General features: G+C 45.3%; 8 protein-coding genes, 1 long non-coding RNA gene and 1 pseudogene across 32 annotated transcripts; 5 read left to right on the top strand and 5 right to left on the bottom strand.

Moving 5' to 3' along the window:
• Positions 1-5,655: 5,655 nt before the first annotated feature.
• On the bottom strand, positions 5,656-88,347 carry GASK1A (golgi associated kinase 1A). Of its 4 annotated transcripts, XM_038570605.1 has the most exons (6): positions 85,631-88,347; positions 84,558-84,670; positions 25,360-26,655; positions 9,321-9,443; positions 7,446-7,549; positions 5,656-6,856 (listed from the first exon to the last, which is right to left on the bottom strand). In XM_038570605.1, exons 3-6 carry the CDS (start codon positions 26,590-26,592, stop codon positions 6,646-6,648), a joined length of 1,671 nt encoding a protein of 556 aa, XP_038426533.1. In that variant the 5' UTR covers positions 26,593-26,655; positions 84,558-84,670; positions 85,631-88,347; the 3' UTR covers positions 5,656-6,645. The 4 variants fall into 4 exon arrangements, 3 of the variants coding, with proteins under 3 accessions (XP_038426533.1, XP_038426532.1, XP_038426531.1); XM_038570604.1 differs by lacking the exons at positions 84,558-84,670; positions 85,631-88,347 and adding an exon at positions 73,710-74,023; XM_038570603.1 differs by lacking the exons at positions 84,558-84,670; positions 85,631-88,347 and adding an exon at positions 59,199-59,561.
• An 18,398-nt stretch (positions 88,348-106,745) lies between these two features.
• ZNF662 (zinc finger protein 662) lies at positions 106,746-113,826 on the bottom strand. Its single transcript, XM_038570606.1, is given in 6 exon segments — positions 106,746-107,977; positions 107,980-108,492; positions 109,502-109,603; positions 111,590-111,706; positions 112,357-112,483; positions 113,720-113,826. Coding segments are annotated over 5 exon segments (1,281 nt in total). The 5' UTR covers positions 112,391-112,483; positions 113,720-113,826; the 3' UTR covers positions 106,746-107,462.
• Positions 113,827-124,901: 11,075 nt separating this feature from the next.
• On the top strand, positions 124,902-128,185 carry CYP8B1 (cytochrome P450 family 8 subfamily B member 1). Its single transcript, XM_038570587.1, is given in 2 exon segments — positions 124,902-126,384; positions 126,386-128,185. Coding segments are annotated over 2 exon segments (1,506 nt in total). The 5' UTR covers positions 124,902-125,022; the 3' UTR covers positions 126,530-128,185.
• Positions 126,975-189,376, bottom strand: ACKR2 (atypical chemokine receptor 2). 10 transcript variants are annotated; one of them, XM_038570592.1, is made up of 8 exons: positions 189,252-189,374; positions 172,583-172,656; positions 167,656-167,848; positions 146,782-146,839; positions 142,443-142,585; positions 139,289-139,336; positions 137,123-137,206; positions 126,975-132,920 (listed from the first exon to the last, which is right to left on the bottom strand). In XM_038570592.1, exon 8 carries the CDS (start codon positions 132,889-132,891, stop codon positions 131,737-131,739), a length of 1,155 nt encoding a protein of 384 aa, XP_038426520.1. In that variant the 5' UTR covers positions 132,892-132,920; positions 137,123-137,206; positions 139,289-139,336; positions 142,443-142,585; positions 146,782-146,839; positions 167,656-167,848; positions 172,583-172,656; positions 189,252-189,374; the 3' UTR covers positions 126,975-131,736. The 10 variants fall into 10 exon arrangements, with proteins under 10 accessions (XP_038426520.1, XP_038426519.1, XP_038426516.1 ...); XM_038570591.1 differs by lacking the exon at positions 137,123-137,206; XM_038570588.1 differs by lacking the exon at positions 137,123-137,206 and having other exon boundaries at positions 142,462-142,585.
• Positions 172,151-172,635, top strand: LOC100688571 (annotated as a pseudogene).
• Positions 189,377-189,435: 59 nt separating the features above from the next.
• Positions 189,436-198,428, top strand: HIGD1A (HIG1 hypoxia inducible domain family member 1A). 6 transcript variants are annotated; one of them, XR_005376894.1, is made up of 5 exons: positions 189,483-189,635; positions 195,848-195,962; positions 196,575-196,709; positions 197,605-197,704; positions 197,802-198,428. XR_005376894.1 is itself a non-coding variant. In XM_038570601.1 (5 exons), exons 3-5 carry the CDS (start codon positions 195,866-195,868, stop codon positions 197,652-197,654), a joined length of 282 nt encoding a protein of 93 aa, XP_038426529.1. In that variant the 5' UTR covers positions 189,503-189,635; positions 192,563-192,653; positions 195,848-195,865; the 3' UTR covers positions 197,655-198,428. The 6 variants fall into 6 exon arrangements, 5 of the variants coding, with proteins under 5 accessions (XP_038426527.1, XP_038426526.1, XP_038426529.1 ...); XM_038570601.1 differs by adding an exon at positions 192,563-192,653 and having other exon boundaries at positions 189,503-189,635; positions 197,605-198,428; XM_038570600.1 differs by adding an exon at positions 192,563-192,653 and having other exon boundaries at positions 189,529-189,590; positions 197,605-198,428.
• Positions 198,429-206,349: 7,921 nt separating this feature from the next.
• Positions 206,350-258,524, top strand: CCDC13 (coiled-coil domain containing 13). 2 transcript variants are annotated; one of them, XM_038570578.1, is made up of 16 exons: positions 206,350-206,470; positions 219,722-219,973; positions 221,987-222,135; positions 225,625-225,767; positions 227,339-227,428; positions 231,190-231,306; positions 232,519-232,623; positions 234,753-234,914; positions 237,737-237,913; positions 239,582-239,788; positions 241,968-242,107; positions 242,614-242,697; positions 244,871-244,993; positions 254,037-254,191; positions 256,797-256,911; positions 257,476-258,523. In XM_038570578.1, the coding sequence occupies exons 2-16, from the start codon at positions 219,750-219,752 to the stop codon at positions 257,633-257,635; spliced, it is 2,151 nt and encodes a 716-aa protein (XP_038426506.1). In that variant the 5' UTR covers positions 206,350-206,470; positions 219,722-219,749; the 3' UTR covers positions 257,636-258,523. The 2 variants fall into 2 exon arrangements, with proteins under 2 accessions (XP_038426506.1, XP_038426507.1); XM_038570579.1 differs by having other exon boundaries at positions 206,406-206,470; positions 219,727-219,973; positions 257,476-258,524.
• Positions 254,173-272,660, top strand: HHATL (hedgehog acyltransferase like). 6 transcript variants are annotated; one of them, XM_038570584.1, is made up of 12 exons: positions 254,173-254,191; positions 265,600-265,718; positions 266,088-266,155; positions 266,707-266,820; positions 266,936-267,130; positions 267,467-267,676; positions 268,021-268,192; positions 268,668-268,812; positions 268,935-268,970; positions 271,492-271,693; positions 272,077-272,218; positions 272,419-272,660. In XM_038570584.1, the coding sequence occupies exons 2-12, from the start codon at positions 265,613-265,615 to the stop codon at positions 272,541-272,543; spliced, it is 1,515 nt and encodes a 504-aa protein (XP_038426512.1). In that variant the 5' UTR covers positions 254,173-254,191; positions 265,600-265,612; the 3' UTR covers positions 272,544-272,660. The 6 variants fall into 6 exon arrangements, with proteins under 6 accessions (XP_038426512.1, XP_038426510.1, XP_038426513.1 ...); XM_038570582.1 differs by lacking the exon at positions 254,173-254,191 and adding an exon at positions 263,669-263,865; XM_038570583.1 differs by lacking the exon at positions 254,173-254,191 and adding an exon at positions 263,696-263,827.
• LOC106557617 lies at positions 256,034-264,745 on the bottom strand. Its single transcript, XR_005376893.1, has 3 exons — positions 263,979-264,745; positions 261,951-262,139; positions 256,034-256,559 (listed from the first exon to the last, which is right to left on the bottom strand). It is a non-coding gene; the product is annotated as an uncharacterized LOC106557617 (long non-coding RNA).
• Positions 272,661-272,878: 218 nt separating the features above from the next.
• On the bottom strand, positions 272,879-279,784 carry KLHL40 (kelch like family member 40). Its single transcript, XM_038570580.1, has 6 exons — positions 278,377-279,784; positions 277,099-277,259; positions 276,528-276,635; positions 276,183-276,368; positions 274,278-274,424; positions 272,879-273,435 (listed from the first exon to the last, which is right to left on the bottom strand). Exons 1-6 carry the CDS (start codon positions 279,547-279,549, stop codon positions 273,324-273,326), a joined length of 1,887 nt encoding a protein of 628 aa, XP_038426508.1. The 5' UTR covers positions 279,550-279,784; the 3' UTR covers positions 272,879-273,323.
• Positions 279,785-287,028: the final 7,244 nt, after the last annotated feature.

The following is a 287,028-nucleotide window of genomic DNA, read 5'->3' as shown; positions in this document are numbered from 1 at the left end:
ATCGCCTTTTACAAATTTATAATCTTGTGAAACTAGTCTGGGTTGGTTGGTTGGTTTTTTCCTCTTAACAGTGTAACATGAACACTTTACCACGCCATTGAAGGTTACTCTTTGAAAACAAGATTCTTGTTGGCTGTAGAACATTCCACTGTCTGAACTCACAAACTGATACTCTGTCCTCGGGCCACACACAGCATTTGCTAAGTGGCAGGAGCCTGGATCCATGCCCGGCAGCCCAGCCCTGAGGGAGCTCTGACAGCGCGAGTAGTTCTTCTCTTGCTGCTGCTTTTTGTTGCTATCATGTTTCTTTTATTGATGTTTAGTTAATTTATGGTGAAGCGCATAGGTCTTCAGTGTAGAGTTCCTTGAGTGTCACTCATACCTACTTCTTTGTACCCCACACCCTTGCAAGATGTAGATTATTTCCATCGCCCCCGTATTTGCAGTTTTTTAAACTTTGGAAATTTAGCAGGCAGGAATTGTTTCTTTGTTATTATGTAGGAGTTCTAAGAGCTCATTTAACATTAAGAGTGTTAACATTTTGTTGATACTGTTTGTTTTCAATCTGTGTCCTAACACAGCCCACCGAAGAATCAGGGGGAAGATAAGGGCAGGGGAGCCTGGGAACTGGGAGCTGGGGTACCCAGGCAGCTCCTCCGACAGAAGCCCATCACAGTAACCAGTGGCTCCCTCTGCACCCCATGAGTCAGCTCTGAGGGCACCTCACTGGCCGGAGGAGGGTGGCAGCAGGCTGGTGTGCGGCCTGGAAATGGACCACATGTGGACACCCCAGCCCAAAGCAAACACCTCAGAGGTGATCCTCAGCCATCCCTGTGTGGTCAGCCTTTTTCTAGGGTCTGCTAAAGTCTAGCAAACAAAATACAAAACACTCAATCTTGAATTTGATATAACAAATATTTGGCAATACCATGGAATATTTGGCAACACCACCTTTTTTTTCCCAACTAATAGAAAATGTGAGGTGAGGAAGATTTGTTGTATAACCACGAGGTTAATAATCCCCCCTCCCCCCATTATCCCATTTTCCAAGTGGCAATGCAGAGGCCCAGTTGGAGGAATGCCTCACGCGGGCCTCAGCTACAATAAGAAGTAGGAACGATACCAAATGCCTGAAAAGATGCAGGGAAACTGGATCTGTCATATGCATTGCTGGTAAGAATGTAAGATGGTAGCCTGGGAACAGTTTGGCAAGTTTCTTAAGAAATTAAACATATTACCATGAAATTGTCTTTTCACACAAAAATGTACATGAACGTTCAGAGCAGCTTTCATCGTATTAGTCAAAAACTGGAAATGACCCAGATGTCCTTCAGGGGGTAACTTGTAAACAAACTGTGGTCCCTGTGTACCATGCGATACTAAAGAATAAAAAGGGATAGTAATCAAAAAGGCACAGACTGTTGATTAAAGCAACACTTTGGCTGGATCTCAGGGGTGTTGCGATGAGTGAAGAAAGCCAATCTCAAAAGTTTACATGCTGTGTGATTCCCTTTAGATACCGTTCTCCAAATGACAAAAATTATAGAGGGAGACCAGATATGTGGCTGCCAGGGATGAGGGTGGGAGCGAGGGAAGGGGTGGGCGTGGCTGCATAGGGGTAGCAGAGGGAGGTCTTCGAGGCGCTGGGACAGTTCTGTATCTTGGTCATCGTGGTGGTTATTGAATCTACGTGTGCTAAAATGATGCAGAACCACACATGCACAGTACACCGAGGTCAAGGTCATGGTTTTGGTACTATAATCACGGGTGATGTCACCACTGGGGGAAACTGGATGAAGGCTACACAGGACCTCCCAGTACTGTCTTTGCAGCTACTGTGAATTCATAATTATGCCAAAACGGAAAGGCAAAAAAACCCTTGGGAGAATGAGAGGTGTGGGCTCCGGGCTGGGCCTTGAGGAGCAGTTCTGAGAACTGCCCAGCCTTGGAGGCTTCAGGAGCCAGAAGCTGAGCTGGCGTCCAAGGCTCAGAATGCCACCGTCTCTGACACGGCTGCTGCCACCATCACAGCCATCTCAGCCATCCCAGAGCTGGTGCAAGAAGACGTCCTCCGCCTCACCCCTTCCAGCCGTCCCACGAGTGTCCCCTGGTGGTGGGATCTCCCCGGGGGGCTGTATAAGGGCATTTGAGGCTTGCCGCCTGGGCAGTGCAAGGGAGCCTCCCTAGGGAGGGTGGGCAGAGGTGGGAAGATCCCGTCCCCATCCCACATCCGTCGTGTCACCCACCAGGACTAGATGTGACTTCGTGTGGCGACAGAGCTGCCAAGGGTGCAGGGCAGAGAAGCAATGCATCCAGTCCTTCCGGGCAGGGAAGTTATCAGGGTGCCTGGGGGTCCTCCCACCCCGTGTGTGAGTGCGTGTGTTTTAAATGAAGGCTGCAGTCACTAGAACAAGGCACAAGGCACTCAGATGTGCAAGGAGCAGTTGCCGCTGGACCTGCCTTCATGCAGTAGCCTCCCCGGTCATGCTCAGTGTCCCTCACCCGGACACATGGAGGGACGGCCCTTCATTCCTTGATGTTTTGCGGGGTCTGGGTGCAAATGATCCTCTGGTAAATGATGCTGGGGAGACACACACACAAGAAACTTAATAAAAATTCATATTCTCAGGGCTCCTGGGTGGCTTAGTGGTTGAGTGTCTGCCTTTGGCTTAGGTCGTGATCCCTGGATCCTGGGATCGAGTCTCATAGGGAGCCTGCTTCTCCCTCTGCCTATGTCTCTGCCTCTCTCTGTCTCTCATCAATTAAAAAAGAAAAAATCCACATTCTCACCCCCATCAGCTTTAAGTGACTTACTTCACTTATCTTGTCTCCTGTGGCTCTACTGTGCGTGAGGTGCCTTGGACCTGTACTTCCCTCCACCACCTGCACTAAGAGCCCTCCAGAAGGCACCCTGCCTCTGCTGCCCTCCAGGGTAGGGTGGACGCTCCCCAGAAATCACGTATGAGCTAAGTCCTGCAGTGGAGCTGTAGACACCAATGAAGGGAGCGTTCCTCAGGGCGCCCCTCTCATGTGCCGCCTTCCCCACTGGTTCATCTTGGAGGCTGCCCCCTCCCCCCGCACCCCTGCAATCAAAGCCCTGCACCTCCGTGTGTGTCTCTTTGCTGGGTGCTGCCTCCGCCCCCCTGAGGTGGACCTGCCGTCCAGCATGCCCCAGCCCACTGCCAGCACCGACTTGCGACCCCCCCTTCGCCCCCCACCCCATGCTATTTTCCTGCAGAACGTGAGCTCAGCCCTGCTGTTGGGTGAGCTGTGTGGAACCCGGCCTTCTACTTAGAGATGCCTCCCGCTCTGGTCCACTTCCTTGGAGGCTTAGTGACTCTTCTCTCTTCGGTTGGACAACACCAGGGGTTGAGGAGGTCATCCCACCTCTTGAGCCAAAGGCCCCTATACCCAAATGCCCTTCCAGACCCAACTCCCCAAATAGGCATCCCCTAAGCAGTGCTAAGCAGAACCCGAGGGAACCAGGAGGCCCGGGGAGGCAGGGAGGGCCAGGGAAGCCAAGAGGAGGGCATGAGGGGTGGGAGAGGAAGACACCCTTGGAGCCATGTAAGAAACCTGTCCTCCTCCTGCCCCCTGAGCCTCCTCCCCACTGCAGGGGCCTGGGGCAGTGGAGGGGCAGGTGTGAAGGGAAGAAAGGCCAGTGTCCATGGAGAGGCAGCTCTTGACTTCAGGGGGCCACGAATGGGGAGTGCAGGGTGCGTCTCAGGGGTTCACTTATCTGAAGGCCCTGGCCAAGGGGAAACCGTCTCTCAGTGTCTGCAGAGGTTCTGCCTCCCACATCTTGTGCCGACCCCCACACACTGAGGTAGAGTTCTCTGACTCCCTCCTGCCCCCGTGCTGCCCTCTCATTTCCCATATCCCTGGTTACAGGGACCTTGCTCACCAACAGGATGCCCGGACACACGCTCTGGTGGCCAGACGGTATAGGTAAAACGACCTATCTCCAAATGCCTGATACATGTGGCCACACAGTGCGCCACACACACTGATTCCTTCCAGATTCTCTATTCTGTGTGGAAAATCTGCTCAGTAAAATTTACCGAACGAGTGAATGAATGAAGGGAAGAAAGGAAGGATGTTACAGTGGTGGGGGCAGGGGCTCTGGAATTAAATGGGCCTGGGTTCAAATCCCAGCCTCATCGGTTGTGACCAGTGACCTTGGGTCAACCTCCCTGAGCCTCAGTTTCCTGTTTTGTCAAATGGGAGCAGTAATGCCACCTCCTGGAGTTATTTCGAAGGTCTGCAATGAGGAACACAGTAAAGCTCTTGGCACAGTTTGGGCCTTTGTCTGTATTCACTTCATGCCAGGTGGTGCTCCCCAGGTTCAGGGGCAGACTCTGGCGCCTCCACCTGTGTGGGCTCGGGCAACACACCCCTTCACCAGCTGAGCTGCTTTATCTGCAGAGGATCACGTAGCTGGGACTGTCTTAAGGCATTCATGAAATCACTTGTATAAAGCCCTTAGCACCATGCCTGGTTTGTAATAAATTAGTTCTCACAGGCCTAGACTCCCATAACCAAACCCTGGAGGCCAGAGGTCATTCTGAATTCTGAATTTTTCAGATATAGAAATGTAATATGGTAGTTATACCATGAATTGTGCAACACTCTCAGCAGGATCTGAGGTTACACCCAATAACTGAACACACTGATATTCAGTACCAAAACCCATGTCCCACTCAGTGTGAATATTCATACATCTCACTGCAGGAATATCAGTGTGTTCAGTTATTGGGTGTAACCTCAGATCCTGCTGAGGCTTTTGATTTTCAGAGCTTGGAGCTTGCTGGGATTGCATCTAGAGAGCTGTGAACCTCCGTTCCTAACATTAGCCGCTCCCCTTTGGAAACACCATCATTTTCCTTGGAACAGCTCTTTTGGGATGAAGTACAAAGAAACAGGGTCGGGCCTGGGGTGAGGTCAGTCAGGCAGCATGGTGGCTGGTGATTTTGATGGCCTTACCAGACCCTGTGGCACGCAGGTGAGCAGACCCCTGCACTGCAGACCCCTCATGGCTCTTGCCTTCGAAGCTTCTTAAGGTTGATGGGAGGGTCCTAATCCATCTCCCCCAGCTGTCAGCTTCACTCGGCACATCCTTCTCATTCCAGGGGCAATGGCTGGGGGAGGAGAGGGCAAGCAGGACAGAATGTGGCTGAGGGTGTTCTTTGAAAAGGATAGAAAGTGGAGAAAGTTTCGAGTTCACAGGAAAGACACAGTTGAGAGACTGAGCAGACTTAACAGGCCAAGAGCAATGGGCAGAGAGCCAGGTGCCTGTGACTGCTTGCCAGGGCCCAAGTGTGCTGCTCTGTTCCAGGGAATCGGCCCTGCCTGGTCATCAGCTCTGAATCCATAGGGTCTAGGGGAGGAAAAGCTATTGGAGTGATGACTGGGGAGGGCAGTGGGTGCACCTTTTCGTCATGGGCCTGGGCTCAAAACATGCTAGCACAACTGTTGCCTGGGTTTGAATTTGGGCCCTTCCACCTACGAGCTGGGTACCTTTGAACAACTTAACCCCTCTGTGCCTCATCTCTACAGTGGAGATGCTAACAATCCCACCTACCCATCAGGTTGTGGTGAGGGGAAATGCTGTGATCCATGTAAACCACTGTCACAGTGCCTGGCACACAGTCGTCACTCAGTAAATGTTACTTGTTATTATGGTGGGTGCTCAATAAACATTTGTCATTTGCTAACCATAAAGTGGCCAAGGCCAGATCTGAACCCAGAGTTCCTTCGTTCAAGTCCAGTCCTCTGAAAATCAAAGAGAAAAAAATCTTCAGGGTACATATATTTAGAAAGACCTTCTGAGGCAGAAGGTAGGGAGCGCAGGGATACCTGCTGAGGAGTAGTGCAGTGAGAGGCCTGTGCCCCCGAGCCGGAGCCGCTCTGGGCTGAGAGGCAGCCCAGGAGAGTGGGCTCAATCCTGGAGTCCTGAGGACTTGGGAAGAGCTGGGTTTGAGCCTCCCTCCACCCCCTACAGCCCCAGAGGGAGGAAGAGGCCAGTGCCGAGGGCAGCGCTGGAGACGGTGCTGAGTGGGCTGAGCAGAGTGCATGGCCTGTCCTCCTGTGCCATGGCTGGTTGACACGCACTGGACAGGCTGGGCGGGGCCACACACTGTTTATGCATCCACCGTTCTGTGCGGAGCAGACCTGTTCACATCAAGACACAGAAGTGCTTGCTGGAAACTTGGGGCCTTGCCTCCTGACAAGATTCTGGCTTGGTATCTTCAGAGGGAAACTTCACACATATACTCTACATATGCACACACAACACATCTACTCTACATATGCATGTGGGATGCACAAGTTCACAGTATCTGGAGCAGTTCATAGAACATCCTTGAATATATTTATTGGTGCAAGGGAATGAATAGCCAGAGCTGAAAAGGCAGAAAAGATGGTGGTAAGGTTGAAAACCCAATACCCACAACCACCTTCGCCATCCCATGCAGGTGGGACACCTGGGACATCCATGGTATCCTCTGGTTTCTTCTGGATTTCCCCGCTTGTCTTCAGGTTGGAGGAACCCAGAGAATGTGGCCACCAGGATGAATGCTCATCCAGTCAGGTTGTGTTGGGAGGCACCCCGCCAGCAGGGCGAGAGCCTTGCCTGGGCAGTGGAGTTCACGAGGCCTCATCCTTGAACAGTGTCAGGTTGTGCTTCCGAATGTGCTCCAGCAGCACCTGTCCTCGCCGCTCCAGAGTCTGCAGAGCCTGCTTCAGTCCCTGCCTCCCGCCTTGACTTTCCCAGAATACGGGGTCCATCCGCAGGGACTTGAGCAGCATGTTGTGTAGACACCCTGATGCAAGAACCTGCACGACAGACTCAGGAAACCTGGAGGAAGGGCCCCCGAGCCCCATAACAGAAAGGAAAAGCAAAAGTGATCTCAGAAAATTTCCAGGACAGGTGAAGCCAGATGGCCAGAAATTGCACAGCTGGCAAACCCTGGCAAAGTCGTCCTGCAGAGTGCTCGGGGCGCGCCCTTCCACCTACTCTGCTGGGAAAGCAGGCAGGGACTAGAGCTTTTGGCTGGGTCCCGGCCCACAGAGAAGCTGGAGGACTCAACTCTGCTTAGGAGGAGCCCTAAGAAGGCTGAGCTGCCTGCCATGAGTGAGCAGGGAAGGTAGGCTCCCCAGGCCGGCTCCTCCTCAGGGCCAGGGGAAGGGCTAGCTTTCCCAGACCCCAGCCGGCTGCCTGCGCTCTGCAGTGCCAGGAGGCCCTCTGGATACTGCGGGCGCCTGCTGGCTGTGTCCCCTCAGCGAAATTTCCCAGGGCTCCCCACCCCCTTCTGAGGCTCAGATCCAGCAGCTTTTGTCTAAGAGACTGTGGACTGCTCAGAAGCCATGATTAAAGGCTCCATGGTCTATGGCAGAGCCATCAGGCCTCAGTCTCCGAACCCTCATCCAACCCCACTGACCCTCACCCATTGAGGCCCTCCAGCAGCCGGAAGTTCAGCTTGTCCTCAGGATGCTGAAGGTTGCCGGCATTATCGATGTAGACCAGGTGGGATGGATCACTGCTCCGGACCTCAGGGAAGAAGATGGACAGGGACAGAGGTGGGTTAGTGGCTTGGGAGGCCCAGAGCTGACAGTCCCACAATCCACCCCGCTACCTGCCCAGATGTTCCCCATGTGAGCTGTAATCTTTATGGCAGTGCTGTGCTCAGTGCTTCCAGGCACCATCTCAGTGAATCCTTCCAGCAACCTCGGAAGGGAGCCATTAGGATCAGCTTCCTTTTACAGAATCAGGGGCATAAAGAACTCAAGTAATTTGCACACAGTCACACAGCTATTAAGTAGCTGGTTGGTTCCGACCTGGACCAGTACTGCCAAGCCATGTCCTATGAAACCGCAGAGCAGAGGGCTCATTCCTGTTCTGGGGGCTGACGGGGTGATGAGCACAGGGGAGAACCGGCAGGCGCAGAGGGAACCTACCCAGCCGGTCATGGCCTCAGGACGTACCGCAGGCACGCACGCTCACATTGCACGCTCACTGTTCTGTGCCGCTGGCGCCTGTGCGCCCACACATTGCCCAGTGTCACCAAGAATGCACGATGCCTTCAAGCCTCAGGCACACTCTATCCCCACGGGAGAGTTTTGTGACTCCTAAACCCTTTGAACACTAGAACCAGCAAAAGAGAATACCTTAGCCTTTCTAAAAATACGGTGTGGCTGGGAATGAGAGGCCATGTCTTCTGCTCCCTACGCCCACCCCGTGCACCCCATTCCTGTACATGATTCCATGACATCTTCCCATAAGTCTCTCCATCACTTGGGAGGCTTAACCTGGGAACTTCTGCCTCCAGGACCCTAGCTTTCCCTCTCTCTGTCTCTTCGCCCCCTCGCCCCTTGCCCCTCTGTACACTTCGGGGATCATCTATCTCTTGAAGCCCAATGACTCCTTCCTCAGAGAACTGCTGTCCCAAGGGGTCTGTGACGTGGCTGCCCCCGGGGTAGATGATAGCCGTAAGTGCATCCTCTCCCCGCAGGGGAACTGCCTTTACCAGGGAAGAGGAGAGCGGGCTCTGAGGACAGGAGCCGCTTCACGAGGCAGCCCAGGCCTCTGGGCTGGTGTCGCCTGCCTGAAGCTCAGCCCGGGGCACCATGATGACAGCTACCTGCTCCACAAGCGATGGGCCAGGGCAAGGCATCGGGGACACTGGACTCACCAGGAGGAGAGGACAGAGTAGCCCTCCTTGGGCAGGAGACACAGCTACTCTGCCTGCCAGTCCCTGTCTCTGATGGCCTCGGCACATCGCTTCCCACCCCGCTTGTCTTCACGTTGTGGGATGCACAAGTCTACAGTACCTGCAGCAGTTCATAGAACATTCCTGAATATATTTATTCAGAGCCCACTCGGGCTATTCTTTTAACGGGAGGCAGCAGAGCGTTCCTCAGATCTGCACCAGCCTGTAAGCCATCAGGTCCCAGGATAGGGCCCTGTCACTGCCACTGACCAGCCCTGGGGCCTTGGAAACTCCCTTCCCCGTCCCAGGCCCCAGTTCCCACACCTGCTGGCAGGGTGGGGGCTGATGTCAAGACCCACAGCTCACACACCTGCTTCCAGGAGCCCTAGGGGTTCCCTGTAGTCTCTCAAGGGGACAGTGGAGTTGTCCCGCCTCAATCACATTTGCAAAGCCCCACTTGGGGCTTCCTAGAAACATTATTCAGACAGAGGCTCCCACTGCTAATAAGAACAGAGTTGGGAACCCCCAGTGTCATGTGATCTCTGCCACCCAGAAGCAGCATCTTCCAAAGGAGACAGGAAGACCCGAGTCTGGGTGACAGGGGGAACCTACCAGGATGTGGACCAGCCGCAGCTCACCCGGGTTCCGGCATTTCTCTCGGAGCCTCTCTTCCACGCAGGGGTCTGATGGCTCAGGCTCGAAACCACAGCAGTAGCGATCTAGGCGGTCGTGCACCTAGGAGGACACCCAGCCTGTGACGGGTGCGGCACGGGGCCTGCCTCCCCCAGGCCCAGCTCTAGGCGGCCTGGCCCCTGGGGCCCCACACTGGGGGCAATCCTCAGTGGCTGTGCGTGCTGGTTGGCCGGCTGCTGGCGTCTGGCCAGTGACGGAGCTTCTGCCCTGCTCCCCAGCCAGCTTGCTCTGCACCCCAGAGCTGTTGGCTCACATGCCTCAGGCCAGCATGGATTTCCACCAGTACCCACTACTTCCTCTATGGAGCTGCCCCAAACTCTGGCCTGAGGCCACTGGGCCTCCCCGTGCTGACCATCTGTCAACCGGGGGAAATCCACATAGGACTCCACTTTTTCTTTAAGCAGCAAATGCTACAGCAGAGACTCCTCCCTTCTTTGGAAGTAAAAATGCTTTAATGACCGTCTAGACAGCTCCTGAGTGGACAGCTCTTCCGCCCTGCAGCTCAGCCTGAATCAAAGTCAGAGAGGGAGGAGGGCCTTCCCCCTACAGGCTCATTTTACACTGGATGCCTCAAGTGAGAATTCTCAAGCATGATGTGGGGTCAATTCTGAGGAGCTCTGCCTCCCACCCCCTACAAACACACATATGGATGACATACGTGACATACTAGAGTGTCACAGAATCATCATAATATATCCCACTCACCTGCTTCCAGGAGCTTTCTTCAGAAGGAAGGAGTTGTAGCCTGCAAGTCAGGAATTAAGATAGAAACACGGACCCACCCCAGGCCTGACCTACACGAGGAGGTCATCTGCCATGTGCATCAAAAGCAAAGACGTCCAGCACGGAGAGGCCTACAAACAGAAGTGGGAGAGTCCTCTTGGGGAGAGGGAGGGTCTTGCTGTAGGGAAAAGACAGAAAGGGATAGGTCCAAGGGGGATGTGGGGGGGAAAGGTTGGGATGTGCTAGGAGGTGGATGAGAGAGGGGGTGAGGTTGGGGGCAGCTGGGAGTGCCCATCACTTATAGGGTGGGTGCACTTACAGGGAGGAGGTGTGCCCTTCTCACAGGAAGGAAATTTGGTTTGATACAGTACCTTGATGAGTGCTAATGACAGAAGCTGAGATCTCCAGAGGTCTGGGTGTGGGAGGACTCGCTTTGCTTGGGACAAGAGGAAAAATCCATTTGTTGCTGTGGGAGGGGGAGGAGAGAGGGGAGAGGAGGAGAGAGTGAAGCAGGGAGCAGTAGGAGGCCTGAGGGTGTGGGTGTGGCCTCCATGACCCCCTCTATGCTCCAGTGAAGTTGCCACCCTTGTGAAATACTTACTGGCTTCGGGGGAATAGGCTGAGCTTTGAGTTCAGGTTTGGTGAGGGAAAAATCAAGGCATGTGAAATAGGAGTCTGCTGCCTGGGATTTGCCCAAATCCTAGGAAGGTTTCCAGATCCACCTGGGTGGTGGGGCCCAGGGTTTGAGTCATCTTAAATCCCCAGGTGGTGTCAGGGTCACAGGGGAGGGAGGGCTCAGGGACCCCTGCACTCTACCAGTGGGGATGATGAGTCACACAGGTGCTAACTCTCAGTGCAAAGGTCAGTGTCTGAAAGAGCCTTGTGTGTGGAAGACCCAGAATGGAGACCCAGGTCCCACCTTTGCAGAATGGCCTGCAAATAGTTTGATGTAGGAAGCCTGGGAACACCACTGGAGAGGTAGGTGCCAGCCTGTGAATCTAGGAATCAGCTCCAGGTAACATACTCTGGTTGGGCCAACTGTCCAGACCATGGGGACAGAGTGGATACAGGCAGGGTGGAGGAGAGTGAGAGTCAGGGAGGGCGAAGCAGGAAGCCAAATGGCACCAAGCTGGTGATGAACCCCACAGAAAGAAAAGGTCTGTTTCCTAAGTCCTCAGGAACCTTCTGTGATTCTGCTCCAGCACACAGTTTAGCTCTGGCCGGAGCTGGGGCACTTCCCTCCCCCACGGTGGTGATGATGCAGAGCAGCCACAGGCTTGCGGCAAATGCAGCGGTCTTATTAATCTGATAAAGCAATGACAGTGTCTCTCCCTCAGAGATGATGATGATGTGGTATAATCAGAGATATATTTGGTCTCTGTCCCCGATCTTGGTGCAGAGCTCCTAAAACCTTTGCATTTTCCAGTGATTCATAATGAGCCTCTTTGACCACATCTGTGTTTATGCTGATGAGATGACTCAGGGGAGCCCCAGATAACTTCAGAATGGGGGCTGGTCACCAGAAAGGGAAGTGGAGAGAGGATAGGAACTTCCCTCCAGGAAGGGTAGGAGAGCTGGAGATTGGATTATAAAAACAAGAACAATGAGATTTGGAGCACTTCTGGGCTGGTCAACACATCCATGTGTCAGGAGGGTGGTGCATCCCAGCTCCAGAGGCAGATAACCTTCTGTGCTTGGGACCCTTCTGGACCTTACCTGATATACCTGTTCACCAGGACGTTCCTTTGTATCCTTCATAACAAACCTATGCATGCAACTATTTTCCTAAGCTCTGTCAGCTGTTCTAGCAAATGATCCAACCTGAGGAGAACTCATGAGAACCTTTCACTTATAGCCAGTTGGTCAGAAGTGTAAGTAGCACAGGACTTTTGACTGGTACCTGGAGTAGGACAGTCTTGTAGGACTGAGCCCCTTAACTGTGGGATCTGACACTGACTCCAGGTAGACAGTGTCAGAATTAAATTGAATTGTGGGACACTCAGTTGGTGGTGGAGAATTGGTGTCAAAACCAAACATCACTCACATGACCACCATCATGATCACTGCTGTCCGCCTCTAGCTCATTCACTCCTCACTGAACCTTTGCAAGGGAGACGCTATTATCACATTTTACGCATGGGGACACTGGCCCCAGACATACCTAATGTCATAAATGCAAAATTAATATAGCTGGGATTTGAACCAATGCCTGCCTGGCTTGAGGCCCAGCTCTCTGTGTTATCTTGCTGTGCCTCCCTGAAGATCAGGAAGGGTGAGCTAGTTACAGAAGTCAAATGAGGTCTCCATCATTACTCTTCTTGAGCTTAATTACTTTGGTCTCACTCTTGCTAATTAAGGCTAGAGAATCGCTTTCAAAATTATGGAGGAGGAAGGGGAAGAACAAGAAGACGACCTTACGTGGCCTCAACAGAGTTGGGCTCTGTCATCCTCCATGACATCTGAGGCAGCAACAGGCATGGTGGTGTTTGGATGGTCCATGTCTCTCTTCTGTGGTCACTGCTCAGCCAACCAGAGCCAACACCACCATCCTGCCTCCCTCTGCCCACTGGCAGCCACCCCTCTCTACAAATGGGGGTGTGGGGGAAAATCTGTCACCTCCAGGATATAGCACTCATCAAAGCCACCCCCAGTCTACTCAGCCCAGCTCAGTGCTGACCAGTAAGAGGTCAAGCTCCATTTCCATATTCCTTTGTAGGAAAATTCACATATGTTCTGAAGAAATACAAAACTGATCTCCTCCAACACAAACAAGAAAATAACTATGGTTCAGTCAACCTCACAAAACTAGACATCCAGGAATGGGAGTGTTCAACAGTCCCAACTGCTGTCTCAAAACGTGTTCTGTTCTGCAACATTTCAACACAGAGAAGTCGCATGTCGGGCCTAGACCACCACCCCAAACAGGCTGAGGGCAACTCTGTTGAGGCCACGTAAGGTCGTATTTCCAGGGATGGTGGCCCAGACACCCACAGGTACTACTAAAAAAGGGCAGGTTTAGCCCAGAGACAATGCACTGGCCCAGCTTGGCCAGGGTGGCAAACAGCTACCTCCCTGTTCATGAAGTAAGTCCATGAACAAGACCCTGGACATGGACCATCACTGCTTAGGCTGCTTAGGCTTTGGGTAACAACAGCCACAAGTAACAGAAAAACCTGATTCAAAGTGGCTTCAACCATAAGGAAAATCAAAATCATTTGTGGCAGCAAGTCCCAAGATGGGGCAGGCTGGAGATTTAGCAGCTCCTTGTCATGGTAAGGACTCCATGTTAACATCCCAGTCTTACTTCTGGAAGCCTGCAGGTGGCAACTGTGGGTACCTGTTTCCCTTGTTCATGGCAGGGGGCTGGGGGAGGGAGAGGACACGGAGGAGAGAAACAGAGACAGAGACAGAAGGGAAAGGAACCTCTCCTCCAACAACCTTCCCTTTCACCTGACTCAACCAAATCAGGTCACAGGCTTATCCCTGGACCAGGAGTGACCAGTGGAAGATGGCAATGCACTGATCCCTGAACTCAGGAATGGTAGAAGGTGAATCACATCAGGACTCTGTGTGAGAGTCTACTTTGGCTGCAAGGTTCTCACTCAGGCTATTAATACAAGTGTTGACCAGGGCAGGGCTGAGGATAGAGACCTGCAGCTTGCCACCAGACACCTCCCAGTCTTCCAACTGGTTTCAAACCCACTTGAAGCCTGTATCATGTGCCCCCCTCCACTATGTCCTAGCTATATGACCTGAGGAAGTTATTTAACCTCAACACCCCTCAGTTTTCACATCAACAAAATGGAACAGTGGTACTCCTATGGGCTTGCCCTGAGGCCTGCATAGGGTAATAATGACACATGTAACACAGGGGGTGGTTGTGTCGGAAGAGCCTTCTGTTGTGCCTGCCCTGGGAGCGACAGGCCCAAAGACCTCCAGGAATCTTGGAGGTTCCCTCACCCACACACACACACCAGGAAGCCCCAGCCTCACCCAGTGCTACAGGCCAGAGAAGCAGAGTCTGAAATAAAGTCTTACAACACAGTCACCTCTCTCTCTCTCTCTCTCTTTTATTTTTTTTTTTTCCACTCTCTTCTTGTGGGTATGCCTAGTTTCTGGAGTTCGGACATCTCTGTGTGACAGGCACCCACCTGCTGGGTTCTCCTTGGCCGGGTAAATGCCAGGGCAGTTCTGGCAAGCAGAAACATGGTAACTGCTCTGGATTTCACATTATGCCTCACACACAGCCAGCTAAGCCCTCCTTCTTCCTGCCAAACTCTTCCCGACCCCAACTCTGGGCCATTCTGCACAGATTTCAATTTGCAGCAGCCTCCTTATTTCCAGAGAAAGCCACAAGGAATATTGGCCCATACAATATTCCTGGCTTCTCAAACTCTATACCCATTTGAATGTTTAACAGGAAGGGTCTGGCCAGGCCCAGTTGCCAGTTTGATTATTTTGCCACTCATACCGTCTGGTTATTTTTTTTTCCACTAAAGAGAAATTCAGTTTCAACAGCAGCAGGCGAGCAGCCAAACAAGACCAAGATTAGGTTTCATTCCCAGATGCCTTCAGGATTTGATTCTTTTTCCCCTTTTCGGAAAAATGAGGAGTTACCAAGAAAAAAAATGACAGACCTTTGCAGTTTTGGTTTTCTGACCAACCCAGCAATGTTGCACGATCCTTATGCAGATGGAGCTTTTTGCTCATATTTACTTAAGTGGTTGTAAAGCCCTTACTTTGTGCTGGGTGCCACTCAGTGCTTTCACATGACAATTCGTTTACTCCCTCCCAGGAGCCAAGATGTAAATACCATTACTACCACCCCCACTTCAAAGATGTGGAAACTGAGTCACAGAGGCTGGGGTAATGTGCCGAAGATCCCAGAGCAAGGAAGTAGTGCCTAGACTCAGAGCTGAGCAGTCTGGCTCTGACCAGTAAGTGGGGCTATGTGGCCAGCACATGTTTTGTGGCACCAGAGCTTCCACGTTCCTTGATGGCAAAGATGAAGCCATGGTTTAGTCTGATCCCCAGCACCCAGCACTTGTTTAGCACAACCAGAGACTTAGTTGAGGGTTTTGTTTTGTTTTGTTTTGTTTTGTGAGTGAACAAATTAGTGACTGCAGTGCGTGGCTGGCTGACCACACAGGGACTGTGATCACTTAACGCCTGCCCACCACACCCTATCTCCCTGCCCAAGATGCCAACCCCGGAAGTTTTCAGGGGGAGGCCTGGCTCTGTGGCCCCCCAAAGAGGACAGCTGGATGGGGCAAGACACAGTAGTCTGCCACGAAGGGACAGCAGGTCCAGCTGTGGGAGAGGGGAGGTGTGGGAGGAGCCAGCACAGGGCAGGACGGGTGGCCAGAGTCCTCTGACTGATCACATCAGGCCGCTGGGGCAAGACAGGTTCCACAGCCAGTGCCTTATCTGGGTCTGCTGGGTTCCAGAGGGCCACTTGCTTTCCCTGGTGGCCCATCCCGCCCATTCAGGGACCTTCCTTCTCCCAAGCTAGGAGCAGTCACAGACCTGGGTCCTTCTGGGTGGAAAGGATAGCTCTCACCTGGGCAGACTCGCTGCCTGGGGATCAGATTGCCACAGGGTGGCAGCATCTCCCTGCACAGAGGGCAATGTCTGGTCCCACCCTAACCAGCTAGTGATTAGAGAATTCTTGAGGCTTCTTTGGGGAGGTCAGAGTGGGAGAGGAGTGGGTTAAGAAAATGGGCACTGCTCCCACTTTCCTCTGAAGACTCATCTCGGAGTGCTCCCCATGTGTCCTGAAAAAGGGCAATCTTCCAGGAGGAACATCTGGATGCTGCATCTGCCCCAAGCCTGCAGCCAGAAGTTGTGACACCAGCTTAGGAAGTGAGAATAGAGTGGCTAACGGGCTTTAAGGAGATGCACTGAAAAGAACTAGATCTTATCTAAAAAGACAGTCCTAATTGTAACATTAACACAGAAACCACAGCTGTCAAAAGATAAATCCACCACAGCAGAAAAGTTTCCAACTGAGAAGGCTAGGGTGAGTCACCCTTAGAACACCTTCCACAAAAGTCCCCAACACAATACATTAGAGGGGAAATCCTGTGACCTCTTCCACAGATACTTGAAAGGCATTTGATAAAATTTTGCATCCATTCCTGACCAAAGAAATTCTTAATAAAGCAGGAATAATGAATAGTTCCTCAACAGATCTTCAATCAAAAACCAGTATGCTGTTTCATGGTGAAACAGCAGGAACTGTCCCAAATCTGGAGCAACAACTCATGTCCATCAGCCCATTAATATTTACCATTGCCTTGGAGCCGTCAGCAAATGTAATGAATGAATGAAGAGGCAATGAGAAGACCAAGGGCATTCATTACAGATGATACGCTGGTATACCTGGAAAACCCAGAGGATAAACTGAGCAAGTGTTAGAAGCAACGCAGAGTTAGTGTGTGGCCAGCAACCACATTAATACACAGAAATAATAGCCTCCACATAGACTGGGGGCAACAGGCCAGAACATATAATGGAAGAAAAGATCCCATTTTCAATGGCCACAGGAAGATGAACTGCCCAGGACTAACCCCACATGACAGTGAAGAAGACATCAAGATGTTTCTGAGAAGATGAATAAATGGAGAGACATATGTGCTGGGAAAGGTCATTGTAAGGACATGACTGCCTATTGACTTGAGAGCAGGACCCAGGACACTTGGGGTGGGGGTGGGGGCTCTCACCCTTGCCCCCGTCCTTGGAATATGGGTTTGGCTTGTCTTCCCTGCTCCCAGAGGCTGCTCCAGGGACATGGCTCTGAGATGGTGATGTGATGGGGAGAACACCTGCATGGTATACATGACTGAACCCAGTTAAGGCCACTTTATAAACTTCTAAGATTTGTTGGGTGGCTACCAAGATGTATTGTCTTGCTGCCACCCAAGGCAAGTCTTGAATGTAAGTTCTGTTTGTTTATTAAGCCTACCACCTACCACGCTGGAGTGACTGCTTCTTTCTTTGGTCTCTCACTGCCCTCTGCATAGAGCAGCCTGTGTCAGATTATACCTGGGAAGGTTCAGAGTGGGTGATGAACTGACAATATACAATTCTTGTCTAGAATGACTTTATATTTTAGGATGTAAATTTTCTCTATGGTCCGCACAAATTTAATTGGATCCCAATAAACCAAGAGGACTTGAGAAGTAGAAGTGACAAGCTGACTCTAAATTTCTTATGGGAATAGTATGCAAGAATATCAGGAAAATTCTAAGAGCAATGAGAAAGACCAAGCCCTACTGGTCATGAACATAAAATATAAAGCACAGCAATTAAAACTGTGATTCTGGCATATAAATAGACAGAACCTTTACTGGAAAAGAAAAGAGCCCAGGAATACACCTACATACATATGGAAATTGGCTATATGGTAAAGGCAACATTTCAGATGGAGGAAAAGGTTGATTATTCAACAAATGTGCTGAGACATTTTGGTTGCCATCTGAAAAAAAAAATCGTTGTTTTTTTGCATCTTATCCCTTACTCCAAAATAACTTCCAGATGGATCGAAGACAGATGAAAAAAAAAAAACAAAAAACAAAAAACAAAAAACAAAGACAGATGAAAACACATGGGAAACTTTCAAAAATAGTCCTAAAGTAAGGATGACCTTTTAAAATGTATACTAACCTAGAAATCATGAAAGAAAAGCTTGATAATTTTAACAACATAACATTTAAAAAATTTCTGCATAGCAAAAAGACCATAAACAAAGTTTAATGACAACTGAACCTGAAATACTATAATACAGTAAAACAAAAGACTAATTGCTGTCATCTATAAAAAGCTCTTAAGATCATTATGAAAAAGACCAACAATCAAGAAGGAAATGGGGCAAAGGCAATGAATAGACAATTTTAAAAAAAGTTAAAAATATCTGAACAGGGCTAGGGTGGGGCTGAAGAAACCAAGGGAGGCACTCACTGTCCAAGTCGTGTAGTACAAGGCAGTACACCTCCTTAAAATGTTTGCACATTGGGCTCATAAATTCATTTTCTATTGCAGCACTGCAAATGACCAGGGCTTTAGTGGCTGCAAAGAACCTATTTATTATGTCATAGTTTCTGTGGATCAGGAATCCATCACATTTTTGCTGGGTTCTCTGCTCAGGGTCTCACCAGGCTGAATTCCAGATTTTAGCCAGGGGCGGTGTCTCATTGTAGCTCAGGGTCATCCCCTAAGCTCCTTAAGGTTGTTGGCAGAAAGTATTCCTGTGGTTGTAGGACTAGATCCCAGGGATCTCAGAGTCTTCCTAGGAACCCCCCCCCCCCCCCCCCCCCCCCCCCGCTTTCATCAGGCAATTCAGACCATGGCTGTTTGCTTTCTGAAGCCAGCGGGAAATTCTTCAGATGCTTCCTCTCCTTTGAAAGACTTCCCTGATTAGGTCAGACCCGTCCAGGATAATCTTTCATTTGATCAACTCAAAGTTAAATGATTGGTAACTTAATTAATTACTGGAATGCTAGTCGATCATATTTGCAGGTCTCACCCATTCTCAAGAGCAGGGTTTGATGCCAGTGGGATGGGAACTGTGGGGGTCATCTTAGAATTCTGCCCCTCATACCTCACCCTGATGGAGGCCCTGCTTTTAAATATATGTAAAGGTACTCACTATCACCCTTTAAACACCCTTGCCCAGGCAGGTATTTCAGATCTCCAGAGTTGGCTGCACTATCTGTGAACTGGGGATGGGGGACATACAGCTCCCATCACTTGGGCCTGTCATAGGACTTACATGAGTCCATATGTGTGGTCTCAGCCAGACATTGCCAGATAGGTGTAGGCACTTCATAAATGGTGGCTATTATGACACGTCATGTCTGTAATAGGAAGCCTGAAAGGTCAGCATTGATGGCAGATCTGAGATCCTTTCTTTTTTTTTTTTTTAAGATTTATTTATTTATTCATGATAGACAGAGAGAGAGAGAGAGAGAGAGAGAGAGAGGCAGAGACACTGGAGGAGGGAGAAGCAGGCTCCATGCCGGGAGCCTGATGTGGGACTCGATCCCAGGACTCCAGGATTGCACCCTGGGCCAAAGGCAGGCGCCAAACCACTGAGCTACCCAAGGATCCCCTCTGAGATCCTTTCTAATTGATTGAACACCTGATATCCCAAAGAGGCTAAACTAGAGGCGATATACATGAATTGAAGCCATAGATTTGAACTCAAAATTAGGGATGCACACAGGATCACAAATAATTGAAAAATTTCCTTGGAAAGGAAATGGGTCAGTCCCACCCAGAAGAAACTTAATAAATATTTTTTTCTGGAGCCAGTTAGGTACAGCAAAGAGGGCAAGAGCATGCACTCTGTGGCCAGACTGCACTGGATGAAACAAGGCTGTGACTGTGGGCAAGTTCCTTAGCTCTTCTAAAACTCAGTTTTCCCATATGTAGAATGAAGCTAAGAATATGTTGAGGACATCAGGAAGCACTAGACCTTGTCATCTGTCCTGGAAGTTTAAGTTAATTAACAGCCAGAAGGCAAGAGCATACAAATGTTTCCTACCTCTATGATTTTCTTTAGGATTTTATTTATTTATTCATGAGACACACACACACACACACACACACACACACACACACACACAGAGAGAGAGAGAGAGAGAGAGAGAGAGAGAGAGAGAGGCAGAGACACAAGCAGGCTCCATGCAGGGAGCCTGATGTGGAACTCGATCCTGGGTCTCCAGGATCAGGCCCTGGGCTGAAGGTGGCGCTAAACAGCTGAGCCACCCGGGCTGCCCTACCTCTATGATTCTATTCTGGATCCTGTAAGAAATATAGAAGGCCTTGGGATTCTTTTCAGTCTAGAGGAAGAAGTGGTGTTTGAGGAAGCAAAACACAGCAACGCCTAGATAGGAAATCATACAGAGACACTGGAAGTTCATTCATCACTCATTCATTCATTCATTCATTCATTCAACAAGTACTTCTCTAGGATCAAACTAAGAGCTTGGCTCTGTCTAGGTGCTGAGGATGTGGTGATGAACAAGACCGAGGCATATGATAAATAAAATATTTATGTACTGTGCTGGGAATCAGGAAGGGACTGACAGGATGCCATGAAAGAGAAAGAGAAAAATAATGAGGGGTGGTCAGGAGGGCTGAAGCCTGGGGAGAAGGAGTCAGAAGTAAGTCCAAGCAAGAGACCCTGTACCAGAAGAAGCTGGGTGTGTTTAGAAACTGACCAAGGCCAGGTGCCAAGAGATGGAAATGGGAACAGATCCTTGAAGGTCCCTGAAGAACTTGATATTGAGGGCATTGAGAAGGCCTTATCTTATTTTACCTTATTTTAATGGGGGGAAGCGTGACATGATCTGATTCATGATAGTAGAAGTGTGCTATCTGTGTCTGAACAGTTCTGAACTTCATAGCTCACCTTCCAACTTCCAGCTGCTATATTGCTTTGTCTGGGGGCTTTCTCCAAATTCCAGGGAATCCATACCTCCAGCCCTCAACCAAAGATTGATGGGATATTTGGCTATAAATACCTTGAGTCCCTCACCTCTTGGTGCACTAAGAGCATGTATTTTATACTATTTCTCAGAAATTTTCTTGTGGAACTAAGCCCGAGTCACCTGCATGGTGACCTGCTTGATAGCATGCCCTTTACTGGCTGCCTGTCCTTCCATTTCAATTCCCATGTTCCTTCAGGTATTTCCTGAGATCGTCTCCCAGATAAAAGACCTCACCAGAATCCTGGACTGAGGGTCTGCCTGGGGGATGTCTTCTGTAAGGAGACTGGATTGGAGGGGACATAAGTGGAGGCAGGGAGACAAATCAAGGGGCTGTCGGGCTAGTCCAGGTAAGAAAAGATGATGACCTGGGCCAGGATGGTGGCAGGTAAAGCTTCCTGGATCTCAACTCTTGGGGATGTGAAGGCCCTTCATAAGCAGAAGTTACAGAAAGACTTTTATGAGCCAACATCACGAACTCCCAGTCTGTCTGAATTCTCCACATCTCACCCACCACATAGCCAATCACACGCCCTCTAAGAGGAAGCACCATGTGAAGAAAGAGGCCCCTTTAAAAGAGAAAAAACAGAAATGTGCCTAACCCCCCAGCACTTCCTGTTCTCACTCTGGCCTCTGGGTCAAAGACCCAACTCCTCTCAGGTTGGATTTGGCTTACAGTGAATGTGATGGTCATTAGTTCTTCTTGCCCATGCCTTGGCTGTGTCATCATCACTGTCAAGAGGAGAGGGACTTTCTACCTTTTACCAGAGTGAATGCAACCCTGGTTACAGGTGGCCTGTGATATTAAGCTGTTTCATGAGCCCTATCCAACAAACACACATACACACTCTCCCACCCATTTTGTCCCCCTGAGTAGAACCAGCTTCTCACTGATCTATCAAGAAGTAGTGGACTCTCTCTTGGTCCTACTTCTTCCTATGATACAGCCTGGATTGGGGGTGGGGTGGGGTGGAGATACCTACTCACAATTAGTAATTTATCTTTCGTAGAGAAACCAGTTTATTAACTGAGAGCACCATCTTGGTCATATTGGCCTGCCAAAAATTGTTCTTGACTTATTCATAATGAGTTGCAGATGCTGTTAGTACCCCACCCCTATTCCCCTGGCACTCACTGTTCCTGTACATACCAATGGCTTTCTACAAGTGCTGCAGCTCTCTGCCTTAGCCCCTTTCTGGCTGAAGGATCTGGTTTGGCTGGCAAGCACGTGGGCCAGGCTACCAGTGCCAGGAGGTCAACGCCCTCATGAGCAGTCTCAACCACTGACAGTTGGGAGCTAGTGGGTAAATAACCCAGCTTTGGCCCTCAGGTGAGACAACTCTGGTGTATGTCCTACACACTCCCTCAAAGGTCTCAGGAGGACTGAGCTCCCCTTGCCCACAACAGTGTTTGGGCATGATATGGAGTATATGTGGGTGTATGGTTCAGGTGAATGGTATGCATGTGTGGGTGGCTGTGACATACGTGGGCACATAGGGCTCATGTATAAGTGTGCAATGTGTGTGTTTGGGTGTATGTAACTGATTTCGTTATTGCCCCACAAATATTTGCTCCTCTCCCCCTTCCAATCTGAGCAAACTGTACTTCTCCTTCCTGGCACTGACTTGCTTTGGCCAATGAATACTAGCAGTGACATTGGTAGAGAGGCCTTAAATGTGCTTTAGCAGTTTGGTCGAGCTCTTGGGCTTCTTCCATTTCCTATGAGAAGAGTTTGTCCTGGATACTCCTGCCCCTTCACCCTGGGCTCCAGAATGAGAAACAAAAGGCAGACCTGAACCCAAATCACAGCGTGGAGCTAAGCTCAGTTGAGTCCCACTGATCCACAGACCCTGGAGCGAGAAATAACTGGTATTTTAAGCTACTGAGCTTCAGAGAGGTTTGTTAGCATTTCAGCTCACTAACTAGTACAAGGTATTAGATGGGATTTGCAAAGCATAGGATAAGATTTGCGGGGAGTACAAAGAATGTGTATGTGTGTAGTGCTTGTGTATTTTGTGTTGGGGAAATGGTATTTGTGATACACAAACACAATAGAGAAAAGGTTTATATTGGATAACACAAAGCAAATGAGCAAGCCTAGCACAGAGTGAGCTGTATACAAACTGAATTTGTACTCAGTTCCTAGTCAGAAGACACCTTGGGTTCCTGGCTGGGAAACCCACATCCTGAAACCTCGCCTCTCTGTGACTTACTAGTGGCTTCTAGGAAGGCAGCATCAGCCAGACAGGGGTGTTTGACTTCACTGGTGTTCAGCAAACAAGGAAGAGGTGGCACAAGGCCAGCCAAGTAGTGTCTGACCACACACCCAACCTGCGTGTGCCTTGGCTGCTGAGGCTTCTGTCCCCACAAGGGCTTGGTACCTGAGGAAGAGAAGAGTCCCACACAGCAACTCTGGGGGATGGACAGAGGGGCCCTGTGTGAAGCAGAAAACTGCGGTGTGCACATCAGCTAGACTGGGACTTTGCAAGGAAATGCATCCATTCTTAAGGCTTCAAGGCATCCCTACAAGAGTCCCCATTTCCTGACTCATTCATGACCAACTGAATAGTAACTCTGTGATTAAGAGGTGAGCTCTGAAGTCAGACCAAGGCTTTATCTCAGCTCCAGCAGCCATGACCTTGGGCAAGTAATTTAACCTCTCTTGACCTTAATTTCTCAACTTTAAAATGGGGATAAATACTGTATCTCACTTGTAAGGTTGCCATGAGGATTGGATGAGTTAATTCCTATAAAGTTTTGGGGACTGTGCCTGCATATTATTGTGCATGTGCTACCCTCCGAGTAATCAGGGCTCACTCTTAGTAAGGGACTCTGAAAGACACATACAACATGCACTAATCTAGCCAGAAACCAGGGCTTTTATATACTGGCTCCCATCAGTCACTGGAGGCTGCTCCTGCAAGGAGATAACCAGCCTTCTCTGTTTGCCCAGGGGTGTAAGTCTGAGAAACTTTTCCCCAAGCTGGGTGGTTGGTCACACTACCTGGAGAGCATTAGTTCCCCAGCACCCAGCCTGTCACAGGTCACTCAGAGCAAGCCCACAGATGCAGGCACTGGCCATTAGAAGCTACCACACATTATAATGGTCAGACCCAAGGGGGTGAGGGCAGGACATCCAGTCCCATTTTAGATGTAAGAAAAGTGAATCTCCAAGAGGCAAAGGAATCTTCTCAGAGTCATACAGCAGGAAGAGGTCTGGGAGATACCAAAGCCCATGCTGACCACTAGGCTCTACACTCCTCTTTCCACAAAACTGCCTTTGTGGACACAGACTGGAGGACCTCAGGGGACCGGCTAGCCCACTAACTGGAAACAAACATCCAGCTGCTGACAGGTAGCATTCATGGTTCTGGGGATAGGGCAGCAGGTGGATGTTAGAAAATAAGGAGATAGAGGATATGCCCCAAAAGAGAGCATGGCAGCCTCTGAATCAGACACGGCTACTCAGCCTAGGCTGATGACTGCCATATGGGAATGGATGCCTAATGTTATTCAACCATCCAATGTTTCAAAGGAAGCTAGATTTTTATGGGAAATATCCAAACTATTACATGTTGTCTAAGAATCTTCTAAAAACACATTGTGAACCAACCCTGTATGGACCGAATACAGTATATCAGCCTGTGGCTGCCTGAATCCTGTCTTGTGGCTCATCCACTCACCCTAGTTGGTGAATCTAAGGGCTCCTCTTGGTGTCTTTCTTCAATAAGCATCCCTACAGAAATGGGGGCTGGCTCAGTCTGCACTTAGTACACATACCCACCCATTTTGAGCTTGTTCTCCCCTTTTTTTGCCTTTATGCCTTTCTGGACATCTTTGCACACATGCCTCCATGGCTGACATCCAATGCACAGGTCCCAGAACAACCACACTGTTTAGTTAGTCAACAGCCAATGCTTGCAGCCCCCAGTTAACCCTGTGCCCTGCCTGCCCAGTCCTTTCCTGGGATCCTCAGAAACTTCAGGGTTAACTTCGTGCACAGCAGGGACCTCAGCTGGCTTTGTGGCTGAATTCTTTCTCATTTTCCAGTGTCCAAAAATCATCTCTTTATCTTCCTGAGTCTTTCCTTCTTACCACACTTGCTTTCTTTTTAAAATTAGGTACCCATCCTGAATCCTTGTTGATTCAAGGATAAAATGTTATCCACAGTGACGTGCTGATAAATGTTTAATAACTACCTCTTGGAAATAGTGGGGAGTCCTGATTTGCAGCATTTGCTGACTCCCATGGTGTAAATACTGCCACCTTGGGCCAATTTCAAGTTACCAATATGACTGAATATGGAGTTGACAGGAGATGTGCAATAGCTCATCATTATATAATATTTATTATGTAAATGCAAGTAACCTAAAAAGCACAGATAATAGTGAAATCATTAGGAATTAATGAATTCTGAGTATTTATTACTTTTTTCTAATATATTATATTATTAGCTGATTTTATTCCACTTTTAATAATACTTGTGTTTTTCAACTGGGTCACAATATTCCTGAAAATTTTGGCAATCAGCTCTTGTAAGCCCATCTGAGGTGGTTCTAGCCCACCACTGGATGGATAAACACGAGGCAGAAAAAATAACAAAAACAGGTATTTGGTGGTCAAAAGACAAGGATTGGAGGGGGAGTCACCAACCATCCTCAGGAGGGCAATTCCTCAGTCCCAGGTTCATCCCCAACCACATACTTCCACTGCTCTCCACCTTCCCCTTGTCCAGCTCCACCTACCTGCAGCAGGAAGTCGAAGAGTGCCAGGCGTGCCCACTCAGTGTAGTGGATGCCCAGGCAGGAGGCCTGGCTTGGCCAGCTGCAGCCACGTGCCAACAAGGCCTGGTACTGCAGCCAGCCCAAGGACAGAGAGTTCTGGTCCTCTTCTGGGTCCCCCAGGTGCTGCACATCAGGCGCCCACCAGATGACAGGCCTTGTGCTACCATCTGTGTAGCGGTAGGGCAGCAGGGAACTGTGGAACTTTCGGGCCACAGCAGGCAGGCTCCGGCGCAGCCCCAGCACTCGGTCCACATGGAAGGACAGGACCTCATGCAGGTCCCCAGGCCTCTTGATCAGGCCACAGAGCCCCTGGGAGCAGAGATGGCTGAGCCCAGAAGACATGTTCTGAAGAACACCCTCATTGGAGAAGGCAACCTGCAGCACCTGCCCATGGCCAGGAATCCTGGCTTTGCCCACCACCTCTCCCTTGGCCAACAGCTGGAACATTTGCACATCGTGCTCTGTGAACCATGGGGGAACCTGCCCACTGGTCCTCAAGCTGGTCAACATCCCAGGGCTCTCCGCATCACACCAGACAGATCCTTGCAGCTCCCCAACAGAGCCAGGCCACCGACGAGCCTCTGCAGTTGGGGTGGGATGCCCTGCTTGTGGCCTACCAGTCACAGCTCTGTTCCTAGCTCCTGGCAGATTCCTGCCTTCCACTGGGCGGGGCCGGAGAGTTAGTCCAGCAGCAGCTCTCCAAGCCTGTAAAGCTGTCATGTCAGGTCCTGTGAGGGGGCCAACCAGGGTGCCAGTGTCATTCTGTGCCTCTCCGATAGGATCATCATGCCAGGGAGGACCCAAGTCTTTGGTTCCTGGACTCCTGACCTCATCCTCCCTCAGGAGCACAAGACGTGAAGTACTGAGTCTCAAATCTCCTAGAGAGGCCAAAGTAATGTCCCTCCTGACCCTCCCTGGATGCCTACTGTCCCCTACTGGGGACTTCCTGCTTCTGTCCACTGTCCCTCTGTGGCCTTGCTCCTCAGCACACATTGGGATGGAATTCCTGGGCAAGGCCCAGCCTTTCCAGAACCCTAGGTCTCTTGCTTGCTGCCTCCAGCTGGAGCTCAGAGCCTGCCGATTGTGGGGGCCAGGGGCTTCCATGACCTCCTGGAGCTCCATGGGACCAGAGTCTGGGCCAGTAGCTGGATGCTGCGGGGGGAAGCGGGTGACAGTCACCACAGACAGAGTCATCAAGAGGCAGAATGCTATCACCAACCGCCTCTTGCCACGTAGTTTTCTCCAGAGCCAAGACGCCTGGGGGACAAGATAGAAAAAGAAAGTTTGAGACCTGGGAAAAATGTCAGACCCAATCCACAAAACAACTGGGACAGTGAATGAACATCTGGGGTGTATACAAAGAGACGAGATGGTGGAATACACCTAGCTGCCTTCAAGGGAGGAATGGGCAACCACAGCTAACTATGCTCCTGCTTCAAAGCTGAGCTTTGCCTCCCAGGGGAGCCTTTGCTGATACTTGCAGTTCGGCCTGGGTTTCTTCCCCTTGAATAAACCGCCATTATGACACTTGTCACCAGACACCATAGGCATCCCTTTAACATCTGTCCCTCATCACTGAATGCTGGCCGTTCTCTTTTCATCCCCATGTGAGTTCTAGGGCCCTCTCCGTGGGTCTCTAATTGTCTCCCACAAGCACGCTTTTCCATTTTCCAGGGCACAAGGCTCTCAGCTACAGATGACCTTGCCCAGTTCCTCTTGTAGCCAGGTGTGGCCATGTGACTAAGTCTGTGCCTGGGTACTTTTGTCTGCCCCACTTGCTCAAGTGGAAGCTGGATGCCCTGGCCTTTCTTAGCACACAGATGTGGTAGCACCAGCTCCACATGTGTTGGCAAGGGCACGCTCTGGGGCAGTGACTTTTAAACATGTTGTGCCTGGATCAGTAGCATCAGTATCACCTGGGAGTCTGTCAGAAAAGCAAATTTTTAGGCCTCACCTCTTCACACCTGACTATAAGGTGCTTATGCAGCTGTGAGACCCAACCTTGAACACCCTGCTTGAAGTAGGGCAGAGGGGTAGGCAGACAGAAACAGTATGCTGAATAGCATACTTCGTGGAGCCCCAGCACCCCCACCCCTCCACTCCAGTCAAGGCCCCCAGGGCCACAGGGCAGGGAGACAAAGCCTAGAGAAGATCTTCCTCGTAAATGTGGGCTCTGAAAACTTGGGTTTCATCTGGAAAAGATAATCTTTGTTTCTTAAATATTATTAATGAGTAGCAAGTTTCTTCCTTCTCCCACCTTTTCCCTGATTCCCCTTCCAAATTTGTATCATTTTTATATTGTTAGGATATAAAATTTTATACATTCTAGCCCATTAGTCCAATGCTCATATTTGTTTAGGTCTTGGTTCTTCAGTGAAGTACATTCTTTGCATACTCCTGTCCCTTTTGCCCTAGTTTTTCATTATTTCTTGGTTGACTGAAGCCAGAAATGCATAATTTTCTCAAGAAGTACGCATGGGAACAGAATTCTCTGAGTTCCTGCATGTTCAAAACTATTTTTCCGTAGCATTCATACCTGAAGGGAAGTTTAGCTAGAAAGAAAATATTTTGGCACGGCTTCTTTCTCTGACTCACTTGTGGATCCTGCTCCACTGAATAGATGGGACTTTGTACCCTGCCTAGTTGCCGTAAGAATTCTTTATTTTTCTTTACATTCTTTTTCCAGCTTTATTGAATATAATTGACAGATTAAATTGTACACATTTGAAGTATACAATGTGATGATTTGATATGTGTATACTTTATGAAATGATCACCACAATCAAGTTATTTAGCACACCCATCACCTCACGTAGTTACGTTTATGTATGTGTTGAGAATGCTTAAGATCTACTCTGCAAATTTCAAGTATACAATATGGTATTATTAACTACAGTCACCTGCTGTACATTAGATCCTCAGAACTTATTCACCTAATAACTGAAAGTCTATATATTCTTTGACCAACATCTCCCCATTCCCCCTGCCCCCTCCTAGGCCCTGGCAACCACCATTCTACTCTCTGTTTCTATGAGCTCGACATTTTTTTTTTTTTAGATTCCACATACAAATGGTACCGTATAATACCAGATAGTATTTCTCTGTTTGCTTTATTTCACTTAGCATAATGTCCTCATGGTTCTTCCATGTTGTCACAGATGGCAGGATTTCCTTCTCTTTTTTATGGCTGAAGAATATTATGCTATTGATATATATATATATATATATATATATATACACACACACATATGTGTATACAAATTATATATATGTATACAAATACATATATAAATACATTGATATATATATACACAAATATACATATTTATCCATTCATCTATCAGTGGACACTTACATCGTTTTCATATCCTGGTTATTTTGAATAATGCTGCAATGAGCATAGAAGTGCAGACATTTCTTTGAGACACTGATTTCATTTCTTTCAAATAAATACCCACAAGTGAGACTGCTGGATCACTTGATAGTTCTATCTTCTAGTTTTTTGAGGGACCTCTATTCTGTTTTCTGTGGTGGCTCCACCAATTTACATCCCCACAAACAGTGCACAAGGGTTCCCTCCTCTCCACATCCTTGCCAACACTTGTTATCTCTTGTCTCTTTGATATGAGCCATTCTGACAGGTTTGAGGTGATCTTGTTTTCTCTGAAGTCCAATGATGTTATAGAATATATCTCAGTGTTGACTTTCCTGGGTCAATTTTTCTGGGCATACCTTGTTAGAATACCTTATTTAAATATTTTATTTCACCAAAGTTTTCTTAGACTAAATATTAAATATTTTCCATTCCACTGTTTTATTTGTTCTTTAGGCTCTTGAATTACATGTGTTGGGTGTCTTATCTGCCCTGTGTATATCTTTCATCTTCTCTCTAATCCTTTCTAACCATTTTTATTTGCTCATTTTGCTTATTTTTATATTCTACTTGGCAGATTGTTTTCCCCAATATTCATTCACCTTTGTGTACTTTCTCATTTCTACCAAATTCCTCTTAATTTCTACTTTTCCCTATTTCTTTCCAGCTCGTATTTCACCTCTTCTGGCTATGTTACCATTTTTTTTCTTGAGTTCTTGCATTTCTTTTTGTTGGTGCTCTTTCATAGAGGGTCTTTTTTCATTAAACTTTAAAAATTTATAGTAATGTGTGGGAAATATCAGAAAGGGAGACAGAACATAAAGACTCCTAACTCTGGGAAATGAACTAGGGGTGGTGGAAGGGGAGGAGGGCGGGCGGTAGGGGTGAATGGGTGACGGGCACTGAGGGTGATGAGCACTGGGTGTTATTCTGTATGTTGGTAAATTGAACACCAATAAAAAATAAATTTATTATAAAAAAATTCATAGTGAAGCGACTGCTCAAAATTTTCACCTACTTCAAAGGGTGACTGACCTTCATCTGTTCATAAACTCTGCGGTTCATTGTTCCTTTTTTTTCTTAGAGTGTCTCTTTGTGGATGCTCAACTCCTTTTATGAGTTAGATGAGTCAATTGAATGAGGTTCCTATAGAAGGGCCTAAGTTGCATTTGAAATAGTGGCCAGGCTGCTTCCTGCAAATCTGGCTTGTGACCAGGTTCTCCATGTATCCTCTCTTCTGCCTCAAAAAGAGGAAAAGGAATTTGCATTTTGTCTTCCATTCTCTTTGTTGCTTTCAGATGGTTTCCAGGAGACAGTGGCAAGAATGCAGAGTTCTTTCTATGTAGCCATGTTCATAGAAATAGTCCTTAGTGGCACATTTTTAAGAAGAAAGGAACATGCCCTTACAGAATGCAGTGACTAGGCCAGGCCACAGAACAACCAACTTTTTCCAACCTCTGTGGTCTGGAGCCACAACCCCCATACAGTTCTGGGAAGTCCAAGAGTGCTCCTTGTGTACATTTTCAGAAGATCTATTCACTAGCTTTGTGGGAATTGAGTGCAGCCTCCAGGTATGCTGGCCACTTAACACTCCCAAGAGACAGACCACCCTTAAAGAGTGTCATGGAGCAGGAAGAGTGGTGGCCCACCAATCAGAGTGAGATTTCTAGGAGTCAGAGAGAGGGCAACCGATAACTAGATCCACCCGACACTCTCTACTTTATCTAATTTCTCACCATCTCCCTCACCTCTACACATGCTCCTCTTTCTATTTCCAATCCACTGAAAGGTAGCACCATCCATCCACATATCCAAGCCAGAAATCTGGGCCTGATCTCCATTCCACCCTTCCCTCTGCCCCATACACCCAAGTCTTGCAAATTTTTCCTCCCAAACATCTCTGGAATCCATTTATTTCTCATTAGCCACTCTGTGTCTACTTAGGCTGAAGTGCCTCCTTCTCTACTAGACACCTAACTGGTCTCTTCCTCTAGTCCCTGCTCCTCTACAATCCACTCACCACACACAGGATCATATCCCTCAAAGCCTCTTTGGAGAAAGTCTAAATGCCTGAAGTGCTTGAGCCATACTGATCTTCTTTTAATTCCTGGACAGCACCAGACCCTCTCCACTTCCCATATGCTGTTTCCTCTGCCTGGAACATTCCTTTCCCCCTATTCTCATTCTTTAGGTCTTCCCCAGGAAGCCTTCCACAGAGGCCCCTCAATGGGCTGGATGCCCTAGCTATGTGCTCCTACAACACGCTGCTTCTCCCTGAGCATGCCCTTTCACGCTTTACTATATGATCATTTAAAGTCTGTTGATTCACACGGGTGGGACACTGGCTCACTTGCTGTTGTGTCTTGGGACTATCTCAGTGCCTGCCACACAGAAAGCTCTGTATGAAACAAGCTGTTAGATAAGAGGGATTTTCAGAAAGGGACCAACACTGTTCCCTGGCCTAAGGCGCTACAAGTCTGCTTGTGAGAAGGCTCCTCCAGTTCTAGGGTTCTTCCCTCTTTGAGGTTGCAGGAGCTTTCTCTGATGCTTTTTGTGCTCCATGTTTGGTCCTCTTGGCCCCCAACTGATTCTAGCTGCCCCCACAGTGGACAGTCCCTGGCACACTGCCAGCTTCACACCTAAAGTGTTTGATTCACTCTTTACTTTCTTGTCTGCTCTGCAGGGAGGCACAGGGGAAGTCAATACCTTTGGTGACTATCCTCAGCCCAAAGGGGACAAAAGTCAGTGGGTAAATGCTCAGTCACCATCCTTCAGAGGGACAATTCTGAGAAGTGTGGAAATGAGCCTCCCTTCTATAAAACAGATGATTCTTACCACCCCCTAAGATGTCTTTACCTGATAATCCTTTTGAAGTGAGATTCTAAATTTTGTCCTTAGATATATTTTTAATTTGGCCTTTATTACTATTTAAAAGACATACACACACAGAATACATGCATAAATAAGCACAGTGGAAAATCCAAATAATATTAAGAAAATCAAACAAAATATGAACATCTTTTCTCCTCCTCAGCGGGAGCCACCATCAATAATTTGGATGTACATCTTTCCAGGCCTGTTTCTTTTCTTTGCATTAAGACATGCACATTTGTCACGATGTATTAATTGCCTGTGACTGCCATAATAAATATCCACAGACCCAATGGCTTAAAACAACAGAAACGTGTTCAGTATCAGTTTCACTAAGCCAAAATCGAGGTGCCAACAGAGCCATGCACCCTGTGGAGGCTCTAGGGAAGAATCTTCCAGCTCTGGTGGCTGCACACATTCCTTGGCTTCAGTCTCCATCCCTCCAATCTGTGGTCACTGTGCCTCTTTATTTTTTTTTAATTGTTTAGGGTAGGGAATTTTATTATTTTTTTTTAAGATTTTATTTATTTTTTTGAGAGAGAGAGAGAGAGCATGAGTGGTGGGAGGGGCAGAAGCAGAAGCAGACTCCCTGCTGAGCAGAGAGCTCCATATCAGGACCCTGAGGTCATGACCTGAGACAAAGGCAAACACTTAACCTACTGAGCTACCCAGGTGCTCCAATGCCTCTTCCTTTTCTGTGTGCATCAGAATTCTCTTTGTTTCCCCTCTTATAAGGACAGGAGTGATGGCATTTAAGGCTCACTTGGATAATCTAGGATAAGCTCCCCATCTCAAGATCCTTAATTTAGATATGTAAAGACTGATTTTTCCAAATAAAGTAACATTCACAGGTTCCAGGGATTAAGATATGGATGTCTTTTGGGAGATTATTTGTTCACTTATACTACACAGTAATTACTTTTAGCATAAAAGAGAGAACCAAGATGTCCTGAAGCTTTTTCTGTATCTGTCTATATGGAGTTACTTAATTGCTGCTTAATAGCTCACAGTAGGAATATGCCATAATATTTATAACCATTCCTCTACAGGAAGAATATTTCAATCATTCCCAATTTTTATTACAACAAATAATGTTGCACTGAAGATGCAACACATGCAGCTCTGGAGATAACTGTGAGGATTTCTATACAGGAGACACCGAGAGATGAAGTCGTTGGGTCCCATTCCTTACTGATATTAACTTTTCATAGAATATGAGGTATTATCTCATTTAATTTTCACGCATATGAGGGAAATGGAAATGATTTCATTCCTATTTTATAGCTGAGAAAACTTAAAGGTCCAGAGTGCTAACATTTGCCCAAGGTTCCACAGCTGGCAAGAATTCCAATATTTTGAATTAAAACTAAAAGGATAAGTGGCCATAGAGAAAGAAATCTGTTTGGGGTTTTTTTTTTCTTCTAAAAAGAAAAATATGCTTTCATGTTGGATTCATAATCTGTATTCTCAAACTTTTGGATACCACTAGGGAAAAATTAATCATCTTTTTTAAAATGCTTGAAGAAAACAGACTGTTTTGATCCTCTTCTTGGCCTTACTTGGCTTCAGACAACCTGGTGAAAGTTGGCAATTGTGCAGTTCTGCAGAGAGAAAGGTTCAGACCTGCCACGAGCAGCTGTCCCCACGGGGCCACCCAAGTAAAGCTTTAGGAAAAGAAAAGCAGCTTTGATCAAACTGAAAGAAAAAAACATCCTCTGAAGAGAAATATTCAGCTGAATAACAAAGAGGACATTAGAGAAGGGGAAAGGGGAGTGATGCATGATATACTAGATAGTTTGCTTATGAGATCCAACAGACTCCATCACCACACCCTTGCCAGCTGAACCCACCCCCATTCTCCCCATCCAAAACATTCACACTATCTTTTCTGCCCTGCAGTGACACTGGCAGGCAGGGAAGAGGAGTGGTGTGACCTTCACTGTCTATTTCTATAGCTTCTCTATTTCTCCTCCCCTCCTCTAACCCCCAGCACCCACCCTTTCCCCAAGACTCCTCCCATAATTCCTCAGAGAAGATGCCCACTGGCCTGGCAGTCACATCCACCTACACCTGCAGAGGAAGAGGTCTGAAGAAGAGGGTAGCTAGAAAAAAATGGGATTTAGGGAAAACATAGCGGAGTTCTCGATCAGCTTCTGCCCTGCTGAGCTGTGTGACAATGGGCAAGTTACACAACCTCTCCGGACCATTCCCTCAGTCATAAAATGGGCAGGGAGAGAATGAGATAACTCCTCCCTCCAAGGATTGTCATGAGAAGTAAGTGAAGTTAAAATATGTAAAGGGTCCATCCACCACATGGTTTGGTACATTTAAATAAGCAGTGGGATCAATGTTTCTGCCTTCTCTTTCTGAACTCCCTTTACCTTTCTGGGATCTGAAAAATGCCCCCTCCTTTTCGGGGTTTGGCATGTTGTAATGTCAGAGTAAAAAATGGTGTATTTGGGAGCACAGCTCAAGGTAGAGGTGGAACAAGAAACTCTTTTATAATAAAACTTCAAGTGTAAGCCAAGTGGAGACCCCTTGGCAGTGGAAGGGGTTTCATCCTACAGAGGTTCCATCCAAGATATCAAGATATCAAGGAAGCATTTGCTTGGCTTAAAAGCATGTTGGGGGATCCCTGGGTGGCGCAGCGGTTTGGCGCCTGCCTTTGGCCCAGGGCACGATAGACCCGGGATCGAATCCCACATTGGGCTCCCGGTGCATGGAGCCTGCTTCTCCCTCTGCCTATGTCTCTGCCTCTCTCTCTCTCTCTCTCTCTCTGTGACTATCATAAAAAAAAAAAAAAAAAAAAAAAAAAAAAAAAAGCATGTTGGAAGGTGAGGAGAGAAAAAGTAGGAGCCAGAAAGGAAATATGTGGAGGGACAAAAGAAAAAGACTGAGGTTTTTTTGTTTGTTTGTTTGTTTGTTTTGTTTTGTTTTTTTAAGACTGAGATTTTGACAAAAGTTGGATTTGGGTTCCTTAGCAACTGTGAGAAGGAGAGCCAGGAGAGTTGAAAAGAGCCCAGCCCACTGAGAACCCGGGGACCTGTGCTGGGCTGGAGATAGCCACCACCAAACTCCCTATCATTGCCTCCACAGAGGGTGGAGGACCACTCTTCAACATGAAGTAAAGGTCAGTGTCATTGGTGGTATTATTTGTTCACTATTCTTCCTTCTTCTTCATTTTGCCGTGGTTTCACTGAAGATAGAATAGACCTCTCCACGGGCGTTGACCTTGGCCATATGACTTGCTTTTGCCAATGGAATGTTAGTAGACATCACATATGCTACATCCTACTAGAGGCTTTGAATATGCTTGTATGGTTTGACTTGCCTCCCTGCAAACCCATCCTCCACTACGGAGGCATATGCCCCAGGCTGGGCACCTGGAGGGAACCAGAATCCAATCCCCAGCCTGCAGCCAAACCAGCCACATCCACTGGGCTCATCCTACACATAGGCATAGATGTATATTGTAAGATGTTGAGATTGGGAGGTTGCTTGTTATGCAGCATTATCATAGCAGAACTTAATACAGATCCTTTGATGGTTTCTGTTGGGCTCAATGTGTGCCCTTGGTCAGGTAACAGTAAGGCAGTTTAGCAATGAAATATAGTGCCCGTCCCTTGACTAATAAGGGCATAGCGTTGTCACTACAGATAGGCTCAGGTTATGATGAAGATACTAATACTGCACCCTGTTCACAAATATATCCCATGAACAAGTTATTTTCATAAGATGGGCAGATGGCATCAAAGAGACTTCTGTTAAATGGAAACCAGAGAGGTCTTTTGAGAAGGACTTTTTTGAAGAATTCCAACAGAAACCCGGTGGCCTTTGCACCAAGACAATTTCAGAAACAAAAAAGTTGGAGGAAAGAACTTGATTACAGTTTGTATTGTACCAGCCAGCAGGAGACTTTTTTTTTTTCATTTATAAAGGATCACAGGGAAAGGAATGTTCATCCACTTTGGGAAAATCCAGTCAGGATTGACTTTTGGGCCCTAGATCTCCCTTCTCCAGACCACCTTCCAGAATGCCCTGCTCTGAACCCTGACATCCCCGTGCTTAACAGCTGTGATTCTCACTGACTGCTGCGTAGGAATGTAGTGGTGGAGACAGAGGCAAAGCAAAGCCATCTTTTCTCAACTCTGAGGTGTCAGAAGGATGACAAAACCCTGGTCCTCCACTAAACTGCCATGGATAATGGGATAACATGCTGGGCAGGGCAGGTGGAGAGAAGACACAGGTCATAGGTTCCTCTTCCAACAAAACAGATAACATTACAAAGCATTTGCAAAGTGTTTCTTGGTGGGAGTTTTCTGGGTGGGAGAATGGGCAGAGGGAAGCCATGTGGTGTGTGTGTGTGTGTGTGTATAATAAAACTCATATTTGGCCTTGGTTCTGGAGTAATCACTAAAGGTGTCAAAGGCCCTTCCACTTTGTCCCCCAACCTCTGCTCTCTTTCAAACTAAACAATCCCCACTGGCTGATCACAGATTCATCACTACTCAGGCTCTGAGTGAGACTGGCAGAGATTTTGAATTTGGAGTTTCTGTTCCATTTTTTAAAGATCAGTTAAATAATTTTCATAACAAAAGCATGACTAGAGTAAAAGGGAATACATACGCATATTTTCAGAGGGCTGGATTAAAACCACATGTCAGTCCTGTGAGTAACACTGCATGCTAGACCTGGTCAAACTCTGCTTTCCTTGGCTGAATCCAGAGTCAGGCTCCAGGCAGTGGAATTTGGTCTGACATAAGCCTGGGGGCAAAGGTGACAGGCACAGACCACTAGAACTTCCAGGCACACAGTGTCCCTCTCCAAGTAAGATCTGCTGGGTCCTGGGAGACTGGAGCTGTTTGTCCCACTGTGGGCAGAATCCCAGGCTGCCTGTCTTCTAAGCCACCACCTAGCGAGGCTCCCTTGCTTGGCTTGATTAGAGAGTTGTGATTTTCCTTCCACATCAGCAACTTCAAGACAAGAAAGGACTTTTGCCCCTGTAACTTCTAAACCTAGCTAATTTCCAGGAAAAAGAAACACACATACACACACACACAATGATAACTTATTTGGTGTTCACTATGTACCTGGGACTGTTTGAAGAACTTCTTTCTCTTGACTCATTTAATCTATATGCCAGTTTTATGAGATAGGTATTCATATTATCATCACATTTTACAGGTAATGGAAACAAGTATACTAACAAGGGTAGCACCAAGACATGAACCCAGGCAGTCTGGTTCCAGAGCCAGTGACCTAATCTGGGAAGGGGCTGCCACCCAAAGCCCCTGCTCCAGCCCTGATTGTAAAAGACTGCACTTTGTCTCATAGGAGGCTTACTTCTTTGGGACTGGTCAGTTCATCTGGAAAATGAAGCTTGCATGAGATCAAGGATAGGTGGCAGTTTTTTTGCAAAGGGGAAAATTGAGGGAAAATAAAAAACATTTTTGGGCTACATTTATTTTATAAAAATAACTGTTTTGTCTCATGTTTTACTTAATTAAATAAAAGAATATCAATGAGAGAACACTGCCATTAGGCCCACTCAAATCTGGGCATACTTGAGGGGTAACTTCAGAAGCAGTTTCTTATGATCTGTTATCCTCAAATGAGGTCTAGGGCTTGATCTCAAAACCAGACAGGTTCTATGCCTCCTACTCCTTCCAGAACCAGATGCTGCCTAAGTTCCTTTCAGCTCAAGCACTCTTAGGAGGGAAGCCAGGAATATACTTGTGGTGAGGAAACCATACAGCATAGACTTGTTGAATCACTATGTTGTACACCTGAAACTAATGTAACATTGTGTGTCAACTGAACTTCAAGCAAAAAAAATAAAAGACTCTAACCTGGAAATTGAACATACCTGACCTGAGAGATGAATACAGCAGATGCTATTAATAATAGCCACTTACCAAGCACATACCATGTGCCAGGCAGGCACCCTCAAAATCCCACAATGTATGTGCTACTATGACCATTTCTACAATTAAATTATACAGTATTGTCCAGAAGGATTTAGAGAAGTATCTTACTCAAGCTCACAGAGGTGGTCAGTGGCAGGCAGGGTTTAAATTTTTCCCAGAGTCCACGTATTTTTTCACACCATCACAGAATGATGAACAAAGCCTGGGGAGGCAGGGGTGAGTTTAAGGAGTGGCTAAGCATGGTAAAGGGACCTGGGATTTTGCTGCTCCTTTCAACAACTTCCTATGGCTTCACAGGGTTTTTACTTGAAATTTGGTGGGTGCTATGTCCAAGAAGCCAGCTGAGTCTTGTAAATGGTGGTCGACACAGTGGGTTCTTAAGGATGAGAAAAAGTCCTTATTGAAAATGAAAATCTCTTTTCATTTCCCCCACTCCTCCTTAACCTGCCCAAGTAAATGCTCTCCTTGGCACATTTTAAGGAAAGTATCTTTGTTTTGTTTTGTTTTATTAATAAATTTGTTTTTTATTGGTGTTCAATTTGTCAACATACAGAATAACACCCAGTGCTCATCCCATCAAGTGCCCACCTCAGTGCCCGCCACCCAGTCACCCCCACACCCCTGCCCACCTCCCCTTCCACCACCCCTAGTTCGTTTCCCAGAGTTAGGAGTCAGGAAAGTATCTTTGAACAGCTAAAAGCACTACAGATATTGACCTTGGGGGATTTATGGCAGAGATGCAGACTGAAGGTTCATGACGGGGATAATCTGAAGTTCTCCTGAGGCTCAGGTTTGAATCTCATATACCCCAAGCAAATGATTCCATGAATGTCTGGCCATGTTCTCCTGCTAGCTTCCAGAACATAACTACAGGGATACAGTCACTTTGTGATGTGACAGAAAATTCCTGGTTGAACAAATGGCAATAGCTGGTGCTCGGAATGGGAATGAAGACCAAAGAAGTCCTAAAAAGAGATGGTTCTCAGTCTAGAAAAGAATTGAAACAGGGAGAAGAGCCTTAGGAAGTACAAGTTTTAAACACAATAAAGAGAAAAATGTTAAATCTAGAGACAGCAGACATTTCTCCCCAGTGAAGACATGCTAAGTATTAAAAGACTATGTTGGCAAGCCCAAGAAAAAAGGCCTCCATCACTCATTCTTCTACCCCCATACACCTCAAGCCTGCCAAAACTTCTTCCAGCCATGAGGCAGGCAGGAAAACAACAGATTCAGAATCCAGGTTCTGAGGTCAGGTAAATGCCACCAACGCAACAGCCACCTAGTAGATCCTCAATAGTATATGAAGGCATGGAGGAAAGAATGAATTGCATGTATTCAAAAGAGTAACACAGTGGTGGGATTCAATTTACAACTGGGAGGGGGGATTATCTTTTTTGGACTAGGAGTCTCAAAATCTCTGATGACATATTCTTACTAATAAAATTTGTGAGCACATCCCTCTAATACACATTATTTTCTCCAATATTTACAGATTATTGTATATGAATATGTTCAGCATAAAGCATGGACAAGAAATGAAAAGTCAGAAAAGGATTGTGTAAAGCAAATGTAAACAGAATTTCTAATATTTTTATACTGTAACCTAGTGGATTGTCTAGGGTACTGCTGAAGTAAGTGAGCCTCACTTTGAAGACCTTTAACCTAGAAACAGTCTGCTTCTTCATACACAAAATGACTCTGGTAAAGAGTAATCTGAGTTTGTGCTCATCTGTTATTTTTTTTTAAATGTATTGTGGGTAACCACAATGATGATTTGAAGGGGATACAGGACCAAGTAGAATAAATATTTTCTTGTGTAAGTTAGGAAAAATGTCAAGATTGAGATCAACAGTCTAGAGACTATTCTCAGAAATAAATGAATCAAATAGAGTCCAGGTACACTTGAATGAGAAAATCAGAGTCCAGTGAATTCTTATAGTCCCTAAATGTTCAGAAGTAAAAATCAGAAAAAAGGTCAGGAAACAAGAAATTGGAAATTGTTGAGCTTGACTATCAAGAATAAAAGAACTGAAGAATGAGGTTCTGCTCTGAGCCAGTGATTATTTAACTCAGCACTGACTAATAAGAATATAATGCTAACCACATACTAAATTTTAAACTTTCTAGTAGCCACATTTTAAAAAGGGGAAAAAGCTAGGTGAAATTGACTTTAATAATTTTATTTAGCCAACTATATCCACAATATTATCATTTCAACATGTCATTATAAAAATTGAGATATTTTACATTTTTTCTAATAAGTTTTTGAAATTCAATGTGTATTTCACAGTTTAGCACATCACAGTTCAGACCAGCCATGTTTCAGTAGGTGGCTGGTGGCTACCATCCTGAATGGCGCAGATCTAAAACTGACGCATAGATCCTTGGAACCCCAGGAGTCACTCCACAGTGTTTGAGACATGCTATGCTAAAGGATAAATGACACCAGATCACTTAGATCAATATAACTGTAAATACAAACACAAAGGCAAGCATAAAAATTATAGTATAGTGGAGTTCTAAATTACAGGAAGGTTAGATTCTAATAAAGTAGGCACAAATTAAGTCTTGATCAAAATTACCCCTGAAAATCCCTCAAAAAGGAAGCTGATACATGTCAGTTTTTCCTCCAACCTTAGAACAGATGTTGAGTCTTTTGTCTCAAGTTGGGAAATTCTTGTAGCACACTCAGCCTCTGACACTGTCAATCTTGAGAAACACATCAGACTATCTAACAGGGGATTCGGGGAGAAGAAAGTTTGAAACACAGGCCTACCTAGTTCCATGAACATTTGGAAGGAGATTAGCAATAACTGGCACCAGATTTCTAATCAGCAAAGTTTCTAGTAGTAAAAAGAATCCAAAATGGAAAGGAGGGTGTGTGTAATGAGAGAAAAGGGGCTCAGGGAGCTGCATCAAATGCAGCAGGAAGCACAATTCAGGTGGGAGAGAGGGCAGTTGAAGAGAGCAACAGGCCTGGTCCCTGGAATCTACAAGTCAAGAGGAAGAAGTGAGTCGAGAACCCAATGAGTAGAAAGCCTCCCTAGCTCTCAGAAATTCTTTCTCCAAAGTGAGATTGATTGCCCTCTATCACACAAACTTTTTAAAGCAGATGTATTGTTGCCCTAGAGGTGTCCAATGCCAGTGCTCTAATTATATCCCCAGAAGCTCACCTGCCCCCACCTTTACCCCTGCCTTCCTCACTTCCTCCAATTCCTCACCAAGGCTCTTGGCAAAATTAGGTGTTCCTGGAAGGCAGTAGCTATAGCCTCCCACCTTGAATCTCAGTTCTTCCCTTTTGAAAGGGATCAAGTCAATCAACATTTCCCCATCTGCAGCTTTCTGTTCAGGAACAAATAAGCAAGCATTGCATCCCTGTCCACATACTTGCTGAGGGCTATGTGAGCCCTCTGAGCTCAGAGCAATATTTCATAACATCTGGCTCCTTTTCCTCTGTTCTGGCCTCCTGCCCTGGTCTGGCTGGGCCAAACTCATTTCAGGCTGGATGTGACCACATGCTGTTTGGATTAAGTTGCATCGAGTGTTAGAAGGAATGATCCCTTATCCTGGACTATGTATCACCAAGTTTCACCAAGAGAAGAGGCTGGAAAGGTTCTGCTCCTCTTCTGGGTCATGAAGTGCAACTTCTTTCTGCAGATGACCCAGGGCAGGCTTTCTGAATTGGTTCCACAATGTCAGAGCTCTGGTTAGACAGAGTTCTGCTAAAGTGAAGATCTGGTGCTGGGTGTTTCCAATACTGGGGCATGTGGAATGGTGCGTCTGGTGCACAGGGGAGGGGCAGAGTTGGAAATGGGGAGGAAGAGCCAATGAGAAAGTTTACGCAGGCAGGAAAATGTGGGCTAAACTCCATTTGCTTCCCATGATGGCATCTACTGATACACTGTAGTGCTGTGGGGGTCCAAAGGAACGAAAATCTCCCTGTCTTCAAGAAAAATGTAAAATTCAGTTCAGGAAATGGGTCCAGAGCAAGATTTTATTAGATTTTTTAAATAATAAATTTGTTTTTTATTGGTGTTCAATTTGCCAACATACAGAATAACACCCAGTGCTCATCCCGTCAAGTGCCCCCCTCAGTGCCCGTCACCCACTCACCCCCACCCTCCCGCCCTCCTCCCCTTCCACCATCCCTAGTTCGTTTCCCAGAGTTAGGAGTCTTTATGCTCTGTCTCCCTTTCTGTTATTTCCCACACATTTCTTTTCCCTTCCCTTCTATTCCCTTTCACTATTATTTATATTCCCCAAATGAATGAGACCATATAATGTTTGTCCTTTTATTTGATTTTTTAAAGATTTATTTATTTACTTGCTGCTAGAGGAGCAGCAAGCAGAGGGAGAAGCAGAAGCAGCCTCTCTGCTGAGCAGAGAGCCAGACACAGGGGGGTCCATCCCAGGATTCTGGGATCATGATCTGAGCAGAAGGCAGGCATGCTTAACTGACTGAGCCACCCAGGAGCCCCCTGAGCAAGACTTTAAAAGACAAATCTAAGAAGTAGAAGAAAGTAGTCTTTGGTGTCCTCTATGCCCCATTTTGCTCCCCAATATAACTGAACCTAAATTTGCTCATAACCCCAGCCACTTGCTGGATGATTATATAGTTAACCTCATGGGAGGAGCAATGTAAAATTTGTTAATGTAAGAAGAGTAGAATTTACAAAGTATTAATGTGGTCTTCCTACTTGCACTCCTGAGAACTTGTGCTGAAGCATATCCATCTACCTGGGATAAATGTTACAAAATGAATGTTACAAAAGACACGCAAAGGGTTAGACCAATGTTCACCCTCTGATATACAAAACAGAATTATGGAAATTCATGGACTTGTATGCATAGCTATGCACAGCTGCTGTCTTGAGAGATTTCCCAGTCTCCTTCATCTCTCTCTTTAGCATCAAAGGCCAAGCCTGGAGAATCTAGCTGACTTGGCCCCAGTTTGATGCCCTGGGTTTATGTGAGCTCTAAGTTCCTCCCATTTCTGAAAGTCTGCAGCTCCTTGTATTTTCACAGACCCAAAAAGGAACTTCATTGAAGAGCTATAAACCTACTCTGGATATGGTAGGACACAGCAGCTATTTGTTAAGTAACTACTGATTTGCTTTGTTTTACTAGATTGGAGTGGGAAAGCATTTGAAGGTCACATTGGTCTCACTCAACACTTAGGAGTGCAGAGTCCTAGCCTGACCTCATAGGACTCAGCCAACTGATGAACAGGAGTAACACTATGGCCTCAAAGCAGAGGCTGGATGACTCTCATGGTAAACTGAATAACAACCTCCAAAGATACCCAGGACCTAATGCCTTGAAGCTGTGAAATTTATGTGGAAAGGGGGGACTTTGCAGGTATGACTAAGTTAAGGATCCTGAGACGGAGAGATTATCCTGGATCACTTGATGGGCCTTAACTATAATGGCAAGTGTCATTTTATAAGAGGGAGGCAGAGGGAGAACTCACTACAGAAGAGGACAAGACAATGTGATGAGGGAAGAAGATTAGAGCAAAGCTATTTGAAGGTAGAGGAAGGGGCCACAAGCCAAAGAAATTCTTTGCTAGTGCCTCCAGAAAGAACCAGCCCGGCTGACACCTTGACTTTAGCCCAGTGAAACTGCTTTCAGACTTCTGACCAGAACTGTAAGAGAACAAACTAATGTTGTTTGAAGCCACCAAGTTTGTGGTAATTTGTGACAGCAGCGAGAGGAAACTAATATAACCCCTACCCTGCCAGCTGCAGAGATTGGCCATATGGCCTCCTTTTAGATGTCTTCCCACTGCAGGAACCCCTGGGCAGAAAGGGTTTGTTTTGTTTTAAGATTTTATTTATTTATTTATTCATGAGAGACCGAGAGAGAGAGAGAGAGAGAGAGAGAGAGAGAGAGAGAGAGGCAGAGACAAGGCAGAGGGAGAAGCAGGCTCCCCGTGTGGACCCTGATGCAGGATTCAATCCAAGAACCAGGATCGCACCCTGAGCCGAAGGCAGACACTCAACCACTGAGCCACCCAGGCACCCCAGCAGCAAGGATTCTAAGAAGGCCATGTCCAGCAAGCCCATCTTGGGAATATGAGTGTCTATGTCAGGGTGGGCAGTCAGTGGAGGCAGCCTGGAAGATTCAAAGAATCAGCTCCTCCCTTGAGCCCTACCCCAGCTGGTCCAGTCAGGGGCTCCTGAGCACATTCACCCTGGAGTTGGCTGGTTGTGGAGGGCACTGGCCGATGGAGAAGCACCGGTGTGCACCAGCTCCGTCCAGAATGCAGAGTATATGTTGGCAGGGTAACACAGTGATTTGAAAATGTAACAGGCACATTGCCTCCATAACAGACCCCATTCCTAGGAAAATGAACCAAGCTCAAGAAAGTGGATCAGCTTTATTAAAATGAGAGGGGAGTTCAGTCAGTTGTCACCTTTTGGTTTGAAACCCATTAGCAGTATTTGGGGCACTACCGGACTTTTATTTTAAAGGAAAGGAAAGGAAAAGAAGAGAAAAGAAAAGTGAGAAAGGAAACAGAGTTACTATATGTCACAGGGATAAGTATCATTTCGTGAAAACTTTATTTGAGTTACATGCACACCTATTGAGTCCCAATACAGAATGTATTGCTAAGCACATCAGTAAAAGAACATCTGAAAGCCAGTGGGTTAAATGACAGTCAGGACCTGATAAGAAACCAGAGGTTTTCCCCTGATTATGCATCCTAAGAAAGCTAACACTGATGGAAGAGACTTCTCCCTGCAAATCTGGGCATCATCAGTGGCCACAGAGATCAAATCAGTGCCAGTCATGACCAAAGAGCTGGTATCAGGTAAACTCGCACCAGCAAACCCCAGATTAAGACAAAGGTCATGGGGAGGGTATAGTGAAGCAGTAGAGAGGAAGAGCCATAAGTAGGAGGGCTGCCCTACAGGGCCATGCCCATCACAGCAACCTTCAGGCCCAGCTGGAGGAGACATCCAGAGCAGGTGTCCTAGCTCTTCACTTATTTCTACAACATAGAAACAATGGCACCTACCTCCCAGGATTGATGGGAGTGTTTAATGAGTTAATGTGCATAAAACTCATAAAGAAGTTGCAGGGACATAGCAAGTCTTCAAAAGATGGTAGCTGCCAGGGCACCTGGGTGGCTCAGTCAGTTAAGCATCTGCCTTTGGCTCAGGTCATGATCCTAGGTTCCTGGGGTTGAGCCCCATGTTGGGTTCCCTGCTCAGTGGAGAGTCTGATTCTTCCTCCCCCTCCCTCTCTTCCCTACACTTGTACTCTCTCGCTCACTTACTCTCTAATAAATAAACAAAATCTTTTTTTTTTAAAGATGGTAGCTGCCATCATTGTTATCCCATGAAGAATAAACTACAGCAAAGGACAAACTGGACTGAGAAGCCATCTGTAGGGCCAACCCCTAGACATCATGTACCAGCCACTACCTCTTCCAGGAGGACTGGTTGTGAGCAAGCCTGTTCTGCTGTCCCTACTTCTCCCCATCCCCACTCCCACCTCTTCTCCTTCAGCTTCCTCTTGCTCTAAGGTTGAGGTCCCCGGGAGAGTCCATAGCTGGTTCTTCAACCAAACAACTTGTGGGCAAAGACCCCTTCAATTTTGAATTCTTCTAGGTATTCCTTCTATAGAATTTCGCTCATAGCTGATATCCTCCCATACAGATGAATAATCAGGACATGACCAGGACCACTTAAAGGACTTCAGAAGTGGTCAATAACAGTGTAGCAGTTTGGCACAGAGGCTCTGGAATCAGACCACCTGGGTTCAAATCCCAGCAATACCATGTACTTGCTATGTGACGCTTGGCAAGTTACTTACCTTCTTTGCTTCTTGCCAGGTCCTGACTGCCACAGCTATGTTTAACCACTGGCTTTCAAACCTTCTTTTTACCAATATGCACAGGAATACATTTGACCTACCAGATGCTCTGTGTGTGTGTGTGTGTGTGTGTGTGTGTGTGTAACTGAGGTTAAAGTTTCATGAAATGACATCCTCAACAGACAGAATGACTCATATTTTCTTTCTCTCTTCTTCCTTCTCTTCCTTTCCCTTCTCTTAAAATAATAATCTGCTAGTGACCCACTAATATAGACTGTGCCTCAATTTCCTCACCTGTAAATTGGGGAAAATAGACACACCTACCTGCAGTAGGACCCAGTAGGTGCTATCTGTGCCCTGCCCATATCCTCCCACAAGCAGCTTTGGCTCTCTACCTTCAGGCTTGCTTTAGATGCTGGACATGCCTGCTAATACCCCCAGGATCAGCCCCCGACCCCTGTCAAACAGCAACCGTTGGGTACAGGTTCCATCTGCTTTACGCCTCAGGTAGGCCAACTCTGCGGCATGTTCTACACAGTCTCCCTAAAATCCCCAGCAGGAATGAGCTCTATCCTGCAGTGGAAAGCTGATCCTTCATGCACTCCGCATCAGCTGCCTTCCTGGTCTCCCTTTCTAGCCCACACACCCCATCCCAGAACCACTCACTGCTGTCTTATAGTGACATCCTCCAAAAATATTACTCACACTGGAATCCTTGTCTCAAGGTCTACTTTTGGGAAAAGCCAACCTAAGACACAGCTTTATAAGACAGGTCAATTAAATGAAGCAAATGTCAAATGCTTACAAGGACTCCAGTCTCCTAGTATATGCTCAGTACACGTCAGCTGGGAGGAGGAGTTTTCCCTGGGCAGTGTCATGTGAGGTTTGGCTGGAGAGGGAAGAGTCTGTGCAGTGAGGATCAGAGCAGCCCATAGACAAAAAGCCCAAGGGAGGTGTATTTTTGGAAAAGAAAGTATTGTTTTTCAATCTGAAGAGTCTCCCATCTCTGTAGATCACAGACAAAATGATTCTTCCTGTGATTCTCCCAAGGGGAGTTGCAGGTATCACCCAAGGTATATGTCTCAAAGGGTGGAGGGTGGGCAGGAAGGACAAGCAGTTGCTGAGTCTCTGTTCCAGGGACAGAGTGACCTGTCATCAGAAAGACAAACAATCTCCTAAGGGTCTGTGTACCCTCTCCAGGGAGGCCACAAGTCTTCAAGCTTAGTATGGATGGCCACAGCCCACAAGCATAGGCTAAGCAAGGGACTGAGCACCCCACATCCAAATGGCCCCTGAAAGCCCCACTCAGCCCTTGACCATAGGACCAGCCCCCAAGACATATCTGCTTAACCATGACCTTTCTCTAGTCCCCAGACTGTTTGACAAGCTTCATCTCTAGGCCCAGAAGGAAGCAGAAGCTTGCCAGGCTTACCTATCCTCACTAGCCCATTAGTAACACATGGGCTCAGAGTTAGGCTGCCTGGATGTTAGGTCCAGCTCCACTGTGTCTTTGCTGTGTCAACTTGGGCCTCAGTTTCCTCATCTGTACGATGGCAATAAGAATAGTGCCTCCTTCGTAAGATAAAGTATTCCCTAGTGCATTTGGCAGATATTCCTGAGCCAAGCACTCCTCCAGAGAGAAGAGGTACATCGTGAACAAAACAGACAAAAGTCACTACCCTTGTGATGGTGACATTCTGGTGGGAAAATAATGTGACTCATCATTCATAAAAATAAAAACACTCCACTAAGTACTGCAAGAGTTATATGAGCTGTTGTAGGTAAAGCATTCGAAACAGGGCCTGACATAGTTATGTTCAGTCAGCATCAGTATTCTTATTATTACTTTGGTCATAATTTTTTAGCAACACCCATGGGATTGCCTCCATGATAGGGCTCCTGGAATCTGCATTGAGAATGCATCTCCTATAGGTGGGCATGTGAACCCTCTGCTGCTCCTGAGATGAGAGAGAGTTAAACATCTGACTTTTATCTCTCACTCCCTGTTTGGTGGTTGTTCTGCTGCCATCTCTACATTGATTATACATTGTGGCTTTTGCAGTCCTGCTGGCCCCAGGAGTCCTCTCTATATCCATAACTGAATTACCATTTTGTTCCAGCTCACAAGAGCACCAGTGTGGGAACACCACAGGCCAGATGGAATTTTGGAGACCCTGTCATTTTTTGGAAATTTTCTCTGGCTTCCCTTGTATTTACAGCCATATATTTTGCTCTCAGACCCAGGAGTGGGGCTGGGGTGGGAAAGGAATAGGGATTGCTGCTTAAAAAGTCCAGCAAGTTTCTCTCTGGGCCATTCCATTCCCACCTTCAAGAGTACTCTACTTCCTGGCTGCTCAGAGGACAGGACACAACCCGAGAGAAGAGGCGGAGGGGCAAAGTTGTCTTTCAGACACACTTCTCCCCTCTACTGACCAAACCCAAGACAACAGGGGAAACTGAACCAATCAAGACTAAGGGAAGTTTCCCCCTCGCTCTTGCCTTAAATCCACCCCAGTTATAGCAGGTCATATGGACTTCTTTAGGATAAAGCCTAGAGGAGATTTTGTAAACTGGGATCATGGGCCAAATCTGGCCTACAAATGTGTTTTGCTTCAGGCAAAATACTTTTGCCCGAAGTATTTTTAATAATTTCAAGCCAATGTTTAAAAATCAAGATATTTCACATAAAAAATCCAGTTTTCTTGCTTCCCTTAAAAAAAGGACATTCTGGCCACAGCTTGGGCCCATATTCTCACATGGCTGGAGAAGAGTTTGGCTCTCTCTCAACAACATGCTCTCTAAGTTCATCATAGGCCCCACCACTCCCTATTGTCTCCCAACACCAAGTAGGAAAGCGATTTGCCTTTGGGATCTCATTAACTTTATTGTTTTTCATAGAAGATAAACACTTCTTTGACCAAGGCTCAATAAAACTTGAGAAAACAAAACACAGCTTATTTTTTTCCCCTGCTATACCCAGCTTACTCCACTCACTATGCCAGCAGCCCAGGTTCTATCAACACTTCAGTTTGAGTCACTATAAGAGTCACTATCCACATGTGACTATTTACATTTAAATTAGTTAAAATTTGAAATTTCCACTCCTGGTCCACTAGTCATATTTCAAGTACTCAGTAGCCACCTGTAAGTAGTGGCTACCATGATGTACAGCACGAAATAGAGTATTTTAATCACCTGGGAAAGTTATATTGGAGAACTCTGGGAAGATTTAAATATAAGACATGGGAGGCTACCAACCAATTAAAACACCTGTTGGGATCCCTGGGTGGCGCAGCGGTTTGGCGCCTGCCTTTGGCCCAGGGCGCAATCCTGGAGACCGGGCATCGAATCCCACATCAGGCTCGCGGTGCATGGAGCCTGCTTCTCCCTCTGCCTATGTCTCTGCCTCTCTCTCTCTCTCTCTCTCTGTATGACTATCATAAAAACAAACAAACAAACAAAAACAAAAAAACAAAAAAACACCTGTTGAGTACATCCTCTGCATCTACACTGGGCTCTGTGGTGAAGCTGCTATCTTCCAGGGGTCCACAAACAAGGTGGAAAGCCATAGGCAAAGACAAGAGACAATGGAAGTGCCCAGTATTGCCACAAGGACCCTCTCAGAGTCCAAGAAAGGGAGCAGGTCTCTGTTCTCATGATACAAAGAAAATGCTCTGCTTGTCCATCACACTGTGCTCTTGGCCCAGTTCCAGGCAGTCCTGTCAGAAGCTTCCAGAAACAGGGACTCCCCGTTTCCTCAAGGGACGTTGCTTTAGATGCCTGGTATTCAGCCCCACGTTGTGGATGCTCTTCAAGCAAAACACACAGAGAGATTCAAGTTGGGCTTAAGACTTCTCCCTCCCCATCAGGGCTTCTCCCCTCAGCCCTGGCCTCCCCTATCCCTACATCCTGCTTCAACACACCCCATCATCTATCTCTCCTGCCTCCATGCACCACTCCCCAAGGCTGTCATCTTCCCAGGGCTTCCCAAACCCACATCCAGCCCACTTCTAGGGCTCTCCAACTCCTTGCCCTTCCTTCTCCTATATCTGAACAAAATACACCTGGCACCCAGATCCTCAGAACAACACTCTAACAATGAACTAATATCCGAGGATATTTACTTTTTTTTTTTTTTTTTAAGATTTTACTTATTTATTTTGGGGGAAGGGCAAGTAGACTGCGCTGAGCACAGAGCCCAGCGCAGGGCTCCATCTCACCTAAGATCATGACCTGAGCTGAAATTAAGAGTTGGACACTTAACCAATTGAGCCACCCAGGCACTCCCAAGGATATTTACTTTTAATAGAAAATTTCCAAAGAGTAGATATCAAGATGAAAGGGCTACATCTAAGTTGTGGAAATTTTCAGGCCAATTGATTGCAAAGAGCATCACATACATGGTTGGAGGGCCCACCTTGAAGTCTTGCATATTTATTTATTTATTTTTTATTTTTTTTATTTTTTTAAGTCTTGCATATTTAAACTGTGTGACCTGGCCATTACTCAGCATCAGTAATCTCTAAATTACTCTATTACTGATCTCAGCCTTAACAGTTGATGGATTTAAAAAAATTTTGATGGATAAAGGATTCAAGGAGATAACAGATAAGAAAGCCACAAGGCCCAATGCAAATACATGCTGTTATTAGTACTGAGGAGAAATTATATTCTTGCAGCCGGCACAGTACCTCACACCCACTAAAAGTTTGTTAAAAACTATTTTTTAAATGATCCTGGACTACAGGCTGAGGAAAGACACTTTAGGCAAAGGGGGCTTTTGGCATGCTCTCAAGATCAGATCACACAGATGAATACCTACACAGAAGTAGGGGTTCTGAATCTTTTCAGTACCAAAGACTATTCTAGCCACCCAGAGAATCCATGTTTCCTTGTCAGGATGCTTTTCTTAAATGTGTCAAATAAAAGACACAGGATTCCAAAGATGATTAATTAAATTGAATACATTCTATTCAATTTATTATATACTGAATTACAGTTATGAAAATATCCTAAAAAATAAATTTATGGTATAATAATATATGTGCTCCTTAATAATACATTAGATAATAAGATCTAATAGCACCTCTAACAATAAATGCACTTTCAAAGTAGTAAGGAGTAAAGACTATTATTTCAAAGTCTGTTCTTCCACTGTTATGATATAAAACACCTGTGATTCCTAGGGCGCCTGCATGGTGCAGTCAGTTAAGCATCCAACTCTTGGTTTTGGCTCAGGTTGTGGTCTCAGGGTCCTGAGATTGAGCCCTGTGTCAGGTCCCTTGCTCAGCACAGAGTCTGCTTAATACTCTCTCTCTTTCTCCCTCTGCCTCTCCCCATATCCCTCATCCCAGCATTCTCTTTCTAAAATAAATAGATAAGTCTTCTTTAAAAAATAAAATATCTATGATTCCTGCTGATGAAAAAGTAACACGTCCTACTAACACTACTGTGGTGAGTGCCTACATTCATTATTAAAGAAACACTGCATTTCAGTGAGAGATTAGGGAAAATAAAGATGTAACTTTTCTTCAACCAAGTTGAGGGCTCCACTCAATTTTTACATATGGACTCCAGATCAAGAACCCTTGAACTAGGCTCCCTTCCCTTCTATCTCTGCCATTTGATTCTGTTTTTCTCTAGCTTACCAGTGTAGAGATGGATCCCCATAGCTGATACAATGGAGACCCCTTTTAGAGCATATATTTCCTGATTCTAAAACCCCTTATGCATAGGAACTAGGGTCCAAGGCTACCCCCAACTACTGTTCCCCTTGATGCACTGAAGGATTCTACTAATAAACTTAGAGGCTTAGGCCTTGCTGCAACTGCAGCCCTGTTGTCTGGCGACAGCTCCCATTAATTGAACACTTGGTATATCATGATGACCATTGTATGAGGTGCTTTATGCTCATTATATAGTATGGAACATACAACCTCACAAGGGGACAGTGTTATGTTTGTGAGGAAACAGGCTGAGGGGTTAAGGGTTCAGTGACTTGTTCAAGGTAGTAAGCAGGGTTTGACTTTAGTTCTGATTACAAATCACCCTTCGAATGCTTCATGCTTTAAAACTGCACCAGAAAAAAAAAAAAAACTGCACCAGGTAAGCTACTGTAACAATTGCAATTTAAACCCATTCACCCCTGAGAGTGAGTGGCACTGCCAGGTAGATGAGTGCAGGTGAAGAAGGAGCCAGGAGCCTTTCCTAACTCTCAGTGAGGTGACTAAACAGAGCAGCATTGCCCGGTCAGCCATCCACACCCCCTCCCCAATGGGAAATGAAAGGATTTTAACTAGACTTTCAAGAGAAAATGTTCTGAGAAAAAAAAAAAAAAAAGGAATACAATAGCATCTTTGTAGCTGCAACCGGAGCTCTAGAGCGCCAGGAGAAGTGAGGGTAGTTGGGGGGAGGATGGGGAGACAGAATTTGGTGGCTGACTATATGAGCTGACTGGGACGGGGCCTGCAGACAGTGGCTGGGTGTATGGGGAGGCTGGGAGGGAGTGTTCATGCAGGAGGCCACCCTTGCTGCCCGCCAGCCCCTGAGCTGGGGTCCAGTTCCCCCAGGAGGTACACACTGAGCCTCTGTGTGGACAGACAACAGAGCCACTCTGTCCTAGAGAAAGAAGCCTGTGTGTCCTGCCCACCTTCCTCAGAGCACAGGGATGGACATCCAAATGGCCCATTCACTAGCCAGCCCGCTTCTAGTCCTCACATTGCCTGCAGCCTCCACCTCTCATGGATTCAGGCATCCCAGGCAGCACAACCCAGAGCCCCATCCCAGCCTGGGCACAGCTTGAGCCTTTGACTCCTCCCTGCCACCCAACCCACTTCCTTCCATCTGGGTGGTCATGGGTTATCACGTGATCCTTGGTGCTGGAGCTCAGGCATCTCCTTTGGGGAAAAGAGTGAAGGAGGTTATGGATCCCATACTTTTTGAAATTATGACCCTCTGATATTACAGGTTTGACTCTATTTGGGTCTTCCATTCCTACCTCAAGCATGCACCAAGCATTTATAAGTACTAAAGTATTTCTTTTTAATTGTTGCCAGAACGAAGAAGAGAGGCATGGCCTCTGCCCTCAAGTTTACAGTCCAAATGCAAAGCCGATCATAGACAACACTGCCCACCGAAGTACTTAGCTGGATTACAGGAATTATTGAAGGGGGTATATGCTGCTTGTTTATGTATATGAAGGAGTAGATTCACATGGATAATCTCCTTCCAGGAAATGTGGAAAATGAGATATAAGAGACAGAATTTCTTGACAGTTTGCCAGTGCCTGGTGCATTAGAAGTGACTTCACAGCACTGGTGCAAAATCAGTCTGGACACAGGCAAGGCTAATACTCCTCTGGCAGGAGCACCGGGAGACACAGGGCATGTGAAGCACAGAGAAGCTGTGGCAGTGAGCCTTGCTAGTCAGGACAGTGGAAAACATCACTGCTCTGCCAGAGGGCAACACACTGCTAAAACCAGCCCAGGACACTGTGCCCAGTACTGCCCTAGAGCCCTGCATCCCCTGAGTGAGTGCCATGTTCACAGGCTGTGAGGAACTCTTCCTCCTTCTGCGCAGGGGCTTGTGGGGAGAAGGGCCACCTTTTTTGTCTCTGAGCCTCAGTCTCCTCATCTCACATCCATACATCTCCGGCTCTGACTCTTCTCTTTCTCTCCCTTTCTCTCTTCTAGCTCTCTCCCCTCTGATGTCTTCCACCAGTTCTTTGGCTGATAGCATTTCTGAAAAAAAAAATCCCTACCTGACTTGGCTCCCATACATGGAACCACGAACCTGCTGCCTGAGCCAGATGAAAGAAAGGATTTGAATTCTCCAGGTGGTTCTGGAAGAGGCTGTTTGCTCATTGCAAGCAAACACCCTTGAAAGCCAAACAAAAACTGCCCACAAGTAAACAGTATGTGACACAGCCCCTTCCTGCGGCCACTTAGCAGAAACCCAAACTGAAGCCCATGGCAGGCGGGGAAGATGGGGGTAGAGAGATGAGGAGCCACACGCTGGCTGGCAGAGAGCACTAGGGCTCACAGGCAAGGTGGCTAGGGTAACATAACCAATGCTGCACTCATTTATTACTTGCAATTATCCCTAACCCATTTTTGTGATAGTGAGGGCAAAACCAACTTAGAAGATTAAGGGAGAAATGTCAAACACTTCACTGTGGCTTTTTAGAATATAACATGAAAAAAAAAAACTCTATTTTATAGAGTTAAAATGATTAGTATCATTTTTAAATAAGTTACTTCTATATCACGATTACTTCTAAGTAATTCTGCCCATCACGTCTGCCAGATCACCGTCATTTCCCAGACACTCCCCTCCACCCCCTGCAGCCTCCCCTCCCTCTGAAACTGTTCTCTAAAATGTAAACACATCCCACCTCACCATGCTCAAAACCCTTCCAGTGCCCCCACTGCCCTCAGTATAGTAACTCAAATCCTCAGCTGGGAAACCACCCATGCCCCTGAGCCAAGCTCTGCTTCCAACCCCACTTCTAGGAAGTTCCCCCTAATCTCCTCCCAGCCAACTTTTGACAGCTCATTTTTGCCTCCAGGGCTTTGCACATGCTGTTCCTTCTGCTAGACTACCTTTCCCCCTTCTTCTTGTATTATTTTAACTTACATACAGTACAATTAAAATTTTTGTGAATAGTTCTAGGAGTTTTCACACACATGTATAGAACCACCACCACAACTGGGATACAACAGTTCCATCACTCCAAAAGCCTCCCTCATGTCCTCCCTGTGGAGTCATAGCCTCTACATGCCTCCTCTGACAGTCATCACTCATTCTTCAATGCCTATAGCTTCACCCTGCCCAGAATGTCATATAAATGGAATCACACAGTAGGCAGCCTTTTGAGATTGATTTCTTCCATGCAGCAAAATGTCTCTGAGATTCCTCCATGCTGTTGGGTGTATCAGTAGATTGCACAGTATGGCTGGATCCCACCTTGTTAGTCCCATCTACAGTTGAGGACATTTGGTTTGTTTCCACATACTTATACATAGATTGTGAATTCCCCTTTCGTGGTCTTCTAGATGTGCTACTCGAGAATTCCAAAGCCACTGAGAGTAGACTTAAGCCCTGCCTAAAAGAGACACGTGTTCATTTAGAATCAGTCAAAGGCTGGGGAGCAGTGTGAGGCTCCTACTGTTTCCTCATCTTCCACTTCCTCTTCTCCCTCCCTTTCACCCTTAACACCCCTTCACCATGGAATTCACCAACTGCTATCATATCCATTCAGTGAGCAGGTCCAGGGGCACCAGGCTGGGCCCTTGGGGGATACAGCCAGATCCCAGGCCACTTCTAAGTATATGTGTCTGTATCTATATGTGTGTGCTGGAGATGAGGGTCCACGCAGAGAAGGGCAGCCCAGGGATTACCCACAAGCCACTGTTCCATCCTCACTCTTGGGCCACACGATCCTTCAGATGCTGACCTATGTAGACATATCCAGACAATACAGGGATAGCACTCCAAACTCCCCAGATGGAAATACTTCTTCCACAGTCATATCAAAAAAGGATCCAAGCAAAGATAGCCCAGGTTGCTCACAGCACCTGGGTCTCAAGGAGACCTAATGTACTCTGTTTCTAAATTGGTGGGGAGGGGTGGGGAGGGGTGGGGAGTGGGGGAGGGCTGGGTCTTCCTTCTGTTCTGAGAGGGCTGTCAGCATCTTTGAGGCCCACGTGAAATACATTTCTTTCACTAGCCCCTGAAATAGCTAAGGAACTCATTTCCTTGTGAGGCCTATTAACTGCCCCCACAACCTACCCATTGCTTTTTGAACCAACTCCTGCTTGGGCTGGTTAGGGCCAGTAGATTATTTAAAACCCTCTGCTCCCTGGCTAGTCCCGTGCAGAGCCTGGCTCTCATATGCAGCAGGTCAAGGGGGGCTGCCCACAAGAGAAAGGATATCAAATTCCCTATGGGCTCCAAGGGCTGGATGTCATGGTTCCCAGTTCTGATTCCAAAACCAGTTTAACCTCTTTCCTTCAGCTAAGCCTAACACACTTGGGCAAGGTGATTGGCTGGAGGACCCCAGCATTAGATTTCAGGGTCCTCTGTGGCTGAGTGGGGGCTGCATTCTCATCCAGTGTTCAGCAAGGATGCCCAGAGCACACAAACTGGGCAAACATCTGGAGGCTGGGCATTTCCTGCCTGCTGAGAAGAAATATTTAAAGGAGCAAGAAAATTGTTTTAGACTAGAATCTATCTGCATGTGATCCATACTGAGAGGAGAGTCCCAGAAGCCCCCCCTTGACTGGTAGTGAATGAAAATGCATTAGTGACTTCCTTACCATTTGTTTTAGGTTCTGACAAAAAGAAAACCTATTTTGTGGGTCTTCTGTAAAGAAGGTGCTATTCTTATAGCACCTTTGGGGCACCAAGTGTTTTCATCTCCATGATTGCATTTGCTCCTTATAACAGTCCATTATCATAACCCCACGTTACAGAGGGGTGTAAAGCTCAGAGTACTGGAGCGCTTACCCAGAGCCATGTGGGAGCCTAGTCTGGCACAAACTTCATTTTGATATCAAATCCTGTGCCTTTCTTTTGCCACTCTAACCTGCACCAAATGCCTCAAGTCTATAAAGAGGCAATAGTGTCTGTGATGGGACCTACATGAAGCGAGGAAAAGACCTCAGAGACCTGAATTCTATCTAACCCAGCTCTGAGTGACCTTGGGAAGGTCACATCCCTTCTATGATTTCATCTCCTTCTCCTGAAGATTCCCCTCTGTCTTAACCATCACGGATTTTATTAGCTCTTAGTTCTTTAGAGAATAACTGCCCTGTGTGTGGGTTCTCTTGAGATCCCCTTCCCTCCTGTGTGATGACATGCCCACAGCATAGAGTGAAGACAGACAAGAGGAAACCCCTCCCACACCCACACTTTGGGCCTTCGAAGGTAACTGCAGTAAAATCTTTTATAAAGAGGCTGAAGCAATTTGTTCTTGTGAGCTTGTCTGATTTCCACTTAGCCAGGCACTCAGATCCCCATTTCCATGGATAATCAGAAGCTGGCCGCATGCCACTGAAAACAGCTCCAAAGTGGGAAATGACCTAAAGTCCACAAGCAGAGAGATGATTATCAAAATCATGGTACTGAGCATTAAAAGTATGGCTATGGATATTTTTTGGAGATGCAGACATGGAACATGCTTTCACAAAAAGTGAAGCAAAACAAATCAGACTACAATACTGCATGTTCAGCATAATCTCAACTCTTTAAAATAATACTAAAAGAGAATAGGAAATATGCCAAAATGTTACCTATGGTTACCTATAGAAGGTGGCAGTGTGGCCAAATAGGTGATTAGGAAGAAAACATTGTGTCTTTTTAAGAATCAGGAAGAAGACTTTTTTTAAAGTTGGCAATAATAGTCTTAACTTCTTCTGTCCATATTCTTCATCTGAGTTCTAAGTCTTGGCACACATCAAGTCTCCTGCCATGATTGGCAAGTGTCCCAATCTTAGCTTCAGAAATACACACAGCAAGCCCGATCAGAGACCCACACCCACTCCAGGATGATCAGAAATACCCTCACAGGTCCCACAGCTCTGCCTTCAGTTTGCAGAAAGACATCCAAGGATTCCAGACTTTTAGCTTTATATTTCTAACCCCTGGTTTCTCATTTTATGTCCTCAGATCAGTAATATGACAGTCTTGAGGAATTACTGGATAAAGGCCACCATATTCAGACAAGTTGGGGAAGTTCACATCTCAGTTTTAATGAATAAAGAGAGGTTTCTCTGTGAAATTATCCTGCAAGAGGGCCATATAAGATGTATCATTTGCAGATGGAGATCACCAACACTTTCTATTTTAGGACTATCTCAAGGGGTGGGAGCTCTACAGATTCAGGGGGATCTGGGGAAGTGCAGTTCCTATTCCCTCAGCCTTCTAGCCTTGTGGTTCTCAGTCTGGCTGCACACTAGGGTCACCTGGGAGGCCTGAAAAATAAATCCCTTGGTCTAGGTCTGGTCTGGGGGGAAGTGCGAGCCAGGGCTGAGAACCACTTCTACCTCACACCATCATAATTGTCTATGCTAAGAAGTCAACACCAGATTGGGGTCCAGCCTCAGAATCATTCATGTATCATCCATTTTTGAAGCTAAATGTAACTTGAAAGGACATCTAGTTCAATCTCTCATTTTATAGAGGAAGAAACTAAAGCTCCCCCCCACCCACCCACAGCCCTGCCAAGATTCCTGACCCCTCACCTCTTCCTATGCTAGTTCCAGTCAGTATCTGGCTGTACCTTGGACCCCCAGGCCTCTGGCCCACAGGACTCTTCATTCAGAGGGAGAAGCAAAGGAAACCTTCAGACCTCCAGGGCCATTCTGCCGTCAGAGTTCGCTTATCAGGCTGCCCCTCTCTCTGGCAAGTGTACCCTGACACAAGTGAAATTCTGACTCAAGTCTTCTTCCTAACACACCAGAACTAAGGATGAGGAGCCAGGAAACTGCAGGCTTATGAGGACAGGAAGCCCATGCTGGCAGTAGAGCAAACATATCCACACACTTTAGGCTGCTAAAGCAGAAAGCAGGTACTTTCTCCCTTGTGCATTCTATCTCCATTGCAGGAGGCCTGAGACACCGAGACACCTTTAAAATCAAGAGACTCCTTCATACTGGTAACAACCTTCTGGGTTGATGGCCCCTACCCTCTTCTGGCAATACTCTTGCTCCTGAACATGAAATTTTGTAGTAAAAAATCTCCATAGTTCTCAGTTTCACATCCTATACCTCTGATCACCCCTCTTTTTCAACCCTAAAATTCCATTATTTCCTTCTCTTTAGCAGCACTGAGAAAGACACCTATGAGGACTGGAGAGGCATTATTAGGAGGGGAAGGTGAAACATATAGCCTCATAGGTACCCTTCCCTGAGCCCCTAGCTCCTATTGACCAGCTCATGGCCTCTAGCTCCCACAAGGGCAGAACACCTTTGGACCCAAGGAACTGTTCTCCCAGAGACCCTCCATCCTACAGGAGAATCCCAAGGCACCCTTCTGAACTCCAGGCCAGCAGCTAAGCTCCCCGGATAAGTATCTCCAGTGAACTCCAATCTGGCTTCTGTGAGCCTAGGAGTAGGGAGAGAGAGTGGGTCATAGAAGCAGAAGAAAGAACCCTTGTGGGTTCCTTCATAGTTCAAACTCATTCTGGTGTCTGACACCTTCCCCTCACCCCACTCACTCAGGGTAGGGCAGTGTACTATATATAGGAGCAGCGGGTGGAGGCTGCAGGTAGCTTCTACCTAGAAGCAGAGTTAATCAGCAGCCAGGCCTGAGGGAAGCCCCTTTCCTGAGGCTACACATGTAGCCTGGGTCATGCTCAAAGGGTCTATCTTTTCTGCTTGCTGGTGTCTGTGATTTTTATCAATGGAAAGGCAACGGTTCACAAGTTCTCCAACATCCTGAATAACATCCTAGACCAACCAGCACTCCCACATCTGCCCTATGGTCCAGAAGATGGAGCCAGGCACTGGACCTTTACCAGAACCAATTTATTTCTAGTGGATTAAGCTTCAGCCAGGGTGTACGGGTCCATAATGAAAGCGCCCTTGGTCATCCCCGTCAAGGAATGTGGCAACTCTGGTCGCTCACCCCTTGCCCCCCATACTTCCTCCTAGGTGCAGAAATAAAAGCCGCACCAAGTTCTAGAACTATTCTGGCTCGCGGAAGCTGCGCGGGCTCGGCGCACCCAGAGCCTCGCGCAATGTCTGCGGCCACCTGTCTGGATGCCCACCCGATCCGCCCACTCGAGCGTCCCCTCTCGAGGTTCCTACCATGTCCCCTGCGGTGGCTGGACCCGTTTCTCGGCGATCTCAGCCGGCTCGCCAGCTCATCCCACCGCCCCCGGGGCCGCCCCTTGCTCCGTGACTCTCCGAGGCTTCCCAGGACGCGGGTTTCCCGGACCGAGTGTCCACAGCTTCCCGGCGGCCAAGGGGCCCCACAACTGCTGGGTGTGCGGTGCGCTCAGGGATGCTCTGCAGGTGGGGTTGTTAGAGGACGTCTGGGATCTCCAGGCCACGGGGGATCCGCGTGTCTGCGGATCTGCGGTTCTGCAGGAGCCTCCACGATCAGTCAGGGACGTTCGCAGCGTTTGCGAGGTCCCTGCAGCGCGTCCCAGCCCAGCCTCCCCACTTCCCCGAAAGCGAAGGAGGAGGGAGCTCCTTTCACAATAAAAGCCCTGCCCCGGGCTCAGGCAGCCACAGGCGCCCGGAGCAGGGGCCCAGGTGCTAGGAAGGAAGGGGTCCGCCCGCCGGGGGAAGATCTGAGGCCGGGCGGCCAGGGCCGGGCAGCAGGGCCTTCGCCCGGGTCCCGCTGGGTGGGAAGGTGTGAAGGTGAACCCCCGGCAATCTGGAGAGAGGAGGAACGGCGAAGGGGAAGGAGGGGCTGGCTGGCCCACCGAGGGTCGCCGAAACTATTGCTCTCCCACGCAAAGCACAGAAAGAGAAGTCCTTTCACTGGCATCTCAGTAACCTTATTTGGGTTCGGTCTCCAAAGGCTATTTGGAAGGAATACAGTAGGAAAATCCTTTTACCACCTAAGGTCAGTCACAATGGATCTTTTCCCCCCTTGAGAATTAATCAGTTTAAGTCGCTGGACTAAGTGGCTGATACCGACCCCTCTGCTAGGGATGCATGGAATGTTTGTGTCCCCTGGGTCACCTATAGTTGGCTATGGCACAGCTGAGGCAGGACCTAAGGATCTGCGTGCTCCTTGCTGGAGAGAAGGCTGGGCTTGGAGTCCATAGTCCTGGAATTGGGGGCTGAACTGTTAACAGCTGTGTCACCTTCAACCAGTGATTGGACCTTTTTGAGACCTATGTTCCTAACTAGTCCAATGTTTGAATTTCAGGATTCTTAAGAGTCTATAGACATAAAGGTAGAGATGAGGGCAGAGTCAGCAGTAGGGTACCCTGAGAGGATCTGGGAATCAGGCTGAAAAATTACTCTCTGAAGTTGAAATTAACAAGAATCATCACTAGATGGACAGAAATCATCTTTCTGGGAGTCACCTGCTACAGAAGGATTTGAGGTTGAGATGATAGTACTTCTCAAGGAGAACAAATATACCGAGGTTTCCTTAAATTGTGTATGGGGGTGGGGAGACAGATGGAAGGGAAAGCATTTCTTCAGTCCTTATTATGTTCTGGATGCTTTCCATAGGTTATTTCATTTCAACATTACAAACAATCCTAAGAGGGAAATTTTGTTATCATCATTTTGCAAATGAAGAAACAGGAATAGGGAGTTGATTGACTCTCCTCAAGTCAGATAGTAAGTAGTTTTAGCAAATCAAAAGGCCTATTTGTTAAAACAGGAGAGAAAGAGGAAGAAATTGATAAACCAGGAAAGGGAAGCAGAATGCAGTGCTATAAACTGTAGCTTGCCTGGGATTAGGGTGTAGGGAGAGCACAGAAGAATCTAAGCGAATACTGGATGTGGACACTTATGGAGAAGGAAGTGGACCCTGCAGACTGTCTCATTCAGACATCTGAGGAAACAGTGTGGTCTTCTGAGCCTCCTTTTCTTCCTGTGACCCACATAAGATGTACATTCTATGCCATGACCCTTTACACAAACATCTATGTCTAAAACTCCCTAAAACCAAGTTTTATAAAACATTATTACATGTGACACACTCTGATATTTACCATTATATTTCATTTTAATTATTAGTAGTGATGGTCTCAAATCATTAAATTTATTTCAATAATACCCACTAATAAGAGCAGTTTGAAAAACACTACACTGGAGAGTGGAGCAGACATATATTTTTTAAAATTAATGTTTTCAAAGGGTTTTGTGGCATTCTGCAGAATTTATCTGTATGTATAAAAAGAATTTAAGAGGCTTGTTACTCAGGATGCCTGAGAGGCTCAGTGGTTGAGCATCTGCCTTCAGCTCAGGGCAAGATCCTGGAGTCCTGGGATCAAGTCCCACATCAGGCTCCCCACAGGGAGCCTGCTTCCCCTGTGCCTATATCTCTGCCTCTTTCTCTATGTCTTTCATGAATAAATAAATAAAATCTTAAAAAGAGGTAGCGATTCTGTTGGCCAAGTTTGAGAACACTGAGCACAGTTAAACAGACTCTCTTTCTCTTCAGCAGTAGGACTTGTCAGAGTCATCAATGCTAATGTGCATTGAGATTTCCTGAGAAAGTTGTAAAGTGCCCAGTGTTTCCCAGATTTACTGGATGCTAGCCTCTTTTTCTGAGGTCTCATGGGACCTGCTTGGGAAAAGCTGCTTCTAGGACCTGGCCCAGCCAGGTGAATTGTCAACATCAGAACAGAGTCAAAATCCTGCATTCTGAAGCCAGACTCCCAAGTTCAGCATCATTTTGTTCACCTGATTCCCAGCTCAGCAAAGAGGTGCCCAGATGGTGAATGTAGGGACTCCATTTGTAAGTGAACAACCGCCACTTTTGTAACCCAGGTTGAATGTGAGCAGTCAGTATCCCAGGAATGACCACAGCTGGGTAGGCAGATAAAACTGAGTTCTGGAATGGCCGAACTGAGGAGACACCTGGATCTGCCTGCAATGACTCCACCTGCCCTTTGCAGAATCCTGCCTAGAAAAAGCAACTCCCTTTTCTTTATTGCCTCCTACTTCCTTCCAGCCCTGCAGTGCTATGATTCAGACCACTTGTCCATAATATCTCAGATGTAATCATTTGCTTCCCTGACAACATCCTCCTGCATAGGGCCATGCCCGTGGCTGTGACTCAACAGGTCTACATGGTGACAATCTTTGACATGCACTTTTTTGTTCCCTGTCCCCATTTGCCAACTTTCCATGTATTTTTTGCATCACACTCTTGTGATTGGTGTTAATGTCAAGAAAAGTAAGAAGTAGCATTGCATTGCAAAACTGTCAGGCTATGGACGCCTAGGTGGCTCAGCTGCTGAGCGCCTGCCTTTGGCCCAGGGTATGATCCTGGAGTCCCAGGATCGAGTCTGGCATCAGGCTCCCTGCATGGAGCCTGCTTCTCCCTCTGCCTGTGTCTCTGCCTTTCTCTCTGTGTGTCTCTCATGAATAAATAAATAAAATCTTTTTTTTTTAAAAAAAAAAAAAGGAAAACAGGCTATCTACTAAAGCTAAATATACATGTGCCCCATGACCCAGCAAATCCTAGACCTTTACCCAACAGAAATGTCTACATATGGGTGTCAAAAGCCATGTACATACAAGAAAATTCTTTGCAGCAAATTGTTTGCAATTGTCACAAACAAGGAACAACCCAACCCAAACATCATCAGCAGTAGAAACAATAAGTAGATTGTGGTGTATTCACACAATGGAGTGTTTTACAGTCATGTCAATTCATGAACTACAGCCATACACAAACATTCTGTGGAGGAAAGAAGCCAGCCACAGAAATGGGCCTACATGTGCTTTCATTTATATGCAGCATACAAATAAGCAATGCGGACTTCTGTTGTTACAAGTCAGGTGAGTAGCTACCCATGGCAAAGTCATGACTGAAAAGAAGATATGAAGAGGGCTTTTGTGGTGCTGCTAGTGTTTTGTTTGTCAATCTGGCTACTAATTTGAGTACCAATTACTGATGACAAGAAATCAAGCTGTAATACTTAGGATATGTGCCTCTTTCTGTTCAATAGTCTATGACTATGATGAGAAACTTCAATAATAAGATACATGAAACAAAAATTAGCATATCCTATCTCTAGCCTCAAAGGACTCATAATCTATTCTAGCAGGCCCCAAACTTTTTAAAGTATTCACCTCAGTAGCAGTAAGTTTTTGAGGATATTCCCCAATATATGAATTACATATTTACAAGTTACCTAAGCATACCATCTTATTTTCTACCTATTATAAAATATCCAATAATAACTACAAAACTTTGAAAGGGTGAGATTAAGGGAGCAGAAATAGAAATTGAAATGTTTCTTTCCATATCTTAAGGGGTCTTCCTGTACCATGTTTGGGCTGTTCATGTCTCATTCTGAAAACCAGTGGCCAGAGTGATAGGAGAGAATGACAGGCGAACATATTAGTGCAATAAAAAGTAAGTAGGAGAAAATATGGAAGCTGTGAAGTAGACGGCCCTGTGCCTTCTCCCACACCCAGGGAAACTGCCCACACCTCAGGGCTGTGCTTGGGGATGTGACTTTCCTCAATTGCTGCTAGGAATGCAGGCAGCTTCTCCTACCTTGAAGTTGAGACTTGAATCAGACTCAGCCCTGTGGGCTTTGAAGATTTGATGAGGGCAAAAAAAAAAAATTGTAAGAGGTGGAGATTTATAACTTTGGGTCTAACTATTCTTTTCTTTTTCCAGGAAAACAGGACCTACTTTACACTCCACCCCCCTCAATCACACACACACACACTGTCCCACATGTATGTACCCATAGAACTCTTAGTCATGCAGAACTCTGTAATGAAAGGGAGAAAATTTTGTAAGGCTTGTGTTTCCAGGAAGCTGGATTATGGTAGCTGCTAAAGCTATTCACAAACATCTAGTACCCAATCTTTCAGACAATGAGTAGGATGTATGTCTTCCTGCCATTTGCGGTTTGCTGTGTTCATGTTACCAGCTTTAGCCAATGAAATGTTAAATATAAGTGCTATCACTTCTGGGTGGAAGCTATAAAAGCCAATGCAAGATTGGCCATGCTCCTTGTCTTATGCAGTGACTGAAAAGCTTATGTAAAGATGGAGCCTCCATCAGCCTGGATCTCTGGGTGACTATGATGAGCAGAGCATCTAACAAGACCTCACTAGATATGAGAGTGAATGAGAAATAGATTTATGTATTTAACCATCAAGATTCAAACATTGTTGCTATAGCATAACTTAATCCATTTGAATCACATGAATAAAATTACTTTGAGAAGAGTTGCTTGAGAATAACCATAAATCAGATTTTTGTCACTCCTCTGCTCAGAACCTCCCAGAGGCTTCACATCCCCCCTCAGAGTAAGAAATCCCAAGTCTTACAGGAGTTCCACAAGTCCTTCTACACTCTGCTTATCTCTCATCACTACCTGCACTCTCTCACTGCCTATGCTACTTATTGTTTCTTGCAAACTCCAGGCGCTATGCCACCTCAGGATCTTTGCACTTACTATTCCCTCTGACTGAAAAAATGTCCTATGTTTGTTCCTTCATCTCTTTCAGGTCTTTGCTTAAGTGTCACCCCCTCAGTGAAGCCTTCCCTGACTTCTGTATTTAAGACTACATACTTCATCCCCATTCAGTTTTATCTTGTGATTTTTTTCTGAGCAACTTGTTGGATGTTATGTTCAGAGTTCTTAAATTTAGATAACCAATAAACCTCTCCTCTCTAGAAAATGGCACTCCTGCATTACCCTCTTTCAGAATTTAAGTTGCTTGGCAATTGGCTACTCCCACCGTGCTGGTAGGGCCTCTGATTACACAGTGGACTTTGCAAGTAGGAAACATTTAGCTGAGATAGGTTGGTGCTAGCAGGGACTATTTTACTATTTCTATGAGAGGGCCCTTCCTACTTTATCAGGAGTGAGTCTATCTTTACCTTTGCCAGTTCTAAGAAGTCAGATTTCCAATTTGTTCTAATGATGTTTTAGGTTCCTTGTAAATTTGTAACCTAGGCAGCTGCCCAACTGGTTCACTCTTTACTCTGGGTCCTTGTCTGGCTCCATCCCAGACATACAATCATAATTTCCAAGGCTTGAGAACCTGTATTTTTTTTAACACCATACTTAATTCTAAAGCACCGTCAGGACTGACAAATGTTAAGCTAAGCAGTTCCTCTTCCTTGGTTCTCATGTCCAAATGGCCATTCTAAATGACCCTGGAATCTCTCTCCTTCTATCCATTCTCATTGTCACTTCTTCAGGCCCAAACTTATGTCTTATTCACAAAACTCTAGGAGGGAACCCCAAACTAGAGTCCCAGGATCTGCTTTTACTCCCTCCAATCTATCCTGCACATCATGGCTGAAATGTGGACTTGCTACTGGCCGGTTCCCTGTAACTCTCAGGATTAAATGCAAGTTCTTCAGCATGGCTTTCAAGGTCCTTCAAAGTCTGACTCCTAATTACCTTTATAGGCCTCTTACACACTTCTAAAACTTTTTAAGTGGTTTCCTCCATCCCAAAACCTTTTCTCAACACACTCTTGCTTCTAACCTGACATATCTCCACCTCCCACACTTTCACTCCCGCCCCTGAATCTTCTCTATCCTGAAGACCCAGAACAGCATGTTCCCTGAAGTTATTCTAGTGCCAGTATGGTCTTATTAATCTCTCTCATGGACCTTGAACTCCCTAGAGGAAGGGACCATTCTGGGGCCTTCTGTTTCCATTTGCCTAGGAGCAAGTAGCTATTTAGTAATGGTTCTAAATGAAAAAATAGGACAAATGACCGGGGTTCAGTGCTGAATCTACTGCTCAGAAAGCATAGGTACTCAGGAAAGCAACTTCTCTCTCCCCTGGCTTCTTTCCTTCATCTGACAAAGAACCCTCATTCCTGTCTAGCCCACCTCTCTGGGCTTCTGCAATCATGTAACATGCTCGTGTAAATTACATTATCCAAATATTACTTCTCTCATGGTAAGATCTGAAAAATACTTAATCATGAATGAATATATGAGAAAGAAAATTCCTTTGCAGTGAAGAATGCTAGCATCCAATTTACCTTCTCTCTTTTCTCTTCATTCATGGAACCCCTATATTTAAAGGGGCAGCAGTGTACTCAGCCAAAAAAAATTTTATGTTAACAACCTCCCCTGCAAAAAGGGATAACCAATGAAAAATAAATGGAAGTCTTTGAGTGGGACCCACCAAAAGATCTTAAAGGGAGTGTACTTTAGGTTATTATTCAGCAAATGTTCATTCCCCTTTCTCCTACTGTGAGCACAGCAAGTATTTTTGCTCCACTGTTGCTGGGCTTGGCCATGGACTCACTTTGACCACTATAATGTAAGTAACAGAGGCCCTGTATGTATTTTGCAGTATCACATGGCTTTCTTTCTGGTGATTCACCACGTAAAGAACAAGCCCTGGGTAACCACTACCCTCCAGTCTGAGCCCCAAAACAAGACACATGGGACAGACTTAAGTTCAACTCACTGTCTAGAGCCAAGTCCAGTCAATCCACAGGCATGAGAAGAAATGCTTATGGTTGGAAGCCACTGAGTTTTGGAGAGGTTTGTTACAGAGCATTATTGTGATAAAATTTGAGTGATACAGCTAGGATGCTTAGGCTTTTAGAGAGCCAATCCAGGACAAAAGGGCTGCCAGGCAAAAAACAAAAACAAAACAAAAACAAAAACAAAAACGTAAAAAAAAAAGAGCCATGTTATATTCCCCAAATCCCATAATATAATATATAACAAATTATTATACATGTAGGTGTTATCACTTCAACATAAAAATATAGAAATAAATGTTCTTTAGAATTACTTATTATTCTGTGTTATTTACTTTTATTTCATAAATGCTATTTTTCTGACATTTATTTAATATCTCTCTTTTGCATATAACAATACAAAGAGATACTCTGTTTTATAGCCAAAGCCAACTCCTGTCTGCAAGCTCTTATAATCAAGAGAGAATTGCTGCTTTGTGAACTTCTTTTAGAATCTGCAGTCAATGTCTTTAACATGGTAAAGAATTTCTTTGCCAAACTCAGGCAGAATAAAAATCTTAGTACTCTGGGCTCAGACACAGCATCTGTGATGCTTGGCAACACATCTGGTTGTGCTGCTTTTGTGAAGAAATATGCTTCTCATCTCAACATTCAGTGGTGTCTCCTGGTATCAATGACTCTACCGGCCATCCTGAAAAAAATTGTATCTATTTCTACAAATGTTGTCAATCTCCTGAGAGCCAGGGATGATACACTATTTCAAGAGGTTTTTGTCAAGAAATGGAAGAATAAGATTGAGTTCGTTGCTGCAACAGACATTAACTAGATTTCCAGAGGACCTGTCTGAAACATTTGGTTGACTTTTGAAAGAAAGTTCTTCCCAAAGAAAACAAAAATACCGATTGAAAAAGATAATCTACATTCTTATGTTTATTGCAGCATTGTTTATAATACCCATGATACGGAAACAACCCAAGTGTCTACCTATAGACGAATAGATAAATAAGATATGGTATACACAATGGAATATTACTCAGCCATACAAAGAATGTAAACTTGCCATTTGCAACAATATGGATGGACCTAGAGGGTATTATCCTAAGTAAAATAAGTCAGAGAAAGACAAATATGATATGATTTCACTCATATGTAGAATTTAAAAAACAAAACAAAGAAAAAAAGAGACAAATAAAAAACCAGACTCTTAAATAATAATAATAGATTGGTGGTTGCTAAAAGGGAGTTCAGTGGGGCAATATATTTCTATCCCATGATACAGTAGGATATTTTTTACTTTTCCTGTTCTTTTCCCAATGGCATTTCTCTGAACTGCCTGCAACCTTTAGGACATCCTTCTTTGTCTTATATGTAATAGTAAAACCAAATACAGTCACATGTAAACCTCACTTTGACTTATAACTCTGCTCTTAGCAAGTATATGTTTTATTGATTTGTAGTGTCAGTCCAATGTGATGATATGAAGCTAAATATCCTCTTAATGAAAGCATTTGAAAATGGGATACTGAGGATTTTATTTGGTTTATCTTATACCTGTAACATCAGGCTTATAGATTTGTAGGAATTAGTTTTCAGCTCTCCAAAAATGTCTATCAACTTTGTATTTACAAGTTTGTTTTGGTAAATGAGCTGTTTGTCAATCAGGTACTTTGCATCTATAAATTCGTCAGATGAACTATGTCTGAAATGTCTATCATTTTAAAGTAATCTGAAGCAAGTTAGCTGTCATCATACATGAAACCTCTCTTTCTCAGGAAAAGTAGATTTAAAGCACACAGGTAATTTGAAATTGTGAAATTAATTCTAATTTGTTACAGTCCTTAATAAAGAAATTGAGAAAGCCCTGTTTAACCTTGCTGCCCTTTTGTGGTGATACTTTTTAGAGTTCTAATGCAATCTTACTTCCAAAAATCAAGTCTTTTTTTTTTTTTTTTTTTTTTTTCTGCAGAAGGTTTTTGCTGGTTTGTTGAGAGAGTAAGCAAGGTTGGGGGGGAGTGATAGAGAGAATCTTAAGCAGGCTCCATGCCCAGTGTGGAGCCCAATCTCACAAACTTGAGATCATGGCCTGAGATGAAATCAAGGGTTGGGCGCTTAACCTACTGAGCCACTCAGGTACCCTGCTGTAGAAGTTTTTGATGCAACCCACCCACAACATCAAATGACTCAGGTGTAATCAGTTCATGCCTTTACAGGCTCCTTGTGACCTCTTCAAAGATAACCAAACTGTTTCAGAGAAACAGCATATAAATTGTTTCACTGTAATCCTTTTCTCCATTCTTATCAATATATTTCCAAATTAAGAAGGACACTGTTATCAACTGAATATTTGTGTCCTCCCAAAATTCATATGGTGAAGATTTAACCCCTAATGTGGCCGTATGTGCAGACAGAGCCTCTAAGAAGCAACTAAGGTTAAATGAGGTCATAGGTGGTGCCCTGACCCAAGAGGATTAGTGCCTTATAAGAAGAGACACCAGGGAGCTTGCTTTCTCTCTGTCCACATGCATACAAAGATGTCATGTGTGTACAAAGAGGTGACTAATCTGCAACCTCCTGGCATCTTAATCTTGAACTTCTAGTCTCCAGAATTGTAAGAAAATTAATTTCTGTTGTTTAAGCCACCCAGTCTATGGTATTATGACAACCCATATGGACCAAAACAGACATCCTTCTTGTTTCATACCTTGAAAATATGATTTTAGGCAGGCTTTTTCGTGACCTGGTAAGAAGCTTCCTGGAATGCTGGATTTTCAGTGCTAAAACCAAGACAACCCATATGGACCAAAACAGACATCCTTCTTGTTTCATACCTTGAAAATATGATTTTAGGCAGGCTTTTCCGTGACCTGGTAAGAAGCTTCCTGGAATGCTGGATTTTCAGTGCTAAAACCAAGACAACACTGAGCAAACCAGGGATACAGTAACCCTTACCCAAAGGAAGCTCAGATCTATATCAGTTATATCCACTTCCAGAATGGAGGAATTCAATTAGCAACTAACTATACTTACTGAGTATCCAAAATCACCAGGGATAGTGCAAGGTCTTTACATGGATATTTAATTTAATATACATGTTTATTTTTAATATATTTAATAAATATATTTAATATTTATATTAAATCTATCCAGATATTTCATATATTATGTTTATATATAATATATAATATATAAATGTATAAGATAATATATGAATATATTAGTTTATATATTTACATATTAAATATTATAAATATTTAAGTTTTATAAATATTTAATAAATATATTTATATGATTTAGTATATAAATACATATTTATATTTACAACAACCCCTGAAGTAGCCCTTATAGTCTTCATTTTATAGATGGAGAAACTGAGGTTCAAAATCCAGAACCCCACCACTTATGGACTTAGAAAAAGTAGAAATGGATTTTTGTCCTTGCCTTGGCTAGAGAGAAGCCATATCTGAGTAAACTAAGGGTCAGACACGCTGGCAAAGAGGAGAGAATTAGGTAGCTAGTAGAAAGAACAAATTATAGTGGGGATAAGTTAGGACCTGTCAGTCCTACGATCTATCCTTCCCTATCATCAGGTGACTGCTTTTTATTCCTGGAATATTAGGACCTTGTTTTATTAAGAGTTATATACCTTATGCAGTAGTCCTTGAACTTTTTCCCTAATGGCAAACCAGAGAGGATTTAGGCCCAAGCCACATGACTAAGGATGAGGCCTTAAGCTGCCTCACAGGTAGAATGTGTTTGTTTTAATGTCAAAGTAACTAAATCATTATTAAAATGTTTGAAATACCTTTCTGACATTGTGTTTCAAAATCTTTGTCTAAAATGACTGCTCCAGAAAGCAATAACTGGGCAAGCCATTTCACATTTATAAGCCTGCATTTCTTATAAAAGCAAATATGAAAGGATGCTTTCCCTCTCTATTCCACAGTCTTTGTGAAAACTGAGAGGAAATAATTTACATAAGACATAGTCTTTAAGTTTATAACTATTGGGGGATCCCTGCGTGGTTCAGTGGTTAGCGCCTACCTTCCGCCCAGGGAGTGATCCTGGAGACCCAGGATCGGGTCCCACGTCAGGCTCCCTGCATGGAGCCAGCTTCTCCCTCTGCCTGTGTCTCTGGCCTCTCTCTTTCTGTATCTCTCATGAATAAATAAATAAAATCTTTTAAAAAAAAGTTTATAACTGTTGAGATAGCCAAGAATCCATACTTAGTTTACTGCTATGGATAAATTGTCAATAATTACATTTATTTTTTATTTTTTAAATTCCAGCATAATTAACATAAGTGTCATATCAGTTTCAGGTGTACAGTATAGTAATTCAACAAATTTTATTTATTTACTTATTTATTTATTTATTTATTTGAGAGAGAGAGAGACACACACACACATACAGAGCATGAGTTGGGGGGTGGGTAGAGGAAGAGGGAGAAGCAGACTCCCCACTGAGCAGGGAGTCTGATGCAGAGCTTGATCCCAGGACCCTGAGGTCATGACCTGAGCTGAAGGCAGACACTTAACCGAGCCCCCCAGGCATCCTCAACAAGTTTAGACATACACAGTGCTCATCATAAGTATACTCTTTAGTCCCCATCACCTGTTTCACCCACCACCACCCCCGATTTCCCCTCTGGTAACCACCAGTTTGTGCTCTACATTTAACTGTGTTTTTTTATCTCTATTTTACTTCAGAAGATATTCGCAAGGGAGATATATGATAAGGGGTTAATATCCAAAATTTATGGAGAACTTATACAACTCAACACAAACACAAAAATAATCCAATTTAAAAATGGGCAGAAGATATGAATAGACATTTCTCCAAAGAAGCTGCCAACAGACACATAAAAAAGATGCTCAGTATCACTGATCAGCAGGGAAATGAAAATCAAAACCACAATGAGATATCACTTCACATTTATCAGAATGGCTAAAATAAAAAACATAAGAAACAAGTGTTGGTGAGTATGTGGAGAAAAAAGAACCCTATTGCACGGTTGTTGGGAATACAAACTGATGCAGCCACTATGGAAAACTGGTGGCTCCTCAAAAAGTTAAAGAAAATAGAGTTATGACATGACTCAGTAATTCCACTACTGAGTATTTACCCAAAGAATATGAAAACACTGATTTGAAAAGATATATGCACCTCCATGTTTATTGCAGCATTATTTACAATAGTCAAGATATGTAAGCAACCCAGGTGTTCATCCACAAACAAATGGATAAAGAAGATGTGGTACACATACATACAATGGAATATTACTTAGCCATAAAAAGAATGTAACATTGCCATTTGCAACAACATGGATGGATGTTGATAGTATAATGCTAAGTGAAATGAGTTAGAGAAAGACAAATATCACATGATTTCATTCATATGTGGAATTTAAGAAACAAAACAGAGAAAAAAATTGTATTTTTTTCTGGAATTCTAAATCTAGTTCTCGCTCATAAAACAGTCACAGTACAACCAAGCAAAATATAATCACACTTAAAGGCTAATTCCCTGGCCTAACCCAAAGAATTAAAATCATCTTAAGTATCATGTTTTCATACTTCTTTATCTAGTGTTCCAAGTGCATGCAACAAGGTAAATATTATTTCAATAAATATGTAGGTTTATTATTTTCTCACCATTACAGATTTTAGAGATATTTCTAAGATAAAATAAAAGTAATAAGAAGCATCACTCCATTATCGATGTTTCATTGCTGACAGCTTTCAGGCCCCATCCCTTCCTCTTCTCCTATTGCCCTGCATTTGGTCAGGCCTCTTCTCAGTGCCAATGAGAAGTTCAAACTCTGCAAGCCCCTGAGGCAGACTAGGAACTCTCACCCCAACTATATCCACATAACCAAAAGGATATGAAAACGGTACTCAACGTCATTAGTCATTAGGGAAATATGAATTAAAATCACTAAGCTACCTCTATACTGCCACCAGATGGCTAGGAGTAGAATGCAGAGCAACAAAGACTCTCATACATTGATGGAAACAGTATAAATCATTATGACTATTTTGTAAACTTTGGCAGCACCTATTAAAGCTAAACATATGTCCAATCTATGAGGCAACAATTCCACCTCTACAGTAATTAATTAACTAATACACATTTATAAAGTATCGATTGATCAATAGATATTCAAGAGACATGAGCAAATAGGGAAGCCAAAGACATGTAAAACAATGTTCATAGAGCTTTAGTCACAATAGCATGAAATCTGAAACCACAAAAATATCCATCAATCAGTGGTATAGTCCATTAACTGAATAGTACTCAGCAACTTTAAGAGCCTTTTGTTACACACAACATGGATAAATCTCACAGACAAAATGTGATGAAAGCATCTAAACATTAAAAAGTTTATACTAAATTATTTTATTTGTATGTAGAACAGATAACACTAATTTATAGTAATAGAAATCATTAGAATAGTTAACCCTTGGGAGGAAGTTGACCAGTAAGAACCACAAGGAAGTCTCTGCACCATCTTGATCTGGGTGATGGACAATCCATCTTACTCTTTGCTTCCAGTGAAGACTACCTTGCTATTCTCAAGCCTGCTTTTCCTCACTTAGCAATATATTATGAACATTTCCATGTCAATGAAAGTCTGTCTTATCTATTTATTTTTTTTAATTTTTTTTTATTTATTCATGATAGTCACAGAGAGAGAGAGAGAGAGAGAGAGAGGCAGAGACATAGGCAGAGGGAGAAGCAGGCTCCATGCACCGGGAGCCCGATGTGGGACTCGATCCCGGGTCTCCAGAATCGCGCCCTGGGCCAAAGGCAGGCGCCAAACTGCTGCGCCACCCAGGGATCCCTGTTTTATCTATTTAAAAGGCCTCTGTTTTATCTATTTTAAGTTGCTGTCACTTTTTATTAAACGTACTTTTAGGAATCTTATCTCCCTAAGTAAATTATAAATGCTACAGGTGTGGGAATTTCATTTTGCAAACCACATGAAGAGAATGTGGAGCTGTGGAGATAGTCAAATCTAGGTTTAAAACTGAATTTTGTGGGGTGCCTGGGTGGCTCAGTTCATTAACCATCTGCCTTTGGCTCAGGTCATGATCCTGGAGTCCTGGGATTGAGCCCCACATCAGGATCTTCTCTTACACACTTCCCCAGGCCTTGCTTATAGAGCCCTCAGTAAAACAATGATGATTCTCCTACCTTGTTCTTGTACCCAAGCAGCAATGTAGAGAATAAATGAAGGGCAGCTTCAGCTCAACATGCTTCCTAATGCCGATCACTTCTTTTCAAGTTCAAGAGATACTGTTGAGCTGACCACACCTTTAATCTGAAGATAAATTCTGAGAATTCATAGTAATCGGTATCCTGAATTGCTCTCACCAATCATGGATAGCAATTCCCCCACAACCAATGAAAAGGGGGCAATGCACTGAGCTTCAAGGCTGGCAGGGAGGATTTGACACAGCCAGGCTAGTCCCTGAATCAAGAATAAGAGAGAAATGTTTTAAATAATAAGGATTTGAAGAAGTAAAATAGTTCTACTCTATGATCAATTTTCCATGGGAAGCTGTGGGTTTTTCACAGTCTTGGGTTTTTCCTAGCTCCTGTATAATATCCTGGTCTCACAAGGGTGGAGACAGAAATAAGACAAATTAGGGCAATGAGTACAATTGACCCCACAGTCTGTACCTCACTGAGAAGATCTGTGGCTGTGTGCTCATGGTGTCTTTAGGGCCTTCTACCTTTTAATAGGCTCTAACTTAACCAACCCTTTGCCATAGGCATCTCACAAACCTTATCCTGAGCAAGCCTCACCCCACTGTTTTTTTACTACTAGCTGATCTTTCAGTGTGGGATTCACAAAAATGTATTACTTACCATAGTGCTTGCTGTCCCCCAGAGATGGCTGCCTATCTTCTGTGGTTTTCCTGAGCAATATGAGGACAAGATGCCTGACTAACTTATTCACAGATGTAATCTTGGTACAAAGAATGAGTGAGCTTAATAAATGTTTCCTGGGTGAACTAATCTTAAAGTGATTGAATTGTCTAATATGTACCTCATCTACTGATTGCAGAAATCACTTTACTCACTCATTTCTTGATTCTATATATATTAAGTATCTCCTATATACCAAGAACTGTGTAAGTGGCCAACGTGACAAAGATGACTAGAACACAGTCCACTGCCCAGAAGGATCTCCAGATGAGAGAGAGAGTGTGGAAGTGAGTAATATGACTAGAGCTATCAGAAAGAAATGAGCAGGCTGCTCTTGACACCTGAAAGAGGAAATATTAAACCTGCCTGAATAGATGAGCTAATGCTTCCAGGACTTGTGGCCAGCTGAGTGTTTAGGATGAATAGCACTTTTCCAAGTGAGCAACAGGGGAAAGAGGGGCATTCTAGTCAAAGGGAACTGAAATGATGTGTATGGGGTTGGATCTGGACTTTGCAGAGAAGAAAATTGGCTTTATGTTGGATTTGAAGGACGCAAAAGGCCCATGTGCATATGGGTAGCATTTGAAAGCATGGCAGGAAGTGATAGGGAAAGGCCTTCAAAACTTTTCCCCAAAAAGTAATAATTTCTTTCTTGGCAACTGGGAATATTCAAAAATATTGTCAAAATAACAGCCTCTTTTCTTCCTCCCTGGCAACCTTTTGGCAGCTATGCTTTCCTGACCCCTCTTCTGTTTCTCTGTCTCTATTCTCTAACCAACTTGTAACTTAACTTTCCTCAGTCTCAGAATCCCTGCAAGAGTCAATGGGAAAGTACTGCTGCCCCAGGTTAAGAGGCAAAAAAGGAGCTGGAGCGCACTATTTTAGGACCACAGTGGAGTGGGGTCTGCCCACCCATCCACACATTACTGCCTATCCAGACCCATAAGGCCCTATACACACCTGGATATAGTGCCTCAATGAGGAAAAATGGACAAATCCAGAAGCACAGTATGAAATTTTAAAATATGCCTCTCAGTAACTGGCAAAATATGCAAGTCAAGGTATAAAATATTTAAAGAATACACAAACAAAGTTGCCCTAATGGATCTATGTATAATACTGTACCCTGCAATTACAAAATAGACGTTCTTTTTAAAGTCTGGAACATTTCCCAAAATTGAGTATTTACTGTGCAGTATCAAGATATTCCAAAGGACTTAAATGCAGAGTATGTTCTTTGACAACTATTCAACCAAGCTAGCATTCAGCGACAAAAGACCACTAAAAAATTCTCATGTGTTCGGAAATCCGGAGAATATACTTTTAAATAATTAGCAAGTCAAAGAATATATCACAATATAAGTTAGAAAAATATTTTGAATTTACTAAAGTAGTAAATATCACCTCTCTGGAGGTTGAATAACAATGAATTTTTATATACTGCATTCAAGATCTTAAATTCTTAAGCAAAACATTAAGAAGTCAGTGGATTGAAAGGCACATGATATAAAAACAAATTTTTCACAACAGGAATTAAAATTACCAAACTAATATAGAAATATATTCAGCCTTACTAATTATAGTAACAAATATAAAAAATATAAATAAAGAAGAAGTCACAGTTTATGCCAATTAAAGTATTTTTAAAATTGTAATACCTACTGCCGATAAGACTGAAATCAAGTATTTATACATTTCTATTATTAGAGTAAATTAGTACAATCTTTTAAGGCAATATGAAGGCATGTTTTTAAAACATAAAAAGATTATATCCTTGGATCTGGTGAATCTGAGAATTTATTCAGAGGAAATCATTCAAAAGAAGGGGGAAACAACTGTATTTGTGGTACTGTTGACAATAACATCATTTACAAAGTTCACAAATAGAAATTTCCTAATTTCATTAATGAACTTCCATAAAAATGAACTACCACCTACTGGATGGATGGTAGAAGGGAAAATATGATTAAGACATAGTCTCTACCCTAGAAACATTCACAACTCAGAGAGGGATAAGAAGAGTACACTCGCTCAATGACAAACAGTAATAATGAAAAGTATACAAAGCTGGGGAAGAGAGAAAATGCTTAAGACAATAATAATGGAAGAAAAGCAAAGCATAGCCTTTTATCTGTTATGATCAATTATATGTGCATATGGACAAGGGCTAATGAAGAACATGATAAATTAAAATGGGATTGGGAGGTACATTTTTTCTTAAAATAGTTATAATTTATTTGGACAACAGTGTAATAACTTTTTAACATGTCTTATGGCAATATTCATAATACATGAGCAACCTTTGAATTATGTAAGCTCAGCCTACATAATACCAGTCTTATCATCAAAATGAAAGTGAGACCCATGTGTATTGCTTTAAAATTAATTTAATTTTTAATAAGTCTAGGTGGCTATCATCTCCTTGGCACATTTATCTATTTCAACAGTTGGCTATGCTACATACACAGTCAGGTCCTCATAAATATTTTCATTTATGTACCATTGGTTTCCAACCAACACAATTCTCTATAACCTTCTTCCCCATGCCCAGGCTGTGATCAAGGCTGCAGCTGCTCTCCCCAACCCTTATTTCTCTTACTCCCATTTTCTTCAAGTTTCTTCTGCAGCAGGAAGGCACTTGAGCAAGATCTTCAGCTGCTTCTAGTCCTGAAGAAGATAGACAGAGGCTGTGGTTAGCCCTTCCATAGGTTTCATATGTGAGAGCTGGATCAAGGGAGGTCTTTCAGTGGCATGGGTCAGGAGTAGGGAAAAGAGAGAAGTTTAGGATCCCTGACCTCAAAGATCTTAGCTTGAAGCACAAAGCACCAATAGGGGTAGATGAATATAAAGGAGGTGGTACAACCACCTCCTTGCAAGGGTTCTGTAGTCATGCTCTCTGGGTTTCAATTCCAACTTACCAGTAAACCCCAATGTATTCATCTATGAAATGGTGGCAATAACAACTCTTCACCTCACAAAACAATGACAAGATTGAGATAAAGCATATGAAGTCTATAACATAGTACCTAGTCCATGGTAAATGGTCAATAAATAGTACTTATGACTATCGTTATTTCAATTGTTGCTAAGAAGAGGACTTCCTACATAGTCCTACTTTCCAGAAAAGGCTCTCTACTCACATAAGGGAGGCATCAAAATATCATGTGGGTCTTGGTAGGAAAGAGTAGGCCATGCTAACAATTTGTTCTGAGCATTCTCCAAACATGCCCTCCCACTTCCCCTTCATCTGCTATGCACTATACCCCACAAGGATACTTAAGGCCACCAACTGAAGGCAGAGTTGCTGATACCATCACAAATGGACATCTGACATTGCAGCCACATAACCAAAGAGGCCACTCCAGGCCATTCCAAGGGCTGTAAGGTAGGAAGTGAGAGTGTGTATGGTGTAGAGTGGGCAGAAAGAACTGTCTGGAACAGAGGGAGCCCTTTGGGGAGAGGCAAGAGGTAGGGCTGGATCGGTATGACCAGACCAAAGAGAGGAGGGCCTAATAACCTGCAGTTGGGGGAGAAGGGAATAGAAAAAAGATCAGTAGAGTTTATATCTTACTGGAATTAAGCTAGTGTAAACCTGAAGTAGAGTCTGTTAAGATGTACATTGTAAGCCTTAGAGTAATCCACTAGAAAAATAACTCAAAACATAGTTTTAACAAATCATAAGAGGGGGCATCCCCGGTGGTCCAGCGGTTCGGTGCCATCTTTGGCCCGGGGTATGATCCTGGAGACCCGGGATCGAGTCCCGCGTCGGGCTCCCTGCATGGAACATGCTTCTCTCCCTCCCTCTCCCTCTGCCTGTGTTTCTGCCTCTCTCTCTCTGTCTGTCATGAATAAATAAATAAACTAAAAATCTTAAAAAATAAGAGGAATTAAAATGTCCTACTAGAAAATATTTGCTTAATGCAAAAGAAGTAAATTAAGTACAGAGGAACATAAAAGACACAAGACATATTGAGAACAAAAAACAAAATGGAAGACATAAATCCAACCATATCAGCAATAGTATGTGACTGGGTTAAATAACTTAATAATAAAGCAAAGACTGTGGGACTAGCTATAAAAATAAGATCAAACTACATGCTAACATCAGGTTCAAAGGTACAAGCAAGGTGAAAGTAAAAGGAAGAAAAAGATATACCATGAAAGCAACAACTATAAGTGAGCTGGAATGGCTATACTAATATCAGAGAAAATAGACTTTAAAATATGTTATTAGAGGTAAAAGGGATACACTAAAATGATAGAAAGGTAAATCTATTAGGAAAAGATTACAACCATAAACATACATATACCTTAAAAGACCCCAAATACATGAAACAAATACCATTAGAATTGAAGGAAGAAGGCAATTACTGATAAAGACTTCAATATCCCACTTTCAATGATAGACAGAACTTGGCAGAAGATTCAGAAGGAAATAGAAAACTTGAACATTATAAACCTAACAGATATCTATAGCCAACAACAGAATACACATTCATCAAACACATATGAAACATTCTCCAGTACAAACCCTAATAGTAGGCTATGAAGCAAATGTCAGTAAACAACCAATGGATCAAAGAAGAATTCAAAAATGACATTAGAAATACAAGATGAATGAAAATGAAAACATGACACACTAAAATTCATGGGATATATCTAAACAGTGTTTAGAAGAAAGTTTTAAATGATAATGCCTACATTAAAAAAGAAGAGAAATCTCAAATCAATAACCTAAACTTCCACCTTAAGAAAGTAGAAAACTACTTGTTTTGCACAGGAGCAAACTACAAGAGCAAACCACAAACAAAGCAAGAGAAGAGAAGGAAATAATAAAGACTAAAGAGGAAAGAAATAAAATCTTCAGAAAAGCAGTGGAGATTAAAATAAATAAACAAACGAACAAAAATAAAAGTTGGTTCTTTGAAATGATTGACAATACTGAGAAAGATATACTAGCCTGACCAAAAAAAGGAGAAAAGACTCAAATGATCAAAATCAGAAATGAAAGAAGTAACATCACTATAGAAAATAAAAAGATTGTAAGAAAATAGTATGAATAACTGTCAACAAATTTGGTAACTGACATAAAATGGACGGATTCTTAGAAAGACACAAACGACCACAACTGACGAGAAATCAGAACAGACCTAGAATAGGAGATTGAATTAATACTTTAAAAACTTCCCACAAACAAATCCCAGACCCAGATGGCAGTGAATTTTACCTAACATTTAAACGTTATCACTGTGAAGTCTATCCAACATTTAAAGATTTACTACTAACCATTCACAATTTTTTAAAAAATACAAGAAGGAGCTTCCAAATTCATTCTATGAAGCCAACTATTACCTTAATATCAAAACCAGACAGATGTTTCTAGCAGCAATGTCCACAATAGCCAAACTGTGGAAGGAGCCTCGGTGTCCATCGAAAGATGAATGGATAAAGATGTGGTTTATGTATACAATGGAATATTACTCAGCCATTAGAAACGACAAATACCCACCATTTGCTTCAACGTGGATGGAACTGGAAGGTATTATGCTGAGTGAAGTAAGTCAATCGGAGGACAAACAGTGTATGTTCTCATTCATTTGGGGAATATAAATAATAATGAAAGGGAATATAAGGGAAGGGAGAAGAAATGTGTGGGAAATATCAGAAAGGGAGACAGAACATAAAGACTCCTAACTCTGGGAAACGAACTAGGGGTGGTGGAAGGGGAGGAGGGCGGAGGGTGGAGGTGAATAGGTGATGGGCACTGACGGGGGCACTTGACGGGATGAGCACTGGGTGTTATTCTGTATGTTGACAAATTGAACACCAATAAAAAATAAATTTATTAAAAAAACAGACAAAAATATTGTAAGAAAACTACAGGCCAATATTCCTTATTAATATAAATGCAAAAACTCTCCAAAAAACCACTAGCACACTGAAACTACAACATATAAGGATTGTATAATATTAGCAATTGCAAAATCCAAGGAATGCAAGGTTAATTCATCATACAAAAATCAATCAATGTAATATATCACATTAATAGAATAACGGGACAAAAAAACCCACATTATCACCTTCATAGGCACAGAAAAATCAGTTCACAAACTCTAAAAAACACTAAAAACTTAGGAATAGAGGAAATTTCCACAACCAGATAAAGAACATTTAAGAGAAAAACCACAGCTAACATGATACTTAATCGTGAAAGACTGAAAGTTTTCCCCCAAGATCAAAAATAAGATAAGGATGTCCACACTTGCAACTTACATTATACCATTGTGCTAGAAGTTCTAGCTGGAGTAATTAGGCAAGAAAAGAAGTAAAAGATATTCAAATTGTAATGAAAGAAGTAAAACTCTACTTGCAGATGGCATAATTTTATATATAGACAATCCCAAGGAACCTCACCAAAATTAAAAACTTTTGCACTTCAAAAAAATTGCTAGGAAAGGGGACACCTGGGTGGCTCAATGGTTGAGTGTCTGCCTTTGGCTCAGGTCATGATCCCAGAGTTCTGGGATCGAATCCCACATTGGGCTCCCTGTGGGGAGCCTGCTTCTCCCTCTGCCTCTGCCTCTGCCTCTCTCTCTGTGTCTCTCATGAATAAATAAATGAAATCTTTTAAAAAGATTGCTAGGAAAGTGAAAAGACAATCCACAGAATGGGAAGAAATTTTTTACAAATCATGTGTCTGATAAGGATTTAGTATCTAAAATATGAGTACTTACAACTCAAAAATCTTAAAAATGAACAACCCAATTTAAAAATGTGCAAAATATTTGAATAGACATTTCTATCAAAAAGATACACAAATGGCCAAAAAGCACATGAAAATATGCTCAACATAATTAGTAATTAAGGAAATACAAATCAAAACCACAATGAGATATCACTTGACACTCACTAGGATGGCTATAATAAAAAAGATAGACAATAATAAGAATTGGTGAGATATGCAGCATTTGGAACCCTCATACACTGCTGTGTGGGAAATTTAAATGGCTTAACCACTTTGGAAAAAAATTGTCACTCCTCAAAATATTATACAGAGAATTAACATATGATCTAGCAAGTATATAACTAGAGTAAGTACCCATGAGAAACAAAAACATATGTCTACATTAACACTTGTACACTAACTAATGTTCATAGCAGCATTATTTAAAATGCCCAAACAACAGAAACAACCCAAATGCTCATCAACTGATGAATGATAAATAAAAATGTGGTATTACTCATTCAATGGATATTATTCACACAAAAGAAGGAATGAAGTTCTGATACATGTTACAAAATGGACTAACCTTGAAACATGTTAGGTAAAAGCAAAAGACCATATATTTTATGAGCCTATTAATTAAATAACCACAATAGACTAGCTGGCTCAGTCAGTGGAGCAAGCAACTCTTGATCTCAGGATCATGTTGGGTATACAGATTACTTAAAAATAAAATTTGTAAGTAAATAAGTAAGTAAATAAATAAATGTACCTGGATGGCTCAGTCGGTTAAGCATCCGATTCAGCTTCAGCTCACGTCATGATCTCAGGGTCATGAGATCAAGCCCCACACTGTCTCCATTGACTCCAGATCAGCGTAAAGTCTGCTTAAGATTCTTTCCCCTCCTCCTTCTCCCTGGTCCTCTCCTCCTCCTCACATTTGCGCTCTCTCTCAAATAATAATATAAAAATAAATAAGTAAAGTCTTTTTAAAATAAATACATGCCTATCCACAACAGGCAAATCTATAGAAACAGAAAGTAGATAAGTGGTTTTCTGAAACTGTGGGTGAGAGAGGGATAAAGACTGACTGCAAATGGATATAGGGTTTCCTTTTCGGGTGACAAAAATGTTCTAAAAGCAAGTTGTGGTAATCTGTGAGTATATTAAATACCACTGAACTGTACACTTTGTTATTTTAGTTTAAATCGAATTTGAATTTTTTATTGCAGTATAATTAATAGAGTGTTATATTAGTTTCAGGTGTACAACACAATGGTTCAACAATTCTATATACATTACTAAGTGCTCATCATAATAAGAGTACTCTTAATCCCCTTTATTTTAGCTCTTTCTCCCTCCCACCTCCCCTTTGGCAACCACCAATTTGTTCTCTGTGCTTAAGAGTCTATTTGTCTCTTTTTCATTTAATTTTTTCTGAAACTCCACCTCTGAATGAAATCATATTGTATTTGTCTTTGTCTTATTTCACTTAACATTTTGCCCTCTAGATACATCTATGTTGCTGCAAATGGCAAGATCTCCTTTTATATGGCTGAGTAATATTCCGTTGTATATGTATATCACATCTTCTTAATCCATTCATCTGTGGATAGGCACTTGGGTTGCTTGCATATCTTGGCTATTGTAAATAATGCTGCAATAAACATAGGGGTACATATATCTTTTTAAATTAGTATGTTTAGAGGAGGGGAGTAAATATCCAGTAGTGGAATAACTGAATTACATGGTAATTTAATTTTTAACATTTTGAAGAACTTCCATACTGTTTTCTACATTGATTGCACTAGTTTACATTCCCACCAATAGTGCAAGAGAGTTTCACTTTTTTCTCCACATACTCAGCAATACTTGTTTCTTGTGTTTTTTATTTTAGTCATTCTGACAGGTGTGAGGTGATATCTCATTGTGGTTTTGATTTGCATTTTCCTAGTTAATGATGTTGAGCATCTTTTCATGCATCTTTTGAGCATCTGTAGATCTTCTTTGAAGAAATGTCTGTTCAGGTCTTCTGTTCATTTTCGAATTGGATTATTTGTGTGTATTAAGCTGCATAAGTGGGATCCCTGGGTGGCGCAGCGGTTTGGCGCCTGCCTTTGGCCCAGGGCGCGATTCTGGAGACCCGGGATCGAGTCCCACGTCGGGCTCCCGGTGCATGGAGCCTGCTTCTCCTTCTGCCTGGGCCTCTGCCTCTCTCACTCTCTCTCTCTCTCTCTCTGTGACTATCATAAATAAATAAAAATTAAAAAAAAAAGAAAGTATATAAGCTGCATAAGTTCTTTTTATATTTTGGAATATTAACCCCTCATTAAATATATCATCTGCAAATATCTTCTCCCATTCTGAATTGTATGCTTTATTTTTTATTTTTCAAAAATTGTATTTATTTATTTGAGAGTGAGAGAGCACACACATGTGAGAGAGAACGAGTAGGGGGAAGGGCAGAGGGAGAAGGAGAAGCAGACTTCCAGCTGAGCAAGGAGCCTGATACAGGGCTCGGTCCCAGGACCTCAGGATCACAACCTGAGCCGAAGGCAGATACTTAACCACTGAGCCACCCAGGCACCCCTGTACTGTATACTTTAAATGGGTGAAATGTGAGTTGTACCTGTACATAATTTGTGAGTTGTACCTCAATAAAGCTACTTTAAAAAAAAAAAGACATGAGAGCCAGTTTTGTATATCAAAATGAGTAATTTTAATGAATCAAAAAACATTAAATCTACAGAAATTCGTAAGCCTACAGAAAACGAAAGCGTGCATTTAACAGCTTTTAAGATGGATTTTCAATACTTATTTTGAAAACTGGTGTTTAAAAGTAAAGAAGCCTTTGTCCTGTTTCCCCAGAACTGATTCTGAGGAATTTTTAATTTTATTGCTTACAATATTATTTTACTCAAGTAGGTAAATATTCTTATTTTTGAGATGTATCCTAAAGGGAAGGAAAATCGTATCTGTAAGCTACCCTGAAGTATCTCAATATAATAAATTACTTTAAATTAGTAATATATTAATTATCTTGAAAAGCCAAAATAAACTCTGTATGTTCTGTTGGTTAATGCATAAGATAATACTGCACTGAGCTTATCAATTTTGTAAAATTGAGGAAAACTGGAAAAAGGTGATCACATATAACCAGTATTTAGAAAAATTGTTCCATATGTCCAGTGTGTGCAACACTGAAGCAGGTTTTCATGTACTAATCATTTAAAGGGATTGGAAGCAATGAATAACAGATCAGTCAGAGTGTGATCAAGGGTACCAGTATACTCCCTGATACCAGACACAGAGAACACGTATCTTTCATTTCATCAAAATGAAGAGGAAGAGAAAAAGTTATAAAGGGCATCCTTTGTTTGACTTACCTTTTGAGCCAGCTCTCCTGCTCCTCCTGCTTAGTGCTCCCTGTGGCTGGTGAAACACAGCTCTCTTCCTTGCTCCAGCTGATGGATGAGGGCTGGTTTGGAAGTTGGTGATACTACTTGAAGGAAAGAAGATGGTGAGAGATAAATATTCTTATTTTTGAAATATATCCTATGATAACCAGAGTTATAGCAGTCAATCACAGCCTCTGGCTGCAAAATGAGCCAAGGTGAGGAGAGTAATTCCAGGGTGGACTGAGCAAGAGGTACCCTAAAGAGGTACAGGGAAGTGTCCTGGAAGAAGTCTCTGTCTGCATAGTGCTCCCAAGGAAGCCTGAAACACCCTGAGAGACAAATTTCTACTTAAAGAGAAACAAAATTTCTTTCTTTCTTTGTTAGAGGATAGAAAATTCCCACTGTGGGGAAACAGACACATGGTAGAGCATCTCCCACAGGTAAACAAATAGGCTGAGTTCTCTCAAGATCACCTGGAGATTCAATACTAGGGAGAAGATACCAAGATTTGGCTCCAACCTTACTGTACCCAGAATATCACCTCTAAAAGGTAGGGAGAGAGGGTAACTTTTATGAAGGTAAAAAGAAGGAAAATTTTATTGGAGGTTAAATAGTTATGGAGGGCTCTCCTTGCCTGGCGAGCCTTGACATTGCCATTTGGGGTCAGCTAATAGTGATAAGAGAATTCTTTAACCTCTGAGGGCCCAGGCAGACAAAGTAGCAGAGACGCCTTACCAAAGAAAGCCACAGTCCCATAGCTTTCCAGTATCAAACCCTTTGTACAAGGCCCTATAAACAGGCAAGGTTTGCCCATTCCTTCTCAGTGAAGTACATAGCCACATCTTCAAAAGTTACTGGTTCCTGAAAGGACAAGTTCCTGCTCTCTTGGGCCTCAGGACTTTGGTGATGGTTAAAACCATCACTGAGAGGCATAGAAAGGGCACCTACAGTGGTAAGTATTTAGCATTGTGTCCCTCGTGTACCAGAGGGGTTTTTGTGTGAAATATCCATATGTATATACACACATGCATATGTGCAGAGGCAGAGGAAACCCAGCTTACCTGAGGCTTGGCTATTGAGGACACTGCTGTCATCATCTGATCTCTTTTATTCCCATCTTGGGGAAAAGTAAGTCTCAGGAGCAAAAGGTAATGAAAGAAACATTAGTAACAATAACTCTACTGACCATAACTCCTGCACACAACATCTGACCCCTCTGAGGCTATGTGAATTACTACTACTTCTCAGTTACTGCCTTGTATCAGTGGCAATTCTCATCTCACAATGATGAAATAGCAGGCATAGATGTGAACATAGAAAGGTAACAGAAATCATCCCAAGAATGTAGGATGAGAAGGTGGGCTGAGAAAAGTATAATTTTCAGTAATCCAGAGAAGACATCATAGAAAGAGGACAGAAAAGGAAACTAGGGTAGTCAGTGGTTAGAATGTCATGTGCTGAAAAGAAAGCTGGTGCTCCAGTTAAGATCCCTAGAATCCACACAGTACAATTAGGAATGAGTTACGTACAAAGAATCCATCAAACACAAGATCTCAGGATCTGCTTTTCCTTTTGTGCTTTAAAATATTAGAATAGGGCAGTTTTATTACATAAGCAGTAAGCAAAAACATAATTTGAAAAAAACTTTTTTTAGGAATGTCTTTATGTCTTCCACTACTAGTTTCTCCTCTAAATACATAGACTGATTATAAGATCTTCATTCAATTTTATAAATGTTGGGAATAGGTTGTGAGAAGAAACACGTGAGAAGAAACATATTAAATGGTCCACTAACTTCATGACGTATCTCAAATACTCCCAAGTTCCAAATATTATAAGAAAAGCAAAACCAAATTCATAAAGTAGTTCCAACTACCTTTCTGGGTCAGTTAATAGTGTATCATTATGAAGTAAGCCTTCTGCCATTCAGTACAGTGAATCAGCAAGGTTTACACGTTAAAGGTAACCCCCTAAATGCAAATAGCTGCTATCAGGTGGAAGTATTTAATAAGTATAAAAGTGCATGGACTTGTAAATGTTAAAAACAACTTCCACTTCAATTCCCTAGCTGCAGTTTGCTCTAAGTCTCAGGATCCTACAATAGCATCAGACAAGACTTTAGATACCCAGAACACTGCCCATTCCTCCACTGACCCGTCTTAGTGAATCCAAAAAGTCATGCATAAAGGTAGAAGAAGCTGAGGCTCTCAGAGAAAAAGAGCTGTCAGGACAGGATAAAAACCCACATTCTGGCAATTACAGGGAATTCCAAATCGGAGAAAGAGTAGTTATTAAATGCAGGATGTGCAAAAAAACAATGCAAACCCACACAAGTAATACTGCTAAATTCATGGATGGTTTTTGTCCCAGTTAACAAAAATCAGTGATTCATACTGAGTAAATAGGTATCCTTGTGGTTGTACTCTAGTTCCCTTAAATCATGCTGTCATCATATCTTTGTAATAAATGTCCCTTACAGTGGATACTTAATACTGACATATGAAGCAAAAGGGCTTAAGCAGAAAGGTCCGATCTGCACAGCTGACAATCTGTAAAAAGTAAATCCTCTGGAAGTAGAACAGTAGCAGAGGCCACCCTACAAAACACTCCTTCCTACTTGCCTACGAAGAAAACCAAAACTACGGAGTTGAAGCATAGGTAACAAGCTCAGGCTGAGAACTAATCACAACCCAACACACTTCACTAACAGCCGGGTCCAACTTTTTAATCTGATTGATAGAAACCCTAACAATGAGGTTATGACAATAAGGGAAAGTTAAGAGAACGTAATGAGAAGAGTGGCAAACGACGTGAAGAGGGTAAGAAAGCTCTCCATTTTCTTTAATAGTGTACACGTGAAATTGTACGCTAAACAGTGGACACCTACCAGGTGCTTGGTGGATGTGACTCGTCATGAGATTTCTAGATTAAACATTCACGTGGGACCATCCAAACTCAGGGCTCCCCCGTTCCCCGCTGTGTGCATTAAGTAAATAGTCTCCATTCGAGGGTAAAAAGGCCCTACCATTTCAATATTCTCAAAAACTCTGCTCTACGGACAGTAATAAGCTTCCAGATTAGGTTTACACCAGGCCGGGCAAATAAAGTAAGTGACGTGATCACAGACCTATTTCCTGGAACCACCTGAAAAGAGGGGGAAAGAGCATGAAGACGTACAGGCCGAGGGGTAGGGCTGAGGTCTCCACGGCTCGGGCAAGAGGGGCCTGCAGCGACCGCGAGGTTGTGTTCTCTATTGATAACGTGTCCCGGAGCAAAGACATTTGAAACGTTTCGAGGACCTCGGTGTCAACACTCGAATTTGTGTCAGTGCCAGAATCTAAACAGGCCACACAGTCGTCGTGGGGACGAGAGACCAGCGGGCAAGCCCCGAGGCCAGAACGCCGGAATCCAGCGGAGCCCACGGGGTCGGTGAGGATCCCAGTAACCGCGCCCGTTTCCCGCGGAGTCCTTCGCGTCTTCCTCAGGCCAAGCCAGACCCACTCACCGTGGGCTCCGGGCGGCCTCTACCGCTTTCTAGCTAACAGGTTTGGGGAACCACTACGGGTCCTCACAAACCAAACGCTCACACATTAAAGAAAATATGGCTGCGCCGGAAGTACGTCATCACACTGTCCCACCAACTTATACCCTCTCTGAAATTCTCTCTAGTAAGCTTGGAGGACCCCACATCTCGGTGGTCCCGTCTTCTAGTTCCCGCGAGACACGCCTGAGGAGAAGGGAGGGCTAGCGAGGAGGTAGCCGCTTTCCCTGCCTCAGGTTCAGAGCCCAAGCACCGTACCGAGCTGATCTAACGGACCTCCAGCAGGAGGCGGAGCCTAAGGCTAAAGCAAGAAGCGGGCAACTCATTCCATTGGCTATCAGGCGAGGGGGCGGGGCCCAGCCAGGCCAATGAGCAGTGGATCCCGCTGGGGTCGCCCAGGGGCTCGGCGGCCGCAGCCTGTTCCCTATCCTGACTGGTGGAGCCCCCTGCCTGGCAGGTTTCCCGCCTGGAGGTGAGTCTCTTCAGAGCCTGGAAGAGCAGTCGGCCTGGTGGGAGATCAGACCAAAGCTACGAGCTGGCCTGGACGGGGGAGAGATTCTGCGCAGAGGAGCCCCCGAAACGTTTGCTGGTTTGAATGGAAGCCGAGAATTAGAGAAGTGCGAAGGCGGTGCTTGTCGGTCCCGCATGGTAGAGAGAGCCGCCTTGAAGGAGGGAGGGGAGGGTCAGAAGCAGGACGAAGTGCGTCTAGAAGCTACACAGTCCTGCATACCTTTCTTAGACTATCGTGATTGGCTCAGTGAGCTTCATTTGTCCACCACTGCTCGGTGTCCTCGTATGTCTAGTTCCCACCCAGGCTACCCAAAGGCCCTACCTCCTAATACATCACATCGGGATTAGGATTTCAGCATTTGAATTTTGAGGGGAACGTAAACATTCAGACCACAGCAACTGCTATAATCACTGCCTTCCTAGAGTAGGATGTCCTTCAGTGTTGATCATACCTCTCCCACACACCACCGCCAGCGGAGGGATAAGCAGTGGGCTTATAAGCAGAGTGAAAAGAGCAGTTCAAGTTTACCTAAGACATGCCCATCTCCATCCAGCACAGTTTAAGACAGACCCAGGACAACATGGCATCAGTACATTATTTTTTTTAAATTTTTGATTTTTATTTATTTGTGATAGTCACAGAGAGAGAGAGAGAGAATGAGGCAGAGACACAGGCAGAGGGAGAAGCAGGCTCCATGCACCGGGAGCCCGTCGTGGGATTCGATCCAGGGTCTCCAGGATCGCGCCCTGGGCCAAAGGCAGGCGCCAAACCGCTGCGCCACCCAGGGATCCCCGGCATCAGTACATTAAAGATGAGAGGACATCTTTCAGAAAGCCTGTTGAAAGCCCCAGAGGAGGGCAGCCCGGGTGGCCCAGCGGTTTAGCGCCTCCTTCAGCCCAAGGCCTGATCCTCAAGTCCTGGGACCGAGTCCCACGTCGGTCTCCCTGCATGGAGCCTGCTTTTCCCTCTCCCTGTGTCTCTCATGAATAAGTAAATAAAATCTTAAAAAAAAGAAAGAAAGAAAGAAAGAAAGCCCCAGAGGAGACAGGAGTGGGCTACCCCCAGGGCACTGTGGTTCCAGAGCCTGTGGAGGAGGAAAAGTGACCATCCTGGATGCTAACCATGGAGGGACATAAGCTGAAGGACATTTGCTACTGCCTCCATTGCCCTTGGGTGTTGTAGACATATGCAGCATTGCTGTAGGAACACCGTTGAATAAGACCTAATACAAAAGCCCACATGCAGCTCACACCCAAGGGCTAGCAGTGGACCTACAGTAGCCCTGAATTCAACCTGAGGGTGACATGAACAAGCACCCAAAATCACTGTCACCATCATTCTGATGGCTCAGTCTTATGCAATCTTGTGAAGGAAAAACCATGCCAACCACCCTCCTAAAACTGAAGCTGAGCCACAGGACCCTGGGACAACCCCAAAGGTGTGTACCTGGCCAACTCCACACGATGAGTAAAAGGCTAGAGAGTGCCCCAAAGGGGAGAAACAGAGCCCAGGACCTACTCATGTCAATCTATTCTTGGAGCATCCTATTTAATAGCACTGTTAGACCTAACCACCCCCAGGCAGAGCAGTAGATGACAAAAAATGTAGAGGAAGGAACTAGAAAATGTAAGAACCCCTGTATGCCTTAGGGTAGGACTCTGTTTTCCTTTGTCTAATGCTGGTACTGGGCATGGATTTAAGTTCATGGTCAGAGAGTCGCACATACCATTTTATCACAATGGCTCGAAGTTGGTCACATGGCCAAACATGCCTATAGGAGAAACTGGGAAATTTAACAATTTCTATAAAAGCAAAGGAGAATGGAGACTAGGAGACAAGTAACAGTCCGTACCATGATCACTGTAAGATAGGATGAAAGATTAGAAAACTGAATTTTTAGCTTTTCTGTACTGTATAGTGAAAGACAGCAAGAGAGAAAGGTGCTGGGCATAGCCAGAATAGCCCATCTGGCACCTGAGGGTCCATTAGGAAAGAGTGTCCCCTAAACAGATACAATCTTGTGGATGTGTGACACGCCAAGTGGAACAAGGGCAAGATTTCAACTCCCCAGTTTCCCCTTAGGCCAGTTACTCTTGTTATGACACAATTATCACAACCATATAAGACAGACCCTAAATGGTTCTGAGGTCAACCAACCAGTAATGTCACACATTCCAATCCCTTGTCAACTGCTTGGTGCTCTTCCTACACATTTCCCCATATTAATACAATACGTACAAAACATATAGAGGGTCTGATCTCTACCTCCTCTACACACTGAGAAAAGCTCTAACTCTCTGTGCCACTAGGCAAATATTCTCAGGGAAAAAGTCTGGGTGAATGTGAAATTCATGTTAACTGCCTCCTCTTTCTCAAAAATCATCACATTGCACTAGTTGCTAGGGATTATCTGCAAACAGTTGGTAGTTTGTTTTAAGTGTGGTTCACTTTGAAAAATAAAAAATCAAGAAATCCACCTCTTCTCAAGAGGTTGAAAACTAAAGAGGATGGTCCTACCCTTATAACAAAAAATAGCCAGATAATCTGAAAAATTCCCCTGAATACATCAAAGTTGAAACTTTAGGGCAATTTACCTGAAATCTGAGGAAAAACAGTCACATTGATACCAACATTTTTCTCCAATTTCTTATGTGGATGACAACTGTCTTTTGAAAGAGCTCAGGTTCTTTTTAAAAAATATTTAAAATCCAACATATAAAAAGGTACATGATATGGACTGTTGACACTCTAAGAAATAGAATTGATAATCCAACATGAAAAAAACATTCATTCTTAGAATTTATATCAAAAAAGTGTAAAAAAACTCTCTCAAACCCTGAGATTCCATTTTATACTTATTAAACTAATAATCTCTAAAAAGAACTGTAATATCCACTGCTGGTTGCAAGCAAATGCAAACTTGCTACATTGCTGGGAAACAAAATAAATTGGTATGAATTTTTATAATGATTATTTCATGACGTTTCAAAACCAAAAATCTTCATACTTTTGGATTTGTATTCTCATTCCTGACAATTTATCCCGAGGAAATAATAAAAAAGAAGAAAATCACCAAGTTGATTATAGCAACATTATTATTAACAGCTAACAACAAGAATTATCCTAAATGTCCATCAAACTATTTCAAAAAGCAAGAAGTTACTGCCTATAGGGTACAGGACACTATGATGGCTGTCGAATTAAAAAAACAAAAACTAAGACAAAGCCACTGCTCAAAATTTTAACATTTGATGAGGGGAATAGATAATAAAGATACAGCTACTCACTGACAATTAGTAATCATGAAAATCATACGCAAATGGGAAGAGGGAAGTTGCTTAAGATAACAGTTATTAAAAATTAATTTGTTATGATTAAGATTATAAAAATTATGTATATACATGGGACAAGGACTAAACGTAGACTTTAAAAAAATGAAAGTATATCTAGAGATAGTGAGATGGCAGAAACATTTTGCTTTCATAACTTGTGCAAGCCTGTGATAATTTTTCTCATGGTATTCAAGAAAATTCATACTAGATGAACAATCTCAGAGGGCTAAACCACATGTCATAGATAAATAAATCTGAAAGTCAAACACTCATTTACTGACACATATCAATGGCAAATATTAGTGTAATCTTTGTGAGTCCAGGTGGTCACTTTCTTCTTTGCATATATGCCTGGTGATCATAACTACTTTAATGTGTATTCAATCCTAATCCTAATCATCAATATACATGTCAATCTTCAGTAAACATCTCCACCCCAGATTTGTCCCTAATGATTCTCCCAATGTGAACACAATGTACTCTGGCCCATAATGGTGCCATCTGTGTACCTGTGCAATGACTATAGATGATTACTCATGCCCTAGAGGGTTCTTTCTTGCTTGCCCACCAACTATAAACCAGTGCTGGCCTGAGCAAACCAGATAATACTCTGCCACCTAGTGGAGTACAGCTATACCTTCTCCAACAAGGTTTGCACCTCAGCCTTGGGGAGAAAACTCCCTTCTAAGTTTGTCCTTCCTTTGGTAACTCCATCAGCCCTAAGGTACCACACAGCATTCTCTTAAATCTTAATAGGCTGCTCTTTCATCATAACTTAATAATTCTTTTTATTATGGCACCTGGGTGGCTCAGTCAAACAGCTGACACTTGGTTTGGGCTTAGGTCGTGATCTCATGTCATGAGATTGAGCCCCACATCCAGCTCTATGCTGAGCGTGGAGCCTGCTTAAGATTCTCTCTTTCTTCTCCCTCTGCTCCTCCCCACTCATTGTCTGTCTCTCTTTCTCTAAAAATAATAATAATAATTCTTTTTATTAAACCTTGCTTGTTTAAAATCACTGAGTTTCTGTCTCCTTATTGGACACAGATTGATACAATCTTCAACTGTAGCAACTGTACAACTCCATTCATTTATCTCCTTTGGGGACATCACAACTTCCTGACCTATCCTGCTCTGAAGAAGCTTATCACTGCAGAGTTGGAAATGATATTGAGTCAACTGGAGGGAAAATAAAAACAAAAATACAAAACAACAATAAAAAAATCTAGCATGTAAATTTTAAATAGAATAAATGTTTCTTTAAGAAAACAGAGATGAAAGAGGCTGTGGTAAGAGAGGCAGCAACAGAGTGATAAGTTCCAGAAGGTCTCAAGGCTAGGTAGGATCAAAGAAAGGGGCAGAAGTGGATAGAGGGTACCTGGGGAGCAGAAAAGGCAAAGGCTCAGAGGTGGAAAATGAAACAGTATGTGTTGCAGACAGTGAACAGAGAGGAATGGCTGGAACAGAAAGAGCACTCTGGGGAGGGGCAGAAAGTACAGCTGGACTGGGATTGTCAAGCCAAGAAGGGGAGGGCCTGCTAACTTGCACTTGGGGGGATACATAAAAAACAAATGATTACATTTAGAAATTTCTCTCCAGGATGAATTCTCCAATGATGAATAAAATTTGAGTTCCAAACAAAGACTTCCCACATTTCTTACATTCATAGTGTTTTTCTCCAATGTGGAGCCTCTGGTCTTACTTCATCATGAACTCTTACTGAAGCTCTTCTCATACTCATGGGGTTTTGCCTAAGGGTGGATCCACTGATGTGGATTCAAGCTGACTTTCTGCTTGAAGGCTTTGCTGCAGTCCTTACACTGATAAGCTTTCTCTGGTGCTGTTGAAGATGTGAGTTCTGAGGGAAGCCTTTCCCACACCTCTTGCAAAGGTAGGATCTTTCCCCAGCATGCAGTACTTGGTGGTGAATGAGCTGTGAGTTCAAACTAAAATCTTTAACTACATGCATTACCTGCAAAGGATTTTTCTCCAGTAGATGTCCTCTGAATTAGAAGACAGGTAGTTTTCTGACTGACAGCCTTGCTACAGTCCCTGCATCTGAGAGGTTTCTCTCCAGTGTGGACTTGCTGGTCCTGAGCTGAAGCTGAAGCCTTTGCCACATCTACACTCAGAAGGCTTCTCCTGTTGTGGATTCTCTGGTGTGCAGTGCAATGGGAGCTGCAGCTAAAGGCCCTGCCACATTCTTTGCACACATAGGACCGCTCTCCTGTGGTGGGTCCTCTCAGGGGTCACCTTGCTGGTGAAAACAGGTGAACGCATCTCTGCCTTCAGACAGTTTCAGTGAAGTGTCTGAATAGAAGTAGAGTTGAAGGCAAAGTCCTTTGCCATGATCCTTACTCATAGGACTTTTCTCCAGTGAGTTCTCTCTAGGACATAGCAAAATGCCACAGACTGGGTGACTTAAAAATTTATTTTCCTCCAGTTCTGGAGGCCAAAAATCCAAGATCAAGGTACTGGCAGGTTGGATTCCTCTGAGACCTCCTCTTGGCTTGTAGATGGCCATCCTCCCATGCTTCTTCACATGGATGTCCCTCTGTGCATGTGCACTCCTGGTATCTGTGTCTAATCTCTTGTTATAAGGACCCCCATCAGATTAGATTAGGGCCTACTCTAACAACCTCATCTTAACTTAGTTATATCTTTAAAGACCCCATCTCCAGTCACATTCTGAAGTACTGGGGGTTAGGGCTTCAACAGAGAAATTTGGGGAGATCAGTCCACCTCCTATGCTCTGAAGCCACCTGACTCTTAAGCAATGCTGCCTCACTGCCTTCCTATTTACACACTCCAAACATGTTCTCTCCTGCCTCAGGCCCTTAGTGTTTTGCTATTCCCTCTGCCTACAATGCTATGCTCCTAAATATCAGGACATCTTGATCCCTATTTTAGTCTGATCTCTTGTTCAAATGTCCTTTCACTGGAATCTGTCCCCAGTCACTCTATCTACCCTTTGCTATACCTTTTCCCTGTTTTATTCTCCTTCATGGCATTTGCCATGACTTGGCGTAAAAATTTATATATTGCGGGGCTCATCCTGTGTTTAAAATGTACTCAGGATTTTTAAAAATCAGGTATAGGAAGGTGAAAGGAAAGGATATAACTGCATTTGAAAGAAGAATTTATTATTTATAAGTCCTGAAAAGATAGGTGGCATGCCACACCACACAGAGCCACATGGGGAAGTACCAGGGTCGGTCAGGAAAAGGAGTGAGCAGCAAACATAGACAAAAGCCTTTATTACTATGGTGGTGGGAAGCTGTCAGGTGGGTATGGTCTACTGGGCAGGAAGCAAAACACAGATGTTTGAGTCTGTACTTGGAGCATTTGTAACATGATTCCTGCACACCCATGAAAGCTAGACAACAGGGGAGATGTAAACAACTCTGGCTATTAGTTTGGCGTTGTGATCGATGGATGCCAAACATCAATCATACAATCTATACATGTTGGTTAAAACACTCCCACATTTTTGGTGTTACGCCAGTATAGTCAAATGTCAGCTAGTAGAATAACAAAATAGAATAAGGGAATGAGTCTCCATAACTAGTTTGTGCCTGTCTTTCAAGTCCAGTCGATCCTTGAACAACAGGGGTTTGAACTGCATGGGACCACTTATAAATGGATTTTTAAAATAAATATAGTACAGTACTATAAATGTATTTTCTCTTCCATATGATTTCCTTAATAACATTTTCCTTTCTCTAGCTTACTTTATTGTAAGAATACTGCATATAATATGTATAACATACAAAATATGTGTTAATATACTATGTTATTGACAAGGCTTCTGGTAAACAGTAGGCTATTATTAGTTAACTTTTAGGGGAGTCATGAATTTTTGACTGCAGGGACCAGTGCCCCTAACTCCTGCATTGTTCAAGGGCTAAACCGTATTTCCATGTCCTGAGGGTAATTCTTGCTGCCACTGCCCCACTCCCAGGATTCATCCTGTCCTCTCAGGCCAGGTGTACACCTTCTCCTATCTTTCTTATTTTATCTGAAATCTCTCAGAGGTTACTCTGCTGGTGAATACAGATAGATGCATCTTCACCTTCAGACACAGTTTCACTGAAGTGCCTGCATTGGTTTATCCCAAAACTCAAGTGGACAGAAGATCAAAGAAACCAAAGCTCACCTGAGGCTAAGCTATAAGGGGTGTATTCCCTAGCTTATGTAATTCCTCTTATGGAGAAAAGCTCTCAGGAACTTAAGGCACAGAAATATACATTAGCAAGATGGGACTGACCACAATTTCTTGTGTAGAACTGCTACCCCAGGTCCTGCTTTTAATATTAACATTGTTTATATTGGGCAGCATGATTCTCTGCTCGCAAGAGGAAGATTACAGGCACAGATCAAAATGCTGAGACAAAGCAGATATCATTCTAGAAAGGAGCCTGAGAAAACTGTAGACTCCATGAATCCAGATCCATAATCACAGGAGAATAGCCAGGAAAGGAGACAGGGGCTGGGGGGAGGGATGGATAGAGGATTTATATACCAAAAAGAAAAATGGAGCCCCAAGCTATGAATAAAGTTCCCTAGAATCCCCATGCCGGAGATTGGAAAATGCTTACTATATATGCACACAAACACTGGAAGACCTTGAAAAAGTCCCGCCCAACCTCTGCTTTTCTGCTGTATAGAAATAAGACAGTTGGATTAGGCAACTTCAAAATTCCTTTTCAGCAATAAAAGCCAATAATTCGAATGAAGTAAACCAAAACAAGACTTGGAGATAATTTACCAATAAGATTTTAAGACTCCCTAATACTGTTTTATCTAAGATATATAGATTATTTTTAAGATGCTTCATTAATTGTATAGCTCTGGCAAGGGTGGGAAGAAGGTAAGTTGAAAAAAAATTGAATAGCAGCCATGTTACAATTACATACCAAGTTACAAGGCATATCCCAAGTATTACAGTATTATATTCATAATTGATTTCCAAACCCCACTCTGTCAGCTACTTAGTTCATCACTGGAAAACAGTGGGTTGGTTCTGCAAGGTATGCCCATTAAAGACAATACCTGCAATCCAGCAGGTACCACTGGTTAGATCAGAGATTCCATACATACCAAAACTACATGTACTGGTAAATCTTTACACTTTAACTGGTTTGGTTTCAGGCAAGATGGTTGCTATCACCATACCCAGTTCTCCTGCTCACACATCATACATGAACAGACAAGACAAATCCCACAACCTAATCTCAGTTCTGTTTTCCCAAGTCCATGGCATTCTGATGCTAAAACCCTTCAGGAAGGTCAAGGAAGCCAGGCATGTAGGTCATGGGAAAGGCTGTCAGATGATGCTAAACACTACACCTCTGTGAGTATAAAGACTATAATAAGAACAGAGTAGTTAAAATTATGAATTGAAGTACATAAGAGAAAAGGCAATGTTACATCCTCACATGCAGAGCTAATATGAAAGGTATTCTATCCAATATTAACACAAGTAGTAATTCCCTGCAAATTGAATAATTAGGGTATTCCTTGGACCTGGGTGTTCTGTTTCTCTTAAATCAAGGTGTTATTGGATTTTTGTACCTTCTTGTCCAATATAGGAGGTATTTCATGGAGATTGGGACTTCCAACAAGAAACCTTCAAAAAGGTCAGATCAAGTAAATGGTTGTTGAAAAACATAGGCTTCAAAAATATTAAAGCCCAATGTGAGTTATCTGAAATATAGTAGACTTAAAGTTTCCCTAAATTATCCAGAACATTTTCTAGAATCTGATGTCAGCCATAAAATAATTTCAAGCATTGGGATACCTGGGTGGCTCAGCGGTTGAGTGGCTGCCTTTGGCTCAGGGCATGATCCTGGGTCCAGGGCTCGAGTCCCACATCAGGCTCCCTGTGAAGAGCCTGCTTCTCCCTCTGCCTACATCTCTGCCTCTCTCTATCTCTCTCATGAATAAATAAATAAATAAATAAATAAATAAATAAATAAATAAATAAAATCTTTTTAAAAATCTCAAGCATTGATATTATCAGATAAATCTGTTGCAACCCAAGTTACTTCATGAACAGAGGCTGATTGTAAACCCCAGTTAGGTCTGAATCCTCAGAACTTTAATGTTATGACACAAGGTAAAAGAGGATGCAATGAACAGGGTTAACAGACAGATGTTAAAAATAAGAATTCCTTACTGTCATCCCAATAGTTTAGAAGCAAGTTCCATCTTAGAGTAAAACTCCCAAACTGCAATGTACTAGACCCTTTGGCTGCTCCATGGACAGTTACAAGCTTTTGGTGTGGGCTAAAAGCCATACCAATGGAGTTAAGTGTTTACAATTTTCTAGGTCCACCTGAAAATGAACGGGGTCCTGGGGTTGGGCATTCTAAGAGAGATGGGTGTTTCTAGAGCCCAGATGCAAGCACGGAGGGAGAGGACAAGCATAACCACCGCGGCTGGATTAGCCTAGAAGGGGGATGGTGATATCCTTATGGGGCTGTCCGAACCGCCCCCTGTCCTAACGCCTTACAGGAAAATAGACAAATGTGGTGGAAAAGCTGGAAGTGGGGGGGTGCAAGTCTGGCCAGCACTCCAGGTCTCGCAATACCTCCTCTAGTCACGACCAAAGCGACGATCAAAGTCGGGCTCTGTACAGAGTCCTTCACATCCTTCCAGGGCCAACCGGACTGCTCACCTTGGACTCCGCTCCAGGCCTGCAGATTTTCTCTCGACGTAAGTTGTGGTCAGCAAGAGTCAATATTCAAACGGTACCCTCACACTTAAAAAACAAAACAAGGGTACCTGGGTGGCTCAGTGGTTGAGCGTCTGCCTTTGGCTCGGGTCCTGGGATGGACTCCAGGCAGGGAGCCTGCTTCTCCTTCTGTGTATGTCTCTGTCTCACTGTGTGTGTCTCTCATGAATAAATGAATGCAATCTTTAAAAAAACCAAAACAAACAAAACCCCTCCCCCTAAAAGAAAAACATGCTGTGCCAGAAATGCATTGTCACCATGACCAGCCCGATTCTAACCTCCCTCCGGTTCTCTCTTAGGAACCTTGGAGACCCACACCTAGGTGGTTCCTCCTTCAGACCCTGGGAGACTAACCGGAGGAAAAGAGCAGGTATTGTCTGCTCTGCCCATCTTCCTGTCTCCCAGTTCTGATTCTAGGTTCCCAGACACCCAGACAGGGGTGCTTCTCTAACTGGCTTCCCCAGAGAGGCGGCAGATGTCTAAAACAAGAATTAGAGGTAGAGCTATTCATTCTGTTGGATACCGTGTGGAGGCGCGGGGCCCACCTAGACCAATGAGCAGTGGGGCCCACATGCTGTGCGCATCCCCAGCCGGAATCAGGTCCAGTTCCTTCCCAACCAATTTCCTTCTGCGCCTAGAAAATTCATGGTCATGACGGGAATTTTAATGGGGCTGATGGGTTTGCCTCGGCAGTTAGCCCAATATTTCAGGGTTCTGATCAATATTTAAAACTCTATTTTATTTTTATATTCTGCAAAGAGGAGATTGAAAGTTAAATATTACTTACAATGGCTTCTAAATATATATTTAGAGATGAATTTGGCAAAAGATGTACCACACCTGTACAGAAAAACTACAAAATTAAAATACATAGATATACCGTGTTCATGGATCAAAATCCAAAATACTGCCTATTTGATTTACAGATTCAACCAAAATCCCTGCGGATGTTTATGTTGAAATTGTCAAATTTCTTCTAACAGGTATATGGAAATGCAAAGGAATGATAAAAAAAACAAAATAACCTTAGGGGGAAAATTGGAAGACTTACACTGCCGGATTTCAACAGTTATAAAGATAATAGTAATGAAGATGATATTGTATTGGCATCAAGATAGACAAATCAGTGAGTCTGGTGATAGATTCATATATAGGATTGTGACCGTGTAGTTCAATGGGAAAAATAATCTGTCCAACAAATGGTTCTAGAAAAATTGAATAGTTATATCCAAAAAATAATCTTAGCCCATTCCCATACAAAAAATTGCCTTGAAATGTATTATAGAGTTAAATGTAAGAGTTAAAACTATAAAACATGTGAAAGAAAACAGGAGAAAATGTTAATTACCTTGGGTATGGCAAAGATTTCTTAAATGATACACACAAAAACACAAACTATAAATGAAAAAAATACTTCAACTGTCCACAGGAATACTTTCTTTGCAGTTTGCACAGACACTATATAGGGTGGTCGTGGCCATGGCTATATGCTTCTCAATTTAAATCCAAGAGAGGGCATCTCCCTCTGAAGCTATTTTCAAAAGTCCTGAGCTCCACTCTGTTTGGATCAACCCAAGTCACAACCATTAAATGTAGCAAAGGAAATGGCATTATTCCAAATGATTTAAGCCCGTCAGATTCCATCCTGTTAGCCAGTAGTATAGTTAAACTATCCTATATGGCTGTGAAATGTGAGTGCCTTTATTAAAAAAGAAGAAAGGGGAGGATGGAGGCCAGAGCAGAAACCAATCAAGTCCACTACATTATCAGTTGCAGGGAAGGAAAGGGCATCTATCAGTTATTCAGTTCTACCAGAGATATTCTTAAGATCCTGAATTGGGCCTCCTAACCTTGTAGTTTTAGTCTTTAAGCCACAGAACTAGGATTTTGTTCCATACTCCTAGATCTCCACTAAAGCAATTATATTTTAAACATTGGCTCCAGAGAAACACGAAGAACTTGAGGAGAGGCAGAGTCTATACCTTTCCATCCTATTTCAGTTGCCTGTGCTTAGAACAAGAGCAGTCTTACCTCTGTCGAGCAGAGGGTGTTCCTGGCATCTTTTGAATATACTCATTTCTAGCTCCTGCACTCTTTGACCTAGGGGAGAAAATTGGCTTTGCAGGCTGGCAGAGCACAGCTAATTTTGCAACTGACTTGATCACCCACTGTAGGCAAAAAGTCTTCCTCTTAATAAATCTGTGTTTCTATTCTGGTATTCTCTTTATGTTGAACAGGTTTTTAAAGGATCAAAGAAATTATTAACAAACCTCCAGATGAGGTTGGCCTGTACAAGATTTTCCTAAAGGCAGCACTATTGGCATTTGGTGTCAGATAATCTTTGTTGTGGCGGAATGCCTTGTGCATTACAGTATATTTAGTAGCATGCCTGCTTCTACCGGCAGATGCCAGGAGCAGCCCAATCCTCAACTGTGACAACAAAAAATTTCTCTAATTGCCAAATTGTCTAGGCGAAGGGGAGCACAATCACCTCCAGCTGAGAACCTCTGACCTACACAGATATATTCCTCATTCCTTGAAAAAGCAAAACATGGTTAAAAATTATGGCTGTAGTTGAGATCTAAGTTGGAGATTGATGGGGGATACAGTAAAACCATCAATTAAAACAAACCAGTAATACAATTTTGATTATTCACCAAAGGAACTTGGGCTTTGCTTTTTAAGCAACAGAAAAATAATTAAAGGACTTATAGAAAGAGAGTGATATAATAGGTTTTCATTTTGAGAACATTTTCTTGATCTTAGAGGATTGAAAAGACAATAGCTATCACAAAACTCTGAGATGGTAATTATATGAAATAAAGCCAAGGAAGCTGAAAGGAATGAATAGATTGTCCCTATGTCTTATGTACGCTTTCAGCTGATTTTCAGTTTCTTTATTAATGCCATCATGAGTGGCTTTCCTCAGGTGTATCTGTTACCTTTTCAGAATATTTACACTGTATACATCCTGGGGTTTTTAAATCTTTTATGTTTTTTGCTACCAGTTTCCAGCATATTCTACTCTACCTCCCTTCTCTAGTTTCCTCTTCATAAAGGTTTGCATTTTTCAAAGGAACATCAGGGAATCTGATTTGCCACCTCTAGGACAGATACATCAGAGGAACTTAGCCCCTTTGGCATGAGTATCCTTTGAGTCTCCCAGGAAAATAAAATAACCTTGGGGCCTGGTGGTTAGATTCCATGCATTCAGAATTACTATGTTCTCAAAGAGAATGGGGCAGAGTCAAAAGCCTATGTCAGTCTCTCCATAGGGTGCTTTTGGTGGGCAGGAAACACATCTGAAGGGAAGAATAATCTATAGTACAGGACACCACCTGGGACAACAGTTGATTGTCAGACAAATTTACATTTTGGCTTCTTTTCTCACACCAATTCTTTCTCATTTCTCTTTATATTATCAACAAATAAGATTTTGTTATTTGTATTTGTTCAAGTATTTGTTATACTTGAAAATAAGTGAATAACTTTTTATCAGCTTTAGTGGGTCCAATATACTAGAGATCAGAATGGGTCTCATGCTTCTTTCATACTAAGCATACTAGTCCAGGCTGTAATCGGGGGTGGAGACCGAAAAATACAGTGGCTTATCTCCAACACCTGTATGACTTACACCAGAAATATAGTTCTATTCTTGGGGGGCGGGGTTCAAAGCCAGTTCTTTTTGTTTTCTCTTTTTGCTAGGGAAAGGAAATATCTTTTTGCTCATTTCTCAATTACTCAGCAGAAAAATGACTTTCACCTTCAGAGAACATGCTCTAGGGGACTCTGTACCTCTTAATAGTACTGGAACACTGTTCACTAAAACAAAGCCTTAGTGAATATGAAAAATACTTTGTTATTTCACAAGAATCAACCTTAAAATATAGGTGACATGGCAAACCTCAAATTCACATAGGTCGGGTGGCAGGGGGTGGGTCTAGAAAATACATCAGAGATAGGAAGTTATCTACTAGAGAATCTGGAACCGAGAGTATTATATCCACATTTGGAAGGTATGCTAAGACATGACAAATAAGTCTGGTGGTATTCATGAAATTAAGTTTAAGGCATGAGAGGTGGCTATTTAGCCACTCAAACTCCAAGCAACTGAGATGAGATACAAATATAGCTCATGTGACTACTAAACAGGAGAAAATGTAACATTAAGGTGCTGTATAAGAGGCCAGGCTTTCAAATACAAGCCTGTATCAATATGACTAAGTTACAGATGACAGAAAACCCAAATCTAACTAGTTTAATAAAGGATATGTATTGGCTCACATAACTGAAAAGTCCAGAGGTAAGTCTATTTCAGGTAAGGCTTGGGCTAATGGCTCAATGTCACCAGGGACCCAGTTTTTGTCTGCATTGCCACTATCTTCTTTGGTATTGGCTTCATCCTCAGGCCCCACAGGCTAACACCAGGAAGCTCTAGACTCCCCCTCACCTTCCCTTTTAACAGAAAAAAAGTGTTACCTTAGTTCCAGGTCTCATATCTTCCTAGATATCATATGGAGGACGGAGAATGCCTCCTTTGGCTGTTGTCAAAGAAAAGCCTCTCTCTTTCAGAAGACCCAGTAAATATCTCCTCATAGCTCATTGGCTCTGTGACCAAATAGGACAAGGTGATGGACATGGGCTTATGGAGTTGGGACTGAAGCCAAGTCAGGTGGCTGAGAAACGATACTTTCCCTAAGAATATATGGGTTTTGTCTGCAGAGAGAAGAATGGATGCTGGGAACCAAATAAGAGATGAGTAATACAGAGAACCCTGACTTGGCCATGACAAAGACATGCTCAGAATTGCAGACACTGTTTTGCAACTGAATTGCTTCTAAGACAACTCTGTAGGTACCTCTGAGGGATTTCATTATTCATTCCCCCAAGAGATTCTGGGCAGGTCAGCTGATTTTCACAATATGAATAACTCTATACACTATTTTTATATTTCCTCACTTTCTAATCCTACTTCTGAAAATTTTGAAGACAAAATTTTACCACAATCAACTTTGATTTTAATATATTGCTAATTGCAATTTATTTATATTGCTAATTGTAAATTAGAAATTAAGTTTCTAATTTTTCTTTTATATTTCTCCAAAATTTAGGAAGTATTAATTTCATTCCTCTTCTGACTTTGAGATGTGTGGAAAGCGTCATTACAAATTGGAAGGTCTTCCATTTTACAATTCCTTCATCACAGACTATGGTCTTTGATATGGGCTTTCAAGTACCTGTCTCTAGGCCTCTGGTAAGGAAGACAGTTAGGAATTCTCTTGGTAGGGGCCATCCATTTCTACATGCTATTTCTTAATCTCTCTGAAATATGTATATTTTGCTATGTTTTGATAATTCTTTCATTGTGATACTCCTAAAATTTGTCTTGTCATTCTTCACCTACAAACATTTTCATCTTTGAGGGAGAGAGTTCCTAGGGTTGGTCAACTTCCATGATGCTCCTCTGTAAGTCCAAACTGTTTCATAGTTCCATTCCTATATTCTTCTTCCTGTTCATTATCTCTCTCCCATTTTAAGATAGTGACATCACCTAACATACATATCATCTGCATCCTGGGGACTTATTAATATTTAGGATTTTAATGATCACCTCCTGTAGCTTAGTTCATTCAACCCTATTTCAACTGTGCCTGTGTCATGTGTCCACTCGTAATATTGACTGCACTTCGTATCTCTTCCTGGCCTTCCTCCTGTCCAACTCTCTAAATACTAAATTGGTGTTTCATAGGACTCTATCTTGGGTCCTCGTGTTTTGCTATACCCTCTGGAGCCAGTACTGTCTGAAAGAACTTCCTGAAATGATGAAAATGTTCTATGTCTACAATATCCAATACGGTAGCCAACTGCCACATATAGTTATTGTGCACTTAAAATCTGGTCAGTAGAAGAACCTAAATTTTAAATTTAATTTAAATACCTACAAATGACCAGTGGACTGTATTGGATAGTGCAGCTCCAGGTGATTTCATTCATTTCTTCCATGGCTTTAAATACCTTCTGTTCATTTGATGACTCCCAGGTGCAAAGCTCTAGCTATAACTAACCCAGAGCTCTAGCCCATATATACAACCATCACTTGAAATGTCTACTTGTATATCTCACACATACCTCAAATGTTAATTCAAAACAGAGTTCTAGATTTCTCCTTCCCCAAACCTATTTCCATTCCAGTGTTATCCATTCCAGTAACTGGTCTGCTCTCTAATTCAGCTGCTCAGACCACAAACTAAAAGCTGTCCCTAATTCCTGTTACTCCTATATCCACTGTTAGCAGGTCAATGATTTGATTTCTAAACTATATCTTAAATACATTTCCTCTCCATCTCTACTACTACCACCCACTCCAAGCCATTATCATCTCCAACCTGGACTGCTAGCAGTCTCGAATGTCATCTCTCCTTTCACTTTCCTCCCTTTACAAACCATTGTCTACTTAGCAGGCAGCAATCATTGTGAAATGTGAATCAATCATGTCATTCCTCCACTGAATACCCTTTAATAGCTTTCATTTAGGATGGAATTAAATGATCTGGTCCACCTATGTCTACAAACCTAACTTGTGCCTTTCAGTACCCTTGATCATTGTTATACCCAAAACCTTTTGGTTTCTTAAACATGCCAAACCCTTCACACATCAGTCTGCAGAGCTGTTCCCTCTGCTGCTGTTCTTCCCCTATTATTGATACATGTGCCTTCTTCTCATTCTGAGATTTAGCTTTAATGTTACCTCTTAGGATAGACCTTCCCTATTTATATAAATATGCTCCCTCTCCATCATTCCCTCTCTGTACCATTCATTCCTTCATAATCTCTCTCACTAGATTAATATTCTAGAAAGGCAGGAAGCAGTTCTGACTATTGTTTATTCAGCACCTCGCATAGTGCTTTGCATACAAGCAGGTGCTCAGTGATATTTGCTTAATAAACTTCCCCCAAATACCCTTCACATCACTCATTTCCATTTCTTGGTTCTATTTAGTACAAAATAGAGAGGTTTTACGAGAGGTTACCCTAACTGGAGTATGCTAAGCCAAGTTCTCCTTATTACCTGACTTTAGGCTTCAGCAATCAGGGGCCCTAGAGATATGTATGTGGTTTAATCCAAGCCAGCCTCTGGCTTCTCTTCCTTGCTCCTTAGTCAGCAATTATATTATCTGGCTGGGAGCTTCTTTTTTTTTTTTTTTTTTTTTTTAATTTTTATTTATTCATGATAGGCACACAGTGAGAGAGAGAGAGAGGCAGAGACACAGGCAGAGAGAGAAGCAGGCTCCATGCACCGGGAGCCTGACGCGGGACTCGATCCCGGATCTCCAGGATCGCGCCCTGGGCCAAAGGCAGGCGCTAAACCGCTGCGCCACCCAGGGATCCCTGGCTGGGAGCTTCTAAAGTAGAATGCCTAATTAGCAGAGAGGCAAACTGGAAGCTGAAAAATAGCTTTCAAGGTGAAGTCTAGAATGTATGTTTCATCTGTTTTGGCCAGCATTCTTCTCTGAATAGGGCCTCTGTTTCTCTAACCCTTGAAGATGGTCAGCACCATTCTCTAATAATACAGCTTACTCTGGAATGTGGGCTATCATGATGAGAAGAGACTGGAAAGGGATTTGGGATAGTGGAATGAGAGGTATTGTAGCTATACAAAATTTTATGGGAAAACAAACCCAAGAAAACAAAAAAAATCTCCCACTTGGTTTACATTTTCCCAGTCCCAGAGTACTATCTTATAACACAAGGGGAAATCAGGTCTCCCAAGACTGCACCTCCAGACTACCCTCTGTTACCTTCTTAAGTTACCTTGGTGACCTCAAGGTGGACCATGACTTCTGAGGAAGAGAAATTCTGGGGTTGGCAATGTAACCGCATTGATATCTACATCAAATATGGCTTTCAATAAGGTAGACTTATGAAAGCAGTATTAATAAGTACTTACACATAGAAAGAATATATCCAGGAAGACACAACCAGTAATAGTGGCTGTCTCTGAGGAGGTAGATTAGGAGACAAGAGTGACAAGGAGATACACTTTTCACTGAACACCTTTTTAAACTATTTCAACTTTTTTTTTTTTTTTTACCATAAGCACATTATACCTACTCAGAAATAAATAAGTTTCCAAATTTGAAAAACTTAAAATACAGTATTGATCTTCAAGAACCATTTAGCTGGACTAACACACATAGACATTAGAAAAATATAAGACAGCACATAGTTAAATACCAATTTGGACAGTACTGATTACAAGTAGAAGAGGAAGGTCTGTTCATTTGAAGGAGCTGGGTCTTAGATGAGGAAGGAAATTTTTAGCCTAGGGAAAGTTGAGCAAATAAATTTGAGAAGAAGTAGAAATGTGCACAAATAGAGAACAGCAGACTCCGGAGTCAGATAGACCTACTTGAATCTCAATTCTATAACATGTTAGCTGAGTGACCTTGAATTAGTTTTATAACTTCTTTCAACCTCAGATCTCTCATTTGTAAAATGAGTATAAGTACCTACCTTAATAGGAGTAAGAAAAACTAAAGACTGTATGTGTGGTTAGCACAGTACCTGACAGGGTAGATACTCAACTAAAAGTTGCCTAGCATGAACATGGTTGAACAGGGAGACCAGTCTTACTAGAGTACAGGGTACCTGTTCAGAGAGGACAAGATAATACTGGCTATTAAAGTTATAACAAAGTGGACGATCACCTTGTTTTGTCTCTGGGGTTCCTATAGCATAAGAATTATAAACAAATATCACCGTTATGCATTCTCTAATGTTCAAGAAGGTGAGATATCTGACAATTACAAGGTTTCTCTCTAGCATGGCGCCGCTGGTGCTTAATCAAAACAGAATTCTGACTGAAGGCCTTCCCACAGTCATTACATTTATACGGCCTTTCCCCAGTATGGATTCTCTGATGTCGGATAAGGTGTGCCTTACAGATGAAGCTTTTCCCACAGTCAGTACATTCATGAGGCTTCTCCCCTGTGTGGACCCTCTGGTGCTGAGCAAGATCGGAGTTCCACATAAAGCCTTTCCCACAGTCCTTGCATTCATAAGGCTTCTCCCCAGTGTGGATTCTCTGATGTCGAAGTAGGGCTGGGTTCCGAGTAAAGCTTTTCCCACATTCCTTACATGTATATGGTTTTTCTCCAGTGTGGATTCGCTGGTGCTGTGTAAGGCTTGTGTTCTGACTAAAGCCCTTCCCACATTCCTTACATTCAAAGGGTTTCTCTCCAGTATGTATTCTCTGGTGCCGAATCAGGTTTGACTTCCAAACGAAGCTTTAGCACATTCTTGACACACGTATGGTTTCACCCCTGTGTGAATTCTCTGATGTGCAATGCAATGTGATCTAAAACTGAAAGTCTTCCCACATTCCTTACATCCATAGACCTTCTCTCCATTATGAATTCTCTGATGTTGGTCAAAGTCTTCATTTTTATCAAAACACTTGCCGCATTCTTCACATATATAGAATACCTGCTCACTGAAAATTTTCTGATGTATACCAAGGGGGATATTAACACCAGTATTCTCTGAACTATCTTCGCCAGAGACCATCTCATCTTTGACAATCACTTCTATAATATCATTTGCGGTGTTCTCCAAACTTCTCCCATTGGAGTAGTCAGACCACCTCCCTAACCTGCTTTTTTCCTCCTCACAGGTTTTTCCAAACCAGAATTCCTGGGAGCCACACCACCGGGGTCCACTTGATAGCACCATGTGATCCTTTGCCTCCTCAAAATTTCCCTCCTTCAGAATAAAATCTTCTTTCTCACTCTTCAACACACCCTCTGAAAGAACAAATCAAAGCTGCAAATGTCATCATCACCCATGATAGAGCGAGTAAGGTCACCAAGTGGTACTAGTGTGTCCATTTCACTCCAAGTGTCACCCCTCGTGTCTCAGTGGCCCTGTCCTAGCGGGAAATGGCACAACAGGGCTAGCACACAGAAAGCAACCAAAAGGTATACCACAGAAAGGCAAAAACTCGACAGAGTCCCTGAGGGCTATGATTCCCAAGCACCAGGCCAAGCATAAGGGGAGCTCTCCCAAAACAGTTGAATTGAACCTCAGGGACACAAGTCAGAACTTCTTCTAGGTAGTCCTGGTTATAACATGAGAAGAACAGGCCAGGATTCAGGGCAAAGGACCTGTTCAGAAATAACGAATCCTTTGAGGCAAACCTGGGGAACCTAAACTTATCACACGCAGTGGAAAGCAACAAGGAGAATCTTCCTCATACTTGTCAATGCTAAATGGAAATGTCTTCTCATTCAATCCAGTCACCAGGTCCGCCATGAAAAGTGCTTCCCCAAACTACTTCAGATACAGTTGGGCAAAGACTGCCTGCTCTTTGTTCCCACAGTGCTTTATTCACATCTCTGTCATAGCATCACACTTTGCTGTAATTATACATTTATGTATAATGTCCTATTAGACTGTGAGCCCTTGCAAGATAGGGGCCATATAGTCCTTGCTTTCTGATTCCTAAAAACTAACAGAATGAATAAAATGCAGCACTTACTTTTAAAATATTGGTTGGCCATAGCAGCCAGTAGGTCATCTGTTCAGTTACAGCCTAAGACCCAAGACCCATTTGAATTTAATTAATCAGTGATGTTCAAATGAAAGCTGGAAGCTTGGGGTTTAACTTTCCTCTACATTAAATGGTTGACTTGGGGATTTTTAGAGAGTCGTTTATTTAGAACATAAATGCTAAAATGGAATCTTAATATTTTACAACAGAAAGACAGAGGAAAACATGTGCCTGAGAAGAAAGTGTTCATTTCCCTCACTTACCAGTACAGGTTAGGCTTGGACCCTCTCCTTGAAGTTTCAGGTTCAATGGTTCTTCCACCTGCTTAAAATGCGAGATCCCAGCAGGCTTTAGAAATGGATATCCTGCCAGGGTCAAGATATAAATAAAGGTGGCTCAGTCGGAGGAGTGGGGCCCGTTAGGAAAGGAGCAGAGATGGAAGCGGTAAGAGAGAATGAAGGTGGGTGGACAGATTGGTACATAGGCGACCTGACATTTGAGGAGGATAACAATATAGAGGACAGAAAACAGATGTACAGGGAAGTTGCAATTCCATCAGTTCCTCAAAATGTGAAAATGTTTCATTCATTTTAAATATCAAGAAGAAACAGGGGAGACTAAGGTCTCTTCTTCACTTCATCTAGGAGGCAAAAGCCAGTTCATATGGAAGAGAGTCAGGATGGGATGGAACTGCACAGAGTTGTTCCTGAGGCTATGTTGGGGAACCACAGTCTCTCAGCTTCCTTCCTGTCTATCCACCTTAGCTATTGCCTTCTCTTTCTACAGAGGCTCAATGGTGGGTCTATGGCATCCATTAGAAATGGACTCACAGCCTCACTCAGCCACTTCCAGAAGTCACTTCTTATTCTAATGACAGACCTCTAATTGCAAAATCCACTCTGATAAACTCTTCTTCAGGCTTAGTTAAGTCTGGCCTCCTTGTAACTCCCATCCAAAGCCTCCTGAGAAATGTACCAATTCCTCACCCTCCAAAAGACAACCTTTTATACTGCTGAAGTCAAGGACTGTGTCCCCTGATATTCTCTTAAGACAAAATGGACTTTGAAAAGAAAGTTTGCTGCAGGTCAGGCCATTAGGATTTTACTCAAGGAATAATTTAGCTGTTGGCTTTCTGCCTAGAGCAAAGATGGGAAGTTCCCTTGGTTGGTGGGAGAATAAGCACTGAGATCCTGAGAGAATGCAGAGGACGTTGTAGTTGTCTCCCTATATCCATCTACCACGACCACCAACCCCACCCCACCACCCGACCATTATGGAGTAGCCATGCCCTTTGGAGGGGAGTGATTTCAACTCCAGTTCCTAATGCAGCCCTCACTAGTCTAAGCCAAGCAGGTTAAACTATCCCACTTACTCCATGAGAGACAGTGTCAGAAGTTGGCAGTCCAAGCCAAGACAATCAGTGCACACAATTTCCCTGGCCATAGTCATTGGTTTAGAGTTGGCATCAGACTTAAGACGGTACATTACAAAGGCCTGAGGAAGGCATCCCATATTTTTCTCCCAAGGTATAAAGAAGCAGAGCCTTGGTTACAACTACTAATCATCTTACCACCACAGGAGGAGCCAGACTGTAGACAAAGCCAACATACAAAGAAATAGAAAAAAGCAAAGACTGAAACTCTGATCAAACTGTACCTGCAACTCTACCTCTGAACTTTCAACTTCCAGGAAACAGTAAATTCTTTTTTTGTTTCAGCTAGTTTGAACTGGGTTGTTACTTGTAATCGAGAATATCCTAATATGAAAAGACTGCCAGACACAGCAAGGAACTGTGAGAATGGGGAAGTTGGAGGCACAGCTCAAGTTCCACTGTGCCTACAGGAGAGTTCCTGTAGGAAGAAGATAGAATGGGGTCAGGGGGGCCACAGGGGACATAGTTGCCCCTAGGAAATTAGGAACAGGAAAGCCTTGTATTGGGCAAAGGAATGCCAGAAATCCCTGAACTGGAACTATATGATTCAGGGTTATTGAGACTTCTTGATTACTAATGATAAAGATGGCTGAGATACCCCAAAGGGCAGTCAGAATCTGGAGGACTATAAGCAGGCTGGGAATGCAGAAAGGCCACCTAAGTGTGTAAACAGAAAAGTCAGGGAGTACAGATAAGAACAGTAGAAATGGGGAAGAGACAAAATAGGTGAATGAAGAAGAGCCAGAGTGAATAACAGACTCAAGAAGATGGAAAATCATGGGAACACAGGAAAAAAAAAAAAAAAAAAAAGGAATCCCACTGATGTCTACAGCACTAGGTTAAGAGAACATATACCTATTACATTTTAAAGACCAAGACAAGGGAACTGGCCAGATGACCGGCATGTGTCCTCACTCACCTGAGGAGATGCCCCTCGGGCCCTCTCCATCCAGAGCTCCCTGAGGAGCCTTGCACCAGGGTGCTTCCCCTCGCTCCAGCTGGGAAATCAGAGCCGGTTTGGGAAATGGAAATGCTGCTTAAGGGGAAGGAAATGGGACAGGCAAGTGAGTGGGGTGACATAGAGCGATCCCAGAGCTCTTCCCAGGCTTTGTCTTTAGGGGTGGGGTGGAAAGAAGGGAATGAACTAGGGAGAGCAAGAAAAGGAAGTCCAGGTGAAGGAACAGGAGACCCAGGGGAGTGGGGCCAGGAGACTTACAAAGGTCAGGAATAGGAGTAAGAGGTGCTCAATGACAATTTCAGTGAGCGAATAGATGATTCCACTCATTGAGATTGAGCTTTCTTATTCTCTTCCTCCCTTGGAGCTCTCAAGTTTAGACAGCTGCATGAGGAGGCTCGGTATTGGGCTGGGTCTCCCATAGGGAGAAAGTGGGAAACTGAGAGCTTGGTGAGGCACCAAGAATCTGCTCTCTTCCTTCTCTACCCATGGCACAGGGGTCAGGAGTTAGGCAGCTCTCACCCTGAGGCAATAAAGTCTGTTTCAAGGCCTGAATTTATTTATACCTGGACTTCCCACTTCCCAGCAACCACTGAGGCTGGGTCATTTGAATCCAAGGGCCTGAGGTTCCCACTCAGATGAGGGTTATCAAAGACTCCTGAGCTTCTGAGGAAGAAGGAACCAGGAAACTCTGAAGGGCAGAAGCAGAGTCCAAAAGGAAAGACCCTTACCCAGGGCAGCCACAGCCCCATAATTCTCCAGCATCACGTCCCTGTACAGGACCCTCTGAGCAGGGGCCAGGCCGGTCCATTCGTTCTCAGAGAAGTAGATGGCCACATCCTCGAAGGTCACTGACTCCTGAAACAACATGTGTTTAAATGCCCTAGGACAATCCCAGACCCAGGCCTGGAGTAAGGGGCAGACCAGGCACTAAGAGGTACTGGAGGGCGTGCCAGTTGAGTTTCTGGATTCTGAATGTCTAAGAGAACCCTCAGCAGATTTGTACCCCGCACTTCCAAAGATATAGAGGATCAGCCATCGATTTCTCATGGCTCTTCATCTTAACTTCCCAACATCCTCTCATCTTTTTCATGAGTCTCTACAAGTTTTCCCTCTTTATCCTTATGCCCAAAACAACTATCCTTGCTCCAGGAGCCATCCTTTCCCCGCAGTGGGCCCTCTGTCTGAGGTCACCAACCCTTGATAACAAGTTCAACTATCATCTATCGAGTCCAGGACAAGCACTTGACATATATTACTTGGTGTATGCCTCACAGCCTCTGAGGAGGGCATTAGATTCATTTTATAGAAGAAGAAATTGAGGTTCAGAGATTTACTGCTCCCAAAGTTACAGAACGGAGACAGAATCCAGGGCTGTCTGCCTCCTCTGGCTCTTCTTTACTGTGCCACGCTGCCTTCGGTCCTCACTCTTGCCGCCCCTGCTGTCCCTGTGTGAGATTCTTTCCCTTCTCTCCCTCCTCCTCACTGTCACCAGCCACAGGGGAAGCTAAGGGCACCTCAGTACACTCAGGCTGCCCTGGAGGCCGGACTCCAAAGGGCAGATCCAAACTCTGACTTTACTCCCTGCACTCTGCCACTCCCACACACTCTCTGAGATGCCCCACCCTACTCTTTCTTCCCAGCTTCCCAGTCTTAATGTCCGCTTTTCCTGTACCTCTGGGAGCCCAAGCTTCTGCCCTTTCTCTTTCCTTTTTCCTTAAGAAACACAAACAGTGCTAATGTAGAGCCAACAAGACTTCTACTTCCCAGCCACTAATCAGTCCTTGCCCTACAATGTCCCCACAGCGACTTACCCAGCACCCCAGGGGCTCAAAGACTTTGGCTTGACTTGCACCTCAAAACGTCCAAATCCTCTGCACCGCAGACGATTCCATTCACTATTCAGAGACCCAGCTTACCTGCCAAGAATCATCTCTTGTACCACCACCCTCATCCCCTATCCTGTCACCATCCTGTTAGAACCCAAACCCTTGCCTTGCCCCAATGGGTGTCCTTGCACCTGCAGCTCCCCCTGCCTGGAGATCCAGCGCCTCCCTCCTGCGCCGGCAAAGTCTGATTCATCTCAAGACCCACCTCCGGACATAACCAGCTCTGCAAAAACCAGTGACCTGGAAAAGCTGGACGTTCGTCGCGGCGCACAGGGCTCTGTGAACACCTCTGCGCCCGCGCTTGGCTCCTGCCTGCGCAGCTGCACGTGCGCTTCCCCTGCCGGCGCAGGTCTGGGGGGTGTCGAACTCATTCTGCTGCCTGCCCGCTCCTCCGGCCCCTGCACTCGGGGCTGCACCCCGGCTCCCCGGCCGCCGCCCGGGCCCCCGCCGCCCCTCCTGCGGGCCTAGAGCCCGGGGCAGAGCCGAGCCAGCTCGGCGGCGCCGGCCCCGCACTCACCGGGCGCGCCCGAGCCGGCGCGGGCTGTCCCGGCTGCAGCTCGAGCGCAGGGCCGCAGGGGGCCCCGCTCGCCAGGGCCGCGGCCGCCGTGGCCCGGGCCGCCCCCCGGGAGGCGAGTGCGCGCCAGGCCCGCCCGGGGGCCGCCCGGGTCGGGCAGGGGCGCTCCGGGCCGGGGGGGTCTGCCCCAGGGGCCCCGCCAGCCCCACGCCGGCCCCCCTCGGCCCCGCGCGGGAGAGGCGCAGGCGGCTGCACTCCGGCCACTCCGGCTTCTCTAGGACGGCGGAGGGCGCCACGTCTCTGTGGTCCTCCTTTCTGGACGGGAAAAGAAACCGGGAGCGAAGGGCGCGTCCCGCTCCCGCACGGACACCCACTGCCTCGGGCGCCGCTGCGGGATGCGGGCGAGCGGGCCGCTGGGGAGAAGACTCCCAGGGAATCCTTTCCCAGCCCCCCTCTCCCCCTGGCCACCCTCCTCTGCCGCACTGCACTGGTGGGATGGATGGATGGATGCCGATGCGGAAGAGCACGGACTTCTGACATGCCTGCTCCTAGATCTCCATCCCCTTACTGGGTTCCACCTTCCCAGACAGCAGCTAAGGGCCTTCATCATTGTGGTGCTTCTAATATCCACCCAACACCTAGCACCTCTTATGGCCGTTTCTTTAAGTGCCAAGGAATACTTGTTGAATAAAGGAATGAATAAAGGTTGAACCTTTCTTCCCCCTTTTATTTATTTGACAGAGAGAAAACAAGCTCACGCACAAGCAGGGAGAGCAAGAGGCAAAGAGAGAAGAAGTAGGCTCCTCGCTGAGTGGAGCGCCTGAGGTGGGGCTCGATGCCAGGGCCCCAGGATCATGACCTGAACCCAAGGCAGACGCTTAACCGACTGAGCCAACCAGGCTCCCTGTGAACCAGTTTTTCAGTGGAAGAAAGTAAGGCCCAGAGAGAGGAAATGGCTTACCTAACATCACATAGCATGTTGAGAAGTTAAACCTTTAAGCAAAATTGTAGAAATAGAAGAAGACCACCAAAATAAGAACAAGAAAGGCTATTCATTCAGAGCTTACTATAAGCAAAGGCGTTCAACCACCATCACTTGCATTTGGTATAGACTCTAAATCAGGTACAGAAGTATAAAGCTTTATAGTTAAAAAAGGAGGGGCAGGGAAAGAGACTTCAGGTGTGCTCTGATTGGAGATTGTTGGCATGGGGGAGCTAACTAGAAGCAAAGCATCTTCTGTGAGTGGTTGGGGGAGTATATTAAGCAAATTCTGGCTATTTGGGGCTGATTGCTACAGGGTTTATTTTGGCTTCCTGGACTGGTTGCTACGGATAGTAGTTTGACCTCCTAGACTGGTTACTGCAGATAATGGGTTGGCTTTCTGGACCCTAGATTGGTTGCTGCAGACTGTGGATCAGAGTTCTATTTTTCTATATGGTCTGGCCATTTTCCATTTGTATATATAGTCTTTTGGGGTGAACAAAGTAGGAAGATGTCTGCTTCAATGAAATTCCAGCCCAGAGGCCCAGATTCCTTTTAGAAACCCAGGGACTGAGAGCTTACAGATATCATACCCGTGAAAAATCACAGAACAAAGGAGACCTCAGATGAGCTCCCTGATTTGTTTGCTTGTTTGTTTTTAAGAGGATACTGGAGAAGTTCATAAATGGACACTAGTTAATAGTCTGTGAGCATTGAGTAGGCAGCAGTGAGTCTTACCCTAGGAAAGGTCATTAAGAAGGATGGGCACACAACAAATGCTCCCATGATTTTTAGTGACAAGATAGAGAAAACTGGACTCAGTGCAAAATAATTATGGGAGTTTGAGCTCATAACAAGGACCTCTCAGAACCTGATTATTAAGTCATGCTCCACCAGAAGGAAGGTCTCTTGTGGTTCGGATCAGTGTTCTGGTTCAAAACTAAAGAGGAGAGAGAGAGTCTATTTTCATCCACATAGTTTTACTCTTTCCATTGTTCTTCCTGTTAAACACATAGCAGCAGACAAGGTCAAGGCCATATCCTAACTGACTTGACCAGTAAAGTACAATAAGCCACTTTTAGATTTATACAATGTTTTACTTAAGTAAACAGCAAAAGGAAGAGTATCCAAATATGTCAAATATTTGACATATGTCAAATATGTCAGTCCCCAGATCCTTGTTCCAGGCACCAAAAACAAGGACATCAAAACAAAAGGGGGTTCAGTCGCTGTAACATCCTTGGTGAGGAGCTGATTTTAGACTACAGTTAAACAGTGTTACACTCTGCAGTTATACCCAGAAACCCTCCTACCTCTTCAGAATCTGAGAGGCAATGAGAAATGGTCTAATGACTGCCTCCCACAAGAGAGAGGGAAGGGAGTGGGAGATAAGCTTGAAGGTCTCTAAAGCTCCTCTCATCCTCTCATGTTATAGAAGGATCACAGGTTGATCTGCCATGAGTCAGAGTAGCTGTAGTTCAAGATTTTGACTGCATGGCTTATATATGTGTAAACCTATGAGGGCACCATGGTGGAGCCATTCCCCTATAACTAGACCTCCCAACTTTTTACACATAAAAATTCTCAGGAATATGAGCCACCACATAGGTCATCAGATACTCTAATTGGTTGTATTGACAGGGGCTTGGGTCAAATACATTCCTTGTATCTTAGGCAAAATCAGACAAAAGTGCCCATGATAGTGACATACAATAGTATAACCAGACCCACTGCAGATTGAACCATAGTCAGGCTCCTCATCCAGAGCCAATCTAGCTAATTATGTCAGTAGTCCAAGTGAGGCAAGAGGTACTGGCAATGGCACATAACCCACATAAACTGGACAGCAAAAAATCCAGGGCAGTACAATTGTCCATTATCAATCATGCTAGAGAATTTAAAACAATCAGTGGGCTATGAAAAATGTACAAGGAGTCCAACAATAACAAGATGAGGCTAAAGGGAATAATTTCAATGTCCAGGAAGTTAATCTTATTCTGTTGTTTCTTGCAGAGACTGTTTCTTTCTGGAGTCAGTGGCTGTTGGAAGGATTCCAAGAGTTTTTAAATTGAGATTATTTATTGGCCAGTTGTAAAATTGAGGGTGGTAAGGGAAGCCTGGATTGTTGCTCAGATATACTATAGACAAAAGCTAAGAAGTCCCTCCCTCTGCCCCTGACTTCCCAGGGTCTAATCCTTACCAAGGACTATCCGGATTGTTCCTCTCCTTCCACAGCTAGTGTCTCACCTTATATCCAGTCCTCTCCATGTCTAACCCACACCATATGCTTAGACTCACCCCTGGTTAGTTCAGAAGCTCCTCTCTTCTATAATTTAGAACATCTTAGAATATCTCCTACCCTCTGACATGTGAGCCATGCCAAGACCGCCTTAGTTTTCAACCTCATAATTCATGATCATTATACTCATTATTTATAATTTCCCAAATCCAGCAAGCATGGCTGGGATGAGTTTCAGTCTCCTAGCCCTCAGCTCTTTTTTCCTACTTGCAAATTCTAGTAGTCCAGTTTTCCAGAGATAGGTATAGAAGGGAAAAAATAGAGTGATAAGGGTTAATTATACGGTTTGGGTTTCCTGCAGCCAGTTAGGGTCTTCTCCCACTCCTGAACCTCATAATTAGACATTATAACTTAAATGAGAGGTACACTTTAAGGTAATTATCACATTTGGAGCCCAAGTGAATTATCTTAATTTGTACACCACTAAGAGCTTAGGCTTGGTTGTCCAATGATCTTTTCCAGTTTTTAAGAGTTCACTCTCTCTCTTAATAGCACTTCCTTCTTGGGGAATGATACAGGTCACAAAAGGTCCAGCTAATGTCCCAGCTAACTGTCCACTGTTGGTACTTTCAGCTATAAAAATCGCACTATTATCTTATTGTGCGTCTTAGGGAAAGCTAAATATGTAACGTAGGTCATCTAAGAATTCTTAAGTAGTATTGTTGACATATGCTGTGTGGAAGATGGTAGTGCCATATCCTGAAAAGGTGTCCATTGTAGTCCATGCCTAGCAGCATTCTCCATATAAAGGTAGGATATCAACGCAGTCTATTTGCTAGGATTCACCAGGCCTAGTTCCCCTACTTATGCACTCCAGTTTCCTTTGCTACTTAACTGTCACATTTGTCATATACACTTATTTCTGTATTGATGTTCCAAGAATCCTGCTTTTACTATTTCTTTTTTGTTTGTAGAACTTCCTTCAGCCATCACTTTAGAATAGGTGTGCTAATGACAATTGCCCTTAATTTTCCTTCATTTAATAACATACTGATTTTACTTTCATTTCTAAAGGATATTTTTATTGGCATAGGATTCTTGAATTGGTAGTTCCTTTTTTTCCCATCACTTGATAAACTTTGTGCCACTTGCAAATGACTTTCATGGTTTCTTTTTTTTTTTTTGTATATTTTTTTTTTATTGAAGTTCGATTTGCCAACATATAACACCCAATACTCAAACCATCAGGTGCCCCCCTCAGTGCCCGTCACCCAGTCACCCCGTCACCCCGCCCACATCCCCTTCCACTACCCCTTGTTCGTTTCCCAGAGTTAGGAGTCTCTCATGTTTTGTCACCCTCACTGATATTTTCACTCCTTTCCCCTTTATTCCCTTTCACTATTTTTTATATTCCCCAAATGAATGAGACCATATAATGTTTGTCCTTCTCCAATTGACTTATTTCACTCAGCATAATACCTTGGTTTCTGATAAGAAATCCATGATCATTTCAGTTGTTTCTCTATAGGTGATACGCTGTTTCTCTCTAGTTGCTTTCAAAACATTTTCCTTGTCGTTAGATATTTGAAGTTTGTTTACACTGTGTCTGGACTTGAATTTCTTTGGGTTTATCCTGTTAGGCGTTTGTACAGCTAATTTTAAGAAAATCCAATCTACCTATTTTTCTTTTGTTGCTTGTGATTTTGATGTCATATACACAAAATTGTTGCCAAATCCAGTGTCATAAAGATTTTCTTGAATGTTTTCTTCAAAGAGTTTCATAGTTTTAGATCTTAAGTTTTCGATACACTCTAATTTTTATATGTAGTATAAGATAATTCTTTTGAATGTGATATTCAGTTTTCCCACCGCCACTTTTTGCAATGGCTTCCTTTCCCTCTTGGTCTTGACAACCTTATTGAAAATCAATTGACCATATAAGTGAGCGTTATTTCTGGACTCTATTCTATTCCTTTGGTCTATGTCTGTCCTTATGCTACTACCATGATTTATTTACTGTAGGTTTGAGTGGCCCCCTCCCCAATTTATTCTTTTTCAAGATTGTTTTGCCTCTTTGGGGCTCCATGCAATTCCATATGAATTTGAGGATCAGCTTTTCCAATACTGTGAAAAAAGCTGTTAGCCTGTTAATAAGGATTTTGTTGAATCTATAGATCACTTTGGGTAGCTGAGGATAACTTTGGTTATCCTCTTAACAATCCTTCCTACCCATGAATATGGAATCTCTTTCCATTTGTATAAGCCTAATTTCTTTCAGCAGTGTATTGTATTTTCAACCTGCAAGTCTTTCACCAACTTGGCTAGATGTTTTTCCCCTCAGTATTTAATTCTTTTAGATGCTATTGTAAATGGGATTGTGTTCTTAATTTCCTTTTTTGAATTGTTCACTGCTAGTGTATAGAAACACAGCTAATTTTTATGTTGAACTTGTACCCTGCAATTCTGCTGAATTTATTAACGCTAGTAGTTCTCTTGTGGAACCTTTTGGATTTTATCTATATAGGATCATGTCATTTGCAAATAGAGATAGTTATCTCTCCCTTTCCAATTTGGATCTTTTCATTTTTTTCTTATCTAATAGCTCTGGCTAGAACTTCCAGTACACTGTTGAATAGTAGCAGTGAAAGTGGGCATCCTTGTCCCAGACCTTCTGATTTTAAAGGGAAACTCTCCAGTCTTTCACCATTGAGTATATTAGCTATAGGCTTTTCATAAATACCCTTTGTCATATTAAGGAACTCTCTATTTCAGTTTTCTAAAGGTCTTTATTATGAAAGGATGTTCAATTTTGTCAAATGCATTTTCTGCATCGATTGAGATGATCATGTAGGTTTTTTTTCATTCTATTATTATATTCTGTGTCCAGTTACCCTTATATTTCTGATATACACCCCACTTGGATATGGTGTATTATCCTTTTAATATGTTATTGGATTTGACTTGCTAACATTTTGTTGAGTATTTTTGCATCTATATTCATAAGGGATACTGGCCTGAAATTTTCTTTCAGGTGATGTTCTTATCTAACTTTGGTATTATGGTACTACTGATAGTAGATTGACTCTTGATCTTGGGGCTGTGGGTTTGAGCCCCACATTGGGGATAGAGATTACTAAAAAAAATAAACCAAATAATAAATATTTGGTAGAATTCACCAGTGAAGCCATCTGGTTTAGGACTTCTCTTTGCTGGGAGGTTCTTAATTAGTGATTTAATCTCTTTACTTATTATATGTCTGTTGAGATTTTCTATTTCTTCTTGAATCAGTTTAGGTAATTTATATTTCATGGCATTTGTCCATTTCTAGGTTATCTAATTTGATGTACAATTATTGACAGTGTTGACATACAATTATTCAAAGTGTTCTTTTATAATCCTTTGTATCTCTATAAGGTCAATAGTTATGTTTCCATTTCCATTTCTGACTTTATTTGCATCTTCTTTCCTTTTTTCCTAGTCAATCTAGCTAAAGTTTTGTCAATTTTGTTGAATTTTTCAAAAAACCAATTTTGCTTTCACTGATTTTTTTCTATTCTCTATTTCATTTATCTCTGCTCTAATCTTTACACTTTCCTTCCTTCTGCTAGTGTTGGGTTTGGCTTGTTCTTGTTTTCTAATTCCTTAAGGTGTAAACCTAGGCTTTTGAGATTCTTTTTTTTTTAATATTTTATTTGTTTATTCATGAGAGACACATATAGAGAAGCAGAGACACAGGCAGAAGAAGCAGGCCCCCTGCAGGGAGCCCAATGTGGGACTTGATCCCGGGACTCCAGGATCACGCCCTGGGCCAAAGGCAGGCACTAAACTGCTGAGCCACCCAGGCGTCCCGAGATTCTTTTTTTTTTTTAATTTTTTTGTAAATTTTTTTTTCCGAGATTCTTTTTTAATGAAAGCATTTACAGCTATAATTTTAGTCTGAACACTGCTTTCACTATATACCGTAAGTTTTGATATGTTGACTTTAATTTTCATCCATTGCAGAGTGTTTTCTAATTCCTCTTGTGATTTCTTCTTTGAAGAGGAAGTGTTAGGAAACTTGCATGCAGAGTCTTTCATACTCCATGTGTGTCTTTTTCCCTTATGATCTGGCTATATATCCTTAGTACACCATTGTAATAAATCTTAGCCATGAGTACAACCATAAACTGCATCTCATTAGTTCTTCTAGGGAATCTTTGAATGTGAGAGTGGTCTTGGGGATCCTCCACAGATTGATACGAGGATTAGATTGCTTAATAATACATATAAAGCATTTAGCATAAGACTTGGCTTATGGTAAATTCTCATAATAAGAATAGTGATGATTATAGTGACAATGAGGATGACCAGCACAGAGCCATGAACAGGATAGGTGCTCAAGGTCAATCAATCCAATTCCATCCTATCCCTCCATCCTCGCCCACTGTACGTCCTCAAATGCACAGCCCACGTACCTTTATAATGGCATCTCATTGCTGGCAAGTACAAGTTTAGCTTCCTGAACAGCAGGAATAATACAGCAGATTATTAAGGCCCAGAGAGGTAAACTGAAATGTCCTGGGTCATGTCACGAATTGGTGACAAAGTTGAAACAAGAATTCAGGTTTGCCCTTTAACTTCAATACTGACTTCAGTGTCACCTGGTATATGTGATGTAGACTAGGAGTAAAAGAATTAACCTGGGGCTAGGCTGTCAAGAACCCGGTTGCCATGGAGATAGAACCTTGAAAAACTAGGAAGGAAAAGAAGCCATAGATAAGTCCAGCCCTAAATTAGATGAGAAAATTATTTGCTCTAAAGGCAGAAAGAAGCAATTTCTCCCCTGCATCTCCATTTTGACAATCCTCTTGTTGACTTGTGGGGGGTGAGGCAGTGGACAGGAGGTGGCAGGCACCTAAGGCAGCCGTCAATGGCATCCAGCATTAGGACAATGCGCAAACAAGATGCAGGGGATGGCCAGGTACACCTAGACTACAGAACCCCAAAGGAGAGCCTCGATATAGAAACCACAGCAGCTAAACGGAACCCTCCAAACGATGGGCAGCTGCTCAAAATTCTGAGCCATATATATAATGAGAAGACACCAGACGGGACCAGACACCTGCCTGGGCCGTCTAGAGGACCCAAAGCAAGGCCCACCAGCGTTGCCCACTATGGACTGTGCACATGAAGCCTGCAAGGAAGGGGCACAAAAACTGTTTAAGGACAGCCGAAACAGTGCTCCTGCTAGGCCTAGGAGGTGCGAACTTTCAGGAACACGGGGCGTGGTGGCTACTGGGCTCAGCGCTCACTGGCAGCAGCGGAGTGGCAGTGAAGGAGGCAGCCCTCCCCAGCCCCAGCCCCAGCCCCAGCCCCAGCCCCAGCCCCAGCCCCAGCCCTCACAGACCCACTGACACACTGCACCTCGGCGCGAAGCCCAGCCGACCGGCGGACAGAGGGCGCCTCGGCACCGAGGACCGCCCGCAGCACCTGCCCCGAGACGCCTTCGCGGAGGCCGCGGGGGCGGAAGTGCGTCACCGCCCTTCCAACCCTGGAGCCCGCGCACGCTCTAGCACGCCCGGAGGCCGTCCGAGCGTCTCGTTGGTCCTTTCAAACCTCAGCCCCGCTGCGCGGCTCTGCGCCCCGCTACTGCGGAGCTGCGGCGTGCTCCGGCTCTCCCGGGGCTCGCTCGGGGTCGCTGGCCCCCGGCCCCTCGGGAGGGTTGGCTGGGCAGCCGCACAGGCCGACTTCCCTGGAGCAAGCTAGCCCCGCCCCAAGAGCCAGTAAGGACTGCCCCTGCATCGGGCCGCCCCTCTGTGGCTCCAGGTGGACTGGCCCAGCTGGCGTGGCCGGAGTTCTCTGCAGCGGATGGGTCAAAGCTCGAGTTCGCGCTGAGCCTGCAAGAGGCTGAGCTGTGCTGAAAACTTCCTCCTCCTCTGAGCCCTCCAGGCACACAGGCCTCAGAGTGCACGTGCACCCCATTCCTTGGAACCGCCGCCACATGCCTTGAGTAGCACATCCCACACGCTCCCCGACCTCCAGGTCAAGCGCCCCCGATATACACAGCGCGCGTTGACCTGGCTCTGTCTTCTTCCAGGCCTCCACCTACTGACCACCTAATCAGTGTGGCCTTCCTGACTCCCCACCCCACTTCCCGCTCCCGCTTAACACGGTTGTGATTATATACTTCTTTGGGCAGGGATTTATTTTGTTGTTGTTGTTGTTGTTTTTAATAAATTGATTTTTTATTGGTGTTCAATTTACCAACATACAGAATAACACCCAGTGCTCATCCCGTCAAGTGTCCCCCTCAGTGCCTGTCACCCATTGACCGCCCCCCCCCCCCCCCCCCCCGCCCTCCTCCCCTTCCACCACTCCTAGTTCATTTCCCAGAGTTAGGAGTCTTTATGGGCAGGGATTTAATATATTTTCCTCTTCCTTAGACCATAAAATCCAAGAGGACAGGGACCACCGTGTCTATCTCATTCAAGGTTGGTGATAGCAGAAATTCTGGCAGTAAGTGCCCAGTAAATATCTGTTGAATGGATAGTTGGGGCTGTTCCAAGGAAGGAGGGAATGAATAAATATAAGTGAGAATGAATGTAAGATGGTGCTGCAATCCATTAACAGTTGGGGAACAAAATTCAGCTCATGGAAATTGCCCACAATTTCTGACCGCAGATTCTAAGGCTGGGGAGAGTTGATGCTGAGTACTTGCTGTGTTTGCTCTAAGCAACCAGAGAGGACTTACTGGAGGCAGAGTGTGCACACTTCCAGCTACCTGCAGAAGGGAGCTGCACTCAAGGCAGAGGGAATTCACTCAAGAGAGCATGTGGAAATCTGAGGAAACAAAGTCCCTGTTTGTGGGCCACTTAGGAAGTTAAAGAGTAACCTTGGGGTTATCAGAACTGGTTGAATTGAGTCTGAACCTCACCATATTGCAACAATGGTCTTAGAGTAAATAGCACAGCCTTCTGTTTCTTGGGCCTGCTGGAAGGGAGCTGGCCTGACACCTCACAGAAGGTCCCCAGTAAATGGTCAGCTCACCTCATTGAAGCCAGGACAGCTGTAAGAGAAAGTCTCCCACTGCATTCTGAACCTACATCCTTATTATGAAATAGAGCAATTGGTTTGAAGTCCTTATCATCTCTGACATTTCGTATTTGCAAGATTCCGAATCGATCCTTCTTGCAGGAGAACTTGTGCAAGCCCACCAGGCCATTGGGAGGGCCCCAAGCCCCAGGCTCAGGGACTGAAGTCTGAAAATCTGCTCAAAGAGTCATCTGTCTGGGAGGGTCTATGAGTCGTTTAAAGATGAGGAAGGGAGAGAGATGAAACTTAATACGTGACTGGTGCATTTCTGCTGAATAAGCTAGTAAATTAATAAATAAATGAATGCATGAGAAAATAAGGGTGTGAATGGTTAATAAATCATGGGGGTAGAGTGGGATCAAAGAAAGCTTTGTAGACTTCATGCTGGAGCTGAGTCTGAAAAGATCAGAGCAAAGCATAAAGCTGGTGAGGGGACTGTGCCCATAGCTAGAGGCTTCTTTCTGGGCTTCCTTCTGGTACCACCCACTCCTCCCACATGACCAGGTTGCAGCAAGTGCTATATCTAAGAGAACATTTTGCTCCCAGGTACTGTCTCAACAGGGTTACGTAATACAACTTCCAGCCACAGGGCAAGGTTCAGGTGGACAGACCTTTTCATCCCCAACTTGTCCAAAGCCTCTCAGAAACTCTCTGACACACAGAGAGCAGTGTGTCCAGAGCTCAACCTGGAAGAGCACAGCCATGGTGTTCTGGGGTCTGGTGCTGGGAGCCCTGCTGGTGGTCACTACGGGGTGCCTGTATTTGCTTGGGGTGCTCCGGCAACGCAGGCCCCAGGAGCCCCCTCTGGATAAGGGCTCCATCCCCTGGCTGGGCCATGCCATGGCTTTCCGGAAGAATATGTTTGAATTCCTGAAGCACATGTGGGCCAAGCATGGAGATGTGTTCACAGTGCAGCTCGGAGGCCAGTACTTCACCTTTGTCATGGACCCCCTGTCCTTTGGCCCCATCCTCAAGGATGCACAGAGAAAACTAGACTTTGTGAAGTATGCAGAAAAACTGGTGCTAAAGGTATTTGGATACCACTCGGGGCAGGGAGACTACCGGATGATACACTCTGCCAGCACCAAATACCTCATGGGGGATGGCTTGGAGGATCTCAACAAAACCATGCTAGACAGCCTGTCCTTGGTTATGCTAGGACCCACAGGCCAGAGTCTGGATTCTAGCTGCTGGCATGAAGACGGCCTCTTCCACTTCTGCTACAATGTCTTGTTCAAGGCTGGCTACCTGAGCTTATTCGGCTATACCAAGGACCAGGAGCAGGACCTGAGACAGGCAGAGGAATTATTTGTTCAGTTCCGTAAGTTTGACCGCTTGTTCCCCAGATTTGTGTATTCCTTGCTGGGGCCCCGGGAGTGGCGAGAAGTGGGCCGGCTCCAGCGTCTCTTCCACAAGGCACTCTCTGTGAAGCGCAACTTGGAAAAGAATGGCATAAGCCGCTGGATATCCTACATGCTTCAGTATCTGAGGGAGCGGGGAGTAGCCCCGGCCATGCAAGACAAGTTCAACTTCATGATGCTCTGGGCCTCCCAGGGGAACACGGGCCCGACCTCCTTCTGGGCCCTCTTGTTCCTCCTAAAGCACCCGGAAGCCTTGCAGGCTGTGAGAGAGGAGGCCACCCAAGTCCTAGGGGAGGCCAGGCTGAAGGCCAGGCAGTCCTTTGACTTCAAGGTCAGCACCCTGCACCACACGCCAGTGCTGGACAGTGTGATGGAGGAGACTCTGCGGCTGGGGGCTGCACCCACCCTCCTCAGGGTGGTGCACAATGACCATATCCTGAAGATGGCCAGTGGACAGGAGTACCTGCTTCGAAGTGGAGATATCGTGGCCCTCTTCCCCTATCTTTCAGTGCACATGGATCCTGACATCCACCCGGAACCCACCACCTTCAAGTATGATCGTTTCCTCAACCCCAATGGTAGCCGAAAAGTGGACTTCTACAAGGCAGGCAAGAAGATCCACCACTATACCATGCCGTGGGGCTCAGGTGTCTCCATCTGCCCTGGGAGGTTCTTGGCCACCAATGAGATGAAGCTCTTTGTCCTTGCTCATGGTCACATACTTTGACCTGGAGCTGGTGGACCCCAACACACCTGTGCCACCTGTGGATCCCCAGCGATGGGGCTTTGGCACCACACAGCCCAGCCACGAGGTGCGCTTCCGCTACCGCCTGCGACCTACCAGCTGAGCTCTGCCACGGTGGCTGCAAGCCTGGCCTCAAGACCTCCCCTGGGGGTCTCTACCTCCTCTCGCCCCTCTGAAGCCCCACCCTTCCCTCGGGTTCTCTGGTATCTCCTACCTCTGTCCTGGTTGCCTTCCTTGCTCTCTGGCTTTCCTCTTGCTACCTGGTAGGCTTATCCGTCTCTCCTGAAAACACCATCTCTCAGAGTGGGTTCTGCAGAACCTTCCTCTCATGCAAAGTGCAGACAGAGGAAGGGAAAGTATCTGTGGGAAACTTAGTTTGGGAAATAATGCGTATCTTGACAAGTCCTGCAGTACGGAAACTGGTTATTGTGAGTAACACAGTGTCTTGCAAATGTTACCCTCCACTCTCCTACCTCACTTTATTGTTTTCCTCTATGCTTATTCCACATCCTGTGGAATTCAAGTCCATCCAAAGGAACACAAGGCAATCCACGTGTGTAATTTTTAATTTTCTAGCTGACCCATTTTTTTAAAAAATAAAAGGAAACAGGCGAAGTTCATGTTTATAATATATTTAACTTAGACCAATATATCTAAAAGATTAGCATTTCAGTATGTCATCAATATAAGAATAGTTGTGAAATATTTTTACAGTTCTCTTTTCTGTGTTGCCTGCAAATTCTGGTGTGTACTTTTTCCCCTAGCAGCCTTTCTCACTTCAGACCAGGTGTATTCTAAGTGCTCAACAGCCGTCTGGGGCTAGTGGCTCCCGAACTGGATAGAGCAGGTCTAGAGACATGTTGCCTTTCACATAGGAGTTATCCAAGGCCCCTCCTCAATGCCCTGGTCTCCCCTCCAAGCGCCCACCCCACGTCAACTACTCCTCTGGTTTCTGCAACCACTGCTGAGCTTGGAACCCGTTCCTACAATGCAGACCCTCAGCCTCCCAACCGGGGTCCCACAGCCCCTCTGACTCAGTTTGGCTCATGCAGAACTCAGCATCTGTTCCTCACCTCTGCCCTAAACCACCCCCTTCTCTGGATTTCTCTGCCTGTCTCTGCTCAGGACACCACCACCTGCACTATCCCCCAAGACAGATATGGAGGAGACACCCTCACTTCCTTCCCTGCTCTCACCCATTTGTAGTCAGGCCCCAGTCTGTTCCTTCAAGCCCTGGTGGTGCCTTTGAAACTGTCACGTTTTCCCCACCCCCACTGCCTTTCTTAAAGCTCAGCACCCCGCATCTCCCCACACCAGGCCTGCCGGGTCCTCTCTTTACCCTGACCTTTCTCCAAACCTTTCAACTCTGATTGTCACTCTTTCACTTTTCGGGCCCCCCATCCTTCCACACCTAACATTCAAATTTTGCCACCATCGGTCCCTAAATTCTCAATCCAGTGCAATTTATGATCTATAAAGTGCAGTTGCTTGCTTCTACAGCCAACCCCGGGGCTGGCTTCTCCTGGAAGTTTTCCTGGATCTCACCCCTTCCATCCTCTGGCCAGAAATGGACTCCATCCCCTGAGGCTACCCTAGCATAGTTTGTGTCATAGCACATCTGTTATGTGTCATTGCTTTCTATGTCCTGCTCTCTTTATCTTTCCCCCTCCCCCAGACTGGAGCTCATAGGACTTGGTATCTTATTACTTCATCTCTGACCCCCAATTCCCCAAACAGAGATTAAATGACAGAAAATTGACTCCGTCTCGGCCACTTTACTTCTTGTCCTCAAATCATTTCCTTCCCCTCCCTGGCCTCACTCAGCTTTCTGGCATATGAAATGGAGACAATCTCATTGCCAGGCATACTTTCCAGGGCTGGGGGTGAGTGAGAGGGTGTTGTTGCCAGAGCCCAGTTGGCTGATGGCATGGCCCAGACAGGAGGGGCAATGGCTGTGGGAGTGGGCATAGGGAGGCCAAGCAGCATAGAACCCCTGTGAGGATGCCCAGTGGGGCTTCTCTCTTACTCACCTATCCCTCACCTATTACTATCCTCTTCTATTATTTTGAGGCTGGTTGTTCTGCTCAGAGTTTTTCCAGGATAACAGGTTGTTAGAGCAGCTCAAACACGGGACTAGAGATAGGTGTCTGTCTCCACTTGCTATGTGACTCTGGGCCAGAGCCTGCCTTCTGTGAATCTATTTACTCCAAAATGATGCTGGAGCCAGGATATCCCACCATATTCTACAAGGGGCCAGGAGCAAAAGAAAACTCACATGGGGAGTACAGAAGAGGAAGAAGGGGACTGAGAGGCTAGGAGCCACCATGGGGAGCTTACCAATGACCTCTCCACATAGCCAGGCCCTGTGCCAGAGCAGGTATTGGGTTCAGGGCAAAGATACAGGGCCTTGACATACTCCTGGGCCCTGCGCAGACCTAGGTGCTGCATCCTCTCATTTTCCCCATGGTCAAAGAAATCTGGGCCAGGGGCCTAACCTGAGGGCCCAAATCCATTGAGTCAAGACCAAGGAGTCTCAACTGAGAGTGACTTCATGTAGATCTCCCAAGAACCTCATGTTTGAGGGTATGCCCGGGACCAAGGGAACCTTCAGTGGGTCCGGTTGAGGTGAATACAAGTATACCATCCCACAGTCATGGATATCCACCATAACAACGGGCCTCCCAGGAAGACATGACCACTCAGGGTTAGAGTGTGCACACAGAAGCCAATGCCCACCTGTGGGCAAGGGTGGGGCCCATGTCACCTGTAGTCCTATGCCCTCTGCATGGGGACAGGACACACTCTCTACAAGAGCCAACCTTTCTTACCTTCCAGGGGCCTTGAGGCAGTAGGAAATCTGAAACCCCCAAGGATACAACTAGTCACTACATGTTCTGACACAGCAGTTCTGATCCCCAAATCCTCATTTCTGTACCAATTTTTTTCTCTCTCAAAGAAAAGCCCACTATGTGTATTCTCTGAGGATAGCTAATAACAAAGCAAGATCAGGGATGACATGCCAATGGTGTAATTGCAGGCACCTGGGAAAGAAAAGAGGTTTTTGTTTTGGTTTGGTTTGGCTTTTCTTTTTTCATAGGTAGTAACAGCTGTAAACCCTCAAACCATACTTCACAGGGTAGAGAGCGGGCAGCCCTGCTCCCAGGCAGAGCCATGCCTGTCCTTCTCCCGGGGTCAGCCAGGAGAAAAGTCCATCTTGCCTCAGGATATGAGGAACAAGAGAATCCTGGGAGCTTTCTTGGAAAGGTCTGAGCAGTGCAGCCAGGGAGCCAGGCATTTGGGCAGATGGAGAGCAGCAGGAGAAACCAACGTCCAGGCTTGGGAAGTAAGGTCAGGATGAAGGCAGCCCTGGCCTGGCCTGGGCTGTGAGAGCCCACCTCCGAATTCACTTCCTGATCAGTCCCTTCTGTGATAGAAGTGAGAGCCCTCAATATGGCATCTGCAGTAAACGGCAACTAGGACAGTGAGAGGGATCAATGGGTGACCTGTGGCAGCCCTTCTCCTCTCCCTTGGGCATATGCTTTGGGGCCCTTCTTATATACCTGCTGTTTGCAGACAGCACATTCCCACACTTACACAGCTACAGAAAGACACATAGGAACACACAGAAAACCCATGGGCACATGCCAAGACCCATGTGGACACAGTGACATGTTCATGTCAGACCTACATACATAACCATATGTCCTATGCACAGCCCACAGAGCAAAACAGACACATGTACACAGACTACACACACACACACGCACCAGTGCTGGGGACGAGCCTTACCAGGTGTGTCCCTTGGCTGGCATACCTCATGCCATTCCATCTGTGCATCATGGATACAAAGTCAGAGACCCTGGGTACCTAAGACCCTGTTGGTTCAGTCGGGCTGCTCTATGGGCAGAACTTAAGTCCCTTATGAGGCAGATTTCAGAAGCCCTAAAATAGAACCCTATCCACCACATCCTCAAACAAATCACCACCTTCAGTGGGCAGGGCAGATGTTAACCACAGGGGACATGAAGAGGAAAGCACCCAGGCAGGGCATATCAGCCAGGAATCCTTAGATTACAAGTTACAAAGCATTACCACCTAAACTTTAAAGGAATATATTGGTTCATGTAACCGTCAAGTCCAGGACTGGGATGATCTTCAGCCATGCCTAGATTCTGGGGCTTGAACAGACCCTCAGGGTCTGCTCACTTACTGTGCTATTACCTCACCCTCTGAAGTTCAAGTTGATGAAGGAGGACCCCAGACCACACATCTTCTTGGCTTTAGTCTCATGCCTCTGCTCTAGCATGTTTTAATTGCCACATTTCACAAGCTCTTCCTGGGTCCTGTGCCCATCCTAAATGAATCACTGCCAGGGAAAGGTAAGGCTGTAATTGGCTCAAGTCCTGTGCTCTACTCAACTTCTATCCAATGCAGAGGGCAGAGTGACCAAGGAGTGGCTTCCCAGAGCAAGTAGAATTTTGTTATAAAAAAAAAGGATGAAGGGACAGCTGGCTGAAAAATGATCCCTGTTACACAAGAGAGTGGCAAGTGCAAAACATAAAGGTGGGAAGGTGCAAGAAACAAGGGGTTCCTGGTGTCCAGGAAATGAAAAGTAATGAAGGAGTATAAGAGTAAGCTGGTGTATGGTACTTGTGAAAGACCTTGGAGTCTGGACAAAGACCTTGGGCTTTGCATAGACCCCAGGGACCCCTGAAGGCTCCAGAGAGAGCATGGGAAGCAGAGAGAAGATGATCCTCTCGAACTGCTAGGAACATGTGTTCACTCTGCCTCCCACCTGCTATCTCTCATGCTCCTGGAAAGTTCCCCATGTGGGGCACTTCCAGCCCCTCCCACTGGCCAGATCCTTGGAGCCACCATCAATGCTGTGACATTAAACAATATTGCAACAATATTTCCCCAGCTGAGCTCCAGGGAAGGGAGAAGACTGGTGGGTGGCAAGCCTTGGGCTACTCTGAGGATGATGGAAGTGACAGCTGAGGGGGATGTGATCATTCTGGCTGGTGGATGTAGATTAGATGACAGGAGTGCATGACAGCAAGCGTAGAGGTCAGTTGGGAAACTACTCTAGCAATTCACTCAAGAGAGTATGGTTTCCTAGAAGGCAATAAAGAAAGAGGAAGAAGGAGGCAGGAGTAAGCAAATGTCGCTTATGGTGGAGAACTGAGAGCTGACCATGGGGTGTGGCAACATGGTCTCTGAGGCCTTTGGAGAGAGGACTTTGGGTGGATGCCCAACTGAGTGAACTAGGTCCCAGCCATTCTCACCAGACCATGGTATGGACACTCAGGCTTAATTTTTTCCCATATCATTCTTGTTGGGGGAGTGTTCAGCCTGCCTCTCCCCAAGGTTATTCATGTTGGTCATTTCTTCTTGAGCAGTAAGACTGGTACTCTCAGAACAGCTGGACAGCGGGGCCTGTGCAGGGCAAGGTGTCTGGTGCCGCCTGAGCACAGTGACGAGGAAAGCCTTCAGGTACTGGCGGAAGTGGCGGCTGGAGAAAGCATAAAGAATGGGGGTGAAGCAGCAGTGAAGGAAGGCAATGCTCTCTGTCACCTGCATTGCATAGTCCAGGTGTCGGGCAACCTTGCATTCCCCAAAGACTTGGAGGTCCAGCAGTGAGTGCAGAAACAAGGTGAGGTTGTATGGGAACCACAGCACAAAGAACGCCACCACGAGGGCTACGACTATCCTTAGAGCCCGGCCCTGACCTGGGGGCCTCAGCCTGACCAGCACAGAGCCAATGCGGGAGTAGAAGAAGATCATGACAAGGAGTGGAAGGAGAAACCCCAGGAAGTTCTGCTGGAAACGGAGGAAGAGCTTCCAGATGGTCGCATGACCCCCAAAATCTGCATAGCAGTTCCACACACCCATGGGGTTTTCATGTGTCCGCACAAAAACCATGTCGGGGATGGAGACAACCAGGGCCATAGCCCATACCATGGCAGCCAGGAGCAGGCTTTTGGCCCGGGTTCTCAGCCTGTGGTGAGGCTGAGCATGGACGATCTCCAGGTATTTGTCCAGGCTCATGCAGCTAATGAAGAAGATGCCACTGTAGAAGTTGATGGTATAGAGGGTGCTCACCATCTTGCACAAAAAATTCCCAAAGACCCAATGCCAGGCCATGGAGATGCCCCAGAAAGGCAGTGTCACCACAAACAGGAGGTTGGAGATGGCCAGGTTCAGCAGATAGACTTCAGTCATCCGCCTGCGAGGTATATACCGAAGCAAGACCACTAGAAGAAGGAGGTTCCCGCCCAAACCCAGCACAAAGATCAGGCTGTAGAAGATTGGCAGGAAGATCCTGCCAAAGGCCAGCACTTCGTCCTTCCTGCAGAGCATGAAGGCTACCTGGTCCAGGTAATACTCATAGTCGTAGAAGGAGCTGCTGTTCTCAGAACTGGCGACCTCAGTGGTCGGCGGCAGAGGGGAGGCAGTGGGGGCCATGCTGGGAGGACACGCTCAGTTCCGGAGCTCTGTGGACCACAGTACAGTGGAAAAGAAAAAAGATGAAACCAGGCATTCTCTACCATTCTCCAAACCCACTTTTGCTACTGCTCTGGAAGGCCCAACAGACTCTTCACATCGACATCAGTACCTGTAGGCTAGCAAGGAAGAGCACAGGTGTGGGGACCCTAAGCCTACCACTTATAGCTCTCACCTGGATGGGTGGCTAACCTCAGGTGTTTTCATAGTATCACTTCTTTCATTATGGCTTCTCTTTATTTTCTCCTTCATCTTTTGAAAGAACTTATTATGTCTTTCAGAATTTTTCTTTATAATTTGGGGAATTCCAATTCAGCTGTGTATTGTGTCTCCACACTCTTCCTCATGTGTGCCTCCTAATTATTATTCTTTGTGTGGCTTATGTTTTGTTTTTAACAAGCACTTCTCTTCAGTGGGACTTGTTTTATCTATAAATATCAAGTGTGTCCACTCTGACTTTCAATTTTCTTGACTTCTATCATCTAAGGGTTTCCCTTGTTTTTGTTATTTTAAAAATGTTTTACTTATAAATATTTAGCCTTACACCAATATTTTTGTTTATAAATATTTAATATTTTAAAAATATTTTTATCCAGGATATCTAGGTTTGGAGCAGAAAAGTGATCCATCATGCTGAGAGACTCAGAACCTACTAAAACTTTCCATTCCTCTGTTACTCCATCTTTAAAATGATACTACTGCTAGTAGTACCTACTTCATGGGGTTCTTCTGAAGCTTAAATGTGATCATTCATTTAGAGGACTTCACACTCTATGAAGAGTGCCCAGAACATAGTAGGCACTCATAGAATGCTAGCTTAAATTATTGCTTTGTTGAGGACTGAGTCCATCATCTTCCCACCAGCAACTTCTCTCTTGCATCTACCTAACTGAATGGTACCACCAACTACCTAGTCACCTAGGACTGAAACGTGAGAGACATCCTCAGGTTCCTTTCTTACTCCCCCACCCCCACCTGGGAATCTCTACCTCCTTACTACTATTTGAATATGTCCAACATTTCTAAGTCCTATAAAAATATATACATGATGCTTGCTTAATAGAATTAAGACAAATGAAACAAAAATGCTTTGAAGGAGTTCAAAGAGATGAAAGGGAAAGCAGGGGAATGACAGGCATTTAAGATGCATTTAAGATGGTGGCTGCCTTGGCAGAAGCCAGAGGCATGGGATGAGGGCAAGTCACTGTCTGTGGTCAAGTTAGTTCCCTCTGGGGCAGTGGTTTTCCAGGTTTTAATTGTATTATTAAAAATGTTTTTTAAGAGAGAGCCTCACATGAAGCAGTGATAAGAATCTGTCATGAACCAAGGATTATGCTAATCCTGTTCTATGTTCCAGGAGAGAGACTTCATGTTCAACACATTAGACTGTTCACCAGTGAAGAAGAGGGTTTTGGAGAAGAGAGTAGGAGATAAAAAAGAATATGTCACTCAAGGAGGCAATCATGCAAGTACTCCAGAGTGGGGCCTATAGGCTGGTGACAGTGGTTCATAAACCAAGAAATATAAATCAAGCCCATTTTCCACCTCTGGGTTTTATTTTTTATTCTTTGATTCAAGTGAGATTGAACTTTTAATATGTTCAATGCTAGTTTGTATTCTTCGGTGAATAATATGTTGTTTTAATGGATGGGATACTCATTTTAAAAGAGATTATACATGGTAAGGATTTCACTTTTTTTTTAAAGATTTTATTTATTTATTCATGAGAGACAGAGAGAGAGAGAGAAAGAGGCAGAGACACAGGCAGAGGGAGAAGCAGGCTCCATGTAGGGAGCCCAATGTGGGATTCAATCCCCGGACTCCAGGATCATGCCCTGAGCCAAAGGCAGACGCTCAACCGCTGAGCCACCCAGGCATCCCTAGGATTTCGCTTTTGTACTTACATATATTGCAAAATTTTCCCCAATCCTTCCTGGTAGAAGTTTTGTAATTTTTTTCCCTCAGGTAGAATTCTGAAAGAAATGTTGACTCAGCTCCTCAGGTGACCCTTCTAGTATCCATGACCCTGGGACCTCACAATGCCTCTGAGGTAGAATGTCACCCAGGGAAACCCCAGCGTCTTCCTATTCATTGAGACTCTGCACCACCCTTGGGCTCCTATTAAATGGCATCTGCCAAATATTGGGGAAAATCACACACATACCCTAACCCCATCTAGGAGCTCAGCATGGGCAGCTTTATTTAGGGCTGGGCTCCTGACTGGCCTCAGGAACTTTGACCTGTGCTTTCCCTTCCTGGTCCTTCATTCCCCTCTTATGCATCTGGGGTCTCCTGTCTCTGAGCACCTCCTTTTCCTGGGTAGCAGTAAGGATGCTCCCAGCACATGGCTAATGTTGGGAGTCCATGAGCTACTGGGGTTGGGAGGAGGGAGTGCACTTCTGCACTTGGGCCTGATTAGGGATTATTAATCAGAACCTGTCACTAATTAAACACCGGCTCTTCTGGTCCAGCATTACTGACGTTGATCCTGACCTGGTTTCTCAAAGTCCCTGCTTTAACAAACAACCAAGTTTGATAATTGCTTTGATCAAAGCCAGAGGTCAGGGTCAGCAGGCTCCAGCCTGGCCCAGGTCACCTTTACAAGGCTCCTTCCACCCAGAACACTTGTTCCCTTCCCTCTCAGGGCCTCTGGTCTCCTGACCTTTTACTCTGGGAATCTTTCCAGGTCATCCTGACTGACCTCTGAAAGCACCAGCCCCTCCCATCACTCTCATCAGTAAGGCCAACAACAATGACAGCAGCAAGCAGCACCTCTATGTGCATGTGACAACTGGCCAGGCACCTTCACAGCCACTGTGGCCGTCCTGTAAGGCAAACCAGGAAGAGACTATCAGCCCCATTTATTCCATGAAGAGAGTACTTTTCCACAATCACATGGCTGAGCTGTATCTGACTCCCAGGTTTTAGACTATAGGAACAGTGCCTTGCCCCTGGTCCCATCTCATCCCTGTCCTCTGTTTTGCCCTATCCAGCAATCACTAAAAGGAGCCCACTGACAAAGGTGTGATTTGGATTCAGGAGGTCTTGAATGCCCAGGATATTGCCTGCAGTGGCTGGTCTAGCCTCCGTAGATTCCACCAGTAATGCCACCTCCCCCCCCCAAAGGCTTTATTGAGCCTACCTATGATCAGAATAATGGCCTCCCAACGATATCTACTGAAACCTATAAATATGTTACCTTCTGGGCCACCTGGGTGGCTTAGCGGTTGAGCGTCTGCCTTTGGCTCAGGGTGTGATCCTGGAGTCCTGGGATCAAGTCCCACATCGAGCTCCCTGCAGGAAGCCTACTTCTCCCTCTGCCTGTGTCTTCCATGAAATAAATAAATACAATCTGCCTCTGTCTCTGCCTCTCTCTCTCTCTCTCTCTCATAAATACATTTTAAAAATCTTTAAATATGTTACCGGACAGCCCTGGTGACTCAGTGGGGGCAGCCCTGGTGGCTCAACAGGTTTAGCGCCACCTCCAGCCCAGGTCGTGATCCCGGAGACCCGGGATCGAGTCCTACATCAGGCTCCCTGAATGGAGCCTGCTTCTCCCTCTGCCTGTGTCTCTGCCTCTCTCTCTCTCTGTGTCTCTATGAATAAATAAATAAAATGTTTAAAAAAATAAAAAGATTAAAAAATATGTTACCTTCTATATCAAAAGAGATTTACAGATGTGACTAAGGCAGGCCCAGTGTAATCAGAAGGGTCTTTATATGAGAGAGGCAAGACTGTCCAAATCAGAGAAGGAGAATCAGGGTAGAAACAGAGGTCAGAGCAATTCAGTTACAAGACAAAGGATTCAAGCAGCCTCTAGAAGCTAGAAGAGGCAAGGAACAGAGTCTGTGCTGAGCCTCTAGAAGGAACCAAGCCCTGCTGACCCATCTCAGACTTCTGGCCCCTAGAACTTGAAGGTCATAAATTTGTGTTGTTTTAAGCCACTGAATTTGTTACAGTGGCAATAGGTTACCATACACTTCCTGTGACCCTCTGTGCCTCCGGAATTTCAGACTGAAGGAGTGAGAGAACATCGCATCTACCTCCTTCAGCTGACAGGCAGGGGAAACTAAGACTCAAGAAGGGGAACAACTTGTGCCAAGCACACAGTGAGTGGTCAGTGGCCACACTGAGCCATGAACCCCATGTTCCTGACTGCCTGCTCTTCAGATCTTAGTAAACACTCACCTACCTGTCCCTCTGGACTCACTAAGGTTTTTCTTTTTTATGTTCACGTTTCCTTATGCCCAAGTTCATTTGGCTTATCCAGCCATACCTTGAAAGGAATAAATGAGAGTATCAGTTATTTACATGCTAGTATGAATTAGCAGTACAAAGTTATGCAGTGGAAACTTTGGGGGAATCTAGGGAACTGTATAGAGAGGGAGGATTTAAAGAAGAGGGAAAACAAGGGTGAGGTGAGCAGAGCTTCCCCTACAATGAAGCCAAGGGCACAAAGGCAAACTACAGTTTGTTTCTGGAGCAGTAACATCATCCTCTTTGTGACTTCCTGAGGCTGCTGGCCTGGCTTGGCTCCAGCTTTGACTCAGCAAGAATCTCTAGCTGCAGAGTAATGACCCCTCCTAAGGATCTAGAGTTCACCTTCCTAGGCCTCTCAGAGAAGTCACAGTTGAGGCAACAAGAGAGAGGATATTGCTGTATCCCTCTAGACAGAAAGGCAGCCACGTTAGTTGAGCTCCTGCCTTGAGCTGAACACCCAGGTGTGATTTTTCTCATTTAATCCTCACCATAGTTCTGGGAAGCAGTACTATCATGATTCCCATTTTCTAGATCAGGAAACTGAGGCTTGGAATGGGTGGAATCCAAATGTCCCCGCTTCAGATCAGCAAATGATGGACCCAGGATTGGAAATGGTCCCAACGATACAAGGTAGAATTGGTGACCCTCCCCTTTTCAGTATGGCCAAACCTGAGTTTGAAGGATGAGCCTCTGGTAGCAGGACGTCTGACCTTAATAACCAGTGTTAAGGTTTGATGTGCTGGAGCAGCTCCCACAGGCTTATGAGAGCCAGTTATGCAATATCTGGGAGGCATCCAACAAACAACCATGGAATTAACTAATTCCACGTTGGGGGATGTTAAGCTGGTAGCTTGAAATTGGTCATGGTGGGGATATTTATACCATGGCAAATGCCACAAATTGGAGCTTCCTCTCCTTGCATGTGCCCCCACCATCATCACTGAGAGCTGGCTATTAAACCTTTACTGGCATACCCCTGATCAAGACTCCACGAAACCTGACCTAACCCTGCCCATTTCACTAGGTCCCTGTCTGTGTCTCTCATCACCTTTCCTCCTCTACCTGTCTTATCAGTCCTGTAGCTGCCTCCTCCCCAGCCAAGAGCTCTTGAGGATAGGGTCACATGAGGTCCCCTCTCAGATGCCCATGGCACAGCCATACCGAGTGTGCTGCCCATGCTGTAGCTCTGACTAGTGAACAAATAAACAAGATCAAATGTTACCTCAAAAAGCCATACTAGCTTTCAAAATGTAAAACCAAGAATAACATCTGAGATCACTTCTAATGAACGAAAATTAGGCTGGCTTCCTTACAATTTGGAAATCATATCTTGTAAAATGAAATCTAAATTCTCCCTTCCCAGAAGCCTGCCTGGACACTAGCTTGGCATAACCCCTGCCCCACACCCCAGCACTAACAGAGGGTCACTCCTCGGCCTTGGTACCTGCCTCCTTGAACAGAGTCACCTTTTGAGAATTACTTGCCTCCTCGGCTAGAGAGGGGCTGGAATGCACTAGCACAGGGCTGGCATCTGAGGGGCATTCAACAAGTGACCATGGACTTAATCAGTACTGTAACCACTCTTCATGTCTTTTCTTGCCTCACTTTTCCCTTGCCTGGTTTGCTGCCTCCTCCCATTGGTGCTCTGGACACAGCAGAGCCAAGACCCTCCTTCCGTGGGTCATTTCCCCAGCCTGGGCCAGCCCTGCAATGGTGGCCTTGGGAGCCTGTAGCCATGGAGCATGTCCAGCCCACTGCTTCCACTGAGCCATGTTCAAGTGCTGTCTCCAGCTGGCACAGCCTCCCTGGACCAATGTTACAGGATGTGCCCTCTGACCACCCCCAGATTCCTCCCTCAGGAGTCTCCCCTAACTGCTCTGGGAGGACTAGGGTGGAGATGGAGTCTCAAGGCCTGGACTCCACCCTGGTTCAGCTTGGGATGGGCTCTCTCTGACTATAAATCTAGTTTTACCATTCTGGATTCCTGGCCTAGCTGTGGCTGGAAAAGTTGAAGCAAGGAGTTATGAAGTGACGCACTCTCTGACCACAGTGTCTGGCTGTGGAAAGTGCTCTGGGACACAGGTAGGAGAATACTTGCCTTTGGGTGACCCAGTAACAGTGTTGAGATCACTCTATTTTCTTCTCCCTGGGTTTGAGGAAACACCAGATGTTAAACTCTACTGTGTATATGACAATTACAACAACAACAGCAACAAACGCCCACTACTTACATACACTTTATGCTGAGTGAGGCTCTGTTCTGAGAACTTGGCAAGCATCCATTCATTTCATCCTTGCAATACCACCCTGATATGGGTGCTACTCTATTTGATTTTACAGATGAGGAAAGTTAGTCACAGAGAGGCTAAGGAACTTGCCCAAGGCCACACAGCTAGCAAGTCGCAGAGCTGGGTTTGAATGCAGGCTGAGTCTGGGCTAGCTCATTAAAAGACAAGGGTGAAGAATGGGGGCTAGAAATTAAGAAGTGAAAGGAGACCAGGCTGCTGTTGCTCAGGGTGCCTGAATGGAGACTAGCTGTGGGGCTGATGGTACATGAATGAAAGACAGGGAAAGGAACTGGGAGCCACACAAGGAGGACTGGAGGGAAGAAGTCTAGTGCCTTATAATGGTATACTTGGAGAGAACTCATCAACAGCCTACCTGGGGCAGAGCAGTGTCTGCTTCACTGGTTGGTTTGAGATGCCTTTGAGCTTGAACATTGGGCCCTGCCAGACCTAACACAAAGTCAAGGCTTACATCCTAGAGCCCTTCACTTGTACAAGCCTGTCTTCTTACCCATAAAGGAAATAGTACTTCCAGCAAAGAATTTTGTGAGGAGTAAATCTTGTACAATCATTTTAATAGCTACTGCCATAGAGCCCTGAGAGTCCTGCCGGATGATAGGGCAAGGACCTTTACCTGTATTGATTTATTTAATCCTCACACTTACCTTATAGAAGTTATAGAAGTTAAATGCTATTATAAGCCCCACTTTATAGCTGAAAACAATAAAGCACAGAGAGATTAGGGAACTGGCCCAAGGTCACACAACAAATGAGTAGCAGTAGATCCAGGAATTGAAACCCAGAGTCCATGCTTTATTTTATTTTATTATTTTATTTTATTTATTTTATTTTATTTTATTTTATTTTATTTTATTTTATTTTATTTTATTTTATTTATGAGAGAAAGAGCAAGCGAGCACAGGGAAAGGGTCAGAAGGCAGAAGGAGAGGGAGAGGGAGAGAATCTCAAGCAGACTCCATGTTGAGTGTGGAGCCCAATGCCAGGCTTGGTTTGATCTCAGGACCCTGAGATCATGACCTGAGCTGAAACCAAATGTCGGATGCTTAACCGACTGAGCCACCCAGGCACCTCTCCTAGAGTCCATGCTCTTAAACACTAAATTATACTGTCTCTCAAAGAAAATAAGCCAATTGTATTCTCCCTCTGCCAAACTTTCTGTGTATTAATGTACTCACTGTTCACAACAACCTTGTGAGACAAACACTATTATTATTCCCATTTTACAAATGAGGAACTGAAGCTCAGAGAGGGGGAGTAACTTGCCCAAGGACACTCAGCAAGTGTGCTGCTGGGCACCAGAGCCAGAGTGCTGAATCGTATGCTGGGAGCTCCACTGCTGGGAGCCCTGACCTCAGACTCCCGGAATGGACAGCTGCCCTCTTCATGGTCCACTACGGCAAGCCTTGCATTTGGATTCATTGTGATGTATAGAGTACAATGAAAACAATAGTAACTTACTTCCCCAGACCCTTATTGCCTGGACCGTGCAAATCCTCTTGGCTCCCTTCTTAGAGGCACTAGGTGCTACCTCTCTGTTTTCACAGGAAGCCCAGAGCCATGCTACAAGTCAGGCAGAGCTGACCTTAGAGCCCTGAATCTCTGAGCCCTGGACCATTGTACCCTCTCCTTCTCTCTTTACCTTTTTAACATGTATTTTTCCTGATTACAAAAGTAATATATGCTCAATTTAAAATGCAGACATACAAGAAAAAAATAGAAAGGGCTAATTGCCTCCAGGAATAATCTTTGGGAATGTTTTGGTATGTCTTACCTGGTCTCATGCCCAGAGCTCGTTCATTGCACTAAACCTCCCTCTGTGGAATCACAGAGCCTGGCTGGAAGTGACCTTGTCAGGTCCCTTGCAGAGCATGACTGCCTTTGAAGTTTCCTCCTGTTCCCTAGGAGATGTGAGGCCCGCCGGCTCCCCATGCTCCCTGGGACCCCACATTACTCAATGTTTCCTGGCTCTTATCAGGGAATGGGGATGTTTGTGACATTGATAAACTCACCAGGCAACCCCCTCCCAAAGCTTATTTCAGTTAATAAAAATGAAGTGGTTTTAGAGCCCAGCTCTTGAAGGAGCTGCTGCTACAGAAGGTATGATTTTCACGTCTTTCCTGAATCAATTTTGCTTTTTTTCTCCTTTGTCTCTCTCATTATTGTCTGAAATCTTACTACTAGGGCTCCTTGCATTTATATTTCAGCATTATGCTTGATTCAAAATGAAACACAGTCACCACGTCTACTGCCCATGGGGAGGGTGGCATACTCACTAAGCACGGTGCAGCAGGGAAGAATAGACAGGATGCATTAGTCCACTTCTTAATGGCTGGGTCACCCTGGGCAAATTACTTAACCTCCCTGAGCCTTACCTATACAATGTCTCCTTCCTGGAGGTTTTGCAATAATTAAATGAATGCCTGGCACATAACTATCAATCCCCTTCCGGGCTCCAAAATAACACCTGGCTTAGCTGCAGATGGACAAGAGGAAATCCTGAGACTGTCTGGGGCAGGAGGAGAGGGCTGAGAACTTGGGCAGGAGTTAACAAGGGGGCATAAGGAGAGAGTGTGGACATGTGCAACCTCAGCCCTGGGAGGGGGGCTTTAAAGACCATCTCATCTGTCTGAGCTGGGGAACCTGAGGCCCAGGGTTGGAAAGGGAATGCATGGGATCATGCAGCCAACTCAGTTGTCTGATACCAACTATCAGAGACCTTCAGAATCCACAAAGCAGATTCCCAGAGCTGGAGTCAAGAGGGAAGGGCCAGCAAAGTGCCTACTCCCTGGCTGCTAAGGCAATTACTCCAAGAGAGAATGTTCCACCCTGACCGTTCCATACTTCCCTCTCCACATGCTGTGGCCACTCTCCAAACCACCGGATCCAGTCTCTCCCTGCAGCCCTTTGGGTAGGGCCCACCCCACTCCAACTGTGGCCATAACCTACCAGAGCCAGACCCACTTGCCTGGGGATGTCCAGCCTCACTGAGGAGAGAAGCAGCGCCTGGGTCCTTCTTCCTCAGAGAAGTGCAGAGAGAGTATGAATCTTCTCCCTCTCTGGATAGGGCTCTGCACACACCCTGTTTAAGGCTGGAACAAAAAGCATCCCTTTGCGCCTGACCCAGCCTATTTCCCTCCCTGGAACAGAGTCAAGCTCAACGACTGCCCTTCATTAAGGAGCACTCCCCCCACCCAAAGACAACCTACTGAGACTCCCGGAAACACGTGTCCCCAGCTGGCCAGTTCCCAGGCAGCTGGGCTAAGGGGTTGAACAGCTCCAGTCCAGACTTTCAGGCCTTTGCTAGGCAGCTTTCTCCAACTTCCATCCAGCTGCATTGATCTCAGACACCTCTCCAGCACAATCCTACCACCATCCTCGGCCATATCTCCCTTGGCCATGACTTCCACAAAGCACAGCTGCGTCTGCCTGCCCCAGAGTATCAGCAATATTCTTATCTCCTAGATTTTCCAAACCATCTTCCCTCTCCCCCATCCTTCTCCCTCTGCCATCCCCATCACAGCATGTATCTTTGCCTGTTTATTGGTCTGCTCTCCTACTGGGTTAGAACTCCCAGGGCAAGGACCATACTTGACCCACCAACCTGAGCCTAGGGCCAAGCAAGAGCAGAAACTGACTGTGTGTGTGTGTGTGTGTGTGTGTGTGTGTGTGTGTGTGTGTTACATTCTTCCTGCCATATGCTTGCCAGTATGAGGGTGCCTCTCTGCCAGGAAAGTACCTGTGGTTCTGTGGTAATTTTTCAGCCACTGCTACCTCCAACCCCATTGCCAGCCTGATACCAGGCGGGTGCTTGGTAAATGCCTGTTGTCTCTACCTGGATTAAGCAGTAACAGAATAATGCCAGATGGTCAGAGTCACTGGTATTGGAGTCAGACTCCAGTGCCAGACTTGAATCTGGCTCTTTGAGTACCTATGTCTGATCTAGAGTTGGTGGCTTCACTTCTCTGTGCCTTGGTGTTCAGATCTGTATTGGGGGTGGTGATGCTGCCTTCCTCAGACAGTCATGATGAGAACTAAATGTCCCCAGGGAGGTGGACACAGACTTAAACATTTGCCTTTCCCTGAGGTCCATAGGCCACCTAGAGTGGAGGTCAAGCTGTGATGGGTTCTCACTCCAAAACACGGGAGGAGAGGACCTTCCATGTGAGTGGGTCTTTAAATCCAGGCCCAATGCTGGTTACCAACAGGGAGGATAAGGAATGGGTAGATGCCCAACAGAAGCTACAGAGCCCTGATTCCTTCCTGGGAATGGATAACCTTTTAAGATTGACTTGTTTTCAACCTGTTAGAATTATAACAGCTAAGTTCTGGAACCCAGGCTCCTTCCTCATCCCCCACCCCCCTTGTTCAAACTCTACTTTAAAATAATTTTTAGACTTGCAAATATCGCACACAGAACTTCTATACACCTGTCAGCCAGCTTCCCCTAATGTTAATCACAGAACCACAGTATAATTATCTAAACCAAGAAATTAACATTGACACCATACCATTCTACAGACAGTATTCAAATGTCACCATGTGTCTGACTAATGTCCTTTTTCTGGTCCAAGATCTGAAGCAGACTTCCACATTGTATTTGGTTGATGTGGCTTTTTCTGAAGCAATTCCTCAGTCTTGCTTTGTCTTTCATGACCTTGATAGTTTTGAAGAGGACTGTGGAACCTCTCTAAATTTTGATTTGATGTTTCTTCAAGATAAAATACGGCTACGTATTTTAGGCAGAAACACCATAGAAGTGATGTTGTGTCCTTTTCAGTGCATTTTACCAGAGGTACATGATTTCAATATGTCTAAATAATGGCAATGTTAACTTTAATCACCTGGTAAGATAGTATCTGCTGGGTTTTTCACTGTGAAATTACTATTTATTCCTTTGTAATTAATAAGCATCTTGTAGGGAGGTACTTTGAGACTATGCAAATACTCATCAATTTTTGCCCTACTAAATCAAAATTCATTGGTGATGCTGACAATTATTACTGTGTTATTTGCCAAATGGTGATTTTCTATTTCCATCATTCTTTTCTGTGTGTGTGTGTGTGTGTGTGTGTGCGTGTTCGTAAACTTTATTTACACCTCATTTTATTGCATCAGTCACATTTAAGTCCTGGAGATTTGTGTTTATATACAGAATCCAGTACATTCCTGATTATTTTTCAAAAACTAAAACAAAACAGGATGCAATTAATATGGCAGTTGGGAAGCTTAATGAACATCATGCTTCTGTGGGGGCTTGTCTGGGATTTTAGAGTGAACTGTATCCAAAGGCTGCCAGCGGCAACTCATGAGAGACTCATAGAGTTCCTCATTTTTCACAATAAATTCTTCGTTTCATTCCTCAAATCTCAAATGAAGATCTGGATCTTCCAGTGGGTCTTCATCTTGCTTTTCTGCCAGAGATGTACTTTCCTTAGGCATGACCAGAGTTGCAACTGGGTGCCTAGAGATCCCGTGCACAGAAAGGTTGCATCCATTTTCATCTGCCACACAGTCATACTTATAGCCAGAAAGGGAGTAACCACTGTGCTTTTGCTCAAACCAGTTGCCTGAGTGCTAACCCTGGTAGGGCTGCATCTCAAGTTTTGCCATTTTGCAGTGCCAGTAATAATTATTTTGTGGAGCTTTGCCAAAACCTGCAAAACTCTCCTGCCTAGTAATTTATCCAGAAGCTTTACCAAATGAGACCAGTTTTTATGCCCATGTCAAAAATTCCAGCTCAGGTGGCCAAAAATCTCTTACCCCAGCAAATACCTCTCAGAACTTCCATCATTCTTTTTACATTTATTAATTGGACTTAATTACTATAAAAAAGAGTTGGTCCTTCTCTCAATTTATTTGCATATATTGGTATGGACCCATGAGTATTAATTTTATTCCATTATTATCATCATTGATTTTGCTGTTCAAATGGTCTCATCCTCTTTCAAAATATCTCAGCCCATCTGTTTCCTGTTGAGCTGAATTTCCAGCCACAGCCCCCTCAAACACCTACTCCCTGGTGTGCAGGGCAGGTTGTGGAGGCTTAGAGGCCAGGTTTCTGGGGAATTCGCTGAGGCATTTTCCCAGCAAAGGCTGGATCCTCCTGGTGGACAGGTTCCAGCCAGAGGAAGTCAGTCATGGTTCCAGGGGCAGGGAGTTTCAGGAAGAGTTGAGTCTGGCCAGGTAGGCTCTGCTGTGATTCATCCTGCCCTCCATAGACCTACCCCAATCCTGACCCAGTAGCAGCACCAGCTGACCACTTCATGCCCTGCGTTTTTTCTTCTTGACCCCCTCTTCTCTGCCCACCTGCAGGGAGAATGGCTGAGAAATGCAGATGGCAGACAGGGAGGCAGCACTTGCCCAAATCCTTTGATACAGAGGAAGCACTCTCCTCCTGGGGTTTAGTTACCAGCTGTTCTCCACCGGCCTCCAAAGCAGCCAAAGCAGAGACAGTAGTGCACTGCAGCAAGAGAAACTACTTGAGGACAAGATGGACATCCCATCTTGAAGTGGGCTTGGGGGTGAAGGCTCTGAACTCATCTTGCTTTTTAAGATGTGCAAGGATTATTCACCCTGGGAAGGGTCTGGACCCAGCCCATGAAGCCAGACAGCCAGGATGCAGGGGTCCTCTCCTATAGGATACAATGCTGTTTCACAATAGAGACCTTAAAATACATAGTGTTCTCAGACACTGCTAACACACTTATATTATTAACACACTGGACACACCTACTATTACAGCAAAAAGTGACACCACATTTTCAAGACAACTGCTTCTATTGTCAGCCAAGGACTAACTGCGAATCTGTGAAACTTTTGCTGGCAGCCTGACCCTTCCTGTCTTCCACCAGCCAAATCCAGGCCCATCTCCTCCCAGAAGTTTCCCCACATCTTTGTGGGTCTCCTTGATGCTCTGCTTTGGGCTTCCTGAGTCTGTAGGGGAAATATGGTCTGTCTCCCTACTAGACTGCAATTTTGTTCATCTGCACACAGAGTACCTGGTGCTACTCACACGGAGCCCAAGCTAGAGATATGGGCAGGTGATGTGCTGACAGCCCAGCCAGCACTTGACAAACTAGCATTCTGACAGAAAAGCCCCAGTTTGGCCCTGCCTCCAAATCTGTCTCACTCTCTATTTCTGTCTTCCTGAACAGACTTCATCCCCTTCTGGGTCAAACCATGACAGGGTCAGTCTGGACTATCTCTAGAGCCTCAAAGTTGGAATTTCTAAACTGCAAACTTGCCCTCCAATTTAGAAGTTCTGGTAAAGCCCATGTTTACTCACATTGATTAGATGTCGCATCAGAATCTCAGACCAACTTCTTCCGATCATGCTCCATTGACTGCAACACAGGAAGGAAATTTTGCTCATCTCACTTCTTCCATTTCCTCTTTCTGTGCTGCCCCCACCAGCTGATCTCTTCCAGCCACCCAGACATGTCTCCCCTTTTGTACCTCTGTCCAGTGTGTTGTGTTCAGGACTTTGGGGGGAGGCTGCCTTTAGCTGAGGGAGGGAGGGTGTGTGTGTAACCTTTCCACCACATACAAATCCCTTGCCTTCCTACAAACATGTGTTTAAAATCAATGTATTTATTCATTTATCAAGATATCTTTAACCACATATTACACGTTAGAGTTCTCCAGATGTCTTCCCTGTGGATTGGGCGAAGCTGAAGTTATCACATCCATTTTGTAGACACAGTTGTCAAGGCTCAGAGAGGGCAAGTCACTTGCCTGGAAGTTGATAGGAGTCACCAGGGTCTTCTGGCTCCCATATCAGTGCTCTCTTGTCCACAATGTATGTGAATATTCTGTTTAATTCTTTTCTCCTTCCTACTCCCCAACCCCTCCAACTCAGATCTAGTTAGCTATTCCAGGACAGAATTTATTTCTAACTCAGCTGAGGATCTCTCACACCAGGTAGTGATTGACACACAGCAGACACTCAATAAAAGTTTATTGAGGGAACACATGTTTCTATGTAGAAAGCCTTCCCAAGAAGTACCTACTCTTATCTAAGACTGGTCCTAATGCTTTTTATACACAGTCTCCAGTCCCTGGGGTTTCTCTGGGGCACAGTTTCCCTGTCTATAGAGCAACTGTACAGAATTGGACTCGATGATGCCCATATTCCTGAAGTTATGATACCCTGCTATTGGCTCTGGGACTTGCACATGAAGACTGCTGTCTATGCTTCTGGGAGCAATGATGCCACTAGCCCAAGGTCAGGGAAAGCAAACAGAAGCAGCTGCGCATACTGTCAGGTAGAGAAGACAATATAGGGCTTGGAAATTGGTGTTTACAGCTAAGACTGGAAGTAAGTGATTGGCATGAACAGGCTGAGCTGTTGGCTCTCTGCCATCAATTCTATTCCTCTGATTCTTTATTTACATGTTTTACTTAAATTCAATTTAATTAACATATACTGTATTATTAGTTTCAGAGATAGAATTCAGTGATTCATCAGTTGCATGCAACACCCAATGCTCATTGCTTCAAGTGCCCTCTTAATGACCATCACCCGGTTACCCCCTCCTTGACCCCTCCCCCCAGCAACCCTAAGTTTGTTTCCTATGATTAAGAGTCCCTTATGGGGGATCCCTGGGTGGCGCAGCGGTTTGGCGCCTGCCTTTGGCCCAGGGCGCGATCCTGGAGATCCGGGATCGAATCCCACATCAGGCTCCCGGTGCATGGAGCCTGCTTCTCTCTCTGCCTCTCTCTCTCTCGCTCTCTCTCTGTGACTATCATAAATGAATAAAAAATTAAAAAAAAAAGAGTCCCTTATGGTTTGTCTCCCTCTCTGATTTTGTCTTATTTTTCCCTCCCTTTCCCTATGTTCATCTGTTTTGTTTCTTAAATTCCACATATGAATGAAATCATATGGTATTTGTCTTTCTCTACTGACTTATTTAGTTTAGCATAATACCATCTAGTTCTAACCATATCGTTGCAAATGCCAAGATTTCATTCTTTTTGATGGCTGAGTAATATTCCATTGTACATATGTACCATGTTGTCTTTATCCACTCACCTGTCAGTAGACATCTGGACTCCTCCCATATTTGACTATTGTAGACATTGCTGCTATAAACATTGGGGTGCAGGTGTCCTTTTGAATCACTATTTTTGTATCCTTTGGATAAATACCTAGTAGTGCAAGTGCTGGGTCATAAGGTAGCTCTATTTTCAACTTTTTGAGGAACATCCATACTTGTTTTCCAGAGTGGTTGCGCTAGTTTGCATTCCCAACAGTGTAAGAGAGTTCCCCTTTCTCCGCATCCTTACCCAGCATCTGCTTTTTCCTAAGTTGTTCATTTTAGCCATTCTGACTGGTGTGAGATGGTATTCCTTTGTGGTTTTGATTTGTATTTCCCTGATGCCGAATGATGTTGAGTATTTTCTCATGTGTGTGTCAGCCATTTGTATGTCTTCTATGGTGAAATGTCTATTCATGTTTTCTGCCCATTTCTTGATTGGATTTTTTTGGGGGGTGTTGAGTTTGGTAAATTCATTATAGATTTTGGATACTAGCCCTTTATTTGGTATGTCATTTGTGAATATCTTCACCCATTCTGTAGGTTGCCTTTTAGTTTTGTTGACTGTTTCTTTTGCTGTGCAAAAGCTCTTTATCCTGATGAAGTCCCAATAGTTCATTTTTCCTTTAGTTTCTCTTGCCTTTGGAGACGTGTCTAGAAAGAAGTTGCTGTGCCCAAGGGTCAAAGAGGTTGTTGCCTGCATTGTTACTCTTAGATTTTGACAAATTCCTGTCTCACACTTAGATCTTTCATCCATTTTGAGTTTATTTTTGTTTATGATATAAGAATGTGATCCAGGGATGCCTGGGTGGCTCAGCGGTTGAGCGTCTGCCTTCAGCTCAGGGCGTGATCCCGGGGTCCAGGATCGAGTCCCACATCAGGCTCCTTGCAGGGATCCTGCTTCTCCCTCTGCCTATATCTCTGCCTTTCCCTCTCTGTGTCTCTCATGAATCAAACAATCAATCAATCAATCAATCAATCTTTTTTAAAAACCAAAACAACAGTGCTCACTTCGGCAGCACATACACTAAAAACCAAAACAGCAACAACAACAACAACAACAACAACAAAGAAAGTAGTGCAGTTTCATTCTTCTGCATGTGGCTGTCCAATTTTCCCAACACCATTTGTTGAAGAAACTGTCTTTTTTCCATTGGATATTCTTTCCTGCTTTGTCAAAGATTAGTTGACTATAAATGTCAATCCATTTCTGGGTTCTCTATTCTATTCTATTCTATTCTATTCTATTCATCTATGTGTCTGTTTTTATTTTCATTTTTATTTTTATGCCAGTACCATACTGTCTTGGTGATTACAGCTTTATAATACAGCTTGAAGTCCAGAATTGTGATGCCTCCACTCTGGTTTTATATTTCAATATTCCTTTGGCTATTCGGGGTCTTCTGTGGTTCCATTCAAATTTTAGGATTGTTTGTTCCAGCTCTGTGAAAAATATTGATGGTATTTTGATAGAGATTGCATTGAATGTGTAGGCTGCTTTGGGTAGCACAGACATTTTAACATTTGTTCTTCCAATCCATGAGCATGGAATGATTTTCCATTTCTTTGTGTCTTCCTCAATTTCTATCATAAGGGTTCTATGTTTTCAGAGTACAAATCCTTTCCCTCTTATTTGGTTAAGCTTATTCCTAGTATCTCATGGCTTTTGGTGCAATTGTAAATTGGATCGATTCTTTAATTTCTCTTTCTTCTGCTGCATTGTTAGTGTATAGAAATGCAACTGACCTCTATGCATTGATTTTATATACCACCACTTTGCTGAATTCCTCTAACGGCTCTAGAAATTTTTTTGCTGGAGTCTTTTGAGTTTCTTACATAGAGTATCATGTTGCCTGCGAAGAGTGAAAGTTTGAGTTCTTCTTTGCCAATTTGGATGCCGTTTATTTCTTTGTGTTGTCTGATAGCTGAAGCTCGAACTTCCAGTATTATGTTGAACAACAGTGGTGAGAGTGAACAAATCTGTTGTGTTCCTAATCTTAGGAGAAAAGCACTCAGTTTTTCTCTGTTGAGGACATTTACTGTGGGTTTTTCATATATGGCTTTTATGATACTGAGGTATGTTCCCTCTCTCTCTACTCAGTGGAGAGTTTTTATCAATAAAGTATACTGTATTTTGTCAAATGCTGTTTTATATTTATTGAGAGGAACATATAGTTCTTGTCCTTTCTTTTATTAATGTGGTATATCACACTGATTGATTTACACATGTTGAATCACCTTAGAGTGAGGAATAAATCCCACTTCATTGTGGTGAATAATCCTTTTAATGTACTGTTGAATCCTATTAGCTAGTATCTTGGTGAGAATTTTTGCATCCATGTTCATTAGTGATATTGATCTGTAATTCTCTTTTTTTAGTGGGGTCTTTTAAAAAATTTTATTTATTTATTCAGAGAGAGAGATAGAGAGAGAGGCAAAGACACAGCCAGAGGCATAAGGAGGCACCATGCAGAAAGCCCGACGTGGGACTCAATCCAGGGTCTCCGGGATCACGCCCTGGGCTGCAGGCGGTGCTAAACTGCTGCACCACCGGGGCTGCCTATTTTTTAGTGGGGTCTTTTTCTGGTTTGGTAATACTGGCCTCATAGAATGAGTTTGGAAGTTTTCCTCCCATTTCTATTTTTTGACGCAGTTTCAGAAGGATAGGTATTAATTCTTTAAATGTTTGGTAGAATTCCACCATTCCAGCCATCTGGCCCTGGACTGTTGTTTGTTGAGAGATTTTTGATTATTGATTCAATTTTTTGGCAGGTTATGGATCTGTTCAGGTTTTCTATTTCTTCCTATTTCAGTTTTGGTAGTTTATATGTTCTAAGGATGCATCCGTTTTTTCCAGATTGCCTAATTTGTTGGCATATGATTGCTCACAATATTCTCTTATAATTGTATTTCTTCAGTGTTGGTTGTGATCTCTCCTCTCTCATTCATGACTCTATTTATTTGAGTCCTTTCTCTTTCCTTTTTGGTAAGTCTGGTTAGAGGTTTATCAATCTTATTCTTTCAAAGAGCCAGCTCCCAGTTTCATTTATATGCTCTACTATTTTTCTATTTCTATATCATTGATTTTTGTTCTAATATTTCTTATTTCTCTTCTCCTACTGGATTTAGGCTTTATTTGCTGTTCTTTTTCCAGCTCTTTTAGGTGTAAGATTAGGTTGTATATTTGAGACTTTTCTTGTTTCTTGAGAAAGTCCTGTATTGCTACATACTTCCCTCTTAGGACTGCATTTGCTGCATCCCAGAGGTTCTAAACTGTCATGTTCCCATTTTCATTTGCTTCCATGTATTTCTTAAATTATTTTTTTATTTCCTGGTTGTCCCATTCATTCTTTAGTAGGATGCTCTTTAACCTCCATGTGTTTGTGGTCCTTCCAAATGTTTTTCTTTTTCTTTTTTTTTAAAGATTTTATTTATTTACTTATGAGAGACACACAGAGGGAGAAGCAGAGACACAAGCAGAGGGAGAAGCAGGCTCCATGCAGGGAGCCCCACGTGGGACTCGATCCTGGGTCTCCAGGATCACGCCCTGGGCCGAACACAAGCGCTAAAATGTTGAGCCACCCAGGGATCCCCTTCCAAATGTTTTTCTTGTAGTTGACTTCAAGTTCTAAAGCATCATGGTCTGAAAATATGCATGGACTAATCTCAATTTTTTTATACTGCTTGACCTGATTTTTGACCTAGTATGTGGTCTCTTCTGGAGAATTTTCCATGTGCATTCAAGAAGAATGTGTATTCTGCAGCTTTAAAATGAAATGCTCTGAATGTATCTGTTAAGTCCATCCAATCTAGTGTGTCATTCAAAGTCCTCGTTTTTTTATTGATCTTTGGCTTACATGATCTGTCCATTGGTGTGAGTGGAGTGTTAAAGTCCCCTGCTATTATTGTATTATTATCAATGTGTGTTTTTTATTTTTAAAAAAGATTTATTTATTTGAGAGAGCAAGAGCAAGAGAGAGTACATGAGCAGGGGTTGGGAGGAGGAAGATAAAAGGGAGAGGAAGAAGTAGACTCTGCTGAGCAGGGAACCTCATGCAGGAACCCCAAGGACCCCAGGATCATGATCTAAGCTGAACACAACACCCCTCGATGTGTTTCTTTAATTTTGTTATAAATTGGATTATATAATTGGCTGTTCCCAAGTTAGGGGAATAAATATTTACAATTATTAGAGCTTCTTGTTGGATATAATTGTTTATTATAATATAGTGTCCTTCATTTCTTCTTATAGTATTTGGTTTATTTTTTAATTTTTTTTTTTAGTCTTTGGTTTAAAATCTAATTTGTCTAATATAAGGATGGCTACTCTAGATTTCTTTTGATGCCCATTGGCATGATAAATTGTTGTCCACCCCTCACGTTCAATCTGGAGGTGTTTTTTAGTATAAAATGAGTCTCTTGTAAGCAGCATATCAATAGATCTTGGTTTTGTTTTTGTTTCTGTTTTTTTGTTTTTTTTTTATCCACTCTGACACCCTGTGTCTTTTGACTGGAGCATTTAGTCTGTTTACATTCAGAATAATTATTGAAAGATATGAAGTTAGTGCCTTTGTATTACCTGTAAAGTTGCTGTTCCTGTAGATTGTCTCTGTTATTTTCTTGTCTTTGTTACTTTTGTGCTCTCTCTTTGCCCAAAGGATCCCCTTCAATATTTCTTGTAGGACTGATTTAGAGTTCACAAATTCCTTTACTTTTTGTTTGTCCTGGAAATTATTTATCTTTCCTTCTATTCTGAATGACAGCCTTGCTGGATAAAGTATTCTTGGCTGCATATTTTTCCCATTTAGCACATTGAATATGTCATGTCAGTCCTTTCTGGCCTGTCAGGTCTCTGTGGATAGGTCTGCAGTCAGCCTTATGTTTCTACTCTTGTAGGTTAAGGACCTCTTGTCTTGATCTGCTTTCAGGATTTTCTCTTTATCTTTGGAATTTGCAAGTCTCACTATTATATGTCAAAGCGTTGACCTATTTTTTATTGTTGGGGGAGGGGTCTCAACCTCCTGGACTTGAATGCCTGTTTCCTTCCCCAGATTAGGGAAGTTTTTAGTCTGTTCAAATAGACCTTCTGTCCCTCTCTCTGCTCTTCATCTCTTGGAACCCTTATTGTCTGGATATTATTTCATTTTACAGAATCGCTGAGTTCTCGAAGTCTCCCTTCATGAACAGTAGCTGTCTTTTTTTTTCTCAGCTTCCTTATTCTCCATAATTTTATCTTCTATATCACTGACTGTCTCTTCTACCTCATGTGTCTATTTGTGACTGCATCTCAGAAATAGCATTTTTAATTTTGTCCTGATTAGATTTTAGTTCTTTTATTTCTGCAGTAAGGGATTCTGTGGTGTCTTCTATGCTTTTTTCAAGCCCTACAAGTATCTTAATAATCATTGCTTTAAATTCTAGTTCAGACTTTTTACTTATATGCATATTGATTATATCCCTGGAGGTGGGTATTACCTCCTGTTCTTTCTTTTGGGGTGAATTTCTCTGTCTAGTCATTATGTCCAGAAAAGAAAGGAGGAAAGACAAAGCAAAGCAAAGCAAAGCAAAGCAAAATCAGCAGTAATAACAAAAACAACAAAAAAACTTCAAAAAGTGTTTCTGGTGTATGCTGTATACACTCTGCTCTTGCGTTTTGGCTGCTCTTTCCCACTGGACCTTCCTCTACAGAGTTCCCGCTTGCTTGTAGTGGGGAGTGTTTGGACCTTTAAGTACGCGTGTTTTGATTTGTCTGTCAAGAAAAGCCTCGCTTCTGCCATGTTCTCTCCCTCCAACTATGCAGATTGTTTCCTTAATCCTCGATCATCCTCCTAGTTGTTCAAAAATAGTTGAATGTTGATCCAGCTATATTTGAAGGACAAGGCAAGTTCAGAGTCTCCTTGCTACTCTGCCATCTTCCCAAGTTCTGGTACTACTTTCTTCTAAACTGCTAGGCACACATCCATTTCATTCCTTTTCAAAGGTCTTGGAAAGCTGATTGCTAATCAACAGTTGAGAACTGAAAGAAAGGATTGCCTGACTATTCCTTCACCTTTTCATCCCATCTGTCCATCCAGGAGGCCCTCCTCAAGTGACTGTCCCAGGTCCAGGCAGCCTAACTCCTCTACTCTCAGCCTGACCATCAGGGAGTTGGTTGACCACATCTTCCTTCTCAAACTAGGTGTTCTCCCTTCCTCACTAGGTAAGTTTTGTAGTTTTGCTAAGTTGTTTATTGTGGTATTTTTCAAATAGTCCCCCTAAAACAGTATAATGAGCTCCCATGCAACCATCATCCAGCTTCAACTATCAACCAGTAGCCAATCTTTTTTACATACAATCCCAGCCACTTATCCCTTCCTGTACTATTTTGAAGCAAACATCAGCCATCATGCTTTGCAATCTGTAAACATTTGATATGTGACTTTAAAAGATAAGGAATTCCAATTACTGTCAAAAGTTAACACTAATTCTTTAATGTCATCGAGTATCTTTTCACTAATCTCATAATTTTTTCCCTTTTCAGTTTGGTCCAGGATCCAAATAAGGTCCATACACTGTAAATGGCTGATGTATATGCTGTCTTTTTAAACTTATAGGTTCCTTCTCCACTTCTATCTTTTTGCTTTTCCTTGAAACTTATTTACTGAAGAAACTGGTTGTTTGTCCTGTATGTCAGGTTCCCCATGGTCTGGATTGTGCTGATTGCATCATTGTGGTGGCGTTGAACACGTTTCTCTGCCCTCGTGTTTTTCTGTAAATTAGAAGTTGGAGGTCTGGTCAGATTGAGCTTTGATACTTCATCCATTTGGTGTTCATCCATTAAGGGGCACATACTGTCTGGTTGTTGCCCTTCTTGTGAGGTGAGCAGCCACTGATGCTCAATGCCAAGGCCCATTCGTTCTTTAGTGGTTGCACAATGGTGGCTGGTTTACCTTTGACCCACTTATGGTCTCCTCCTGCAGACTCTGGAGACTCTGTAGACTCTGGTTCACCCCTGATCTTTCTGTAGCATCTTCTTCCTGAATGGCTTCTTAGCTACTGGCATTCCTTGGCACTTGGCTACCAGGCTCCTGTTCAGGTCACACAGAGCTGGCAAAAAAAAGCAGGGAATAGCACAAATTCTACCCCAAATGCCCCAGTTAGGGGGCTATTCTTTGGGGGATAGGAGGTTCAGTGGTCATCATAGTGTGTGCCCTGACTCCTCCAACCAAAGTAACATTCTCACAGATGAAGTCAAGTGTAGCTTATTGCCAGCTGAGGTCACATGGTTCTTTGAAAAGGAATGAAATGGGCTTGTACCTAGCAGAAGGCTGCACCTGTTAAAATGCCCAGCAGCTTGTGCTGTCACAGTCACTTCTAGCTCTGAGTCTTTGCATCCTTGACCTCTCCAGCCCACTCATAGCTCACTTCCCCCAGCTGCTCCCTTCCCCTGCAGATCCGGGTATGAGCCTCAGTCCTATGACTCTCTCCCTCTGTCTCCTCAGAATCACTCATGACTCTTTTCTGAGTGTGACAGATATTCCTTAGGTTTGGGGCCTTGGTTGGGTTTCAAGTTGCCCTGTGCCTAAGCCCCTCTCTTTCTTGTGGCCCCTTCTCATTCACTGACTCTCCTTCCCACGGATGTACTCCCCTCATTACAGTGAAGATCAGCTCAGTGATTCACTGCCATGACAGAGACCATCTGTTTCAGGTTTCACCCAGTGGCATAGATCATTGAAATACCTCCCCCTCTTCGTCCCCATTCCCACCCAGTCCCTATGGAGAGAAGGATAATGTGGAGATACATAGCCCTCTTCTCCTTTAGAACTACATTTTTGTGCCAATGGACCCTTTGGGTAGCGTAGCAAAGCCTTGGACTTTCTCTCAGAATAACATTTTTTAAAACATAAAATTAAATATGTTAAAAACCAATTATACCTCAGAATTGGAAACAATCCAAATGTCCTCAGTGGGAAAATGATTAAATAAATTAGGTACATGCCTACCACGGAACACTACTCAGGTACAATAAGGAACAAATTCTTATCTATATGACAATTTGAATCGATCTCAAGAGAATTATACAGAATGAGAACAAGCCAATTTCAAAAGGTTATATACTTAATATACCTCAAAAGGTATATGAGGTTATATACTTTATATATCACAAAAAGGTACAAATTCCATTATATAACATTTTTGAAATGACAAAGTTATAGAGATAGAGACAGATTAGTGAATGCCAGACACTAGGGAAGGGAGAGGATGGCAAGTGTCTGACTATGAAAGAATAGCACAAGGGATCTTTGTGGTGATAGAACTGTTCTCGTGGTCACACAAATCTACACACACACACACACACACACACACACACACACACACAACTGGTGAGATCCGAATAAAGTAGGGACTGTATCAATGTCAATTTCCTGGTTGTGATATTGTACTATAGCTTGCAAGATGTTACATGGGGAGAAACTGGGTAAATTCAGACATAATCTGTCTGAATTTTTTCTTAAAATTCATGTCTATAGGGATGCCTGGGTGGCTCAGTGTTTGAGCGTATGCCTTTGGCTCAGGGTGTGATCCTGGGTGCAGGGATCGAGTCCCACATTGGGCTCCCTGTGGGGAGCCTGCTTCTCCCTCTGTCTATATTTGTTTCTCGTGAATAAATAAAATCTTTAAAAAATTCATGTCTATAATTAAGATAAATTTACCTTAAAATGTTAAAAATTGTTCTGAAACACAATTATTGAAATACTTTAAAAACATATTTATGATATAGGAACATATGCATTTCAATATTAACACATTTCAAAAGAAGTAGGGGCAGATCTTAGAACTCTGACAGTGATGAGTATAAACAGTGTTTCAAGATACCTGTGATGAAGTCCTGCTAATACTACTATGCCTACATTTATAATTGAAGGAGATGTTGAATTGAATTTGGTTAGAGGTTAAGGAAAATAAAAATGTAAATTTTCTTCCTAACCAAATTTAGGATTTCTTGAATTAGACCATGGACCCTCAGGTGAGGAACCCCTGCCTTGTTTAAAATGGCAATTTTGCAGGGCACCTGGGCTCAGTCAGTTAAGCATCTGCCCTCAGCTCAGGTTGTGATCTTGGAGTCCTGGGTTCAAGCCCCACGTTGGGTTCCTTGCTCAGCAGGGAATCTGCTTCTCCCTCACTCTCTGCCTCTCCCCCCATTTGTGCTCTCTCTTAAATAAATAAATAAATAAATAAATAAATAAATAAATAAAATCTTTTAAAAATAATAACATAAAACAACAATGTTCTCTACTTGGTTATACAGCTATAATGAACATAAAAGGAAACAAGTAGTACAGAGAGCAGGTATGGAAGAGGCAGTGATCACACTGCATTGGTAATGGGGGTGGGAAATTTCTGAAGTGTTAATTGATATTGATATATCTGCTCTTTGATATAATTGGATATATAACAGGATAATTGATATATCCTGATATAATTGATATATCCTGCTCTTTGAGTGCAGGAAAATTCAAATATTGAATTTGAATTTTCCTGCACTCAAAGAGCCAGACCTCAGAAAAGGTCTTCCAATTTTTCGTACTCCTTTAAGTATAGGAGTTTGAGGACATTAAGCCTCCCTTTCTATCCTATATCAATCTAAAACATTATTTCCCAGGCTGGAGGGAAAAGACGAGAGGTCTGAGAGAAGCAAGTCAGTCTAGACATTAGAAAGATCCTATACTCTGTCCCCCAGCCAGAGTCCTGGGTTTAATGTGATCCAGAGGCAGAGGAACATGGTAATGGTGAGTCCAAGATGAATATAGCCACAGGCCCGTGCCCTGGACTGGTACAGAAGCAATCATATGACATATTCGATGCCTTGCTGGGGCTGATGGTGCCAGTAGATCATACTGAGAGTGAACTGGTAAGCAACAGGAAGGTAGGAAATGACATCTAAGTGCAAGTTCACATGGACAGATGCCACCAAAGACCAGGTGGCACAAAGGCTTGCTTGAACCTTGGCACTGACCAAATTTCATAGAACTGATACAATTCTGGAAAATAGGTGACCTTCACAGTGACTTCTTTTTCAATATCTTGTGGACTAGGGTCTCAAAACAGAAAATAAGTTGTTATAGAAAAACATAACTGTGTTTTCTTGTGTACTTGAGTATGTGGCCAAGAGCTAGTGGCACTTTGAGAGTCCACGGGCATGGCTTCTGGTGGCAGTCCTCCTATACTCTGGCCTCACCTGCTCAGTATACGCTGCTGAGTTCCCACTGGCAATACCCATCCCTTTTTACCTGAGGATTTCCTCTGGCTAACAAAGCCTGTTTTGCTCCTGCCCAGCAGTGTGGCTCCCTATTCCCTCAAGCCTCCTAAACAAATGACTGGGCTGAGTTGGTACAGAACTATCCCACTTCCCTTGCCCCTGAGGTGGAATAACTCTGAGGTGTATGCTATATACTACCCTGAGTTTCTCCAATGGGATTAAGCTCCAGCTACCCAAAGGGTAACAGGCAAAACACCCTTCTTTATTAGCAACCTTCCCTCCCCCACCTCACTTCCCCAGTCTCCTAAATAAACCACTACTTGCAGCACATGGCATTGTTAATGGCAATATAAAAATGGCAATTTCATGGAGATCAAACTAAAATTTACATTCAAATCTTTGTCTCGGAGGCTGCTAACATGGTTATCCACATACTCTATCTAAGGATTGTCCCCTCGAATCACCACCTGGCTACCCTTAGGGAGCGTCAATGGGAGAAAACTGCTAAACCAAATACAGGGGTTGAACCTCTGGAGATCTATAGCAGACCCTCTGCCTCTTCTGGTTCCACAGGACAGCAGATTCTAGAAGAAGTGGGGCAGAACAACAGCAAAGGCTGTTTCAGGATGGACACACACCCCACCCAGATATTGCACATCAGAGTGGGAAGTGTGACCACAAAATGAGGAAATCATGGGAGATAAGGAAATGCTGTAACTGGAAATGTGATGGGATGTTTGGAAGCAGAAGACCTGGGTGTGAGCTGAAAATCTAGAAAGAGGAACATCTGGCTGAGATCAGGAAGGTGACATTAAAAACCTAGGGGCCTATTTGGCTTGATTCCAGTCCTCCCTCCTGGAGAACTCAATCCCTCCAAAGTAGAGGGACATACAGATAGGCTCAAGAACACTTTGGCTAAAATAGAACCCCAAACATAAATAGCCCTTTCACATCTCAGCTAGCCACTTAGCAAAATTAATTTGCCTCCAAGTCTCTGAGTGGGTGAGAGGGTCGGGGATCACCCTGCTAGACAGCAGGGCAGGAGCAGAGCTTGGTCTACAATTTAAGCCTATTCTATTGAGCAGACGCTTTTGCATGTAACCCACTGGAGGAAATGCACTTTACCTGGCAGTCTGCTGCATAAACTTCACAAAATAATAATTACCTTAACTATCCAACAATGTGCTTTGACATTTTCTATTCTGTTCTGTTTCATATTTTCTAAATGCTGGACATGACCCAATAGTTGATTTCACAACCTGTTTCTGGGTGGTAACCTACAATATGAAATATTGCCCTCAAGTGTATCCAGAAATAAAAGGGTGTGGACAGTATTACTGAGCTTTTCCTAAATACTGTGTATTTACCGTCAGCCCCATGTCCCATTCAGTGCTACAGGGATTGCTGGGTTGAGTCAGGAGAGTCTCTCAAATTGAGAGTGATTTCTATTTCCTAATCCAATGATTCAAACTAAGCACTTCCATATTTTTTGCTACCACTTTCACATTTTTTGTTATATCCCTGTACCACTCGTACTATGTATTATTGTATGAATATTCTCTCTAAACCAACCCATCATTTTTTTTGACACTTAAATACTCACACTAGTGCTATCTTATGGAGCACTATTGGTAAAATCAAAGCTTTGACGCCATTCCCCAGTGCAAAATAAAACAAAAAACACAGTTATGAAAATAAAACATGTCTTTTATGTCCTACCTTAAATCATTCAGCCAGTGGCCCTCCTCAACCTACTCTTTTCACAAGAAAACAATCTAGTTTCTGTATAGCTCAAGCTGTCCTTAACCCCAGAAAGCTTTCATCCTTCTGTCTGTCCATCTATCTAATGATAATCAGTACCATTATCATGGCTAATAGCACTTAAACTCCTTAATCTTCACACCACCCTATGAAGTATTAGGCTTACCCCATTTCACAGATGAGAACATTGAGGTATGGAGAGATCACATAGACTTGCCTATAGCTAGGAAGTGACAGAATCAAATCTCGAGCCTAGGCCATCTGACAACAGAGCCTGTGAGCCTGACTACTGCATTGTACTACCCTCTGCCAGCCCTACTGTTGCCTCTTATAGAACTTCCTGGACTGCCCAGCCCATAGGATTGCTCTTCCTTTGTCCCCAAAGCAGTCAATTCTCGCCTGTTTATTTCATTTGGAAGTCAATCATAAACTTCTTGGGGATGCTGCCTCTACCAGGCTGGGGCTCCTTAAAAAGAAGACTGCATCTTATTCCTGTGTGTCTCTGCATCCAGCAATCCTGTTTGAAGCACTGCAGGCCATCAGTAAGTGTCTGTTGGGCCCTGTGATCTTTGCTTCTGGTTGAGCGTCTGCCTTTGGCTCAGGACGTGATCTTGGAGTTGGGGGATCGAGTCCCATGTCGGGCTCCCTGTGTGGAGCCTGCTTCTCTCTCTGCCTGTGTCTCTGCCCCTCTCTCTCTCTGTGTGTCTCTCATGAATAAATAAATAAAATCTTAAAAAAAAACCCAGATACCACGATACTCTTTATTTTATTATTTTTAAATTTTATTTTATTTTATTAAAGATTTTTATTTATTCATGGGAGACACAGAGAGAGAGAGAGAGAGACAGACAGACAGAGACAGAGACACAGGCAGAGAGGTAAGCAGGCTTCATGCAGGAAGCCCGATGTGGGACTGGATCCTGGGTCTCCAGGATCACGCCCTGGGCTGAAGTCAGCGCTAAACCACTGAGCCACCTGGGCTGCCTGTGGTATCTATATTTTGATAGGATCAGCAGCTCCCGGAAATTTCCTTTTTTAAAGATTTTATTTATTTATTCATGAGAGACAGCAAAAGGCAGAGACACAGGCAGAGGGAGAAGCAGGCTCCCTGTGGGGAGCCAGATGTGGGACTCCATCCCAGGACTCTGGGATCATGACCCCAGTCAAAGGCAGACGCTTGACCACTGCACCACCCAGGTGTCCCAGCTCCTGGCAATTTCAATAGGATTGCTAATTTTACGTATTTTTTTCTTTCTTTTCCCCCTTTTCCACCATCCACTTACATATTTCATTTTATGATTTTTATTTTTATTTTTTTTTCTTGTTTTCATTTTATGATTTTTAAAACATTATTCTGAATGGGCCCATAGCCTTCACCAGACTGCCAGAGGGAGCCATGGTGCAAAAGAGGTTAAGTCACTACATAGAGAATCATGACTTAGGGCTGGGTTTGGAGCCAAAGAGACCTGAGTTCAAACCTTAATTCTGCCATTTACAAGCCAAATTACCTGGGCCTCAGCTCCCTCATTTCTAGGATGGGGATCACTACCTGCTTTGCTGGATTAGCATCTCGACCCTGAGTAAAGCTGATGTCCAAACCCAGCCCAGACTGCCTAGTGGGGCAAAGCCTGAAGACAGAAGAGCCCTCAGCTGGGATAGTGTTTACCTTTCCCTGGGCTTCCTACCTCTCCTGTCAGAGAAGTCACTTGTCCCCCAGATTTCTGTAACAGAACAGAAAGGCTGACTTCAGATTCTTTTGACATACTCTAACCCATTTCTGAGCCCAGATTCTTTACCCTACTCCCGAAATTGGCTGACCCAATGAGGCGCCCAGGAGAGGCCTGTCATCTGCCTCTTTTAAGCATTGACATGCATATCCACATTTGTCCACTGGGTGGGGCTAGCTCACACTCTTAACTCTTCAGCCCAAAGGGCAGAGTGAGAACTCCACTCAGAGCTGTGAACATTCCCTCACCCAGCCCTGCCTTTTTTTTCTCCAAGTTGAGCCTGACATTTAGAAAAGCACTCACTTTACACTTCTCTCCAATAGCCTACTACACTAAGAACGGCGGTGGCTATCTTGACTTTTGACATAGGTTAACTTTGCCTGCTCTTACACTTTATTTAAATGTAGTCACAAAGAATATATTCTTAGAGATTGAAGATGACACAAATGAAAAGATATTCCATGCTCATAATTAGAAGAATTAATATTTATTAAAAAGTCCATACTGTACAAAACAATCTACAGATTCAATGTGATCCCTATCAAAATACCAATAGCATTTTTCATAGAACTAGAACAAATAACCTAAAATTTGTACAGAACCACAAAGACCCCAAATAGTCTAAGAAATCTTGAGAAAGTAGAACAAAGCTGGAGGTATCACAATTCCAGCTTTCAAGATATACTGCAAAGCTGTAGTCATCAAAACAGTATGGTACTGACACAAAAACAGACACATAGCTCAATAGAACAGAATAGAGAGTCCAGAAATAAACCCACAATTACATGATCAATTGAAGTATGACAAAGGAGGCAAGAATATACAATGGGGGGAAAGACAGTCTCTTCAATAAATGGTTCTGGGAAAAGTGGATCGCTCCTTGCAAAAGAATGAAGCCAGACCACTTTCTAACACTATTCACAAAATAAACTCAAAATGAATTAAAGACCTAAAAGTGAGATCTGAAACCATAAAAATCCTAGAAGAGAAAACAGGCAGTAATTTCTCTAACATTGGCTGTAGCAACATTTTTCTACATATGTCTTCTGAGGCAAGGGAAACAAAAGCAAAAATAAACTGTTGGAACTACAGCAAAACAAAAGCTTTTGCACAGCAAAGGAAACTATCAACAAAGCAAAAAGGCAACCTACTGAATAGATATTTTTCCAAAAAAGACATACAAATGGCTAATAGACACATGAAAAGATGCTCAACATCACTTATCATCAGGGAAATGCAAGTCAAAACCACATGAGATATCATCTCACACCAGACAGAATGGCTAAAATAAAAAAGACAAGAAATAACAAGTGTTACAAGGATATGGAGAAAAAGGAACCCTCATGCACTGTTGGTGAGAATGTTAAATTTGTGCAGTCACTATGGAAAACTCAAAAAATTAAAATAGAGGGGCACTTGGGTGGCTTAGTCAATTAAGTGTCTACCTTTGGCTTAGATCATAATCTCAGGGTCCTGGGATTGAGCTCCGCAGTGGCTCCCTGCTCAGCAAGACATCTGCTTCTTCTTTCTTTCCCTCTACCCCTCCCACCTCATGTTCTCTCTCTCAAATAAATAAATATTTTAAAAATATTTTTAAAAATTAAAATGGAAATACGACATGATCCAGTTATTCCACTACTAGGTATTTACTCAAAGAAAATGAAAACATTAACCTGAAAAACTATACGCACACACACACACACAAACACACAATAGAATATTATGTAGCCATAAAGAAGGATGAGATCTTATCATTTGTGACAACATGGATGGACCTAGAGGATATTATGTTAAGTGAAATAAGTCAGACTGAGAAAGACAAATATCATGTGATTTCACCCATATGTAGAATCTAGAAAATGAAAAAAATGAATAAATAAAGAGCAGAATCAGACAGACCTATAAATACAGAGAACTGATGGTTGCCCGAGAGTAGGAGAGTGGAAGATGGGCAAAATGGGTGAAGAGGAGGAGTACATACAGCCTTCCATTTATGGAATAAGTCACAGAAGCAAGAGGTACAGCATAGGGAATATAGTCAATGATACTATGATAGCATTGTATGGTGACAGAAAGTAGCTATATTCATGGTGAGCATAGCATAATGTATAGAGAAGTTGAACTCTCGATACATGTTATACACCTGAAAATAATGTAACATTGTGTCAACTACACTTAAATTTAAAAATTATAATTACAGTAATACAACAATATATTCTTTTGTATTGATTTCTTTTGTTAAACATTATAAGATTACAATAAGTAGTTAATTTATTCTCATTGTCCTATAAGTTCCATTGGGTAATTATGCAATAACTTATTTGTATGTGTATCTGGTGACTGGGCATTTGAATAGTTTCTACTTTGGGTTTTGCTTTGTGGTTGCACTGTGGAGGGTGGTATTCACCCACCCAAAATTGGTTCGGAGTTGGAGACTGGTAACAGAATACCCTCACCTAGAGGCTCTGAGAAATTTATAACTCACATAGGGAGGCTTTCAGGGGACAGCACAGCCAACACTCAAGCCAGTCTGTTTGGCTTGAGTAGAAGGGGCAAGTGGCTCTGATTTTTATAGTGGTTTGAGCGGAGGCAGGTCAAGGATGAAGACTCTCTTCTACAGGCTGGAGTTTGTGTGGCTTGGATTACCACCCATGCCAAGGAAACCTGGGTTTTCTTATTAGCAGCATGTTCCTTGGAGCAGGAAGGAAAAAAGGAGTTATGGGGCTTGAAGGCTGTCAGTGGTCAAACAAAAAATGGAGTCAGAGTCTTTATCACTGGGTTATTACAAGTACTACTGCTATGAACATCCTGTAATAAGCCTTTTGGCAAACATATTATGTATTTTTATTGGATTTCCAGCAGTGCAATTGCTGGGGTATATATTTGACCTTGGGAAACACTGCCGAACAGTTTTTCAAAGTGATTGTACTAAATTACATTCTCTCTAACAACACATACGGATGCACTTATGGATGTTTATCCACTCCACAGCTGAGGGACATTAGGTTTGTTTCAGTTTTTCTTATGATTACAAATAAAGCTTCTATGAACAATATTGTGCAGGTTTTTGTATGAATATAGATTTCATTTCACTTGGTAAATACTAGGTATGGAATGGCTGGGTTGTATGGTTAAGTATATGTTTAACTGTGTAAGAAACCAGGAAATCTGTTTTCCAAAAGTGGCTGTACCATTTTGAATTTCCACCAGCAATACATGAGAGTTCCAATTGCTCTATACCCTCCAAAGTACTTGGTACAGTCAGTCTTTACTTTTAGTCATTCCAATAAAGGTGAAGTAGTATTTCATTGTGGTTTTAATTTGCATTTTCTTAAAAACTAATGATATTAAACATATTTGCATATGTTTACTTGCCATCCATATATCTTTGGTAAAGTGTCTTTTCAAATCCTTTTTCATATTAAAAAAAAAGTGAGCTGTTTGTCTTCTTATTCTTGGGTACACAGGGCTCTTTGAAAAAAAAAAAAAAATGAAGTAGGCTCCACACTTGGTGGAGCCCAACACAGCGCTTGAACTCATGACCTTGAGATCTAGATGTGAGCTGAGATAAAGAGTCAGATGCTTAACCAACTGAGCCACTCAGGTGCCCCTTCAGGGCTCTTTATAGATCATGGATACAAGTCCTTTATCAGGTATATGATTTGTAAATATTTTCTCCTAGTTTTCATTATCTTAACAGTATCTTTTGAAGACCAGAGTTCTTAATTTTTGTGAAGTCTGATGAATTTTTTTCTTTTATAGATTGTGCTTTTTGTGTCTTATCTAAGAAATCTTTGCTTACCTTAAAGTCACAAAGATTTTCTCTTATGTTTTCTTCTAGAAATCTTATAATTTCTGATTTTACATTTAGGCCTATGCTTGATAGACCTATATTAGCAAACTTCAGAAGGCTATTTCAAAGGGGGTTCTGATAGTGCACATTTTGAAAGAGGTCATAGTTTACATCCAGTAAAACATTTAAGGTATATAGGGGGGTCATACTTCCTGTGCATGGAGTCAGTGTTAAAGATTTATGCTAATTCATAATTTATCTTTCAGAATAAATGACATAAGATTCTGGAGATGATGGGAGCTGCTTTCCTTTTTGCATATTCCCTTTGATAGATGTACATCCACAGTATATATTTAATAGATTATAAATATGTCCTTTTAGGCTATAAATAATTTCACATAGTCTTGGTTTTGTTCCTCTGCTCCTCAGGTGTTCATGTGTTTGGCCTTTCAAAAATTAAGAGTTGGGAGTGAGGCTTGTTTAGTGTAACGTATCAAGTAAACCCTAAGTAACATAGCAAATACATAAGAGTTCATCTTGCAATCAGGATGATTAATTTAGAATTGATAACTTTTAATAATTGTCCTCCAATGTCCAGGATCTACCTGAACCAACTGATGCACTATTCCTCCCTTATAAAGTGAAGAAACCGGAATACTTTGTTAATTTTGTGTATCTTTTTCTATCTGCTTTGAATCACAGTTAAAATTCCTGAGCTATTTTATTCTTCCTTTACAGAGGCAAGAGACAACTCCTTAGTTTGTAGAGTCCCAATGGCATCCCTACTTGCATTAAGCCTTGTTCTAGAATCCCCATAGGTTTTATATTGGGCTTCTCATCTTCAAAAAATCCCAGTTCCAAGGATTACAGCTAGAAAATAATATAAAACCAAATGTTCCTAAAGATGAGGCGTTTTTCATATACCAAAGCAGCTCACCAACACACACACACATTATGTCAGAGAGGATCCATGTCTTAGGTAGTCTTTAGGTGGGGGAATTTTTAGTATCTAGCACATTGCATCCCAAAGATGCAGCCAAGAACTTTACAAACAATCCCAAAGTCTCTTGTGTACCAAGTACTGGGAGACCATTAGTCACCACCGCAAAAGACATTTGATGGAGAGAGCTATGGTGGAAAGGGGCAGGAAAGAAGGACCTTCCTGATATGCAGCAGTTCACTATAGTGGTAGGCAAGGTGAGGACTTAGGAATTCTTTTTTTTTTTTAAGATTTATTTATTTATTATTTATTTATTTATTTATGAGAGACACAGAGAGTCAGAGACACAGACAGAGGGAGAAGCAGGGAGCCAGATGCAAGACTCGATCCCTGGACCCAGGATCACACCTTGAGCCAAAGGCAGATGCTCAACCGCTGAGCTACCCAGGCATCCCAGGACTTAAGAATTCTAATATTAGCCCAGCAGTCTTCCATTTCATACACTAGACTTGAGGTTATTTATTTGGAATCTTCATATGTCCTACAAAACTTCTTTGTGGTCTTTACTTAGTCCATCAATGCTACACACTAACCCTCTTTCCTTTCTAGGATAAAGCTGCCATTTGGGCTTTGGTAGTCTCTATCAATTATAACAAGATTTACCTTGTTTGCTCTTGATTTTGATATAGCTGGGGCTTGTCAATCTCGTATCCTCAAGGATTGTCTAGAGCACCGTAGAGTCATGGGGATGGTCAAGAGAATGTCATAGGACTCCTTCCATCTGGGTTCTTTCTTGAAAATCCTTTTCATATCCTGCCAGAACACATGTACTATATGGAGTCCAGGGTGGCTTGAGCTGCAAAGGAATCCAGGATGTGAGTACTTGACAATAAAGAAGCAATACACAAGTAAGAAAGTCCTCAGGGTTGGAGTGACACTATTGGAATACCAGCTAGATATAATACTGACATGGGCTGAGTCCCAAAATCTGGTGGATTGTAGAATTGTAGTATTTGAGCTCAGCTTGATCCTTGATAGAGCCTCAGGCCACATAAAGCCCACTTGTTGAAAAGTTTTATATAGTTTTGCTTAGTGCCATAGTTTTGCTTCTATCTCAACAGAGCTTTGTAAGTGTAAAGGAAGTGTGGTTTGTAACTTATACATATGTTGGAAAAGTTGTCCCATAAAGGAAGAACGTTAGTCTGAGTTTAATTTTGAGTCCATCTTTTTCCCAGGAAGGAATGCATTTTTGGAGTTTTTCTGACTGTAGTAGAATCTACCTTCCGGTAGGGGTCGCCTCAAGGCTATCAGAAGAATAAGCAAAGGCCCTCAGACCCACTGGATGTGCCTAACACTTGGATCATGGCTTCTAGGGTGCTTCCTCGCATTACCAGTGGCAGAAGAAAAGAAGTGCAAAGAATGAAAAACCAATACATTGCAAAACTCAGGTGAATGCCTAGCATTTGTTTTCAGTCATGCTCCTTCATCCAATTGTGTGCTAAGATGCTAGCTCTGATGAGCAGGGAAGGGAGGAGGGATTTGGGGACTATATGTCACCAATCTTGTTGGAAGCTATATATAGATAAGACAGGATAGCAACCTGTTAGTGTCCATGCAGCTTTCCTTTATTGGGGTCCCATTTTGTAGACTGTGTGGTTGTTCTTACATCAGAAAGTGACAAAGGGCTAGGCATTGGAAGAGAGTGCTTATAAATGTAATTACATAATGAATTGCTTCATCTCAAGCTTTGACTGCTTTAACTTTAAATAAACAAGACCTTCTGGATAACTGCTTTAACTTTAAATAAACAAAACCTTCTGAATTCATACCTGTAAATCCAATACTCTAGATGTATAAATATTAGGAAACCAAAAGTATCTTAGATGTTTTAATTTTAATAATAATTTAGCCAAGATTTCATCCTAAAATAAAAATCTGTATTGCTCAAACATTTCAAATCAGTTACAACACTGTCATTCTACCAGACCAAACCCATCCTCCTCTGACAATATATAAAACATCAAATATCAAAGCCAGTTTCTTAACACACAAAAATATTAGTACTAATGAGTGTCTCCTTTATAATATTTCTATGATTTTTTTCCTAAGGTTAGAAGATGTTTACCCACCTAAAGAAAGCAATTGGGAAGAAAGCAAATACCAGTGAACTGAAGCTATTTATTGGCAGGTACTTGAGCTGGGAGGCCTGAGAATTTTGAGACCCCATTGGCAACACTCTATATATGATTATGTTAATGACTCCATACTGCCAAGGGGATAATAATTGGATGAAAACATATGATATCTGAGATTTGCTATAAAATACTCCAGGAAAACAAAAGAAAATATATAACTAAATATATAAATAGAGAAGTGATCACCTAATCCAGTTCCCTGGGTTCAAGTTTTTCTTCCTAAAAGTCTGTAGCTCCTAGTCAAGTTGGTTACTTGATTGAGCTTTGAAATCTTAAGATAAATAAATGTACATATATTAAGATATGTAAATATTTTTACATAAAAAAGCTAAGATATATCTAGAGATGTTTGAACTTAAAGTTCCATAGTAATGTCTTTTGCATTTAATTTTAAGACATGAAGACCTCATGGAATTTTGTTCTGTCATAGTCAAACAACTATGTAACTCCTAAAGATCTTTAAAATTAGATCCAATTGAATTTTGGATATTTCACATGGCTTCCCCTGACTCAAGGTCAGAACTTAGAGCTTCATTCTACTAATATTCGTGTTGAGTCAAAAATGTGTCCTCAGGGTGCCTGGGTGCCTCAGTGGTTGAGCATCTGCCTTTAGCTCAGGTCATGATCCCAGGGTCCTGGGATCGAGTCCTACATCTGGCTCCCTGCGAGGAGATTGCTTCTCCCTCTGCCTCTCTCTGTGTGTCTCTCATGAACAAATAAATAAAATCTTTTTTTTTAAAAGTCTTCTCGTTGCTATTTTTAATGGTTTCTATAATCTTCATGATACCAGTAAATGGGTTCATAGCAACATGCTTGAATAACAAGCTCCATAGTAGTGCTCAACAGTGTTTCCAACTTAAATTCTTAATTCTGTAATTGCACTTCCTTTTCTTTCACATTGAAAATCTTGATTCCTAGAATAAGTCACATAATCACTATGTTTATGTGTATCTAATACAAGAGAATGGTTTAAAATACAATATTAATATAATCAATAAACCTACAGAATAAAGTCCAATATTTTTAATGCAATTCCATTTTTTAAAATTTTTTTAAAAATTTTTATTTATTTATGATAGTCACAGAGAGAGAGAGAGAGAGAGAGAGAGAGAGGCAGAGACACAGGCAGAGGGAGAAGCAGGCTCCATGCACCGGGAGCCCGACGTGGGATTCGATCGCGGGTCTCCAGGATCGTGCCCTGGGCCAAAGGCAGGCGCCAAACCGCTGCGCCACCCAGGGATCCCCATTTTTTTTAATTTTTAATTTTTTTTTGAGAGAGTGTGCATGGGGGGTGCAGCACAGATGGGTTGGGAGAGAGAGAATCTTAAGCAGCCTCAGCGATCAGCGAGGAGCCCCACATGGGGCTTAATCTCAAGACCTTGAGATCACAACCTGAGCCAAAATCAGGAGTCCCACACTTAACCAACTGAGCCACTCAGGTGCTCCTCTTTTTTTTTTTTTTTAAAACTGTGTCTCAAACAGTTGCTCCCATGACATCCCATGATGGTCAAACCGTGTTCCAGAGCTACACTGTCAATAGAGTGGCCATTAGCCATATGCGGTTATTGAATCCTAGAAATGTGACTAGTCTATACGGACGAGTGCTGCCAGTAAAAAAACACATATCAGATTTCAAAGGCTTGGTACAAATAAAAGAATGTCAGTATCTTATTAACAATTTAATAGTGATTAATAATTTAATAATGCTTATTACCTTGGCAATATATTCAATATTTGGGGTTATTTTAAATAAATTATTAAAGTTAATTTCACCTGTTTCTCTCATTTTTTTAAATGTGACCATTAGAAAAATTTAAATTACATTAGTAGCCCATCATCTATTTCCATTTGACAGTACTGGTCTAGCATCACTCATGCACATTTTGTGTGTGGCAATGGAATTCCTTTATCTGATAGATGACTGGTGAGGTTTTTTTCCAATATGATGGCACCAGATATCTAACAGTTAATTGTCCTAAAATCTTAAAAAATGGAGGCTTTCTGCTCTTTGAATGGTCTAGGTGCTGATGCTACTCAGGGGAAAGGAGAATCTGCTCTCTTATTCCAGAAATCTTAGTCTCCAAAATTTTATAAGAGCTTTATTTTACTACCATTAAACCACAAAATGATTTAATGCCAATTCTAAGTATAATACTCATAGTTATGATTTCTGGTTGAATAGAACTCATTCTGACCCATTTTGGGTAGTTTCTAGAATTATTAGGACTCATGTATTTTTACATGTTCAGTTAATTTTGAATTTATCAACAACTTGACCTAAGAGGGTACTGTTGTTTACTCGTAATTACATTTCCAAAATCAAGGCCCATGAACAGACATTCAGGATTCAGTAACCACAGTAATCTGAGCAGGAACAGCTTAATATAAATGAATTATTAACTATTAACAGGGGAACTAGGGATGCCTGGGTGGCTCAGCGGTTGAGCGTCTGCCTTCAGCTCAGGACGTGATCCCGGAGTTCTGGCATCGAATCCCGCATCAGGCACCTTCATTGAGCCTGCTTCTTCTCCCTTTGCCTCTATGTCTCTCTGTGTGTGTCTCTCATAAATAAATAAATAAATAGGGAACTAACTACTTAGGAGGGAATAAAAGAGAACTCCCAAAAATACCCTATGGTAGAGGGAGGGTAACCAAAGGAACCAACTTGGAAGGCGAGGGAGCCCCTCCCTAAGGCTGAGACACAGACTTCATTGGAGAGGGTATGACTGGATCCACCAGCCACTGGATGGCAGAGAAGTTCACTGGATGGCCTGAGATAGAGCTGGTACGCAGTCAGCAGCTGAAGCCAATGGGCAGGAAACTGTGGGCCTTGGCTGGCAAGCAGGACACCTCACAGTTGGCATACTAGTAGATAGAAGCCACTAGTACTAATGTTAGGGTTCCTAGAGGGCAAGAAACCACCTGTTTATGTAGATGAAATTTATCCTCCAGCACCCCCTATTGGTAAAGCTCAACATTCAGCCTACTGGCAAAGAAATGTCCCAGTATCTCAAGCAAAGCAATGAAGGATGGATCTGGAATAAGTAGAAATTGAGTGCTTTTCCAACTAGGGCCCGGCAGAATGGCTCCCACAAAGAAGGGTGGTGGGGAGAAGGGCCGTCCTGCCATCAACGAGGTAGTGACCATCAACATTCACAAACATATCCATGGAGTGGGTTTCAAGAAGTGTGCCCCTTGGGCACTCAGAGAGATCCGGAAATTTGCTATGAAGGAGATGGGAACTCCAGATGTGCACATTGACACCAGGCTCAACAAAGTTGTCTGGGCCAAAGGAATAAGCAATGTTCCATACCGTATCTGTGTGCGGTTGTCCAGAAAATGTAATGAGGATGAAGATTCACCAAACAAGCTCTACATGCTGGTTATTTACGTACCTGTCACCACTTCCAAAAATCTACAGACTGTTAATGTGGATGAGAACTGCTGATTGTCAAATAAAGGTATAAAACTGCAAAAAAAAAAAAAAGTAGGTATTGAGTGATAACTGGCACACCTCCTCTAAAGGTAGGAGGGCTTAATCTTTTGCTGTCACTTTGTACAGGTACACAAAACTTTCCAGAAAATAATTTTACCAATATCTTGAATAAGGTGTTGCAACTTCTGGGTGGCAAATAAGGGTTTAGGCTTTTACTTTTTAAGCCTCTTTTCCTCACAGATCTCTGACTCAATCTGGCCATGATGAGAGTTTCCCTTTTCCTCCCTTAACCATTTCAGGAAATTGTGCTCCCAGGATCAGTCTCGGAAGTTTTGGGTCATCTCTGGTACACCAATCCCTAAATATACGTAAGAGGAACTAGAGTGTTTAAAATTAACTGATATGGGGGGGAAGTTGGACTTCCCTTCCTGACCCAGAGAGGAGCATGCATAGAACAATTATCTAGCCTAAGGAGAAATAGGTACACCTGATTTTGAGGAGTCTGTGAGCTGAAGGTACAACAAAGCCAGATGCATAGTCAAAACAGATACACAGCCAGGTTTAGTTTATGACGTTTGTCTGAAACAACAAAGTCCTTTATGAAAACAAAAACAAAAACAAAACCCAGCCCAGAGATGGAACTTGGATGCAACATTCTCAGGAGTGGAAGGCTCTGAGAGGCCCAGAGGAGGACATGAAAGGAAGACATTAAAGGGTCTCACGAGCAGGCACTCGTTTCTTTTTTTTTTTTTTTCAGGCACTCGTTTCATCCCACATTACACTGCTACTCCTCTTGGAGTCTGTGTTGTTCCATGCCTCGTTGACTTATGCCAAATTGTTGTGGGAAGGGGGTACAGAAGATTTAAAAGCAAGATTTCCCCTTGTGGGGACCACACTGCAAAAGGGAATAGGAGATTGTTCATCAGCCAGAGTGAGACCAGCACCTTCAATTCTTTTTTTTTTTTATTTTTAAGATTTTATTTATTTATTCATGAGAGATACAGAGAGAGAGAGAGGCAGACATAGGCAGAGAGGGAAGCAGGCTCCGTGTAGGGAGCCGGAGCCTGGGACTCCAGGACCATGCCCTGGGCCGAAGGCAGCGCTAGCCACTGAGCCTCCCAGGCGTCCCACCTCCAAATCTTTAATATGGAAATTATATGCTTCCTCTGATCTGAATTCAACCTAAGGCCCCTCTTTAGGGTTTGCTTTGTGGTCACTGAAGGAAGAGAGGCCTTGGGATATCCAGGCAGGAAAGATGACATTTATCAGGGGAGAGAAATATGGACCTTGTTATAACACACTAAACTTTTCAAAAAGTTTAATACAGAGAATGGGTGGTCACCAGAGGGTAGGGGGTTTGGGGGATGGGTGAAACAGGTGAAGAGGATTAAGAGCACACAAATCATGATGAGCAGTGAGAAATGTACAGCATTGTTGAATCACTATATTGTACATCTGTACCTAATATAACACTGTATGTTAATTATACCTGAATAAAAAATTACTATTTTTTAAAAAGTTAAAAAGGGAGGGTACTGAAAACAAAAATTTGAATAGACTCCAATATTTGTTCAGAAAAATTTATTAGAGATTGATGAAAGCATTACAGAGTTTGTTAGTTCAGAGTTTACATTTTTAATTTATGTATTTTGTGTATTTTTTTTCAGTTTACATTTTAGAAAATGCCACCTGAAACCAGATTTGCTTTTGAGAATAGGGTCATGGAAGATGAGCTTCTGCTACCAAACTCTTCCTGCATCTCCTCCTGTTCCATGAGGCACTTTACAGTTGAGGGATAACCCCTTCAGGTTTCTGCCATGTCCTGTCTGTGTCCTTTTTGCCTCTCAGTTGGCACAATGTGGGGGGAAGACTCAAAGAGGAAAAACACATGGTGGCGAACAGAATGTAAGGGGTTGTTAGTCAAGAGGCCCTCTACTCTGAATTCTGAAATCCATGTGCTATAGGAATTAGGGCAAATCCCTTCTCCTCTCTGGGTCTCAGGATCCCTACCTATAAAGTTAGAGCTGTTTCAGCTCCAGGGCTGTATCAGAAAAGTCAAAGAGCTGACAGGGTCAGGATTTGGGGAAAAGGTGAAGAGAATGAGCAGCAAAGGCAAAAGGCCTTGGCCTTGTCTCTGGCATTAGCTCTGGGGAAGGTGACTCACTCTGGCCCACCCAGAATGGCCAATCATTCTTGGCCCACCACACCCATTTTCTCCCCTGACCTCCTTGGGAAGAGAATTTCTGATAAGTCATAGATGGATTGCCTTAGTCATCAATTCAATAGGGGCTATTGACTGGAACACAAGGAGTCATGTGGATGATATATTTGCACCAAGTGAGCTAATCTTGTTTGAAAGCTGTAAGAGTCCTGACACACCTAGGTGGACACAGGGACAGCAGTCTTCCTGTGCCTTGCCTCTACCAAAGCCCAGGTTTGCAGCTTTCTGGGTACTTTGCATTGATCAAATACTATATCTTATACATTCTAGCCTCTATGGCCCTCTCACTGACCTCGTCTCTTCTCTTCCACCCTGTCCATATGTTACCCACCAGAAGACCTGCTCTGTGCCTTCTCTAATCCTCCAACACCAAGTGGTTTAGTGCTTCCTTCTACGTGTTCTGATTGGCTGTCAATCAATGGGACCTTGATAACTGTGATAAGGATGCCATACATTTTGCCCACTATCATATACAACTGTGGGTCAGCCCTGGTTTATTTAACTTGCACCACTAAAATTGTGGGTATTGTACTTCATAATATAAGTTTTATTTATCCTCCTGTTTTATTTAACTTGCACCACTAAAACTGTGGGTATTGTACTTCATAATATACTTTTATCTCCTAATATAATTCTATTTTCAAAGGTTACTAGGGGAGAGTTTTACATTCTGGCTTGAAAACCTTTATCATACTGCATTCTTGACAAGAAACCTCCAGGAATATCTGATTAGCCCCAGAAATTATCAGTCTTTATCCTGAATTAGATAGAATAAAATGTCTAACTGGTATGTGGAATGAATTCACCTCTCCAAATCTCATATCTTCAGAACTTCCCAGAACATTCACATACACATGGGCTCTAAGGACGATAACAGGCTTCAAAAAATAATTCATATTGGCCCGCCAGAAGTGATCCTCTCAGGATGAACTTGATCTGACTTTCCTTACCTAACATCAGCATGTCAGTATCCTTTGACCTATCCCATTGAGATTCAAGCTTTTGACTAGAGCTCTTTCCTTTCCTGTTGACTTTATACGCTTTCTTTCAGGCTTGTAGTTTCTTTCATGGCAAAGATTGAAAGATGCATACATCTAGCTAAAAAAGCAATCTGATTTTCTCTCACTGCCCAAAGTTAGCAAACAACCACATCAAGTCCTGGGGGGGGGGGGGGGGGGAGTGTTGGGGCTTCTCCCTGTGGGTGAGAGTATGTAAGTGGAGGAATGTTTAAGCTGAATAACCAGCTGCCAGAGGATCCTACACTGACTGGTGGCTGGACATCAATAGTCCTGATGGTTGTTTCAACCTCAAAACTCTACAAGACTCTTTCCCATGCATGGATAGAGACAAAGAGGACGAGCCCAAACTTCTAGAGCCCTTATGTTGGCACTTGATCAGATCCTGTGTTAAAGATTTCTTGTATAGATATGTTGTCTTCTTCTTTTTTTTTTTTTTTTTTTTGATATGTTGTCTTCTTAACTAAGATTCAGGTTCTCCAGAGGCAGAGCACACTGCATTTCCTCTCCTGCTGTAGCCTCTACAGTATATAGCCTAGAGTTCAGCATTTAAGAGGAGTTCAGAGCCACCAAATTCTTTCATCCTTTCAATGGCATGCTTTCAAGTTACTATTAGAAGTAAGGTTTCTGGGATACAGAGATACAATTAATACATGGTCCCTACACAAAAGAAACCCAAACAGCAGAGTTTAGAAAAACTGACTTGTAATAATAGAATTTATTATACTGTTATGAGTGTTTGCCTACCAATATACCACAGTTATGGGTGATGGAAGTTCAAATAAGCAAACTTGGGCAGCCCGGGTGGCTTGGCGGTTTGGCGCCGCCTTCGGCCCAGGGCCTGATCCTGGAGACCCAGGATCAAGTACCATATCGGGCTCCCTGCATGGAGCCTGCTTCTCCCTCTGCCCGTGTCTCTGCCTCTCTCTCTGAGTGAATAAATAAAATATTTAAAAAAAAAACAAATAAGCGAACTGTACATTTGTAACTGGTGAGGTGTATTAAGGGAAGATTTGACAAGACCCTTTGGACCTGGGACTCAAAGGATGATTAGCATTTTAACAGGTGGAGAGTGAATACCTAAAAACACAGATAAGTAGAACACTTCACTCAATGACCATGGAATACACATTCTTCTAAAGTGCACATTAAGCATTCTCAAGGACAGACCATGTTAGACCATAAAACAAGTCTCAAGAAATTTAAAAGAAACCAGATATAGTCCCATCATGAAACAAGTATTAGCTGTCTTATCTTGCACTTCAACACAGGGAAGGACTGACTGCTGACCTGCTTGTGATACAAACCTCTCTGCCAATAGGAGGATAGATTAAGGACATGTTGGTAAGCACTTTACAGAAAGGGCACACTTACCTATAACACAGGGGCACTTACAATATCACCTTATTAACTGTGTACTCATTATTAGTGCCAGTCACTTATGTCAACTTAGCCCAACTTCCAGAAGTTACTGACATTATGCCTCCCCTCCCCCAAGTAAAGGAAGAGGTAGGTTTACCTCCAAAGGACACACGGTATACTGATGGTAGTTACTAGGGAAACCTGCCTATTTGGCACTCCTCTGCCATCCAACTAGATTCTAATGTACTTTGGTTTGAAGAAGGAACTAAACAAAGTAGTCAGTGGGCAGAATTGTGTGTTATGGATTGTGTTGACACATGAACCCCTGCCCACCGATCTGGCTACTGACAGCTGGGCAGTTTGGAAAGGGTTGACAACATGGATGCTGTAATGGCACAAAGGAAGCTGCACTACATTAAATAGAGCCCTGTGGGGAGCAGACCTATGGAAAGATATTTGGGGTATATGTGCTAAACCCGATGCAGCTAAGTACGGTATGTGTCCACTCATTCCCTACCCACAGTGCCAGGCAATCATGAAGCAGATGTGTTAGCTGGGGCGAGAGTCCTTCTGCTAGAGGAAAAATTGTCTCTGTCTGATGCAGTAGGATGGGTCCACTGTAAATCAGGGAAATGAGGTCCTCAAACTACTTGGGAAATAGTAAAAAGATTACATTTGCCTGTAAAATATTCTGACTTATGAGCTGTTGACAAACTGCCCCCAATACTACCTCAGGCAAGGGCTGTTGTGCCAATACCCTTGGGCATACTGGGCAGATTACATGCCCTGTTTATCACTGGCAAATAGATTACATAGGTTGTTTGCTGGTATGGGAAAGGCACAAATTATCAGTATCAATCTGGAGGATATTTTACTCTTTCTCCCCCACCCTCTAACACATGAGAAAACATGCAATAAACTAGATAGACATTTTCCCACCAAAATACCAAATGACCAATGAACACACGACAAGAAACTCAACATTATTAGCTATCAGGGAAATGCAAATCAAAACCACAATGAGATACCACTTCACAACCACTGGGATAGTTATAACCAAAAGATGGACAATAACATGTGGGTACAGATGGAGAGAAACTGAACCCTCATGCATTGCTTCTGGGAACGTAAAATGATGCAACTACTTTAGAAAACAATTTGGCATTTCCTTAAAAAGTTAAACATACCATATGATTCACCTGGGCAAATGCCCCCCAAATTGAAATCGTATGTCCTCGGGCAGCCCGGGTGGCTCAGCAGGTTAGCACTGCCTTCAGCCCAGGGCCTGGTCCTGGAGAGCCGGGATCGAGTCCCACATTGGGCTTCCTGCATGGAGCCTGCTTTTCCCTCTGCCTGTGTCTCTGCCTCTCTCTCTCTCTGTGTCTCTCATGAATAAATAAAGAAAACCTCTAAAAAAAAAAAAAAGGAATCATATGTCCTGAGGAAAAACATGTACATAAGTGTTCTCAACAACTTTATTCATAATAGCCAAAAAGAAGAAACAATCCAAATGTTCATCAACTGATGAATGGATAAACAAAAATGTGGAATATCCATGCAGTAAAATATTTAGCCATTAAAAAGTAACGAAATACCTATTCATGCTACAGCACGTATGAACCTTGAAATCATTGTGCTAAGTGAAAGAAAGCAGATACAAAATTCCACATGTCATATGATTCCATTTTTATGAAATGTCCAGAACAGGCAAATCTATAGAGAAAGAAAACAGACTGGTTACTGGAGGGGTCTGGGGTAGAGAGGGTAACAGAGAGTGACAGAGAAGGTCACCTGTATTTGCCATGATGAAATGTTCTGGAATCAGGTATCAGTGATGTGGTGATAGTTGTACAACTTTCTGAATATATGAAAAACCACAAAACCGTAAACTTTAAAGGGGTAAATTTTACAGTATGTGAATTACATCTCAAAGTTCTAAAACTCAAATAAGTAACAACATCAGAATTAGTGTGATATACTTAGTATAGAACAAAGTGGGACTAATCACTTTTATTTGATTGTTTGCTGTGATAATAAGGGAGAAAAGCAAAACACAAAATTCAATAGATTTCAGTAATTCATTCCACAAAAGCTAATGGAGCTCTTGCCATCCTATGCAAACTAAGGGTCTTAGAAGCTAATGGAGAGGCTTAGAAGAGGACACAGTGGGGATGCCTGGGTGGCAGAGCGGCTGAGCATCTGCCTTTGGCTCAGGGCCTGATCCCAGATTCCAGGGACCGAGTCCTGCATGGGGCTCCTTGCATGGAGCCTGCTTCTCCTCCCTCTGCCTGTGTCTCTGCCTCTCTCTCTCTCATGTGTGTTTCTCAGGAATAATAAATAAAATCTTTAAAAAAAAGAAGAAGAAGGAGGGAGGAGGGAGGAGGGGGGAGAAGAAGAAGAAGAAAAGAAGAAGAAGAAGTAGAAGAAGAAGAAGGAGGAGGAGGAGAAGGAGGAGAAGAAGGAGAAGAAGGAAGAAGAAGGAAGAAGAAGGAAGAAGAAGGAAGAAGGAAGAAGAAGAAGACGACGACACAGTGTACTGGGAGCCCAAGCATGGTTGGTTCTGCTTGTCTACCCAAGCATAGCTTATCAGAGCAGGCCACGAGCTTCTGGTCCTGGGAGCTGCAGACAGGCCTCCCTGGAAAGGGAATGACTGGTGAGATAAAGGCTAACAAGCTACCCAGGAGAGAGACACTTGAATAATTTATAGAATGAAATCACACTTTGATCTCCCAGACAAGTGAGAGCAGTTGTGCATCCTTTTGCCTGGGGCCCCAGACCGAGGGAAGGACTGGGTCAGATTACTCGGTCTCCTGCCTAATTTTATTGCAAGTTCTTCCACGCAACGGGACAGGAGAAGGTAGTACGTTAAGAAGTAGGAAGACATGAGTCATGAGTCATGCAATAGATTTTATCAGAGATTAATAAAATGAGGGGAAGAGGGATAACTATTAAAAAGTACAATCTGAGTGAGAAGAGGTGGCCCCATTTTAGTAAAGTGATGAAGATTAGAGTCACAGACTGGCCCGTATGAGGCCTGATGGAATAATGGGGCCTAGTTTGGTACCAAGTGATAGGAGAGGGGACAGTTTCAAACACAACAGCAGAGTGAGCACGATGGCTGACTCATGTCATAGGAATAGCAATACAGAGGATAGAGGGTCAAGACCACAGGGATGGGAAGAGACCAAAGTTTGGGACATGGTGGATACAGCAAGATTTTAGCCTTCATGATGGGTGCAGACTGGAACAACTATTGTTAATTATCATTTTTATCATTAGCTGTGCCTCCCTGACTCTTTTCCTCTATGAGTCTGTGGGCCTTGGGGAACTGAGGTTACACAGAACACAAAAATGCTAGAAATGTCCCCAAGACAATACAAAGTGCTGGGGAAAGGTAGTGTGTTTCAAAGAGGAAGAGGTAGCATCAGTGTGGAGATTGGGAAAGATTTTACTCACAAAGGCAGTGGCATAAGAACTTGAAAGGATGTGAAATATTTAAAAAACTGTTTCCTGATCACAATATTAATTTATTTTGAGAAATACAGAAAAATACAAAGAAAAAATGAAAATCACAAATTATTCTACAACTCAGATAAAATGACCATTAATATTTGAGGTGCATATCTTTCCTCATTTATTTACATCTATATATCTACTTACATTTGCATCTATATATCTATAAATATCTATATCTATATAGACATGTAGATATTAAAACATGTTTGTGTACATATGTGTGTGTGTATATACACAAATGCATACTTTATATGTCAAAAAACACTTGCAATCAATAAGGATTCTGACTAGGAAACAGAAGATGAAACAGAATAAGCATAGGCAGGGGAAAAGAGCATTGGAAAGCAATGCAACATTCCAGAAAGAGCAGGAGATAAATAAGACTGGGTTTAAATCCTGCCTCTGCTTCTGTGGAAACTCAAGCAAGTTATTTAATTATGTTGATCCTCAGGTTCCTCATGTGTAAAATGGGTATAACAATATTTATGTGATAGGGCCGCTTTAATGATCAGAACCATGAATGTGTCTGGTGCATAGCAGTGTGCCTAGAGAACAGTAGGCACTGAGCATGTGTCAGGGTAGAGCGGGCTATTTGGGCAGCTGCGTGTGGCTCTGATTGCTTTTGGTGGGAGATAATTGCAGGTAATGGAGAGGTCAGAGACAACTCACTCACTATAACCCATGGATCACAAGGATTCCAGATCTCAGCTAACTTTAAGAACAAATTAGCCAGAAGTGGTAATAAATCTTTTTAAACTACTTAACAGCATACTCAATTTCTAGACAAATCACTGCATAGTACACAGGCCACAATCAGCTGTCTCACTGCAAGGGATTTCCCTATGATCAACTGTATTACAGTAGGCATAGGCCAAGGTGACTAGCTCACATTTTTAATGGTTATTCTAATATTCTTTATGCTTGAAAAATTCTTCTGACCCTCATAAACCAAAGTAGCAGAAGGACTATGATGGCCAACACTTTACTGATGATTCAGAGTGAACTTAGGCCAGTCAGATAATGTTTCTTTTCCTTTTTCTCCTGAATCAGGGTGGCAGGTTCCTGTCCCTGAGCAAAAGCATCAGCACAGAGAGAGTAATTCAGGCCATCAATTTGGGTGAAGTGTCTATTTGCATATCCGTTTTTCTACAAAGCTATAAAAGTAATTGTCCATCCATCTCTGGTGAAGAAGACCATTATTCTGTCCTCACTGTGATTTGAATCTATTTTAGATATCAGCTACATTTATGAGCCCTCAATTCACTAAGCCATCAAGGCAAACAGATGGTGCCTTGTACTCAGTGTGAGGGCAAAATGACTTGGAGAGCCTGGAGATCAGTCAACAAAAACCTATTTGCAGTGCCATTGAGGATGGCAGTGCTTCCCAGAAGAGGCACCTCATTCTCAGAGAATTAGCAGACTATAAAAATAGCCCTAAATCATTGTTGAGAGAGACAGCATGAGAGGCAGAGAGGCAATCAGTATCCAAGTCAATGGGGGAAAAGGGAGGGTGGTTTTAATAGGATGAGTGTAAAGGGTGGGTGACCAAGAGAATTAAGAAGGCACAGGAGCCCACAGACTCCATCTGGCTACTGCAGCCCCAGTAGCTGAATCGTAGTCTGTGCCACTGAGCTCAGGTACTCACCTCTGGATAGACAACCTTGAATCATTCAGTCAATATTTCCCAGAGGCCTCCTATGTGCAGGACACCACTAAGCTAGCACTGCGGGTGAGGTAAAGATCCCATGTAACAGAAGGTCTGCTGCCAGGGTGCTGGCAATCCAATGTTCACATATAATCACAGTACTCAACATTGTATTAAGTGCCAGGAAGCAGCTGGGGAGGGAGATCATGCTTATCCTTTCTGGTGGAAAGAGCTGTTTGCCTGTGATAAACAGAAAGCTTTTGCTTCCAGTAATCAATTGTGCTTTCATATAACCTAGTTCTATACCTGTGCAAAAATAATATAATCTTTTTAGTTATATAAGTTATATAAAATTTTAAGATTTCTAGTTAATCAGGATATAGAACACATAAAGCTGAATATTCTCTACTAAAGGGTGTATTTAATAACAAAATATATGGAATATAAAATTACATAAATTTTTAAGAAGGAACAATTGTGTTGTTAATCCCAAATCTAAGTGTCTTCAAAACAAAGCCAACAGGCAGGAGAGCTTCGGCTAAGTTAGGAGAGTTCTGTGCCTACCCACCCCACCTGCCATCTTCCCTGCTTCCTCCCATAAAGAACAAAAAGGGAATTTGAGGAGCTGTAATGAATCTAAGATCCATTTTTTAGGGACAACCTCACAACTTTTTATTTGAAAATATTGTCAGTGAAAACAGCCTAAGATGATGCATATGTATTTCCTTATTTGATCTGTTTAAGAGCTTTCCTATATAAATAATCTTCTTAACATCAGTGCATACAGGAGTCAGGCAAATCTGGGCCAGTATGTTCAGAGCACATTAGTATGACAGTAAAGGTAGTCTCACCTCTGCTTCAGATCTTCCCACAGAATTCATAAGGCTGGCCTGTCATTCAGTTCTCTGCTCAGATGTCTCTAATTGGATGTGGAGAAAGGAAGAAGTTGTGTCAAGGGTTTATCCAGGTTTCATATTTGGTTAATGGGATGGATAGCTGTTCCACCAACCAAGTCAGGGAATTTAGGAGAAAGTGTAAGCTTATCGGGAGGGGAATGTCCAGAGCAGGGGGAAGAAGAGGAGAGAGATATTTTAAGAGACTTAAAGTCTCTTAAAGATTGATTTTAAGATTTATTTATTTATATGAGAGACACAGACTGAGAGAGAGAGGCAGAGGCACAGGCAGAGGGAGGTTCCTCACAGGGAGCCCGACGTGGGACTCAATTCCGGATCCCGAGATCATGACCTGAGCCGAAGGCAGGCGCCCTGAGACAGATGATTAATTCAATTCATTATGGACACATTATGGAATCTATGGACTACGGAGGTAGAGAAGTCCAACACACAGTTCTAGAGCTTTAGGCAAGAAGTATGGCAGAGAGAGGACAAGAGAGCATTAGTATACAGATGAGAATAAAAAAAACTATGAGGGCACATGAGATCATCCCAAGAGGAGAAAAGAGAGTCAGAAGGAAAGCATGAGAACAGAATCCTGGAAAACACCCACATTTAAGAGACAGAGGGAGTGAATTCAGTGATAGGAACTAAGAAAGAAGGCCAGATTGGAAGAACCAAAAGAAAGATGTCAAGAAGATTCGTGGTGTCAAGTATGAGGAGTCAAGTCATATATGCGCTGATAAACTGAATTATGTCCACTGAGTGATGTCCAACACTATTCTAAGTCTCAGTAGTGTGACAGGAAGAGAAACCAGCAAACTGAGCGAACAGTGATGTAGAAATAATATACATATGTGTGTGTGTGTGTGTGTGTGTGTGTGTATATATATATATAATTTTTTTTCTCCTAAGCCAGGGTAAGAGAAAATACAGCAATAACTGCAGGAAGGATGAAGAAGCTAGGAAGGGACTTTTTATAAATAGAAGAGTATTGGATATGAGAAGGCTGTAACAAGACAAAATACGCAAAATTACAGATGAGAGAGCAAACAGTAGACAGCTGAGGTGGCAAGAAATGATGGAACCCAGCATAGGAGTGATTAGTGTTTAGTGGGAAGAAGGTACCCAAGACCAGAAGAAATGACTGAGGTGAATGCAGATAAGCCCAAGGTGGGGGCAAAGGGAGGGGAGAGAAGTTCTCAGTGTTCTTAGTGGAAAGGGTTAATGGGGATATCAGGGAAATGGAAGATGAGCTAAGATAAATAAAAGGATTCAGGAAACTCAGAGGTCTAGAGAAGAAAAGAAATTTAAGGTTACATTGCTGGTTACTGCTTAGGAATATGACAGCAAGAGGAAGGGGGCTAGTTTAGAGAGAACTAACATGTACTGAGTGTTTGTTATGTCCCAAACACTGTTCTTGGTATCTTATTAGGGTTATTTAGATCACATGATGCCACCCCACAAGGCACTTATTAATATTCCCATTTTATTGATAAAAAGTTGAGATTCCAACAGGCTAAAAAACTTGTTTAAAGTCATAATACTAATAAGCATTCAAGTCAGCATTCAAATTCATGTCTTTTGACCACATGCATGTAGCAATTCTGGAGAGACAAACCAGTCCCCTTTCCACTCCACCACACTTTTTCCCTTGGTACTGGGTAAGAATGTTGCTGCCTAGAACATCAATAACAAATACTAAGCGCATTAGTGGAAAAACCAATTCAAGACTAAAATGTTTAAAACATAGTATGTTTGGTCACTACAGAAAATATTACTATGTAAACACACAAATCCTACTGCCATATTGGTTACTAACGGGAAAAATATTTTACATAGTTGAACGAAACCAATCATATAAAAGAGAAAGTGTCAACTGAAGAGATGAAAAGTGCCTAATAGTTCCTTGCTTCTTCTCTGCTAAAGTTCGGCTTGAGCATATTTATTATTTTTAAGCAGGTCCTTTGTAACCAAAAGACTTTAAAAAATGCAAACTGGGGACCCCTGGGTGGCTCAGCAGTTTAGCGCCTGCCTTCCACCCAGGGCGTGATCCTGGAGTCCCAGGATCGAGTCCCGCATCAGGCTCCCTGCATGGAGCCTGCTTCTCCCTCTGGCTCTGTCTCTGAGTCTCTCATGAATAAATAAATAAATAATCTTTTTAAAAATAATAATAATAAAAATTAAAAATGCAAACACATACACACAAGTGAAACTATCAGTTGTGTGTATAGCTTAGCTAAGCAGAACAGACAGAAATTCACACACACATAAACAAAGCCAGAAATGTCATAATAATATATATAGCACTTACTATATAGGCAATGTTGGGGCTTTACATATCATTTAAAGCTTCCCAAGGGCCCTATTATGTAGGTCCTATTATTGTACGAATGAAGAAACTGAGGCACAGAATGATTAAGTAACTGGTTCAATATCACAGACCTGGTAAGCAGTAAAGCAAACTCCAGAGTCTGCAGTCTTAAATACTATTATACTGCCTCTCATAAGATTTAAAAGGTGGCTGTGACTTTCCCCCTACTGGAGAGTTTTGAGACTGCATTTTAGAACTACTGATGGATGAGGTACCTCAAATTTAATGTTCTGAAATATAAGTTGTGAAAAAGAGAAACTGTCACACCCAAGAAGAACATGGTAGTCTGATAGGATCAACAGCTGCTTCTTCTGGGGAAGAAAATGACATTACTTATAAAACACTTTGACAGACTTACATAAGCAGTCCAGGGAGGGACCGAATTTTTTCTTTCTTTTCTTCTCTTTTCTTTCTTCTTTCTTTCTTTCTTTCCTTCTTTCTTTCTTTTTTTTTTTTTTTTTTGCCACAGGAGAATCTTTTGCTTGCTTAAAAGCTTCTATCTTGCAGACTAGTTTTAAATAAAACTTTAAAACAATCTATTCATGTGCCTGGGAAGTTTGTTTTTGCTTAAAACAAACAGTTTAAGTACTATTCCATGACTCTGCAAAATGTAAAAGGTACAAAACTATAGCATATTATGAGTAGCCCTGCATGGCAGTCCTCTAACATGGAATTTTATGATGGTCTGGGCCTCAACAGTTCTTCTTGGCAACTGCTTTGTAAGGACTATTGCTTCAAAGCAGCGGTCCTTGTCAAGGAGGTAGAGAGATGACGTAGCAGCCTTCTGTACCCAAGGATATGGACTCAATACAAATAATACGAGCTACATACTGAGTAGTTTTTAATTTTCTGGCTGAGTAATACTGCTATTCACTTTCTAATCCATTGTACTTCACTACAAACTACCTCAAATGTATTGTTCTTGTCAACATCCTGCTCCAAAACCTTCAAGGGCCACCTAATAGAATATTGCGCAAATTCAATTAGTATTAAAAACTCTCCCCCAAGTAGCTTCAACCTATTTCCCATTATTCTGAGTCTGCTTTTGTCACAGTTCTGTTTTTGCCTTTCCCCCACTCACTGTCCATACTAGAGCTACAATCCCATAGCCTACTGCTATCCCCCTGCCCACTGTTTCTTCTTTCTGGAATAGTCTCTCAATTTATTTACATGCTAGTCATTCTTCAAAGGCCACTCACTCAAGCCCCAGTCCCAAGAAGTCCTCTCTGAAACTGCTCACTCACTATGGGATCTAGCTGAAGCTATATTCAAAGCACTTATCATAGACTGTCTTCCACGTTTTTCTATACTTGTTCTTTCTACCTAAAAATCGCCTCAGAGAAGCAACTAAGTCTTTAGCTTCCGAATCCAGTGCAGTATCCACCACAACATACATGTCCAGTAATTGCTGGAGGGGACTTCGAACTCTAGTTTTAAAAATATCTGCAGATATCACCAATTTGCTCCAAAGGTTTAACATTTGGTTTAGACAAAATTTCACAAAGATCACAAAGTAGTTTTAAGAAAGATATTAAAAAAAACACACACACACAACAGAAAACAAGGTAATGTAGCTTTAAGCTGGGCCTCAGCCTAAGGAGACATCTGAGTTTAGAAGCCCATTTCTTTCATAGAAGATAAGGTCATGTGAAGACTGCTACGTGCAACCTGAGAAGTTACAAAGGCTAAGAGAGGGGAAATTAGCAAAACAGGCAGATGCTTCTTGTGCTCTTTCCTTTTATAAACTACAAGTGGGTTCATTTAATACATGAGAACCCAAATAATGTTTTAACATCTTCTGCATTATACTTCTAAATGACAAAGTAAGAGTGAAATGTACATGATGTACATTTGTTACCAATTATGTCTGCGTTATGAAAGATGTAATGGTTTGTCTGTAGTCACTGTTGTTTTCTTATAACACAATATGGAATCAAGTAAAGCAGAATAATTTCTATAAAAAAAACCTACATTATCTGATTGAGATATTTATCACTTACCAAGAACTTGGTTTCTACATACCGATTAGACAGAGATAATTTCTCACACAAATAAGGAAGTGTCTGCTTCCTCCCATACAATTCACAGCCCAGGAATTTTTTTTTACTGGAGTTCGATTTGCCAACATATAGCATAACACCCAGTGCTCATCCCGTCAAGTGCCCCCTCAGTGCCCGTCACCCAGTCACCCCGGCAGCCCGCCTACCTCCCCTTCCACTACCCCTTTTTCGTTTCCCAGAGTTAGGTGTCTCTCATGTTCTGTCACCCTCTCTGATATTTTCACTCATTTTCTCTCCTTTCCCTTTTATTCCCTTTCGATGTCAGAAAGCCAATTCAGAAGCACAATTATAAAGCACAGGAGTTTTTTTTTTTTTTTCTTTTTTTCACAGGAGTTTTTAAAGCAAAAGTTCACACTTTTCACCGCAGGCATCACGCTAAACACTACGTGCATTCCTCATTAACCAGCACCACCGTTACCCCCATCTTAGTGGGCTTTGAGAAAGAAGCCCTCGTCATGACAACGAGGTGGCCAGCCTGGGGCTAACAACACTCAAGTTTCCCTGATCTCGAATCTCATTCTCTGGAAATCAAATTATCTAACATTATTTTGATGTATACAAACCCCCTTCAGGAACGAATACGCCCACTGCTCACTGCGGCTGTTAGCCTTTGTATTTCCAGAATCACAGGAGTTAATGACTTGCCTTCCTATTCAGGTCTCTTAGGCTCTTGTGTCGTCTTATTATCTTAAATAAGTCCCTGATTATCCCTCCTTATTTTTGCAGCCCTCCAATTACTGCATCCGTTATGCTTTTCTTCATGTAACATCACTGGCAATGAACCGAAAAAATAGGTGCCTTCTTCAAGCAGCTGAAAAGCACAAATATAATAAAGGTATGGAGTTTTTAATTCATCAGCCACAGCATGAATGTTTCCTACATGTGTCTTAAGTCAATTATGTGACAGAAGATTTTGAAAATCCGGGGCCCAGGGCACTCAGTTCCTACCTGTGTGACACAGCACTGGCAATCAGCCGCATTCCGCGGTTCTATTAAGGGATTCTAACTTAGACCTGTTCCCTATGGCACAGTCGTTGATGCTTTGCACCAATTCGCCAGACGCTATCAGACGAACAAGCTAAAGGCTCTGTCCCCGGAAGTTCCCCGTCACCAGGGGCCGCTGACACTTGTTCCCTCAGAGAAACCTCCCCCATTCTGGGCGAGGTCACCGCTCCAGCGACCCCTGCCTGCAACCAATGGCTGCCCCCACCACAGGTTAAGCGCCAAGGAAGTTTCCACGAGAGGCCCGACCGCACACCTTCGTGGCAGCACAGAGCCACCAGGGTCGCGGAACGGAACCAGCGCTCCGCCGCCCCGCCGCCGCCGCCCCTGAACGCAGAAACGCCCTCCCCCGAGCCTCCCTAGGACTGGCGGCGGCCGAAACCCCTCAGGGCCCGCCCCGCCCCGCCCCACCCGCGCTCGGAACACAACGTTCACGGTGCTCGCCGTCGCTGCACGAGGGAGAAAGGGCGAGAGAAATCTGAGGTTCCGCCGGGCTAGGAGCCAGGGGCGCCGCAGAACCGCGGCCGATGAACCCTCACCGTGACGCCATCACCACGCGAGGGCCGGGAAGCCGGAGCCACCACCGCGCACACGCACTCACGCACAGGGACCCTCGCCAGCCGCTCGCTGGCCCGTGACTGGCTGGTGCCGGGTGTGGGCGGGACGAGGAGAAGCCGGCAGCGTGCGTCGCTCCAGTCAATCCCGGACCCGCCCCACCCACCGCGCACACGCACGCACCCCCCGGGACCCCCGCCAGCCACTCGCTGGCCTGTGATTGGCTGGTGCCGGGTGTGGGCGGGACGAGGAGAAGCCGGCTGCACTGCGGGCGTGGGTGAGAGCCAGAAGCCGGTTGGAGTGTGGGCCGAGCGCCGTCTTTGGTGAGTGAAGCGTGAGGGAGCCTTGGGAGCCGAGGACGCCCGACGGTGAGGCGGGAAGAAGTGCGGCCGCGCTTGGTTGGGCCGAGAGGGCCTTGGGAGTGGTGGGGGCCGCGGGACTGGGAGGAGGGGAGCGATGCCCGAGTTGAAGGGGGGCGAGGTGGGCTTGGCGGTCTCGGCCCGACCTCGAGGATGAGGGAAAGTTGCCGGATGGGGGTGGGGAGTGGGGGCGGTCCAGAGACCAGGCCTAACGGCCTGTCGGCTGAGGGGATGAAGCAAAGGCTCGTGGATGAGTCGTGGCCGAGGAGAGGAAGACCCGCGGAGGGGGTTGGGGCCGACCTCGGGCAGCAGGTCGCGCGGCAAGTACCGGGAGCCCCGGAGCAGGGAGCCTCCCGGAGAGCGGGCCCGCGCGGTGGGTGAGGAAGGATGGGCGGGGGGGGGGCCGAGCGCTCCGGCGGTGGAGTCCCGACAAGGTCACAGGAGCAGAGAGGGCAAGAGGCTCGAAAGGCTGAGGGCGGAAACCGCACGGCCTTGTAACTTCCCCACGACCCCGTGGTTCCTCCCACCCTGGTCGACCCCCTCCTACCCTGGGAAGGTAAGAAGGCCTCGGGCCCTGTATAGGGCAACCGTGACGGGATTTACATTTCTTCCTGAAAGCTAGACCCGCCGGTGAGGGTTAGAAAGCAAAGCGCGGGTCTAGAATTTGGGAGCAGCTGAAATAATTTCGACAGTGCTACTCGCTTTTCACGCTCATCACGAGTGTGGGCAGCAGCTAGTTCCGGCTCGGGGGTCATCGCCACCTCACGACTCAGGCTTCCAGAAGTACCCAGGCGCTTTCGAGTTTAACCGGTTTGGATTGAAAAGTCCAGACAATTGAAGTGGCACCAGGCCCCAGCATGACACATGTATTTGAATACTCTGTATCGGGGAATCTCTTAACTTCCTTGTGTCCCAGAGTCAGTTGAAGGGGGCTTCTTAAATAAAATACAGATTCCTCGGGCCCTGCCCGAGACCCTCTGAATCGGAATCTCCAGACTGAGGCCTTTTAGTCCTTTTAAACCAGCTGACAGGTAACTGATGGAAAATCAAAGCTTGAAGCCCTTGTTCCTGTGACCAAAATGACAGGGTGTGAAGATCCTTCAGTCAGTCTGTTACAGCACCTCAAGCTGGGCAGCTCATCTTCGCTGATGTCATTTCTAGGTTCCCATGCGTTTGGAAAGGTCTGCAGTGGTATCTTACTAAGTTTAGAGAATAATTAGTATTTTCAAACTGGCTTTGAATATCACCCGGTCGTTGGTGCCCCTTTTTGTACCTGTTCAACTTTTTGACAGAGATCTGGGTCAATTGCTATGGGTGGATGAGAAAATTAAAGGAAAATCTGGAAGTGGTGCTAGTGAAAAAAGATCTATTCAAAGCACAGTTGAAATTGGTGGATGAGTTAAGTCACTGGAGAAGAAAGTTTCATTTAATTTTAGGAATGATTTGCATCTTTTTTTTTACAATTCGAAGAAAAAAAAGCAGAAAAAAATTCCTGTTAAGGAATAGATTTTAATATTTCTCAGATCAAATATTTTACCAGCATTATAAGATTGATGCTTGGCAATATATTGTCAAAAGAACTCTGGACTGTTTGGGGAGATCTGAGTTCTTTTTTTTTTTTTTTAATTTTTATTTATTTATGATAGTCACAGAGAGAGAGAGAGGCGCAGAGACACAGGCAGAGGGAGAAGCAGGCTCCATACACCGGGAGCCCGATGTGGGATTCGATCCCGGGTCTCCAGGATCACGCCCTGGGCCAAAGGCAGGCGCCAAACCGCTGCGCCACCCAGGGATCCCGAGATCTGAGTTCTAATCCTCCCCTCTCCGGTTGAGCAGTTCATATAACCCTTCATAACCCTTTTTCCGTCTGTAAAATTAGGCTGTTGGCATGGATTAATCATCTGGGTTGTTACTCTCAAATTATATGATTCATAGTTATTGATCCTGTTACTTTAAAAGTTAGCCATTTTCAACTGGTCTGGCTGTAAATCATAAATACTTGGGAAACTTTCAGCTGGTAATTAGAGAATTACCAAATCTTACGTGCAAGGAGTGTTAGGAATATATGGTATATTAGAATTCATGAGATGGTATAAAAATAAAATTTGAAGTCTAGTGTAATCTATGGTGTATGTTGGACTTTTTATATTCCTCTTTATTAATTTTATCTTCAAATTTGCTATAAGATGGTCTCAATCAGAGACAGGTTATCATTAATCACTGAAAGCAAATAATGACCACATGGTTTCCCCACACCCTTATTCTTACTCTGATCAGAAAACCAGATCAAATATCCTACCCGTACAAACTTCAGTCTGTATCATAGGTGAGGAATGGAGATGAGTGGATTTTCTTTTATATATAGGAGAGAGACTGCCATCCCCACCTTCCTGCAGGAGGGAGGAAAAAAAATTCTGTTGACCTGTTGAACAGTTATACTGATCCAGATAATTCCCAAATAACTTCTTAGTTTAGGAATAATTAAGCAAAGGAAGAAAGAATGCATATATCTACAAAAGGTGCTAGTTTTTAAAAGTGGATTATGTTATATAATAGTTTTGTCTCTTGTGGTTGCAAGGAACCAAGACCTGCTCAAGTTATCATTTCTTCCTTTATGAATTAGAATTAAATAAGCACTTAGGGACATCTAGTTTGGCATTTTTCTTACTGAACACTTAAACTCTACAAATGTGCATACTTGTTACTGTTTTCACTAAATCTTACTAAATGAATTAACTGAGAATAATTTTAATTGTTGAAATATATTATTTTTAAATTTATTCAAATATTCTGTGGTATGCTTACTACATGCAAAGCATCATGGCAGGTAGTGGAGATAGATACAAGCAGGGCAGGTATAGCCTGCTTGCTTCAAGGATTCTAGCAAGAGAAACAGTTAAGCAAGTTTTATAAGAGTTTTTTTTTTTTTTTTTTAGGGAAAGCATGGGATCCTATAGGACTGCATAGTCAAAGCAATGATCATAAACTTAGAAAGTCCAGGGAGACTTCGAGTGGAAGTCAGTTAAGGTAAGAACCTGAAAAATGGGAGGAGTTAGCTAGGAAAAAGAATATCTGAAGGAGATGAAGAAAAGGGAGCAACAGTGTTAGGCAGAGAAATCAGATTGTGCAGAGGCACTGGAGTATAGAGAACCTTTTTTTAGAACTTTATTATTATTATTTTTTAAGATTTTATTTATTTATTCATGACAGACACAGAGAGAGGCAGAGAGAGAAGCAGGCTCCATGCAGGAGCTTGATGTGGGACTCTATCCCAGGTCTCCAGGATCACACCCTGGGCCGAAGGCTGAGCCACCCGGGGATCCCCCATTTTTAAGAAATTTAATATGATTTGATTGTGGGGTTCATTGGCAAGAAAGGTGGAAGGAGGAGTTGTTATAAACTGTTATGACCTTCGGAAACTAATGGTTAGTTTTGAAAGCAACAAATAAGCATACACTAGCCTAAAATATAATGTTTAATCTCTCCATCTAGTCCAATCTCTTCTTTCTTGAGGGCCAGTCTTAAATATTTCTTTGTGAAAGTTCCCAAACGTACTTTAGCTAAAAGAACCACACTCTGAATTCAGTTCCTCATTCTCTGTTATGCTCTTGCAAGTAATCATACTCTATCCTGTCCCTTTAAAAAAATATATCTAATGTTTAACATCACATTAATTATTTCAGTGGTTTTTTTGTTCTAACTCCTCACATACATAGTGTTTTAAACCTAGAACTTGCTAACCCTTATATATGATAAAAGCTCAGCAAGTAGGGCTTTAGTCAGTTAGCAGGTATCAGTACTAAAAAAGAGAGGGGATCCCTGGGTGGCTCAGTGGTTTGGCGCCTGCCTTTGGCCCAGGGCGCGATCCTGGAGTCCCGGGATCGAGTCCCGCGTCGGGCTCCCGGCATGGAGCCTGCTTCTCCCTCCTCCTGTGTCTCTGCCTCTCTCTCTATGTCTATCATAAATAATAAATAAATAAATATTTTTTTAAAAAAGAGAAAGGCTAGTTCTACTTAGAGTTTCCTCTTACTTTAGATGTGTGATGCTGTACAACTCCCCTGGTATAAGGTTTCCTTTTCAGATCAGTGGTATTCTTCCCAATAGGGATGGGGGCTTGGAAGGATGATTTCACTTTTCAGACTAAGCACTATGCCTCCCTTAGAGTTGGATTTTCTTTGAGGGTCCTACCTCTACTTAAAACCCTGGAATAGCAAAGTGTTGAATGAGAGTTTTTATTGAAGGGAGTATGATTCATGATGTACATGAAAAACCCAGAAGTGAAGGTAGGATGTTATGTGGGTAGTGGGATGGGCAGTTGACTTTTGAGTTTATTGTAACTGACACTAATCAGACTTGTATACTTAACATACTATGCTTGACTCCCTTTTATCTGTGGGTAACGTTTACAGGCAGTTTAAATCAGCTCAGTGAAGAAGGAAGTATATACATATTTATTGTGACCAAGGTTGAAACTGAATTTGTTTTCTCGTTATTATGAGACACCTATTAAATAGCTTCCTATGTAAAAGGAGAATGGAGCCTTTTTTGGTCTCTGTGGTCATGGAAATGAATCTTTTTTTTTTTTTTTTCTGGCCCCCTTATCCATATAATGATCAGGCTAATATCTTGCCTTTTTTTGGTACTGCTTAAAGGAGTAATATAAAAGAAGGTAGAGAATTTCAAGAGGGAGGCCCAGGGAATACAGGGTATGTAAAGGAAAGGAGAGCTGAAATTTAGGAGGTATTCATTCATTGAGAAGACCCTCAGGGTCATTTTCTTTTCTTTTCTTTTTTTTCTTTTCTTTTCTTTTCTTTTCTTTTCTTTTCTTTCTTTTCTTTCTTTTCTTTCTTTTTCTTCTTTCTTTTCTTTCTTTCTTTCTTTCTTTCTTTCTTTCTTTCTTTCTTTCTTTCTTTCTTTCTTTCTTTCTTTCACTGCAGTGATGTTAAAAATAGTAACCCTAAGTAAAAAAAATTAAAAGGCTATATTATGTTCAATTGAATATAAATTATACTTAAAAAGAGGCGTTTCTAGCAATAGTATTTAATATAAAAGCTTTGTCCTTAAAAGAAGTAAATAATGAGGGCAGCCCCGGTGGCGCAGCAGTTTGGCGCCACCTGCAGCCTGGGGTGTGATCCTGGAGACCCGGGATCGAGTCCCACATCAGGCTCCCTGCATGGAGCCTGCTTCTCTCTCTGTCTGTGTCTCTGCCTCTCTCTCTGTGTCTATGAATAAATAAAATCTTTAAAAAAAAGAGAGAGAGAAGAAGTAAATAATGAACTAAGTAGAAGTTTTGGTTGTTTAGAAAGGCTATAATCTTTTCCCCAAAACAACCACCATTAATAATAGAGATTAGTGTAATAGGTTAGGCACCATATCAGAGGTGAGAATGGAAGCCAGATGCCATGTTGGAGTCAGTCTCAGTTGTAACCAATAAAAACTACACTTAGAGGCATTTAGGATATTCAGCATGGTTTGAAGAGACAGTAAGGAATATTTATTGGTTTGGTTTGAGTGAAGATGTTAAGTTGAATTTAGGGTGAAAATAGCCAGAAAATCAATGGTTACTATTTTAATTGACAAAAGTTATTTCAATTAAAAAAAAAAAAAAACAACTTTCCCTGTTATCAGTGATGTGGTGTTAAAAAGGAATTGATTGGGGTTCCCCCAGTAGCTCACTCTATTAAGCATATGACTCTTGATGTCAGCTCAGATCTTGAGCTCAGGATTGTGAGTTCAAGCCCCACACTGGGGTCCATGCTGGGTGTGAAGCCTACTTAAACATAAACAAATAGGAATTGGTTGTATGGGATAAACATCAAAACAATAGGGATAAATACAACTCTTCCTAAAGGTAGCTGCGCGTTAAAAATACATTTAGTTTCTAAAAAATTCTTTTTAAACTTCAAGGATAACCTACCAGATTTTTATGTGGAAACCAGAATGTTTTAATTACATCCAGCTGGGCAGCCCAGGTGGCTCAGCGGTTTAGCGCCGCCTTCAGCCCCTCAGGGTGTGATCCTGGAGACCCAGGATCAAGTCCCACATCAGGCTCCCTGCATGGAGTCTGCTTCTCCCTCTGCCTGTGTCTCTGCCTCTCTCTCTCTCTCTCCTCTCTGTGTATTTAAATAAATAATAAAAAATCTAAAAAAAAATAATTACATCCAGCTATTTAGTGTTCTAGATGTTTCTAATAGCAGAACCTCCTGGAAATTCTCTTTCAGGAGGATTCTTCAGTCACAATGTCAACTGGCACAGATGTTTCTCTTTCTTCATATGATGAAGATCAGGGATCTAAACTTATCCGAAAAGCTAGAGAGGCACCATTTGTTCCCATTGGTAAGTTTGACTTTAATATTCTAATGAGTCTGTTGTAAGTTTTAATACAGGGGAAGTGTGGTCAATTTGTTCATCAGCTGCATCCTGAAAGCATTTGTTTCATTGTCTTCATATATTCTTGAAATATCTGAGATTGGCTAGATATACCTCTTTTTACAAATTTCTGTGTGCAGCCTTCTTTTATTGACTCTTATTTCATTAAATGTGTGTGATCTCAACTACCCTCAGTCTCAATGATTTGCTAGAAGGACTCAAAAGACTCAAAAAAAGCTTACACTCACAGGGTTTATTACAGTCTGTGCTATATTAACTGATTCCCTTCAGGGAAGGAAGTAGGACTTAGAGGAAGCATTCCTTTGGCACTCTTAAAGCACCTACAGGCCCCACAGCCCACATTTTGAAGATGATCTTAACGTTCCGAATCTGCTACTGTTTGCTGCCGATTATGGTTTTTTGGTTTTGAGGGAGAAAACTAAAGACTCAATTTGTATGTTAGTTGATTAATAGTCTTATAAAACATCCTCATAAAAATAGTAGAAAGTACATTGATTGTAAAGTCATTTTGGTTCTCCGACCCCATGCATATGACATATGTGACGATTTGTTTTACAGGAATGGCGGGGTTTGCAGCAATCGTCGCATATGGATTATATAAATTAAAGAGCAGGGGAAATACTAAAATGTCTGTTCACCTGATCCACATGCGTGTGGCAGCCCAAGGCTTTGTTGTGGGAGCAATGACTCTTGGTAGGTTTTTGCAGGAAACTTTCAAGTTTGTAATTCCCATTAATAGATTTCTTTGTAAATAAAACAAAGTAGATTCTTTTAGCTGACTTTGAAGTAGTTTGTAATGTCACATATTTATTCTCACATAAAAATTGCATTAATAAAATAGTTCAAATAGTGACATAGTTTTAGTCTGTGATACATCCTACTAGTTTTAAAGAAAGAAAAGGCAATTCTGTTCATTACAGAGTTTATAATTTCACTGGAGTCCAGTTATGTAAATAGGGTTGGTAGTAAGATTCATTATCTGGGAGACATATGGTTGGTTGCTGTTTTACTGAATTTTTGAAAGTGGGAGAGTTTGGGTTTTAAAGAACCCAAAGGGGTGGGACAGGGAGAGAGGGAGAGAGAATCTTAAGCAGCCTCCATGCTCAGTGTGGAGCCCAACATGGGGCTTGATCTCACAGCCCTGAGATCATGACAGCCAAAATCAAGAGTCAGATGCTTAACCAACTGAGCTATGCAGGCACCCCTGAAAAGATTTTTTTAATGTAGGTATTACATTCTTTTATTGGCTTTATATTTCGTTGCTGTGTAATATCAAATAATACCAAATAAAGTCAAGAGTGACTCCTTTTAAAGTTGTAAGGTAAGTACTGATTGTTCTTTAAAACAAATATTTCAGTAGTCTGAACTAGTCATACTAGCCTTGAGCTAGTTAGGAACCCATATAAAAAGAATTTCAGAAACTTGAATAGTTTAAGAAGGCAAGAATAAGCAGCCTTGGGTCATCTTCACCTTGTAAATATTGCATGTTAGTAAGATGCTACTTTTAACTGTCTTATGAACTGTTTTTAATCTCCTTAATATTGTGGGAAATATTTAAATGCTTAACTAATATTTCTTTTTCCTTTAGGTATGGGCTATTCCATGTATAAGGAATTCTGGGCAAAGCCTAAACCTTAGAAGAAGAGAAGCTGTCTCGGTTTTGTTGGTGGTGCTTGCTTTTTAGTTAGGTATCTCATAGTGAGTTTTTGTTTATGTTGAAAATAAATCATTTGAATGGGTCAGACAATAATATGGTAATTTAAATATTGGCTTTTTTTCTTGCAGGTTTGATTTGCCTGGTAACCAAATTACTTGTGACCAATTAACTAGCTAGGTCATTCACGGGAGTCAAATTAGCACAAAAGAAACATGTCACTTTTAAATGTAGTGATAAAATATGCTCCTTCTTAAACTCTTCTGTTAAAATTAGTTGTAAAGAGGACAGTTTGCCAATTCTGAAGTACTCCCAATTGCTGCAGAATATCACATGCTTTTGATGTCATATAGGAATCCTATTTAACTTTTTTCTGCCTGTTTTGCAGACTGAGTACTTCAGTTTTTAGGGCTCTTAATCCTTTCAGAACAGTGCAAAGAATATAAGCTTCCCCACAACTGAAAATATGTGTATTTAAACCAAACCCAAAAAGCCGATAACAGCTGCTTAGAAGTAGTATTTATTTCAGAATCATACTTGTAAACATGAGAATAACTTAACTGTGGATCCCAGTTTAGCTTTTTTTGTAATTGCAGTTATATTTATGCTGCTGTTGTATTAGAATTTTTAAATGTCATCTTGAAATAGAAATGTGTATTTTAAGTACTAATGCAAAGGTAAATGAAAAATACTTTTTAAATGTTTGAAGTTTGTTTATTTTCTCTGTAAGAATCATAAATGTTAACAAATTACCTATATTTGAAGTGATTAATGATTTATCAGCAAGGTGGTTCGGTCAGACATTTATACACAAACTTTGGCGTACTCCAGAATGCTTTATTATACGTGAAATTTTCTCGTCTAACCTGAATTTACATTCCATGGTGATAACATGGTAAATGTAGTGTTAGTAAAGTAAGTGAACACATCAATTGCCTTGTATTTATTTCAGTTTGGAAAAAATAAATCATTCCTCAAAGTGTAACACAAGGATTAAGTTCCAAGAAAAGAGAGAATGTTTTGTATTTTTAGTAGGAATGACGGTGAAAGAATATTTATCAAGTAGGAACAATGGTTAATGTTTATTGAGTATTTACTGTATGCCACATACTGTTCTAAGTGCTTTTCATTTATAATGTCAGATTTCCTAACAATCCTAAGAGGTAAGAACTATGATCCTTATTTAGCAGAGGAGGAGACTGAGGCATAAACAGTGTAAATATCTAACCCAGGGTCTCAGAGCTAGAAAGGGTGGCAGGTTTGGTACTGGAATCTGGGCAGTCAAGTGGTAGATGCCAACAGGTACTAGAAATGTTGGCCTTTGTGAAGTTAATGCTAGAGTGGCAGCAGTTTTCATACATTAATACAATTAGGCAAGAGGTTACAGCATGGTCTTGACTCTCCTGACTAAACCTTGGATCAAATCAGAGTTTTCTCAGTCTTAGCTATAAAATGAGAAGTTTGAGCTAGGTAATTTCTACAGTCCTATAAAGTTTATAGGTCATTATATGAGTCTGAAAAGTGCTTTAAAAGTAAAAGCTGTTACTAGGAACTATTTTCTCAGGTTCTAATAGCCCTCATAGGAGGTCTTGGTAGGCAGTTCTAACCATTGTTTCATGAAGGATAAACCTTCTGTAGAAGAACAAATTTGGGAACAAATTTCAGAAAATTGTTCTAATAGATGAGTACCTTATTGATTTTATTAAACTAATCATTTGAAAGAAGTTGATCTTGGCCAATGCCAGAGGACAGGGCAAACAGGAGTGAAGTGTTGAAAGGGTAGTGAGCGTTATGTAATTAAGGGTGGGGTTGCTTATCCAAGGAAAAGAGTGGTAAGTTAGCTGGATAAACAGGTTGGCATCAAATAATGGAAGTTCTTAAAAGTGGCTCAGGTTGATGTGATAGTACATGTTACTGAATCAGTTCTGGGTTCATGGTTCTGCCACCTCCTAGCCAGGTAGCCATGGGTCCCTCATCTGTAAGATCCACAGTATCAGTGGCCTAGGGTCATTGGGAAGATTAAATGCAGTGGTGACTATAAGGAGTCTAGCATAGCACCTGATGCATAAGTAAATCCAGCAAATGACTGCTACTACCCTTAGTACTGTGGTAAGCTTGGGAAAACAACAGGGTGGATGCATGGGCCCTGCCCTCACAAATGACAGTCTAGCAAGGTAGGCTGCCATTAAGTGATTACAAAAAGCATGATGAATACTAGGCATAGGTTGCACCAGTAACTTCCAGCTGGGGGACCTAACCCCAGGGTTGTAGTCAGAGAAAGTATTCCTGGAAGTGATGTTGTACCTTAAGGAGATGGTATGTTGATTTTTCACTGAGCATTTGATTTCTTGGCTTTATGTTGTATGTTTTAAGGGCATTGATGTATGATTGCTTCCATGTCTCCTTTAATCTCTTTGAGGGCATGGTAGTCTTTTTCATCCAAAGCACCTGTTATTAGTGGTCTGGGCAATTTAAGTGTTCAATAAATATTTAATTAATTGGAATAAGTAGAGGTTTTTTGTTTATTCATGATTCTGCTGTCTCTCAAGTTACCTTTTTCTAAGTAGCAATGGTGACATCTGGTGGTAAGAGTTGGAACCGAAATCTTCAAAGTACAGTTTCTCTGTCAGGATTTTGGAGAGGATGGGTCAGGTAGGGCAAGCCTCTTCCCTCACAGATAAGGAAATGCTACTCAGAGAGTTTCAGGAACTTGAAATTTAGGCTCTGTCTCCATGTAAATCGACAGCCCATTGTAACATACTTACTAGGCTAGAACAAAGCTTAATGAATATAAGGATTTTAAAGCTCTCCTGTGTCAAATAAAATGGCCAGTTATTATATACTTGATCCTGTTTGAAATAAAGAATTTGCTTTAAGCAAGGGAAAAGTTAGAAAATTATTCCTGAATTCAGCAGTGATAAATGGTTCTAGGTTGGAGGTCAGTTCCCTCAGAGGAACCCAGCAACAGGTCCTCTCTAGTATTCTGAGCTGCTTCTTTTTTTTTTTTTTTTTTTAATTTATGTCCCACCTGGCTAGACATACAACCTATCAGAGATTACCTGGTTTTTAACACCAACAATCTTTTTTTTAAGATTTATTTTTATTTATTTATGATAGACATAGAGAGAGGCAGAGACACAGGCAGAAGGAGAAGCAGGCTCCATGCCAGGAACCCGACGCGGGACTGGATCCCTGGACTCCAGGATCGCACCCTGGGCCAAAGGCAGGCACGAAACCGCTGAGCCACCCAGGGATCCCTGTATTCTGAGCTTCTTATAATGGCATTTGGTTTTTTTCTTGTCCCCAGTGTAAACTGAAGTGGCACAGACTAAAATTTTATAATGTGAGGAGGAAATGCCATCTGCCTTTCAGCTAGAGTGACAGCTAGAGGCCTTTCATACCTGTTAACTAAACTCAGCCCACACATGACTGTACTTACTGTCTTCCCCACTGGTGCCCCTTCCAGGTTCACCCATCTCTGTCAGTAACACCCTCCATTTCCTTCTGTCATGCTCTGGCCTCAGACTCTTAGAAATGTCTTCCCTTCCTCCTCTATTATTATCACTGTTGAACCACTTAACCCAGTCTGGCCAGTTTTTCATAAACAGAGTCTTTCAGATTAGTCTTTTTCCATCTGTTGCTACCACTTTAAACATAGGCCTTTGATCTATTCTGTGACCTAGTATAGCGATGCCAAAAACCTGTACTCACCACTGCCTCCAACACCTTTGCTTATGCTGCACTGGTTTCCTGAATATTCCCTTTCCCCATTCCCAGACAAGTCAAGTGCACACTGTAAAGACATACCCCAAATTCTACTTCTGGTAAAGCTTCTCTGAACTCTTATAGGCCACAGTGAACTTTCCCTTTTCTCACATCTTCCTATGAGTTGGAAATGTATGATCCATTATAATAATACTTTGGTACACTGCTTTGCTGTATAGTAAATGCTTAAATACTCTCTTCACGGTATTTAAGAGTATGTAGTTCTTCACAGAAATGCTGAGGTATGTATTACCCTGACTTGATCAACAAGGATATCTATAATTTACTCAAGGCCGTACAATTGAAAAAGTGGCAGAGCACAAACCTAGAGCCTTGATCACACGGGGAGACTTCATGATGGAAGGGAAGGCAGGTACATAATGTAATAACTGTTCAAGAAATACTTGTTCTTACCTTCACTTCCACCTTCCACCACACACATACATATATTCATTCCCCATTCAGGTCCCAAGTCCCATGTTTTTTTCCAATATACCATAGCTGCTTTGTCCTCAGATTTCTTCATTTATGCAAATTCTCAGTATTTGCTTTGGCCTTTATGAGAAGAAAGATGAAAAAATTCTCTCACAGTCATAGCCTTTACTGTGAGGGAGGTAAATCAAAAACTAGTACACGAGGCATTAGGGACCTAGTCAACAGGGAGAAACCAATAATTACTGAGACCAGGTGATTCATCCAAGTGTTTTTGAAAGACCATAATAGAAGCTAAGAGTGAGAAATTTGGGGTAAAATATATTATTACAGTCAATTGTGCTGAAGGCTCGGAGGAGAGCCAGGGTAGGTCTCATTCTCCAGAGAGGTCTTTGGCACTGAGGACTAGTGAATCTTAGCAGAACGTTGAGTTTTCTAATAAAAATCAACGTATGATGAGTGAGATCACCATATGTACAAACACATCTTAGATGAAATAGGCCCACGGATAAAATAAGGATTGTAGCCAAAATGGTGTTAGGCTAAACACAATGTACTGGGAGGAGTGTATGAGAGGCTGATAGGCAACAAACAAAGCCCAAGTCCATGGTGAGTTGAAGAGGCAGAACTGACGGTATATTCAGCACCTTTCAGCAAGAAGGATCTTGCACCTAGAGAAAATGAGTGATTTTTTACTGGGGGTGGGGGAAGAGAGGGACTCCTGATTGTGATGAGAAATATTTTTATAAGACTTAATATTAGGTCAAAAATATCTCAAGGCAGTTTCCCTCTGTTTGCTCTAAATCCATGCTCAATATCTTTCTGGTGACTCTTTTGGCTTGGTGGGTGTCTGATTCTAGGAAGGGAGGGACTCTGGGTATTCCCTAATGTAAACTAGTGGCTTAGTGTTCTGGTTTACATGTCAATCACTTAATAGCATGACTGCTGTCAAGACTAGCCCCGAGAGACATTTATAGTATAATGACCAAATCAGATTTTGGACCTAAAAAAACAAAATCCATTAAGTGGAGAGGTCTGAAATGTGTAGAGCCAAATGAAGCCTTAGTTTTAAGCTGCAGCAAAGCTTACTTCCATTGTGAGGCAAAACAGCTAAATATGTGATAGTACACCTAAAGAGTATTTCACAGTTTACAAAGCACTTTCATGATTTGATTATCATGGTAATAAGAGTACTGTTATTTTAGGAAGAAAGTTGAGGTTTGTAACTTATGTCAGAGTTAAAACCCAGATACTCTTCTGATCATTTATTCTATTCAACTTTCTCATAGTAGGTAAGAGTAGGATCACTGCTTGTGTTATATTTATTTATTTGTGGGAGAGCATATAATTTCAGTGTGGGAAAACCTATTTGGTGACCTTATGATCATTTAAAAAGTAAATAGGCATACATAAAAGTCCTAATTTAAAGTTGGAGCCATGGGAAGAACCTAATTTAGGGATTAGAAAAAAGAGCAGTTAGGTCCACACAAATCTGCAACGGATTTTTAAAATTTTATTATAAAACATACATTAACAATTCAGTGGTACTAAGTACACTTAACAGTTACCACCATCTGCCTCCAGAACTTTGTCATCATCCCAAAGAGAAACTTAATACTCTCTAATCCATTTCCCTCTTCCCCTGACCACCTCTCTTCTACTTTCTACAAATTCGCCTCTTCTAGGTACCTGATGTAAGTGAAATTAGACAATATTTGTCCTTTTATGTGTGGCCATTTTCACTTTAGCATAATGTTTTCAAGGTACATCCATATTGCATGTAGCATGGGTCAGAATCTCCTTCCTTTTTATGGCCGAATAATAATTCCACTGTGTGGATAAAGCACATTTTGTTTATCCATTCTTCTCTTGATAGACACTTGAGTTGTTTCCACCTCTGAGCTATGTGAATAGTGCTGCTATGAACATTGGTTTACAAGTTCATATTTTACTTTCATATTTGGAGTCTATACCCAGAAGTAAAATTCCTGGATCATATGGTAATCCTACGTTTAACTTCTTGAGGAACTGCCACTTTTCTATAGTGCCTGTACCATTTTATATTCCTACCAGCAATACGTAGGTTACAGTTTTTCCACATCCTGATCAACACTTGTTATTTTCCATTTTTTGATAATCATCTTAATGAGTATGGAGTGGTATCTTATTGTGATTTTGATTTGCATTACCTTAATGGGATGCAATATAAGTGATGTTGGGCACCTCCCCATATGCTTACTGGTCATCTGTATATCTTTTTACAGAGGAGGAATCCATTCCAGTCCTTAACCTATTTTCAAATTAGGTTGCTTCATTTGTTGTTGAGTTGGCTCAACTGATTTTTCAAAGGTTCAAAAGCAATTCAGTGGAAGAAGGATACCTTTCAACAATGGTGCTGGAGCAACTGGACATCCATAAGCTAAGGAGGAGGTTGGGGGAAAACCTCAATCATACAAAGATAATGTCCAATCATGACATAAAACTCTTAACACTTTTAGAAAATCAGAGGGAAAATCTTTGGGATCCAGGGGTAGGCAAAGAGTTCTTATAAAAGCATGATCCAAAAAAGATTGATAAACTGAACTTCATCAAAACCAAAAACCTCTGTTCTGTGAAAGCCCACATGAAGAAAATTAAAAGACAAGCTACAGATTGGAAGGCAATATTTACAGGCCGCATATCCAACAAAGGACTGGTATCTAGAATATACAAAGAATTCTCAAAACTCAACAGATACGGGGCAAAAGACATAAATACCAAAAGATAGACAGCAAATAAGCACATGAAAAAAATGTACTATATCCTTACCTATCATGCATATTAGAATCACAATAAGTTATCACCACAGACCTACTAGAATGACTAACACAAAATAGTAACGGCATCAAATACTGGCAAGTATGTGGAGAAACTGGATCACTCAAGGTACAGTTGCTAATGGGAATGTAAAATGGTACAGCCACTCTAGAAAACAGGTTGGCTATTTCTTACAGAACTAAACATGCAGTTGCCATACAACTGCACTCTTGGGCATTTATCCCAGAGAAATGAGAACTTAGGTTCACACATGCAAAAAAACTACATAAATGTTTGTATCAGCTTTATTCATAATATCCCCAACCTGGAAACAGCCCAGAAGTCTTTCAATGGGTAAATTGTTAAACTGGCATATCCATACCATGGAAAACTACCCAGCAATAAAAGAACAAATTATTGATACAACTTGGATGACTTTCCAGAGTTCCTCCGAGGAAGAAAAAAAAAATCAATCCCCAAAAGTTAGGTATCATATATTTATATAATGTTTTGAAATGACAACATTTGAGAAAAGGAAGACAGATGAATGGGTTACTAGGATTTAGGGGCTGGGAGGTTGGGGAGAGATATGGGTGCGGTTATAAAAGCCCAAGAGAGGGATCCTTGTGGTGAATGAAGTATTCAGCATCCTGCCTGCGGTGGTGGGTATGCAGACCTACACATGTGAAATTGAATAGGGCAAAATACATCACCAACAGGAATACAAATATGAATAAGATAGCTGGATTTTATCCGTGTTAATATTCTGCTTGGTATGGTCTGGTGCCACATCTTCGTGCATGTCTATGGAGTGCATATCTTCTGAGCAAAACGAAAGAAAAGCAGCTGAGATGTCTGGACATTTTCAAATTATAAAGAAAGGCCTGGATAAATATTTGGAAAGCTTCCTTGGATCTTCTTTCATAGAAATTTGCCTCCCACTTCCGTATAGCCCTGAATAGAGTAGTAACTTATGCTAGGCAGTGTCTAAAAACAAACATGCAAGTGTGTACTACGATGAAGATAAACTATATTCATTATCTTTAAAAGTCCCCCAAAATGCAAAAATAACAGCACTGTAATTCCACCACCCAAATATTACCATTTTCTTTTAATATTTCTATGTATTCCTCACAGTATTGTTCTGTTTTTAAAAATACAGATTTAGGGGATCTCTGGGTGGCTCAGCGGTTTAGTGCCTCCCTTTGGCCGAGGGCGTGATCCTGGAGTCCTGGGTTCGGGTCCCGCGTCGGGCTCCCTGCACGGAGCCTGCTTCTCCCTCTGCCTGTGTCTCTGCCTCTGTCTCTCTCTCTTTTTCTCTCTCTCTCATACATAAAAAATAAAAATCTGAAAAAAAGATTTAGCAATTACTGTTTTGCGTCCTGCTTTTTTTCACTCACCTTCGCAACACTATTTCCCCCCACATTTTTCAAAGGCATTCTGAGTGCGCTAAATTTCGCAGTGGGATCATTCACTTGTCAGCTCCTTGCAGGACAACTGGCCGACGTAACTTTTAAAACGTGTTCCAGAAGCGGATGACTGAGCCAACTTTTAAGTCTCAGGTACAAGATGCCTTTTCCCACCCAGCCACCGCTCCTAGTCCCACACCTCCACGACCTGAGCCACCAACGCCGCTGCCACTTTGCCGGCTTCCGAGGCCCCCTCGGCCTCCGTAGACGCGTGGCGGCGTCACGCACACAGCGTTGCTGGTTTCCCTGGTGACGGTTGCCGGGGCAGCGCGTGCCGGCGTCCGGAAGAGGAGACAGAGTCCTCTCTGGCCTTAGACGTGAGGAGCGGAGTGACCGCTGTAAGTGCGGGGAAGGGCAGAAGGTCCCAGGCTGAAGCCGGGAGAGCCCGCGGCAGCTGGGAGGGCCTGGACCTGAGTCGGAGCGCGCAGGCTGGCCGGCGAGCTAGGTCTCTCCCCGCTTCGTTCTGTGAATCTCCGCGTACACCCCCCTCGCCTCTCCAGACAGACGCTTAGTTTCCGTATGGTAGAAGGGCTAGTGAGGTGCAGACGGTGGGTCACCTGCCCAAGTCACACAGGAGGCAGGGCCAGAGCTCCGACCCAGGTCGGCCTGAGCAGCACCCCCTTCCGGTGTCTCTGCTACGGAGCCCCGCCGCATAGGACTGAGAGGACAAGCGGGAACTAAGCGACTTGTTGGTATCCGCTTCGCGCCTATTCCCGATTCAGGGCCAGCCCCCACGGGACCGACCCCCGGACGAGCGAGTCCCCTCAGAGCCGGATCCCCGCCCCACCCCCACCCCATCCCTGCGTTGACGCCGGCCTGACCTGCAGTCGGTGTACAGGGCTCCCAACGAGGAATTTCTTGGGCTTCTCCTCTCCACCCGCGGGCCCCAGGCTGCTGCTGGGAATACTGTAGGAGAACATAATAAAAAAGAGGCAGAGGGAAGACGGAGGCTGGTGGGGGCAGAGGAGGCTCAAGCCTGGAGGGGCCTCAGCCCTTCCTCACTGGTCTCTGTCCGCAGTGCTCAACTGCCTCTGGGACCTTTGCTTTGCTACATACAGGAAGCAGCCTAGTGGGTGGGTGCCACCTTCCCCATCCCTTGGCTCCAAGGCTTTCCCCGAACCGAGTTCCTTCCATGCATACTTAGCCTTAACTTAAAGAAAAAATAATAATTGGCTTTATTTCTTAGAGCAGTTTTCGATTTACAGAAATATTGAATAGAAAGTTCCTATATGCTCCTCCCTTTTCCCCATGATTAACATCTTGCATTGGTGTGGTACACTGATACTACTGATAAAGGTGATGTCGTTAGGGTGCACGCGTGTGTGTGTTGTACAGTTCTGTGGGTTTTGCCAAATGCATAATGTCAAGTATCCACCACTAAAGTATCTTACAGAAGAGTTTCATTGCCCTAAAACCCCTTGTACTCCACTGCTCATGCCTCCTCCCCTCCCACCAAGCCCTGGCAACCCTTAGTCTTTTTACTTCTCTATAGTTTTGCCTTATCCAGAAAGTCATGTAGTGGGAATCATACAGAATGCAGCCTTTTTATTTTATTTAAGATTTTATTTATTCATGAGAGACGCAGAGAGAGAGAGCGGCAGAGACACAGGCAGAGGGAGAAGCAGGCTCCATGCACGAGCCGGCGGGACTTGATCCTGGGTCTCCAGGATCAGGCCCTGGGCTGAAGGCCGGCGCTAAACCGCTGAGCCACCCAGGCTGCCCAGAATGCAGCCTTTTTAGACTGGCTTCTACACTTAGCAATATGCATTTAACTTTCCTTCATGCGTTTTCATGGCTTGATAGCTCATTTCTTTTCATCACTAAACAGTATTCCCTTGTGTAGTTGTATCCATTTGTTTATCTTTTCACACACTGAAGGATATCTTGGTTACTACTCATTTTAAGTAATTATGCATAAAGCTGCTATAAATATTCACTTATAGGCTTTTGTGTAGACAGAAGTTTTCAATTCATTTGGGTAAATATGATTGTTGGATTATTTGGTAAGACTATGGTTAGCTTTGCAAGAAACTCCCAAGCTGTCTTCCAAAGTGGCCTGTACCATTTTGCATTCCCACCAGCAATGAATCAAATTTTCTGTTGCTTCAAATACTTGCCAAGACTTGATGTTGCCACTGTTTTGGATTTTAGCCATTCTAGCAGGTGTGTAGTGTTATCTCATTGTTGTTTTAATTTGCAATTCCTAATGACATATGTTGAACATCTTTTCATATGCTTATTTGCCATCTATATATTTTCTTTGATAAGATACATATTCAGATCTTTTGCTCACCTTTTTTTTTAATTTTTATTTATTTATCATAGTCACACACAGAGAGAGAGAGAGAGGCAGAGACACAGGCAGAGGGAGAAGCAGGCTCCATGCACCGGGAGCCCGATGTGGGATTCGATCCTGGGTCTCCAGGATCGCGCCCTGGGCCAAAGGCAGGCGCCAAACCGCTGCGCCACCCAGGGATCCCTGCTCACCTTTTAATTGGGTTGTTTTCATATTGTCAAGTTTTAAGAGTTCTTTTGTATATTTTGCATACTGTCCTTTATCAGATATGTGTTCTGCAATCAAAGTTTTTCTTGCAGACTGTGGCTGGTCTTTTCATTCTCATAACAGTATCTTTGGAAGAGTAGATGTTTTTAATTTTAATGAAGTCCAACTTACCAATTTTTTCTTTCATGGATCATGCTTTTGGTATTGTATCTTAAAACTCATCTCCAAACCCAAGACCATCTAGGTTTTTTCCTATATTATCTGAGTAGTTTTATTGTTTTTCATTTTACATTAGGTCTATGACCCATTTTGAGTTAATTTTGTGAAAAGTGTAAGGTCTGCATAGATTCATTTTGTTGAATGTGATGTCTAGTTGTTCCAGCACCATTTGTCAAAAAGACTATTGAATTGCCTTTGCTTCTTTTCATTTGACTCTATTTGTCTGGGTCTATTTCTGGGCTCTCTCAGTTCCATTCCATTGATCTATTTGTCTGTTCTTTCCCCAATACCACACTGTTTGAATCTCTGTAGCTTTATAAGAAGTCTTAAAGTTGGGTAGCATCAGTCCTCCAATTTTGTTTTTCTCCTTCAAAATTATGTTAGCTATTCTAGGTCTTGTGCCTTTTCATATAAACTTTAGAATCAGTCTGTTAGTATCCACAAAGTAACTTGCTGGGATTTTGATTGGGATTGTGTTGAAGCTATAGGTCAAGTTGGGAAGAACTGACGGCTTTTTTGTTGTCTATCTTGTTTTGTTTGGGGGGAAGAACTGACATCTTAACAGTAGTGAAGTCTTCCAATCCATGAACATGGAATATTTATCTAGTTCTTCTTTGATTTCTTTCATCAGAGTTTTATAGTTTTCCTCATACAGATAAATCTTTTACATATCTTGTTAGATGTATACTAAAGTATTTCCATTTTTTTTAATTTTTATTTATTTACTTATGATAGTCACAGAGAGAGAGAGAGAGGCAGAGACACAGGAGGAGGGAGAAGCAGGCTCCATGCACCGGGAGCCTGATATGGGATTTGATCCCGGGTCTCCAGGATCGCGCCCTGGGCCAAAGGCAGGCGCCAAACTGCTGCGCCACCCAGGAATCCCCCAGTATTTCCATTTTTTATGTGAATGTAAATGGTGTTACATTTCAATCTCAATTTCTGGTTGTTCTTTGCTGGTATGTAGGAAAACAATTGACTGTTGTTTATTAACCTTGTGTCCTGCAACCTTGCTATAGTTGCTTATTTGTTCCAGGATTTTGCGGGGGGGGGGAGGTCTTTTTTCTTTTTGTTGATTCTTTGGGATTTTCTACATAGCAATCATGTCATCTGAGAAAACATGACAGTTTTATTTTTTTCCTTCTAGTCTATAATAGTTACTTTTCCTCTCCCACTGCCAAAAGCAGGAGCAGATTTTCCTCTGATTTTCACAGTGAGATCTGGTAGGGTTCCTGGGGGTAAAATTCATAAAAGTATGAGGTCTCCCAAAGGACTAGACCCCTTGGAGTTTTAAAACTGCAAGCTAGTTCACTCTGAGTCCCCAACAACTCATCAGTTACAGGTTAGTATTTCTACTGATCTTGACTCTAGCTGCAGGCTTCTGCTCCCAGTAAACTGTGATTCTCTGTATTCACCTGACTCTCCAGTTTTCAGGGAATACTTTATCCTATGACCCCAATTGTCTAATGATTGGGAGTTCCACTGATTTCCAATTGTTGATATTTAGTTTACATTTTTTCTTATTGTGAGGATAGGAATGACAACTTCTAAACTCTTTACATGTCAGAGGTTCTGGTCCGTTTTAACTTTTGAAACTCTTTGCACCTCCACTTCTACTACTTAAGTCCAGAGCAAGTAAAAAGACCCTGGTCATGCCCCAGAGCACCATGTGTAGAAAGCACAAATGTTATTAAGGTGGATTTTTAAAGATAATGCTTGTCTAAACATTTTTTACAATTACTTATGAATAGCATGTTCACAGATACAGCTGGTTACCAAAGAGAGTTGGACTAAGAAAGGCCAGATTCATTCATTTGTTCCAGAAGTATTTACTGAGCACCTACTGTGTGCTAAATATTGTTGCAAGATCAGCAATACAGCAATGAACAAAATAGAATAAAATATGCACTCCTAGGCAGCTTATATGCTAGTTGGAAAACAGAAGTGGTAAACAAGTAAAATGTCCTGTATATCAGATGGTTAAAAGTGTGATGGAGAAAAATAAAGCTGGGCCTGGGAGAGGGAGTTTAGAGGGTAGAAGCAGGAGAAAGGAATGCAGTATTATTAGGTAGGGTGAGCAGGGAAGGTCTCCCTGAGGAGATGCTCTTTGAGTAGACATCTGTCTACCTGTCTGGCAGTGGACTAGAAAAGTAACCATTACAGGTTGGAAAGGAAGAAATAAAACTGTCTTGTTCTCAGATGACCTGATTGTCTATGTAGAAAATCCCAAAGAATCAACAACAATAATGAAAATCCTTGGGAAGAACATTCTAGCAGAGGAACAGCCAGCACAAAAGTCTGTGAGTTTGATGCATCCTTGATAATAAAAGAGGGATTGGCAAGGAACTGGATTACATGAGGCCCCATTTTTATGCTGAGGTGGACATGGTCTGACCTACTTATTAACAGGGTTACTCTGGCCAATGTGTTGAAAAGGGATTGGGGACAAGGGTAGATGTAGAGACAGGAGTTAGGAGGCTACAATAAGGATCAGGAGGTGGGAAATGTTCAGGTTCTGGGTATATTTTGAATGTAGACCAAGAGAATTTGCTGATGGATTAGATGTGCACAGGGAGTAGAGAGCACTGATCATGAGAGGCCCTGGCATTTTTCATCTTGCCACAGAGCCTTGACACAGGCTGTCCCTCTGCTGCCCTAAATGATCTTCCTCTACTTAACTCTTACTCATACTTCAGGTCTCAGCTCATTTCCTTGGAATTGCTCTCCTGGATTTCCCAGACCATGCCAAACTCTCTGATGGAGACTCTCAACACATGTATCTCCTTCAGAGCATCACAATGATCATTTTATGCTTTTTTATGTGATCATTTGATCAATGTCTGTCTCCTTACCAGACTGTAAGCTCCACAAGGAGAGATATACTCATAGCTCTTTGTGCAATACCAATAAATATTTGCTGAGTGATCTATAACCCACACCCAACAGGAGCAAATGAAATCAAGTTGAATGTCTTAAGTGCTGTTTGCTCTAAGGCCAAAATTGCTGCTGTAGTTCCTTTATTCATTCATGGCACAAGTGTTAATTTAGCACCCACTGCATACCCATGCTGGCTTGTACTGCAGAGACCAGATTCAGAGATGAACATAACAGTTCCTACCTTGAGAATAGGTAGAAGGTGACAGAAAATCTTCCATTCTTTCATTGGACTCTTCAAAATATAAACAACAGGCATACCTTTGGTCCTGTTTTTAATATACACCAGCCACATTGTCATGAAGTAGTCAGGAATCAAGCAGGGCCAACAAGTGTTTTGAAAACTTGAGCTTAGCACTATTGTTATCTGCTTTTAAAAAATACATGTTTTCCTTTCTGCTTCCTGGCAATCAGCATCCCCCATGGAGATCCATGTTGTCTTTGGTCATGGGTCTACCTTGACTTGTAATTAAGTTGTTTAGGAAGAAGAGGAAGAATGGTCTGGGGTGCATGCGGTCCGCATGCCAGGAGGTCCCTGGCATCCACACTTCGACTGCCCCTAACTACAGCTTCCTGCTCCCACCACCTCTGTCCTTCTCAGCCCACCGTGCCTCTTCTTTGCTCAGACTTATCCATCTGTTCCCATCTCTACCTGGTAATGTCTGCTCACCTCTCTGCTCCTGGCCATCTCTTCTTCCTCCATTGTTCCCTTCTCTCTCTCCCACCTCCTCTCCAGCCTCCTGCTCACCTTCTGCCCACAGTATTTTGTCCCCACCCAAGTCTGGGACAGCTGAAGCTCCACGTCAGGCTGCCCTTCTGAGCCACCCAGCATCCCCATGTGGAAAACCTAGGGAATCTCAGACTCAGCAGTGCCTGGCACCAGGCTTGCCTGCAGTTTGGAAGGGAGAAGGACTCACCTTCTCCCCAGCCACTCAAACTCAAACCCACTTGACTCTCCCTCTCCTTCTAGGTGACACACTTGCCACCCATATCTTCCATTTGTCACCATTCCTGTTCCCCATTCTCCTCCCCACTGCCACAGCCTTGACCAGGTTCAGGACCATGTTCCTTCCCAGAAACATCCTCCCATCTAGGCTTCTTTGCCTCCAGCTTTGTAAAATGTAAATGTGATCCTGTCTGCACCCTCCAAACATCCCCAACATCCTCAAGATGAAGTTCAGGCTCCTTAGTTGGGCCAGATAAGGCCTTTTTTCCAGTCCCTCCCCAAACCTCTGCCCTGCCCTCTGGCCATCCTGAAGGCCTTTCTCAGTTCCCCACACTCATCACATTCTCTCTGCAAATGTTCTTTTTCTGGCAGAATAGCCCTCTGCCCCCCTAACTCCTGGCACCCCCATTTCCCCCTACCCCAAGCCCGTTTCTTTAGCACTCAGCTTCAGGCTGACTGGGATGCTACCTTTCCTGCAGGTCTCCTGAGCCTCTCAGACCACTTATCTCCCCTTATTCTCAGGCCTAACTCATCAATAGACTTACCTGGGAAACCTTAAAAATAGATGCCCAGGCCACAGCCCAGACCAACAACATCCAAATCCCCACTGGTGGCTGGCATAGCACAGAGCAATGGCCTGGGGACTGATGGAGACCAAAGGTGCCCTGTCAGTGAAGACATGCTGTCTTCCACAGGCTTGATTGGGTTGAGGACACCCCATTTCATATGAGGAGAGCGATAATAAGAGCTAAACTGTCAGGAGTGCTTCTGTGCCAGGTGCTGTAGCACACAGTTTTCATGCATTCTTTCATTTACTCCTCATGTCCATTCTGTGAAGTATATAATGATTATCAACCCATTTTACAGATGAGGAAACTGAAGCATAAATTAATTTGCCCAGGAAACAGTGTGTATCTGAGAAGTACCTGTTCCCCTGGAGACTTCAAGTACACATCAGGAATAAAAAAAAGAAAAAAAGGCTTTTACTCAGTCATTCATTTTTTTAAGTTTTTTTTTTTAATTTAAGTATAGTTGGTACAATGTAACATTCATTTCAGGTGTACAATATAGTTATTTGACAACTCTATATATTATGCTGTGCTCACCACCGAGGGCATAGCCACCATCTGTTACCATACAGCACTATCACAATATCACTGTCTATATTCCTGTGCTGTACCTTTCATCCCCTGACTTTTTCATTCCATAACTGGAATTCTATACCTCCTACTTCCCTTTACCCAATTTGGCCGCCATCTACCCCCTCCTCTCACAACCGTCAGTTTGTTCTCTGTATCATTCATTCATTTTTTCTGCTTCATCATTGAGCACCTGCTACATTCATTCAATGACAATTCTACAAATAATTGAAGGCCCATTCTTAGCAAGATACTGAGAATTCAAGAATAAGACATGAGACCTCTACCCTCAAGAGTCCTCTTAGTAAAAGGAAGGAATAGAAACAAAGTCATAGATAATTATAATACATTGGGGTAAGCTTAGTGATTAAGGGACACCCAGAGGAGTCTAGGGAGTCCACAGAATGCCCCCAGGGGAATCCTAAAGGCTAACCAGGAGTTTAGAGGAACTGGTAGGGGTCAGGGGGATAAAGCCTGGGGAGGAAGGCATCCCGGGATGGTAGAGTAGCTGAAGCATGTCTCTGAGATGCCTCAGGCTTGAACATTAGGAGGAGTCACAAACCTAAACATGTGCCAAGACTGATAGGAAATGAAAGGAGGTGATTCCAGCAGTTATAAGAGAAAGAACAGCATTTACAAGCAATGATACCAGGCAGCTGATGTGCTGGCTGCAGCAACTGGGAGTGAGTAGGTAGGGATGGTGTTGAGTTGAAAGAGCCTGCCCAGGGGGAACTCTTTCTATCCAGCAGCTGCTATTCATGCAAGGCTATGAACCCAGCATGGCCAGACTTGTAAACTTTTAAAAAAAAGAAACTGGAAATCTGGATTTAATTGAAATCTACAGATCTTTGAATGTTGGCAACAAATTCAAATCCTTATAGTGCATTCTGTGAAAGTTAAATAAATAAAAGTGTGGGATGAATGCTACCCTTGGGCGAGCCAGATGGCCCTCTGTGAGTCCTGGCAGGGTCTTGGAGAGATAGGACCCACTTATATCTGGTTTTAGAAAGGTCCCAAATGGTCATGTGCAGTATAGATCAGAGGTACCAAGATAAGAACCAGGCAGCCAGAGACATGAGGGGCATCAGGAGGGTACTGGGGTGAGCAGGCAGGAGATAAGGTGCATAGGAGTTGACCTTGTCATATGAAAGAGTGGCTGGGGGGGCTAGAGGCAGCCATGTCATGGGGCTGGGTCACTGTGGGCCCAGAACCCAGGGAAGGCTTTCTGCTGATGGGTCACAAGAATGACTGTGAGGGACAGGGAGCATCTGAGTGTGGGGCAAGTGGAGGAGAAAGGGAGTACCCAAGAGAGACCACCAGGAAGTGAGGAAAAAATATTTCGTTCCTTCCAATGCATAGCTGACAAAATATCTACACACACACACACACACACACACACACACACACACCACCCTCACTTTGCATTTGGCCCTCACAGCACATCTATGGCCTCCCTGTCATCATTTCTTGCTTACTGAAGAGGAATTGAGGCCCAAAGAGGTCTAGAAACACTCTAGACTCACACAGAGCCAAGTTCATCCTGAACCCCAGGGCCAGGCTACTTGTACAGTAGCCTAGACCAGCAGTGTCCAACACCCAGGCTGCGGCCTGACCAATGACATCAGAAGCCCTGGGTGTGGGCCCCAGGTACCAGTATCTTTAAAGCTCCTCAGGTGGTTCCAGTGTGTCGCAGGAGTGGAAATTGCTGCTTTATATGCTAGTCACAGCCTCCAAGTTGACCCAGAATGATTATTAATAGCTCTTCCTTTCATTCTCCAAGGTGACCCAATTTGGAAAATGAAGTATATGATTGTCCCTTCTTATAACCTACAAAAATAGGGAATCACGGGATAAATTTATTTTTAAACTCTTTAGTTACATTTTCAAATAATTGGCTCAGTAGGGTTTTCTTCAATCTCAAGACTCACTTTTTAGGTGAAATTCCCCTAAATTGGGTTGGCAAGCTAAGGCCCATAGTCCAAATCTAGCCCACTGCCTGTTTTTGTAATAAAGTTTTATTGGAACACAGCCACACCCACTCATTTCCGGCTTATCTAGTGCTACTTTCTGCTGCAACAGCAGAGTACAATACTTGCAACAGAAACCATATGGCCCACCAAGCCTAAAATATTTACTATCTGACTCTTTACAGAAAAAGTCTGATTTGCCTGTTTATAACATTGAGTCCAATTGTTAAGTTGTATTATATCCCTGGGTGTCCCAAAAGATGGATTGGGAAATTGAATGACTAAGGTCAACCCCACAGGCATTCAGCCATGCCTATGTGACCCCCAATTAAAGCCCTTTTGTTTGTCTGTCTGCTTGTTTAATACAGTCTGAGTAGAGACTTATCTATGGCTATCACATATTCAGCAAAGGTGTCCAGGGGTTCCTGTAATTTGAGGGTTCCCAGTTTCCACGATTTGATAGAATTAAATTAATTACTATTAATTAAATTAATTAATTACAGAATTCAGAAAAGCTCTTATACAGTTAATTATGACAAAAGGTACAGATTAAAATCAACAAAGGAAAAAGGCACATTGATCAGAGTCCAGGAGACCAAGGCACAAGGTTCCAGTTGCCCTCTCCCAGTGGAGTCTCAGGAACAGTACTTGCTTCTCCCAGAATAGTGCATGACAACACGTGTGGAGCATTGCCTGCCAGGGAAGCTCACCCAAGCCTTGGGGTCCAGGGTTTTTACTGCAGGTCAGTCACACAGGTGTGGCTGACTGCCTGCGTGGCTGACCTTAGTCACTCAATTACCCACCCCTCTAGAAGTCAAGCTGATACATAGCGTGGCCCAAGGCCCCCATCATAAAATCACATTGTTAGCATAGACCATCCAGTGTCTGTTAGTGGCCCAAGTCCCCCAGGTAAAGAAGGGCATTGTTGCCAGGAAGGATATACCAAAGACTTAGAGGTTACCTTCTAGGAACAGGTCAAGGGTCAAATCTTTCTTTGGAATGTGCAGGGTGTGGACAACCCAGACTTGATGACTTAATTCTTTACTGCACACAGTTCCTCTTACGGGTCCAGCTACCTGGTAAGGAATTCCAAGGTAACACTAGTGCCTCTTTTAACGCAACAGGCTCAAGGGTCAGACAGCAGGCTCAGTCCTCAGTACATCCCAGCCAGTTGGGCAGCACTAACACAGCCCCATGCCTGGTCTCCACTCCAAACCAATTAGATTGAATCCTCCAGGGCTGGGGCCTGGACATCAGTACTTGTAGATTGTATCCCTAGAGATTTGTTATCAAGACAGATTTGAGAAGCCCCAGGTATAGGCTCGGACCACCCCTGTGGGCGGTAAGTATAGTGGAGATAGATGCAGGGAGCATGTTCTTCCTGGAGGGTCAGGAAAGGGTATGCTGTTTGTGCAGGGCCTGGGGAATCAGCAAGGTTTAAGTCTAGGGGAGCAGGACAGATAGGGACAGAGGAGCACAAGGGACAATAGGCTGGAAGGAGAGACAGAGCTTAATCCCCTAAAGCCTTTAATGCCTTTGGACTTGGTCTCATGGCTAATGGGCATCTAGTGAGGCTATTTGGTGCTGGGGTATGTCAGGCTCAGAGCTGTGCTTTAAAGAAAGTAGTCCCTTGACCAATGCAAGCTAGACTGTAAGTGTGGGGGAAAGAGGAAGAGGGCAGCCAGGGCAATAGGGACCTGCTGAGCCGTCCTGGGAACAGAACCATCTGCCATTAGTTCACTCATTTCATGCCTGCTACTATGTGATATTCACTGATAGACCCCATTCTAGGCACTGAGGGCCCAAGAGTGAACATCACATGGTGTCTGCCATTAAAAGCCTGGCAGACAAGGAGAGAAGCAATCAACAAACATATACTGTGTCAGGTGAAGCTAAGTGCTGTGGAGGAAGATACCACAGGATAAGGGGCATGGGGAGTGAGAGAAAGCTTTCTATAAGAGAATGGTGTAGAGGCCTCTCTGATAAGGTGACATTTGAGAAAAGTGAGTGAAGTTGACATCCTCAGCCAGGAGAGCAGTGGGAGAACATTCTATGGAGAGAGAGAACGGCAAGTGCAAAGGCCCAGAGGTAGCCATGAGCATGATAGTGAGAGTGGTATACAGTGGGGCTGGAAATATGGGGGCAAATGTGAAGACATTTATGGAGAATCAAGAAAATTTATGACTAGTTAGATGGTGGGTGGATGATGTGACTTCAGTTTGGCTTAAGGCAGAGTTGCTTAACACTTGCTACACTTTAAAATCATGTGGTGACCATTTAAAAATTCCAGTGTCTGTGTTTTATTATTCTGTTTATCTGAAGTTGAAAAGTAGACAAACCACCCAGAATGTATAAGGAACTCTGACCTCTCAATAATAAGCTGGCAACGCAATTTTAAAATGGGCAAAAAATATGACATGTCCTAAAAGAAGATATGCAAATGGCCAGTAAGCCTGTGAAAGGATGCGCAATATAATTTGACATCAGGGAAATGCAAATTGAAACCATTGAGAGCTCACTAGAAAAACTAAAATTGAGACTGACCCTACAAGTGCTGGCAGGGATGTGGAGCAACTGGAACTCTCAATACACTGCTGGTAGGAATGGAAAATGTTGCAGCTACTCTAGAAAACAATTTAGCAGTTTCTTATATAACTAACATGAATTTTAGCATATAACCTGGCATTCCACTTCTATGTATTTACCTAAGAGAAATTAAAAACATATGCTCACACAAAGACTTTCTTATATGTGAATGTTATAGCAGCTTTATCCATAAGAGCTGACAACAGAAACAGCTCAGGTGTCCAGTAACGGGTGAATGTATGAACAACCTATGATACTACCAATAATAAACAGGAATGAATTAATGATGCATGCAACAACATGGAGAATCTCTAGAAGGTAGTACTAAGCATGTGTGTATGTGCACGCGCGCGCGCACACACACACACACACAAGAGCAAAACAAAACACAGAACAAAACAAAAAGAAACCACAGACTTCCTACTATATGATTCCAATTATATGAAATTCTAGGAAAGGCAAAAACTGAGTGACCAAAAGCAGATAGGAGTTTGCCTGGGATTGGAACTACACGGGGGCACAAAGGAACTTTTTTGGTGTGAAAGAAATATTCTACAACGATGGTGGTGGTGGTTTACACAAGTATATGTATTTGTTAAGACTCATTCCCACACATAAAATGGCACTTTTGATCGTCAATGAATTATACTTCAATAGAGCTGATTAAAAAGAAAACAAAACTCATCTTTAATGGCAGAGGTCAAAACAGTGGTTACTTGGGGGAGGGGAGATAACTGCCTGGAGAGGGCACAAGATAGCCTGCGGGGGGACAGGAATACCCCATACCTTGATCTGGGTGGTCACCATAGGGATGTATACTTATGTAAAGATTCACTGAGCTGTATACTCAGGACTTATGTATTTTACCATGTGTAAATTATACTGAAAATTTAAAAAGTAGTCATGTCTGAATCCCACTCCTAGAAATTGGGATTTAATTGGTCCAAGGATGTGCCCAAGCTATATTTTAGGGGCTCCTAGGAGAGTCTAATATCCAGCCATAGATGAGAGCCATCTATGAGAGAGTGTTTTTAGAGACAGGAAAGGGCAGTGTTGAGTCTGAGCAATGAGGAGTATTCTGATGCCATCTGCAGTCTGGTGGCATATTCAAGGCTGGGGAGGATGCTCAGCTCAGCTTTGGCTTTCAGGGGATTCAAGGTAAGGTTGGGTCTTCTGAGCTTCTTTATGGACACACACAAAGATACTCAGGGTACTCCAGACTTGGAGGCTGTAGACAGGACTAACTGTGTGCGGAGTAATCTTGGGAAATGTGTACTTGGTGGGGTTTGCTTCAGTGCAGGCTTCTTTTCCTACGCCTGGGGCATGATGGCAGCAGATGAAGGCACACAGGACACCTTGCGGCTCCAGTTCAAGGCCATGCAGGAGATGCAGCACAAAAGGTTACAGAAGCAGATGGAGAGACAGATGGAAAAAGAACTGAGCCTCAAAATCAAAGTCGATGACCAAAAAGAGCCCTTGAAGATCTCCGATGGCCTCAGCCTTCTCCAAGCTGGAGAGCAAAACTCAAAAAACAGCTTTGAGCAGAGGTAAATGCAAGTTTGAACTCCTCCAGGAGCACTGGAGGGAGGTAGGGAAGGTGAGAGAGAGAGAGCTGATTACAGATGGCTGGGCATTCACGTTGACTAGATGTGTTTATAAGTTGAGCCACAGAGGTTTGACACAGAGGTGGTTACTGAAGAATTGCATCTGATAGTGCTGTGTTCCGGTGGATATGATTTGATATGAACTGTATTTAAAAATCATTTAAAGTCAAATGGAAAATTTGAAACTCATCAGAGTGTAGTTTATTCACTTGAATTTTCTTATTCAGCCTCTCTTTCATGAAAACTGTGTTTGGGTTTCTGAGGAGCTGGCTGTCTAACTCTGATGGGTCTTAAATTATCATTGCTTCAAATTGTCATCTGGGATCATTCTCCTATGCCATTTCCCTTCCCTGACCACCCATAAACATACCTGTGTAAAGATTTCTTGATGGGTCCCTTCGTTTTTCACAGTTGGTGAAAAGGTTGTAAGGAGTCCAGAATCTTCTCATTTTGCTCTAAATCCAACAATATCACAGATGCATGTTGATTTATACTTGTTATTAGAAGAAGAAGGTTATACTGATACAAAATTCTCTGCTAGTAAAAACAAAACCAAAAAAACCCACAATACTTGTTGAGCTGTCTCTTTGCTTCTGGTTTGGCCCAGAATCTATCTTCTCCATTTTCAGATTCTACTTTTTATGGTTTCTCAATTTTCAAAATATTCTACTAAAAAATGCTAATTGGGAAAAACATACAGGCTGCTCAAAAATGGAAAAAGTCCCCGTGGCTCCTAAATATTAGCTCTAAATTAACCCCAGGCCTAGTTCCCAATGATCTTTCCTCAAATCAGAGAAACCAGAATTGATGGAGACTTTAGCCTTTGGTAGAATAACAACAACTGACTGGTGGCTCAGTCAGTTAAGCATCCAACTCTTGATTTTGGCTCAGGTCTTGATCTCAGGGTCATGAGTTCAAGCCCCACATTGTGCTCTGTGCCTGGCATGGAATCTACTTTAAAAAAAATGATGATGAAAAAAAAATGATGATGATAATGATAATATCAGCTTTCCTAATAATTATTCTTCCCTCTAACTTCTATACTTGCTCCCCACCCCCCCCCCCCCCCCCCCCCCCCCCCCCGCACACCTGTCCCTAGGGAGTCCATTCCGAGCCTCACAGTAGAAGTGATCACAGACCCATCAACCACGTGTTACTCATGTTTTAAAGGGCTGAAGAGAGCCTGGCAAGACACTGATAATAAAAAAAACACAGCACCTGCTCTGATTTTCTATCAGGTTTACCTAGAGGCCTAGCCTTAACTGTATGTATATATATATATACAGTATATATATATATATATATATATATATATATATATATATATATATAGTTACAACTATAAATGTCCAAGTATCACTTTAGGTGCATTTCACAAACTTTGATGTATATCACCGCTGCACTCATTATGTTCTAAATATTTCATAATACACGTTACAATTTCTTCTCAACCCTAAGTTATTTAGGAGTGTGGGTTTTTTTAGTCTCAAACAGATGATGGATTTGGGGGTTTGCATTTTTATTTTATTTTTTGCTACCTTTTTAGTATGATTTCTAATTTTAGTCAATTGCCATTAAAGAAAATGGCCTGTATGATGTCCACTCTGTGGAATTTGCTAAGATTGTCTTTGTGACCTATAATATAATACATTTGTATCCATGTTCTGTGGATGCTTGAAGGAGTATGAATTCTTAGAGAGAGGTAGTTGGTTTTATAGCCCTCTCTTAAGCCTGTAGTAAACAATGTTATTCAAACTTTTTGTGTCCTTTCGTGTGTGTGTGTGTGTCTGTGCATGTGTTCATAGTCACTCAGTTTTGAGAACAGTGTGTTAAAATCTGCTCATTGACATTTTCTATTTCATTCAGACTGTTCTTATCACCACCTAGTGTCTAACCAGATACAACAAACCTGACTCCCACCCACTGGTCCCTGTAATTCTGCCTTTGCCCTTGTAGGATGCTTGAAGATGAGATTGCACACCTTCGAGAGCAGCTCAGGGAGACGGTAGATGAAAACGGGCGATTGTATAAGCTGCTGAAGGAAAGGGATTTTGAAATCAAGCATCTCAAAAAGAAAATAGAAGATGACAGATTTGCCTTCACAGGTAGCTCCACCCTTGCTGTGACAGTGCCTGCCCTGAGTTCCACGTAGCTGGCTCAGCTGCCATGGAGCCTTCTGGGCAGGGCAAACAGCAGGTTCCAGAGGGTAGGTGCTTGAGAGAGTGCCAAGGGTCAGCTGCGGTCAGGCTTGTCCAGATAAGTCCTGGAAATGAAGGAGAGGGTGGAGGAAGAGAACAGGCTAAGGAAGCCAGCATGCCAGGAAATGGGAGTGCAAGAATAGCAGGGACAGTGGGCAGGCTTTCTGGGTAGTGTTGGTAACCCAGCTAGGACTCACGACAGGGGTTCGCCATGGATGCTCACTCACTGCGTGTTGACGAACCAGCAAGGTCCCTTTTATCCTGCTGCTCTGACTCAGACATTGTATTGTGGATGTGAAAAAGCCCCAGTGGAAGTAGGCATTCACTCTACAGCACTTGCTGCTCCAAAAAAATGGTTGAGACAGGGAAGGTAGCTGTGTTGAGGGGATTTCCTAGGACTCAGTAGGGTGTAGCGTGGGGCTTGGCCCTTCAGGTCTGGGCTGGACTTTGGCTTTGTTGGTAGGGATGTCGGTCAGCCCTATGGACCTGAGGATGACCTTAGCTTTGTGGGTGTGAGCTGGACATTGGCTCTGTGGTTATGAGCTAGACCTTGGCCCCGCAGCTGTGGTGGGGACCTTGGCCCTGATTGTCCTCTGTTCCATATACACCCATTGAGTAATTCCCAGGTAGCTGACTAAACCAGAAAGCTGGTGTAATGAATCACAGATACCAATGGGCCTCAGCTGGCATCTGTCAGAGCGTCCCTCCCTGCCTCTGAGAGCCAGTGTCTTTAAGGGTAGGTGCATGCAAAGTACCAGTAGGGAGTTAAAAAGCAAGGGAATTTGGTATCCTAAAGGCCCTTGGTAGCCTATTGTGTTCTCCCTCCATTCTTTGGACTTTTCTGTCTAAAACAAAAACCACACTGAGGAGAGGGACTTGTGAGGCATAGAAACACACCCAGCCTGGCTTGGGTTTAGATGAATAAGGGCAGCTTGACATTCAGCAGAAGCTGATGGGCTCCAGGGAGGGGAGCAGGAGATGCTTCCTCATCCTGGGAGACTGGGGCCTGAGGGCTACTCGCTCTTGCCTAGCCTGTCCCATGCTCTCTCCTGGTCTCTGCCTACTTGCTCATGGTCTTGTCTGATTGCCAGCCCTAACTCTTCCTCAAGACCCCTTAGAATCCACTCCTTGCTGTGTGGCCCCCATTTCTAATTTCCAATGTCACGTTTGAAAGAGAAAAGTCTGACTGCCTGGCCCATGTTTTTAGACCAGGCCACAAGTGACAGGCCACTGACAGACTCGTTTTCCTTTAGCTGGATTTTTAGTGATGGCTTTAATTTTTTTTTAGACAGTATTTCTCTGGATGATATTTCTTTGTATGATTTTTTAGTGATTGCTAAGTTGATCACAAATTATATAACTTTTCACAGTCTACTTAGAATTAATATTTTACCACTTCAAGTGGAATGAAGAAACGACCACCATATCGGTCCCCCAGCTTTTAGATGTATTATATGTCTATATGTCTATATGAAAATCCCAATAGACAATGTTATAATATTTGCTCTCAACCATTACACATAGGGTAACCTAAGGAGACAAAAGTAGTCCATTATATTTACCCACATACTTAGCATTTTTGTGCTTACCCATTCACTGCCCCCCCCCCCCAATCATGGGGTTAAAGTTTTAAGAGTGGGGCTTGGGTGGAAAAAAACAGATTTTTCTTGTTTTCTCTGAGTACCCCTTCCTGCCCTTTAGACTAGAAAAGGCCTCTCTTGGACCTCTTAATTACCTCTAGTTCCAGGATTTTTGATTCCTGGAAGGAAAACAACCCAGAAAACTCATGGCTGGACCATGTGTACTTCTAGATCTGGTTTCCATCCCCATGTTCTGAGCCCTTCCTCTTGAAGCATCCCCAACCTCTTCAGCAGATAGGAGGTGGCCAAGGATAGTTGCTCCCAGTTTCTCTACTCACTGCCTGGCCCAGGCTAGCAGCAGCAAGCCTGGGCTGAGTCGGTTTGAAAACCATCAAGCCTGCCTATTTACCTTCCACCACTTGTCACTCCCAGGCTGTTATGAGGCTCATGACAGTCGTATTAAAAAGCAGGGCTAGGCAGGTGTCTCTGCCAGTTACCCACTCCCGGAGTGTCAGAAGCATTCAGAGAACTTGCAGACCATCTGACCAAACATGCTGTTGCACAGATGGACAGGGGACTCTAAGGCTAGCCAGGCAGTCTACTGGGCTGCTATCTGCCCCACACCACTCAGTTTCCCACATTCACACCCTTCCAGCCACCTCTTCCACAGCCTCCTGCCCTTGTCCACTGTGTTCCAGCTACTCTGCCCTGCTTGATGCTCTTAGCAGACGAACAACTCCAAACATGTTCCTGCCTCTGGACCTTTGCACTTGCTGTGTCCTCCTCTTAGAGTGTTCTTCCCAGTTGGGAACACTCTTCTTGATGGCTTGCTCCCTCACTTCATTCATCCAGGTCTCTATTCATACATACCTCCTCAGATAGGCTTTTCCTGACCACTCAGTCTAAAATAGTGTCACCTATCCCTTTCATTCTCTTGTCCAGCTTTCTTTTACTTCATAGCACGTAGTCTTCCTGGACACTGGAATACATATTTATTTGTTTTTTATTATCTATCTCCCTGGCTAGAATGTAAACTCTATAAATCTTTTTTATGCACCATTGAATCCCTAATACAGAGAGTATCCAACCCTTTGTGAAGCCCAATAAATACATACTAAATGGATGCTTGCATTTGTACTGGTTCGGTGTCACCACAAAACTCTGAAAGAAACCACCACAAAATGTCAGCAGCATTCAGCAAGAAGCATGTATTGAGCTCAAACATCTGGGGTTAATTGGGGCTTGGCAGACCTAGGCCAGGCCTAGCTAGGGTGGTTCAGCTAGGTGCCACGTTTCTCTTCCTCTTCCTGGGACCAGCCAGCTGGCCTAGCTGTGTTCTTCTTGTGGAGATGGCATGAGCAAAAAGAGGGGGATTTAACTACACAAATGCTTCTCAAGCCTCTACCTGTGCCTTATCTGCTGACAACTGATTGGCCAAATAAGTCATTGGCTGAGCCAGAGTCAGGCAGGCATAGAAGGGTTGAGGGAGTATATCCTATTGCCTAGAGGGCACAGTAGAGTCATAGAGCATAGGATGTGGATGTGTAACCTGTCACTGAGGAGGGCATGAAAGGCATGAAGAATTGGGGCAATAAACTTATATCCCATAGAAATAAAATTTATAATTTTCTGAGTGGCTGCATTTCTATTCATGGGAGTTGGGTTTCAGGGTGACTAGGTATGTCATAACTCCCCTGAGCCTCTGCCCTTGCCTGGGTGTTCCAGCTTTTAAAACCCTGGGGCCATTGGTAGTGTGGCATGAGTTTGACGTGTGGGCCTGTGCATTTCATTGACCTTACTGTTTCCTTCATCATAGGGACAGCTGGTATGGCCGGGGATGTGATTGCCACCAAAATTGTCGAGCTGTCCAAAAAGAACCGGGTGCTGACGGCAGAGTCAGAGGGTGCGAAAACCAGAGTGAAGCAGCTGAGCAATCGCATCCAGGAGCTGGAGCGGGAAGTGAGGGGCCTTAGTCATTCCTGCCTCTAGAGGGGACTTCCAGGACCCTGGACCACTCCTTGAGAGAGGGAGCCACAGTTAGATGCTTTGGGTCTTTCTGAAGGGCCTGTGGGTCAGCGTGTGCAAAGAGTCCCTCAGTCTTCACCATGTTCTGAGAGGGGGAAAGTGTGTCATGAAGCAAGAGGTCAGAGGGCATGGAGAGGCAGCCATCATGGTGGTTAGGACACAGACCCAGAGCCTGACCGCCTGGGTGTGAATTTCAGCTCCATCACTGACATGCTTTGTGACTTCAAGCAGGTTATAAACTCACTGTGCCTCAGTTTCCTCCATCTGACACATGGCAGTAATAATAGTACTCACCCTAAGGTTTTTCTGAGGATTAAGAGACTCAATAATATAAAATGCTTCGGCAGTGCTGGGCATGTAGCAAATGCTAGATAAATGTTTGTTACATACATTAACAGGGGTCCTTGCTAAGGTGAAGTTAGAGCCCGGCACACTCCACCAGTGGGTCTCACTTCTGCCCATGTTCCTCTTTCTGCTGCTCCCTGCCGTCCCACAGCTAGTCACAGACCCTCCCCCCCAATCTTGCAAGGACACAACCCAAGGAGTTCATGGTCCCATAGGAGCTGGAATGGAATCTGAATGCTAGAGAAAACCTAGCTCCCTTATGTGGGCTGAAGAGGCTGGAGCTCCAAGAGGTTAGAGGGCTTTCTCGAGTCACACAGCACATGGTGGTGCTGCATTGCAATTCGAATTCTGTTGTCCTCTGGAATTGTCCTTAGTTGTTATTCTGGGCATCAAATTAGAGCTTCTTTACTCTATAACAAATTGTCTGAGAACCATCTCAGGCTCTGTGCCAGGCCCTCTACTGGGGAGCAAAATAGGCATGGACCTTGCCCTCCTCAGAAGCAGATCCAGCACCGAGGGCCTCTCAGAGGAGGGGGCACACACAGTGGGTCCCTGGAGGGTGGGAAGGGGTCACAAGCAGAGGGTCCAGCAGACACCAAGTCCCTGAGTGGGGAAGAAGGTCTGAGAGGAAACCTGTGTGGCCAAGAATGGAGCAAGGTGAGGTCAGAGGTGGGAGGGCAGGCCACCCCCAGCCTTGTCAGACATGGTCTTCCTTTCTGTGAACAGTTGGGAAATTTTTAAAGGGTCAGTTGGCTGCCTGTATGAAGTGCCGGGCTTGGCAATAGGCCATCAGCTCATGTGGCAGATTTCTTAGCATCTCAGACCCTGTCTTCTTGTCTACTGCACAAAGTCCATCGTCCCTTTACGTAACACCTCCCAGATTGTGGGTAGAACTCTGGGATGCAGACCATGGCTGCAGTATTATGTATTAAGCTGTTAGTGAATCCTGGTGTGTGCCTGGGGAGTGAGGCAGACAATCGATTAGGCCCTCTCCCATCGCAGAGCAGTTTGAAGGGCAGAGCTCTTCCCTTAATGGTCCTAAAGTGAGCTGAACCAGTGAAACCAGTAAGCACACGCCCAGCGGTGGCAGGGGAGCGCTGCACTCAGGCACCACAGTTGCCAAGCACGATCCAGTATTAAGTGCAAGGTTTGCTTTTCAGCTGCAGAGGGCCCTGGCCAGGCTACCAGCCAAGATGGCCACCGACGCGGGAGCCAAGGCGCCGAGGGCTCAGACGGCAGACAGAGCCTTGGTATGAGTTCTCTTCTGTGCTAGAGAGTCTGTGGGGCAGCTGTGGGCCTGGCTCTCCTGTCCTCTATGGGAGGGTAGGCGCCTCTGTTCGGGGTCCACCTCCACCCCATTGCCTGGCCTGTGCCCACTAGTGCAGCATCCTCAGAGTGGTTGTCAGGGAACAGTAACTGAGTCTGTGGCTTGAGGCCAGACATGCCCCCAGGGAGGCCAGAGAAGGTCTAACTCTGATCAGCCCCCAGTGAGGGAGACCCTGGAACCCTAGAATTTCAGGACCAGCAGGGAAGGTCTGCTCCAACTGGCCTCCTACTCTTGGCCCAGCAGCATCCCTTACAGCATCCTCACTGGGGAGATGAGATATCCAGCCTCTTACTTACCCCAGGGACAAGGAGCTCACTACTGCTCCTTGAGCCTAGTTGGGGCAGTGGGGAGCACATTTCATATTGTGAGAAGTCTTGCCTTTTTAGAACTCCCAAGTCTACAAAATAAAAGTGACTGTTGGGAATGGCAGCTTATTTCCTACCTTCCAGTCCACTGAGCCAGTGAGTAGGGCCTTGAACCCAGGAAATGGGAATTGCTGCTCCATAAAAGGAAGGCAGTCTGACCCTGTGGAATACCAGGGAAAGGCATGGAGCCCACACCAAATAGTAGGTAGCATCAGAGTCTTAAGAATAAAGCCTCCCCAGGGGTTTTCATAGGAAGCCTGGAGATACAGGGAGTCAAGCCTTAGGACTACCTCGTCAGTGCTCCTTTTCTAGCTCCACCTCCTTTTTGCCTACAACTCAGCATCAAGCCACCTCATGCCCGTGTTGAGGAGGATTCAGCCTTCAGTCTACAGCGACAGGCCCTTAGGTTCCAGGAAGGGAACTCACTGGGGTGAATGTTAGTCTAGTGTAAACCTGTCTCCTTGCTAGGGAGGCAAGAGAGGGGCTCTGCCCTTGGCAGGGGCTGTTCTGAAGGACTTTTCCTGGCTCAGCTGCTCCTGGTTTATCTACAACACAGAACATTTCCATGTCCCTGACTAGGCTGCCATTGATGGGAGACTGACAGGATTTTCTGAGCCCTGTGACATAAGGAATCAAAGACAGGTCCTCTGTACAAAGGGGAGCCCAAGAGGGGATGGGTAGCCATGCTGAAGGAAGGAGAGGGACAGGGCCTTCAGAAAGAGCCCCAGGCCCTCAAGAGTTCACAGGGGGAACACACCCTCCATGTGAGGCAGCTGGGACATGGGCTGAAGGAGGGGTTCCTGTGGTGGGCCTGCTGCAGAAGGAAGATGGGGAAGGGCCCTCCAGCAGGAGCAGTATAAGCATGGTGGAGAGGCCGGTGAGCACTAAGTATTCTGTTTCCTCGCTGGGTATTGGCTGAGCAATGTTTGGCTGCAGCCCAGCCTCCCACAAGAGGGAAAGGGGAATGTAAACCAGAGGAGGCTGAGTCACCCACGGAGGGAGGCCTTGACCAGCAGCTGGAGCTGGAGCACTCAGCTCTGCTCCGTGGCTGCAGGGAGCCCGGTAGGCTTCTGATGGAAGAGTGGGTGACAGGCTGTCAGCCTCAGTTCAGCAGTACCCTGTGTTTTCCAGGGCACCTTCTGATCAGAGAAAGGACAAAAGCAATGTGCCCCCTCACTATGCGGTTCAGGGTAGCCCAAGCCTGAACCACATTTCAGAGGCCTGCGATCACTGCACATTCTGGCCCCCATGTGCCAAAGCACATTCCAGAGTGGACCTGAATGCCCTGTCTCCATTTGGCATGGTTGGTGTGGGGCTCCCAGAGGCTATGTCGTGAGCAGCATTGGCATTGTCTGTTCCCCTTGGACTGCATGTCAGTTATTCCCTCAAAGAAAATAGCACAGGGAACGGGAGGATTAGGCCCATGCTCAGGTCTCCCACAAAGCCTGTGGAATTTTGCTCCAGGCAGAAGCAGCTCTGAGATGACGACGACATAGAGTTGGCCCAGCTGTCCAGGAGGAGAGGACTCCTGGACAAGCAAAGGGGAGCAAAGGGGAGAAGGCTGCCATGCACATGGGCCCAGCCCTCACTAGGACACTAGCTAGGCCTCAGCACCCTTTGCCAGCTGCTCACCCCAGCAGCACCTCACCCCAGCCAGGCTAGGCACCCCAGCACGGTCCTCTGTCAGAATCTGCCCCAGACAGAGTTCTTCATACACATCTCCTCTCAACTCATACGGCAACCCCCCGCCGCAGGCACTGGTGTTAATACAATCCTATTTTACAGATGAGGAACCAGGCTTGGAGAGGGGAGTCATTGCCTGGGTTCTAGATCCGGGTCCAAGATGTCTGCCCTTCCCATGCTTTGAGCAGGCTCACAGCTGTGAGCCCATCCCATGGGATGCTCATAAACACAACTTCTGCACCACCTGTCAGGGCCAGTGGGCCCATGGTATCAAAGACCTGACAGGCAGGGGTATTGCTTGCCAGCCTTGGGCAGATGCAAAGCAGCACCTTAGCAGGGGCAGGACAGGCATCCAACAGCAGTGAGAAGGAATGGCAAGCAGCCAGACTGGGGGGAAGGACACACACACACACACACACACATACACACACGTACACATGTGCACACATACACAATTTTTTAAAAAGATACATCTGTGTTTTATGTAAGTTCCCAGTGTATACTCTGTTCACATTGGTTATTCTGTTTAGCCTCATGGTGGTGCTGTGAAGAAGCGGACAGGGAAGTGCTTGTATACTCATTCCATAGGGGAGGGAACCGGATGAGGTCAGACTTCTTGGACTGTGTGTCCGCTTCCTGATCAGCCCACTCGTGATGCCTGGGTGCCGGAAACAGCCTCAAGGGGGAAAATCAGCGCTGGGGAAGGACTGGGCTTCTTCTAATCCAACTCATGTCACCCCCAACAGGCTGCGTGCCCCAGGGCTAGTTACTTCCCCTCTCTGGACCTTATTTTCATCACTTATGGAAGGGGTTCCCATGGGCTGACTGTGGAAATCCCTTTAAGGCCAAACTTCTGTGAGTCTCAGAAACTTCTACCAAAGACAGAAATGGGTGGCACATTTGAGAAAAATTTACATCCAAGTAGTTTAAATCAAACCTTATTAAAAAAAAAAAAAAGATATTTCTATGAGTTCCAGCAGGCAGTTTTCATGATTGCTACAGTTCTTCAAGCCACAGAAATGGAACATTTGGCAATGAAACAGGGTCCTTATTTCTGTTTAGTGATTTCATTGCCAGGAAAAGGAGCTCAGGGCCCAAGCTGATGGGTTTCAGGAGAAGGAGGCCTCAAGTTAGGATGGTTGTGATCCTCCTGCCAAGCGAGGGTTGCCTTCTGTGATGGAACTAGTCCTCTCTTTATTCTGAGTGGGGACAGTTTAGCTGCAATGCCAGTCTCTGGAGCACAGCAGAGAGTGCCCACACTTTGGAAGTGTCTGGGAGCTGTGGATCCCACAGGCTTCCCTCCAGGGGTTCCCCCTTTGTGGCCACCACCTGCATCCATGGATGTGCGATATTGTGAGTGAAAGGTTCAGCTCCCAGAGGTGGGCTGCCAGATTCGTGTCCCTGCTCCAGCTTTTCCAACCAGGTCCCCCCAGCCAAGGGGATGCACCCCTTCTGCCAACCTCTGCTTTGCTGGCAACAGGATGCATCTCACAGAGGTTCATGAAGATTAAATGAGTGTCCCCTCATGGAGCACCTAGCATGATGCCCAGCACAGACCTGGTTGAACGGATCCTATGATTATTGTTACTCTTTAGGCAACAAGTGACTACTCTCTCCTCTCACCCTGCCCAACTAGCCAGAGACCCCAGAGGTGAAGGTGTTGCAGGACAGGCTGGCAGCCACAAACCTGAAGATGAGTGACCTCCGCAACCAGATCCAGACTGTGAAGCAGGAGCTCCGGATGGCCCAGAAGGTATTCCAGAGCCAAGGGTCAGATGTTCTTGACTGGCTGGGATTGGGAAGAGCATGGCCAGAACAATGGGTTCCATTCAGGAGCAGCAAGGGCTTGGCCCCATGAGCATCATGCTGCTTGCTCTGGGTCAGGCTCCACATCCAATAACTTCCTTCTGTCCACCCTTCATGCAGACCATTGGTGATTAGGGTTCTCAGCTGCCTGTAGGCCCTAGTGGTACCCTTCTCACCCTGGACAGAAGAGGACAGTGCCACCTACCCAGGGAGAGTTCTGTGGACTTTCCTTGTGCTACATGTACCCTAGTAGATCCTGGGTCTCTCCTTAATAAGCCACCTTGGACTTGGAAGCCTGCCAAGACTTGCCTCCTGCCCTCTGCCATCTGTAATATTAGAAAATGAATAGGTTGTTTGTGTATTAAAGACCCCTTTCAAAGGAAAATACTCAGACTTGGGACACAGGCCCAGCTGCTTCATTATTTATTTTTATTTACATAGTGAATTCTCTGGCATTTGTCTTCCCTGCTGGAACCACTCAGACTAGCCAAGATTTCCAAAACAGTATTCTATTGTGGAAACAAGCACCAGAGACTTGGTGCACTAGATTGGTTCCCATGACAGGCTTCAGAGGGGCTTGGGGGCACCAGCTGGAGAGTTCTGTTTCCACCTCAAAGCCTTGAGTTAGGGTCTGCACCCCACCGTTCAGCAGCCACAATGTTGGGCCTTGCTGAAACCAAATATCCCCAGCTGGCATTTGATGGTCCTCTTTCTTGCTGTACTCAGACATGGCCCCTCATCAGTGGCTTTTCACAGAGGTCGAGTCCCTGTGGCGATGTATTTCCTGTAGCCATCTAGAATGATCTCAGTTCTAAGTGATAGGTGAGCAAATTGAGGAAACAGATTTTGGTCAACTTTGTGGTTCACTCATCCCAGAATATGTCAAGAGCAGGGGACCCCATTTAAACATTGTTGGCGATTCCTTATCTGCGGTCAACATGACCAAGAAATACTAAGGACAAGAGAATCATTACTTTCCCAAGGATGGATGCTCTGAGAGCATGGTCAGCCGGCCTTTGAGGCAGGAGAAAAGTGTGTAAGCAGGGCCTAGGCCCTCTGGGAGCCCCACACAGCCAGTGTTGCTTGAGTACATGGCAGTTTTAGGGTTCTCGTGGGGCCCTCTCTCTCCTGTCTTCACCAAAGGCCTTGTCCTTTCCAGGTTTTGACCAGCGAGGTCGGGGAAGATGTGAATGTCCAACAGCTCCTGTCTTCCCCAGGGACCTGGAGGGGGAGGGCTCAACAAATTCTCGTTTTGCAAAGCAAGGTGAGTGAACTTCTTCTGGCCCAGAACAGAGGGCTTGAAATGCACCAGAAAGGCACATATCAATTCACATTGGACATGTAGGACCTTAGAAAGGCCTTTAGGCCCAGCAGAGCATACTTGCAGGGCTGTTGTTTTATATTTTCCCCCACCAACCTGATTTTAATTTGTTATTTGATGAACAAGGATTTATATAACACTTACCATGTGCCAGGCACTGGCACTTAAGAAATGCCAAAACCTTTGATTTATTTTACTCTAGGCATATTTTTTCCCCTAGTTCATGTAAATTTGCGTGACTGGTGTACTTGCCGGCTTTTTCCGGTTTTGTCCAGATGGCTTTGTAGACTTTTGAAAGTTTTAATTACCCACTAAAGACTTAGCCTTGTCCCCCTCTTTATGTTCTAAATATTTTGGAGCACTCTCTAGAGGCTATGAGCTGAGGCTCCAGAGCCAGACTGCTTGAATTTGGATCCCAGCTCTCAACTTGCCAGCTGTACAACCGTGGGCAAGTTCCTTCACCTCTCTGGGCCTCGGTTTTCTTCTCCTTATACCATGGATAACAACAGGACCTACCCCACAGTGTTGATGGGAAGACTGAATGAGTCAATAGGTGTAAAATGGCCAACATGGTGCCTTGCGTGAAGGGAACACTGCACAAAGGTTAGCTGTGGTGGTTATTTTCCTCTTTCACCTTCAAACCAAGAAGCACAAGAGTAGGTGGGTGACTTTCCCTCTTGGGCAAGTACATGGCCTTCATCCCCAGGAACTTCCAAGTTCACAGTTCCTGGGTGGCTTTTATCCTAGGGCATCCTATAGGACCCTTGAGGCCAACACGAAGGGGGAACAGTGTCCAAAACACTGTGATTTATGACCAATGTGTGGCCTTGGGGTTCAAGAGACCCCAGTTTGAGTCTGGCCTCGGTCACTAGTCTATAGACTAGTTCGATGACCTTGGGCAAATCACTTCATCCCTCTGCCCCTCAGTCTGCAAAAAAGAGTGTTGTGAGTTAAATGAAATAACATTTGTAAAGCACCCAGCCCAGTGCCCAGCCATAATAAGCACACCACACATTAGTTGTTGTTAAGATGCACAGATAAATGATTAAAAGTTTCACACTGTTCGTGCTGATGCTTAAATGGAATTACCATAGCATGCCACACGAGGGCGCTGATATGTGCCTTCAGAGCCGTGCTGCGGGCCTTTACTGGGGATCCTAGTGAATTTTGCCCCGGCACAGGTTTACCTAGCTGTGTTCCATCGTTTATGTAGTATCAACACGGAAACCCGTGTTAGAAGGACCCTAAGAGTTATTCATATCAACCCCAGTGCAATAAAGCCATCGTTCTGTGGGGTGACATCTACCTGCCACTTGCCGAGAGCCTATGAGTGCTAGACTGTGTGCTGAGAGCTTCACCTCAAAGTTGCCTAATCCTAGAAAGCACCCATAGCACTTGTTTAAAATGCAGATTCCCAGTCCTTCCCCTGGAGCTCTGACTTGTTGGTCTGGAGTGGGCCCCAAGACTTCTCATCTCAAGAAGCATCTTGGGAGTTCCCAGACTTAAACAAGTTCAGGATACTGAATCCTTATAACATTATGCAGGGTGGACCCTTAGGCCCATTTCATAGGTAAGGGACCCGAGATTCAGAGAAGTTAGGTGAGCTGTGCATAGTCACACAGCTAGTGAGGCTCTGAGCTGATCTTTCAGCTTTTAAACCCCACCCTTCCTCTACAGCATCTCCTGCAAGTGGCCAGGAACCCACAGTCTCCCCAGGAATGCACCCAGTCTTGGGTTAGAGAGTTCTTCCTTGTACTGAGGTCCTCCATCCTTTCCCTCCCAGGTTCCTGGAGTCACACGTCTGCTTCTTGGTCTCAAATAGTTGATAAAGGATGGCGTGATCTTTCTCATTCTCAGACTAAACCTCCCTTGTGTCCTCCCCTGTTTTGCTCCAGATGCCACCCCAGGTTCTTTCCCCACCTCAGTGCCCCTCATATGGGGCTTCTGTGTTCATCTGGAAGTACAGTGTCCTCTGTCTAGTGGGGCTTCCCATTGTACCTTAGGACAGCCCCTGAGCAGTTGAGTCTGTGAGTGCAGACCCACTGTGGAATGACGAACTTTATCACCCTCAGGTTCGCGAACTTGAGAAGCAGTTGGGACAGACCCGGAGCCAGTCTACGGGAATGTCCAGTGATGAGCCATCTGCCTATCCAGACCCAAGGAAGCTCTCAGCACAGGAGAAAAACCTGCTGAGGATCCGCAACCTAGAAAGAGAAAAACAGGACGGCTGGGAGGTAATGCATGTCCAGGGAAGAGGTCAGTTGGGTACGTGGGACCAGGAGATCATGACCACCTCTGCAGGGCCTCAAAGCCCTTGTGGTCATGAGCTCCAAGCCACCCCTTAGAGGCAGGGAACATGGGGTTTGGGGTCACATTGGTGCATGTTCCTTATGTCCTGTTAATCCAGCTTGAACTTCCTGACTGGGTCCTCAGCCCATTTCATGAGCTTCTGGTGGCCCATCCTGGCTGTTCTGGAGAGGCTGGACCTGAAATGGTCACTGTAGAAGGAGAGGAGAAAGTCACAGCCCAGAGTGATGGCCAGTAACAGTGTTAGACAGGGCTCAATGGAAGAGAGCTCTAGGCTGCTGGAAGGCGGGCGGGCTAACACTAGCACCATGCACTGCATCTCACTGGCAGTGCCGGGAGTGGCAGGAGCTGGACTCTACCGGGCTTATGTGACAAACAGAACTGATTGGCACATTGTAGATGAACAGTATAGAAGCAGCCTAGCTTTAGGCACAGATGGATCCAAGGATCTGGGGACTTGGTCTTACTTAATGCCACGTTTTCTGGACCTGACTTCACCCTCTCGAGTGGAGACTCCTGGTAATTCCAGCTTTTGGTACTACAAACAAACAAAGGGCTTCTCTTTCCTGGTAATTCCAATGAAGTCCCAGAACTAAGTGTCACCTGGCTAGCATAGGTCATGGGCCCATCCCTGAGCCAGTCACTATAGCCAGTCACTGATACAGGCTGCTGTGATTGGCCAGGCTTCGGATCCTAACCCCTAGGTCTGGGAGGTGAGTCAGCCTCTGAGAAATTGGCGTGAGAGTGAGGAGCAGGGTTTTCTCAAAGAAAGTAGAGGAAGAAGCAGGACAGGACAGAGTGCTGGCAGGCTGAACAGCCTACCTCAGTGGCCCTGGCAATGGGCCTCTTAACGGTGAGGCCTTACCTTGTCATCAAGAGACTTGCATTTGCGAGTGTCTACTCAAGACTAGACCCTGTGCTAGGAACGTTGTGACCATTGCTCCATTGCACCCCCAGCATCCTAGATCATCAGGTGTGAGGAGAGAACAGTAGGACTGGAGAGGTGGGCAAGGCCAGCTAGGGGGTTGGGCTTTAATCTTGAAGGAAGTAGAGAACCACCAAAGGGTTTGGACTGCTGTGCATGTTGGAAAGGTCACATGGTCAGGTATGGGGGGCTAGGTCAGAGGAGGCATGGAAGGCGGAGGCAGTAATCCATTTGAGACATGACCAAGAACCTGAGCCAAGGCAGTAGGACTATAGCCGAAGGCTGGACACCTGCAACATTTGAGGGTTGACTTTACAGGGCTCAGTGACAAGATGGAAGATGGAAAGGGGAGATACAGAGGGGTTTTGAAGGACTTCCAGTGAATGTAGTGGGTGCATAGGGGACACAGGGAGGGGAATTCAAGGGAGATGGGGAGCTGAGATTTGAAAATGTTGGGTGTGTGGTGCACCCAGCTCAGGCTTACATGTTCACACAGAATAGAATATGTTACAGTCATTGAACCTCTTGTAAGCCACAATGTGAGTAGAAAGAAGATATTCCCTGTGTGCACTTCCTCTGCCAGGAGGCTTCTAGAGCCTAGAGTGTGTAGACAGCAGAGCAACAGGTAAATAATGGCTGCCTACCTGCAGAGATTGGTGGTCTTCTAAATTCATCACCAACAATTTTTCATTTCTGTAAGTCACTTCCACGGGGATCTGAAAATACTTTTCCAATGATAATTAACCCTCAAAACCAAAGCAGATTATGTAACCTATTGCCCAAAACCCTCCTCAGTGTCTCAATCTTGGTTCCTGATGGTTTACCTAATCTGGACTCTGCCCCCTCTGACCTTGCTCCTGATCTGCCCCCTCTCCCACTGGGCTCTAGCCACACATGCTCTACCCCAGGGCCTTTCCTCATACCCTCACTTCCTTTAGATCTCTTCTCAGACGTCACCTTTTAGAGAGGACTTCCCTGACCATGCCATTGTCCCTTCTACCCATTCCCTTCCCCACTTTCCAGTAAGCACTTGTCACTATTTAACATCTGTCTCCCCAGCTAGGATGTTAGCTCCTTGGGGACAGAGACTCTATTTGGTTCTCTGCTGTATCCCCAGCATCTACAACAATTTTAAGCACATAGTAGGCCCTCAGGAAATATTTGAGAAGGAAGGGAGGGAGGGAGGGAGGGAGGGAGGGAGGGAGGGAGGGAGGGATGAATAAAGAGAGACTCCAAAGGCATGCACAGCACTTGAGTTGCCAGTTAGTAGCTGACCCAAGTGAGGCACAGTCTAGGCTGATGTGCTGGACATACATGGAGGAAGTGAGGTGATGCAACAGGCACCTCCCTCTCATTCTGGCTCTTGGTAGGGTGAGCCACTTCAGTTTGAACCTAGACTCAGTGCTGCTCATGAAAGCATGGCTTTTCTCTTTCCCCAGCTCAAGCCAGGATTGAAAGGTGAGGACAGCCATCCTTTGTGGAGGACACACCCACAGTTGGCAAGTGTGGTTCCTCTCATGTCTGACCCTGGCAGAGCAAGGGCAGCTGCCTGGATGCCTGTGTCCTCAGGCTGATGGAGGAGTGCTGTCATCTATCAGTGACATCAGTTGCATGCAAGGGCAGGGGGCAGGAGTCTATGGGCCCACCTGACAACCCTCAGAGGTGAGGGCTAGGCTCTGGGGCCCCAGCTCTGCTGCCCTGCTCTCGGGCCTTCAGCAGGTCCTCTCTTGTCACTGGGCCTCACCTCTGAGTAGGAGCCAGAGACCAGATGTAGCCAAAGTCCCATTCAGCCCCATTGCCCACAACTATACTTCTGGATTACAGAAACTTGTTGGTGAGCGAGATGGCCTCCAGAGAGAGCTTGAAGAACTGAAAAAGAAGTTTGAGGGTGTGAAGTCCCGGAATAAGGTGCTGTCGAGTGAAGTGAAGACCCTCAGGAGTCAGATGGGGACGCTGGCAGAGAAGGGCAGGCATGATGATGAGCTCATCGATGCCCTCATGGTATGGCCCGGTCCCTCAAACCTGAGCCCACACCCTGCCCAGAAGCCCATGACCCAGCCCCAGCCGCAGTGAGCTCTCACTTACCCCAGATGCCACCTGCATAATCCAGAAGCAGCCCCAGGGGTGCCAGCCCCAAAGCCGTGCCCCAGGGATGAGAACAACCAGAGGCTGCCCAAGCACACGTACCAGTCATGTTTTGTGATATTGTGCTGGTTATGATGTGTTACAGCCTGGCACCAGCCATTGGACTTGTGGACCGCAAAAGAGGAAGAAATGGATGCAGGGGAAGGAGATGGGATTGGACCCTGGGTTATTTTTTCATCAATGAATGGAAGGGACAGCTGAGGGCCCAGTTTGAATTTTTGTCCATGTGACAGCATAGAGCCCCTACCTGGCACTTGGGGTGCATGTGGTTCATGATTACTCACCGAGACAACCCCTAGGGTCATATATTATAATCCCAGTTCACACATGGGGAAACTAAGATTCCAATTAGTTAGCTAAGTCATCCAAAACCATATAACTGAGTTCAAACCATGTTGGTCTGACTCTAAGGCCTTCCTTGATTAGCAAGGCCACACTGCTTTCCCGACCCTAGATTGGCCTTGTTTCTCTGGGACTTGGGATGCCCCAGGGTCTCTGAATCCCAAATTGTGCCCCAGATCCTGGGTGGCCATGCCTAGCTTGTCTGGGGGGCATGGGGTGGTAGGCAGAGCACAGAAGACCTGAACTCTAGGCCTGCCTCTGCTGACACTTCACTTGGTGACCCTAGATCGATTTTACCCCTTCTCTGAGCCTCAGCTCCCAGTTATATTTTGTTTTTTTTTTTTAAAGATTTTATTTATTTATTCATGAGAGACACAGAGAGAGGCAGAGACACAGGCAGAGGGAGAAGCAGGCTCTATGTAGGAAACCTGATGTGGGATTTGATCCCGGTACTCCAAAGATCATGCCCTGGGCTGAAGGCAGGCGCTAAACTGCTGAGCCACCCAGGCGTCCCTGATCCCAGTTTTTAAACAAGGTGTGGACCTGGATGTCCTTGGAGGTCCCTGTGTGCCACCATCCTTTGTTACTGCAGATGTCATGATGAAAGCTGCAGACCAGCCCCAGCCTTGCCATTCACCAGCAGTGTGCTTTGTGCTCTCTGGGCCTCAGTCCCTCCAAATCACTGGCATGTCCTTTCTGTTGGCCCACTAGTGAAGCCTCTAACCTGGTAGTCTTCTGGGGGCATTTACAGGGGATGGTGCCTCAGTTGGGTGCTGAGAGATCCCTGGTGAGTGGTCCAGGTACTGCCTGCCACCATCTCCCAGCAGAGGGATAGGGTTTCTTTTTCCCCAAATATCTCCCCCGCTGGCTGAGGGGACACCATGTGAGTTGCTTTCTGCAGTCTCAGGAGTCCCTTCTATGTCCTTCTTGGCCTAATCTCAGAGAAGGAAGTTGAGAACAGGAAGAGGGCCTGGTCCCCACGTGCCTGGTTGAGTGTGCCCCACCCCCACCCTAAGGCAAAGAAAGTTCTCCTTCTGCTTCTCAAGGGAACAGGTGGTATCCCACTTCTAGGCTCCCACAGGAGCAGGGAGCAGGTAAGGGAAGGCAGTCTTCCCTGTCCTGCCTTGCCCAGGGGTCATGGCTAACCTTGTCTGTCATCTGCCCTCCTGGCTGGCCCCACAGGACCAGCTAAAGCAGCTACAAGAGATTCTGGGCAGCCTGAGTCTGCAGGAGGAGAAGAGCCGGGCGTCGCAGCACCGTCTGGACCAGCGTGTCAACAGTGAGGCCCAGCGGAGCAGCAGCCTTATCACCCAGCTGCAGGCCATGGTGGCTGAGCGGGAGGCCAAGGTGCAGCAGCTGGAGCAGGAGATTGGCCAGCTCAGTATGCAGGTGAGTCAGGCGTTGGCCTGGTCTGGCCCAGCATCCATGTCCAAGCCCTGACAATTCCATCTGCCATCCGGAGAAACCACCTGGCTCCACTTTGGTCCCCTGCTTGCATCGGGCTTCCCATCCTTTTTCACATACTTTTCCTCTTTTTCCGATTGTCTCCCTTCTCTGCATAAAACCTGTGTGGGGCTCCCACTCACCCTTGGCCTTACTCAGTCCTCAAGGGTCCAGGCTCTATCCAGCTTCTCCTCACCCTCCCAAGCTCTGGGCCTCATCTTTACGATCCACAATGGTAGCTACAGTGCCAGGCTTTGTACTCACATTCCAGGCAGTGGGATGGGGGGAAGGAAGCTGCACTTCATCCAGCTTGCAGGCCCCCACATGACTACAACCAGCTTTTCTGGCCACTCCTCCTACCTCTCCTCTCCAACCCTCCCCTTCCCATCCCTCGCTCCCCGCACTCTGGCCACAGGGCCACCATTTAGCTCCTCTTATAGCCCTGCTTTCTCCCCATTCCAGGCTTGTGCACATGCCTGAGGCAGGGGCCTTCCCTTTCCTCCCCCACTGCCAATGCCTGGCTGATGGCCCCCAGCGTTTAAGCCTTACCGAGTCATGAGCTCCTCCAGGTAGCCCAGGGCTCCCCATTCTGTGTTACATGCCTCTCTCAGTCACTCTCCTAACTCTCTGTGCATCCTCAAGCCAAACTTTTGTCACCCTGTGTGATCATTTTCCTATTTCCTCCCCCGAACTCCTCCTGAGAGGGCATATACCGTGGTGCCTAGTTGTCTGGTGCAGGATTGAGCAGCCAGTAAATGCTCATAAATGCTTGTCTAAGGAGAGAGCTCCTGAAGTGTTGAACCTTGACAGGTGCCTTCCCAGCACAGCCTTGGCTGCTAGGAGTCAGGCACTGTGGGCTCTCTGTGGGCTCTCTGTGGCTCCTTCCCGTGGTGGTGGTGGTGGTGGTGCTCAGAGGGCAGGGGAGTGGGTGGCCTCTGGGGTAAAGATTCCTTGACAGATACTCAGGTCTCCCAGTGACAGAAGACTCATAGCCAGGCTGACTGGTATAGCCTAAGGCATGTCACAGAGCACCCCACCCTTTATTCCCAGAGATCCATGGTCTGGTCAAAAACACAGGAACCCAAGAGCCCCTCAGCCCCAGCCTCAGGCTGGTGTCAACTGGGGTTGGTGGTCTGTCTTAGAGCCATCCATTCCCAGAGGCCCAGGCAGCCCAGGGCCTCAGTGGCTGTGATGGAGAATGCTGAAGTCCCCGAGGCTGATGGGGAGCCCAGGGCTATGACAAAGGTCTGGGGACAGAGTGTGTATGGCAGTGAGTGGAGACATGGCCTCATACTCCTTGCCCTGTTTCCCACTGGGAAGTGAAATCTGAAGGAGCACACAGGAACATTCCAGTATTTTCACCTTACCACTGTCCTGGCTCCAGGCACACAAAAGGGAATCGATCCTTACCTTGGAGATCATCAGCTGATTGAGCCAGGCGTTACCCACCAGGCAATTGGTGTGTGCATCTCAGGATGAGTGGGGCTGGGGGACATGCCAGGTTGTCCAGGGCTCACCAGCTATCCACCCCTGACGGCCTGCCCTCCTGCTGGGGGTCCTCCAGTGCTCCTTTTTCAGTCTGGCCTCACCAGCTATACAGAAGAAGGAGGTGGGAGGAGGGGAGGGGGCCTGGTAAGACCAGCCTCCCACCAAGACTGCTGGCCCTTGCTGAGGCCCTGCCAACCTCTGTGGCTCCGGGTGTCTGGAAAGTCTAAGTGTCTCCAGCTGACAAAGGCAGCTGGCCTCAGGTCACACCTGGCACTCACCCTGCATGGGTGGGGCTGCCCAGAGAGGTGGGTCCACTCAAAGACATCAGTCTCTGATCTGCCCTGAATCAAAGGCCATGCACTTCCCTTTGGGACCTGAATGTAGAACAGCTTCCAGGCCCAGCCACCACCTCGCCCCGCCCCACGCCCCACGTAGCTCCCTTTCTGAAGAGAGGCATTATTAGATGTCATTATCATGCAAGGAATGCCTTCACCAAACAGGCCTTGCTTTTCACTCCTGAAAAGAAGCCTCTTTCACATCCCCTAAAAGCCCCAGACTCAAGCCAAGGCCCCCTCCTGCCTTCTGCAGGCCTCTGAGCCAAAGCACTGAGAATCGAACCCATGTCTGTTTCCTGCAGTATCGTCAGAATAAAGGAATGGACAAGGGGTCCAGTGGGACTGAGGACCACTCAGCCTACACCAAGTTCCTGGAGGACCCCATCCAGACCAAGTCCCTGGCCTCAGCAGGTGATCACGTTGGCAGGCTGGGATCCTCTCGGTAAGAAAAAAATGGGATAGAGGGGTGAGAACATGAATATTAATTATTCCAAAGAAAGGCTGCCTCTGCTGGGAAGCCACAGATGCAATTTTAAGATGACTATGGCGTTGTCCTTCCAGTATGTGCGCCTCTCATATTCCACTAGCCCTGCATTTGCACCAAGGAGCCCGTTAGGTCCAGATATTATTACTGCAGGACGTCTGGTTACATCTCCCTGTACATCCTCTCTCAGCTGGCCTTGAAATGCACCTGCTTCTAGAATTCTCAAACAGACCTGTGTTGGATTGCTTGGTGCTCTAATGTCTTCTGGTTCTGTCTCATTTTGAGCAAGCAAGAGTTCTGGAAAGAAGGGCAGGAAATCAGCAGGACTGCCCAGCCAGGGGTGCTGCGAGGGCCAGCACTGGCTGCCTTCTCAGGTTCCTGGAATCCCTGCTGGCCTTACTCTCCTCCCAGGTAGGCCGCAGCCTGCCTTCCCATGATGATGAGCCCCTTCTGCCCTCACACAGCTCCGTGACCAGCCTGGGCCACACGCTGGTGGAATCTGCTCTCACGTGGCCTTCTCTGCCCAGTCCTCATGGGGCCTCACCCAGGTATGAACTCGGGACCTCAGGGCCCTCACAGTCCTTCCCATCCCTGATCGCTCAGCCAGTATTGCCATCGCATTGAAAGGGGGGGAAACCAAGACCAGGCCAAGTCCAGGGACTCTTCCAACTTTACATAAGGACATGGAGGGTCAGAGAGGCCCAGTGCTGATCCAAAGTGATAGAGCAAGTGGCTTTAGAACTAGAGTTTTGGCCTCTGGCTTGCAGTCTCCTGCCCTTCCTGCTACCATAGAGTTAACACAAGGAATCTTCCAGGGCCTGGAGCCCAGCTCCTTCCCTTGCCTTCTCTTCCCCACTGAGAATCAGTCTCTAGGGGCAGAATTTCATGTCATATGGGTTCCCACTTTAAGTCACTGATACCCCCTCAGCTCTCTGGCCCCCTCTTTGTTGTTAGAATCAAGCCCAGGGCTTAAATGGGCCCTTTGTTCTCCCTGCCAGCTCACAGACAAATGATGGCTTTGTCCTGCCTCTGAGCTCTGTCCTGAGCCCTGCCCACTGTCCACTGGAGCCATGCTCCTGCTGTCAACCCCCGTCCTCACCCCTCAGGCTGGTCAGCTCAGGTTCTGGGCCAGGCCTCTGAGTGGCCCTAGTCCGTGTTTGACTTGCTATATGGCTCTAGGCATCAATCCTCTCTGGGATGCTGTTTCCCAAGAAGTGCCTGAGACAGTTCTGGCCTGACATTTGGCAGCACTGGGACTGTGAGCCAAGGCCAGCCTTGCAGCTGCCCCATCCATGAGCCGGGGGGTCCCAAGGGCACTCAGGGAGAGTGGGCTGCTCTAAGCCACAGGGGCTCATGGCACACTTCCAAAAGTGCGAGGTCTGGTGCTACAGGGAGAGCGGATGGCCTCTGTCTCTCTGGAGTTTTAGTCACTGTAGTGGGAGCAGGAAGAGGGACAAGGTGGTCCTCAAGATCCCTTCCAGGCTTGTGTGGCCATGGCCTCTGCCCTCCACAGGGAAGCAGAAACAGTTGTGCTCCTCAGCTATGCAGACTGCTGGTTCTCAAGCTTACTTCTTGCATGCTACACAAATACTTACTGAACCCAACCACGTGTGGGCTCTACCCCCATGGAGCGCACAGTTCTCTTTCATCAGTGATAGGACAGGAGGGAGCTACTCCAGAGATGGTGTCTATTGGGGCTGGAGTGGTAACTGTGATGGGGTATCTGGGAGGAAATCCCCTTTCTCCTGCAACTCCCTTACTCCCCTGCTCCCCATGAGAAAATTGTGGAGGTGAGTTGATCAGAGCTTTCTGAATCACAGTGCACACAGAGCAGCTAGTTATCTGCAGGTTAGATGCAGGTTCGGATTCGGCAGGTCTGGATCTGTAGTCACTGACTCAGAGACTGTGCTTTGAGCAGCAATGCCTTAAAGTATACTTAGGAGGCAGAGCACAGAGGAGTCTGAGGTCCTCAGACCCTTCTCAGCAACCCCCTCAGTGTTCAGAGGGAGGACCCGGGCCCAGAGAGGGAAAGAGACCTGCCCAAGGCCCCAGAACAAGTTAGCCTCTGGTCTCGCATGCCCCAGCCCAGGTATCCATGTGTCCTGTGGGAACAATCCCAGGATCACCAGGGTTTCAGCTGCAGAGAGCGCCTTGAGATTCACAGGTGGGTTCTGGGGAGCTCGGGGGGCAGAGCTCACCAGCAAACAGATAAGGGGCTGGTAGGCAGGCCCAGTGGCAAGGAGGGAAGTGGTGACAGGCTAGATTAGCACTGAAGAAAACTGACCAAGATACAAAGCCAAGAGTCCAGGAAAGTACAATGGGCTTAGGGCCAAACCAGGAGATGCAGGAGGGCCGGGGCAGACTGGCAAGGAGACAGAGACTAAGCCTACCTGGCAAAGGGTTCCTGGGGCACCCCAGGCCCTTAGGGGCCAAATTCCATAAGAGCCAGCCTAACTCCAGGCCCCTATAGGGACTGGATGGACAGAGGTACTGATGTAGCTAAGTGAGGTCTAGAGACCTCAGCAGGCACAGGAATGGTGGGCTGAGAAGGAGCCAGAGGAGGAGGACCAGCAGGGCCAGGAAGGACTGGGTTGGCTGCCTTCTCTGTGGCTGTCTCTGAAAATCCCTGAATGTTCTTCCAGTACCCCCCACCATCACAGGTAAGTGTGTCTTCAGATAACCCAAGTGACTTCTGCCCTCTGCCCCCACTCTGGTCCCTAGGTTCTCAGACTCCCCAGAACAAAAAAGCTGGCAGACACAGGTAACCGAGTTCAAGGCCCTCTGGCAGGCCGCTGAAGTGGAGCGTGACCGGCTCACGGAGTTTGTCACTGTGCTGCAGAAACGGTAACACATGGCACCCAGGGAGACATGCTCTCATGAGTCTTTGTGGGCTGGGGGTGTGGACAGCCTGGTACAAGGGCATCGTCTTGGACAGGGACCAGGTCTCCTCTATGACTGGGTCCACCTTCCTGGAGAGTTTGGCTTCCACAGTGTTGGTCTAGAGTATTCCCAGTCACCACTTGTGTGCTCACCTAGGTGTTCCACAGCCTTGGGGCCCTACTGCCACACTTGTGGTTTGCTGTGTTCTACCATATTCAATAGGACTGCTATATGCAGGTGGACATGAGGTGGGAGTCTCAGGGAAGAGGCTCTCTGGAGTAGTTAAAGCAGTCAGATCAATCCATAAATAATTAAGATCTCTGATGAATATGGTACCTTACTCAGGGCATTGGGGGATTTGGTGGGAAGACAAAGGCTAGACTCATGTCTGAATTACAAAGAGCAAGAGAGCTGCTCATAGATGACAGCTGAGACTTCTCTGGGGAGGGGGAGGAAGCATGTGGCCCAAGGCCATGGATCAGGAGGCATAGTTTTCTCCATTCCATTCAGATAAATCAGTGTTCCTCCCTCAAGTGACCCTTTTGGCAACAATTGCAGGTACTCAGGCCAACACATGGCCCAATCATGTGACCTCCACACTGGAAAATATAAAGGACACCACTGGGTTCCTGCTCTAATAGGGCATACAGCCAAGGCTCTTTGGTGACAGGCAGTAGAAACCAATTCTGGCTAAGTTAAGGGAAAGGCAGATTTGGGAAGGTGCTGGTGAACCTTAAGGGGTGGGGCAGGAGAGGAGCCCAAGAAGGTCTGGGCATCCTGGGGGGTGGATGCAGTAGCAGGAACCCTTGGGCAGTCTCTCCTGGGGCATTGGAACAACACAGGCCCAGTGGCCTCCAGTTCTTATGCCAGCAGATTCTGGGAAAGAAGATCTAGCTGGCCTGGGTTGCTCACGTGTCCATCCCTGGACTTAGGCCAGGCACCTTGATTGGAAGTACCTCAGGTGCTCATAGAATGAAGGAGGGGCAGTTTGCCAAAGGGAAAAACAGAGTATCATTACCAAAGAAGGAGTGAGGGCTGTTGGGAAGTGGTCAAAGGATGGCTAATACCTAAGCAATGAGAAGTGACCAGGTTTAATTGTGTTTTTTTTTCCATGTAATACATGAAGAGGATATGAGTTTCAGACCTATTCAGGAATAGGAGAAAAGTAACATTAATTCTTTTTCTGTAACTGAAATGTAATAGATGGTACAAGCCTTTAGTCTATCAAATAGAAGAAACACACTCGGTTTAAAGCGGCTTTCTCTCCCATTTTCCTCGAGTTGCTCCTGAGTTTTGGGGGGAGGGGGTTGTGAACCAAGGTGACTCAGTTATGTATTGCTATGTTACAAACCATTCCAAACTTCATGGCTTCCAACATGATGGGTTTTTTTTCCTCATCATTCTGCGGGTTACCTAAGGGATTCTAATCCATGCAACGCCTGCATCACTCACATGGCCCGTCCAGCTAGGAGCTCGGCAGAGGGTTCTCCTTCACTGGCCTCTCTTTCTGTGCACTGTTTCTCTTCCAGGGCCTCCCCATGCAGAGCTGGGACTAGCATGAGGCAAGCAAGGTACTTTATTCAGGGCACAAAATTTAAGGAGGCACTCACTATGAGTCATGTGTGTGTGATTTTTCTCTTAGCTGAGATCCTTGACCTTTTGGGGTTCACTCTGCTGCTCTGTGTCATTTTAAGGTGTAGGGGAGCTAGCTTTCTGAGACTGTCCCAGGCTCATCAGACAAGACACATGGCCTTTTCTAGTCTGGAGCATTGCTGTCTCCTGGTGATCTAACAAGGAAAGGTGGAGGGCCAAGCCCCCTCTGCATTCAGATCCCCCAAATCTATTCAGATTTCTCACCCCAAAGCATAGCACCTGCCCTTCTCAGAGATTCTCCAGTATCTATTCCCTTCTTTTTTTGGGGCAGGGGCGGGGGGGAGGGGGGGGATGGGGGAGTGTTCTAGTCTTGCCTCAAGAGGGCAGAGCTTCCCCCTCTCATACTCTCCCTACAACTTCCAGCTGCCTCCGGCTCTCCTGCAGTTCCCCAGGCTTGTGTCCTTATCCCAGCAAGACCAATGTGCTCTGCTTGGGGTCCCCTCACCCCCTCACCGGTACAGTCAGACTAAAAAACTATGATAGAACTTGTCTTTGTGTCCCCTCTCTCCAGTCCTGTATCCAGTGTTCTGTGTCTCTTATCCTGTTGTCCAATGTCGGAGAACAGCGTATTTCTTATATTTTATCCACTTTTCTAGTTGTTTACAATAGGAGGGGTTAGTCTGCTTAGTCTCCCATGACAAATGTCACAAACTATGTCTCTTTGTGAAAAACATATAATTGGCTTTCTTTTTATTTTTTTAAAAGATTTTACCTATTTATTTGAGAGAGAGAGAGAACTCATGCATGAGAGAAGGGGGAGGAACAAAAGGGGAGGGAGAGAGAAAATCTCAAGCAGATTCCCCACTGAGCAAGGAACCTGATCTGGGGCAGGATGTGGGTCTTGATTCCACGACCTCGAGATCATGACCTGCATTGAAGCCAGGAGTCTGACACGTAACAGACCAAGCCACTCAGGCCCCCTTGGCTTTGTTCTTATATTCAATCTGAGAATTGGTGTTTGAGGAGGAGAATTTAACCCATCTTCATTTTTGTATTATTTGGAAATATTTTGATCATCTCAATATTTTGTATTTGCCATGATTTTTCTGCTCCTTTTTCTCTGTTCTCCTTTCTATTGGATAGGTCAGATTTTGTTTCCCTCTCTCCCATACAAGTTTGGAAGTTACACATTCTATCTCTCTTCTTTTAGTGGTTACCTATAACTTTTACCACAGAATTCAACAAGTCTAAAATCAGTAGATTTCTTTATAATCCCTTTTAACAATAGGATAACTTTAAAGGTTTTTCAGTTTTGTTTTAGTAATCTCAACCCCCAACGTGGGGCTTGAACTCACGACCCCAAGATCAAGAATCACATGCTCCTCCAACTGAGCCAGCCAGGCAGCCTGATAAGTTTTGAACGTTTAATTCTGATTCCCCTACTGTGTCTTTCATGTTACTGGCTTCTAATGTTTTTCTAATATTGCAGTCTTCTTTCTAAACCCTCTGAAATTAACCCTCCAAATTCATCTTTTAAAAAATTAGTCAGTGTTCATTTACTTTGGCCAACATACTTCAAAATGTCTTCCCTCACCATTGCTTCTTGATTCTCAGCCTCCCTTCTGGGTTCAGCTTCATTCCTACTGAAGTGCATCCTTTAGTTTAATGAGGCCACGTGGATGGTAAACTCCTTGCATCTTTGCTTACTTTGGAATCTTTATCCTGCTTTGCTCTTGGAGGAGAATTTCATTTGGTATAGAATTCTAGAGGGTTGGGTACTTTCTCAGCACTGGGAGGCTGTGACAGCTCATTGTCTTTAAGCATCCACTGTTGCCAAAAAAGACATCTGCTCTGTTTGGCTGTTGTTCCTTCGTAGTGATGTCCTTTCTCTCTAGACGTTTTTTCAGATATTCCTTTTGTCTTTGGTATTTTGAAGTCTCACTGTGATGGGTCAAGGCACTTTATTTCATTTTCTTTCTCATACTTAGGGTTTGGTGTGCTTTTTTCATTCCAAGGACTTCAATCTATGTATTGCCAAGGACATCTCTCCCTATGTTGCCTCTCCCTGTGGTTTCTATTCTTTTCATCTGAAATGCCTGGTCAGCCCATGTTAGACCTGCTTCTTCTTTCCTCCACAACTCTTAAACCTTCGCAATATTTTAGGCTGATAACTGCATGGTTTCTTCAAGTCTGTCTTCCAGCTCACTAAATCTCTTCAGTTGTGCTTTATGTGCCATGAAACCTACTTTAATAACTTTTTTTTTTAAATCCCTGGCAGTTCTTTTTTGTGTAAAACCTTCCATTCTCTTTCTTACAGCATTCATTCTTTCATGAAGACTTCTTGCTTTTCCCTTTGTAATAATTTTAAACTTACTTCATCCCCTTAGAGTTGTTCTATCATCCTCATTACTTAGAATCCTAAGTAATGTCTGTTGACTCGCCCTCACAGTGAATAATTCCTCAATGTGTTTGTACTTTTGTGTTATTTCTGTGAGCTTGTCTTCAGTGTTGTTGGTTTTTTTTTTTTTTTTTTCTTGTGGGAGTTCTCAGGTTGTGAAAGTGTTCCTAAAGAATGGTTCTACTTTTGTCTCTGTGGAGCTTTGGGGGTTTCAGTGGTCTCTGATTGGTACTTTATGCTAATTTATTGGTTTAGGATTTCCTGAACTCATGAGTGCTGGCCTTGTATTTCAATTTTCTCATGATTGGTGCTTCCCCCTTTCACACACTTAAGGCCCTGGTAGACTACAACGTTCCTTACCGCTTCCCTGGATTATGGATGTCTGTCTTTTATTGCAAACAGGTATTCTTGATGTTTCTAGAATCATGCAGAGAGCTTCCTTGTAGGTTGCTGCCTAATGGGAGCCCAGGTTTACAGCCTCTACCTTCACATTGGCATCAAAATCTCCACTTTATGTGGTTGGAAGTTTTATTAGTTTTTCTATTACAAGTGTATACTTACTTATTGTAAAAAGTCTCCTTTTCTGGGGACACCTGGGTGGCTCAGTGGTTGAGCATCTGCCTTCGGCTCAGGGTGTGATCCCAGAGTCCCGGGATGGAGTCCTGCATCAGGATCCCTGCAGGAAGCCTGCTTCTCCTTCTGCTTATGTCTCTGCCTTCTCTCTCTGTGTCTCTCATGAATAAATAAATAAAATCTTTTAAAAAAGCCTCCTTTCCAACCTACAGTTACCCATTTCTCATAGAAAAGAACTGTCAGAACTTCTAAAATGTTTTCTTTGCACATCCAAAGATGTACATCTTTTAAATATATATATACATGTGTATATATATGTGCACATAAATGCACATATATTTCTATTACAAGATTGACTCATACTAAACACATCTTTACATTTTTGCAAGAGTATGTAACTATAAGTTTCTAAATGTGGAATCACTGGATCAAAGAATACGTACATTTAAATGTTCACAAATGATGGTAAATTGCCCTTTTAACATGAATCCATTTGCATTCCCATCAATAATGTGATCTACCATTTCCCCATACCCTCACCTCTACAAGGTTTTATCAGCGCATAACATTTTTGCCAAACTAATAAAGAAACACTATAATCTCAGCTGTTTTTATCCACTTTGCTAAAACCAAAAGTGAGGATGAGCATAGTTTTCACATTTATACCCTTTTCTGTTAAATATCTGTTCATACTATTGCACATTTTTTAGGGAGTCATATTTTTTCTTTACAGAGCTCTTTATGAATTATGTATTCATAATTATGTATTATGACTACATAGTATTATAATTATGTATTATGTATGTAGTATAATATTATGTTTGTCTTTCATAAAGGTCTTGTATCATTTATATTAAATTAATACCTAGGTAGGGAGACCTCCTTATCTGAGTATTCTTTTTTTTTTTAATGATTGATTGATTGATTGATTGATTGATTGATTTAAGAAAGAGCATATGCGTGCGTACGAGCACCAAGGATGGGGGAGAAGCAGAGAGAGAGGGAGAAGCAGACTCCCCACTGAGTAGAAAGCCCAATGCCATGAGAAACAGGACTCAATCACTAGACCCTGAGACCATGACTCAAGAAGAAGGCAGATACTCAACTGAGCCACCCAGGCACCCCTTATCTGAGTATTCTTAATCAGTATCCCTACACTTAAAGTCTTCATGAAAGCAAAATTTTTACATGAAAACATTCACTAATGGCTTGCCTTACATAATAATGTTCACTTTACACTGCCATTGGGTCAATTTGATCGGACTCTTGAAATATCATAAAACTCAATTACAAAGTAAAAAGACAAATTAAAAACAAATCTGGTCTGTCATGAAATTGATGCATATGGTGTGAGAGAGCTGTTAAAATCACTCCCAAAGCCATCACAAACAAGCATCTAGCCGAGTTAGCCCAGCTAATGATTAAAGAAAAAAATCTGTGAAAATGAAGACTGGTCAAAAAAGGATAATCAGAATACCAAAGGGAAGTCTTGAGTAGCAAGTGTAATCTGTGGAATCTGTGGAGGCCCACAGAGGAGCAGCCCACGACCAGGCCACAGGTAAAAGAGTGAGAAGGAGCTGGCTTTGGTGTGTGTTTAGAGGAAAAGCTGTAGGGCTTGCTGATAAATTGGAAGCTGAAAGCAGCAAGGAAGAGAGAGAAGGCAAGAATGACACCCAGGTGTTTAGGTCAGGCAACTGCATCAGTGGTGGTAACATTGATCAAAATGAGGAAGGCACATTTTGGGAAGGGAAACCAAAAGTTTGGTTTTTTCCTCAATTTTGTTGGAATTCATAAAGTGCTTTAGCATTGACAAGGCATTTAGTTTATTTCCCCTAGAACAAACAATACAAACCTAAACAAAATGCAAACATTACTGAAATACACGACAGTAAAATGAAAGCCCCTCACCCCCAGATGACTAGTCAGTAACTGCTGCACATCCCTATTGTCAGCTCATTGGCTGAGTTTCATTAGCACTGGTATCTATTTGTTTTTAAATTTTTAATCTGTTATAAATTTTTTAATTAGGTCATATATTATGCATAATCTTCTGCTACTTATTTCACTCAATAATATATCTCAGACATCCTCTTCAAGTCAGCACATACCCTTTTTATGGTTAAGGAGTATTTTTATTGTGTTAATCCACTGTGATTTATTTGTCCTTTATTTACATAAATGGCATCATATTATATGCATTCTTGCAGCATGTGGTTTTCTTCACCAATCTCATGATTTGGTGGTCTGTATTTGTTCATGTAGCTCTACCTTATTCTTTCCCATTGCCGGAGCAGTGCTGTCCAGTAGAACTTTCTATGACGATGGAGGTAGCTATAGCTCTGCTGTCCAGTGCAGTGGCTATTAGCCACATGGGCTTTGATCACTCTAACTGTAGCTAGTGTGACCAAAGAACTGAGTTTTTTATTTTACTTCATCTTCAATAATTTCAATTTAAATAACTACATATGAAAAAAAATAAAATAAATAAATAAAGAACCTACATATGGACATTAGTCTGACAGCACAACCCTGTCATATTCCAACATGTTCCATGGTATAAATATTTGACTTTTTCTGTATTTCCTCTATTGATGGACATGTAAATTATTATTGTTTTTTATGCTTTTGCAAATAAAGTTTAAAGGAACATGCTTGGACAAGTCATGTTAGTAGCTGTATAGCTGTGGTAGTATACAGTATGTGTTAGTAGTTGTATACTGTTCAAAATTGGCATGATTCTGCTCCTTCTTGACTCTTCACCAAAGTGGAAGACCACTTCCTCCAACACTGTAAAATTCCAGCCCTCCATTCCAATTTGCATGTGTGTATGCAACTCTTTGCTTAGGTTAAATTTCAGGAAGTCCTTGCCCTCTAAGCTGAGCCTTTTGTATCACACAAGTCTGGAGTGCCATACCTAGCTGAAAGACCTTTGCGAGAGTCCCAGTGAGATTAAACAATTCCTTCATGTGAAATGACTAAATAGCAATGTCTTCAAGTCCCATGAATTCATGATGGGCATATAGAAAATAATAATAAGTGATAACAATAAATAATAATAAACTGAAAGCAATCACTAACTCCAAGAAAAGCAAAAACTTAAATAAGAAAATGTGATCAGGGATCCCTGGGTGGCTCAGAGGTTTAAGCCTGCCTTCGGCCCAGGGCGTGGTCCTAAAGTCCCAGGATCCAGTCCCACATTGGGCTCCCTGCATGGAGCCTGCTTCTCCCTCTGCCTCTCCCTCTGTCTCTCTTTCTCTCTCTCTCTCTCTCTCTCTCTCTCTGGGTCTCTCATGAATAAATAAATAAAAGCTTAAAAAAAGAAAGAAAGAAAATGTGATCATTACCATGCTCCATATTTGAATAATTATTCTAATGTAATTCCCTGTGGTAGACAGGATTCTTTCCACCCATACCCTTCACTCCCTGCTGTTGTGCCTGTGAATACTTTATGATATATAGCAAAAGGGACTTTGCAGATGTAATTATAGTTATGGGCCCTAAAATAGGAAGATTATCCTGGATTACCAGGTGGGCCCAATCTAATCACTTGAGCCCTTAAAAGCAGAGAAATTTCTCCAGCTGGGGTCAGTCAGAGAGATGCTGCAAAAGAGGTCAGAGATTCAAAGCATGCTAATGGTGTCTGGTTGGCTTTGAAGATGGAGAGGACCAAGTGGCCTCTAAAAGATGAAAATCACCCAGCGAACAGTCAGTGAGAAAAAGGGACCTCAGTCCTTCAACTGGAACTGAATTATTTCAATAATCTGAGTGAGCCTGGAAGTGGATTCTCCCCCAGAACTTCTGGGTAAGAGCCCGGGTCAGCCAACACCTTGATTTTGGCTTGTGGAACCTGGAGCAGACAAACCAACAGAGCCTGCTGGCCTTCTGACTTAAAGAACCACGAGATAATAAATGTGTGTTGTTTTAAAGCTGCTAAGTTTGTGGTAATTTGTTACAGCAGCAATAGAAAACTAATACACCCCCCTACTATTAATTCAGCTGAAAAATTGATACGTAACACATTGGGAGGTGGACGGTGATTCTGCTTGGTAAGGGGAGAGGGCTAAAATAAAACTAAATTCTCGTGTTGCATGACAGGAAGTTGAAAAATTATATTTAAAACTTAAAAAATAGCAGTATGGGCATCTGTAGAAATATGGCAGTAAATATTCAAAGAAACGCTAAAAGTGTTCTAAGTGATTGCTTCTGGAGAGCCGGAAATGGGAGTGGGGAGGAGTGTGAGAGGCTGGCAAGCTTTTCATTTTAAGCCTTGGAGATAACTATATGATTTTTAAACACATGTTCCTATGTTCTGCAGTAAAAATAAAGAACAAGTCACACCACCACCAGTATAAGCTGTGCCTGCCTCTCTGAGAGCCAGAGCAGCTGGGGTGGGGGCTGCCCCTGCCTCCCCTGGGGTATGAGCCCCTCCTGTCTAATCACCAGGGTGGAGGAGAGCAACAGCAAGCTTCTGGAATCTGAGAAGAAGCTGCAGGAGGAGCGGCAACGCACTGTGGTGCTTGAGCAACATCTGGAGAAGATGCGCCTGGAGCCCGGGAGGACGTCGGTCAGTCAGAAGGCAGCCTCCAGGAGCAAAACAGGTAGGGGCTGGACCAGGGGCCCCAGGTGCTAGGGGGCGGCCTTGCTGCTAATAGAGGAGCCCATCAGTGGCACCCTTTCTGTCCCTTTGAGAAAAATGTGGGAAGCAGAGGCCTCCATCGGGGTGGAGCTCTGCCTGCCCAGGCCACTGGGTGTCCTCGTCCCCTGACCCCCTGGTCAGTACCTGGAGCCTCAGAGGGCTTGCACCTGGCCCTGACCCAGCCACCTTGCAAACCCTATGGAAGGCAGTGCCTCTGCCCAGTGCCCTCGGCTACCACCTCACTGCCCCCCACCCCAGCCCCTAACCCTCTGTCCTCAGCTGACTTTGTTTAGAGTTGAGTTGGTCCTGGGGCAGAGTTGGCCTGCTAAGGAGATCAGGACGGCAGTGGCAGACCAGGAGAAGAATCTCTGCTTCTGGCGGCAGGGATGAAATGGCTTCTCCCTAGGCCTGGGGACCTGGCTTCTCTGTCTCGTGTTCCACCATGCTCAACATGCAGCCACCATGGTCTGAGATGGCTACTTTGGCTTCCCCACCAGCAGCAGGAAGGGGAAGAGGGCAAGGGACGACCTGCTCCTTACCTTTTAAGGGCATGATCCTAAGGTTGCTCCGGTCACTTCTGCTTTCATTCCCTGGGCAGATCCTAGTCACATGACCACACCTAGCTGCAGAAGGAGAATTTGTTGCCCTAAACTGAAAGATCTATTGCTCCAATACAGTGATTCTTAAGGTGTGGTCCCTGGACCAGCAGCATCAGCATCTTGTGTGGCTGGGGCCTGCCAGGGATGTGGGATGCCAGAGCCAGAAGCCAAGGGAGAATCTTTAGTGTGGAGGGACTAGGCCTGCCTCCCTCGGACAGCCTCATCTCAACCCCCTAATGGCTCTGGAGTGGAGGGGTTACCCCCACTTGCCCCACCTCTCAGCACCCCAGTATATCTCCCACCCCCTCCCCTAGCAAGGACACTCAGACCTTTGTCCCCAGCCCAGATAAGATCAGAACATTTCAGAAGGATGTGCTAGAGTGAGGCATAAAGCAGGAGTTGTGCCCTTGCCCCTGCTCCCACCAGCGGAGCTCAGAAAACAAGGGGCCTTCCAGTTGCTCAGTCCAGACTGAGGAAGGTCCCTATAGCCTAGCCCTGCTGACCCTGCTGGGCCCTCAAGAATAGGTCCTCTAGGAATGGGTGTCTCTAGGCTTTGGGCTTACATCCTGAGTAACCCAACTAGGGAGTGCTAAGCCACGGCAGGAAAAACCACTTTGGTTCTGCCTAGACAGCAAGGAGCAGCTGCCTGAGAGAAAGGGTCCATGTGGCCTTTGCCACCTGCTGGCCTGTGACACGGGCAGAGCACCACCACTTTAGGAAGGAGAGCACCCCCGCCCATCTGTAGAACGAGGAGACCCTCCATGGCTGTTCCACTCCAGTGGGGAAGATAGACAATAACAAAAAAAAAAAAAATAGTAAAAGACATGCCAAGTCAGATGGAGGCAGATGCTGGGACCTGCAGCAGAGAAGCAGGCAGGAGGTACTGAGAGAGCAGCTGATTTCCAGGAGGCCAGTAAAGACCTCACTGAGGAGTTGACATCTGTACAGAGACCGTGTGGGAGGGCAGGGGATGAGGTATATAGATACTTGAGGAAAGAGCAAGTGCAGAGGCACTGCGGTGAGAGCTTGGCTGAGGCCTGAAGGAACAGCAAGGAATAGCAAGTGAGGCTGGCACATAGTAGGGGAGGGGAGTACGAGGCAAGGTCAGAGAAGTGAGGGAATACTCAGCAGGTGTCCAATGACACAGGGCCTCGAGGTATAAGTGTGAATTCACCCAGGCCTCACAAAACTCTAGAGGCAAGAACTATTATCCTCATTTTACAGATGAGAAAACCAGCTCAGAGAGGTTGGTGGTTTACCCGAGGCCACACAGCAGGGGGTGAAAGCCAAGTCTACTGATGCCAGGTGACTTTCCCTGGGCCACACCATCCCTGAGAACCATGCCACCTCTGAGGCCCTTTTCAGTACAGGTTTTCCAAGGCTGGGACTGTGCCCAAATTCCCACCAGTTGTCTTTGTTCTCTTTTTCTGAGCATTCTGTGGCCTCTGGCCCTGACCACCCTGGATGCCCTGTATGTATGTAGGGAGCTGCTGGTCAGAGGCAGAGCTTCTGTATGTATGTAGAGAGCTGCTGGCTCTGGAGGCAGGGGGGCCCCAATGGTATGAGGGTATCAGAGGCAGTGATGATCTAGACTCGGGCTCAACCTGCAGAGCAGGCTTCAGGCCTGGCTGCCTTCCAGAAACTTGTGGTAGAGACCGAAGTGTAAGTCCAGGGGAATGCAGAGCAGGCATCAAGGAGGGCTTCTGGAGGAAGGCAGCCTTTGTCCTGCATCTTAAAAAAAAAAAAATTATTGAAGTATGGTTGACACACAGTGTTAGTTTCAGGTGTACAACACAGTGATTTAACAACTTAATAAATTATGCTATGCCTTGTCCTCCATCCTGAAGGAAGTATAATGTTTCAGCAAGCAGCAAAGCAGGAAACAGGCAGTGGGGTGGAGGGGGAGAAGGAGAGCATTTCCACAGGGCCACGGCCTCATCACAGAAAGTGGCTGCTACTGCCCCGCAGGTCTGCCCACCTCCAACACCAGGCACAACCCGAACGGGAGTGAAAGGAAGGACTCCTCCTTCACCCAGCTCTCCAATGTGCCCATGGAATCACAGATGGAGGAGCTGACCACCAGGTGCTCTCCTGCCCCATCTTCCTGAGGGTGGCATTGTCTGGGTGGAGGTACTTCCATGGGTGGAAGGATCATGTCCCTCCCCATTTGACTTCTGTTTGCCAGGAGGGCTGCCTGCTGGGTCCTGGGTTCTAGGCCTGCAATTCAGCAACTGGCCATCAGAGGGCAGAGAGACCCAGCTGCACCCTGAGGACCAGAGTTCCAAGAGTTTTACTAAGCATGGGTTGCTGAAGCCACTTTTCTCACTCAGTTAAACTTTTCAGGGTCAAAGGCAGTGATGTTCCTGGAAGCATGGGGGGACCCCTACATATTAGTACTCATCCTTAAGGCAGCCAACATTTGAGGGAGCTCCTGGGTGCCAGGCCCAGGTCTGCAGGTGGGCCCAGAGAGGAGTCAGTGCCACATGATGTCCCCCCAGGGTCCTGGGGAAGAGGGGATGGGTCAGAGAGAACCTGAGACCAAGAGCAGCCACGCTGGCAGCCTTGTTCCCAGCATCCTTGTGCACATGCGTGCATGCACAGGTATGCCAGTGAAGGCCACACTGAGCCCTTTCTTCACGTGGCCCAGACTGGCCATCCAGGTGGAAGAGAATGAAATGCTGAAGGCTGCCCTGGGCAGTGCCCTGCGTGGAAAGGAGGAGGATTTCCGAATGTACCATGAGACCCTGGGCCAGGTGAAAGGGGTCTTTCTGCAGGCCCTGCGGCAGCAGAAGGCAGGACAGTGCTAGGATGGTCGCCCGGTGTCAGCCTGGAGGGACGGGGCAGCCATAGGCCTGGAGAGGACTCCATCTGTTCCTGGAAGCCAACCTGGGGCAACCACCTCAGCTAGAAGAAGTTCTCCTAGAAGAAGTTCCCCAAGGGTGAGCAAAGCCTGCACCTCAGACCAGGAGGGCAAAGGAGAAGCCCTGGCGGAGAGCCCAGACAGGCCAGGCAATGGCAGGGGAGAAGGACCGGCGACCTGCTCGGCACCAGTGAGAGCCCTGGGACGACAAGCCAGCTCTGAACAGACAGATGCAGCCCCTGGGGCAGGTGCTCGTCACCCTTGGCCTTGGGCCTAGCTGAGAGGCCCTGCATGCCCACAGGGCTCCATCCATACCAGACAGCTCTCAGGGCTCCAGCTGCGAGCCTCCCCAGCCCACCCACCCCTCACCAGGGCACACACCCCCCCCTCACCCAGCTCCCCCTCCATGGCTCTGTGGCCACCCCAGCCTTCGCAAACGTGGGGGTATGTACTCCCACCCACTTTGTCAGCCCACTCCTCAAGGCTCTTCCTTAGATGCAGACCTTTGGACTTGTAATAATAATGGTTATTTTCACACTCACCACAGGTCCCCATGAGTGAGCATCTGTGGAAGCCTGACCTAGTCCTATAGTAACCTGGGAATTGATAGTCCTATTTTGCAGATGAAGAAACTGAGGCTTACAGAGAGAAGCTAGGCTAATATTTAACCCTGGCCCGCCTGACTACAAAAGCAGGGTCCTCCAAGTAGAGCAACTGGCCAGGGTGGGAGTGCCCACCCCCAGTCAGCCGCTCCAGGAGTTCCTTCCAGTCTCCGGGCCAGTGGCGCAATGGATAACGCGTCTGACTACAGGAGTTCCTTCCATTTGCTCCCAAAGGCTGCAGATAGTGGATACCGGTGTGTGTGTGGGGGGGAGGGGGGATGGGGGGGGTGCGGCGGGCAGGAGCTTTGGGGCAGGAGGATTCTGAGACATGAGTCCTGGCCAAGTCGAGGTGCCCCTCCCTCATGGCCACATAGGGGTGAGCCCCCACGTCCCTCTGTAACTGTCAGTGTCCCCTGGGCTTCACTGCATGTACAGCTATGGGGAAGGGTAGCCACACATACCAACCACAGCCCCCTTGGCTGCACCTGTGTATACACAGGCCCCCACAAAGCTGTAGACGCATGGAAATACCTAGACTCAGGAGCACACAGTTGTACGGTGCATTCATGCACCCCAGACAGTGCCAGCTCTGGACTCAGGCTCTCCACAGGGCATGTGTTCCCGCTCACACACACACACACACACACACACACACACACACGAAGACCAGTCTCTCCCCAGTGACTCACAGATGTGGGGACACATGTTGTGTGGGAAGCCACCTGGGGTTCCTGGGACCTGCCTACTCTGGCCCTTCCTCAGGCTCTGTGCTGGTGGGGGTGCTCTAGACACAGGTCTAGAGGTCCCCTGGCAAGGTGTAGTGAAGGCCGTCAGTGATGCTGGTGGGCTCCTTAGGGCTCCAGGAAGGGAAGAGTTTTTCTGATTCCCTGTGAAAGGAAATGGCCAGGCAGAGCCAGAGAGGCTGAGAGGCCCCGTTCTGGGAGGGGACAGTGTGTGACGGTGAGGAGTTGGCCCAACACAGAGTCAGGGCACCAGACCCAGTAGTCCGTACCTTCCCTTGCTGGCATGGGAAGCCCCACAGGGTGATCTGAGCATGTGTGGGTGCAGGCTCAGGCCCTCCGTGGAGTCCTTGGGAGGGATAACCAGCTATCCTTCCTCTGGGATGGACAGAGGGGCAGGGGCCACCTCCGGGAAGTGCAGGGTGGCATAACCCACACCTTAACCACTCAAGGGTGGTTTTACTGCCTTTCCTGGCTCAGGGTTGCGTCTGAGAGAGGAAAGGGCACCAAGTCACAGGGTCTGCACTGGTGGGGGACCTGGGGCACATCTCTTTCCCCATTCATCAGCTGTGTGGCATCAGGCGAGTTACTGGACCTCCCTGAACCTCCATGTCATCTGTAAAACGGGGACAGGAAGAGAAACCTCCTTCAAGGGCTGCAGTTATATGTGTCAAAGAATAGCTCAAAGACATTTAGCTAATCATTAGGTTGCCTTTTGCTTCTATACAATGGACACGTATCAATAGATTGTTTTCATTCCACAAAGATGAAACAGGCTTTACATGAAGGAGAGTGGACAGGAAAACTGTCAGGTGTAGTAAAGCCTGTTTGCTTATTTTGGGGTCAACAGATTAACTGGCATCTTGCAGAGGTCAGTCTGGGCGTTCAGTCCTTGCTTAGGTCAACTGGGGGCATAATGACAACTGTCTTAACTTCCAGATGCTACGGGCAGTCTTGAGAGCTTTGCTGTGGAGCTGAGTGCCAGGGGCCCCTGTCACGTCTGCTGGCACCTGCCTTCAGCTTAGTTAGACCAAGTCTGCTCCATCCCCCATCAGAGTCCCTCTGCAGGAGTCGCTGACTTAAAAAGTGTCAAGTGCTAGAGCAGAGGCTAGCACACAGTAAGCACTCAATAAACGGTAGCCCTCAGTATGACATCTGTTAGTTCAGCAAGCACCTGTTGAGTAGCCCCACCGTCCCAGGCACGGTGGTATCAGGTGAGACAGACACGGTCCCTGAGCTCGAGGAAGTCCCCTGCCAGCTGGGGAGACAGACTTACAGGTCACCATCCACTCATCCAGCCTGCCTGAATCAGGCAGTGAGTGCCACTCACATGCCAGCCTCTTCCCCAAGTCAGAGATAATCTGATTTGCCAAAGGAGAGGTTGGGGTTGGGGTGTATGGGATGCAGAGACAATGCAGCCCCTCACAGCCTCTCACCTTCTGTGCCGAGGATTTCTGGGCTCACCGCCCAGATCTGGGCAGGGACGGACGGGGCTGTCCATATTTCCCTGAAGCATGGGTGGTGGGGGATGGAAGCGGAAGACCGAGGAGAGCCAGGGAGCAGAACTTTTTAAAGAAGGGAGAGGTTGTCAAAGGGGCCAAGGACTAGAGCCCTGAGGATCTAATGCATGGGCCAGGCAGGGAGTGGGACAACCTGGTCCGTCCAGCTGAGTGCCCGTGACCCCTCCCGAGCAGCACCACCTGTCCCTGGGGACCCCGAGGAGGCACCCCCAGCCCTCAGGGCGGTTGGGCGTCAGTGGGAAGCAGGTGGGCTGGACTCGCTTTTCACAGATGAGAACACCGAGGTCCCTTCACAGAGTCAGAAGTGGTAGGAGGGGGAGAGAGGGGCAAGGACAAGTAAAGAGGCGGGTGGTGGAGAGGCCTCAGGTGCGGACTCCCCCTGGCTGCACCCCACGCAGGTGCTGCCGGCCTGGGTGCTCAGGTTCCAACACTGACAGGTGAGCCTGGTCGAGCTGTGGGTGCGGCGGGGCCACCGTCCCCATGAAGGCCTCTGGGGCACTGCAGCTGAGCCGGACGAGGGCGTAGCCTGGCTCAGGCCCTTTGGAGCCCCGAGTACATTCCATCGCCACTGGGCCCCTCCCTGCTCTCAGGAGCTCAGGGACGATGGTCTGCAGCGGGGTCCTCCCTTGAGCCGCCATCTGCAGCGGCCAGAACCAGCCTCACCTCTCCCTCTGCGCCTCCAGCGAGCCCACAGCTGCCCTATCTCCTCTCCACAGGCACTGCCTACGGTGTAAGCCTTGCATAGACACACAAACACAGTACACACATCACACACACATACACACAACACACGTGCACACACAAAGTGCATGCAGCATACACAAACACAACACGTAACACAAAACACACACACATACACATACAACTGACACTAAACACAATCATAGACACGGGATATTCTCTATGAATTTTTACTTTGAGTAACAACATACTGAGAAATGACAAGGGATGCTGAGACTTGAGAGAATTGCCCCCCCCTGCCCGTTGCATCTTTCCCAGTGGCCCTGGTGGCATTCGGGAGGCTGACCCCAGGCCCTTGTGCCAATCAAAGCCTAGTCAGCTTCCTGCCCTTGTTTTGTGGGCTGGACATGCCAGGCACCCTCCCTCACCGCCCCTCTCATATAGGGAGGAGCTGGCCTTGGACTGTCCAGCGCCAGGTCCAAGAGGCCTCTCCAGCCTTCTATCAGGGCTGCCATCCCCAAATGCCCGGCTCCCTGCAGACCCCACTGCATGGGGTCACCTGGGGCCCAGCTCCTGCTGCGTGAGCCTTACCTTTCTGGGCTTCTGGAGTGAGGCATCTGTATCTCTCTTTGTGAGGAATTCAGTGAGCCAGGCCCTTCATGGAATAAGTCACAGAATCCCCCCAAAAGCCCAATAAATAAGAGAGCGGGTCCACTTACAGATGAGACTCTGAGGCTCTGAGAAGTGCATCCCCGCAGCGAGGCAGATCTTGGGCTCGGTGCAAGTCAGCTGGCTGAACCTGTGCTCTGAGCCCTTCTCTCTGAGCCTCATGGGGTCACCAGCTGGACGGCTGGCCCAGACTGGTCTCCGCTTGCACCCAGGATCGGTGAGTGGTGGGGTTCTTACTCCTGCAGGGCAATCAGTTCCAGAAGCTTATGGGGCTGACCTCCTTGTGGGTCAGTATCCTTTTCTATCAACTGTCAAACAATGGTAACACCCTCCCTAGGAGTTGTGGTGCCATGAAAAGGAGTTAGTCCATGTAAAGCCTTGGAATCATTGCCCAGCTGCTGTGATTAACTTACTACCCTTCTAACCACCATTGACTCTTTACCTCAGGAGTCTGCTCAGGTGTGCCCCCACACCCACCCCTGTATAGGAAGCACTCCCTAACCCCTGCAGTCTTGCTCAGGCATCTGTCCCTGACACTGGCCTCCCCTAGTGCCCATGAGCCCACCTGCAGCCCTCCCCCAGCCCCTATATGGTGCAGCAATTTCAGTGTACACTTCTCAGGGCCGGGCACCCGTGATGAAGGCCTCTGTGTTGTTCTGTGGGGTATGTATGCTGGGGACTCCTTGCTGCTTCCTCTGGGCCAATGTGTCTGCTTGGGAGGAAGTTCATTGCCTAAGGGCATCATGGAAGGTAGGAGACTCTCTTTCCCCTTCCCGGCCTTGGTCAGGCTCTGGAAGCTCCCCTGCTAGGGGGTGGGAGAGGGATGCAGGAAGCAGCCGAGCCTATGGCTGGAGTCAGAGGATCAGCAGCAGCTCTAGGACCTGTCCTGTGACTTGTCACAGTCACAAAGCTCCTTTAACCCTCCACGCCTCAGGCCCTACTCCCTGCACATGCATGAACTGGCCTCCAAAGACATGGCACAAGTGTATTCAGCTACCCTAGATTCTGAGGTCCTCATCCTAAAGGAAGACTGCCAGATGTTCCCATCCTCTTGGTGGGTTCTTCAGAATACCCTTCCCCATTGGGGGAAGGCTGGGCTGAGGCCTTGGCTGCCCCTTCCACGAGTACAGCTCTGTCCTATTGCCCTTACAGGGCTCCCAGTTGGATAGGGACATTCAAAAGGATGCCAGCCATTCCAGGAACCTACTTAAGCCTTGCCAAGTGACCCTACTAGCACCCCTCCCCCTGAGCAACTGCATATGAGACACGACTGGAGTATGGGACCCCCCCCTGCCACATGTCTCCTGACAGTTCCAGTCCTACTAGTCAAGCCAGTCCTCCCTCAGGCACCAATGCCTGGCCAGTTCGGACTCTGAGCATAATGATATAAGGCAGGGCAGGGGGCTGTATGGTTCTGCCCTTGGGAGTTCACTCATAAAGGCGCAGGCTAGAATATGGAGCTGAGCATGAAGTGTGCTTGTGAATGCGTGCAGTGGGGGCAGGGCTCGCAAGAGGTCGGTGGGGACTGCCCAGAAGTCTTCCTGGAAGAGAGGAGTCCTGGCCAGCAGTGAGAGGGAGGCACAGGCTCTACAGAGCAGAAGAGGCAGGCTGAAGTGGGGCCCAGGTGTCCCTGTTAGAACCTAGGCCACTGGCCACCCCTTCCCCCACCCCTGCCCCCCCATGATCCTCCCTGCGGCTCCCTGTGGCCAGCAGCTCTGCAGTGCTCGGCTTGGCTCCACTCTGCTCAGCTCCGCTCCAGGAAGGCCACCTCCTCCCTGCCCTCCTCCACCCTCCTCCTGCTGTCACCACTCACCGCTCATAGCCTTGAGGGGGTGGGGACCCCAGGGCTGGACACACCTCACTGTGGCCCCAGAGCCTAGCTGGTCGGACGGACGCACGGTCGGACGCAGGACCCCGGAGCCTCGAGGTGGGCAGTGTGCCAGGGTCCCTCACAGCCTCCTCAAGGTCAGTGCCAGCCGGGGATGCAGCCACTCTGGGGTCCTTGAGACCTGTGGAACCCACCTCAGGCCCCTCATCCCAGACTTTAGACCCCAAAGCAGTCTTCACTGCAGGTGTACCTGAGGTAGGCAGGTCCTGGGGACGGGGGCACCGCTGTGTCCAATGGGGGCCCCAGTCCAGGGGTCTGCCGGAAGAGGTCTCAGGCTGGGAGCCAGCCCGGGCCCTGCTCACGGAGGCCTCACTGGGGACACCCCGCACCGGCCATGGGGAGCTAAAATTGGAAAGTGGCAAGTGGGAGGCAGCTGACAAAGCTATTTCGCGGGCTCTTCACCGTGCTCCGGTTTCAAGCTCCTGCTCCATTAACCCGATCCTCCGGGCCTCCCTCCCCCACCTGGCGGGTGAGGAGGTGCCTCGGCCCTCAGGCAGACAGTACAGAGTCCGGGAAGCCCCCTGGTATGGGCAGGGGCAGCAATGGTCTTCTCTTATCTAAGATTCCCCTAGGAACACACAATCCCATCCCAGGCTCACTGTGTGACCTTGACGGGTCCCTGCCTCTCTCTGGTCCATGGCCCCTCTGTCTCGGTGGTGGGGAGAATGCTGACTGTGGGGGCCCAGGAGAGCTGGTTGCAGTGCTGGTAAGGGAAATTTTGGGGAGGATCACGGGTGGGAGACAGGGTCATGCCAGCCTCCTCTTGGCCCAGCCTGGCCTAGCCCAAGAAGGTGCCTAGACACGTTCCTCCTCTTAATTTGGCCCTGGGTCTGTTAACTGCTGGGTCTTTTAACTGTGCACCCTTGGGAAAGCCTAAGGCCAGGCTGGAGCATAGGAGGGGCACAGGAGGAGATGGCCCAGCAGGACTGCTGGGGATGAACTAGGCCCTGGAAGAAGGGAGTGGCTAGGCTCACCCTGAGCCCGATACCGGTCAGCACCTTGGACAGTAGCCAGCACCCTCCCCAGTGCCCAACCGGCCCTGCTTGGCCCCACACCCACAACCCCCAGGGCACCTCTTCAAATAGCACAGCCTCCAGCTGGCATCCAGGGCCCGAATACCCAAGCATTGAGAGAGTGGGCTGGTGTGGCCACGGACACAGGCAGGGACCAGGGAAGTGGCAGGCCGGGGCTCAGGAACCCGTTGGGGCAATGGGAATCAGTGAGAGGCTGGAAGCTGAATGAGGTAAGGAAGCCTAATGCTGGGGATCGGACCTGGGAGGCCAGGAGACCTCAGGGAAGTAAAGGCAGCTCTAGAGGGGTGTGGGAATCAGAGAAGGGGGCACTAGCGGGAGGGGCGGCATTGTCAGGAGCTGACAGAGGTTCACTGAGGGGGTTGGGGACCCTGAGGAACAGAAACATGACTGAGGTGATACAGATGGGGTACCTCTGTGTTAAGGTTATCTGAGGCCTTGGCAGGAGCAATTTGAGCAAAGAGGGGGGCCGGTCCACCTGGAAGGTATGAAGGAGTAAATGAAGGTGAGGCAGGCAAGCTGAGAGTCAAGATTATGCTTTCAAAAGCCTCCAAAGGGAAGGGTGGGAGCTAGAGCAGCAGCTAGGAAGAGGAGCCCCATGTTATGGCATCTGGGAGGAGTAGGGGGGAGTGGGGGCAGGAAGGGAAAGGGTAGGATAATAACATGAGATCCCTGAAGGGGAAGAGGGGCAATCTCTCTTCCGAATGGGATCCCCATCACCTCTGTGGGGCTAGGCGGGGCTGGGGGTGGCAATACCCTCACCCAATCTGTCTCCCCCAGTGCCATCGAGGCTATGGGCATCAGGACCACGTTGCCCACAGCGGAGCTGGGCTTGTACTCCCTGGTGCTGAGTGGGGCTCTGGCCTATGCTGGCCGAGGCCTCCTTGAAGCTTCACAAGGTAACAGCCGGACTCTGGAGCACAGGGTGGGTGAGACCCTTCTTTCCCTGTGGCCTCAGGCTTCCACCCAGCAAGGCCATAAACTTAAAGACTCCAGACCCAGAATATTCCAGGGGTCTGAACTGAGCTAGGTGTAGTCACAAGGAAAGACACTGACAGAGACCGGCCCCAGAGAGAGACTGAGACACTCAGGGAGACAGTCAGAGACCTGGCCCAAGAGACACAGTGAGACCCACAGAGAAGAGGCACAGAGAGACCTAGACCCATTCCCTCCCCAGTAAGGTGGGGGTCAAGCCTTGCTGTAGGGGCAGGCAAAGGTGTGGGTGTGAAGTCCCCCCAGCGCCCACTGAGGCCACACTCTGTTCTCAGATGGGGCCCACAGGAAGGCCTTCCGGGAGTCCGTGCGACCTGGCTGGGAGTACATTGGCCGGAAGATGGTAGGTCCCCCATGCCCCAGTGTCCCTGACTGAGGTCCCCAATCCCCGGCATGTCTCTCTCATCCCAGACCCTTCCCAACTATCCCCCCATTCTAGATGTTCCCATGTAACAGAGGGCTCACAGTGAGAAAGGTCCCTGGCTTGAGCTCCAGAGCCTTCAGTTTCTCTCACTGATTCAACCTGTGTCCTCCTGGGGCCACATCAAACCCGCCCCCAGACACTGCTCATTTAGGAAAAGTTAAACTGAGACATGCTTCAGCAGGGGCTTCCAGCACCATCTTTCCCAGGAACAATGCCATAATGCTGGAATGTCAGGCAATATGCTGAAGAGGGGGAGCTCTGAGGGGTAGGGCAGCTCACACGGGCCCCTCGCTTCTTTCTACCTACCTGGCTGGTACTTCCCTCAGAGGGGAAGGCAAGGGCCTGCCAGCCATGGCTGTCCTCTAATGCACAAGAAAATGGGGGCTGGGGAGGCACTAGGACTCTGATCAGCCCAAGTGCCAGCCCATCCTGCCCCCTGCCCCTGCTTAACCTGCCCGGGCCCGCTCCAGGACGTGGCTGACTTCGAGTGGGTGATGTGGTTCACCTCCTTCCGCAATGTCATCGTCTTCGCCCTCTCTGGACATGTGCTGTTTGCTAAGCTCTGCACGATGGTTGCCCCCCAGGTGAGCTGGACCTGGGCCACCCCAGCCCCCCTGCCAGCTTCCCCTAAGCTACAAGGGTTGGGGTCCCACCTCCATTTGTATGGTTAGATAAGCCATTCCTTCTCTCTGTTCACAGCTCCGCTCCTGGATGTATGCTGTGTATGGGGCCCTGGCTGTGCTGGGCACGATGGGCCCTTGGTACCTGCTGCTGCTGTTTGGTCACTGTGTCAGCCTCTATGTGGCCTCACTCTTGGGCCAGCCCTGGCTCTGCCTTGGCCTGGGTCTAGTCAGCCTTGCCTCCTTCAAGCTGGATCCCCTAATCTCCTGGCAGGTGTGCACTGGGGAGGGGCAAAGGTGGAGGGTACAGAAATAGGACCCCAAACTTCTCACCCCATCCAAAGCCCTTGCTTCCAGAATCTCCCCTAAGAATTTCCTTCACTCTCCCACCTGTCTCTAAGCCTTTGAATGTGGCACATACCCCCCTCCACCACAGCAGGGATGTGTCTAGCTCATTCCCTGCTCTATCCAAGCACTTAATGCGAATTAGCACTCAGTGGCCAGTGTGGATTGGCTCTGCAAGAGAGGAAGGGGCAGGACAAGGCTGGGCCCCTGTGGGAAGCTGAGTGGGGACACTTGGTGAGCTGGCGGCCTGTTCTCTCCCATCCAGAGCGGGTTTGTAACAGGCACTTTTGATCTTCAAGAGGTGCTGTTTCATGGGGGCAGCGGTTTCACAGTGCTGCGTTGTACCAGCTTTGCGCTGGAGAGCTGTGCCCACCCTGACCGCCGCTACTCCCTAGCTGACCTGCTCAAGTACAACTTCTACCTGCCTTTCTTCTTCTTCGGGCCCATCATGACCTTTGATCGCTTCCATGCCCAGGTGAGGGGACACCCTGTGAGCTTCCAGCACAGGCCTGGGACTTCCTCTTCAGACAGGGGCTCCCATCTTAGCCAGGACTCCCAGGGCAGGCTGTGTCCTCACCCCAGGCATTACTCCCAGATGAAGCCATAATACCTTACTTCCTCAGACCCCAGTATGGGTCACATTCCCTGCTCAGACGGGGATCAAAGGGTGGAAAGGTGACTCCACTCTCAAGCAGGGCTGCCAGGATAAAGCCCCATTTCCCCTCACCCTCAGATCCCCAGGCAGTTGGTGATTCCCCATTCAGACAGGATTCCCCCAGCAGGGCTTGCCTCCCCACTCAGACACTTTGCATCTCCCAGATGAGCCAGGTGGAGCCGGTGAGGCAAGAGGGTGAGCTGTGGCGCATCCGGGCCCAGGCCGGCCTCAGCGTGGTGACCATCATAGCCGTGGACATCTTCTTCCACTTCTTCTATATCCTCACCATCCCCAGTGACCTCAAGTTTGCCAACCGCCTCCCGGACAGCGCCCTCGGTGGGTGCGCATCCGGGACAGAACAGGGACCGGGAAAGACAGAAAGACAGACCCTCTGCACCCCCTGGCATCACTCCTGGGGAAGCTGACACCCAGAGAAGGCACAGCACCTATCCAAGGGTGGGGGAGCTGGGATTTATTCTTTGAAATGTCTAGGACTTGGAGTTAGCTTTGTTCTGAGAAGCCAGAGAGGTAGGGGCAGAGCCCACCTCACAAGGGTCTTGGGACAGTTTCTACCACCTGGATGGGGTCTCCCTGGGTTGGGCCGGGCCCAGCTCCTCCCCTAGGACGTGTGGGGGGGTGAGGTCTCCATGGGGGCGGACCAGGGGCCAGGATCTCTCCCCAGAACTGCCAACCTGCCCAGAGAGGCCATAGGGGAGGGCCGGGCTCTGTGCCTCCCCACCATGATTTGGGGGATCTGGGGAGCGGAGACCAGCACGATGCCCTCCAGGCAGTGATGATACCCTGCCCCCAGCTGGCCTAGCCTACTCAAATCTGGTGTATGACTGGGTGAAGGCGGCTGTCCTCTTTGGTGTGGTCAACACTGTGGCACGCCTCGACCACTTGGATCCACCCCAGCCTCCCAAGTGCATCACAGCACTCTACGTCTTCGCGGAAACGTGAGTGCAAGGAGGTCTGGGGGGCACGCCCCTACAGTCCCCACCTTCCACTAGCCTTTTTCCCCTATTCCCCTGGAACTGTCTTCCTGGCTGATTCACACACATCCGCTCTCCTTCCTCAGGCACTTTGACCGTGGCATCAACGACTGGCTTTGCAAGTGAGTTGGGGTGGGGTGGAGTGGGGTAGTGGTCACAGTCATCCTGCCAGGTATCTGAGCCCGGCAGTGAAGAGATGGTCCACTCTTTAAAAGATAAGACCTGGGCCAGAGGAAGGAAGAAGGAGGTCGTCACAGAGGTCTAGGTGAAAGACAGAGGTTTGGATATGGGTGGGGCACTGGATATGAGAGAAATGGTTGGAGTGGGAGAGGTCCTTGTGGTGGTTGGGTGTGAAGGTCTGGGGTTCAGAGAAGTCTGGAGGATGGATGCAGCTCTGAGCATTGAGTGTGGGAGGGTGGTCTTTAGTCCTTAGGAGTGCATAAGTTCCAAGGAGAGAAAGTCAAGAAGAGGAGAGGTATAGCTGAGATTGGAGCTAAAAGGACTGGGGCAGCTGGGTCACAGGCTGCTGTCAGAAGCTAGCTACTGAGTGGGATGACAGAGGAGTTGCTAAAGGGAGAAGTGAGGTGTCTTAAGACAGCAAATAATGGGCCACGGTTGGTTGTTAAGAGGAACTATAAGTTGGGGAGGCAGGATAGAGGGGTGATTGATAGGGTGAGGTCCCCAAGGAGGGAGGAGGCAATGGAACCAGTGCTAAGCAGAGGCTCAGCCTCAGGACAGGGAGGAGAAAGAGAAGCTAGCATGGATACAGGGTGTCAGGTTAGTGGAGAGAAGTAAAGGATCCACCTGAAGGCTTCAGTTTTCTCCATGAAGTAGGAGACAAGGTCACCGGCTGACAGATGCAGGGTTGTGCATCACTGTGCCACCTTTCCTCTTGGCTAGCTCACCCACCACACGCACTCACAGCTGGGGAAGTGATAAGGGTGGAGTACCCACTGCAGAGCATGGCAGAAGAAGCTGACTAGAGAAACCTTGGCATTGAGAGCCCAGGTGGGGGTGGAGGCAGTGGACATATGGACTTCGATATGTGAAGTTGTGAGATTTTAGCTTCTTGAGTGCAAGTAAGAACGCAGGTGATCAGGCTCTCCCAGACAGGCAAGAAGGAAGAAGTGAAGGATAAGGGGCTTTAGGTTATTTACAATGATGACTTATTGAATTGAAGCCAGTTAAAGAGGGCAGTAAAGATAGAGTCTCAAGGTGAGGAAGAGGGGGAGGAATCAATGAGATTGAAGAACTGGATTTGGGGGAGGCCACATCTGGAGGGGATGGGGGGAGAATGGTAACTTGGAAGCAATGAAAATTCAAGTGGTGCCAAAGTTGGGAGTATGGCCATGGGAGCAGGTGGCTGAGATGGTGTGGAGAAGAAACCATTGGAAATGAAGAGGTCTAGGCATGGAGAGGCCTTACTCAGTGGGTCTTCTACTGAATGTATGTAACAAGTACTTATTGAGTACCTACTATGTGCCAGGCACTGTTCTGAGCACTGGGGATTTACAACAGTGAATATGACAAAGGCCTTAAATTGGAGTTTACAGTCTATTGGGGATAAACAGACCATAAACAGGTAAACAAACACATAAATAAGATCATTTTAGAGAGTGGTGTTATGAAAAAAATGAAACTAGTGTAATGGAATAGAGGTCGGCCACAGGACAGAAGCTTCTACAGTTGTGGTCTCTGCAGGCCTCTGTGCAATGATATTCAAACTGAGACTTGAGTGATAAGGAAATCTAGGGAAGAGAATTTCAAGAAGGAACAAGTGCATAGGCTTGAGGCAGGAGCCAGCTGTGTTTGTTGGAGGGACGGGAAGGCAAGTAAGGCGACAACATGAGAGGGAAATGGTGGGTGATGAAGTCAGGGAGGGTGGCAGAAACCAGACATCGTGGGATCTCCTAGCCTTAGTAGGTAGGTAGTTTAGTCTAACTGCAATAGGGAGCCATTGGGGGAGGGTTTGATTGGGGAAGTCATGTGATCTGACTTATACCCTTTGAGATGCCTCTTGTTGCTGTGTGGAGAACAGATGGTAGGGGTTCAAAGGCAGAAGCACGGAAATGACTTAAGAGACTTTTGCAGTAATCTATGGCAGGGGATGACCTGCTGGACAAGGGTGGTGGCAGTGGGGGTGGCAAGCAGCAGTCAGGACTGTGTGGAGCCCATAGAACTTGCTGGCTTGGATGTGGAGAGAAGAACTGACGGTCCAAGATGGCGCCAAGGCTTCCAGATGCAACTGAATGGCTGGAAGTGTCATTATCTGAGATGAGGATGCAGCGGGTTTGGACAGGGATGGGGGAATCAGTCATCCAAGTGAGAGGTCTAGTGACGGATGTATGAGGCAAGAGAGCAGGCTAAAGACACAGATTTGGGCTCATCAGCATAGAGACAGGGTTCAGAGTCTTGGGTCTGGATGAGATCACTTCGGGAATGAATGAAGAGATATGAAGTTCAAAGCTGAGCCTTCCACATTCTGAAGTTGGGAGAGGAGGAGCAGCCACCTGGGGTCAGGCATGCTGGATGTGCCCAGGATGATACTGTTGAATGCGGCTGCCCCTGCTGTGTACCCTTTGGCCCTCTCCTACCTGCCTTCCCCCACATTCCCTCTGGTCCTTTCTCCTGCCTTTCTTGCAGGTATGTGTATGATCACATTGGTGGGGAGCACTCCGAGGTGATCCCAGAGCTGGGGGCCACTGTGGCCACATTTGCCATCACTACTCTGTGGCTTGGACCTTGTGATATTGTTTACCTGTGGTCATTCCTTAACTGCTTTGGCCTCAACTTTGAGCTCTGGGTGCAGAAGCTGGCAGAGTGGGGGCCCCTAGCACAAATTGAGGTGAGTGGCAGGAGGTCTGGGGCAGGAGTTGGCTGGATCACTGCAGAGGGTGGCACTACTGCTCTCACATTTGGCCCCCAGTCCAGAACTTTCTCAACACAACGTCCCTGTTGTCAGGGCAATGGCTCCCCCTGCAGGTATCTAGCACCCCCTTCTGTGGGGTGTGGGCACCTGGGCCAGGCTGTGTTGGTCAGGCCCTCCCATCTCTCTGGTACTCAGTATTCCCATCTTTAACAATGAGGGAGGGCTGACCTGGGGACTTTCAGAGACCCAAGCACATGCCCAGGACCCAGGGTAGCCATGTGGGCAGGGCCTCTGACCAAGCATGTCCTCTTTCCCCTGGCCCTCTCGTCCCACTGCCAATGCTTCCCTGGACTGGGCAGGCCTCTTTGTCGGAGCAGATGTCTCGCAGGGTCCGGGCCCTGTTCGGAGCCATGAACTTCTGGGCCATCATCATGTACAACCTTGTAAGCCTGAACAGCCTTGAATTCACAGAGCTGGTTGCCAGGCGACTGCTACTCACAGGTGAGGCCCAGGGGGGTTGTGGACACAGGAAATGCCAGGCATCAACCTTGAGGTCTGTGACCTTCTGAAAGGCCCCCACCCCACCCCAACACCCCAGGGGCTCAGTGGGGGTGGGCAATCAGGTGGGGAGAGCCATTAGAAGAAGAGTCACTGAGGATGGGGTCCTGCTCCCGGGCATCGATGACCTCTTCCCCACACAGGGTTCCCCCAGACCACTCTGGCTGTCCTATTTGTCACCTACTGTGGTGTCCAGCTGGTGAAGGAGCGAGAGAGAACCATGGCACTAGAGGAGGACCAGAAGCAGGACAAAGAGAAGCTGGAGTAGGTGGGAGGAGGAAGGAGGGACGAAGGATGGCTCTGCGCAGCTATTCCCAAGCCCAGGCCCAGGCCAGGCCAGGCCAGACGGGACCTGACCCATAGAATAAAAGACCTTTCTACCATAGTCTGGCTGTTCCCTATCCCTTCCACTAGCAATCTCCTGGCTCTCTGTCCATGATGAATGAAGAGGTGGAGGTTCTGGGTTACAGGGAGGGGGGTCAGGCTTCCAGGATGTGGAGGAGATACCCACATGGGGTGCGGAGCCCACCGACCTGGGCAACCCAGCAACTGACATTGACACCCGGAATCTCCAACCACCTGGCCACTGACTCTCGGAGTACCTGATTTCAGACCCTGAGCTACTTGCTCAGAAGGCACTTTATTCCTCTTAAGGAAGGTGACTCATCCAGGCTGCGGGGTGCGCTTGAGAGGGACACTCCCCATCTGACAGGCAAGGAGACAGAGTCCTGTGGGTAAATTCACCTCCACACAGGCTGGCTGGGACTGGCCTAGAACGCAGCTTGGGAACACATCCCTGTGGTTCTGGCTCATGGAACAAGGAGACCAGGGACATGGAGATACCAGAGAGCCCCAAAGCTCCTGGTCCCTGCTGGAAAGGCCAGGACTGGGCAGCGATTCCCCTCCCCTGCTGAAGCAGCGCCCTGGTGGCACAACAGGATCCAGGTGGGCTCTAGCCTCTCCCGGCCTCCTCTCTGGAGCCCCTAGAAGCCTGGGCTTGTGTGGCCACAGGATGGGAGGGCTGCTCGGTTCAGACCCCCTGCGCTGGTCACATCTTGGTCAGGCGCAGCACGTTGAGTCGCACAGGGAGGAAGGTGGCACCGGCTGCATAGGCAATCTCCCGCAGGACACCCTCCCACTTCTTCTCGTCCTCGTTATATCTGGGGGTGGGAGGGAGTGGGGACAGAGCCACAGAGCCCGGTCAGCCTAGTAGTGCAGAGTGTGCCACAGTGGGGAGGGGCAGCTGAGTCTACTAGGCCTACCTCTGGAGTGTCCCCACAGCCCCAGGCCCCTCTCCAGAAAGGTCAGGTCCTGGAGAACTCTCATGCCTTGGGAAAGGGGGCCCCTCAAAGGCCCACCTCCAAAGAACAGCCACCTCCCTTTCCAGGAAGGGTCACCTCTCAGGGAATGCCACACCTTCAGGAAGGCCTACAATCCCCACAGCCCCTTCTCTGGAGAGTTCTGTATGCAGCACTCCAGAAGACCCCCAAGACCCACCCGCCCCCAGGCCTGCAGCAGTGGGAATAACTGAAGGTGTGGCAGGAGCCCCAGACACTGACACCTTTTCCACACCCAGGAAGGGTCAGCGTGGAAAGCCATGGCTCTGAGAAGTTGGAGTCCAGCTTCTTCTCAATCCTGGCCCCAGCTCTCCACTCCAGCATGAGCACCCAAGGGCGGAGCGGGGAGGAAAGATCTGGCTGCCTCTTCAGGGGACCCTCTACTCCCTGGGGCCTGTTTCTGTGGGTCTGTGCCCTAGGCTTGGGGCAGCTCCTGACTGCAGCATACTTGACGCTCCACAGTGAGACATGGTGCCCTGTGAGCAAACCAGGACTGTGCCAGCCAAACCGGAAAGAACCGGGCTGAGCAAGGCATGTCTGCCATCCCTTCCCCACGGGACCCCCTGGAAGAGGGATCACCCCACCCCCAGATGAGCTTGCCAGGCACCACTGAGGGGCATCAGCCTTGCTAGGCTTTTCCCTCACCGCCCTGGGCTCTGGCTCACCTCCAGATGTCGTTTAGCTCTGTGGGGACCAACTCTCCAGACTCAGTCTCCAGCGTGGCAAAGCCACCAATGGCATAGAGGGTGCCCGCGAGGCTGACCAGGCTGAGTGAGCTGCGTTCTTGCGGGAAGGCCTCAAAGGATGCCCACCTGGTGGGGAGGAGGGGGTGTGAAGAGGTACATCACCCAGGGGCCTCAGCTCAGTAGCCCCAGTGCCCACAGCTTCAACTACACCCCTTAGAAACCCAAATCCCAGGCACCCATGCTCCCTGCACGACCTCCAGTGTCCTGCCCCTCCCAGCACGGCCCTCTGGTGTACCCTGTTCTCCTACCTCTCCCATCTCCCTTCCTGGTCCGCTGGTCATTGCATTCAGCCCGGTACAATCCACCATGGATCTCCCCACTGACTCTCCTTTGCTCCTGAACTAATTCTTCCTTGTTCGCTACCTCTGCTGCCCTGAGCTGTCCTCCCTGGTACCCCTGCCCCATCCTTCTTCCCCTCTTCACTGCCCAATTTCCATCCCTACCCTCCAAAACAGCTCTCCAGTCCACAGTCACCACAGAGCATAAAATCCAGGCACAGGACACACCTCTGCTGATGTGACATTCTCATCTCCCACCTGCCTGGTCTCTCATGTCCTCAGACTCCTTCCTGGATAATGCATCAGCCCCCACGATCCCTCAGGGCTCAGGCCTCAGCTTCTCCCTCTTTCTCCTGAGGGAGCCTGTCCCCTCCATTTACTGTTGGCCCCAGATCTCCCCAGTTCAGCATTCTCTCTGCCCTAATGGGCTCCTCTTGGACACTCCCAGGTCCTTCAAATCCACATGTCCTAACTGGACCCTCATATTTCCCATCTAACCCCAATGGTTCCTCAGAAGCATCCACTTCTCCCTCTTATCCCCAACATTCAATCAATCTCTAAATTCTGGGGTTTTTTTTTTTTCTATCTCCTAAACTTTTGCTACTCAAAGTGTGGCCCATGGACCAGCAGCACCAGCATCACCTAAGGGAAGGGTTGTTAGAAATACACACTCAGGCCCGTCCCCAGGCCTGAGAATGAGAAAATGCATTTTAACATGATCCTAAGAGGATTTGTGTACACATCACAGTGTGAGCAGCACTAGCCTGTGTCTTTCTCCGGTGCATCCCCTCTGCCCCATCTCTGCTGTGCCCCCATCTCCAGGCCACCACTACCTCCTGCTGCTTTACAGCTGCACCCCTGCCTCCTGGGAAACCTCTAATCTGTTCTCTACATCCGCTGTTGCCTAATAAAACACAGATGTGAGCCTAAAACCCGTCACAGGCATTTCACTGCCCTCAGGGTTAAGTCCCTCTGCCCTGCTTGCCACTTCTCCAGCCCCAAACCTCCCTTCGCCCACCATACCCTATCTGACCTGAGCTATGACCTTTCCTCCAAAGGGCCTGCCTCATTTTCTCCTAACTGCCTTGGCACCAACTTTCCTTTGCCTGGGGCATCCTTCTCCCGCCATCCTTTTTGCTGGCTAAGTCCAAATAGATTGCCAGCTCAGTTTTCTCCCAGGGCAAGAGCAACTTCTGTTTTGGTCACTACTGTATCCCTAGCACCAGGCCACTGCCCGGGGTATGAGTCTGAATGAGGAAGCTGGCACCTCCCACCCCACCCCTGGAGCTCTCTCCTGCAGACCAGGCTGGCCCCTAACCCTTGCCCCAAATTGTGGGGGAAGCCAGCCTCGTTGCTGCTTAGGGGAGAGAGGCTATTTCTGTGCTGATGTCCAAGCTCAGCAGCAGACCCCCAGGAGCAGTGACTATGGTCCTGCCAGGGCACTCATGGAGAGAGGCAACAGGTCCAAAGCAGTCACAGTGCGCCGGTCACAATGGGGCCCTCGCAGTCCCTGGCTCCCAGTGGGAGGGGCGGCCAACAGCCGTACTTGTTGTCTGCGATGCTGTACACTTCAGCTGAGCTGGTCAGCCCCGTATCTGTGACCCCGGCCGCTACAAAAATGCGGCCATCATGGATGGTGGCCCCGAAGAGGGAGCGGGCAGTCTGCATGGGTGCCAGCTCCTTCCACTCGAACTTCTTAGGATCATAGACACACATCTTCTTCAGGCACTTCCTGGGGGGTGGGGGACAGGGAGTGAGAGGGAGCAAGCCCCAGCCCCGCGCCCCTCCGTCTGGTGCCGTCGCCCCGACCCAGTCCCTGGCGGCCCGGGACGCTGTGCTCCCGCTCGAGCCTGCACCCTGCGCCCGCGCTCGCTCCAGGCCCGAGCCTCACCTGTCACTGCCTTTGCCGCCAAGGACGTAGACCAGGTCCATGTGGGAGAGCACCGCGTGGCCGTACACCGCGTAAGGCAGCGGGTCCGATTCGCCCCATTTGAACGACCTGGAGGAGCACGCAGTGGGGCGAGCGCCGGGTTCAGGGTGCGCTGGGTCCCTGTCTCTGCTTTCACCCACCCACCCAACACGTATTTGGGGTGCACCCGATGCATTACCGGCACCTGTCGGGTCCCCGCTCCCACCCCGCTGCCAACCGCCCCGCCCCCTTCCAAGCCCGCCTCCCGGCGCGGCCCTGGGCTCCGGCTCTGTCTGGCCCCCACCGCGCCGCGGTCCGCGCCCTGGTCGCCCCCCGCGGGCTTCGCCACGCCCCGCCCCGCCCCTAAGCCCCGCCCCGCCCCCGCCCTAAGCCCCGCCCCTCGACCACGCCCCGGCCCGGCCCCGCCCATAAGCCCCGCCCCTCGACCACGGCCCGCCCCTAAAGCCCCGCCCCTCGACCACGCCCCGGTCCCGCCCCAAGCCACGCCCCCCGACCACGCCCCGCCCCAGCCCGCCCTCCGCTCCCCGCTCACAGCCGGTCGTAGCACATGACCGAGTCTAGGCTGCGCTCGCCGTCCTTGAGCTCTCGGCCGCCGACCACGTAGATGGAGTTGAGAGCCTCTCCCAGGCCAAAGAGGCAGCGCGGCGAGGGCAGCGGCGGCATCCCCAACCACTCGGAGTCCAGGTGGTCAAACTGCGGGCCGGGGGTCCACTCAGTCACCGGCCCCCATGCCCCGCCTTCCCCAGGTGAGCCCTGCCCGGCCTCCCCGGGTCACAGAGGAGGCCAGGTCTCCAGGCAGGGCCAGCGAAGCCTGGAGGGCATCCCTGGAGACAGTGCCCTGTCCTCCTAACAGGCTGAGAACTACCGAGGCCCTCTGGAGGTGGGCGCCCGGCACCAGCATTACAGCACCACGATGGGGCACCCCACGCAGAGCCCTGTCCCTTCCCCCACGTACAAATCCGAAACTGAAGCCTTCCCGTCCTGTTTTCCACCCCATCCCACCAAACAGAAAACCTCCAAATACAGCTCTGCCACTCATCTCCTAAAATCTAGTCTAAGTCTGCGACCCTGTATACCTCCATAGTCTCACAACCATATTTGTGGTTCATCTTTCTGGAAAGTTTTCTGAAGGCTGAGCAATGTGCTGATGAACACTTTATAACCATCTGTAACCTTCAAACAACCTTATCAAGCAAGAAGAATAAATATCCCAGTTACAAAGGGAGGCCCAGAGAAAATAAACAATGCCCGTGATAGGCTTTGGCTGGTAACTGGTGGAGCTGCCCCTCCGCCTCCCTGCCCCCAGTTTAACCCTGGTACCAAGCTGTCCCTCGCCCTTCTCACACCTGGTCAGGCCTCACTGGGCACACCACTCACTGGGCTCATTTCTGTCTGTCTCTAGTTCCCCATTCCTCAGGCAGAAGCACCTAACTTCCCCTTCATGTGTCCTGGCTTCATGCAAAGGTCCTGTCCCAGGCCCCTACACTGACCTTGCTCCCCCTTCTCACTGTGCCTGACCCCAAACCCTGTGCAGAGATAGGGCCTCCAACATATCAGACCATCCTGGGGCTCACATTCCCCTGAAACTGAGACATCAGAGTTATGCAGCTAATTGTCCACTGCCTATAACTGTCTTCCACCTTCAGGCAAGTGGCTGTCAGTCAACCTCCCTGGTCTACATCTCATCCTAGAACCCAATGACACCCCTCAACAAGTAGACACAAGCCTCTGCTGGGCCCCAAAGCTGACCCCCCCCCACCCCGTTCCCGGAACCCAGCACTGTCTGCCCCTCCTAGGGCTGGGCAGGCACCTGTAAGAAGTAAGCACTCATGGGGTCCTCTTTGTTGTCCTCGTTGTAGAAGAGGCCCCCAGCCACAAAGACCTGGTTCTCCTTGGTCACCAGGCTCACGTGGTTCTTAGGGATCTGAGTGGAGAGGGAGGCACAGTAGCACTCGTTGGCTGCTGGGTCATAGGCCACGGCTCCCTCCTCACTGATCATGAAGATGAGGTCCTGCAGGAACATGCCAAAGCGCAGGGTGTCGTTGAGGATGCCGGGAATGATACGTTCCGCCTCGTCCTCGTCCTCGTCCTCGTCCTCCTCTGCCTTGGCTTTGTCCGTGCCCTTGTCAGCGGCCTTGGCCCCGGCCGCCTCCTTCCCCTTGTCCTTCTTCTTCTTGCGCAGCACCGTGAGGCGGCCCTCGTGCGCGTCCTTCACCATCTGCACCTTGCGCAGCAGCTCGGGCTGGGCGCGCACCAGAGGGTGCTTCTCCACGCGGCTCTCCAGGAAGGCGCGCGGCAGCAGGCGGCAGCGCACGCTCTCGAACACGGTGGGCAGCGCGCGCTGGCGCTCCTCCTGCGCCTTGGCGTCGCCGCTGCCGGCCCAGCGCATCACCGCCTCGAACACGGCCTCCTCCTTCTCCACGTTGAGGCCGTCGCTGGAGATGATGGCGATGAGCTCGTCGGCCGAGAGCCCGAGGAAGTCGGCGTCGCGCGACACGAGCGAGAAGCGCGCGCAGATGAAGTCGCGGGCGGCCACGGCCAGGCGCGCGCAGTCGAGCAGGAGGCCGAGGCGGAAGACCGCCAGGCAGTTGGCCAGGCAGAGGCGCTTCTGCAGGAAGGACACGCAGATGGTGAAGATGGACGGGATCTGGAAGCGGTGCGCGGCGGCGAACAGGTCCTGCACGCTCGCCTCGTCCAGCGCGATCTCCGACGTGTACAGGTAGTGCAGGACCTGGGCCACCACGTCCGGGGACACCTCCTCCAGCCGCAGCTCGCCCGCGCGCTCGGGCTCGGCCAGGAAGCGCGCTCGGAAGTAGGGGCTGCAGGCGGCCAGCACCAGGCGGTGGCACGGGAACTCGCGCTCCCCGACCCGCACCACGCAGTCCAGGAACTTGCCGTGGTCCAGCATGTCCTTGAGCCCGTCCTGCAGGAGCGTCTGCTGGTACAGCCGCTGCTCCTCCGCCTGCTCCAAGCCCAGCGTCATGGTGGGTGGCTCGGGGGCCTGCTCTCGCTGGTCCCCTGCTTTCCTTCTGGGTCACGCAGTCTCCGCAGCTGTCTCCGCAGGGCTATATATAGAGGTGGACGAGGCCGTGTAAGGCGAGCTGCCCGGCTTCCTGCCCATGACGCTGAGGGGTCAGACAGCTGGGCAGAGGCCCCCTCCCAGAGAGGCCTTGCCTCAGCCCAGGGGCTCATGGGGCAGGGGTGGGGTACCTGGGCCCCTGAGGCCCTCGCTGCCTCATTTCTAAATGGAGCGAGGCAAGGCTTTGATCACATTGCGTGGTCAGGCGGTGCCCCTGAGGGGAAGGGATGAGCAAGCTCTGCCCCTTAGTCCTCATAAGGAGAAGCACTGGTGTCACTCTTCCAGGGTCTCCCTCCCTTCCTGCCTTCTGGGACTTTCTGTCTTCCTCCCTGGAGTATATCTCACCCCAGACTCCCCTGGGTACACTGTGCCTGGGTTTCCTGTTGGATGAGCTTGGAAAGACATCCAGTCATTGGGGACCTTGTTGCCTCACATTTAAAAGTGGGAAGAGCTAGGACGCCTGAGTGGCTCAGCATCTGCCTTTGGCTCAGGGCATGACCCCAGGGTCCTGGGACTGAGTCCCAAATTGGGCTCCCCGCAGGGAGCCTACTTCTCCCTCTGCCTATGTCTCGGCCTCTCTGTGTGTCTCATGAATCATGGATAAAATCTTAAAAAAAAAACTAACTAAAATGGAAAGAGCTTTACCCCTTTCTACTCCAGGATCAAAGACCGTCCTTAGACCAAGACGGCAAGAGGATGCCTTGGGTAAAGAGGGTCACAGCTTTTCTGAAGGGCCTGCACAGGTCACATGGCTCCGTTGAGCCTCAGTTTCCCTTTCTACACAATGGGAGTTGGATGGGTTCGATTCTAAACGTCTCAGTTACAGTGCTGCTGAGGTTCAGAAGCACTGAGTGGGTCCCTGGGGGTACACTGTCACTGGGTTTTAGCATTGCAAGGTGTCAGATGGGCTAGAAAAGTAATTTCCTGGGATTCAACTATTCTAGGTATTTAAACTCCCAGGGTTTTCACATTCTAGGGGAGTGACATTCTGGATTCTAGTGTTCAAAAAATAACACTCTAAGAGTTTAATGTTCCAGGATAGCTGTCTATGCTCACTGTCCCTGATCCATACTAAGCTTGATTGAGCCTACCTTGGCTTTGGGGCCCTTGCACCTTGTCTTCTGTCTAAGGGGTGTCCAGGGTAGAGGCACAGGATAGCCAGTTCTGATGCCCAGCCTTCTTTGGATTCCTTACCACCCTCTGCCCCCCGCCCCGCCCCCCCGCCACACACACACACACACACACACACACACACACACACACCAGCCTCAGCCACCAAGATTAACTTGTTCCCAAAGTGCCAGAAGCTGCAGCTGTGGGTTAAATTTAGCCCCCAGGACACTGGTGTGAACTGTTATGGGGCATTCTCCCATCATTCCTCTGAGTCACTTGTTTATAACCTCAGGCTTGAGGGGCCAGGATGGGCCAGGGCTGAGTCACCTCCCCTTTTGTGATCTCAGAGATGTCACTGCCTGTCCCTCCTGAGCAGTGCATTCAGCCATCATTTGCTCACCCCACCGGCAGGTCTTAGAGAGAGGCACAGCAGCCGGGCAGGTCCTGGAGGTAGTCCTGTCCGTCTTGTGGAAAGGACCAAGTCTCACTCCCGGGGTTCCAGCCCAGCCCCCAACTGTAGGGCATTTCCAACAAGCACCATCAGAGAGTAGCTCAGGCACTGAGAGGCTGAGCAATTTGGCCAATCTCATAGCTGACAAGTGGCAGAGCCAGGATTCAAAGCAGATCTGCTCACCTCCAAAGACTGTGGGAATCTCTCCCTACCATACTGCTTCTCACCAATTAGCAATAAAAAATTAGTGGTAGCTTCATTTTCCAAAGACCAGGACAGAAAGTACATAGTGAACAATTAACTTATGTTTATCAAATGACTCAATGACGTATTTTTAGATTATGATGAATCCCATAGTGCTCACTCCTTACCAGGCATTCCAGTAGCACATTAATATGTGGCTCATTCATTCATCAAGAACCCACTGGGCACTCTTCTCAGTGTTGAGAGTTCATCAGTGAACACATCAGGCAGGAATTCCTGTCTTTATGAAGCTTATGTTCAGCCAAAGCAGTGGGTGGCATGGTCAGCAACAAGTAATTATACAGGATGTCAGATGATAATAACTGCTAAGTAATGAGTAGCAGAGAAGGGGGCATGGGAGGGGTAGTGGTGGTAATAATTTTAGTGGAGTAGTCAGGATGGACTCACTGAGAGGACTCCATTTCAGCATGTTCAAGCCACAGGATAGGAGGATTCTGGGGTGGGGGGTGGGGGCAGCTTGAGCAAAGATCCTGAGGTAGGAGTGCACCTGGCATGTTCTAGGAACAGCTGGGAGGAAGCCAGAAGCTGGTGGGGCTGGAACAATGAATGATGAGGTGAATAGGAGAAGATGAGGGAAAAGGGGTAAGGGTGGGGAACCATGTAGGGCCATGTGGGCCAGTTTTTCCCTTCAGGGAAATGGGGAGCCACTGTTTATTACTTAATTATAATTATGGGAAATGCAAACATATCCACAGGTAGAGAGGATAATATGCCAATTTCCCATGTACCCACCTCCCCACTTCAGCAACTATCTAGTCATCAACTCATGGCCAATCCTGTTTCACCTCTGACACCTGCCCTCCACTCTGGTAATTACCCAGGGAGACGACCAGGGATTGGACATGAGTACAGGACAGAGAGGGACAAAGCCTGACTGTGGCTTTCCGTCAAGTCAAGGGAGAATGTCATCTCACTTCATCCTTTAAATTTTTACTCATTTATTTTTTTAAGATGTTATTTATTAGAGAGAGAGAGATTGAGGGAAGGAGAGAGAGAGAGAGTGAGTGAGCACAGGCAGGGGGAGGGGCAGAGGAAAAGGGAGAAGCAGACTCCCTGCTAAGCAGGGAGCCTGACTTGGGTCCCAATCCCAGGATCCCGGGATCATGACCTGAACTGAAGGCAGATGCTTAACCAACTGAGGCACCCAGGTGCCCCTAATTTTTACTCATTTAATCTTATCCAAAATGATGAGGTAGGTATTATTTACCCCCTTTTACAGAAACTGACATTTAGATGGCCAGCAAATAGAGATCAGTCTTACCATGTTTTTGTTTTTCTTTAAACAGCTTTGTTGAGGCTTAAGTGACATACAATGAATTGCACATATTTAAAGTGTACAATTTGGTTAAGTTTTTTCAAAGATTTTATTTATTTATTTATTTGAGAGAGAGAGAGAGAGCACATGAGCACAAGATAGAGATACCATGATGGGAGCGGGGCGCAGAGGGAGAGGGAGAAGCAGGCTCACCCTAAGCGGACAGCCCGATGATATGGGGCTTGATCCCAGGACCCTGGGATCGTGACCCGAGCCGAAGGCAGATGCCTAACCAACTGAACCACCCAAGCACCCACAATTTAATGAATTTTGATGATATATGTCCCTGAAACCAGTACCACCATCAGGTTAGAGAACATATCCATCAGCCATGTGTCCTCGTGCCCTTTAATTCCTTTCTCATCTCTCCTCACCAAATCCCCAGCTAGACAGTCACTGGTCTGCTTTCTGTTATGTTACCATCATCCATTCACATTTTCTAAAGTTTTATATAAGCAGAATCATAGACTGTGCTCTGCCTGTCTGTCTGTCCGTCGTTTTGTCCTGACTTCTTTTACTCAGATAACTATTTTGAACTTCATCCAGTCTGTCTACTCATGTTCTGCCTTCATTAGGAATCTTAGCACATCACAAGAGTTATTTAAGAAAAATGCCAAGTGAAATTCTTGAGAAAATTTACACTCATTTTGCCAAGGTCAGAGAACACCTTGCAGATGCGCCAAGAAATTCTACAAGGTCTGTAGCCCTCACTGCATGAGCAGTGAGCCTCACTGCTCACCCAGAGGTAGGCCTGTGGGCTGGTGACTTCACTGCGGAGTATTTGCTGGAGTAGCCATGGTAGGTGTCCATTTGTGACAGACATTTGTCACACTTGGTGGTCTCCTCCCATCTCCTAAGTAGTCTTTCTATGTTCAGGACAGTCCCACATCAGTGGTCCTTCCCCAAGGTAGAAGCCAGAACTTCTGTTCTCAGCCTCCCTGACCTCTGACAGCCTAGAAGAAAAAAAAAAAGCTACTGATAGCCAAGGGACCTCAAAGAGACAGATCAGGGTGCAGTGAAGCCCCCCAGTTCACAAGGCCTTTTATGCATGCTGACTGCCACTGGGTTTTTGGTGTTGCACTTTTAAAAAACTATTGAAAAGATGACTTCTGGCCTAGACAATGTGGGACTCATTTCTCCCTGTTGTTTGCTATTAAGTACAATGATAAACCATAGAAATATGCAAGAGGCAATTAAAGGATAACTCTGAAAGGTGGGAGAAGGATGACTAATTGGTTCGAGACCCTAAGAATAAAAGAACAACTCAGTAGCAGGTGTCACACACACTCAACCAATCAAAGATGACCTGGGTAGGTTTATTCCTCTTGCAAATGGACAGGAATCCCCTGACAATATCAGACAAATGTAGCATCACCAACAAGGGGAGTTTGTCAGAAGCCCATGAAAAACAAGCAGCCAGAGGAAGCGCTCTCCTTCCTGGCCTGAGACCCACCTCCCCTGCCAAGGGACCCTGGGCAACCCGGCCTGGGGAAAGTCCTGCTTTCTCTAGCAGCAGCAGGAGGAATAGGTGGGCACCCCAGCAGTACCAGACAGGCCAAGCAGGTGAAAATAGCACTGTAAAATCTCTAGAAATTAAATTGTCGTTGGAACCTCAGCCCACAAAAGTAGGCCAGCACCTGCATGCCAAACTTAAACAGGGCAACTGCCTGTTTATAAAAAAAAGAACCAAATAGAACCCAAAGTCTTCTAACATAAAGCCAAAATGTCCAGAGTACGGTTAAAAAAAAAAAGTGACCTATCATAATAATAATCAGGAAAATCATCACTTGAATATAGAAAGAATTAGCCAGTGCTAACACTGACATTAATCAAATGTTGAAATTATCTGGCAAAGATTTTATTTATTTATTTATTTATTTATTTATTTATTTATTTATTTATTTATTTATTTTTGGCAAGGATTTTAAAGCAGCTATCATAAAAATGTTTCAACTATCAGTACAATGCTCTTGAAATAAATTTGAAAAAGAGAAAAATCTCAGTAAAGAAGTATAATTATATAGAAGAGCCAAATGGAAATCATGGAACTGAAAAACACAATAACAGAAATAAAGATCTGCTAGATAATCTCAATAGAGGGGAGAGATGACAGAGGATAAAATCAGTGCACTTGAGGACAGGTGAATAGGATTTACCCAATCTGAAGAACAGAGAGAGAGAGTAGAGTGAAAAAAAAATGGATGGCATCTTGGGCCTGTGAGACAATAACCAAAGATCCACCATTTATATTGTGAGAGTCCCAGAAGGAGAGGAGAAAGAGAGGACTGGAAGAGTAATGGAAGGAATAATGGCTGAAAACTTGCAAAATTTGGTGACAGACACACACCTGTAAATTCAAAAAGCTGAGCAAAACCCAAACAGGGATAAACCCAAAGAAATCCATGCCAAAATACATCATAATTAAACTTCCAAACACTAAAGACAAAGAAAATAATCTTAGAAGCAGCCAGAAAGAAAAAAACACATTACCTATATGGGAACACTAATTCAAATGATGGTGGATTTCTCATGGGACACCATGGAGGCCAAAAGAAGTGGCACAACATTTTTCAAGAACTGAAAGAACTGTTAATGATGAATTCTATATTCAGTGAAACTATCAGGAATGAAAGATAGATAATTCCAGGGAATCTTAAAAAACAAAAACAAAAAAACTTTAGGAACTAATAAGTGGGTCAGTAATGTTGGAGGGTATAAGATCAACACACAAAGATTAAACACATTTCTGTCTACTGACAATGAACATGTAGAAACCAAAATTTAAAACTTAACACCATTTATAATCACTCCAAAGACATTGAAATATTAATGAATATACTTAACAAAACACATACAGGAGCTATGCTAAAAATTATAAAATGCTGATAAAAGAAATCAAAGAAGACCTAAATAAATGGAGAAACATACTATATTCATGGATTGGAAGGCTCAACACAGTAAAGATGTCAGTTCTCCTCAAATTGAACTATAGGTTTAGTTCAATGCCTATCAAAGTTCTAGAAACATTTCTAATATACATAGACAAACTTTTTCTAAATTTTACATGGAAAAGCACAATCTAGAATAGTTAAAACAATCTTAGCAAGGAAGAATAACGTGGGAGGAATCACTCTACCTGATATTAAGGCTTCCTATGTAGCACTAGTAATCAGGATTGTGTGGCATTGGCAGAGCGCCAGACACATAGATCAATGGAGGATATAGAGGACCCAGAAATAGATCCAAATATGCTCAACTAATTTTTGACAGAGGTCAAAAGCAAGTCAATAGAGGAAAGATATTTTTCAACAAATGGTTACAGAGCCATTAGACATCCAGAGGCAAAAACAGCAACACTTTCAACCTAAATCTCACGCCTTATATAAAAATTAATTCAAAGTGGATCATAGACCAGGGGTGCCTGCATGGCTCAGTGGCTGAGCGTCTGCCTTTGGCTCAGGATGTGATCCTGGGGTCCTGGAATTGAGTTCCGCATCGGGCTCCCTGCAGGGAGTCTGCTTCTCTCTCTGCCTATGTCTCTGCCTCTCTGTGTGTCTCTCATGAGTAAATAAAATCTTTAATTAAAAAAAAGGATCATGGATTTAAAATGTAAAACATTGAAAATAATCTTGAAAAAAGATGAACAAAGTTGGAGGTCTCACACATTTTTATTTCAAACCCTACTACAAACCTACAGTAAACAAACTGTGTGGTCCTGGCATATAGACAGATATATAGACCAGTGGAACAGAACAGAGAGCCCAGAAATAAAGTCTCATATATGGTCAAATGATTGGTGGCTCAGGTACCAAAAGCATTCAGTGGGGAAAAGGCAGTCTTTTCAACAAATGGTGTTCAGAGAACTGGATACTCATATCCAAAAGAATGAGGTTGGACCCTTGTCTTACACCATATACAAAAATAAATTCAAAATGTAAGTACAAAAATTAGAAAGCTTTTGGAAGAAAACATGGGTGAAACTTCATGACATCAGATCTGACAATTTTTTGGATATGACACTAAAAGCATAGGCAACGAAACTAAAAACAGATTAGCCTACATCAAAATTTAAAACTTCTGTACATGGAAGAACACAATTGACAAAAAAGGCTACCCATGGGATAGTAGAAGATATTTGCAAGTCAAATAAAGGATTAATATCCAAAAAATATAAAGAACTCCTAAGACTCAACAATAAAAATAGGGGCAGCCCCGGTGGCGCAGCAGTTTAGTGCCGCCT

The sequence above is a fragment of the Canis lupus genome, chromosome 23 (genome assembly GCF_011100685.1).
Source record: "Canis lupus familiaris isolate Mischka breed German Shepherd chromosome 23, alternate assembly UU_Cfam_GSD_1.0, whole genome shotgun sequence".
NCBI classification, from domain to species: domain Eukaryota; kingdom Metazoa; phylum Chordata; class Mammalia; order Carnivora; family Canidae; genus Canis; species Canis lupus.
The sequence above is the reverse complement of the archived record's forward strand: the minus strand, read 5'-3'. Positions and strand labels throughout refer to the sequence as shown.

Excerpts from the sequence above, each read along its gene's own strand:
- GASK1A (XM_038570603.1), bottom strand. Across the intron at positions 9,444-25,359 it reads TCTTCGACTTCCTGCTGCAG|GTGCACGACCGCCTAGATCG; the intron begins GTAGGTGGAGCT and ends GTGTCCTCCTAG. Across the intron at positions 6,857-7,445 it reads CTGCTGGAGGGCCTCAATGG|GTTTCCTGAGTCTGTCGTGC; the intron begins GTGAGGGTCAGT and ends CCCTTCCTCCAG.
- ACKR2 (XM_038570589.1), bottom strand. The coding sequence starts at position 132,891 with ATGGCCCCCACTGCCTCCCCTCTGCCGCCGACCACTGAGGTCGCCAGT.
- HIGD1A (XM_038570599.1), top strand. The coding sequence starts at position 195,866 with ATGTCAACTGGCACAGATGTTTCTCTTTCTTCATATGATGAAGATCAG. Across the intron at positions 195,963-196,574 it reads GGCACCATTTGTTCCCATTG|GAATGGCGGGGTTTGCAGCA; the intron begins GTAAGTTTGACT and ends TTTGTTTTACAG. Across the intron at positions 196,710-197,604 it reads TGTGGGAGCAATGACTCTTG|GTATGGGCTATTCCATGTAT; the intron begins GTAGGTTTTTGC and ends TTTTTCCTTTAG.
- CCDC13 (XM_038570579.1), top strand. The coding sequence starts at position 219,750 with ATGATGGCAGCAGATGAAGGCACACAGGACACCTTGCGGCTCCAGTTC. Across the intron at positions 232,624-234,752 it reads TTCTCGTTTTGCAAAGCAAG|GTTCGCGAACTTGAGAAGCA; the intron begins GTGAGTGAACTT and ends TATCACCCTCAG. Across the intron at positions 254,192-256,796 it reads AGCCTCCAGGAGCAAAACAG|GTCTGCCCACCTCCAACACC; the intron begins GTAGGGGCTGGA and ends ACTGCCCCGCAG.
- HHATL (XM_038570581.1), top strand. Across the intron at positions 267,131-267,466 it reads ATCCCCTAATCTCCTGGCAG|AGCGGGTTTGTAACAGGCAC; the intron begins GTGTGCACTGGG and ends TCTCCCATCCAG. Across the intron at positions 271,694-272,076 it reads GGCCCCTAGCACAAATTGAG|GCCTCTTTGTCGGAGCAGAT; the intron begins GTGAGTGGCAGG and ends TGGACTGGGCAG.
- KLHL40 (XM_038570580.1), bottom strand. The coding sequence starts at position 279,549 with ATGACGCTGGGCTTGGAGCAGGCGGAGGAGCAGCGGCTGTACCAGCAG. Across the intron at positions 274,425-276,182 it reads TACAGCATCGCAGACAACAA|GTGGGCATCCTTTGAGGCCT; the intron begins GTACGGCTGTTG and ends CCTCCCCACCAG. Across the intron at positions 273,436-274,277 it reads GAGCTAAACGACATCTGGAG|ATATAACGAGGACGAGAAGA; the intron begins GTGAGCCAGAGC and ends TCCCACCCCCAG.